The sequence below is a fragment of the Schistocerca gregaria genome, chromosome 2 (genome assembly GCF_023897955.1).
Source record: "Schistocerca gregaria isolate iqSchGreg1 chromosome 2, iqSchGreg1.2, whole genome shotgun sequence".
Taxonomy (NCBI): domain Eukaryota; kingdom Metazoa; phylum Arthropoda; class Insecta; order Orthoptera; family Acrididae; genus Schistocerca; species Schistocerca gregaria.
The window spans coordinates 581,847,295-582,135,652 of NC_064921.1; the positions used below are offsets into that span (position 1 = coordinate 581,847,295).

The 288,358-nt window shown below is 38.8% G+C and overlaps 2 protein-coding genes across 2 annotated transcripts; both read right to left on the reverse strand.

Moving 5' to 3' along the window:
• Positions 1 to 1,066: 1,066 nt before the first annotated feature.
• Positions 1,067 to 145,578, reverse strand: LOC126333434 (uncharacterized). The gene is made up of 14 exons (XM_049996735.1): positions 144,690 to 145,578; positions 128,860 to 129,116; positions 119,051 to 120,353; positions 114,661 to 114,848; positions 99,614 to 99,847; positions 88,890 to 89,161; positions 70,920 to 71,380; positions 69,834 to 70,087; positions 45,019 to 45,252; positions 43,174 to 43,407; positions 41,900 to 42,124; positions 28,198 to 28,490; positions 7,373 to 7,484; positions 1,067 to 1,297 (listed from the first exon to the last, which is right to left on the reverse strand). Exons 1-14 carry the CDS (start codon positions 144,703 to 144,705, stop codon positions 1,142 to 1,144), a joined length of 4,239 nt encoding a protein of 1,412 aa, XP_049852692.1. The 5' UTR covers positions 144,706 to 145,578; the 3' UTR covers positions 1,067 to 1,141.
• Positions 145,579 to 224,227: 78,649 nt separating this feature from the next.
• On the reverse strand, positions 224,228 to 275,854 carry LOC126333450 (protein FAM98B-like). Its single transcript, XM_049996736.1, has 8 exons — positions 275,614 to 275,854; positions 275,316 to 275,521; positions 272,155 to 272,315; positions 263,320 to 263,430; positions 249,548 to 249,727; positions 239,427 to 239,627; positions 238,290 to 238,368; positions 224,228 to 225,855 (listed from the first exon to the last, which is right to left on the reverse strand). The coding sequence occupies exons 1-8, from the start codon at positions 275,649 to 275,651 to the stop codon at positions 225,467 to 225,469; spliced, it is 1,365 nt and encodes a 454-aa protein (XP_049852693.1). The 5' UTR covers positions 275,652 to 275,854; the 3' UTR covers positions 224,228 to 225,466.
• Between the last annotated feature and the right edge of the window lie 12,504 nt (positions 275,855 to 288,358).

Sequence of the window (288,358 nt, forward strand, 5' to 3'; positions counted from 1 at the left end):
GACAGCAGATGCTCCACAGACTTTGCACAAGTGTTTGTGAATGTTCGCCACAGTTTCTTTCTCTGCAGTGAGAAATTCAATGATGGCATGTAGTTTTTAACATACATTACCTACAGACACCATTTTGAAACTGCCCGTTGGAAGTGATGGAAATTTGGCACACTCACCCAGGAGACTTCAAATAATACATACATAACATTTCGCATTCATAGCATTGTTTTCAGCAGAGAAAAAAATGTGGTGCATTACTTTCTGGGCAACCATCATACACATGCTATAAACATAGGTTTACTTTCCTTCAACCTATATTCTAAGACAAGTTTTAGGGTTAGTATTGCCTTGCATGTAGCTATATCTTTCCAGAACCCACACAGATCTTCTCCAATGCTGGCCTCTACCAGTTTTTCCATTCTTCAGTAAGAATTCATGTCAGTTATTTTGCAACCATAATTCACTAAACTGATAGTTTTGTCGTTTTCATGCTAGTCAGCATATCTGGAATTGCAATTTTTCATTCTGCTTGAAGTCTGAGAATATTTTGCCTGTCTCATGTATCTTGAAATAGGCGAAACCAGTTTGTCATAGTCATGGCTGGGTCTCCCACGGATTTCAAATATTCTGAGGGAATGCCATCTAGTCCAGGGGCCTTGTTTTGGCTTAGGTCTTTCAGTATTCTATCAAATTGTTCTTGCAGTATTGTATCTCTGACCTCATCTTCATTTAATTACTCCTTCCTTTCTTTCGGCTTTCCCATCTTTGCTTAGTACTAGCTTACCATACGAGCTCTTGATATTCATATAGCTGCCTCTCTTTTCTCCAAAGGTCTCTTTAATCTTCCTATACATGGCATACTTCTACAGCCTTGCATTTATCACCTAGTTACTCTTGCTTAGACATTTCACACTGAGAACAGTATTAACAACACAGCACTAATTTTTCAGAACAGTATTTTTAAGTTGTGAAAGATTATTTTCAGGTGTCAGAATATAGAACAGCAATATATTTTGGTTTTACATTTATATATTTAATATTTCTAAGGCACTCCTACAAAAAAGTATACAAAATATATATACTGAAACATTTATTTACATAAGTTATGAAAGTCAAGCTGTACAAACAATGTTTTACACAGAATTTTATTTCACACTTTTCCTGTAAACCGATAGTGTTTCTTGAAGTTGTCATGCACTGTTTTAAATATTTCTTTCGGTGCAGGGGGCAAAATTTGCATGAGGAATGAAACAGCATGAGAGTCACACAAGGTAAGAAAACTGTACACACAGTTCATCATATGCATCTGTAACACAAAAGGAATAATTGCATAAGAATACAAAAAAGGTTCACACAAAACATTTTTGAAACATGCAACATCTACACCATGGTGGCAAAAGCCAAGGGAATAGCAATATGCACATAAACATACGGTGATAGTATCATGTTAACAAGGTATAACAGGGCAGTGCATTGGTGGAGTTGTTACTTGTACTTAGGTGATTATGGCCACACAATGGGAATTAACAGACATTGAAAGCAGAGTGGTAGCTGGAGCTAGATGAATGGGACTTTCCATTTTGGAACTCATTAAGGAATCCACTGTTCCAAGATTCACAGTGTCAAGAGTGTGCCGAGAATACCAAATTTCAGGCATTACCTCTCACCACAGACAACACAGTGGCCGGCGGCCTTCATTTAACAACCAGTAGCACTGGTGTTTGTGCAGAGTTGCCAGTGCTAACAGACAAGCAACACTGTGTGAAATAACTGCAGAAATCAATGTGGGGCATATTATGAACATATCCATTAGGACACTGAGGGGAACTTTGGCATTAATGGGCTATGGCTGCAGACGATCGATGTGGGGGCCTTTGCTAACAGCACAACAACGCCTGCAGTGCCTCTCCTGGGCTCGTGATCATGTCAGTTGGACCATAGGTGACTCAAAAACTGTTGCATGGTCAAATGAGTGTGAATTTCAGTTGGAAAGAGTTGATGGTAGGGTTTGAGTGTGGTGCAGACTCCATGAAGCTATTGAAGCAAGTCGTCAACAAGGCACTGTGCAATCTGATGGTGGCTCCATAATGGTGTGAGCTGTGTTTACACTGAATGGACTTGGTCCTCTGACATAACTGAACCAATTATTGACTCAAAATGATTATGTTGGGCTACTTGGAGTCCATTTACAGTCATTAATGGGCTTCATTTTTATGGTTGACAATGCACCATGCTACTGTGGCACAACTGTTCACAATTGGTTTGAAGAACATTCTGGACAATTCAAGTGCATGATTTATCCAAGCAGATCTCCCAACACGAATCCCATGGAACTTTTATGGGACATAACTGAGAGATCATTTCATTCACAAAATACTGCACTGGCAACAATTTTGCAATTATGGAAGGTTATACAAGCAGTATGACGCAGTATTTCTGCAGGGGTCTTCCCACAACTTGTTGAGTTCATGCCATGTCAATTTGCTGCACTAAACTGTGCAAAAGAGATCCAATACAATACTAAGAGGTATCCTGAACTTTTTTCATCTCAGTGCATATTCAGTTGTAATTCTGAATGAAAGGGATTTATCAGCTACCAAGAATTATTGGTACTAAGTGAAGGTTAAAATCATATGGAATACACATTAATTTTTGCACTGCTGAAATTTGTTATGGAGCTATTTACAGCTGCATGGAAAAATTTTAATTTTTTGAGACTGCAGTCAACAATAGACCACACACACACACACACACACACACAACTGCAGCCTCAGCAAATGAAACCACATGGTGAACAGCAGCACTAGTGCATGATGGGAGTGGCGATTCACTGGGGGGGGGGGGGGGGGGGGGGTAAGGAGGAGGCTGGGGCAGGGAGGGGGAGGGAAAGTATGGTGGGGGTGGTGGACAAAGAAGTGCGCAGGTAAGACAGAGGGCTGAAGAGAGGTTGGAAGGGGGAGGGGGGAAGGAAGTAGCGGAAAAGGAGAGAAATAAAAAGACTGGGTGTGATGGTAGAATGACGGCCGTGTAGAGTTGTAATGGGAACTGGGAAGGGGCTGGATGGGTGAGGACAGTGACTAGCAAGGGTTGAGGCCAAGAGGGTTACAGGAACGTAGGATGTATTGCAGAGAAAGTTCCCGCCGGAGCAATTCAGAAAAGCTGGTGTTGGTGGGATGGATCCATATGGCACAGGCTGTGAAGCAGTAATTGAAATGAAGGATATCACGTCTGGCAGCGTGTTCAGTAATAGGATAGTCCACTTGTTTCTTGGCCCCAGTTTGTTAGTGGCCATTCATGTGGCCAGACATCTTGTTGGTTGTCATGTCTACATAGAACCAGCACAGTGGCTGCAGCCTAGCTTGTAGATTACATGACTGATTTCACAGGTAGCCTTGCTTTTGATGGGATAGATTATGTTAGTGACTGAACTGGAGTAGGTGGTGGTGGTGGTGGTGGTGGTGGTGGGAGGATGTACGGGACAGGTCTTGCATCTACGTCTATTACAGGGGTACGAGCCATGAGCTAAGGGATTGGGAGCAGAGATTGTGTAAGGATGGACAAGTATATTGTGTAGGTTTGGTGGAAGGCAGAATGGCACTGTGGGAGGAGTGGGAAGGATAGTGGGCAGGACATTACATTCTCCGCCAGGGTTTCAATTACCTCTCGTCATTACCTCTCGTAGTGCCCTGAAATGAGAATCTTTTTGTTGTGCCTTATCTGCGACTCAGCATCTCGACTATATTGTGAGTAGCAACTTTCCTTTTCGTAATATTGTTACATTCCATCCTTGATTTTTCATTGATGGACTACAAAAATACTGTGACTAAATACAGAGTAGCAGCTGAAGGTGACAGTCAGTGGGATAGTAGGAAAGCAATGATGGAAGTGAATGAGTAGGCAAGGAGAGATGATCATACCTTTTTGCAACATTGAAATAAGAGTTCACAAGCAACTCAATATATAGTGTAGAATAATTCAAAAGCAACTCAGTATATACTGTAGAATAAGCAAAATGCTGGCTGGGAAGAGAATGACTGATCTTCTTCTGTCGTAACTGCCAGCAGGAAGCCTGTGTCTTATCTTGTCACTGTAAATTGTGATAGTGCCATTTGTACTGAGGCAATCATCCAAGTGTCATCTTAATAAACTAATGATTACCAAGGAGACATCTATTCCTGACAGTTTATGTGGCAGAACTGCACTTGTTCACACAGTTGGCACTGCCTGAGCTTGCTTAGGTTCCACGACGGAACTACAGCTTCTACTTCACTATAGTATTGTTTGATTACTAAGGCTGCTGGTATATTTCCAAAGATTTGTGACAACTGCTGACTTAAGACTAGAGTGATAACACAACACAACAGTGTGGCAAAAATGCATACAACTTTTTACTAGCCCCTTTAATTGCAATTTTTGCTATTCCATTATACAGCTCAGTCGGAAAAAGGCAGAGATAGGAGTTGTGTATGATCTAGTTAAAAGAATCCTCATGCACTTTGCCCTGTGTGGGTTACGGAAATCATAGCAAACCTATATATGGATTCAGAATGAGGTACTGGTGGACGTAAAGCTGTGAGGATGGGTCATGAGTCATGCTTGGATAGTTTAGCCAGTAGTGCACTTATCTGGAAAAGACAAAGGGGTCAATTTTGAGTTTCGAACTGGCACACAAATTTAATTTGCCAGAAAGTTTTTAAATATGAATGTCTGAGTAGGGATTTGAACCTTGCTTATTCAAATATAGGTCTATTTCCACACCACACCACCTGAATGAGAAGGCAGCAGCCCAAATGCACCAGAAGCAGATGTTCCACGAACATAAAAAACACCAACACTGATACAGGTGTCTTTCTTTGGAATTACAAACAGTTGATGTAACACTTATTAAAGTGTTTCTTAACAGGACTGACATCATGCAGAAATATGGAAATAGTCATTAGTGATTGTTGTGTTACATTCAGTTCCACTTAAAGTGCCACCAGCAACTATTATATTTACAACTAAAAACAGGTCATAAGATTTATGAATGGTAATAAAATAAGATTCACATACATATAACTCTATAACCTTAAATATACTTGTCTTGGTGGATGATTCATGTAGATTTTTAATGTAAAACAGATTTAAATTGCATTCATAATTCAAAGAAGATTGTTTGCCAAATATTTATAACTCATAGAATAGCTGTATGCAAAAAGATTCAACCACTAACACATTAAAAAGGTAAGAATGAAACAAGCAATGGAAAGTCCTAGTTCAAACATCAACAATATTGAAAAGGGTAGATTGCCATTCACTGTAAAAACAACACATTGAGTTGCAGATAGGCACAATGAAAAGACTGTCACACATTAGCTTTCAGCCAAAGCCTTCTTCAGAAATAAAAACACACACACATTCACACAAATAACCATATCTTGCTCACACTGACTGCTACCTCCAGCCTCTCAAGCCAGAAGGCAAATGTTGTGTTGAAAGAAGGCAATAATCAAGACTGGGATGACGAACAGGAAGGGGGTTAGGAATGTATGGGCAGTGGGAGAAAAGAGCATTATGTGGTGGAACATGTAGGGGATAGATTGCAGCAGGAAAACACTGCCAGGTGCACCTTTGGGAAACTGTGAGGGAAAGGAGAGGGGGAATGGGAGAGTGGAAAGGAGAGGAACAGACAAGGGGAAAAACACCAGTGGGTGCACTGGAAGATAGTAGCGCACGGTGAGGGTGAGGGGGATGTGAACTAGGAGGACATGTGGTACACAGGTGCCAGAAGGTATTCAGTAGAGGGTGAAGGAACAGTAGATTACCATAGGCTGAGGCCTGGATACTTTCGGAGGCAGAAAACAAGTTGTAAGGATAACACCTATCTGCGCAGTTCAGAAAAGCTGCTGGTGGAGGGAAGGATCTGGATGGTCTGGATAGTGAAGCCACCAATGAAAACATCTTATGTTCAGCTGCATGTTGTGCCACAGGGTGGTCCACTTTGCTGTTCGTCCCAGCTTAGCTGTAGCCAATCATCCTTGTTGGTCCCTGGGCAGTATCTGGTGTGACAGGAACTCCCTCACCCATTACGGTGAAGGCCTCACAAAGGCCTTCACAGACAGGGACTATCCCCCAGACCTAGTGTGCAAACAATTTCTCATGCTGTATCCACACGCAACCACAATCCTCCCACAACCCCCAAGAAACAGCCCAGTACCACCCTAGTCTAGTGCAACTGAACCATATCTTTCATCTGGGCTTTGATTACCTACCATTACATCCTGAAACAAGGGCCGTTCTAGCCAAGATTCTTCCCATCCCTCATAAAGAGGTGTTCTGTCATCAACCCAACCCCCACATCTTAATCCACCCCTGAGTCACTGTCAATACTAACCCTTGCACAAGGATTACATTACTGTGGAAGACCCAGGTGAAAGACCTGCCCAATCCATCCACCAAGCACTTCCTAATTCCAGTCCTGTAATAGGCTTATCATACACCATTACAGGCGAGACCACCTGTGAAAGCAGCCATGTCATATACCAGCTGTTGCAATCCTTGCACAGCTATTTATATTGGTATGACTACCAACCAGCTACCAATCAGGATGAAAGGCGAGAGCCGAGATGTGACCAAGAGCAAAGTGAACCACCCTGTGGTTCAACATGTAGCTGAACATAGCATGCTTGATTTCAATGGCTGTTTCACAACTAGGGCCATCTCAACCCTCCCCTCCACCACCACCTTATTTGAATTGTACAGATGGGAGTTATCCTTACAACATATTCTCTGCTCCCAAAATCAGCCTGGCCTCAATCTACGGTAACGAATTGTTCCCACATCCTTCACCCAATTGTTTTTGTCCCCTCTGTCCCACACCCTTCAACCAATTCAAATCCCCTTACCCTTAACGCGTGCGCCACACTCTGCCAATGGACCTACCAATTTTTTCCTTCTCTGCCCCTTTCCTTCCTGCATCCTATTTCCCTCCAACCACTCTTTCACCACTGCCTCCTGATGCTGCACCTGGCCATGTTGCCCTGCCACAATCTAGTCCCTGTGTACTCTGCCAGACAGCCCCCTTGTCTCCCCCCACTTGTACCCTGCTATCCCCACCCCCTCTACGTCCTATACCACATTGCTGCTTTGCTCAATGTGACAGCAGCATTTTGGCCTGAGCGGCAACAGATAGCAGTTGTGTGCGTGAGGTGTGGCCTTCTGTGAATTTGTGTGTGTTTTCTTTTCTGAAGAAGCCTTTAGACAAAAGCTAAATGTGTAACAGTCTTTCCATTGTGCCAGTGTGTGGCTCAACATTTCATCTTTACGATGAATTATTATCTACCCTTTTCAATATTGTTGAAAGGAAAGAAAAGAAATAAACAAGTACGGGTACAGAACTCACCCTCACTGCTTGGTGTATAGTAAACTTCTGAAAAATATTTAATATATCCGCAACTATGTACGGACAAACACGAGCAAAATGTTTCTTATGCCGGATCATAGAATTTACCAACCTGAAAGAGTTAACAACATTGCATGAACGCTTTAATCAAAATGATGACAATTTCCCTTACTGTGAACAAAGAATAATTTATAGTACTATTTCATCTTTGTTTCTCACCTGCAGAAATAAAAAATAAACAACACTCTGAATTATGGTATTTCTTACTGAATACACAAAGTACGAGCACAAACTAAAAAAAACTAAGGGTTAATGCTATTTAAATATACTTTATAGACAACTGTAAAAAAATCTACTATAGAAACTAATTTAATACTGTTTTTCCACAAACTAGATAGACTTTTGCAAAGTCAAAAATATGCCACCCCTAGCAAGAATTAATAAACAGTGCAGAAATGAAGGTTCTGAGCGTCCATACTAATGTAAATTTGTGGTGCAAAAATCTATACAGAAGACTTGATGAAACGTGTTGTTGTGTGGTCTTCAGTACAGAGACTGGTTTGATACAGCTCTCCATGCTTCTCTATCCTATGCAAGCCTCGTCATCTCCGAGTAACAACTGCAACCTACAGCCTTCTGAATCTGCTTAGTATATTCATCTCTTGGTCTCCCTCTATGATTTTTACCCTCCACACTTCCCTCCAGTACTAAATTGGTGATCCCTTTATGCCTCAGAACATGTCCTACCAACCGATCTCTTCTTCTAGTCAAGTTGTGCCACAAATTCCTCTTCTCCCCAACTCTATTCAGTACCTCCTCATTAGTTCCATGATCTACCCATTGAATCTACAACATTCTTCTGTAGCTCAACGTTTTGAAAGCTTCTATTCTATTCTTGTTGAAACTGTTTATTATCCGTATGATGTTGGCGGCAAATCTTAAAGTTTTTTATTTCTTCTCCTTGGATTCTAATTCCTACTCCAAATTTTTCTTTTGTTTCCTTTACTGCTTGCTCAATATACAGACTGAATAACATCAGGGATAAGGGACAACCCTGTCTCACTCACTTCTCAACCACTGCTTCCCTTTCGTGCCTCTTGACTCTTATGACTGCCATCTGGTTTCTGCACAAATTGTTAATAGCCTCTTGCTCCCAGTAATTTACCCCCATCTCCTTCAGAATTTGAAAGAGAGTTTTCCATTTAACATTTTCAAAAGCTTTCTCTAAGTCTATAAACGCAATAAACGTAGGTTTGCCTTTCCTTAACCTATCTTCCAAGACAGTATCACCTCTCGTGTTGAAACATTTCTACGGAATCCAAACTGATCTTCACCGAGGTTGAATTCTACCAGTTTTCCCATTCGACTCTAAAGAATTTGTGTTATTATTTTGTAACCGTGACTTATTAAACTGATAGTTCGGTTATTTTCACACCTGTCAACACCTGCTTTCTTTGGGATTGGAATTATTCAATTCTTCTTGAAGTCTGAGGGTATTTCACCTGTCTCATGCATCTTGCTCACAAGATGGAAGAGTTTTGTCATGGATGGCTCTCCCAAGGCTTTCAGTAGTTCTAATGGAATATTGTCTACTCCAGGGGCCTTGTTTCAACTTAGGCCTTTCAGCGCTCTGTCAAATTCTTCATGCAGTATCATACCTCCCATTTAATCTACATCTACATCTTCTTCCATTTCCATAATCACATCACCATTGTACAGACCCTCTATATACTCCTTCCACCTTTATGCTATCCCTACTTTGCTTGGATGGGTTTTCCATCTGAGCTCTTGATATTCATGCAGCTGCTTCTCATTTGGTTGGCAGGGCATATTCTGAGGCATCAAGGGATCACCAATTTAGTATTGGAGGGCAGCGTGGTGGGTAAAAATCATAGAGGGAGACTAAGAGATGAATACACTAAGCAGATTCAGAAGGACGTAGGTTGCAGTAGGTACTGGGAGATGAAGAATCTTGCACAGGATAGAGTAGCTTGGAGAGCTGCATCAAACCAGTCTCTGGGCTGAAGACCATAACAACAATGATGTACTGCGGGATATTTTGGAGTAATTCCTCACTTAAGATATAAAAGTGTTCTTCATACAAACTAAAGTACTTAAAGAAGTTTGTGCAGTTCACAGGTGTAAATCGTGTAGACATCTGTTTAAGCACTCGAGGGTATTAACCAAAGCCTCATATTACTTTTTATAATTATTGATGAAATTTGATCAACAATCCATTTCAGTTTGAGAGCAGGAGAGATATTCACATGTACAATACTAAAGGCATACTATCCTTGAGTGAATTTAACTTTTACACAAAAAGGAATAAAATACACACTTATACAACTCCTTAACAATTTGTTATGGAAATTACATGTCTGACAAACAGAAGTAAGTACTCAGCAACTAATCTGACCACTTATATGTGGTCATATAAATACACACATATTATGACTTGTACAGATTTTGTTCAATTTACACATTCCATGTCACAATTTTACCATCTGTATGGTCTATAGAATACAACTAAATAAAATATCGTATTTACCTGAGTAAAGATGAACTCCTTTTTCTTTAAGAGGCTCCTTGAGAAAGATTTGTTATAATCAGATTCAGACTAATCAAAATTACAAACTAATACAAAGTATCTGCCAAAAAGTTAACATTACATCTATTGTAAACTTACGCCATTTATTGATTGTCTGCATGTTGATAATACCAGGAGAAATAAAATAAACAAAAAGAAATGGCTTATGTTAATTTTCACACCATTTTCTTTTCTACCTATTTTTCTTACAAACCCTGCATTCTGTGATATAACTATTCATAATTATCACCATTCCCCTATGTATAGGTAAGTAAGGAAAAGACCTAACAAGCTATGACAAAAATTTAAAACCAATGATAATAACTATTAGCACGGCCGCTGTAAGCATCAATAGAGATATATTTTGCTACGTCAGAAGGCGAATAGCAAATGATTAAAAAATCTCCTTTCAATTATTTTTGACAATTAATGGAGAGACTCCGTCTTTAGTTCTCGAGTGGAGAAGACTTTTTTTGTAAGATGTGTGTGGTAGCCATTTGTGTTGTCTGAATAATAATTATTGTTGGAACAAAACCAAGAAGCTATTCAGTTATCTTCTTCGGTGCAATACGTAAACGTCATGTCACGAGCGCTGCCTGTATATAAGGAAGAGGTCCGATAAATGAAGATTACATTACCTACACAGTCAAGAATGATAAGTTTCGTGGTATCAGAAGAAGAAGCATCTAACAGGAATGTGTAAATCTCAACTACATGGAAGATAAAGTCACGTTAAAATGGACCCCCAAGGAGAGAAACTATAAAAATCCAAAATTTGGATGTTAATTGAAAATAACTGATTTCTATTAATCTCTTTATTTATGTACCCTTTATTATATTTGCACACCTAATAGCGCAGCTGTGAAATTTATATCTTTGTTATCGCAAAAGTTTGGCTGTTTCTTCCGAAAATATAGCTATTTCTGGAGTAGTTGTTACAGTGGGACCTGAGAATACAGCTGTTATTTTCCGAATATGTATCAGATTTCACATCTACACTGATAGGAGAATACCAACATCTCTTGCTTCCAAACATATTACCTGCCCGCTGCTCTCCTATTGGCTGTGCAGAACCTGCTGACACACCCCCTTTCAGTATCCTCACACATCATGGTGTCGACAACATTACAGCAAGAAACGCGCAAGTATGCCACTGACCTCTATCTAGACTTTTACTGTCTCCTGCAGAAATGAATACTATTGGTGAATATTTGTTCAATTTTAAAATCAGTTTGAGTCCACTACAAATGGATTCAGCCAAATTGTAGTTTAAAAGTGATAGATGTTCATAAAAATCCAAACTATGTGGTATAGATTCCCATGGCTGGTAACACAATGAAGTTTGTTGCTCGCTCACTGCTCCTCTACCCGCAATCATCCTAGTGCTCACTCAGTTGAGCTGGAGCAACTGAGAACAATAAACTGCAATACTGTATAGTGTGCCAGTCATATGCAAAATGCCAACTACTACATAAATAAAAGATCACAGTTACAATTCAGTCCCCTTCTCTAACTTTTACTCGCTGCTCATCTAGTGACATCTGTTAGTACCATCTCCACAAAGGGTCTTGTCACTGTAATTTATTTTCACAATAACAATTAGTCAGTTTAATACAATGTATTTCCTTTTTTAGACCTTTCATTGTGGATAAATTTTCCTTCTTGTTTCAACTGAATGGCACCATCACATTCTAAAGCTGATTACAAGTTGATAACGTTTTTACGCAATATTCTAATACATGAACAGCAACTGAATTTCTCATTTGCTATCCACTTAGTACGTCATAACTGTCTTTTATAACCAAATAAAATACTGATCTGGGTTCTGAATCAACTAATGTTTTTTGAAGTACATTATTTCTGTTTTTGAATGTTACCTTTATTTAAAAAGCAGCACTAATGTTTTTATATGATATCCATACATGTATGATAATGTTTATTACAAACGTCTTCAAATAGAATGACAGTTTTGTAAGATGATAGAATTTAATTCTACTTCCTCCTGTGTTTCAGAAAACTGTCTAATTTAAATCAGAGCAATAGACCATTGCAGTGGCTAGTTCACAGTTTCTCACGTATCTCTTCCACTGGAGTCACATGAGTCAATATCACGTGACAAAAACACCACCAGAAACAAACGCAAAATAATTTTTTTTAAAAAGCTGATAAAATGTCACTAGAAGCCTTCCTAAGAGACAATCTCCATTCCTTCTGAACTAACTATGCAAATGTAGATGAGATGTGGCTCAAATTCAAAGATATAGTAGCAACAGCAATTGAGAGATTCATACCACATAAATTGGTAAGAGATGGAACTGATCCCCTGTGGTACACAAAACAGGTCCGAACACTGCTGCAGAGGCAACGGAAAAAGCATGCAAAATTCAGAATAACGAGAAATCCCGAAGATTGGCTAAAATTTACAGACGCGCGAGATGCCTTTAATAGGTTCCACAATGAAACATTGTCTCGAAATTTGGTGGAAAATCCGAAGAAATTCTGGTCATATGTAAAGTACACAAGCGGCAAGACACAGTCAATACCTTCGCTGTGCAGTGCCAATGGTACTGTTACCGACGACTGTGCCACTAAAGCGGAGTTATTGAACACAATTTTCCGATATTCCTTCACCAGGGAAGATGAATGGAATATTCCAGAATTTGAAACACGAACAGCTGCTAGCATGAGTTTCTTAGAAGTAGATACCTTAGGGGTTGCGAAGCGACTCAAATCGCTTGATACGGGCAAGTCTTCAGGTCCAGATTGTATACTGATTAGGTTCCTTTCAGATTACACTGATATAATAGCTCCCTGCTTAGCAATCATATACAACCGCTCGATCACCGATAGATCTGTACCTACAGATTGGAAAATTGCGCAGGTCGCACCAGTGATTAAGAAGGGTAGTAGGAGTAATCCTTCGAACTTCAGACCTATATCATTGACATTGGTTTGCAGTAGGGTTTTGGAGCATATACTGTATTCAAACATTATGAATCACCTTGAAGGGAATGATTTATTGATATGTAATCGGCATGGTATCAGAAAACATCATTCTTGTGCAACGCAGCTAGCTCTTTATTCGCACGAAGTAATGGCCGCTAGCAACAGGGGATCTTAGGTTGATTCCGTATTTCTGGATTTCTGGAAAGCTTTTGACACCGTTCTTCACAAGCGACTTCTAATCAAGCTGCGGGCCTATGGGGTATCATCTCAGTTGTGCGACTGGATTCGTTATTTCCTGCCAGGAAGGTTGCAGTTCGTAGTAATAGACGGCAAATCATTGAGTAAAACTGAAGTGATATCAGTTGTTCCCCAGGGAAGCGTTCTGGGACCTCTGCTGTTCCTGATCTATATAAATGACGTGGGTGACAATCTGAGCAGTTCTCTTAGGTTGTTCGCAGATGATGCTGTAATTTACTGTCTAGTAAGGTCATCCGAAGACCAGTATCAGTTGCAAAGCGATTTAGAAAATATTGCTGTATGGTGTGGCAGGTGGCAGTTGACGCTAAATCACGAAAAGTGTGAGGTGATCCACATGAGTTCCAAAAGAAATCCGTTGGAATTTGATTACTTGATAAATAGTACAATTCTCAAGGCTGTCAATTCAACTAAGTACGTGGGTGTTCAAATCACGAACAACTTCAGTTGGAAAGACCACTTAGATAATATTGTGGGGAAGGCGAGCCAAAGGTTGCGTTTCATTGGCAGGACACTTAAGAGACAGCTTACACTACACTCGTTCGTCTTCTGTTAGAATATTGCTGCGCGGTGTGGGATCCTTACCAGGTGGGATTGACGGAGGACATCGAAAGGGTGCAAAATAGGGCAGCTTGTTTTGTATTATCACGTAATATGGGAGAGAGTGTGGCAGATATGATAAGCGAGTTGGAATGGAAGTCATTAAAGCAAAGACGTTTTACGTCGCAACGAATTCTATTTACGAAATTTCAGTCACCAACTTTCTCTTCCGAATGAAAAAATATTTTGTTGAGGCCAAACTACATAGGTAGGAATGATCATCAAAATAAAATAAGAGAAATCAGAGCTCGAACAGAAAGGTTTAGGTGTTCGTTTTTCCCGCGTGCTGTTCGGGAGTGGAATGGTAGAGAGATAGTGTGATTGTGGTTCGATGAACCCTCTGCCAAGCACTTAAATGTGGATTGCAGACTAGTCATGTAGATGCAGATGTAGATGTGATGGTTCTAGCAACATTGATACTGTGTGAAGCACTTCAGCATATCGGGAAATCTCAAGCCTGTTGGAATGCATCATTTGCAGTAATGAATTCTTCATGCCAAATAGGACCAGGTACCAGTTGTGCCACACAATAATTCAATAAGCTGCGTATTTGTATACTTAAAAAATAAAATTCACATAAAAATATATTAAAAAATGAAAGGAAACAAAAGTCTATAACTAACTTAATGCCAGTAATCCTTCACATATTTCAGTTGTTCGAGTTACAATGGGAAAGAGCTGGCAAGAGTTGTATATCAAACTCTTGCTGAATGATGCTTTCAGTTTTATGATTGGACTGGAACAACTGAACAATATCCTTCATGAGAGCACTGATTACACAGGCAAATGATAGAAAAACTTTTTTGCTGAAAATACCTTACTCTTATGTTTTATAGGGTGGGAAACCAAATATGATGCTTAATAAACTGTATCACTCACCATTTCTTCGCATTTTACAGTTAAATTTATTAAATTTAAGTGATTTAAAACAGCTTTTATATAGTTAAAATAATTTAAAAAGGAGGTGTAATGAATGTAGATGACATTGGTAGCACTGCTGAAAAACATTTGCTGGCAAAAAAAAAGATCGATTCTATTTTTGTGTTAACAGATAGTGTTTCGTTTACTGTCAACCTAACCTCACTTTCCCGTTTCCTGTACATGTGTGTCAGTACAATGTCTACTCATGGTTGTAAAAACTCTGCTAACTGTTTTTGTTATATTTGTGGTGAATTTGTGATTAAAAACAGCAAAGAAACATTACAGACTTTGTGAAAATGTTTACTTAGCATTCTTTGGATCTAAACTTGGTGATCAAGATAAATCTTGGGTGCCACGTAACGTATATTACGTGTGTGTTGAAGACCTGAGAAAATGGTCCAAAAAGGAGAAAAAAGCCTTTGGATTTGCTGTTCCTGTGATATGGAGGGAGCCAAGAAATCATACCGATGATTGCTACTATTGCAGTGTCTGCCATCTGACCAGCATGAAATGGTGTACATTTGCCGGTTCCTGAACCGGCCAGCCTAATGAACGAGTTTAGTATTGAATACAAAAAGGAAGTCTGGAGGCTGTTTATTGATTCATCCAAACCTAGTTTAAAGGCTGTTTCATTACACAATGGTAACCTGTATGTATTTATACCTATTGGACATTCTGTACATATGAAAGAAATCTATGAAAACCTAGAAATAGAGACAAATAAAATAGGCTATTCTGCTCATGGTTGGATGATATGTGGCGAACAAAAAGTAACATGCATGCTCCTTGGTCAGAAAGTGGCTTTACCAAATTTTCATGTTTCTTGTGTGAATGGGACAGAAGTGCTTGGGATCAACACTGGTGCAGAAAGAACTGGCCTGTGAGGGAGTCTTTAAAACCTGGTGAGAAGAACATTCTATGCAAAAACCTTGTAGATCCAAAAAATATACTTTTACCAGCTCTATATATAAAGTTAGGCCTAATAAAACAGTTTGTAAGGGCTTTGCCTAAAGATGGACTATGTTTTAAGTATCTCTGCCAAAAGTTTCCACACCTTTCAGAAGATAAACTAAAAGAAGGTGTCTTTGTCGGACCTGACATTAGAAATTTGATGTTTGATGTTAACTTTGAATCCACAATGACCTTAAATGAGAAAGAAGCATGGGTATCATTCAAGCAAGTCGTTACAAAGTTCTTAGGACATGAAAATGATCCAGAATATGTTTATATCATAGTTACGATGTTAAAGAAGTTTAAAACTTTAGGATGTTTAATGAGCCTGAAAGTTCACTTTTTGAACCGTCACCCTGATTACTTCCCAGACAATATGGGAGATGTTAGTGAGGAGCAAGGAGAGCGTTTTCACCAGGACATTAAAGTTATGGAAAAACACTATCAACACCGCTGGAACACCAGCCTGGTGGAGGGCTATTGTTGGTCACTTCACCGGGAAGATCAGCAAGCGACTTATTGTAGAAACAGCTACTCAAGAAGCTTCAATGAGAAAAGAGAAAGAAAATACAAACCAAATCCAGCTGACAAGTGAAACCTCTGTTAACACATATCATTGCTTTAAGTAGCTTACTGTAAATACAAACCATGCTTATGTTGTAACAAAGCATTTCATTAAATTCACCATGTACCATATGGCATCGAATTTTTATACTATATAATAAAAAGCATATTGATCAAAAACTATGGGTGATACAATAAAACTAAGGCTAGATTTGGAGTCAGCTCATAAAAATCTATAAAGATCAGCTCTTAAAGTAAAAAAGTTTTTTTTTTTAATTTTGTTGGCCTGTGTTATCTATCATCTTACCCAGTAATGAGGGATGTCCTAGGCAAGATCATTCCAACCCCTCCTAAAGTGCTTTTTTATCACCCAGACAACTTCACAACATCCTGGTCCCAGGCACTTCCACTCCCAACCCATTGCCACAGGGGTCATATCCCTGTGGAACTCCACAGAGCACAACCTACCCATCCAACCACTGAGCACTTGTTACTTCAGTCCTGTCACAGGCTTGTCCTATCCCATTGAAGGGAGGGCCACCTATGACAGCATTCACGCCATATACCAAGTCTACTGCAACCACTGACAAACAAACAACTGTTCACCAGAATGAATGGCCAAATCCAAAGTGTGGCCAAGAACAAAGTTAATCACCCAGTGGCTCTACACGCTCAAGTTCAATGGCTGCTTCACATGCCTCTCCACTAACAGCTTATCTGAACTACGCAAATGAGAATTATTCTAGCAACATATCCTTTGTTCGTGTAACACTCCTGATCTCAGTCTTCAGTAAACCATTGTCTCCACATGCTTTACACAACAGTTTCCCCTTTGCCTGCCCTGTCATCCCCTCCCAATACACATCTCCACATCACCTTTGTCATGCACTGCATCCTGTGTCCAGCACCCAGGTATTGCATGTCTAGCCATTGCAACTGCCACCCCTCCCTCCAACTTTTAAAGCCAGCAAACCTGCTACCTCCCTCCTAGCTGCCAGCTATTCGCTCCAACCCCACTTTCTGCATCCCACCTCTCTCTACCAGTCCTGCCAAACACAACCCCTGTCCCGCCCTAGCCACCTGCCCACCCTAGTCTCCTCTGAGATACCTGCAGCCTACAGTGTATTATATTAAAGTAATAGCATTAATTGTGATACATCTTATTGCAGCAGCATCTCGTAGAATATCTTCCTGTGATCCAGGGGCTATCCAATATGTAAGATGGATGACAAAAGCTATTGAAAATGTTTATATTGCTTGACAAATTTGAATTATGAGTACAAGAAGAATAAACAATTTGTGATATTCATATTTTCCTACTCGCTATGTATGTCGAAGCATGGTTCTGTGCCCCATATTTTCCTACTTCCTATGTAAGTCAAAGCACGGTTATGTGCCCTTTCTGAAAGCAAAGCACTACTTTTGGATTACAACTTCTTTAAAAATTTCATATGGAATATGGTGTAGATTGTGATCACTCTCATCTGGTTTTACAAAACTGAAAATCATTTACAACAACTGCTGCCTTGGCCACTGCAACTGGTCTTCTGACTGAAAATTAAAATAGTAATTTACTGAATTCACCCATCAGACAAAATTATTAAATGGATTCAAATAGAAACCAATCAAATTGTCAATAATACCACAGAACAGTTAGTTTCTTATAAAATAAGAGTATTTTTGTCAGGTTTGTTTTGAGTGACTACACAATCCCTTCACAGTGGCACGAAAATAAACATTTCATAAATTCTCTACATCTAGCTATTAGACAAAATTGTGAATGATCTGATGCTCTACATCTAGCTATTAAACAAAGTTCTGAACGATCTGGCTGAGGGAGGTCAGTAGCGGGTGGTCGGGACAGAAGCAGCAACAGGGAAGTAACTGATTTTGTGACATTTGTGAGTCCCTAACCAGAAGCGAGTTTTATAGTTTCATCTGTGTGCTTTAATAGTTTAGTTTCTTGAGTTTCTGCAAGTTAATTTAATATCTAACAGCCACAGTTCTCGTGTTTTCGTCTGCATCGGAAAGTAAACCGATTTTCTGACATATTACAAGTTCCTATCAGAGGCGAATTATTTAGTTGCGCCTGAGTGCTTCGGTAGTTAGGTTTTTGAATCTCTGCATATTAATCTAATTCATTAGACACAGTTCCTGCATTTTCGTCAGGGTCTACAGTAGAGTTGTGCAGCGTGTGCCGATAGTCCGTTTAATCTGTATAGTTCAGTTTTCCATGGTCTTTAGTATGGGCAGGGACTGCGATTGTTGTGTGTGGATGTGAGCCAAGTTGGTGACACTTTGCTCTCAGCTCCAGGCTGTGATGGCCTTGGTTACACAGCTTGCAGCTGCAGTGGATGGGCACCATTGTTGTGGGGCGACCGTGGTGATTCAACAGATGTTCAGCACATCCAAGTCCTCCAATCGGTCCTCACCAGTGGCCAGCTCAGTTACTGCTCACACTGTGGTTGATCCCTCACCTATGGTCGAGTGGAAGGTCGCCCGGGGTGTAGCAGGCAGCGAAAGATTTCCCAGATGGCCGCACGTAAGGCCTCCTGGGTTTGTCTGATAAACATGTGCCAGGTGCTGTCTGTGGCTGACACTGTCACTGAGCCACATGCTGTCGCCTGTCCTGCTTCAGGGGAAACCTCTCAGGGTGCAGGATCTCAACAAGCACAGAGGGTGGGATTATTGTTAGTTGGGAGCTCCAACGTTAGGGACATGGCGCCAAGAAGGAAAAGAAAACCAATGTGCTCTCCGTGTGCGTACCCAGTGGAGTCAATCCAGATGTTGAACGGGTCCTCCCGGATACCATGAAGAGCACAGGGTGCAGCCAACTGCAGGTGGTTGCTCACGTCAGTACCAATGATGTGTGTCACTTTGGATCAGAAGAGATTCTCTCTGGTTTTGAGCGGCTAAGAGAAGTGATAAAGGCTGTCAGTCTTGCTTGCAACATGAAAGCAGAGCTGACCACTTGCATCATAGTCGACAGGACCAATTGCGGACCTCTGGTACAAAGCTGAGTGGAGGGTCCGAATTAGAGGCTCAGATGGTTCTGCGACTGTGTAGGCTGCAAGTTCTTCGACTTGCACCAAAGGGTGGTTGGGTTTCGGGTTCTGCTGAATAGATCAGTTTTCCACTATACACAGAAGACGGCTACACGGGTAGCAGGGGCTGTGTGGTGTGGATTGGGCGGTTTTTTAGGTTAGAGGGGCTCAGGAAAACACAAGAAGGGCTTCAGTCACTAGGGGTGCAGGCCAAACACAGGAAGATCGTTGATACAGGAACCATTGGTATAACAGTTGTAAATTGTCATAGCTGTGTTGGGAAAGTACCAGAGTTCCAAGTGCTAATAGAAAGCACTGATGCTCAAAACGTTATAGGCACTGAAAGCTGGCTACAGTCAGGAATAAGCTCAGCCAAAATTTTTACAAAGAACCTAATGGTATTCAAAAAAGATAGGCGAAACAAGTTGGCGGTGGCATGTTTGTTGCTGTTAGAAGTAATTTATCTAGTCACGAAATCGAAACAGATAGTTACTGTGGGTTAGTATGGGCAGAGATCATTATTGGTAATCAGAATAAAATAATAATTGGATGCTTTTGCCGACCTCCCAATTCAGATGATACAGTTGCTAAAAGGTTCAAAGAAAACTTGAGTTTGATTTCAAACACGTAGCCGACTCATATGATTGTAGTTGGTGGTGACTTTAATTTACCTTCAATATGTTGGTGAAAAAACATGTTCAGTTCTGGAGGTATGCATAAAACATCATCTGAAATTGTGCTAAACGTATTCACTGAAAATTATTTCGTACAGTTAGTTCATGAGCTAACGAGAATAGTAAACGGTTATGAAAACACACTTGACCTCTTAGCAACAAATAATCCTGAGTTAATAACGAGCATCAAAATGGATACAGGGATTAGTGAACACAGGGCTGTCATAGCGAGATTGAATATTATAACCTCCATATCCTCAAAAAATAGATGTAAAATATACCTATTCAAAGAAGCAGATAAAAATTCACTTGACGCCTTCCTGAGAGACAATCTCCACTCCTTCCAAATTAATAATATAAGTGCAGACCAGATGTGGCTTGAATTCAAAGAAATAGTACTGGCAGCAATTGAGAGATTTATATCAAATAAATTAACAAGCGATGGAGCTGATCCTCCTTGGTACACAAAACGAGTCGGAACACTGTTGCAGAAACAACAAAACAAACATGCCAAATTTAAACAGATGCCGAATCCCCAAGGTTGGCTGTCTTTTACAGAAGCTCGAAATTTAGTGCAGACTTCAATGTGAGACGGTTATAACAGTTTCCACAATGAAATTTTGTCTCAAAACCTGGCAGAAAATCCGAAGAGATTCTGGTTGTATGTGAAGTATGTTAACGGCAAGAAACAATCATTGCCTTCTCTGTGCAATAGCAATGTACATACTATCAAAGACAATGCTGCCAAAACAGAGTTACTAAACACAGCCTTCCGAAATGCCTTCACAAAAGAAGATGAAATAAATATTCCAGAAAAGAAATCAAGAAGAGCTGCCTCATGAATAATGTAGAAGTAAATATCCTTGGCGTAGTGAATCAACTTCAATCACTTACTAAAAGCAAGTCTGCTGGTCCAGACTGTATACCAGTTAGGTTCCTTTCAGACTAAACTGATGCATTAGCTCCATACTTAACAACCACATACAACCATTCGCTCAACGAAATATCCATACCAAAAGACTGGAAAGCTGCACAGCTCACACCAATATTCAAGAAATGTAGAAGGAGTAATCCACTTAATTACAGGCCCATATCATTAACGTCGATATGCAGCAGGATTTTTGGAACATATATTGTGTTCAAATATTATGAATTACCTCAAAGAAAATGATCTATTGACACACAGCAACATGGGTTTAGAAAACATTGTTCTTGTAAAACACAACTAGCTCTTTATTTGCATGAAGTGTTGAGTACTATTGACAAGGGAGTTCAGGTTGATTCCATATTTCTGGATTTCTGGATGGCTTTTGACACTGTACCACACAAACCGCTTGTAGTGAAATTGCGTGCTTATGGAATATCATCTCAGTTACATGACTGGATTTGTGATTTCCTGTCGGAGAGGTCACAGTTCATAGTAACGGAAAGTCATCGAAAAAACAGAAGTGATTTCTGGCATTCCCCAACCTAGTGTTATAGGCCCTTTGCTATTCCTTATCTATATAAACGATTTGGGAGACGATCTGAGCAGCCATCTTAGCTTGTTTTCAGATGATGTTGTCATTTATCGACTAGTAAAGTCATCAGAAGATCAAAACGAATTGCAAAAGATTTAGAAAAGATATCTGAATGGTGCAAAAATTGGCACTTGACCCTAAATAACGAAAAGTGTGAGATCATCCATATGTGCTAAAAGGAATTCGTTAAACTTTGGTTACATGATAAATCAGTCAAATCTAAAGCCTGTAAATTCAACTAAATACCTAGGAATTACAATTCCAAACCACTTAATTGGAAAGAACACATACAAAATGTTGTGGTGAAGGCTAACCAAAGATTGCGTTTTATCGGCAGGACACTTAACAATTGTAACAGATCTACTAAGGAGACTGCCTACACTACACTTGTCCGCCCTCTTTTAGAATACGGCTGTGCGGTGTGGGATCCTTACCAGATAGGACTGACGGAGCACATTGAAAAAGTTCAAAGAAGGGCAGGTCGTTTTGTATTATCACGAAATATGGGAGAGAGTGTCACTGAAATGATACAGGATTTGGGCTGGACATCATTAAAAGAAAGACGTTTTTCGTTCCTATGGAATCTTCTCATGAAATTCCAATCACCAACTTTCTCCTCCGAATGCGAGAATATTTTGTTGACACGGACCTACATAGGGAGAAACGATCAAAGCTCGTACAGAAAAATATAGGTATTCATTCTTTCCATGCACTATACGAGATTGGAATAATAGAGAATTGTGAAGGTGGTTCAATGAACGCTCTGCCAGGCACTTAATTGAACTCGAAAAAATGAGAGCCACAGTAAGGATGATATTGAATACATCTTCCCGAGACACACCACTACATTCCCACAGGATATTGTGTACAAAACAATGTTTAGTTTATTGTTGTCTCCAGTAGGGTTAAATTCCAACAATGTGGTAAAGTTACGTCAACAGTCCTGTTTAGGTCATTTCTGCAAATCACTGTTAACTCTCCACAAAAAAAATTTATAAAAAAATCTGTTAATCACTCTTTTCTCCCATTGTAAACTCTTAGTATGCCATATAATACCAAACTGTGAACTGATATTAGTCCACTGACATCTTGGCTCAGTGAAAAGCATGAGACCTAGGTTTAGCAGATAGATAGATGCAACTCTAAATGCATACATCACCCCTTTTCGTTGCAGCACCTCTCCTCTCTTTTTAATTGTCTCATCTTTTGTCTATCTTCATTCATTATACAAACAAAATCTTCATTATTCAAACCTCCTTCATCCTCCCCCCCCCCCCCCCCAAAAAAAAAAAGATCACAATGTCATCATATACAATGCAAGATGGATATTCATTCCACCAACAAAGTTTCAGTAGTTGTTCCGAGATAATTGGTGAGAGATTTAATGTCAGGAACATAACCTTCATGATATAGTTTTATGGCTAATGACATTCCGGTATGTTATGGAAACACAATGTTTTGAGGAAGTTCTATATCTGCACATAGTGTCAATGTAATGATAGATGCCCTTCTGCAAGATACATAAGGGAAATGTAAGAGAAGTTTATCATAACATTTTTACAAAGAGTATGCTGTGACATGAATTAAAATATGAAGTTAAATATGGCAGAATATACTGAATGTTCATGTGTGTTTATTTACAATACAGAAGAAAATATGGCGGGTATCCAATAAGAAATGCAACACTTTCTTTTTCCCTACAAGCAGGTTGCTTTTACTTAGGATTTCAATGCACCATATTATTCCCCACTTTTCTGGTTTTAAAAAAATCATATTTTTAAATATAATCGTTGTTCAATGTGACGGCCTTACACCACCTTACTTGGAGGGCCTGCGTGCCTGCATGGTAGCACTCTATTGGTTGACATAAGAACCAATGTCTTGCTGCATCAATAACATCCCCATCAGCCATGTACTGCTTCCCACAGTGTGCATCCTTCATTGGGCCAAACAGATGGAACTCGGAAGGTGCAAGATCTGTGTTGTAGGGTGGATGAGGAAAAACAGTCCAAGGATGTTTTGTGATCTCCTCTCAGATGTGTAAACTTGTGTGAGGCCTTGCTATGTCATGGAGAAGGAGAAGTTTGTTGCATTTCTGTGGTGACAAATATACTGGAGTAATTTCTTCAATTTCCTGAAGCACAATACACTTCAGAGTTGATCATTTCACCATGACAGGGGAGGGGGGAACACATCAAACAGAATAACCTCTTCAGAGTCCCGGGAGACCCTCGCCATGACTTTACTGGCTAAAGGTGAAGCTTTCAACATTTTCTTCTTCAGAGAAGAGGTGATGTTTGTTTCTACATCAAAGTGATGAACCCATGTTTCACTGCCCGTGATGATGTTTGAGAAAAAATTGTCACAATCAACCTCATATCACACTATCAGCTCGGCTCATATGGTCTTTCGTTGCTCTTTATGCTCTTCTGTTAGGCAGCAAGGAACCCAGCAGGCACACACCTTTGAGTACCAAAACTAGTGGACGAGTGTGACAACACTACCAATAGAGACATCCTTTTGTGCAGCGAGGTGTTTCATTGTGATCCATCAATCATCTCAAATGAGTGTGTTTGCATATTCAACACTGCAAAAGTCACAGCTGCATGTGGCCAGCCGGCACGCTAGCGATCCGACAGGTTTGCGCAATCCTGACAAAGACTCACCATGCTTTTTTTCGCTGCCAGGTACCTGTCGACATTCTGCAAATGTCTATTAATATCCACAATGCTCTGGTTTTCTGCCTAACGAAAATCAATTACAGCTCTCTGCTTGGAAAGCACCTCCATTACAGACACCATTTTGAAGGCTACAAGTAGCACCATCAACTATCAGAACTTTATAAACTACAGGGGCTGAGGTGGGAATATTCCATGATGCCTCACAACAAATTCTGCATTCTTTAAACCAAAACTGGCTGAGAAACAAATATTTTACAATACTTATTGTGTGCCATTCATACACTGTCATCAGGAAGAAAAATGAGAGTAACACCAATATTACACAGAATTAAAAAAGGCTGAAACTGCACAAACAGAATCACCAAACATGTAGCATACTAAAATAAAAATAATGTAAGTTGGAGAAATTCTTAACTTTCAAACAAATTATCTGCCTTTTATAAATCTCTTAAAAAATGGATCATCATTTGATTTCAGTTTTTCAAAATACTAACTTTAAGCATACTAAATTTTTCTTTAAGCTTCTTGGCAGGTTAAAACTATGTGCAGCACCAAGTATCAAAAATGAAACCTTCGCCTTTTGCAGGTAAGTGATCTATCCTAACTTTTAGGAGCACTAGTCCTACAAGTTTTGCAGAAGAACTTGCATGAAGTTTGGAAGGAAAGAGATGAGGTTTTGAAGAAAGTAACTCTGTGAGGGTGGTCATGAGTAGCTCACCTGTAAGAGAAAATTGCCCACAGGAGGCAAATATTCTGAGTTTGAGACTCGTCTGACACACAATTTTAATCTGCCAAGATGTTTCATATCAGTGAACACTCAACTACAGTGTGAAAATTTCATTCCGTAAATTTCTCATTTCTCCCTAATTGGTTATTGTTACATTTCTTTAAAAAGTAGTCGTTTAGAGATACAATGTCAGATATTTAATCATAACAAGCTGACATGTCACTACTGTATCTGCATATAAGTGATTTAGGAGTACCGAGAACAATTCACTCAATAGTGGAGGTATTGTGTGTATACACACACACACACACACACACAGAGAGAGACAGAGAGAGAGAGAGAGAGAGAGAGAGAGAGAGAGAGAGAGAGAGAGTGAGTTTGGCGGGTGGACTAGAGGTGAGTGGTGGTGTCTGATGGAATGGGTGAGGTGACAACGGAGGCAGGGAATGGGAGGGAGGGTTGGGGAAAGTTAGTTGTTGGGTCACAGGGAGACAGCAGAGAGATGATGCAGGATAGACATGAGACTCCAGGACTGTTGGGTTTGTGCAGTACACAATCAAGATGACTGAAGGAGAGGTAACAGATCGATCAAGTGGAGATTTTGAGGAAGTGGGTCAGGGTGCTGGTGGTTAGCAGAGATTGAGGCCAGCAGTATTATGGAAAAAAGGATGTGCTACCAAGGTAGCTGCCATCTATGTAATTAAGAAAAGCTGAGGTTAGGAGGAAAGATCCAGAAGGCACAGATTCTGAAGCAGTCTCTGGAAAAGGGCATGTTGTGTTCAGCAGCGTCTTCTGCAACTGGATGGTGAACTGTGCTCTTGGTCACAATTTGGCGGTGGCCATTTGTTCAAGCAGATTTTTGGTTAGTCATACCCACATAAAATGCAGTGCACAAATTGCAGCATAGCTGGTATACGATATGGCTGCTTACAGGCGGCCCTGTCTCTGCTGGGACAGGATATGCCTGCGACAGGACTGGAACAGGAAGTGCTGGCTGGGTAATTAGGCAGGTCTTGCACCTGGGTCTTATGCAGGGATGTGACCCATGTGGCAAAGGGTTGGAAATTGGTGTGGCAGAGGGACAGATCAGGATATTGTGTATGTTGGGTGGGCAGCGGAATACCACTTTAGGAGGGGTAGAATGACTGTGGGTAGGATGTCTCTCAATTGTGGGAATGACAACAAATAGTCAAAGCTCCGGCAATGAACATGGTTAAGTTGCTCCAGTCTGGGATGATGAGTGATCAGTGATGTGCTCCTTTACAACTAGTTCTTAAGGGTGGTTGGAGGATTATGGGTGTATGAGGACATGGCATGAGAAACTGTGTTTGAGGGCTAGGTTTGGGCGATAGTGCCTGCCTGCGAAGGCCTTAATGAGACCTAGGCAAGGGAACTCTCGTGCTGTAGAGGCATCATCCACATATGGCCAGATGATATGGGAGGGATTTTTTTGGTGTGGGCGCGATAACAGCTTCCAAAATGTAGGTAATGTTGATTGTTAGTGTTTTGTTGCACACTGGTAACCACAAATGGGTGGAAGGTAGCCAAAGATCTGTTGCTGTAAGAATCTGAACAGGAAAGCAAAAGATTAGCTGACACAAAGACAGTTTGAATAAATATATTGTACTCAACTTATTCTGAAGAACTGCTACGCTGTTGACAACTGCTATGGCCATAGCTAGCAGTAAGTAGAGGCCTGGCATGGATGTGTGTCTATATACACTGAATGTTCGCCAGCAGAGCAAACTATCAACAACTAGGAGAGATGTTTTGCACCAATGAGCAACACAGAACTCTCAGTACAAGCATAGAACTACCAGTAGAAGTAGAAAACTGGTGCCCGGGTAGCCATTGGTTCTTCACTGGCTGTGATGTTCAAAGTGCAGCTCACGGCACCTGCTCCAGTCTACAAGGAGCCAGCTCTGGGGTGAAGGGAACAGTAGAGAAGGCCGTGGAGAACTCCAACAGGATTTCTTGGCCCATCAATGAACTTGAAACAGACAAGGCGTTTGGGGTTTTGTGAGGTTAGGAAAGTTTCTTCTAGATAGCCCACATACAGAATGACATAGGAGGGAACCATCCATGTGTCAATGGTTATGCTGCGGATTTTTTAAAATGTGTCTTCCCCTCAAAGGGAAAGTAAGTACATGTGAGGATGTAACTGGGTAGATGTATATAGCTTGGAGCAAGAAGGACGTTGGGAGAGGTAGTGCTGAATAGCAGCATGGCCATTGGCAAAGGGGATGTTGGTGTACAGGGAGGTAGAATCAACACTAGCGAATAGCGATCCAGTGGGTAATGGGGTGGGCATGGTCAAGAGTCAGTAAAGGGAGCAGTTTGTATCTTTAATTATATGAGGATATGCTGTAGGCAATTGATTGGAGGTGCTGGTTGACAAGAGCATGTCCTCATCATGGCTTACACTAGCTATCATTGTGCCCTGAGATGATGGACATCTTACCCACAACTCTTCACACCCGTCCTAAAGTGATAGTCTGCTACCCATCCATCATGCACATCTTTATGCCACACCCGATCCCAAAGCCTTGTCACATGAGTCGTACCCCTGTGGAAGAGCCAGGTTCAAGATATGTCCAATTCAAACACTCAGCACATCCTACTCTGGTCTAGTCATAGCCTTATCCTATCCCAACAGAGGCAGGGCCATTCTTGAAGCAGCCATGTCATGTACCGGCTCTGCTGCAATTGCTGCAAGGTATTTTAGGTGGGCATTACCACCAACAAACTATCCACCCAAAATAAAAGCCACTGCTAAACTGTGGCCAAGCGCAGCATTCGTCACTCAGTTGCAGAGCATACCGTTGAACGCAACATGCTCGATTTCAATGGTTGCTTTACAAACTGTGCCATATGGATCCCTGCCCATACCATCAGCCTTTCTGAACTACGCAAATGGGAGATACCCATGCAAAACATCCTTCGTTCTCTTTATTCCTGACCTCAACCTCAGGTAATCCCCTGCAGCCACATCGTCTTCCATTCTTCTGACCCCCCCACCCACCCACATCATCCCCGTTGTCTGCTGGACAAACCCACCAGTTCTGTTGACTGAGTTCACCTGTAGCATCTCTGCCCTGAATTCCTATATTGTATACTTGCTGTCTCCCTTTGAGGTGTCATCCAAATTTTCAGTCTTGTTTGTGTGCCTTTGGATGACTCAACATCTCTACTATTCTCCTGAATTACTTACATTCTAATATATTTGCATCTGAAAATAATTTTGAAGTAATAAGTTGAAATATATAGTTTTCACAATTTAGATGTGAGAAAGTCAGAACCAACACATCATTCATAAAACCTGGTTTGGTACAGATAACATTAAAATGTTACTCACTTTTCAAGTTTGTGGCAGCATGTAGCTAACATTGTCAATTCCGACACAGAATACTCATGATTACATGTGACATCCGCTCTTTCAGCAATAGCAGAAATCAAATTTCTCACACATAGAAGCAAAAGTGGCACACGATCCATGACATGAACCTCCCATTTTATCATCATTGCCATAAGCAGCTGCAGGCATATATCTGAAATGTCTACCATCTCAGACACACTGCCAATCAACGATAATTCAGCTCGTAAAACTATTGTCAGGCAGAGATCCAGAATTACTGGTACAAGCTGCACCTGGAAGATGAATAAAACAACAGGTTAAAATACATTTACGCACAAGCAATGCATTTTAACATTAATATATAATTTAAAAACAGTATTTTTTTCTGCTCCATCGTACATTACATGTCATATCCATACCATGTGCAAATCTGGTGCTGCAAATGCAAGAAAGACTCATAGAAATGTTCCCATATGTAACATATTAGGAATGGTACATGGGCAGAAAAGGTCAAACAAGTAAGAAAGGCATAAACACTGATTTTATTATTAACTGCTGCTTACACAATTTGTTCATCAGAGATGTAGAAAAGATGCTGTACACAGACAGATTTGCACCTAATGGCCAAAATTGGAACTAATTTTTTTCTAGTGTAAATCAATTACACATTAGCATATCTATCAAGTTCCACTGCCGTATGACAATTACAGCCCATACTGCATACCCATGAGAAGCTGCATTTTAATTAGAACCACCCGGTACATGGAATGTTGGAGAATAATATTAAAAATACAAATGGATTGGAAGTACAGGGCACTACCTAAAATACTGGCAGCAACAACTCAAACATGTTTTACTAAATCTTTCGTATCAATTTCATCAGCAACAATTCTTACTTTAGACATACTGTATATTAACATAAAGTACACACATCTCTAAACATAAACAGAGTTTCACTTTTTTGTGAGAATATTGCAATTCCACATACTGCAGTATCTGAACAGATTGATTAGAACAAGGTGACACACACACGAAGACGACAGTGTATTCAAACAATGTGCTACTGTTCGTGTAGGTTTACTGTACTTGATGGTTTAACAGGTATTCGGTTCACTTATGGCAGCACAGTTTGTAGCACAATGTGTGAATACACAGCCATTTTCATGCATATGTTATGGCACAAGTCTAAATAAATACAGCCTAGGTAGAAAAATGCCCCCTACATTCAATAAATTTATGATTGTTGTGCAGACTAAGAGAAAGAAGTGTTCAAATGCCAGTACACCAAGTGGTATGATTTAAACCACTTATTAATATGTATACTGGCATGAAAAAGCACAGCACATTCTGAAAACAGTGGGGCTCTTGTAACAGTACCGAGCTAGCACTAATCATTTTAAACAAGTGACGTGTATCCATATGCTTTCTTATCACTATATGATATTCGCAATTAAGATAGAAAATGAACTATTGAATATATAGGTACAGGTATTGTATAGTATTGTTATTTTTATTTGCATGTGGATGAGCCATGTCGAGGCACGATGCACATCTTCAACGTAGGACAGCAATTGCAGTAACTTCGAGAGAGGGAGTACCTGCCTGGACATGAAAATAAAAGTTTCAGGAATTGCTGGCCTGTCTTGAAGATGCGGCAAATATACATGAACAGTGGAGAATTAAGCTCCGAGAAACAAATGAAATATGATTTCTGAGATTCATTCTACAGTTGATGTTGAGCACTGTTAGTGCGTCTTACCATAATTTCTTATATTGAAACAAAGATTCCAAGACTTACCAAGCGGCAAAGCGCCGGTAGATAGGCACAATGAATAAAACACACAAACACACACACAGAATTTCGAGCTTTCGCAACCGGCGGCTGCTTCGTCAGGAAAGAGGGAAAGAAAAGGAAAGATGAAAGGATGTGGGTTTTAAGGGAGAGGGTAAGGAGTCATTCCAATCCCGGGAGCAGAAAGACTTACCTTAGGGGGAAAAAAGGATAGGTATATACTCGCGCGCACGCGCACACACACACACACTCACACACACACACACACACACACATATGACATATGTCTGCTTGTTTCTGTGTACGTATGGATGGATATGTGTGTGTGTGTGTGTGTGTGTGTGTGTGTGTGTGTGTGTGTGTGTGTGTGTGTGCGCGCGCAGCGCGCGAGTATATACCTATCCTTTTTTCCCCCTAAGGTAAGTCTTTCCGCTCCCGGGATTGGAATGACTCCTTACCCTCTCCCTTAAAACCCACATCCTTTCATCTTTCCTTTCCTTCCCTCTTTCCTGACGAAGCAGCCGCCGGTTGCGAAAGCTCGAAATTCTGTGTGTGTGTTTGTGTGTTTTATTCATTGTGCCTATCTACCGGCGCTTTCCCGCTTGGTAAGTCTTGGAATCTTTGTTTTAATATATTTTTCCCATGTGGAAGTTTCTTTCTATTTTATTTACCATAATTTCTTGCATATATAATGGAGAAGTCAATACATGTGTTATTAATTCAAGGTGGACTGCATGGGTTATGCGGTAGTGATTAAAAATGTAGTGCAACAGTCTTTAACAGGAACACAACTATAAATTGATCAGAAATATGCGAGCCAAAGGGCATCCAGGTCAAGAATAAATGTAAGAAGAACTGAATTAATATTTCAATGCCAGTACAACACATTTGTGACTTGAAGAGCCGGACATGGATCAAGTTGATGGCTGGAAGCGTAACGGAAACGTAAACTTTGGATTAGACTAATGTACAGCATTATGTGTGATAAAAACAGAAAATACAAAACAAAAACTGGTAGTGGAGATTATTCGAGGAAAGTATTTAAGAAGAATAACCCACTTTAGATGAAGAATTATCGTGAGATTGTACCATTACCACTGGTAACCAAATAAATAATTCATTGAAGAAAGGAAGAGCGCACGTTAATTTACATTCTAAAGAGCAGTTGTTACAAATAAATTTGTAGCTGATGACATGCAATTAAAAGTCACCGCATTTTATCATTCTAAAAAGCAGTTATTACAAAGAAATTTGTAGCTGATGACATGCAATTGAAAGTCACAGCATTTTATCAAACAAAGAGGATTTTTTTTAAGATGATGAAATGGAAGATTGACAGCCATCTGCTTTGGCAGACAGCAAATAATCGCAATGACTGACCAATAAACTGCACAGAAATTTGCAGTGTGGGAGACAGTTCCACAACTACATCACAGCGTCACCGACAGATAAGATGATGCACTGCAGTTCACATTATGATGCAGCATGCTGCACAACATAGACAGATGAGTTGCATTTTATTTTTTCTGTCTTACATGATATTGCATGTTGAAAGAGAACCGAGCTAATTTTAAGAAGTGATTTACAAAGCAAGAGTTGGTAATTATTGTGAACTGGGGAAGTATGGTTCAAGTATTATTAGTTGGACTTTATGACAGTTTTAACAAGAAGGATTGAAGAAATTTTATGAGATATTTCTGACCTAAATCCCAAAATGGGACAGCGAGTGACTGATCTGAAAACAGTGAAAGAACCAACAAATGTTAATTTAAATGCTCAAAGTGTTAGGTTTGAAAACACTTTTACTGAGATAAATGCTACTGTAGGCCAGTTAATTACTACACTAACTGACAAATTACGTATAACTTATGAGAAGGTATATCAACAGATTAATAAGTTTGAAGAAAATATTGCTGAGCCATGTTAAGAAAAGTCTCGGGTAAGTAGAAAAATACTACGAGGGTGAGTCAAATGAAAACCTTAAATATTTTTTAAAATTATTTATTGTGCAGAAGCGGTACAAAGCTGTATCACTTTTCAACATAATCTCCCCCACACTCAATGCAACTCTTCCGGCACTTACGAAGTGCGTAAAATCCTTTAGAAAAAAATTCTTTTGGTAGTCCGCGCAACCACTCATGCACCGCATGGTGTACCTATTCATCAGAACGGAACTTCTTTCCTCCCATTGCGTCTTTGAGTGGACAAAACATATGGAAATCAGTTGGGGCAAGGTCTGGTGAGTATGGTGGATGAGGAAGACACTCAAAATGCAGGTCTGTGATTGTTGCAACTGTTGTACGGGCAGTGTGGGGCCTTGCATTGTCATGTTGCAAAAGGACTCCTGCTGACAGCAATCCACATCTCTTTGATTTGATTGCAGGCTGCAGATGATTTTTTAGGCGATCTGTGTATGATGCACTGGTGACAGTGGTCCCTCTAGGCATGTAATGATCCAAAATGACGCCTTTTTTGTCCCAAAAGAGAGTCAGCATAACCTTCCCTCCTGATGGTTCTGTTCGAAACTTCTTTGGGTTTGGTGACGAGGAATGGCATCATTCCTTGCTTGCTCTCTTGGTTTCCAGTTGGTGGAAGTGAACCCAGATTTCGTCCACAGTAACGATTCTTGCAAGGAAGCCATCACCTTCTCGTTCAACGCACCGAAGAAGTTCTTTGCAAGCATAAACAGGTTGTTCTCTCATTTCAGAAGTCAATTGCCGTGGCACCCATCTTGCAGACACTTTGTGAAACTGGAGCACATCATGCACAATGTGTTGTGCTGAGCCATGACTAATCTGTAAACATGCTGCACTGTCATTCAGTGTCACTTGGCAGTTTTCCTTCACTATGGCTTCAACTGCTGCAATGTTCTGTCGAGTCACAACTCATAGTGCCTGACCTGGACGAGGAGCATCTTCCACTGAAGTCACACCATTTGCGAACTTCCTACTCCATTCGTAAACTTGCTGTTGTGACAAACATGCATCACCGTACTGAACCTTCATTTGACGATGAATTTCAATAGGTTCCACACCTTCACTACGCAAAAAGTGAACAACAGAACACTGTTCTTCCCTGGTGAAAGTCGCAAGAGGGGTGGTCATCTTTATACTGATACTGCGACGGTATGTGTGCATCTGCACTATGCTGCCACCTACAGGCCATTCTGCATGCTGTTTGTGGTGCGCTTACCAACTTACAGGAAAATGGCTAGAAATTTTGATCTGTCATTACAAATTTAAGGTTTTCATTTGACTCACCCTTGTAGAATAAAAACATCCGCTACATTCATTTAAAAGGCAATTTACATTCTGAGGTAATTAACCATTGTGATTGAGTGAGGAATGAAGTAAATGAACAATGTAAATATGGAGACGAAACAAATTAAACAATGTACGAATGAGAATTTGCAGAAGAACAAAAACAAATTTCAGCTCATTTTCTGACAGTCTTTTCGTTGTGCCTATCTGCGATTCAGCATTGCTGCTATATGGTGAGTAGCAACTATCCTTTTCATAATATTGTTACATTCCACCCTGGATCTTCCATTGTTCCAAAAATTAAAAAGAAAAATAACTGTTAGCCTTTCCTTACTCATTCCTAGTGGAACATTATTACTAACATAGACTGTAAAGTGCTTTTCTGGGTTTACCTCTCACTCACGGTGGCTGGTCATGCACAATTCTGACCCTTTGGCAATTTTCACATTCACTGTCTCTCTTTTCCTCGTCCCTATTCCCAGTCCCGGTACCACATTGACACATGGGTTTATATGTTACCACCCCCCACCCCCTGCCCATTTTCCCAATCCCTTTACCTATTTCCACTGGTCTCTCCCCAATCACTGTACTACTGTTTCACATGAATTAATATATTTGTTGCGTTGAAACCACAACTGAATCCAAATCTGAAAGCACGGTCATCAATGAAACACAACATTTAGCACTGAAAGCATGCTTATTAAAACACCAACAAGCCAGAACAGAACTGAACTACTGGACAAAGAGTGCTGCTATTTATATGAACATTGAAAATTCCAGAATATGTAAGAGCTACAAATATAAGATATTTTGAGACCATTCCAGAAATGATGTTTACTAAATAACAAGTACTTGCTCGTGGTCGTGTTTGAACAGGTCAGGTGGTTTCCTTATGGTCCATGGCTGCCATGACTCAGCATCTCTGCTATATGGTGAGTAGCAACTATCCTTTTCATAATATTGTTACAATGCATCCTGGATTTTCCATTGTTTAATTATTATTTTGACTATATATACCTTTCTATGTTGAGAATGTCATCACCATTTTTATTTATTTGGGTTCAAGTAATTACGTGTTAACTCCTTTGACATTTCAGACTTTCAACAACCCTTTCACTACTTTCATTCAAAGCAAAAAGATTGTTAAAACTTCTACAACTTGGGAAGATCATCATACATAATGTATGCTCAAGCAGTTTTTCTGTGTTTACCTGCTTCAACATCTAATGTAGGTTCTTTGAATGTACTTGGTTCAAATGTACAGAGCACAATGTTTAATCCACACTGACTCACAAAGCGCAGTGCTTAGACAGAATCTTTGAGTTTGTGGAGGTGAAGATGATGGTGTCTGGTCTGATAGATTGACAAACCTCTCTATTGTCTGACACACCAGTGAAGTAAACTCAGGGATGGATCCTGGGATGGGGGATGGCAAAAGTATGTTTCAGGACTAACTTCTTTCCTACTTCGGCCTTGGCATTCCTGATGTTATCTTTCCAATCACACTTCCCTCCTTTGGGCACCGAACCTCTCTTTCTCTCCATTTGACCTCATTGAGACCCTTCTTTTTTACATTACACTTTCAAATCCATTACTGGACTTAGTCAGGATTATGCATTCGCTGTAAATCAGGATTATGCATTCACAAGTATAAGTCGCACCAGTATATAGTTGAGTTCATTGTGAAAGATTATTCCTTTCCTGTTTGCATTGCTTTAGGAATTTTCCTTTCCCCCGTTAGCAACATCACATTGATGAGGGGAAGAGTTGGCAAGATAGCTGACCACAAAAATAAGTTATGACACACTAACATAAATGTTAAAATAACAATATTAATGTGCTCTCGCGACTGCTAAAGTAATATTTATGATAAGTTAACATTATTTTTATAATGAATAACTTAATGTGGTGGTTTGTTGGCTACAATGGGATATATGGATACTTAAAAACATGCAACCAGGTGCTGCAATTTTTGTATTTGCAAGGGAGTAATACCAGAGTCTCAAGTAAAGAAAAATAAAGAAGAGAAGGAGGTACTGGTTCCGAACAGGAGGAGTACTCAAAATATATGTCAGATGGTATGATTTAGGGTAGATGTACTAAAGGAGGAGGACTTACATGTGTGATATTCTAGGGGATAGAATGAAGGTAATCCATCCCACTACATGAAGACAAGCCTTAGAAAGTATCTGACCAATTTGCTTCAAAGTTTTGCACAATACTCTAATAAACAATCAGGCAGACGTAAAATATATATAGTATATAATTTCATAGAGTCTCACTCCTGAGAGTCGTCAGGCACATTTTATTTGATGTTTCGGCAGATATTTGCAATTTTGTTTTTGCAACATGTATCTGCAGTCAGCCCAAACAAATGCTGCACATTATGTTGCTGCTCATTACGTCTTTCACGTGATGCTCAGAGTTGATGAAAGTGTGTTTGTTTCCCACTACAAACAAAATTATTTGAAAGTGGAATTTTAAATGCCCAGTTTACAGACATGTTCAAAATTAGTATAGCGTGATGTTCATTTTACTGATATCTATTAACAGAGACAGTAAAACAGGTATGATAAGTATTTCAGCAGTGACAGCCCACACTGACTGCTACCACCATGCTGAAGCATGTGCTCAGGCGCTGATGGATTATTGATTATTCTTCTTGTTTGACTGTTGCTGTTAATACAGACTGGTACAACAAATATCACAGTAGATTATTCTGGTAGTGCTCTATCAAATGTGAGCATAAAATTAGGTTTTAAAAATAATGTTGTCTGAAATAAGAAGCAAATTCACAAACTCAATCGACACTGGGAATCACATGAAAGGTGATGAGCAGGGTTTGTTTGGGCTGACACCAGCTGCATATTGCAAAAGTGAAATATAAAATATCTGCCAAAACACCAGAGAAAATGCGCCACATACAAGGTCTGTTCAAAAAATTCTGGAATACTTGTAATTTTGCACTAATGGTGTGTTGGAGAAAAATGTGGTTGCCATCCATGCTGAGGTTTAATGTGTTACTGTCAGAAGTTTTATCATTGTACATCTATAAGTTATTGTTCAGTGTTATATTGAGTAGAACATTGTGTTGCAGAGTTACAGCAGCAGTGTGTCTGCATTAAATTTTGCTTTAAACTAAAGAAAATCTTTACAGGAACACAACAAATGATGCAGAAAGCCTATGGTGGTGAGTGCTAAAGTCATACTTGGTGTTACAAGTGTTTCACATGGTTTAAAAATGGCTCGACAGAAGTTAAAGGTGACCCTAGTTCAGGATGCTCTCTGACGTCTACCGATGATGCTCATGTCAGGAATGTCAATGAAACTGTGCATGCCAATCGAAGCTTGACTGTCTGAAAGATTGCAGAAGAATGTAACATTTCAGTTGGACCATGTCCCGAAATCCTGACAAAGCATCTTGCATAGTGTTCCTGCCAAGTTTGTCCCATGGCTCATGACCAGAAAGATCTTCGTCTCACAATCCGTGAATTGCTTTTGGATCATGCAAATGAGAACGAGATGTTCCTGAAGAGAAGCATAACTGTTGGTGAGATGTGAGACTATGGTTATGATATTGAGAAGATGATTCAATCTTCACAATGGGTTGGGAAAGGCTCTCCAATACCAAAAAATACAGCTACTTCGACAGCACATTGCAGGTCACATCAAACGTCAAAGCCATGCTAATAGTTTTACTTTTCTTTGAAAGATTAGTTCATCATGAATTCAAGCCAAAGGCACAAACTGTTAATTGATGGTAGTACCAAAATGTTTAGTGAGGCCTGCAAGAAAATGTGAGATGAAAATGGCCTGAAATAAGGTGAAACAATTCATGGCTCTTACATCATGATAACACAACCACACATTCATCCCTGTCAGTGTGTAACTATGCAAAAGAAAAAGGAAATACTGTGCTGCCTCATCCTCCGTACTCTCCAGACCTGGCCCCTATGGACTTATTTTATTTATTTTTTTTATTTATTTCTGAAGTTGAAAACCCTACTGAAAGATTTGCATTGATAGACGAGATAAAAGAAAATTCGCAGATGGTGTTTCATGCAATCCAGCAAGAGGCATACCAAGACTACTTTGGGAAGTGGAAACGGCATTGGGACTGGTATATCAACTGTGGAGGACAGTATTTCAAAGGAGAACACGTACAATACGTAAAAGGCAAATGCAGAAAAACCCACACATTTGAAGGAGACCATGCACAAAAAGTACACACACACACACACACACACACACACACACACACACACACACTACATAATGCTGAAAAGTTCTGACCGATTTACTTAAAATTTTTACCGATACTCTAATCAACACTTGGACTGACACAGGTCATACTTCTTTTAACAGATGCAGGAAACTTAATATTCTGGGTGTCCAGGGCAGCCTCACATCTCTCAGAGACACAGTTTTATTCAGGTCCACAGGGGTAGGATCAGAACTGGAGTATGAGTGGACACCCCTGGTGTGGGTGTCACCTCTTCGACTAAGTACTTTCAACTAGAGCATGAATCAATGCCGATCCTACTTATGCTGATTTTTGCTGCTACAGTCATCAACAGATTGTCGCCAATGCCACCACCATGAACCCAGAATGTTACTCGATAAATACACTCCTGGAAATGGAAAAAAGAACACATTGACACCGGTGTGTCAGACCCACCATACTTGCTCCGGACACTACGAGAGGGCTGTACAAGCAATGATCACATGCACGGCACAACAGACACACCAGGAACCGCGGTGTTGGCCGTCGAATGGCGCTAGCTGCGCAGCATGTGTGCACCACCGCCGTCAGTGTCAGCCAGTTTGCCGTGGCATACGGAGCTCCATGCAGTCTTTAACACTGGTAGCATGCCGCGACAGCGTGGACGTGAACCGTATGTGCAGTTGACGGACTTTGAGCGAGGGCGTATAGTGGGCATGCGGGAGGCCGGGTGGACGTACCGCCGAATTGCTCAACACGTGGGGCATGAGGTCTCCACAGTACATCGATGTTGTCGCCAGTGGTCGGCGGAAGGTGCACGTGCCCGTCGACCTGGGACCGGACCGCAGCGACGCACAGATGCACGCCAAGACCGTACGATGCTACGCAGTGCCGTAGGGGACCGCACCGCCACTTCCCAGCAAATTAGGGACACTGTTGCTCCTGGGGTATCGGCGAGGACCATTCGCAACTGTCTCCATGAAGCTGGGCTATGGTCCCGCACACCGTTAGGCCGTCTTCCGCTCACGCCCCAACATCGTGCAGCCCGCCTCCAGTGGTGTCGCGACAGGCGTGAATGGAGGGACGAATGGAGACGTGTCGTCTTCAGCGATGAGAGTTGCTTCTGCCTTGGTGCCAATGATGGTCGTATGCGTGTTTGGCACCGTGCAGATGAGTGCCACAATCAGGACTGCATACGACCGAGGCACACAATGCCAACACCCGGCATCATGGTGTGGGGAGCAGTCTCCTACACTGGCCGTACACCTCTGGTGATCGTCGAGGGGACACTGAATAGTGCACGGTACATCCAAACCGTCATCGAACCCATCGTTCTACCATTCCTAGACCGGCAAGGGAACTTGCTGTTCCAACAGGACAATGCACGTCCGCATGTATCCCGTGCCACCCAACGTGCTCTAGAAGGTGTAAGTCAACTACCCTGGCCAACAAGATCTCCGGATCTGTCCCCCATTGAGCATGTTTGGGACTGGATGAAGCGTCGTCTCACGCGGTCTGCACGTCCAGCACGAACGCTGGCCCAACTGAGGCGCCAGGTGGAAATGGCATGGCAAGCCGTTCCACAGGACTACATCCAGCATCTCTACGATCATCTCCATGGGAGAATAGCAGCCTGCATTGCTGCGAAAGGTGGATATACACTGTACTAGTGCCGACATTGTGCATGCTCTGTTGCCTGTGTCTATGTGCCTGTGGTTCTGTCAGTGTGATCATGTGATGTATCTGACCCCAGGAATGTGTCAATAAAGTTTCCCCTTCCTGGGACAATGAATTCACGGTGTTCTTATTTCAATTTCCATTAGTGTATGTCTGTCAAGTTTGTTTCAAAGTGGAAAAACTGTAAGTAAGATTATAATTTTATGTAAAGCAACACTGGAAATGACCATGAGAGCTTACTTAAATAAATAATGACTGACAGATAAAATTCAGGTTATCAGATGAGTACACAATTTATATTAGTGTGAGCATTTTTAAACATTGTGGTAACAAATCCTGTTCCCCAACTGTCCCAACACACAGCATCGTTGCTGAGCAGTGCATGCAGAGGAGCATGATGGACAAAAATGGAAATCTATGCAATATGCTATTAAAGTAGCTATATATTATACAACACATACACTACGCAACATATACAGCATGCAACAAATAATTTATCTTTACAGATGTAAAAAAGAAGATGTTACATCCCTACTTCACCTCTTAGACCATGGACTACATTCTTCGACAGGGTTCAAGATAATCCCCATATCAAATGTCATCACAATCAGTTTAGTGATTTCGTCATAAAAATGTAACAAACACAGTTGCTTTTGCATTTACAAATTTTAAATTACAATATCTTTTTTCCACGATTTGAGTAAGATAAAATAAAGTCTATATGTTGCCTCAATATGAGCTCAAGTTACCTGTGAAAACCCTATGAAAATCTGTCTAGTAGTTTTGGAGATTAGTGTGTTTAAACAGATGGACAGATGTGACTGCTCTACAGATTTATTATTAGTATAGAAGGTCTATATTACTAGATATAAATGCAAAACTACAAATCTTGTTTAACCCATAATTGTGTAAGATTTACACACGAAGTTTTAATGGTTCCACAAACATTCTACAGTTTTTACACCTGGCTTGGTTAAAACAAAAATTTAATTTAAAATATTACACTTGCACAAGGAAGACTGGGGAGCAGTTATTCCCTTCTGGGCAATGAGATGTTATCTTTGCTATTTTTGGACATTTGCTTTGGACTCTTATTTGATGGGGACTGTGGTTATGCTGCTGTTGGACTTTGCTATGTATTCAAACTTTTTCAGGGTTTTTTTTTTTTTTATCATACTATTGTCACTAAAGAAATGTTTGCCTTTGTGACTTCTAATTGTATACTACTGAATTCACATCAGTCTAATGCTGACACAACAGTAACAGGTACCAACAGAAAATTAGGTGCATGCATATTCTACTTCTCAAGTGTCTGCCATCTCTTTTTAAGCATTTATCACAGAAATTAAAAAGATTTATGGGGCCTGTGTCAAACTGTACCATAACATGTAATTATGAAATAAAAGCAGCATAAGATGTGTGGTTATTTTATGATTTGAAAAGGTGTTCTGAATGCAAGTGATTAGTATGTCCCTCATTTTGTATATTTATCTAGTAGACAGTGTAAACATAAATAAGTATAAAATGCAGTGCGGAGTAGTCTGCCGTCTAGTAGCAGAAGTGAGATAATGAAGTGAAAGAAATTGTGGAGTATGCCAAAACAAACAGCGGGGTAAATGAAGAAAGAGGGGAAGGAGGAGTGTGGGACTTATGAGGGACTCAGCATTTTGGTCATAACAGTAGTCCCTTCATCATCATAATGGGGAATAGAAGAGATTTGCAAGTAATATGGATATAGTTAATTCATGAGAAATGACTTACAGAGAACAGTGAATTGAAATCATTAATAAAAGAAGATGTAGAACATGCACAGATGAAAGTAGAGCAGCAGAAGGTGGTTTCCTCCAGAATACGAGTTGGCATGGAAGATCTATTCTGTGATTCCCTTTCCTTCCTCCCTCTGCATCAAAATTAGGAGAAAGTATCATAAAAAGTCATTTGTGTATTATACGTGACTATTAACACAATTAAGATTTCAATTATAGGGGGCAAGATTTAGGTTTTATGTCTGGACTGGGGTGAACCTGGGTTGGGACACCCCACCCCCCTGGGGCTTGCAAGTGGTAAGAGAAGAGAAATAGAAATTGGAAGTGAGAACAATGTATGAAGAGGACAGGGTGTGATAGTGATGAGTTGTGTTAAGCTAACACTGTGAAATTTATCTGTATAGCTGGAGTATTTCAAAACTGACATGTAGCACATTAAAATAAAATAAACTAATGAGAAAGACCAGTGAAAAATGGAGCAAGGGAGGCATAGTTTCATCAACATTTAATTAACAAAATTTATATCTGTGTATTTTTGGTAATGAAAATTATTACAAATGATGTATTCAAGATCACCTCCCATTCCCATTTGCTTCCAAACTCCTTTTCAAACACCATTCCTGAAATCACATTTTCCCCTCATTCTTATTTAACATCTCTGTGTAGCATGTCCTCAAGAGTGAGTCATTTCTATTTACTTCCAGGAGTAAAGACTCAAAACAATAACATGTCAAATATGTGTTTCACATGAGAACTAGAAACAAAACAAATGAAAAAACAAAAACATTAAATGGGAATTGTCATAGTGTTATAAAATAACTGCTCGCAGAAATCACCAGAATTAACCTTTACAGGGCAGTCTGCCACCTGCCCCCCCTCCATTCTCCCAATAATAATAATAATAATAATAATAATAATAATAATAATTCAGTGCTTATGATAGATCTATAATAATGACTCAAATATGAAGTGATGAACTGATTACCTCTTTGTTATAATTAATAGCAACTTCAAGAAATTTCAGGAAGTCTCTTTCGCAGGTATCAGGTACTTTTAGAGAAACAAATGAAAATAGAAGCTGTAGTACATCGGTCAGAGTTGTACATCTTATTTTGTTCTTTTCACTGCTCAAATTACTTTTTATCACTGACGACCAAAGGACGAGGCATCTCTCTATGTCATCTGATGAACATAACGCAACAGCTGTTTTCTGAAATAGAGCCAAATGACAACATATTTTACTGAGTATAGTTAACAATAACAATATATTACATTAGTTCATATAAAGTCTATCAAAACTGTGGCAGACGTTAATTATATCCATGAACCTACTTTCCTAAAATAAAATAAATAAATAAACAAACAAAAATAAAACAGGTGTCTTCAGGCAAATTGAGAAAGGAGATGCAGATCTTATATTTAATTCTCATTACAAAATAATATTACAGAAGTGGAGGAGTTATTGCATATAATGAATTAGCTGTAAGATGAGTAAGAATTTGGATTCTCAAAAATACAAAAAATATACCAATAAAAGAAAAATGACAATAACATTGAAACGTCCTACATTCAGTACTTATGAAGCTGTGCGAAAGTGTGTAAGCTTCATTTACACATGCTACAAATATAAGAAAATCATTATCAACTTTTTTAGTGCCACTTAGGCTATGCTCTTACAGGGACAGAAATGTCAGTATGTACCAACATTACAAAGACTGTCAGATTGAAAAAAATCTTGTTGTGGACTACAAATATCTTTTCAAATTTAATCATTTGCAAACTATAAATAAAAGAAAAAAATTGCAAATGTGTATTCAATTCATTAATGTACAGAAAAAATTTTCATATTCAAGACTGAAGTTATTACGTAGATTGTTTTATTTCATGAATAACAGTTTGTAAAGAAAACTGGGGCATTCTAGTAAAGAATTGTGTTGTTCAGACCAACCTTTGGACTGAAGGCAAGTATATTTTTTTGCTCAAGACAACCATATTATTTCTCCAGTTTTTTCATCATCAGGACGTTAAATCAGTTGCATGATCAAACTGCAAGTTTATTTCTTTGTCCATCATTTGAAAAATAAATCATTCATACTTCATTGACACTCTTACTCTTTAGTAAGATTCATTTAATTATTATTTACATGAGCTATGATTATCAGAACCATGCACTAAATATTATATATGTCTTTTCCATCAATACAATACTGCAAACTAATGTTCCAAGTATGCACCATAAAGAAACAGACTTTTACTCACAGTCTGTGATGCAAGACTCTGAATAATGTGTGTATACTCCTCCAATGTGGCACTCTCCAGTAGAAGCTGTGCATTGTCTACAGATACAGCGGTATCTGTTGTAACTTTTGCCCAAGCTTTAGATACAAAATCTGCAGGGAGAAAACGCCCCAACCTACTGCGATGGCGAAGGACTGTGGAGAGCAATGCAATGGCATCTTCTGTCTGAGGGCCAGAGTTCTTAGCACTGGACAACTGAAAAAAAGTAGTCAATCCAGTAAAGAAACAGAGTGGCATACAACCATTAGTCAAGCACAAAACATAAACCATTAAACAAATAATTGAAAAAAAAAATCTGGAAGGTCATTAGCAAGGAACAAATGAATCGGAAGACATAAAAATAATGGTGCAGCTGGCCCCAAAAGATGACATGTGTGGTATCACTAGCACCAATTCGTTAATACTTCCTAACAGTGTCAGTTAACATAGTAACTAATAATAGACAATTAACAATGCATCAGATTTACTCCCGAATTAAATTTGTATATTACCCGCCGGCATTAGTTTCAGACTTACAACCTGTAATAAGATGGGGATAATTATTTCTGCAAATAACAGTAAGTGCTGTGACTACTACAATGTTTCTAGATGATTATTATAAAGCCTCTGATGCAGAATTAAAATTGTGTGCTGTCCTTTTTACCACTCTGAAAGTGTTAAATCTACTGCAGCAATTTCAATAAACACGGATAAGAATTAGGAGGCAACTTCTATTTATAGGTCCATTATACTCCTTAACAGAAAGAGCGAGAGAGAGAGAGAGAGAGAGAGAGAGAGAGAGAGAGAGAGAGCGAGAGAGAGAGAGCACCTCTCAGTGCACTTTCTAGAAAATACGATGATTTCATGAAAGAAGGTCCCCAGAATTAAAAGTGACACTGGAGAGGAGCCCACTAAAGATTCATAACAGGGAGATGAGACTTACGTTACAGAGCCATTTGAACAAATCAGAGGAGCTGGCATTAGGGGGCAAGAAGCAACATGAGTTGTGAAACAGAGACTGAAGATAATTATTTCACTTTGTCTGATTTGCCCTACCGGTGAGTATTCAAATTTGCCCTTCTACATAATGTGGAGTCAAGGAGAATCATTACTCATTTCAGATGGTTCAGCTAAGCAAGTAGCGGGATGCAGTTAAAAACAATACAAACACTACACATTAATTACTTTTGCTATTTTATCCACATGACACACTAAGAGAAAATTTCCTGATAAGCATAAAAAAGAACACAATCTGGTTGAAGTACATGCAGAGAATACACATAACAGCCAAACAGACAGTATGCGATGGGTTGTGGCAGTTGTTGAAATATTGTACATAAAATGGATACAACAACTTGGTAGAATACCAGGAAGCACAATGACAGCCAATTCTGCTGAGAAAATGTGAGAGATCACATCAAGAAATATATCTTCCATCTTCATTTTTCCCCTGCTGTACCTGAGTCAGTTTTTCATAAGTGAAATGGAAGTGCATGCTCTATGGTTTTTTTTTTTTTTTTTTTTTTTTTTTTTTTTTTTTTTTTTTTTTTTTGCAGAAAACAGCCACATCAACAAACTTGTTGGATAAATATTCTGCTTCCAAACTATTTCACAATGACAAGAAATAAAATGTGTTGTACAGAAACACAAAAAAAAAGTAATGAGCTGAGTCAGCTGAAACCTATGAAGCTCTCAATACCACAGTAGTAAGATCAATAACAACAAGTTTACCAAATTCAATGAACACGTTTAGTGAAGTGCACAAGAGAATAAAACCAAAGTCCAAGTACTAAAACCAAATTAAATAAAAAATATGAACATACGTACAGCATTTTGAACAAACAAATCCAAGTATTTTACAGAATGACTGAGTTGCTTCTCTTTGTTTCTACTGAGGCTGTTAGTCAAAGTTAAATTAAAACTCCGCGTCAGTAAGTGTATCAATTCAGGATTCTTTTTTGTATTTCCCTTCTTCAAGAAATCAAGCAATCTGCGGCACAGTTTATTGCGGTATGCTTTACAAATTGAGCGGCTGGTAGGTTTAAGATGGCGCTGTTTTCCCTGAAAAACATTTAAAGTTTTTTTTAAACATATAAGATAATATGAAAACACAAATTTCAGTAATAATATAATCACACAAGATTATGACAGGAAGTTTGAAACATATCTCTTTTCTACCACTAATGCTGCTGTGGCTGAAGAAGCTAGTTCTCCAAGTTGCAATAATTACCATAATTCTCATTATATGCTAGTCATTTTTTTGCCCGTACACTTTACAAAAGCAGCAAGGTGCGGCTACTGCTGCTGCCTCTTTATGTACTAGTTGACTCATTCCACACCCCTGAATGCTATTCCTCATTATGGGATTCTTGGAACATGATGTGTGGATGAATGAAGTTTCTAAATTTTGCTAGTACACTTATCAGCACAAAAAATGGCAGTGGCTGAAATTTGAAGTACCCACCATGTTACACATGAGCCAACCACATTAAAGGCTGTACAGATCTGCTCATAACAGTAAAGAACACTTGTAATTGTGATTGTAGCGGAAGGATTAACACCCGTTTGACATTCAGAACAAGGGAGCATCCTTATAAACATGCACAAAAATAGCACTGTGTCATTCGTAGTATTGCAGACTTAGTAACGGCACTTCATTTCGTGGTGTGGAGTCAAGAGCAGTAAGAAGTAGCAGCTGTAGCATACTGCAGTTGTTTCCTCAGTGGCACAGTCAGCGGTCTAACAGACAACTGCCTAGCAACAAAGTTTAGTTCATATCTTGCCTTATGCATTTTTTTTTTGTCCCATTAACTTGTTTAATCAGCAGGAACTATGAAATTAATAGAACAAACAGTTCACGGTACTTATTAAGATAGTTTCAACCACCAGAGTGGCACAGCAGGGGTGGATTCTTTACCATTTAATATCCCATCCAAAGGCCTTCAACTTCAATGACTGTCTGCAGTCTGCTTTTGCAGTGGGCAATAAACCTCTCATATCCTGTCATCATCTCCTACCAGGCAGCTAGAGCGACGTTCCAAAGGTCAAGGTCATCACAGGTTCTTGGCAGGTTGGGTGGGGTGGGGTGGGGTGGGGTGGGAGGGAGAGGGTCAGGTCAGCTTTCTTGCTTCACTCATTTAATCTGTGCCCATATATTTTTAATAAGGTTTAGGTCTGGTACAAATGGAGACTAATCAAGAAGAGAAATGTCTGTTCTGCAAATCACTCCTGCATCATCCCTGACACATGTGTAGGGGAATGGTCCTGTTGGAAACAGAATACTCTCTCTGGAGATAACTGCACTGATGGGAGCATATTATTACTGATAATAGAGGTATACTGGGCAGCATCAAGTCAACCATCTATCGTGTGAAGCACTCCATGTCCACGGAAACTCATCCTGCCCCACTGTCCTCAGCAAATACTAATTGGTGGTGATCATCATAGATCCTCTTCTTGATAGTCACATGTTTGCTAAGTAGTCCAGACCCTGAAGCCAGCGCCAAACCTCATCCACCGATCCAGCAAATGTAGTAGTTTGCTTCAACTGCACTGCTCTTAAAAAGGATTTTGCCTTGATGTGTTAAGAAGTTCTTTGTCCTGGACAAGTGTTGTTACATGTCAAAGTAAAGTTCCTAGATGCCAATTGGATTCTCCAGTATCTCGATAATGTTTCATCCACCATTGCACAGTGCGCCATACTGTGCCCCAGCCTCTGACACTGTCAAATTCTCTTGCTCCACAAGAGTATTGACATGGTCTCGAATAGCCTGTTGATGATTAGGCATGTCACATGAATATGTGACTCAACTGCAAGCTTCTGTACTCTCATTGGCTATTACAGAACGAATGGTGCAGCTGCTGACTCAACACACTGCAACAGACTATCGGTCTACTACTGTGTTAGATATAATGAAGCTGTTAGGTATAATGAAGCTGTTTGAACAATTCTCATGCATTATGTTAAAAGAGGCAATGAATTTAATTTTTTGACTCCAGGGAGGCCATTCTCCATCAGAAGTGATTCTTGTTCATTTGTACCCAAAATTCCTCCACTTTGGTGGGAAATTTGCAGTGCATCATCAAAATGTCTTTCATACAATATAACGTAGGGCATCATAGAAAACATATTGTTTGAACCAGAAGAATGTGTGTCTTCTGGCCGAAAAAGAAACTCACAAGGAAATGAACACTTGAGACTTTGCACATAAAGCCTGCATGCAGTGACCATTTATAAACATTACTTCTGTTAACATCCACTATATCTACAGATAATAGTAGGACATAACTGGAATAATGACAAGATCAGTTTCCTACAACTTTTGAAGTAATATTTCCTCATCTGCATGTTCCTAAGGTACACAGAAGAATATGGGCAGGTTGCATTTCATTCATGTAAGTCCTGCACTGGACCTCAGTTCTGGCTGTGATTTCCACCAGCCAATTTTTGCATTGTCAAGTATACCAGACAGAAAATAATACAGAATACTGTTTTAAGCTGACACTATTTGACTGCAAGCTACAAAAAAAGTATTACCAGTATACGTAGAGGGAATCTCAAGTTTCTTCCAGTCAACAAATTTCTAAAAGAAAATATGTCTATATAGTTTATGTGGTCCGAAGTATTACAAAAGGTGCAAATGCCCAACCAGTACAAGTAGAACCAAGAGGTTATCTTTGCACTGGGTATTATGACCACTGCTTAAGCCCTTTGTAATATTGGAGAAGACTTTCAGACATGTAACATGACACAGGAAACGTAATTTCGGTGCAGTATGAATGGACTGTGTAATAAGTCATGTGATTTAGAATCCAGTACCTTAAAGCTCTGTGATTTACGCAAAACAAAAAGTAAACATGAGAGCTCAGTGCATATAGGGTAATGGGCTTAAATGTGCAATATTGTACAAAGATGCTCAATGCAGTAAACAACGTGAAAGATGTAGGTGACACTAATTGTTAGTGAATATATTACAGTTAAAAGAAACTCATTTCTTGAACTGTACACTAAAGGAAAAATTGAGATGACTGGTGTTGTGCTCCAAACAAATATTCAGTCAAATGGGTTAGCTAAACATAAAGACACTGGAAGGTACCACCCACCAAATACTGATGTGTTCTACTACCTGAATGGATTTGACCACTAACCTTGGTATAGTTGGAGAGTTAAATATTAATGCAAACTTCTGCAATATGATGTACAGGAAGTTGCTGACATTAGAGGAAGAGTCAAGCTCTACTCAAATAGATTACACAACGATCAACAGATATGCAAACACACAACTACTGCCAGTTGTCAGAATACCTTAGTTTTGATGTACTACTGATAACTAAAGTAATGTATCAATTATAACCAAAATATACAAGCAGACGCGGAAGGGGAAGGGATAGTAATGTACAGGTGGGGGGAGAGAGACAAATGCAGTCTGGTGAGATGTGCTGGAACTAAACTCCAACAGTTGCAGTGTCAGGAGGATGTGGGGTAGGGAGGTGGGGAAAAAGGAACAAAAAATGAAAGGTGTGGGGAAAAACAGGTGGATGCATTTGCAGAGGGCTGCAAATAAACAGGGCGGGAGATGAGCATGGGGAGGAAAAGGTAGGACATAGGGGGTGGAAACTGTTGGGTGGAGGATGTGGGGACAGTATGTTACCGTAGGTTTGAAGTCAGGATGATTACGGGAGTGGAGAAAGTGTCGTAAGAATAACTACCATCTGCACAGTTCAGAAAAACTAGTGATGGAGGGAAGGATCCAGATGGCTTGGGTAGTGAAGCAACCATTGAAATTAAGCATGTTACATAAAGTTGCATATTGTGCCACCAGTTGGTCTACTTCGCTTTTGACCACAGTTTGGTGGTGGCCATTCATCCTTGTGGACAGCTGGTCAGTAATCATACTAATGTAAAAAGCTGTGCAATGAGTGCAATGATTGCAGCAGAGCTGGTAAATTACATTGTTGTTTTCACATGTGGCCCGGCCCCTGAAGTGGTAGGATACACCTGTGACAGGACTGGAAGGAAGTGCTGGGTGGATTGGACAGGTTTTGCACCTGAGCCTTCCACAGGGGTATGATCCTTGTGGCAAGGGGTTGGGATTGGGAGTGGCATAGGTATGGGCTAGGATCTTGTGGAGGGTGGGTGGTGAGGGTACACCTCTTTTGAAGCAGTGGGAAGAATCTCGGGTAGGATGTCCCTCATTTCACGGTATGATGATACATAATCAAAGCCCTGGTGAAGGATATGGTTCAGTTATTCCAGTTCAGGGTAGTACTGGATGATGAGGGGGACACTCCTTTGTGGTTGGTTTTTGGGAGGAGGATTGAGATTATGAGGAGAAATGGCACAAAAGATCTGTTTGCAGACTAGGTATGGGGGATAGTGCCTGTCTGAGAAGGCCTTGGTGAGACACTCAGCATACTGAGCAAGGGAATTTTTGTCACTACAGATACACTGTCCCTGGGTAGCCAGGCTATATGGGAGGGATGTTTTTGTGCGAAATGGATGACAGCTGTCAAAATGCAGGTACTGTTGGTGGTAGGTGGGTTGAATGTGGACAGAGGTGCGAATGGAGCCATCAGAGAGGAGGAAGTCAACATCTAGGAAGGTGACACTCGGGGATGAGGAGGACCATGTGACGTGGATGGGAGAGAAGGTGTTGAGATGGTGAAGGAACAAAGATAGGGTGTCTTGGCCCTGGGTCCAGAGCATAAAGATATCATCAAAGAATGTGAAGCAGACTAGTGGTTTGGTGTTTTGGGAGGCTAGGAGGGTCTTCTCTACATGGCCCATAAAAAGATTGGCATTGGAGCAAACCATGTGGGTGCGCATGACTGTGCTGCGGATTTGTTTATAAAACTTCCCTTCAAATGACAAGTAGCTGTGCGTTAGGATAAAGTTAGTAAGGTGTATGAGGAGTGAGGTAGTGGGTTTGGAGTTTGAAGGACATTGGGAAAGGTAGTGTTCAATACCGGTAAGATCATGGGCCTGAGGGATGTTGGTGTTCAAGGGAGTGAAATCCACAGTGACGAATAGGGATCGAGAATGGAAGTCGTTAGTGTCATTGATGTGAAAGGCTAGGTTTTGGGCAATTGGTTGGAGGTACTGGTCGGAAAGAGCTGAAATTATTTCAGTAGGGGCACAATAACCAGCTACAATGGGGTGCCCCAGAGTGTTGGGTTTATGGATTTTGGAGAGCAAATGGAATGTTAGTGTGTTAGGGTGTTATCATGGTGAGGAGGGAGATGGGCTCAAGGGAGAGGTTCTGAGGCAGACCTAAAGATTTCAGTAGGGACTGAAGGTAATGTTGGACTTCTGGGATGAGATCACTATGGTACAGCTTGTAGGTGGAGGAGTCAACACAGTTTGCAGAACCCTTCTATCAGACATTCACTGTGATTCAATATGACAGTGAAGAAGCCATTGTCTGCAGGGACAATATATTATGTTTTTAGGATTGCACAGTTCAGTACCTTACAGAGCTAGCAGAGGTGGTTCTGCAATGTCTGTGTCATGGAGATGTGTTTCTAGGTTTGTGAGGGATAGAGACTGACAGATTCCGGAAAGGTTAAAGTCACCGTGAAACGAGGGGTGGGATTTATAAAAGGGAATTTTTTGGTTAGGCCACTGGAAGGAGGGATAGCATAAGCAGTGAAAGCAGCCATATTATATACTAACTCTGCTGCAACCACTGTACAGCTTTTCATATTAGTATAGCAACAAACCTGCTGTTCACCAGAATTACTGGTCATTGCCAAACTGTGACTCTGAATAAAATTGACCATCCAGTGGCACAACATGCAGCTGAGCACAACATGCTCGATTTCAGTGGCTTGTTTCATGACCTGGACCATCTGGATCCTTTCCTCCACCACCAGCTTTTCTGAACCATACAAATGGGAGTTTCCTTGCAACAAATTGCTTCATAGCAGTCTTGGCCTCAATCTCAGCTAGCCCACTGTCCTCTCACCCTCTGATCAACAGGTTCCCCTTCCTTTGTTCTATCAACCCTCCAACTTCATGTCTACACTTCATGATCATCATGCACCGCTCCCCACTGACTTCCGACACATGTACATCATATGTCTAGCCCATACACCTGCCACACCTCCTTCCAGCATTCCTAGTCATCAAAGAGGTTGCCTCCCTCTGAGCCACTAGCTACCCATTCTTAACCTTCCTTCATGCCTCTACCCTCTCTCTTGCTCTCTCTCTCTCTGGCATAACCCCCACACTACCCCACCATAGTCTAGCTGCCGAATTGCAATCTTAGTACTGACTATTCAGCCAGTGTTGTGTGGCTGTGTGAAGTTTTGTTTTATTCCCCCCCCCCCCCCCCCCCGCCCCCCCCCCCTCCAGCTTCAAAAAAAGGATTTAGTCTGAAAGTCAGGAAATTCAAGTTTTGTGTTACCTGTTGATAACTCAGTGCATCTGCTTTTCAATGAGTGGTCTGCTTTACTCCAAGGTATTTACATTCCAGCAGAACTCTCCTACAAAATTAAGAAATGACTATATATATGTTTATGGGTGAAGATTTATTCTGTTTCCTGATTTACTTTCATTTTGTGGAACAATCAAATATAATGACATCCCATGCTTTCCAGACAAGTGAGTGAAAAATGCAAAATTTAACTCCTGAGGCAAGTATTCAAACCACACACAAACAGTGAAGGCGATGTAAATCTGAAATCCTTTTTTGAGAACAGTGTCTGTACTACACGATATGTTTGATTGGATATGTACTGAGTAGTAAGAAGTAAGCACATAAACATAAAATTTTGTTCGGTCACCTGCCACATGTGACTCATTCCATTGTTGGCAGCAAGATGAAGTACTGGACTACATTACTACTCTTTACAGTCATCAATGATTCCTGTTGCATTGATACAGCTGCCCTCAACAAGCCAGTGTATTGAGTACAGTATAATGTCCTTCATACCAATACATTCCATGGCCTATACCATTCATGTATGAGGTGAGGGGAACTGTATAGCTCCACAATCTTATCTGTTTTATGTTATTTTTATTATTTTATAAAAACTGGAGCAGCAAAACTGTTCCTCTGTGTATCACAAATAACAGTTTTGTGAGAACAATAATGCCTTTCATCCCACAATTTCCGCTTAAGTTCCCTGAACTCCATTACACTTTGACATGGGTTCTACTAAACACTTAGATAGCAGTACAGATCTCCATTACTTCAATATCTTCCGTCAGTTCACGATGCCAAACACTGAAGTACTACTCTAAAAAAGTTCTCACTAATTTCACTTTCTTTTCTCTGTCTTTTTAAAACTGTCTTCAATTTTCCTACCCTATTTCTGATTTCATCCATTCCTCCATATAATATTACTTCTTAGTAATACCTTTACATACTTAGAAAATGTAATGGGCTCCACTAGTTTATCATTTATGGTGTATATTGATACTATAAAACACTGTCCCATGTTTGTGTGCATTATTTTGCATTTGTCTACATTTAAGGAAAGGTGCCACTCGGCACATCATATGTGCAGTCTTGGCTATGATATCCTACATTTCCTTATGTGTAGACAATAGCTTTTTCAGTAAAAAATCTAATAGTGCTATTTACTGTGTTATAAGTCATTTACCAATGATGGCTGTCTTGGGAAGAAATCTCTGTTAGTTTATAAATAATTCTTGACTATTAACAGAAAACCAGATTTTCCTAGGAAAGTCTTAAAATTATAGCTCTGCATTACTTTCAGTACAGGAGGTGATAGCACGTGACTCAGAACCAAAAATTTCACCTGAACATATATCATGTTCTTAACAGTTTCTGAGTAAACTAATGAAAACAATGGGGAAAGGACAAATGCAGGCGATAGTACACTACTGGGCATTAAAATTGCTACACCACAAAGATGACATGCTACAGAAGCGAAATTTAACTGACAGGCAGAAGATGCTGTGATATGCAAATGATTAGCTTTTCAGAGCATTCACACGAGGTTGGCAAAGGTGGCGACACCTACAACGTGTGACATGAGGAAAGTTTCCAACCGATTTCTCACACAAAAACAGCAGTTGACCAGTGTTGCCTGGTGAAACGTTGTCGTGTTGCCTCATGTAAGGAGGAGAAATGCGTACCATCATGTTTATGACTTTGATAAAGGTCGGATTGTAGCCTATCGTGAATGTGGTTTATCGTATCGTATCGTATCATAGACGGGAGTGCCTGCAATGGTGTACTCAACGACGAAACTGGGTGCACGAATGGCAAAACGTCATTTGTTTCGGATGAATTCAAGTTCTGTTTACAGCATCTTGATGGTCGCATCCATGTTTGGCGACATCGCCGCGAGCGCACATTGGAAGCTTATATTCGTCATCGCCATATTGGCATATCACCCGGCATGATGGTATGGGGTGTCATTGGTTATGTGTCTCGGTCACCTCTTGTTCGCATTAACGACACTTTGAACTGTGGACGTTACATTTCAGATGTGTTACGACCCATGGTTCTAGCCTTCATTCGATCCCTGTGAAACCCTACATTTCAGCAAGATAATGCACGACTGCATGTTGCAGGTCCTCTACGGGCCTTTCTGGATACAGAAAATGTTCGACTGCTGCCCTGGCCAGCACATTCTCCAGATCTCTCACCAATTGAAAACATATGGTCAATGGTGGCTGAGCAACTGGGTCATCACAATACGCCAATCACTACTCTTGATGAACTGTGGTATTGTGTTGAAGCTGCATGGGCGGCTGTACCTGTACACACCATCCCAGCTCTGTTTGACTTAATGCCCAGGCGTATCAAGGCCGTTTTTACGGCCAGAGGTGGTTGTTCTGGGTCAGGATCTATGCACCCAAATTGTGTGAAATTGTAATCACATGTCAGTTGTAGTATAATATATTTGTCCAATGAATACCCGTTTATCATCTGCATTTCTTCATGGAGTAGCAACTTTAATGGTCAGTAGTGTAAACGAAACATTGTGACCTAACGTTTTGTTTAAGTGGGTACATTTCCTCAGAAAAAAATTTCAGCAAGTCAACTGCAATGCATTTTGCAGCTCTTGTAGACAGCTGCTGTGTTGCTGATTTGAGTTCATTCATACTATCCTTTACTTCAGCACATGCTTGCAAAATACGAGCCCCACTATGTGGAAATGAAGTGTGCACTGAAATGGTCAGTGAAGAGAACACTAAGCAGCTTAATGTCACTTTGGCTGTAACTGCATGTGAGTGCCGGAGAAGACGGGCATGCAACTGACACCTGTGATTTTCAAATAGCTGTATGCCAGATACAGTTAAGAAAAGGTCTTATGTTCACTGGAAGTTTTTTATTTGAAATCACCAATACTGTAACTCCTCAAAGAACGAGCATTTCCTCCTGACTTACTCTGTATAACTGCTGCTCAGATTTAAGGATTCATCATCTCTATTAACTGCACAGTTTAGTATTTCTGACAAACAGCAATGTGTATATGGATTCCAACCAAAGTGACATAGGAGCAGTTAAGTGTGGTGCCTAGTTTGGAGCACTCATGACAGGACCACCACAATTACCTGTCAGGGATTAATTCGCTGATAAATAGGGCTACATTCCACAGAGATGTATCCTCTCCCAGATTATGAAGTGTTCAGTATGCACCTACAGTCATGAAGATGTTACAAACTCACTAACTCTACTGGACTCTTTCGACATTGTGTGGATTGTTATTCTTGAGTGAATGACAAAACTACACTCCTTAAATTTATTTAGTTTGGTTAGCAATTTTGCCATGTTGCTTCTGGTTGATCTGCACGTATTGCACTTTATGTTGCTCACAGTGTGACAGTGCTCTATGTAGGTAACCTTTCCCAACATTTAGTGCCAAGTAAGATGCCAAATTGGTGACAAGCATCTTTTTTTATTGTGTTGTGATCATTTTGATGTAACTGAAAAAACAGTAGATATAACAATAAGAAGCATGGAATCAGTAGCAAGAGAGACATCTGTAACAAGCGACACAACAGCAAGAGGAATGATTTCAGTAACTAATGGCACTGCAACGAAATTAGCAACAGCTGCAACAATTTTGATGAATCCAAGGAAACTTGAGATATACATCAGCATTATTTCCTGTTCTTCAGGCAGGGTTACAAATACCTGATACAAGTTTAAATTTTCTTCAGTTGTCACATTTAGGAGTTGGTCCATAAATTAAGTCCACTCATGGACGTGAGTAGTTGGTCAGCTGATAACATCTTTAACTTGACAGATCAACAGTTTTGATAAAGAAACAAAAGAAGTCACTGCCTGTTTAAAGTTCAGCCAGTACCAGAAAAACAGTGTCTTACCTGCAAGGCCTTAACTGTCAGTACAGTTTTCTACGTGCAAAGTGTGTGGGGTTTTATGACAAACCTTTCATTATGAATGTGGTTGGTCATCTAGCTTCTACCCATTTCATTTGGGCAGTCAGTAAATTAATCAGATCCAACTTTAGATGAGATGATGAATACCAGTAAATAATTCAAGGAGACTTTGGCTGCACTATAAAGATTTGACGATGAGTTAAGAGCATCAAAAGTGTATGAGAAATGGTGCAGTGTGCAACAGTCATTTTATGACAAAACCTCATCGTCATCCTCAACGTTCACAGCACCTTCACTTTCCCATAATGTAATGACATGCTGTAGTTTATCTGTAATGCCAAAAATTATGGAGGAAAGTGAAGAGAATCAGTGCAACATTGCTCTCAATCAGTATATGTGGCATTTTGTGCAACAAGTGACCACCACTTTCTTAACATCATCCGAACAAAATTTGTGAATGATAATACGCAGCATCATGTTCAGCCATGGAAATCTTGTCTGGAATGTCATAGCCACAGCCAAAAGAACACCACCCTTATGCTTGCAATAAAGAAAGAACCTCTAGTAGTTGTTTCTCTTGGCCAACCAGGTCTCTGTATAGTACACCTTATCACTTTGCAGTATCATGTTGATCAAGTTAATGCCAACCTAAGTAATGTTGACTAATACACACTGCCTGGTGAAGAAACTGAAGGGCCCAGAGGAGGAGAAGAAAACAAATTTAAATTTCATGGATTATGAGTGCGTAAAACGTTATTTCAGTCATAAAAAAAATCAAGCCAAATTTATAAAGAACTTGAGCATATGAGCCCACATATCAGTATGATGTTGCACTCCTCTGGCCTCTCTGGCCTGGATACATACGTTGACTTATTTGAGAAGGGTGTCATAAAGGAGTTGTACATCTCCTGAGGCAAGCTGGCCCATAGCTGTTGTAATTGGTGCTTGATATCATGGATACTGGGAACAAGTCTGAGCTGGTCTCTCATATGTTTCTATCAGGGACACATGGGTATTCTGCTGGCATTGGGAGTACCTCAACATCACGCAGATAGCTTATAGACAGTTAAAAATGTCTTTGGCCTCTCCATACGGCTTTTCATGGTATCTGCTTGTGGTTGCCAGTACTTGTTGCAGAATTAAAACACCTCAACAATGCATAGCTCAAGAATGTTTATTCATTTGATGAGGTAAAAAGAACATTAACACCAATGCACAAAAATCACAGTGACACACAAGCACATGTGAAATTGAAAGTTTTCCTGCCTTTCATTGAGGATGTTGCTGACCACATAGGAACAATCTTGACAGAACAGAATGTTGCAGTAATCTACAAACCCACCAGAAGAAACGGAATAACCTAAAATCGGCCACAGATGCTAGCAAGCTGCTGGAAAAAGTGGGAATATACAGGATTCCATGCAGCTGTGGGGGAGGTGTACGTGGGTACTACAAAAAGAATGCACAAAAATTGACTAGAAGAGTGCAAGGGAAACTGCAGAAGGGGAGAGACTGACAGATCACCTGTTGTGGATCATGTTCTGCAGTCAGGAGACCACCCCATTCATTTTTATAGAACTCAAGTACTGTCAACTGCAAGCGGATGCTATGAAAAGCTATACAGAGGGGCCATAGAGATTGTTAAACACAGCACGAATTTCAATTAGGATGGAGTAGGGTGTTAAAAGTGTATGATATCTGGGTCCTGGTGCTGAAGAAGATGTGTCTGAGTCTTCCATCATGGGGTAATAGCAACAGCAGACGATGGCAACCAACAGCAGCTAATTGCACCCAGGTATTTAAGCATATGTGGTTATCAAGTCATTGTGCCAGAGCACGTGTAAACAGAATGTTGTTGCAGTCACTCATGACCCAGGGTGTGAATTGGACAATATTGAAGATGTTCCTCTTCAGATTGTTCCTCTTGAAAATGTCCTCCACAGATGGGAATGAAATGTTGGGTTTGAACATGAAATCCACAAAGCCACGGCATAGTAGCCCAGAATATTTTATTAACTTCATTAAGTCCGGCTGTGAAAGTTTACATTTTACAATCAGCCTGGGACCTTGTGAACTGCAATATGCAGTTGATAAAATCTATTGCACAAATTTCTTTTGGCTCTGAGCATAGTCAACCTGTTGGCAGTTTCTTCAAATTCTTAATTAGGAGTAAAAAAAGTATTGGGGGGCCAAACCACCCATGTGCACAAATATGTAAAAATTACTTGACGCTAAGTCCAGCATCCTCACATAAAAATGTGTCATTAGAGTCAAGAGACTGTGACAGTTGTTTTGGACAAAGCCAGGTCAGAGCTGCATAGGAATAAAAGGGGATGGGTGAGGGGGCAGATAGGCTGGCTAGAAGGCTAAAAGAAAGCATCTGCCCTGGTAGTTTTATTTATGTGCAAAAAAGAAAAACACCATCTCCTTCAGCTGTCATGAGAAAAGAAAGTACTGCTAATAGGTCAACATCCTTGGGAATATGTAGTCCATCAATTGTAGAAATGCAGGATTTAACCACATAACAGAATATCTAGGGTCTCTCTGTAAGAAAATCATAAGAGAAAATTTAGTAGTAATACATGTGGTGGTAGCTAACAGTTTGACCAATACCAGGATATTCAACATAGGTGGCATGATAAGCTATAAATAAACAAAGTTGCAAAGTGTGTTAACACAGAACCAGGGATGACACTGATATTAGTCGAGTTAGGATCTAAGACGAAATTTGACAGTTTGTGAGAGAGAAATAGTGTGTAGCTCTCATGACGCTCTTACGTAAATTTATGTAGTTACAGGTAGGACAGTCAGGCTCTGTTTTAGGATGAGGTCACAGATCAGCAGTAGCAGATATATCAACAAAACAAAATGCTCCATGAACAAATGGTAGCAGTAGTAGTGCCCAATCATCTCCTAAATAACAGATAATAGGTAAAGAGATTCGAGCAGCAGGCAGATCAAGAAAATTACTAATATCCTTGTGGAAAGAGTCACAGATATGACATCCAAAGGTATGGAGACAAAACACATAAATAAATATTTTCTATACAAAAATTCTGCATTAATGGGCTCAGTGTTCGCCAATAAAATTGGAAAACATGGCAATACAACTAATGAGTAAATTTTAGTATGAAAGACCATCCAAAAAAATAAAATAAGTGTTTACAATCTATGAAGTACTAACACAACTCTACAGAAATCAACTTAAGGGAGTGAGAGTCACAAAAAATATGCAAGCAGTAAAATCAATGTTAATTCCCAGTTAACAATAGAAATTGTCCATTGTCCGTTTTTGAAGCAGCAGCAGTACAGGTAATCATTCAAATTTTTGTGGAGCTAAGGCACACAAAATATCTGAGGAGGTTGCAAATTTAATAGAAGTAAAATGTTTGTAGTTGTGGTTCAGTGGTAAAGTATAAGACTACTTATCCAAAGGTCTTAGATTCAATCCTAGGTCAGACCTATGGTTTTTATCTGTCACTTGTCACTTCTTTCAACTCTGGAAATGTCTGTTGATGTAAAAAGTACTGAGGTTTGGAGTCCACATTAAACTTTTAAGCCCCTTATAACTGGCTGGTTCAGTTAGTTTGAAGGCTGGCAGATGGCAATGGCTTGCCTCCTCCATCAGGACCATGCCTAGTAAAGCACTGTGATTTTCAAACTAATATTCAAAATGATTACAGCTAACCCTTTATTTCACTCACGTAAAGTAATTGGTGCATAAGTTCATAGCATTTTTCCATAAGTTTAATAATCACAACAGAGACTTTAGTCATCAATAATATACTCGTCCTCACCATTTACAACAGTCTGGCAATGCTGGGATAACTTTTTGATTCTGTGAGTGTAGAAATCACATAGTTTTAAGGCAAAGAACTCGTTGAACAATGTTCAGAGTTCATTTTCACCTGGAAAGGAAGTTCCTAGAAAATTGTTCGACAGAGAGTGGAAAAGGTTAAAATCCGAGGGAGCATGATAAGGTGGAAGTGGAATGGCTTCCCAGACCAACTCCTGTACCGTGTTTTTGCCAGTCTAGAAGAATACGGACGGGCGTTATCAAGTAGTAGCATCACTTTATGCAGTCTTCAGGCTCATTGTTGTTGGATTGTTTCTGCAAGAAATCTCAGTTGTCATCACCTTGGGGAAGCAATTTGTAGACTTGTAGGACACCTCACCATTGCTGTCCTATCAGGTGCATAACATTCTTTTATGGATGCACGTAGGTCTTTGTATGGGGTGTTGCTGCATTGTTTGTGGGTCAACTATTCATTTCTTTACCTTATGTTACCACAGAGACACCAGTCCTCACTGGCAGTAACAATACATGATGGGAATAGTCAGTGTCGTTAACAAGCCAATGATGACACGAGCATGCATAGATGCACATATGGCCACCCACTGATTTTGTGATTTTGGCTTAGAGTATGCGGCACCCATTCACCCAATTTTTGAACCTTCCCCGTGCAAATGTCGCACGATGGTGGAATGATCACAATTCATCACTTTTGCCAGTTCTTGAATACACTGATGTGGATCATTGCGGATTAATGTGTTTAAACTATCTTCATCAAACCCTGAAAATCTTCCTGCAGGGTGTATGTGCGGACAAGGAAAAAAACATTCCCGGATTTTCCCCAAATTTCCCGGCTAAAAATACATTTTCTCCCAGGTGAAAATACACTTTTTCAATGTTAATTGACAGTATACTTTCCCTCGGAACTGTAAAACTTATCACACCTTTGAATGGATATGGTTTTATACAGTGGCATAGAATTCCTCAGCACTTTACAAAATGAAACTCGGGGGAGGGGGGCATTCCACCAACAGGAAAAGTTAATGGTTTAAGTTAGTTTACATAGTGCTGCTACAAAGAAAGCAAAGCCTTTGCATATAATATTTGTCTCGAAGATTAATAAGCTACAGGGGAAGCTAAGCTTTCACATACAATGTTGATCTGTTTAGTGCATGTTGCACTTTAACATGCATCACACACAGACTTCAGTAAAATTTTTAATACCGACATAAATCTCTGATATTATATGCTTGAAATTCTTCTAAATGGCTCATCATCAAAGAGTTGATTTTTAAATGAGAGCAAACACTCTGTGATTTAAGAAATTTACCATACTTCCTCGCACACAGTTCATCTAGGGTAAAAGGAAATTTACTTTGAAAAAAACACTTTTAAAACCACAATTCGCAATATTTTCCTGCGACCTGTTAGAAATAGACTCATTTCAGCAGTTGTCAGAGAGTGCCAGATACGAGGCGTCACCGTGCTTGCACAGCTATGGTGACGTAGGAAGCCCGTATGTTCATACGTGCAAAAAATTAAAAGATCTTACTTACAATATGTCATAAAAGAAACAAGACCTTAGAGGATACTCCAAGAGCATCGGAATTTCGTGAAACATACTAAAATGCATAGTTCGCCTTAAAACACACATTTGTATGTTCAGATATCCAATGACGTAGGCGTCGACCTGATATTAAGCTTTACGGTATGGTTTTCGGGACGTACATTTCCTGGAGTACGAGTACTGTATGGTTCTTTATCATGGCATAATGCAATATGTGCTAGAAGATGAAAACGTGCACTTGAAATGCAGCAAACAGTTGAAACTAGCCAATGGTGTGGAATTAAACACTTTGTTTCAAATAAATTTACTGCCTCAGCAGGAAAGCTTAATAAAGGCCAAATTTCTTTAGCAAACCGACAAAAATAAGTTTATTGTTCCGCGAGGCGATTAATGCTTGACTGTCAGAAAGTTGGAAATAAAATAAAATCTGAAACTAGTAACATATTTTAGCCTTCCGTAACTGTGTGAATGTATTTTAATTCATTTGATAGCTACCAGCCACAGCAATCAGTCTTGTTTTCATTTGACGTGAGAGCAGTAAACGAATAGGAAACAGAAAAATCACTAAATGTAAACACGGGCCGCGGGGAGACTAACCCCCCCACCCCCCGCCCCACACACACACACACACACACACACACACACACACACACACACACACACCACTGTAACTCAGACTGCTCTGCGCACCAGGACGTCAAAAAAAAAAAAAAAAAAAAAAAAAAAAAAAAAAAAAAAAAAAAAAAAAAAAAAAAAAAAAACTTTTCAAACAGTTGTTCATCTTGTAGTGCACATCTTTATGTAGAGTATGATACATAAAACATATATCTTCAAGGAAATGTAAGACAAGTTATTTGGTCTTCAGTGGCCAAAGTGCAGTGCTACACCTCTTCAAACAACATTCTTCTACCGCACATCACTGTATTTCGCTATGTCGAACTCAAACGTGTATATTTTGCAATGGATACCATCAAACTATTTCAGGACAGTGGAAATTAAAATGTCCAGTAGTGCCTCTCCTGCTCCCAGTTGGCTGGTTTGACATCCTGCCCCTCTAAAAAATAAAAATAAAATATAAAAATCGCAATTAATACTGGAAGGGATTATTTGTAACCAGGAGAACAAGAACTCTTCAGAAAATCTAGACTCTTTATTGCCTATTAGCTAATAACTTGCTCTTCTGTGTGACATAAAATCAAATATAGGATACCCACAACCAGTAAAGACAAGAGACAGGTAAGACAGTACACATTTCTTCAATCTTTAGGTCCTAGTGATTTTTCTCTCTAATCTTGCTGTAGCTTTACATTGTGTGCTTCCCTTTCTGCAAAAGAACTATTACCTCATCAAAGTTGATCAAGCGTTTTGCTACATGAAAAGTAGAAATGTTGTCATCTAATAATGAAAAAGCTGTTAATACGAACAGTACCCAAGACTGGTGTGGTTTCTTGATCCAAATACTTCTATTTCGCCACAGTGTGCTGGATAAAACAAAATAGGCCTTTCTAATATTACAGCAATTGTAACACACCAAACAAGCGTGACTGTTTTGGCAGTAATGATTATTTTTATAGTACGACAATATAATTCACAAAGTACCAATACAAAATACTTATTTGGCCTACTACAATCAAAAAGCTTTATGTTAGGAAACAGTTTCACATTTCATTCATACCCTCCAATTTCTCATGCACGAGACCGAAAAGTAGTAGAATGAAATGTTTGTGTAAATTTGGAATCGTCATATTCTTTCATAATTTGTGTGATGTCCCCGTTTCTTCTCCTTCCTCATTCTAACAAACAATCTTATCACTAATTCTGTAACTATTCCTACCACTGTCAAAACTCATTCTCCGGTCAACTTTACTAACCCTCACAATCACCAGTTTAGTTATCCAGCGATTATTCTCCGGTTAAGCGTTATTATGTGTTCGTACAATGCGTTTTCTGCACTACTCCCACAATGGAACTTAAGTGGCTGCTAGCCGGGGACTACAACTAGCCCTGTCTAATGTAGTGATCTGGCCAAAAATTTTCATCAGAATTTCACTTTCTTGGGTACACCAAGAAGATAATACATAATCTTTCTTACCTGTTACTCGTGTTAGTCACTTATTTCCACTCTGGTAGTCTGGAATTATGGATTTCACTAGTAATTATGACAACACTGAACATCTGCAAACCGAATCAACCACATAAACAAGAAGCAGTTGGCATTCACCGGTTCGGCTTTATTCTGCTCAGCTCGCATAGCCCTGTCCCGTTTTGTCTGCTGGAAAGTTCATTTCTAGATGCAAAGAGGGTTCCTCTGGCAGAGACATCATGTACATTATGCACACATTCAAAAATCAATTTATAATTCATTAAGAAATCAACTTTGAATGTGTTCAAAAATGTCCAAAAATCAGTTGGAGTGAGTTTTAAAACCAAATGAATAAAGGCCCCCCTCCCCAGTAGATCCAGGCCTGCTACACACGTGTGAATCTGGCAGCTTTGGTGCGCCAGTAAAATTTTTCCGGGTACCCCATGTGGCTGGTTGCTGCTACTGCTGCTTACACAGCCAACAGCCACATTTCTGTAGCCAGAAGTGGGAGAAGGTATTACTCATACACAACTCAACTGTGCATGTGCATGAGCCCGCTTGTAACTGCTTAAATGAATCTAATGCAAACAGTTGTGACATCACGCTCATCGGAGGCAATTTGTTGTTATGAAGCATTGCATAGTCTTCCTAAAGCTTTTGACACATTTTGCTATTGGCAGACGCTTGTACATGCACTTTTATTTTATATGGCACATTTCATTCGCAATTAAAGTTTCATTTTCATTTTTTTCCTCTTGTTCATGTTTTAATGCTGCAGTATTATTCTACAGTTGCGGGATACAGTAAAATCCTTTGTTAGAGTACCGGTTCTTACCAGTCAAAATTACAAATATTTAACTGAAAACTAAAACAACAAGAAATTCCCAGAATTCTAAAAAATTCCCAGGTTTTTCCCAGTTTTCTGGGATCTCCCGGGTCTTATACACCCTGTCCTGAATGTGGGAAATCACTAATGTCAAAAGAATCCCCCTTAAAACAAGAAAATCAATTTCTTGCCATGCTCTTAAATTTCACATATTTAGTTGCATAAAGTCAATTTTTTCTTCTCTTTATTCCCACATTTCAGTTATAAATCTTTCAGCCATCTTCAGAGTAAGCTGACAACTGAAGCTACAGCACTTGCCACATTAGGTGTTACAAACAAAACCTAAGGTGGAAATAAGGAACAAGGCAGAAGACACAAAGAAATTTAAATCCAAGGATTTCCCTCCATATGTGGCAACCCTGTCAGCAATAACAGAATGGATCTTCAGTCTGTCAGCTCCCTCTGGAGATGCTGCTGCAGGTTCAAAATTTGATGGCTAGGCAACTGTACCACAAAAACAAAGATGCACCTGACAATATGTTTGTAATGCAATAATGAAAATTGCAGAATGTTGTTACACAGAAACATACATTGTTAGAATAAATGAAATAATGATGACTACCGTCTCTGCAGGAATCATCTCAAATTATCTCAAAAGTTGAATGCACTCTGCACAACAAATTACAAGATAAAGGATCAAAACTATACAGACCTCCAAATATCCCACAAACAGGGTATTTTGATAAGATAAGCCAACATGCGCAAAAGAAAATTTGAGGTATTGGCTCTTGAATGTGTTATGGGTGAGACACACACGTTAGTAAAATTCTGATGCTCATAACATACAACTGCATGTCACAATAAGGTTTGTGGCGCAACATCAAAAACAACACACAATCACCTGTGACAATTCCATTGTGGAGTTCCATAGAGGAGCATTGTGGATAAAAAAAAGAGGGCCATTCAAGCCACAGAGAATAGACCAACGTTCTCAATAAAAAAAAAAATTGTTTACTCAGTAAAATCTGAGGAGCTGGTGTTGGAATGTGTAAAGAAAGATACATCAACAAGCATGTGTTGACTTGCATAGGAAATTCCACACTCCAAAGATAAAAATGTAAAGGGTGGTGGAGCAGCAACTACAACTCTACCACAACCAGAGTGCAAGGAATGTGGTCAAATGACTTTGAAACCTGAGCTCAGTCCCATCAATAGGTTATCCAGTGTAGTACTTCCGTGCTGAACTACTTACATTTGTACTGTTCATGGACGAGGCCTCTTTCAACTGTGCTGGTGTTATCAACTAGCATATTTGCCATATATGTCAAAAGCTTCCACAGTGTAAAAAATTTAGAAACTAAAAAATGTTGTGTAGAGCAACATATGGAAGCATGTGCCACTAAACTGAAGCTAAATTATGGCACTTTCGTAATTGTAACAGTGTATAGGTCCCCCTCAGGGAATTTCCAGCTATTTCTAGAAAACTTGGATGTTTTGTTGTGCTATCTATCAGGCAGGGGAAAGCAAATTATCATTTGTGGGGATTTCAATGTTGATTCCCTGAAAGAGTGTAATAGGAAAAAATTCCTACTCAGATAACAAAGAACAGCAGTACACTGATAGATAACTTTTTTATAGACCAAGATAAGTTTAAGGACATAAATGCTTATCACGTTGAGAATGGTCAGATCATGGTGCACAGCTAGTTACAGTACATGACATAGCTCCATGCAATATATCAAATCAGACTTTCAAAGCAGTGCGTTCAATTAACAATATCAATATTGCAAACTTTAGGGAAAGCCTACAGCAGCTAGACTGGGATGAAGTGTATAAGGAACCTGATGCACACTTGAAATATAACTTATTTCACAATACATTTTTAAGGGTATTTGAAAATTGTTTTCCCAAGAAAATAGTTAAACATAATTCCAAGAAATCATATAAAAAACCTTGGCTAACTAAAGGAATAAGAATATCTTGCAACCATAAAAGACAACTGTATCTAACAGCAAGAGGGAGTACTGACCCCGAAATTGTTCAATATTATAAAAACTATTGTGCGGTACTAAGAAAAGTTATTAAAAAGTCCAGAAGCATGTGTATCATGTCTGAGATCAGCAACTCTGATAATAAAATTAAAGCAATTTGGAACATAATTGAAAGGGAAACAGGGCAACCAAGAGCACAGGAAGACTTTAGTGACATAAAACTGAATGACAAGTGTACTAACAAACACTCAGAAATTGAAAATATTTTCGATAATCATTTTTTAAATGTTGTGGAGAAAATAGGATCTAGATCTTCACTAGAAGAGGCAAGGCTACTAATAAAAGAGGCCAAACCTGTGCAGTTTGAAACAACTGTAATTCCACCAACCTCTCCCTCTGAAATCAGTAAAATAATAAACTCACTGAAATGTAAAAGCTCTTACGGAATTGATGGCATTTCCAGCAAGGTACTTAAAGCTTGTTCCCCACAGATAAGTAGGATTCTCAGCCACGTATGTAATAGCTCTTTGGAGCAGGGTGTTTTCCCCGAAAGACTGAAATATGCCATTGTAATACCATTGCATAAAAAGAGGGATACATCGGATGTCAACAACTACCGCCCAATCTCTCTTCTGACAGCTCTATCAAAAGTTTTTGAGAAAGTAATGTATTCAAGAGTAACCTCCCATATTTGTAAAAATAAAGTACTAACAAAATGTCAGGTTGGTTTTCAGAAAGGCTTTTCAACAGAAAATGCTATATACACTTCCACTGATCAAATATTAAATGCTCTTAATAACCGGACATCACCCATTGGTATTTTTTGTGATCTCTCAAAGGCCTTAGATTGTGTAAATCATGGAATTCTTTCAGATAAGCTAAATAATTATGGTTTGAGTGGGGCAGTGCACAAATGGTTTAATTCATATTTCGCTGGAAGAATGCAGAAAGTTGAAATATATGGTTCATGTAATGTTAAAACAACAGCTGATTTCTCAAACTGGGGGGCTATCAAGTACGGGGTCCCACAGGGTTCGGTCTTAGGTCCTTTACTGTTCTTGATATACATTAATGACTTACCATTCCATATTGATGAAGATGCAAAGTTAGTTTTTTTTGCTGATGATACAAGTATAGTAATAACATCCAAAAAACAAGAACTAAGTGATATAATTGTAAATGATGTTTTTCACAAAATTATTAAGTGGTTCTCAGCAAACAGACCCCCTTTAAATTTTGATATAACACAGTATATACAGTATATTAAAAACAAAGATTCCAAGACTTACCAAGCGGGAAAGCGCCGGCAGACAGGCACATGAACAAAACACACAAACACACGCACAGAATTACGAGCTTTCGCAACTGGCAGTTGCTTCGTCAGGAAGGAAGGAAGGAGAGGGAAAAATGAAAGGATGTGGGTTTTAAGGGAGAGGGTAAGGAGTCATTCCAATCCCGGGAGCGGAAAGACTTCCCTTAGGGGAAAAAAAGGACAGGTGTACACTCGCACACACACACACACACACACACACACACACACATACACACACATATCCATCTGCACATACACAGACACAAGCAGACATATTTAAAGGCAAAGCCTTTAAATATGCAACAGGAGTATGGTGTATGTGCGGATGGATATGTGTGTGTGTGCGAGTGTACACCTGTCCTTCTTTCCCCCTAAGGGAAGTCTTTCTGTTCCCGGGATTGGAATGACTCCTTACCCTCTCCCTTAAAACCCACATCCTTTCATTTTTCCCTCTCCTTCCTTCCTTCCTGACGAAGCAACTGCCAGTTGCGAAAGCTCGTAATTCTGTGTGTGTGTTTGTGTGTTTTGTTCATGTGCCTGTCTGCCGGCGCTTTCCCGCTTGGTAAGTCTTGGAATCTTTGTTTTTAATATATTTTTCCCATGTGGAAGTTTCTTTCTGTTTTATTTACAGTATATACAGTTCCGTACAGTAAATGGCACAACTCCAGTAATAAATATAGACTTTGAACAGAAGTCTTTAGCTAAGTTAGAATTTTCAAAATTTTTAGGTGTGTCCATTGATGAGAGTTTAAACTGGAAGCAACACATTGATGGTCTGCTGAGACGTCTGAGTTCAGCTACGTATGCTACTAGGGTTATTGCGAATTTTGGTGATAAGAATCTCAGTAAATTAGCTTACTGTGCCTACTTTCATTCACTGCTTTCGTGTGGCATCATATTCTGGGGTAATTCATCGTTGAGTAGGAAAGTATTCATTGCTCAAAAACGTGCAATCAGAATAATTGCTCAAGTCCACCCGCAGTCATCTTACAGACATCTATTTAAGGATCTATGGATCCTCACAGTATATATATTCACTTATGAAATTTGTTGTTAATAATCCAACCCAGTTCAAAAGTAATAGCAGCGTGCATAGCTATAACACCAGGAGAAAGGATGATCTTCACTATGCAGGGTTAAATCTGACTTTGGCACAGAAAGGGGTAAATTATGCTGCCACAAAAGTGTTCGGTCACCTACCAAACAGCATCAAAAGCCTGAAAGATAGCCAACTAACATTTAAAAATAAATTAAAAGAATTTTTAGATGGCAACTTCTTCTACTCATTGGCAGAATTTTTAGATATAAATTAAGGGAAAAAACAACAACAACTTAAACATTAGTGTCATGCAATATTTTGTGTAATGTAATGTCTTGTACAGACATCTTTTATTAACCTGACACGTTCCACATTATTACGAAGTGTCTTATTCATGATCTATGGAATAAGTATTAATCTAATCTAATCATAAGATCCAAATGAAAGATGAAAGTCCACATGCCATGCTCATTTCATACCACCAGCAATTATTCCTCTATTGACTTACAGGCTGGGATTGTATAAGATTAATTAATAGGATCTTATACTGCCATCGCATTTGAATCGCTCACGTTACCTACCCTTCATTTGAAATACGTTACTGCAATTGTTGGAAACTGTACCTCTTCTTTTCTGTAAGAGGATATGTTTGATCACGATGTTATGAGAATTTCAATAGCAAATATCCTCATGGTCAAATTGAAAAGGGAGGGGGCAGGGAGGGCGTCATATCCCCTAGCCAAAAAGAATGCTAGATCTTAGTCATAGTCTGTATTTTTCTTCCCATGAGTTACATGATGGAATCTGTGCACAAAGCTTCAATAGAAATTAGAAAGGAACTGGCTGGTAGGTCCTAGCTGCCCGTCTCATTGTTCAACAGACAACATGAACATTTAAAAGAAAGCAGGAAAATTTTGTGCACCATTATAATGCAGGTATTGAGACTGGCGCTCATCATTTTAACAGTTGTTATGAGCATAAATTGTTGCTGCAAATTAATGCTATTAATTACATTTATAACAAATTACTAATTACAAACTCCTTTAAATGTCTCTGTTATAATGAAATTTTAAAAACTAGGGTACACTTTATATCCCAGGTCGAGAAGAAACTTCCCTTGTCACGAATTTGCAATCCTGACAATTTTATGCATATGTTGATGCTAATATAGATCCTATCACAAACATGCTTTTTACGAAGAAGTATGTAAAAACAAAATACAAATAGATAGAGGTCATGGCACACAATATGATTGATCACCTATTTATCACACCAGTAACAGTCAGAAATAAGTAGTCTATTATTTATTTTAAAAGACTGCTTTGTTTTGACTTAATCAGTAGCAACAGTTTCATAAAATGACAGGTTGTTCTTGAATCCCTCTGCATATTATAACTGAGAATTTCCTATGAGTAACTCCGCTAAAAATTATTTGCAGTACAGACCTGACTATTGTGCACACAAACAAACATAATAACAATAAAAATAATAATCACAACAGAAAAAGAGGTTTGTGAATTGTGGAAAGCAATGTCTGATACAAATAAAACCATTGAACTTTTTAAAAATTTGATAAGTATTACTTTCCTAAAATGTGGTGTTCCCAATATTTAGGTATTGTTATTAAATATAAATTAAAAAGTAAATTCCTTAAGAAATGGTTTGCTTAAAAAATTCAAATTCAGCAAGAAAACAATAACTTTTATTACCTTATAAAGTGCTTGCAACACTGTTGTGCCAATTTCCCATGCAGAGCCACATTCACTGTTCTCCAACAGGACATCCAAGTTCTCAGTGAGCTGTTGCTCCTCTATAGAGCCACTCATCATTTGCAATGCTAAACTTGATAGTAGCTGTTGCCGAAGGTGAGTACAATGAGGGGCTAAACTCAGTGCATTTACTCGGAGTATAATATGACTCAGTCGCAAATGACAGCCTATGTTGCTCACATTTTCCAACAAACCTGCAACATGACAAACCTAAAAATGGTCTCTCTGTCAGCCCCCCCCCCCCCCCCCCCCCCACACACACACAGGTTCGAAGGAACTATCATAGCATTTGCCTAAATGATTATGGAAACCAAGCAAAACTTAAATCTGGATGGCTAGTTGGGGATCTGAGCCGTTGTACTTCCAGTTCAGTCCAGTGTTGTTAGAACGAACCCAATTGTGATGATGAGCATGTGAAGCTTTTAAAATTTGAAGTGGATCTATCATTAGTACCTAGGTTTGTGTCTTCTGCAGGAAAGTAATTGTCGGACTTTTTATCACTTTGTAATTAACTATTTTCTATATTGTATTTTTCATTTGACACAAAGTACTGGGAGAACTTGACAGTACTGCAGATGTAAAGTCAGTTTTCTCGCAACTGCTTTTCAGGCCCAATGGAAGTGTGGTCTTAAGTGATCGATACCTTTTATTTTATTTAGAGACTGTAACAGAATACAAGACAAAAATTATGTTTCAGTTATGTGGTTCCAGTTGCCTGAGACTGCAGTCGTGTGTATGAACTGTGTTTCCGCATGTGTGTGTTATATTCTGGATTTTCCATTGTTTGACTGAAGACAACAATTATTACTACTTTGACAAAAAATTTCTAATCCATGTTGTTACTAGCAGAAACTTTAACAAATTACCATGCTGATAGACAATAACCTGTTTAATTTCTTTCAAATCTCCATACACAATGTAAGTATAGAGTTATAAATAAAAGTAAGCTCTCTGAAGAAACTCAAATTTCAAATTATTGCAATAACTTCTGATATAAATATATCAAGCAATCTCATTTATACTCACCAATAAGTATCTCACAACAAGTCTCCTTCAGAAGTTTGTCTTCTGCAGCAGCAGGGCGATAAATCTTCTCTGTGGCAAGCAATATGGCAATGGTACTTAGTAAAACAATGCTCTGGACTTCTTTACACATGTTGAGCAAGGGAAACTTCTGTAATACTTTCAAGTACATATGGCACAAATCTACATTGTAAATCAAACCATTTGTCAATGCAGGCACTGTTTCTTGCTCAGTTTCACAGTAAGCATTTATTAATGCTGCAATTTTTGCCACTGTCTCTGCAAAACTACTTGAATCAGTTTCTGGAACACAGCAAAGAGGATCAATCTTGGAGAGTACATCTCTTGCCAGTTTCAAAGAGAGAATTGCAGCATCACTGTCAGGCTCAGCTTTTCTCTTAACTTTGACGAAACACTTGCGAATTTTTATTAGTACAGCCCACAGCAAGGTCAATATAAATGGTCTGGAAAAGAAAAATGTAAAAATCATTTAAAATATAATCAGGTAGTACGATCAGTTCATGCAACAATAGTCAAATTAACATTAAATGTCAGTCTGTTAGAGAAAATTATTCCATTAGACTTATCATATTGTTGTTGTTATTGTTGTGGTCTTCAGTCCTGAGACTGGTTTGATACAGCTCTCCATGCTACTCTATCCTGTGGAAGCTTCTTCATCTCCCAGTACCTACTGCAGCCTACATCCTTCTGAATCTGCTTAGTGTACTCATCTCTTGGTCTCCCTCAACCATGTTTACCCTCCATGCTGCCCTCCAGTACTAAATTGGTGATCCCTTGATGCCTCAGAATATGTCCTACCAACCGATCCCTTCTTCTAGTCAAGTTGTGCCACAAACTCCTCTTCTCCCCAATTCTATTCAATATCTCCCAATTAGTTATGTGATCTACCCATATAATCTACAGCATTCTTCTGTAGCATCACATTTCAAAAGCTTCTATTCTCTTCTTGTCTAAACTATTTATTGTCCACATTTCACTTCCATACATGGCTACACTCCATACAAATGCTTTCAGAAACGACTTACTAACACTTAAATCAATATTTGATGTCAACAAATTTCTCTTCTTCAGAAACGCTTTCCTTGCCATTGCCAGTCTACATTTTATATCCTCTCTACTTCGATCATCATCAGTTATTTTGCTTCCCAAATAGCAAAACTCCTTTACTACTTTAAGTGTCTCATTTTCTAATCTAATTCCCTCAGCATCACGCGACTTAATTCGACTACATTCCATTATCCTCGTTTTGCTTTTGCTGATGTTCATCTTATACCCTCCTTTCAAGACACTGTCCATTCCGTTCACTGCTCTACCAAGTCCTTTGCTGTTTCTGACAGAATTGGAACGTCATCGGCAAACCTCAAAGTTTTTATTTCTTCTCCATGGATTTTAATACCTACTCTGAACTTTTATTTTGTTTCCTTTACTGCTTGCTCAGTACACAGATTGAATAGCATTGGGGAGAGGGTACAACCCTGTCTCACTCCCTTCCCAACCGCTGCTCCCCTTTCATGTCCCTCGACTCTTATAACTGCCAGCTGGTTTCTGTACAAATTCTTTCGCTCCCTGTATTTTACCCCTGCCACCTTCAGAATTTGAAAGAGAGTATTCCAGTCAACATTGTCAAAAGCTTTCTCTAAGTCTACAAATGCTAGATACGTAGGTTTGCCCTCCCTTAATCTTCTGTCTAAGATAAGTCGTAGGGTCAGTATTGCCTCACGTGTTCCTGTATTTCTACAGAAACCAAACTAACCTTCCCCGAGGTCGGATTCTACCAGTTTTTCCATTCATCCGTAAAGAATTCATGTTAGTATTTTGCAGCTGTGACTTATTAAACTGATAGTTAGGTAATTTTCACATCTGTCAACACCTGCTTTCATTGGGATTGGAATTATAATATTCTTCTTGAAGTCTGATGGAATTTTGCCTGTCTCATACATCTTGCTCATCAGATGGTAGAGTTTTGTCAGGACTGGCTCTCCCAAGGCCGTCAGTAGTTCTAATGGAATGTTGTCTACTACCGGGCAATGTTTCGACTCAGGTCTTTCAGTGCTCTGTCAAACTCTTTATGCAGTATCATATCTCCCATTTCATCTTCATCTACACCCTCTTCCATTTCCATGAATTTCTCCTCAAGAACATCGCCCCTGTATAGACCCTCTATATACTCCTTCCACCTTTCTGCTTTCCCTTCTTTGATTAGAACTGGGTTTCCATCTGAGATCTTGATATTCATGCAAATGGTTCTCTTTTCTCCAAAGGTCTCTTTAATTTTCCTGTAGGCAGTATCTATCTTACCCCACATGAGATAAGCCTCTACATCCTTACATTTGTCCTCTAGCCATCCCTGCTTAGCATTTTACACTTCCTGTCGATCTCATTTTTGAGATGTTTGTACTCCTTTTTGCCTACTTCACTTACTGCATTTTTGTATTTTCTCCTTTCATCAATTACATTCAGTATCTCTTCTGTTACCCAAGGATTTCTACTAGCCCTTGTCTTTTTACCTACTTGATCCTCTGCTGCCTTCACTATTTCATCCCACAAAGCTAGCCATTCTTCTTCTACTGTATTTGTTTCCCCCATTCCTGTCAATTGTTCGCTTATGCCCTCCCTGAAACTCTGTACAACCTCTGGTTCTTTCAGTTTATCCAGGTCCCATCTCCTTAAATTCCCAACTTTTTGCAGTTTCTTCAGTTTTAACCAATAGATTGTGGTCAGAGTCCACATCTGCACCTGGAAATGTCCTATAATTTAAAACCTGGGTCTTAAATCTCTGTCTTACGATTATATAATCTATCTGATACCTTTTAGTATCTCCAGGGTTCTTCCATGTATACAACCTTCTTTAATGATTCTTGAACCAAGTGTTAGCTATGATTAAGTTATGCTCTGGGCAAAATTCTACCAGGCGACTTCCTCTTCATTTCTTAGCCCCAATCCAGATTCACCTACTACGTTTCCTTCTCTTCCTTTTCGTACTGTCGAATTCCAGTCACCCATGACTATTAAATTTTCATCTCCCTTCACTACCTGAATAATTCTTTTATCTCATCATATATTTCATCAATTTCTTCATCATCTGCAGAGCTAGTTGGCATATAAACTTGTACTACAGTAGTAGGCATGGGCTTCGTGTCTATCTTGGCCACAATAATGCCTTGACTGTGCTGTTTGTAGTAGCTTACCCGCACTCCTATTTTTTTTATTCATTATTAAACCTACTCCTGCAATACTCCTATTTGATTTTGTATTTATAACCCTGTATTCACCTGACCAAAAGTCTTGTTCCTCCTGCCACCAAACTTCACTAATTCCCACTATATCTAACTTTAACCTATCCATTTCCCTTTTTAAACTTTCTAACCTACCTGCCCTATTAAGAGATCTGACATTCCATGCTCCGATCCGTAGAACACCAGTTTTCTTTCTCCTGATAACGACATCGTCCTGAGTAGTCCCCGCCCGGAGATCCGAATGGGGGACTATTTTACCTCTGGAATATTTTACCCAAGAGGACGCCATCATCATTTAATCATACAGTAAAGCTGCATGCCCTTGGGAAAAATTATGGCTGTAGTTTTCCCTTGCTTTCAGCCATTCGCAGTACCAGTACAGCAAGGCCGTTTTGGTTAGTGTTACAAGGTGAGATCAGTCAATCATCCAGACTGTTGCCCCTGCAACTACTGAAAAGGCTGTTGCCCCTCTTCAGGAACCACACGTTTGTCTGGCCTCTCAACAGATACCCCTCCGTTGTGGTTGCACCTACGGTACGGCTATCTGTGTCCTTGAGGCACGCAAGCCTCCCCACCAACAGCAACGTCCATGGTTTGTATTATATTTAGTGATTTTCTCAACTCTTCTACATGCAGATATCATATATAACTTCATCTAAATAGGAAGAATAAAACAGGAATGGGAGAGAAAATTCCGTACCTCTATATGTTTGTCACTAAGCTAGCGGTTTCTCATTGCTGCATACAGCTTCACTTCTAATTTGGTGATGTAGTAACAGTAAATAACAAAGCAATATGCACTATAGATGAGTTTTCCTTCGGGAAGCATAGGGAGAAAGTGCCCATGAAAGTATAAGACTTGGTGACTTCCTAGTTAACTCATTGGTGAGTTTCACAATAACATGGTTTGCCATTACACAAACTACACAGAAATTATGAACATTTAACAGAAAGGGCACAAACAAGGATTCTGATAGCAAAGTAGTTCATGATGCAAAGAATATGTTCATTACAAATAAATCACCAATAGTGAAATCTGATACTACCAAAATACAGCACTCCTTTACAGTAGAGTTAAGATGAAAACAAATGATGAGAAATTAAACAAGGAAAATAAAATTATCTTCAAGAGAACTATTCCCAACTTAGGAAACACTTTTGGTGGAATGATACTGAGCAAACACACCCATTTGCACATACACTCAGGGCAGGGAGGGAGGGAAAGAGGGAACAAGAAAACTGAAATTTCTCTACAAAACAAAACTTTCAAGATACCATCCATTGGGCCTCTGTTTTATCAAAGGTAATAGACAAATGACATTTAACACTCACGAACTGATGTTCAGAATCAACAAACACAACTTCATATCCTAATTCTCAAAAAAGTGCACGTGGAATTATAGGAGGAATCATAAAATCAACAGGTCCAAATACCAAATAGGGTATCACCAGAATTATGCAGAATGTTTGGGAAATGCAACAAATTTCAGTAATAATATAATTCAGGTTTGTCATCAACAAGGAAGTCTGTAATTCTAGTGACTGTGAATAATTATTCTAAAGTATGGAACACACATGATCTATATGTTGGAAAATGTAAAATCCTTCAGTGCATAGGAGAAAATGCAAACCCTTTCAAATAAAAATGAAAGTAAATAACACAAACAAGCAACAATCCACATTTAAAATGAATACAGTAATCATAAGAGGCAGAAGTAGATAAAAATTCATTTTCACAGGTGATCTAGCAAGCTTCTTTCAATTTCATTCAAAAAAGCAGCAGAATCCATGGTAAAATAAAGTGATGAAGTTAAGGAGTAAAAGAAATTTGCAGTACATGGTAAATTATAACATCTGAATGTCAGTATGCATTAGAAACATTTTGAATGGAAAAAGTACACAATGTATTACATGGAAAATTTTTGGACCAAAATTCATAATAAAATGGGTGGAAATAAGAAGCAAACCATACTAGTATTAAAATGTTGTAAGTATATCACAGCTCACTGTATGACAAATATTTAAATTCATCTTCAATGCTAACAAGTAAACATATGAGAGACCAGGTCATCACATTCTACATGTTGTCTTCTCTTGACTCAAATCATGTTACTTTCAAAGGCATTTTCAGCTTGATGAACCACCCAAAAGTCATACAGCTACATCATGGTGGTACGGAGTCTGACTAGTGACGCATACACTGTGTTTAGCGAGGAGAGTGTAAATCACATATACAGAATGGGAAAGTGCATTATCATGGTGGAGCTGCTAAGTTGTTGCTAACAACAGATCTGGCAATTTGCACCGCACAGCATCACAAAGGTGATGAAAAATCTCTGGTAGTATTCCTTTGCGATGGTTTGGCTTTGGGGTGTGTAATCACGATGGACCACCCCCCCTGTGAGTCGAAGAAAATAGTTAACGTGATAAGGAAATTGGATATTTCCACTGTGATGACTGCGTCTTGGTTTCTGGATCATACCCATAAACCCACAGCTGACTGCCTGTGATCACAATGTTCAGAAACCTGGGGTTACTGTTTGCACTGTCAGCATATCATGTGCCATTTCCAGGCAGTATTGCTTCTACTCCCTTGCCAGCAGTTACAGTATGAATTTTGTGGACAATTTGCTCATGCACAAATCATTGATCACAATTGAATGTATCTACCCAATGCTTCCTCCAACCTCATTTGCAAGTTCTTACACTGTGAAACAATGATCATCCATGAGTAAAGTCCACACTTGCTCAATGACATGATCATTTTGGCTTGTTAAGGGTCCACTTGATGTGCAGTCATCTTTGAAGCCATTGTACCTTTGTGTTGCTCATGGCATTGCTCTGAATGCCTGTTGAATCTTGCAGGAAAGAAGAAGTTTCAATACTTTTTCAACACACCTCATATGTTACTACATGCACTATTGTTGTTGATATATCTATGAGGTTCATAACAACAAAACGCAGAATACTAGCAGCCGAAGAGTTTCAACTTCTACAGACTCAGAAATAATGAGCCTGGTGATGAACAGAAGTTCAACAAACAGCAAGTTATAGCACTCTTTGTCATCGCTGCAGGGAGTAAAAACGAGTGAACAGAAGGTTTCTGTTCAGAATGATAGAATATGCTAGTCACTCATTTTTGCTTCCTACAGTAATGACAAAGATCGCCTTAACTTAGTATTTACAATTACGGAATGGACAGATTACTACTCAATGTAAAGATGAAACACTGGGTGCAGACAGGCACAACGAAAACACTGTTACACATCAACCTTTTGGCCAAACCTTTCATCACAAAAGAAAAACACCTATGCGTTCACACATCAAGCTCACATTACATATACATGACTGCTATCTCTGCTCAGGCTCAGTCTGGTCTGAGCAACGATAGATAGTGGTCAGATGTGTGTGAGGAGTGCTTGATGTGTAATGGGTGTGTGTTTTTCTTTTGTGATGAAGGGTTTTTCCAAATGCTTAATGTGTACCAGTCTTTTCATTATGCCTATCTGCAATTCAATGTGGCATCTTTACGGTGAGTACCAACCTACCCTTTCCATCATGCACCTGATCATGCATGGACAGAGCTGGTCATAGTGTCATGAGACCAAGCCATCAGAGGTACACATGATGCAAAGTCAATGGCCTCGGCAGTGACTGACAACCATCAGTATCGACTTAGAGCACCAGCCAAACCCATGGACCCAGGCAGCAGAGCACAGATGGAACCGTTGTGAGCATATAAAACAACATATGGGATGGTGGCCATGAAGCAGCTCCTCTGGGCTACTATTGCCAACTGGAATGAATCTATATAAACTCAAGAACCTATTGAGAGCTTCCTCGGTAGAAGATTAAGTGATATATTTTTTCATCTGTTTTTTCAACTTTTCCATTGGGCTAGGGATGAAAGAGAGGGGCCGTAAAATGCCAGATACCACTCTCTGTACAAATACCTAGAGACACAAACTGCGAGTCATTGTCTGTCACAAGGAGATATGGCGATTATTTTAGGGAAAAAATATTTGCGGGAACTGTGGCCATAGCTGCTGAGGACATGGAAGAGCAACAAACCACATGAGGAAATTTTGAGAAAGCATCAGCTACAATAAGTTGAAAGGAGTTAAGGAAGAGACATGTAAAATCAGCATGAATGCACTCCCAGGGGTGCTGGTGTGTGGGCATGGGAAAAGAGAGGCCTGTGGTGCCACTTGATGGGTGGCACACTGCGAGCAGACTGTCACAACATGCATGATCTCATTGTCAATATCTGGCCAAAACACAGTGGCAGGATAGTAATTTGTGTGAGAAACACCCCAATGATTCTGATGGAGAAGGTGCACGATGTCCTGCCAAAGACAGGTGGGTTCAAAATCCTGGGTGCCGACTCTTCAGTAGCCAACACCATCAAGAACTGGGAGGCAGTGGTGGAGAGCATAATAACTACGCAAAGGAGCCAATGATCTGCCTGGTGGTTTATCGGCCAGCTATGTCAGACGAATTAAACAACCTGACGAAAAACAGAATCAAGCACAACAGCCGCTGAAATCTGAGATCTAGTAATAGCAAAATCATCCAGAGTGTTTTGGGCTTTGACGTCTAAATGGAATCGCAACACTTCATCCTGTTCAAATTCTGTATAATGGCCAATCGGTAACTGAGAAAGAGCATCCACATTAGCATGTTGTGCTGTGCGTCAGAAATTAATCTTATAGTTATAGTGGGACAAAAACAGAGCCCAGCACTGCAGGCAATAGGCTGTTTTGTCCGTTAAAATGCCAAAGAACTGAAAGAGAAACCAGAGGTTTATAATCAAAATTGAACAAAACTTAGAACCATACAGGGATACATGCAATTTTTTGAGCATGAACACAATAGCAAGGGCTGATTTTTCTATCTGCAAGTAGCACTATTGTAACTGATTCAGATTTTTGGAAGTGTACGCAATTGGGCATTCAGAACTGTCTGCATATTTGTGCACGAGAGACCCAAGGCCATACTAGCAAGTGTCTGTGGCCAAATAAAATGTTGGCCTAGTTGGAAGGTAACAAAGCAATGTGCCAAGTTTTTTTCCCTTAATTGGGCAAAAGCACATTTACAAGTGTGTGGCCAGTGAAAACTAACACCTTTAAGTAAGAGAGCATGAAGTGGCTGTGCCAATGTGGCTGCACCAGAAAGATATTTATGATAGTATGGAATTTTTCAGAGAAAGGCTTGCAACTCTTTGAGATTGGTAGAATGTGGTGAAGCTGTAATGACATTGACATTGACAAGAAAGCATGAAGACTTGACACCAGCACCTCAGACTTCAAAACCAAGATAAACGATAGATGGGCAAAAAAATGTGATTTGTCCAAGTTACATTTCGAACCAGCAGCCTGGAGCACCATGAACAAGGCAAAAAGGTCCTGCAAACTTTCACCTGTTGAGAACCCGAGGTCCCAATATTGTCCACGCAGTTAACCCTTAGCTTCCCAGATCATTTTTTGTTCTCTCTCCACACTCTCTCTCAAGCTGAAAAAAGGTGACATTAATACTACATAAAAAATGTATTCAAATAAATTTTAAAGTTTATTTTTATGGAAAAAACACATTCAAACAAAACATTGTACAAAATGAACACAATTATACATGATAAAGTTAATGCTATGGAAACTCAAATGCCCTGCACTCTTTTACATTTTGCTATATTTTTATTGTTTATTATACATGCAATAATGAAAACATAAAAAAAACTCCGAGAAAACATTCAAAAAATGAAAATTACACAAGTAATTTTCAAATTTTTAGTTTTCTCCTCAGAGTTTTTCTTTGCACTTGGAAATTTTTGTAGAGAAATCTAATTAGACTGGATTCTTGCAACAATGACAAATATGTCTTTCTCTTCTTTTTTGGGTCACAGGTGGATCATGTTCTGCATTTTTCCAATCATTCTACAATGACTTCTATTCTTAGTTCTGCTACACCCAAAACACGGTGAAGTTCATGGGCTATGTGACAGTTGACTCACTTTTTACCTGTAGTGCTACAAACAAGTTTGCAAGCTGCGTCAAAAAATTAAACCAGCTCACCAGAACTTTGTATGAACTGTGAAGGACAAACACATTCACTACACCAATGTCCAACATATGGAAAAATAATGCCATTAGCCATCATTGGAAAAGGCTTCGACGACCAGCGATTTGTATTTTGACTAAATATATTTCTAGTAGAACCTTTAGCTAAAGATTCAGTCGCTACAATTCCGTCTTGATCACTTTGAACACTTGTTTCATTCAAGGATTTCACAAGTGGAAAAGAAATTTGTCTTCACTTTCACACTGTTCCTATTCTGATTTATGTCCACTCTCAATTTCATTGTCACTGTCTAGTCCTACATCACTTTCTAAACTGTCCTGAAAACATTTTAAAACAGTATCCTCAAAGTCAGGGTCCATAACATGAACAGCAGATGAAGAGGTGGTGGTGGTGGTGGTTACTGTTTAACGTCCCGTCGACAGCGAGGTCATTAGAGACGGAGCGCAAGCTCGGGTAAGGGAAGGATGTGAAAGGAAATCGGCCGTGCCCTTTCAAAGGAACCATCCCGGCATTTGCCTGAAACGATTTAGGGAAATCACAGAAAACCTAAATCAGGATGGCTGGAGACGGGATTGAAGCGTCGTCCTCCCAAATGCGAGTCCAGTGTGCTAACCACTGCACCACCTCGCTCGGTCAGCAGATGAAGACTTGGCTACTGAATCCGTAACGCAAAGTCCCAGGTGCAGTCTCAGAGACCGCTAGCATGAAGGACGCAGTAATAGTATAGATTTATGTCACATTAAAGTCGCTACTGACAAACAAAATTACTGAAGCTTCAGGAAAGAACAACTAGATAATGGTGTAATCTCCTACCCCATCCCTATGCATTAGCAAAACAGTAACAATAAATGCTAGTGGTCTGTCATATTGCTCCTCGGACGTTAAGAGTTAATATAACCTTGCACGGAGGCTGTGAGTCACTCCAAATATCATTGGAAAATGGCAGAGGCACCAGCCATGCTGAATGGCAGGCACTGGTATTAATATAATCCAAAGGGAGTACTCATTATGAGGACACATTTGGAATTATCATCCAGAGGCAGTTTCTAAGTAGGCTTCTCATAAGTCTCCTTTGGAAAAATACTAAACACCAGAAATCCAAGCTAGGAGTTAAGCAAGATGGGACAAGGGATAGGTATCAATAAGAGACAGAAGTTGTAGACACTTAAAATTACCACAGAGCTGAAGGTTACTGTGGTGTCACCGCCAGACACCACACTTGCTAGGTGGTAGCCTTTAAATCGGCCGCAGTCCGGTAGTATACGCCGGAGCCACGTGTCGTCACTATCAGTGATTACAGACCGAGCACCGCCACACGGCAGGTCTAGAGAGACTTCCTAGTACCCGACCCCAGTTGTACAGCCGACTTTGCTAGCGATGGTTCACTGACTTCTACACTCTCATATGCCGAGACGATAGTTAGCATAGCCTTCAGCTACGTTATTTGCTACGACCTAGTAAGGTGCCAGTCTCCATACTATTGATATTGTGAATCATGTACCATAAAGAGCAACGTTCTCCATTAATGGATTAAAGTTAAGTATTCCACCAGCTACGTCCGTTTTTCTCAATTCTAATTCCCTTTTCATGTTCCAGATCTCACGCCAGCCTGCGTGAGTTAAAACGCATGCATTTCGGTTTCCTTTAGCAATACGGTGTTGGCTCTCCTGCCAACCATAACATTGGCGACGAGGCAAAACCGCGTTCTTCTCTGAACTGCCCTGATTTACTTGTGTCATGGCTTCGCCACAATCTCCAGATGTACTGTCCGAATTTTATTGCTTACAGAACCAGCAGACGCAGGCATTACTGGATGCCCTTGGACAGCTCATCCAGGGTCAACATGCAATGCAAAATGATGCGGCCGCCGCCGCTCCACCGCTAACGCAGCCACAACACGCTGTTGCACCAACTTTTCGATCTTTTGATGCTGCACCGGAAAGCTGAACGGAGTGGTCACGTCGATTTGGATTCCATCTCGCCGCCTACAGAATTCAAGGTAACGAGCGGCAGCCTTTTTCATTATCGTCGGTCAGCGTGACCACGTACCGTATGATAGTCAAATTATTTCCCCGACGCGACATAGCAACTCTGTGCTACGACGAAATTTTGTCTGCATTATATGCATATTTCAAAGAATCAGTCAATGTAGTTGCGAAAAGGTATACCTTCTTTCGTACAAAACGTACAGCAGGTCAGACTAATCGGGAGTGGGTTGCAACCTTGCAAGGCCTTACTAGGGATTGTGCTTTTGAGTGTCTCTTATTCAGATACTATGGTACGTGATGCAATTGCACAGAACGTTTCTGATGTTCGTATAAGGGAACAGATTTTGAAACTTGTAAATCCCTCCCTTCAACAAGTGATGCACATATTGGATCGGCAGGACACACTTGACTATGCTCAGGAATCAATTGAAATTTCGCCAGCAGTGTGTCAGGTTAAGCGGCCCACCGGGCGAGCTGCACGGAGCAGTAAACAGCCCTCGCGCTGGGCCACACCGCTGCCGCCAGCCTCTCAGCCACATGGGCTGCGCAGGCATGCAAATGCAGTGATCAAATCGTGCCCGCAGTGTGCTACTAAACATTCGCATGAGAATTGCCCATCACGCCAAGCTATTTGCTTTTATTGTAATAAAAAAGGACACATTCAGAGTGTTTGCCAGAAAAGCTTTGCTTCGCACCGGAATCGTAATCGAACCAAGGATACTCAGGCTCGCAAACCTTCGCCCATGGAAATTCATGTAGTTCATTCCACTCTGCCCAGTGCCACTCTCTCTAACAGTGACTGTGTTCGTCTCAAAAATAGTGTGCATCGACATAGCCGGAACTCCCGTCAAGTCGTAAGTGATTATGTACCAGTGTCAGTTCACGTTACATGAGACAGTCGCTCTTGTCGTCAGCAGGGCAATAAACTTTTTATCGACTTGGACATTAACGGCAAAGTGATACCATTCCAGCTCGATACCGGAGCTGCAGTTTCACTGATCAATCAAGACCCTTACAAACTGCTGGACACACCTCCGTTGCATACCGCAAATGTTAAGTTATGTAGTTATTCCGGTCCAGTTATCCCAGTGTTAGGAGAGTGCAGCCTTATTGCAACATAAAAAGGACAAACAAAACTTGTGTCATTTTACATCCTTCGTCTTCTTCTGCAGTGAACTGGTTTGGTTTCGATTTATTTCAGTTGTTTAACTTGTCTATAGTAAATCAGGTCTTTTCAGTGAGCCAGACTGTGCCTTCAGACAGTGTTTCTCGTCTATGTGAAGAATTTGCAGACATTTTTGCACCGGGCCTCGGTTGCGCTAAGAACTATAAAGCACATTTGGAACTGAAAGTAAACGCGCAACCGCAATTTTTCAGAGCGCGCAATGTTCCCCACGCATTGCGTGATGAGGTCACAAAAACATTACACAATTTGGAATCAAAAGGTGTAATTGAATGTGTGCAGGCTTCTCTCTGGGCATCACCCTTAGTAATTTTGCCAAAACCTTCCGGAAAGTTGAGACTTTGTGTGGACTTCAAAGCAACAGTGAATCCACAACTAGTGATTGCAAGTTTTCCTTTACCCCACCCGGAAGATCTTTTTGACAAACTGTGCCTGGGTAAATATTTTTCGAAGTTGGACCTCACAGATGCGTACTTGCAAATACCAGTGGACGAAGAATCGAAGCGCATTTTGGTGGTTAACACGCATCTTGGTTTGTTTCGATTCAAACGACTGCCGTTCAGGTGTGCATCCGCCCCTGCATTGTTTCAACAATATCTACAAACTGTTTGTGCGTCGGTCCCTACTGCAGCAAATTATCTGGACGATATTGTGATCTCTGGAAAGACTGAAGAAGAACATTTGGCCAATCTCAGAACATTATTTCAGGTCTTGCGACAAAATGGTCTTCGATTGCGGAAGGACAAATGTGTGTTTTTTGCTCGGGACTTGCCATACTCGGGACATGTACTCAATGCCCAAGGCATACATCCCAGTCCCACGCACCTTCGTGCCATACAAGACTTGCCATCGCCGCAGAATTTGAAGCAGTTACAGAGTGTGCTGGGAAAAATTACTTATTATCAACGTTATATACCACACGCCTCTTCCATTTCAGCTCCACTTCATTGCTTATGCCGTAAAGGTGTTCCGTTCGTCTGGACGACGGAATGCAAACGCGCCTTTCGCCAGTTGAAATTGGGGTTGTTTTCCAATACTTGCCTTATGCCATTCGATCCCCAGAAGCCCCTTTTGTTGATGGTGAATGCATCGGATTTTGGGGATCGGTGCTGTGCTTGCGCACAAAGATGGATTGCATGATCGGCATATTGCCTTTGCGTCCAAATTGCTCTCGTCTGCGCAAAGAATTTATTCACAGATTGAGAAAGAAGCATTGGCTCTCGTATTTGGTGTTACAAAGTTTCATGATTTCTTGTATAGTCATCACTTTACCATAATCACAGACCACAAACCTTTGACATTGCTTTTTCATCCGACCAAGTCTGTAACTCCACGTACAGTGCAGAAATTCATTCGCTGGTCTATTTTCCTCTCGCAGTACCGCTACGATATCTTGTATCGGTCCACTGCTAAGCATGGAAACGCTGATGCGTTGTCCCGCTTGTCTGTTGCTGAGGATAGGGCATTCGATTCCTCCGAACTTGCTTGCATGTTCATTGAAGCGGAAACCGATGAGGTGGTTGAATCGTTTCCGATTGTTTTTCGTCGTGTAGCTACAGCCACAGCTGCCGACCCTGTCCTTGTTCCCGTTCTGCGTTTTGTTGCTACGCTGTGGCCCTTGTCAAAGTCATGGATCGGGGACCCGTTGGTTCGCCGATTTTTTGCTCACAAGGAGAGACTTTTTGTACAACGTGGTGTTTTGCTGTTGCGTTCTGATAATGATCAGTCCAGGGTCGTGGTACCGCATTCATTACAGTCCTCTGTCTTACAGCTTCTCCACCAAGGACATTGGGGTATATTGAGAACGAAACAACTTGCTCGGCAGCACTGTACTTGGTTTGGAATCGATGCTGCGATTATGAATATGTGCTCTTCTTGCTTGGTGTGTGCTGAACAACAGTCAGCACCACCGCATTGAAGGTCTTCCACAGACTATTGTTTCCGACAATGGCCCACAATTCATGTCCGCAGAATTTCACTCATTCTGCAGGACCAATGGTATTCAACATCTGACGTCCGCGCCGTTTTCCCAACAGTCAAATGGTGCCACTGAACGATTGGTCAGGACTTTCAAGTCACAGATGTTGAAGTTGAAAGAGTCGGAGTCTCGGCAGGACGCGTTATTGATCTTTTTGTCTTCATATCGCTCTCAGCCCCGAGATGGTCGCTTGCCGGCTGAGTTGCTCCACGGTCGCCCTCATCTAACCTTCATGTCTTTGCTACATCCGCCGCATCTGGTTCCTCTGCAGCGGCAGACACCTGCTTTTGCTCCAGGTGACGTTGTCTACTATGGCCACTACCGAGGTTCACGGCGTTGGCTTGAAGGGCACATTCTTCGCTGCCTCAGACGTGCTATGTATCTGGTTTTGGGGGCATCTGGTGAGGTGCGTTGGCATCTCAATCAGCTGCGCCTCTGTCGTCGCACAGGATCTGCCATTTTGCCCCATTGCGACGCCCCGTCGTCACCGCCGCCGCCGCCGCCGCTGCTGCCGCCAGTTCTCCCGCCGGCGACGCCCGCAGTGGACGCGTCGCTGCAACCGCCAGGCGCCTCCCTGGGTCACGCGCCGCCGATCGCTTCCCGTGACCAGTTGTCCTCCGACATGGAACTCTTGCCCACTCTGGACCATATGTCGACTTCGCCCGTCGGGTGCCCCGGCCCGATGGAGGTCGACCCTTCAGCCCCTCCTGTCTCTCTATGGGCGCATACACCGCATGTTGGCGTGCACCCTGGAGCAGGTTTACAGGCGTTTCCTAGCTCCCCGCGGTCCGAATGGCAGGTTGCGGGTGGCACAGCCTCCCTTTTGTTAGGCTCCCCACCTCGTCGCATACGTCAACATGTGGTCCTCCCCACGGTGGCCGGAAGCCTTATACCACAACCGTACGCCGATTTGCGGAGGAGGAAAGTGGTGTCACCGCCAGACACCACACTTGCTAGGTGGTAGCCTTTAAATCGGCCGCGGTCCAGTAGTATACGTCGGACCCATGTGTCGTCACTATCAGTGATTACAGACCGAGCGCCACCACACGGCAGGTCTAGAGAGACTTCCTAGTACTCGACCCCAGTTGTACAGCCAACTTTGCTAGCGATGGTTCACTGACTTCTATGCTCTCATTTGCCGAGACGATAGTTAGCATAGCCTTCAGCTACGTTATTTGCTATGACCTAGCAAGGTGCCAGTATCCGTACTATTGATATTGTGAATCATGTACCATAAAGAGCAACGTTCTCCATTAATGGATTAAAGTTAAGTATTCCACCAGCTACGTCCATTGTTTTCAATTCTAATTCCCTTGTCATGTTCCAGACCTCACGCCAGCCTGCGTGAGCTAAAATGCGTGCATTTCGGGCTCCTTTAGCAATACGGTGTTGGCTCTCCTGCCAACCACAACAGTTACCATTAGGTTTTTTGACAACCAGCAATGGCGTAGACCATTTACTAGAAGAGACACGCATGATAACACCCAAAGATCTGAGTTGATCTTGTTCCAATTTGACTTTCTCACATAAAGCTATTGGAAATGGGCGGGCGCAAAAATGGGGTGTGACATTTGTTTCATTGTGATGTGAATCTTGAGATCAGTAGCACACCCTAAACCTTCTGAAATCAGAGAGGAAACTTCTGAACAGTGTGTCCAATTGTTTGTACAGAACTTGATCCAATACCAGATGTACTTCATCAGAAATAGAGAACCCAAAATTTTTAAAGGCGTCTAACCCAAATAAGTTTTCAGTGTTGACAACATCCACTACCAGAAAGGTCAAAGGCCAAACAACTGCTATGTACACTATGGATGCCCGTGATTCAAGATCTACATAGGTTTGAAAATTTAACAAAGTTACTACTTCACCCGTGTCCACTTGAATTTTTATCACCTTGCCAATCACACATACTTCAATTCAGTGTTTGTTCTTGGCTACAATCACTTATAAAACAGTGTTTACATCCATGTTCATGTCTGGTGAAGGAGTTTGGGAGTTGCACACACAAGTAATATTTATTTATTTACTTTTTACAATGGTTGCATGTCACTGAATGTTTTGGGCACGCGGCTTGTTCATGAAGAAAAAACAATAAGGGCATGCGGCCACTGTTGCGACACTGACTGTTGCTGGTGCTTACATTCATGGCCATGACGTTGTCTTACTCCTGTGAGCTAACTGGTGGTGGCCAAGGAGGGGGGAAGCAATTGCGGCATCTTCACATCATGATTCTATCTCATATCCTGCCCCCCTAGACACTTCAAAAGACTGAGCAACGTTCAGAACATCTGTGAGAGAGGGATTTTCACTTTGTAAAGCACATTCAAGGGTTTCCTTATCAGGAGCCAGGTGTATTATAGCATTACGAACAATCAAATCAGCATGAGACCTGTTGGGCCTCAGTAACAAACTGGCAATGACGGATAAGCCCATGAAGTTCTGCTGCCCAAGCTCTGTAAGACAGTTGCAGCCGCTTTTGACAATGGTAGAACTCAATGCGAGCAGCAATAATACAAGTACATTTGCAATGATAATTAGAGAGCAACTGACATATTTAATCAAAAGAGAGACTGGCAGGTTTCTGAAGAGGAACTGACTGACACAAAAGGTGATAACAATGAAGCAAAATCTATGACAAAAATAAAGCCTTACACAAATTGGGCTCAATGACTCTAAAAAACTTGAAAATGTTGCTGTAGGTGGTTTTCACATGCATCCCAATCTTTTGCAGAATCATCGTACGGAGGAAACGGTAGGGTCTGCATCAACACCAATGGAACCTGGCACTTCAATGAGGCTGCCACATTGTTTAATGTGATGGTGAGAGCCTGCTGGTAGCCAGTGAGAATGTTGTTACTCACCAAGAGACTGAAGAACTTCTTCCACTGACATTTTGGTTTTATGTCAAATCAAAGAAACGAAATACTTAGAGTACAATAACGTACTCATCGCCAAGTATGTTGTAATGTTGTATAGACACAATATCAGAAGTAACATCAACTACGTTTTACTCTGCTTCCACATACAGAGATCCACAATTACACTGAGTGAAGTGTAGAACAGTACAAAGCCTCATAACTCTAGAACACATCAATACAGAGTCTTTTAGGTGAGTGTATGGCAAGCAAGTAAACATGAGTGAGGCCCAGGGCCCACCACGCCAGGCTTACACTGGGCTGTTGTGCACATGCCACAGTACTTGCTGGATGGTCTGTGAACTTCATGAGGCAACCTCTTTAGCCCAGCCATGGAGGCACTTGTATCGTGCACTGTTTGATTACATGTGCTCACACTACAGGATTACAAAACTCAATTTCTGTATCAACTGCTTTATCTCTCTCTCTCTCTCTCTCTCTCTCTCTCTCTCTCTCTCCTCCCCTCCCCCTCAAGTTATTGCTGCTTTTATGAGCTCATAAATTTATGAAATTTCAGTGTAATGGAAAAACAACAAACTAATGAAGTTTTGAAAACTACAATTTAATAAATTACCTGCTTTCCTGTATTTCTGGCTCTAACAATTTGGAGGCAAGAGATGAATCCTCTTTAAACACTTCTACTGTTCTCTCCGCCAATGTCATGAGGTCTTCTGGATTTCCACTATTTAGCAGCCCTTCACGGAACTCTCTTTCTAACAATAAATGTGGACACTCCAGAGCAGAAGAAAGTAAGTAAGACTTAACATTACGACATGATTCTTCCAAGCCTTTCACAGGATGATGTTGGAGTAACAGAGAATGCAGTTTCTGGATTACCAGCTGTCTCTGTAAACAAATTTTGAAAGTTTCAATTAAAGTCAAACTTAAGATACCAACACCATTTCAAATCATGCTACATTTCAGAAAATACTGGAAAAGTAGAAATATTAGTAGGATAAATTACAGACTTTTACACACACATGCTCTTTGCTTATCAAGAGGCTTAAAGGGACGTGGGCTGGGAAAGTGTATTCCTGTATTTTATCTAGTTGGTTGTGTTGGCATGTTTTGTATTTCTCTTTCTAGAAACAACTCAACATTTTGGATAGTTTTTAATGTATTGGTAATAAAGCAATTTGAGTAAAATGCAATGAGGTTTAAAACATACCGTGGCAAGTGTCAGAGACAGCTGTTGTGTGTAATGATATTGGCATTTGTTTCGTGTCATTTACAAAACTTATGATAATCATATATCATAATGCCCTCATTCCAATTCCAATCATAATTTAAAACGCTGCATTTGGTTAACTTTGTTCTCAAATTTTTATTATTATCCTTATCCTAAAAATTGTGCAATTCTTGCTGCAAATTCAGTAAAACAGCAGTCTTACATCAGGTTCTATACAATCTACTGAGTTATGCAAGAACAGGCAGAATTAACACAGTGAACTTAAATAAGAGTCAATCTCAAAAAAGCATAAATCTTCAGAATGACAAGTTTATCCAAGACTGGAATCACAGAAATCAAATATTTCAGACTGGAGGATTCTTACTTTGGAAATGAAAGGCGATGGAGAGAAATGAAAGGATAGACAAGTGATAACAAAAAAACTATTGTCAAGTACAAACAGTACTATGACAAAAGACACCAAGAAGCTGGACAGAGGAAGCACGGAGAAAGGGGGATAGCAGGACACAAGGATACAAAGGACAGAGAGGGATTACCCAGGTGCAGGCATGAGTAGTTGTATATTAAGCACAAGGGTACTGAGGAGGGAGGGAACATCTGAAAAACATTGTTGGGGAGGGGAGAGGGAGAGGGAGAGGGAGAGGGAGAGGGAGAGGGAGAGGGAGAGGGAGAGGGAGAGGGAGAGGGAGAGGGAGAGGGAGAGGGAGAGGGAGAGGGAGAGGGAGAGGGAGAGGGAGAGGGAGAGGGAGAGGGAGAGGGAGAGGGAGAGGGAGAGGGAGAGAGGGAGAGGGAGAGGGAGAGGGAGAGGAAGAGGGAGAGGGAGAGGGAGAGGGATGGGTTGCAATTCAAGACAGATGCATAAAACTTAGAAAACAGTGCAGAAAAGGCCACACAGGCTTATAAACTTATTTAAAGTGTAGGATACATAGAAGTAAGAAGCTGGCGAAAGGGAGACAAGCAGAAGATAATTTGAGGACAGAGGCAGTGGACTGGGAAGTGGGTAAAGGTAGCCAATTCACAAAGAGTTGTGGAAATTAAAGCCAAGAAAACAGTGAAACAAAGGGATGCTTTGTAGTGACAGTTCCTATTTCCAAAATTTAGGTATGATGGTATTTGGGAAAGGAGTGGGTGGTGGGTGAGAGCAGAAAGGGATCATCCAGTCAATGCCAATGGTGAAGCACCATTGTCTGTACATACACCACCTGATCAAAAGTATCCGGACACCCATATGTAATCTGGAACTGATCACTAGACGTCACAACAAGCAGATGCGCCAATGTAAAAGAATGCTGAGGGTATGCATTGTCAATAGACAAGCAGTAACAGCAGAATAGGTCAGAAAATAGAGCTAAGTAAATTCAGACATGGACTAGTCACTGGATGTCACCGAATAACAAATCTATCAGGGACATTTCAACACTTCTAAAGCTGCCCAAGATGACAGTTGGTGATTTAACTGTGAAGGGGAAATGTGGTGGAACAACAACAGCTAAGACAAGACCAGACAGACATTGTGTACTAACAGGAGAATTGAGGAAGGTGGTTATAAAGAAACATTCCACGTGGGAAAAACATATATAAAAAACAAAGATGCTGTGACTTACCAAACAAGAAAGCACTGGTAGATAGACACAATAAAAAACACACAAACACACACAGAAATTTCAAGCTTTCGCAATCCACAGTTGCTTCATCAGGTAAGAGGGAAGGAGAGGGAAAGGCGAAAGGATGTGGGTTTTAAGGGACTCCTTACCCTCTCCCTTAAAACCCACATCCTTTTGTCTTTTCCTCTCCTTCCCTCTTTCCTGATGAAAAACCTTGGGTTGCGAAAGCTTGAAATTTGTGTGTGTGTGTGTGTGTGTGTGTGTGTGTGTGTGTGTGTGTGTGTGTGTGTGTTTTTCTATTGTGTCTATCTACCAGCACTTTCTCGTTTGGTAAGTCATAGGATCTTTGTTTTTTATATATATTTTTCCCACGTGGAATGTTTTTTTTTTTAGAAATCACATGAAATCAGCAGAAGGAATCAGTTTTGAGTCCAAAAGTGCTACCAACAATCCAGCTAACACAATGACTGTGTGTAGGTAATTAAAATGAATGGGGTAAAATGGTCGAGCAGCTCCTCGTAAGTCACACATCTCAGTAGTAAATGCTAAACTACACTTGAGGCAGAAAAAAGAGCACTGCTATTAGACAGTGGATGATTGGAAATGAGTGATGGATCCTGCTACCCCTTAGCAAACCAATGAGAGAGCTTGGGTTTGGCAAATGCCCGGAGAATGTCACCTGTAATTATATGCAGAGCCAACTGTGAAGTTTGGAGGAGGTGGTGTTGCAGTATGAGGGTGATTTTCATGGTCAGGGTGTGGTTTCCTTGTTGCACTTAAGGAAACACTAAATGCAGAATGATTTGAACACTTTTTACAGCATTGTATGTAGCGTACAGCAGAGGAACCTTTCAGAGACGATGACCGATTGTGTCGGCATGACAATACTCACTGTCAGAAAGCCACCTGTGAGGCAATAGTTTGTGGACAATAACAATGCTAAAACAGACTTGACTGCCCAGCATATCTGACCTGAACGCAGTGGTATACCACTGGGGTGATTTAGAATGTCAATATCACTCCAAACTCCAGTGTTCAACATCACTACTTTCCCTGGATGCAGCTAATGGGGAAAAATGGGCTGCCAGTCACCCACAGACATCCAGACACCTCACTGAAACTGCCCCCACCAGAGTTCAAGGCATAACAAAGTTGAAGTGTGGATACACCCCATATTAACATCCACCAATAAATTCCTGATACTTTTGATCAGATAGTGTACACCACCACTATTTCATTGTCACATGGATTGTATCTTTCTGGAAGAGACCCAGGTAGAAGGTGTGTCCCATGCATTGGCCAAGCACTTCTACACCTGTCCTGCCTCTGGTATATTCACTCCCATTAATGAAAGCAACCATATTATTTATCAACTTCACTGTGTGGTTTTGTACAAAACACAGCCTGTGAATGAATGAATGCTTTATTAATCATGCTGAACTACAAGAAAAGTAGCAACCTAGCGCCTGGAGGGAACTCTCAGATCACAAACGATTTCCCATGTGTTGTAGCCAAAGTAGGGGAAAAAATGTTATCATAGTACGTGTAATAAAGATGACCAAAAAAATGTATGACAATACATGCCATTAACATAAAAGTATACCCTAAATCCAACAATTTTCAACAAATGCTCCTGATCATTTTGTTCTTCACAGCTGATTCGTGTAAATATTAATAAGAACCAACACAGCTGTATTAACGTACATTTATTATGGCACAACCAGATTCATTCAGTGATGATGTTCACTAAACGAAAACGGTCTTGACATAGTAAATGTACATTAATGCAGCTGTGGTGGTTCTTATTAATACCAATTTTCAATAAACTATCTCTTGTGGCAATTATGGAACATACGCTGTGCTCTCATATGACGACTTTTCCAGAGACCAAAAAACTCCTATGTAAGAGCTGCCAAGGTTTCCACACTCACTAGTTACATTAAATCTAGCTTTCTCTGTTCTTTCAAGAGATTCATTGGGCAGTGGATGGCAGAGCTCATCTTGACTCTGTGTTTTTTGACTCATAGAAAGCCTAGTAAATAAATTACACATGGGGTATTAGCACTGATGTGCAATTAGAATGAGGAGACTTCTACCAAATAGGACTATGTATGTTGTTCTTAACGGGGAAAACATAATCAGAAACACAAACAGCAACTGTCTGGCATCGCTCGAAGTAATGTGTGGCTGTTATTGTTCATATAAATATACCAGGTGGTTATAATCAGACTTTTCTATTTAACACATTGCAACATGGAAACTAATTACCAAATGAGTACCAAAGTTGGTAACATCAATGTCCAGAGTATAGGGTGCATGATTTCCATGTGTCACCATGCCACAGTCCAGTTCCACTTATGGCCACCAGGTGCCATGATCAGTCATCGTGATTCATAGTCTCACACACCTGAGCAGGCGTAGTGCATTTGTTGACATGTATACACGAGCTTGGACAAAAGGAGCAGGGCATTATTGTTGAGGCTCTATAATGAAAACAACAGTAATGATGCAGCTGCACTTCGAGAATATTGCTGGCTGAAAGGATTATGGAAGCGTCCTCTTTCTCCACCTGCTCTGCGGAGGAAGAAGTTCGAATCAACTGGAGAACTGGGCGTCGTTCCGGAAAGTGACCAACGACCTGTTGCACCACAGGTGGTTGATGAAATCTCTATTGCTATGACAGACAATTCTGCATGCAATTCCCGACCGCAGCCAGTGTGCTTGCCGTGTCATGACAGTTGAACTTCCTGTAGTCCACTGTACGGCAGGTGCTTTGAACCATTCTCAAATGGTATCCATACAAGATCCATATCATCCAACAGCTTGCACCACAGGATGCACAAAGAGGTGTTGACTTTGCTCTCCACCTTCTCGTAAGGACTGAAGTTGAAAAGGACCATCCTACAGACAGACGAAGCTCATTTACCTCTGATGGGTAAGGTGAGCACACACACTTGCCAAGTTTGGGGATCTTTACCTCCAGTCGCTGTGCATGAAGTTCCTCTGTATGGCGAACATGTCACCACATGGTATGGCTTCACTGCTACATTCGTCACTGGCCCAGTCTTTTTTGAACAGGCTGGTGCTCAAAGACCAAAGACATGCAGTGTGAGTGGCCCGAGTTACTGAGATATGCTTCACCAGCATGTCATAGCCACCCTAAAGGAGAGAGATGCATTAAAATCAGCTGTTATCATTGAAGATGAGGTCTCACTGCACATCACTCTTAAGGGTCACCTGTTTCCCTGAAATACAGTTGGAAATGAATTATCAGCTAGTTGTTACCAAATGCTTGATTGGCACGATCACTTGATCTCATTCCCTGTGATTTCTCGTTGTGGGGCTATCTGAAGGACAGGACTTACCAGGGGAATATTCACACCTGTGCTAATCTGAAGCACAGCATATCAAGAGAGGTAGCCAGTATATCCATGAACATGCTTTGTTCTGCTGTGCAGAATCCAGTCCTGAACTTTCAGACTTGTTTGGACACTGATGGGAATCATATTGAGCCCAATTTGTAGCAGTAATGGTACCACAGCAGTACGTTAAAAGTGCTTCAATTGAAATGATTAAGCATAATTTCACTTCCCCATCTGCTTGACGTTAATGCCACCTAGTTTGGTCCTCGTAGGGCAATTAGTTTCTGTGTTATAACATATTAAATAGGAAAAGTTTATAACTACCCAGTATATTCAAGTCTCCTACTGCTGCTTTGTCTATACAACGAATCTCTGCTGGTGAGAAAGAGGTACAGGCCTTTCATGATTATAAAAGAATATTTCAATATGTCGGTTACATTTCCCGTACAGCAGTGTATAACTTAAAGTGCACCAAATAAAAAGCAACAACAAGGCTCATAAACATTGGTGGATTCATAAGCTTCTTAAACAGCTAAACAGACAAGGGTGCCTTAAAACAGATGATGGAATGGGGTACAGAAATTCCTTGTAGATGAGTACAGAAGATTTCAAAAAATTCCATAGATGGTTGAATGATGTATTTTGAAGGAAGATAAACAGTTGATGGAATGGGATACAGAAATTCCTTGTAGATGAGTACAGAAGATTTCAAAAAATTCCATAGATGGTTGAATTATGTATTTTGAAGGAAGATAACAATCTCAAACTGGTAATTTCTGCTTCCATCAGATTAGCAATCACAATTCACACTCATAATTCACTGCACACTATTCGAGCAACAAGCAGAGAATTATGTAACTTCCCAGCAAAAAAACACATGAATCCAAAAATTGTGCTTTTTAATTTTTTTTACACAAAAAGTTTCTGAAAAACTACTTCAGCAAGGGATACAATTCTGATTCATTTACATAACGAAAGTTTTTTCAGCATCATAGCAGACAACTCTGTTTTCAGCTTTCTACCTCAGACGAATCAAATCTAGATGCGGACACTACTCTTAGTGCGGCAAGGTGAAAAAGTCTGCCACAAAGAGAATGCAGTAAACAATTGCAGCAATGAGTCTGAACAAAGGATAAATGTGTACTACAGTTTACAACAGGAGTGCTGTCATGGCTACGCATCTACATGATCAGGAAGTTTTTTTTTTTAACATGTTCCTCTTAGGCAGCCTCTAGTAAATGATGTGCAACAGATTACATGAGCGCGCACGCACGCACGCACCCCCCCCCCCCCCCCCCCCCACACACACACACACATTGTTGCTACAAGATGTCACTCTAAATGACAGGTAAATATGGAAAAGGCAATATTCATGTTTTCTAAAAACTTTCCTGGTACACACTGCTTAAATCCTGCAAGTTATATGACAGCAATGATACTCAGTTACATAAACTTCTCTGAATTCTGGGCATAACTCTACACAGGGAGCCGTAAACAAATTTATCGCTGTGTTGACAAGTTGTCCTGTAGATACTTAGTGCTACCTGTGTGACTCCATCGTGGGTTCCAAGTTATATGTACAAATAACCTAGTTGATACTGTCTGTAGCCCTTTGAGGCAGTTCCCAAGTAGAGACAGGTGTGAGCACTATTATTGCTATTAGGGACTTTCGGCACCACAGCAGTGGGAGCACTGTGAATGGTGCTCGGAATATACCCAATAGGCATCACCACCTAATGCAGGGCGCAACACACTGGCTGAAGGTAGGTAAACATGAAAAGTTGTCAGAAATCACAGAGGAGAATTTCCAAACACTGCAATCACTAAAGTCTCAAAAAAGAGATACATGGCAAAGGGAGTGGGGCACCAGCAATAATGCACAACTTCTTCCCAACAACTAATAGCAGCTGGCAATGAGACATAGTGACTCCAGCCGGGTAGAGCCCACTTGATGACTAACCACAGCCCTTCTCCTGCATGAATCTCAGACAGGAGGCAGAATGCATCATTCGGAGAAAGTGTCTCTCCAGAATACACACTCTTCCACAGTTACATCCTGGACCATACAAAACTACTGCACTCAACAAACAAAGAAATTTTGCCAACCACTATGAGACTCTAGAATATGGATAGAACTAAATACTGTTTCAGTAACATATCCAGGACACTATACAAAGAATACAGACAAAGACAATTATACAGACAGACAACACAACACACAGTAACTGTAAGGAAATCCAGTCAAGGCACTTCAAATGAGGATAGCACAGGCGTAGAGAACAAAACTGAGAAATGTATATAACCAAATGATCCATAATGAGAAAACTTGAAAATACAATGACACTAATAGCAAAATTAGTCATTATTACATGAATATACATAGACTAGACATACAGTCCAAACAGAGTTAGTCACACACACACACACACACACACACACACACACACACACACACACACACAAGAATTCCTGGACAAGGGTGAACACATTTAGTTTATATATAAAACAACATTAAAAATAAATCTCATTTTTGGTATAGTACCTGCTAAGAAAATGTAAAAGTGACCCAAAAATAACTAGGACAATATCATGTGCAGTAACTGTATATGAAAGGATACATATAAACTTAGAAGTTGGCATCAGATGCACAGAACAGAAACTCCAGTGTTTCAAAGACCCTGTATCTTAACAGAATAAGACATTAGAATAATTTAATCCATAGGCACCACATGCTGCCCAGTAAGATTATTATTATTATTATTATTACTATTATCACTTTTCACGGCTTCATGGAATGGCACATGTCTTTTGTAATCTCCACACGCCATTATCTCAATCAATTCGAGCTTTATGACAGGACAATTGTAAAATGAACTATGAATCAATATGTACTTTAGACATGATGACTGTAACTGTATGGCCTGTTATACATTCTACATAACAGATGTAAAACTTTATGGTAATAAATAACTAAGTTGTTAAAAACTTGTAATGAAATGGACAGGGAAACTTGTGGATGATCAGAATTTGGTAAAAAGATTAGCAGCTGACACAAGGAAGTAACAGATCTGGTATTATTTGTATATGCAATCAACAGTTGGTCACTGGAATCAGGCACAAGCTGCAGGTATCTAGGAGTTTCTATGTGCAGCAATTTAATATGGAATGGACACATAAAAAGAGCTTTAGTGAATGCACAAGCCTGACTCGGGTTTACTGGCAGGATCTTAAGGAAGTGTAATCCATACACAAAAGATATTACTTACAAAACCTTTGCTTGGCCAAATCTTGAGTATTGTCCATCTAACTTCAGTTGTTGCCAAGTTATATAACCAGAAAAGGTAGGAAAGCTTCAAAGTAAAACAGAAGTGATTTCTGGCATTCCCCAAGGTAGTGTTATAGGCCCTTTGCTGTTACTTATCTACATAAACAATTTGGGAGGCAATGTGAGCAGCCATCTTAGGTTGTTTGCAGATGATCCTGTTGCTTATCGACCAGTAAGTCATCAGGAGATCAAAACAAATTTCAAAACAATTTAGAAAAGACATCTGTATGGTGTGAAAACTGGCAATTGACCCTAAATAACGGGAAGTGTGAGGTCATCCACATGAGTGCTAAAAGGAATCTGTTAAACTTTGGTTACATCATAAATAAGTCAAATTGAAAGGCCGCAAATTCAACAAAATACCTAGGAATAACAATTACGAACAACCTAAATTGGAAGGAAAATATAGAAAATGTAACAGATCTACTAAAGAGATTGCCTACACTACACTTGTCCGTCCTCTTTTAGAATACTGTTGTGTGGTGTGGGACCCGTAGCAGACAGGATTGACAGAATACATTGAAAAAGTTCAAAGGGGGGCAGCATGTTTTATATTATCATGAAATAGAGGAGAGAGTGTCACTGAAATGATACATGATTTGCTGTGGACATCATTAAAACAAACACATTTTTCGTTGCAGTGGAATCTTCTCATGAAATTTCATTCACCAACTTTCTCCTCTGAATGTGAAAATATTTTGTTGAGCTACATAGGGAGAAACAATCGCCATAATAAAATATGGGAAATCAGAGCTCGCATGGAAAGAGATAGGTGTTTGTTTTTTCCGTGCACTATACAAGACTGGAATAATAGAGAATTGTGAAGGTGGTTTGATGAACCCTCTGCCAGGCACTTAGTGTGATTTGCAGAGTACAGATGTCGATGTTGATGTAGATGTAGATGAAAGAAGAGCTGCATAATTCATCACAAATTTGTGTATTCATTGTGGGGGTATTACAGAAATGTCCAAAAAAACTCCATTAGGGGTGGTGGGTATCACAGAGAGGCTCACTCACAAAGTTCTGGGAGACCACATTCCCAAATGAGCCAAGAAAAATGGTACTTCTCCCAGTACACATTTTGCATAATGGCCATGGTGCTAAAATTGAATTCAAATTGTTTGTATGGTAAATTACACATTAAAGGAATGGTTTCCTTTCAACTGCAAGTAATACTGTGTTTTGATTGGTTTGACATGTTAAGTTTGAATTTGGCTGTCAGTGAGACGACAGTCAACACAGAAAAGTAATCATTAATTATTTCAATGTAAAGGCTTGGAAGGATAGTGTCACTGCCAACAAACAATAATATCAATATAAATCTGCAGTGAAACAAGTAAAATCCAACAGAGTAGCAAACACTCCACGTATAAATCATTTGATATTTATGACCATAAATAAATTTTATGTATTTTCCTTATTATTGATTTGTCTTTGATTTTCTCCAACCATATTTCCTATAAGTTTTTAAGTGACTCTCTAATTATCATAATGAAGAAATTTATGGATTGCGTCACTTTATATTCGTTCCCACATCTACAACTGTCTTTTCAATGCATTTTTTAAAAATCTTTATTTCATTAATTTTATTTTTTTTAAGATTCTCTTCACACATACACTTAGTTGCATATTTATTCTTTTGAGAGGACATCATCTTGTTACAATTCTATCTACAGGTTACTTAACATTCCATTCCAAAGTAATATGCACAATACCATGCGGACTCTATCTACATTTTCATAATTTCATCAAAAATGTAGCAAAGTACTGATTACCAGTCCCATTATGAATGTAAAAAGGAAGTATATAGTATCTCACCAATATGTCCTTGCAAGGTTGCTCTCCAAAGTTGATTACTCTTTGTGTAAGGAGTGCCCAGATATCCGGTGACAAATAGCGATGCAATGGTGTCAAATTAGTTGCAGTCAAATCTTCAACATGGGGAACAGAAATCTCTGGAGTGTAGGTATCCTCACAATAATATAACAATAAAATACGCAGCTGTCCCCAACAATGGCATGTTTTCAAATATGACACCACTAACCTGGGTCTCTGAAACAGGGCACAAAAGCAGTCAGTTTAGAATCATTATGTTATGTCCCATGACACTTATTCCACAGAAATTGTAGTCTCCTTGATGAGGAAAGAAGTCAAAGAAGCAGCTTTTACTAAGGTGCAAGTCAATAATGTGGAATTTTATATTATAAACTTAATATTGATAAAATTATAATTAAAACCATTGTACAATAAATACGGACAACTGAAATCCACATTACTTTTCAGATCCCTATGAAGAAACTCTTCAATGAGGTAGATAGTCCTTTAATTTTTGAAACTCAACTACATTTCTTAAATAATATTATACCCTGAAATCTTTTTGAGATTGTTTTCAGTTCTGGTGTTATGATTGTGCTACGTACTACTTTGTGAGCAAAGAATAACAACAAAGGGCATGAAAGGGTGTCCTCAGTATCCAAAATAATAAAGATGGTGAAGGATCTTAATCTGAATACTCTGATATGTTCAGAAATGAATATTAAGTACAGTACTGCCACAAACAGTTTACACATTATAACAATAACTTAACTCATAGCAACTGTTCAACATGCTAAGCATGAGTTTCAATGCATGCATTGCAATGCTGTCAATGGAACTGAATGCTGCATTCACAATCTTTTGACGTCATTGCTGGCACGCACCATTACACCAATCCACACACCAAAACAAGAAGACAAAACTGACAACACATATGATGACATTGAACATGAAGTAGCAACATTTTAGTAAACTTTTATGAATGGGCAGAAAACAATACCTTCAATACCTTATCGGAACAGGTAACTAATATATGTAATGATTTTGGAATTAGTCAATTTGTGGAATAACCAGGTAAGTCAGAAGCACACAGTGTGTTATGTGAAAATGACTCTCATGAATCTGAATAGACACGAAGCCCACACCTACTACAGTAGAACAAGTTTGTATGCCAAATAGCTCTGCAGATGACGAAGAAATTGATGAAATGTATGATGACATAAAAGAAATTATTCAGAACGTGAAGGGAGACGAAAATTTAATAGTCATGGGTGACTGGAATTCGACAGTAGGAAAAGGGAGAGAAGGAAACATAGTAGGTGAATCTGGATTGGGGCTAAGAAATGAAGAGGAAGCCGCCTGGTAGTTTTGCACAGAGCACAACTTAATCATAGCTAACACTTGGTTCAAGAATCATAAAAGAAGGTTGTATACATGGAAGAAGTGTGGAGATACTCGAAGGTATCAGATAGATTGTATAATGATAATACAGAGATTTAGAAACCAGGTTTTAAATTGTAAGACATTTCCAGGGACAGATGTGGACTCTGACCACAATCTATTGGTTATGAACTGTTGATTAAAACAGAAGAAACTGCAAAAAAGTGGAAATTTAAGGAGATGGGAACTGGATAAACTGACTAAACCAGAGGATGTACAGAGTTTCAGGGAGAGCATAAGGGAACACTTGATAGGAATGGGGGAAAGAAATACAGTAGAAGAATGGGTAGTTTTCAGGGATCAAGTAGTGAAGGCAGCAGAGGATCAAGTAGTTAAAAAGACGAAGGCTAGTAGAAATCCTTGGGTAACAAAAGAAATAATGAATTTAATTGATGAAAGGAGAATATATAAAAATGCAGTCATTGAAGCAAGCAAAAAGGAATACAAACGTCTCAAAAATGAGATCGACAGGAAGTGTAAAATGGCTAAGCAGGAATGGCTAGAGGATAAATGTAAGGATGTAGAGGCTTATCTCACTGGGGGTAAGATAGATACTGCCTACAGAAAAATTAAAGAGACCTTTAGAGAAAAGAGAACCACTTGCATGAATTATCAAGAGTTCAGCTGGAAACCCAGTTCTAAGCAAAGAAGGGAAAGCAGAAAGGTGGAAGGAGTATATAGAGGGTCTATACAGGGGCGATGTTCTTGAGGACAATATCATGGAAATGGAAGAGGACGTAGATGAAGATGAAATGGGAGATATGATACTCTGTGAAGAGTTTGACAGAGCACTGAAAGACCTGAGTCGAAACAATGACCAGGAGTAGACAACTACTAGAACTACCGACACCCTTGGGAGAGACAGTCCTGACAAAACTCTATGATCTGGTGAGCAAGATATATGAGACAGGTGAAATACCCTCAGACTTCAAGAAGAATATAATAATTCCAATCCCAAAGAAAGCAGGTGTTGACAGACGTGAAAATTACCAAACTATCAGTTTAAAAGTCGAGGCTCCAAAATACTAACGTGAATTCTTTACAGACGAATGGAAAAACTGGTAGAAGTCGACCTCGGTGAAGATCAGTTTGGATTCTGTAGAAATACTGGAACATGTGAGGCAATACTGACCATATGACAAGAAGATAGATTAAGGAAAGGCAAACCTACGTTTCTAGCAATTGTAGACTTAGAGAAAGCTTTTGACAATTTTGACTGGAATACTGTCTTTCAAATTCTGAAGGTGGCAGGGATATAATACAGGGAGCAAAAGGCTATTTTCGATTTGTAGAGAAGCCAGATGGCAGTTATAAAGAGTCGAGGGACATGAAAAGGAAGCAGTTGTTGGGAAGGGAGTGAGAGAGGGTTGTAGCCTATTCCCGATGTTATTCAATCTGTACATTGAGCAAGCAGTAAAGGAAACGAAAGAAAAATTCAGAGTAGAAATTAAAATCCATGGAGAAGAAATAAAAACTTGAGGTTCGCCGATGACATAGTAATTCTGTCAGAGACAGCAAAGGACTTGGAAAAGCAGTTGAACGGAATGGACAGTGTCTTGAAAGGAGGATATAAGATGAACATCAACAAAAGCAAAAAGAGGTTAATGGAATGCAGTCAAATTAAGTCGGGTGATGCTGAGGGAATTAGATTAGGAAATGAGACACTTAAAGTAATAAAGGGGTTTTGCTATTTGGGGAGCAAAATAACTGATGACGGTCGAAGTAGAGAGGATATAAAATGTAGACTGGCAATGGCAAGGAAAGCATTTTTGAAGAAGAGTAATTTATTAACATCAAGTATAGATTTAAGCATCAGGATGTCATTTCTGAAAGCATTTGTATGGATCGTAGCCATGTATGGAAGTGAAACATGGACGATAAATAGTTTGGACAAGAAGAGAATAGAAGCTTTTGAAATGTGGTGCTACAGAAGAATGCTGAAGATTAGATGGGTAGCTCACACCAACCAGATTCAGAAGGATGTAGGTTGCAGTAGGCACTGGGAGATGAAGAAGCTTGCACAGGATAGAGTAGCATAGAGAGCTGCATCAAACCAGACTCTGGACTGAAGACCACAACCACAACAACAACAACAACAATGAATCTGGATACGAAAATGATCCTATGTTTAAAAAATGATCTGAAAGGCAATTGTTTTTGTAGTGATTTTTGTATTAGTACGTGTGAAGGTGATGACGATGATCCTATAGGGAAAAAATACAGATGAGAAATATTTTTTATGTTTTAAGGAAGAAGATGAGATATATGATGATAAGGAGGAAACTGATATTCATGATAGTGTGTAGAAATATCCAAAGGCATAGTTGAGAAAAGAGGTAATTGTAATGATAGTGGTAAAGCTACTGAGTCCTGAGTTTAATTTCCAGTAACATGTTTATAGTCCAATGGTGAAGGTACTTCAGCTAACAGTAGTGAGAGTAATGATAAATTTTTGGCTGAGATTATTAGTGACGAAGTATTCTTTTATAACTTGTAGTTACATAGTGATGCTTTTCAGAATGATGAAAATTTTAGAAACTGAGTAGGATATCTGTAAATAACTAAAAGGTAAGTACACGAGTGAAGATCAATGTCAGTGGAGTGAAATTTCTTGGATAAGTGACATTCTAGGTGTGGATAGTACTAGTAATGATTTTTCTGTTGGTGTGATGAAACTTTGTAATCCAGATAAGACCAATACAAGTAAGATACAAACCATAGGTGACAGCTCCAAAGACATTGAAGATGATTTGTTATCCAAAAATGTTAAACACAGTGATCATGGTTAAGTTTGTAATTCCTTCATTAACATTAAAGATAGGATTATAGGAAGGCAGGTGCCTTGTCAACATAGGGAGCCAGGTGTCATGAGTTTCTGAGGCCTTATTTAAAATCAGAGGTGTTACAGGTAGACATCGTAAAACAGTGAAGAATCAGGCTCTGATTACTTGAAGGAGTAGATTTTACTCAAGGACTTTCAGAGGATTTTATACTGGGGATAAATTGGATAGGAAAAGTAGGTTTTGATTGGGGAGGACAGAAGCTCTGTATTCCAAGACCACATGCAAGCTGTGTTGTAACCAATTTTCTCAAGTCAAATTTCAACAGCAACAGTAATAGTAAACTTAATGGTATTCAGTTTTTGAAAGAAGTTGGAGGTGTGAACTATGACATTCTGGTATTGACACAGATTAGGCAGAGTTTGAAGACTGTGTTAACATTAAAGTAGGAGAAGCTGGTGGGGTTCAGTGAACATCAAAAACAGGAATTATGATCTTTACTTTGGGAGTACAGTGATGTCTTTATTAATAATGTGTCAGGACGAGTAAAATGTAACCAGCATACTTTACAGTTGAAACCTCACAAGTCATTTTTTACAAGACCTTATGGTGTACCAACTGCCAGAAGATCAGCAGTAAGGAAAGAATTGCACAAAATGGAAGTATGTGATGTTAGTGAAAGAAGTACCAGTCCTTACAATAACCACTTGTTATAGTTATGAAGAGAGATGTAAGTGTGAGATTGGTGTTGGACTCCAGCCAGTTAAGCAAATTTTTATGCAGAGAAACACTGATAGGCTTGTACGCAAATTTAAAAACATATAATTTATTTCAAGTCTTGATTTGATCTTAGGATCAAATTGAGGCTTGAAAGAAAGTAGGTTTGATACGGAAACCTACTAACCACCAGCAATACCACCACTTCAACAGCTGCCAACCATTCCATACCAAGAAGTACTTTCCATACAGCCTAGCCACCCGTGGTCATCGCACCTGCAGAGCGGTCGCTCTTGAAATATACCAAGGGTCTCACTGAAGCCTTCACAGATCATAATTATCCTCCCAACCTTGTACAAGAACAAATCACCTGTGCCTTATCTTTCCAGTCTCCCACCATCTCCCACAGTCTCACCATCCAGCCACAGAGGAGCATTCCCCTCACACACAACTCAGTACCACGCAGGACTGGAGCAACGGAATTACATTCTCCGCCAGGGTTCCGTTGTGAACTGAAATAAGAAATGTCCTGTCCATTATCGTTCCCACCCCTCTCACAGTCGTATTCCACCATCCACCAAACCCACACAATATACTCGGCCATCCCTACACAATCCCTGCTCCCAACTGCTTACCACATGGCTCATATCCCTGTAATAGATCTAGAAGCAAGATTTGTCCCCACACTTGCTCCAGTCAGGTCGTAAACATCACCTATCCCATCAATGACAGAGCTTCCTGTGAAACCAGTCATGTGATCTACAAGCTAAAATGCAAACTCTGTGCTGCATTCTATGTGGGCATGATAACCAGCAAGCTGTCTGTCTGTATTGATGGCCACCGACAAACCATTGCTGAGCACACTGCCCAACACAACATCCTTCATTTCAGTGACTGCTTCACAGCCTGTGCCATCTGGATCCTTCCTACCAACAACAGCTTTTCTGAAATGCGTAGATGGGATTTCTCGTATGTTCCCATAAGCCTCCTGGCCTCAACCTTCGTTAGTCACTGTTCTCACCCATCCATCCCCTGCCCTGTTCCATTCTAGCACTACACAGCCTTCATTCCACCATCGCACTCAGTCTTTTTACTTCTCTCCTTTTCTGCTACCCCCCCCCCCCCCCCCCCAACTCTCCCCTGCTCTTTGTCTAATCTCCCAACTGCACTTAGCTATCCTACCCACTTTCCACCTCATCCCTGTGTGCTTCCAAGCAGTGCTTCACTGACCCCCCATGTTCTCCCCCCCGACCCTACTATCCCTCCCCACCCCAGCTTCCTCTTTACCCCCACCCAGTCATGACGCCCATCATACATTGCTGCTCCTGTTACCAGTGTGGGTGTGGCTTCAGTTGCCAGAGACTGCAGTCTTGTGAGTGAGTTGTGTTTGCGAATGCGCAGCTGTGTGTGTGTGTGTGTGTGTGTGTGTGTGTGTGTGTGTGTGTGTGTGTTCGTCGTCTATTTTTGATGAAGGCCTTGTTGGCCAAAAGCTTATTTGTGACAGTCTTTTTGTTGTGCCTATTTGCGACTCAGTATCTTCACTATATGGTGGCAACTTCCCTTTTCATAATATTGTCAAGTAGACGAAGATGTAATTAGATGAATGATGAACAATAACTTCACTTAACGAAGATTTATTCAGCACTTGCACATACAAGAGCGTAGAGCGAACTGCCTCCGGCCAGAACACACACAGTATATATACAGTTACAGAACATTCCAGTACAATGATTCTTGACATTTATGGATACGTCTAGTATGTACTCTAACCAAATATAGAAATTAAAATTGTACAGCCCGGGTGAGTTTTGAACTCACGACCTCCATGCAATATTTTAGTATCATAACCACTACACCACAGTGCTACTCAGCTTCTTCTATGACATTGCTCCCTCCTTAAGAGAACAGCATCTCAGTGTTATGTCCTCCTAGTCCGGGAACGAGTCATCGGTCCTGCATACTCTGACTCCCCATGACTGACGCTCGCCCTGGCAGTGATCTTCTCAGAACTTCTTTTGCTGCTGCGCTCTTCATCACCTTCCCACTTGTTGCCTGTAGCTGGAGCTTCGAATTTACCTTGGGTGGCAGCATCCTTGTAAGGGTTCCTTCCGAGGATGTGGACCATATCTCTGATCTTTCGTCGCCTTGTGTCAGAGTCGAAATCTTCAACTTCATAAGTAACATCAGACAACTGTCTTACAACCTTATAAGGTCCAAAGTAGTGCCTGAGGAGCTTCTCAGAGGTACCAACCTTCCGAACAGAAGTGAAGATCCAGAAGAGGACACCAGGCTGGTGTCATACTTTCGGCGATCATTTTCTTGAGCCTGCATCACGTGGAGTCGAGCTAACTGCTGAGCTTCGTCAGCGCTGGTTAACACCTGGCCGATGTATTCGTCGTCCACGTCAGCAGGATGTAACGGAAACAAAGTGTCCATCGTTGTAGTTGCCTCACACCCATGTGCGCGGTAAAATGGCGTAAATCCTGTGGTGTCTTGTTTGGCGGTGTTGTAAGCAAACATCATGAAAGGTAGCACCTCATCTCAGTTGCTCCGTTCAACACTGACGAACACTGATAGCATGTTGGCCGAGGTCTTATTAAGGCGTTCAGTAAGCCCGTTAGTGTGCGCATGGTAGGCAGTTGTCATGTGATGAGTGATGTTGCACTGATGGTTTATCTCTGTCACAAGATTTGATTGAAAAACTTTCCCTCGAGCCGTAATTAATGACCCTAGGGCACCGTGTTTTAATACAATGTCTTCCATGATGAATTTGGCTACCTCGGATGCTTCAGCTGTTTTCATGGCTTTTGTAATGGCATAGCGTGTCAGATAATCAGCGCAAATAATAATACATCTGGTGCCAGTAGCACACATTGGAAATCGTCCAAGTAGGTGAATCCCAACATGCTGGAAAGGCATTTCGCTGGTGAAATAGGTATGAACCGGCCAGGTGGTTTCTGAGGAACTGCCATTCTCCTCTGGCACTCTCTACAGTGGAACACATAGTGACACACACTCCTATTCACAATATACATAAATGACCTTGTGGATGACATCGGAAGTTCACTGAGGCTTTTTGCAGATGATGCTGTGGTGTATCGAGAGGTTGTAACAATGGAAAATTGTACTAAAATGCAGGAGGATCTGCAGCAAATTGAGGCATGGTGCAGGGAATGGCAATTGAATCTCAATGTAGACAAGTGTAATGTGCTGCAAATACGTAGAAAGATAGATCCCTTATCATTTAGCTACAAAATAGCAGGTCAGCAACTGGAAGCAGTTAATTCCATAAGTTATCTGGGAGTACACAGTAGGAGTGATTTAAAATGGAATGATCATATAAAGTTGATCGTCGGTAAAGCAGATGCCAGACTGAGATTCATTGGAAGAATCCTAAGGAAATGCAATCCGAAAACAAAGGAAGTAGGTTACAGTATGCTTGTTCGCCCACTGCTTGAATACTGCTCAGCAGTGTGGGATCCGTACCAGACAGGGTTGATAGAAGAGATAGAGAAGATCCAACGGAGAGCAGCGCGCTTCGTTACAGGATCATTTACTAATCGTGAAAGCGTTACGGAGATGACAGATAAACTCCAGTGGATGACTGTGCACGAGAGATGCTCAGTAGCTTGGTACAGGCTTTTGTTAAAGTTTCGAGAACATACCTTCACCGAGGAGTCAAGCAGTATATTGCTCCCTCCTACATATATCTCGCGAAGAGACCACGAGGATAAAATCAGCGAGATTAAAGCCCACACAGAAGCATACCGACAATCCTTCTTTCCACGAACAATACGAGACTGGAATAGAAGGGAGAAGCGATAGAGGTACTCGGGGTACCCTCCGCCACACACCGTCAGGTGGCAAACGGAGTATGGATGTCGATGTAGATGTAGATGTAGATGTAAATAAACTTGGCCAGAAAAATCTCTTGCGGGTTCTATCATAGGTCTTAATAAATCCTAAGTGTCCAGTCTCAGGTGTATCATGGAATTTCTGTAGAACATCTAAGCACATATGTTTAGGAATCACCGGTAGCCACCTCTTTGCAAACGGATCAAAGTTTTTCTTGCAAAGTATTCCATTAACTACCTTAAATTGTCCTTTCACGTCCTCTGTGTGATTTAAGGCAACCATAATTTGAGATATCTTGGCATCTTTCTTATGCTCAGCAGAGAGATCCTGGAGTGCAGCGAGACAGTTACAATCTTCATCAAAGTCTTGATGGTCTTGCACAGGGTTTCTGGAGAGACAGTCGGCATCTTGTACACTATGGTAAAGTCATACTATTGAAGATGTTGTGCCCACTTGACGAGTCACCCAGTTGGATCCTTAAGACCTCTGTCAGCCTACAACGTGAATGATGGTCTGTAACAACTGTGAATGGTGTTCCATAGAGACACTGTTGAAATTTGCACATGGCCCAGATAACAGAAAGACATACAATTTCTGTAGTCGAGTAGTTTCTCTCGGCTTTTGTAAGTGTCCTAGAAGCTTAGGCTATAACCTTCTCTTTTCCATCCAAAATTTGCACCAGAAAAGCACCGATCCCATAACCACTGGCATCTGTATGTAGTTCTGTAGGTGCTCTCTCATCATACAGACCAAGTACAGGGTCAGTTGTCACACCTTTTTGCAGCACATTGAAAGAATCTTGTTGAGCACCACCCCAGATAAATTTAGCATTGACTTTTAACAACTCTTGGAGTGGCCTGGCTTTGATACAAAAGACTTTGACAAAACGACAGTAATAAGGACATAAACCGAGGAAGCTTCTCACATCTTTAATACTTTTAGGAATAGCAAATTCTGATATAGATCTCACCTTTTCTGGGTCTTGCCGCAAATGTTCGTTTGACACAAGGTGTCAAAATATTTTGATTTATTTTGCTCCAAAGAGAGACTTTCTTGGACTAAGTTTCAGCCCACCTTGTTGGAGACACCTAAGAACGACCCTCAGTATTTTTATCTGTTCATCAAATGTCTCTGAGAACACTATAATGTCATCTAAATAACAAAGACACATCGTCCACTTCAGGTAAAGTAAAAGATTATCAATCATCTGTTCGAAAATTGCTGGTGCATTACACAAACCAAACGGCATTACCTTAAACTTATATAGGCCGTCAGGAGTGATGAATGCAGTTTTCTCATGATCAGCCTCATCTACTTCAATTTGCCAGTACTTAGGACATGTCCATGGTTGAGAAAAACTTAGCCCCCTTCAGACAATATAGTGTATCGTCAGTTTGTGGAAGAGGGTGAGGTTTAACATCCTTTTTAGTTATCTTATAAAGCTTCCTGCATTCATTTTCTCTACCCAGTCACTAATTATTCAATGTTCTGTTGATGACACACAGTATGCTCTCTGACTTAAAGGTTGATGGTCTCCAGTGCTAATCCAGTGCTTCATCATTGGTTTGTCTAATTTGTGCTTCACCTGTGGATAGAATCATTCAGAGAACTCTTGGAAGAATGGCAAGTAGCTTCTTCTGTTTTTCCTTAGTGAGAACTGGTGATAGTCGAGCTAGAAGATCTCGTCTCATAGTGATAGCGCTAATTTCGCCCACAGACTCAGTGTGGGAGGTTTATATGAAGCTCAGCTGTTCTTCAATGACCTGCTCAGCTCTTGCTATGCACATGCGTCTTGGAAGGATCTGCGGTTCTCAGCGACAGATAACTATCCACAATTCACTGAATCCATTCTTAAATGAGACGACAGAGGCTGGGATGGCCAAGTTATTCTTCAGTGGTATGCTTCTCTTACATTCCACTACAAGATCCACTGGTTGATGCAAGGCATGACACGTGACAGTTACCTTTCTAGTACTAACTGCAGGAATAATCACTTCATCCAGCACACAGTCTCCACACACTCGGATGTGCATCTTCCTGTCCACAGTATCTCATCTTGTCTAGCAGAATCTTTGAGTGACCACATTCTATAATTGTCTTAGAAGCTTTCAGAAAGTCCCATATGAGAATGACATCACAACTACACTCTTGTAAGAAGATGAATTCTAAGGACTGTGTATTGCCACATATACCCACATGAAAGGTACATCTTCCTGTAGGTTTTACATATTTCCCATTAGCCACCTTCAGCAGAGATGTTTTGTTGTCGACGAATACAGTTTTCTGCAACTGGAGATGGTACTTCTCCAAAATGACTGAATAGGAAGCTCCAAAGTCCACATGAGCTAGGGCTGGTCGACCGTCCATGAGGATATCGATGTAGTTTCCTGTCATTTTTGTGGTGATCGACGGCGGAGGATTTTTCTCGTTGGCAGCCTCAACTCCAAGGAAGGTCGCACCCTTTAGTTTTCCAGGTTGCAGCAGCTAGGAGATCGGCCAGAGCTTCTAAACAGTGATGGAGACCGTGAACAGTGGCTAGCTTGCGTCGATAGTGACCTACATCATCCCGCACCATCTTCTTGTTTATCTCTGTCGTCCCGGAGTTGGCGTCGGCTAAGATCGGTCTGCTGTCTTTTGGCATTGGCGTCATCAAATATCCACTGCCTTTCTCAACAATAGCAACCCACAAGTCCCGGTCGTCCACAGTGGAAACATTCTGGTTGGTTATAATGGGACCTTCGGATGTCAGTCTTCCTTGGTGCCCAAACAGGTTCCTCAGGCGGCATTGTAGGAACATTAATTCCACCTGGGTCTCAACTTTTTCACCATTTAAAGGGAAATGAAGGAAGAGACATTGGGTTCAATGTCTGTTCCACTTCCTCCATTATGACCTCTTGAAGTGTCTTGGTTTTTTGTTCACCGTGCAATTCAAGTGCCTTCTGAACTTCCTCTCTCTCTATATGATGAAGAACACTTGTGAAATCAGTTGCTTCCTGACATCATCAACACGACGTTTGGAAGCTGTTCAAATTTCTTGTGTGTAATTCTTTTTTGATGCATTGTCTCGATATACTGGCACCATTTTATGAAGTCGTCTGCTGTTGAAACCTCCTTCAGGAGTAGGGCTTGATACATGTCCTCAGCAACATCCTTCATGAGATGTGCTACCTTATCCTCCTCCTTCATTCTAGGATCCACTACTTTACACAGCTCCAAGGCGTCTTGAATGTAAGATGCTGTAGTTTCTCCTGGATGCTGTGGCCTGCACTTAAATTTATCTTCAGCCTTGCACTTCTGTCGTTGTGTGTCGCCGAAATACTTGCACAGTTTCGCCTGGAATACTTCCCAGGTTGTGAACTTCTCTTCATTGTTCTCATACCATTGCTTGATAGTGACATTCAAATAGAAAAATACGTTAGCCAAACACATGGTGTCATCCCATTTGTTAAATTTGGCTGTACACTCATATACCTTTGGCCACTTGTTTGGATCTTGGCCATCAACACCAGAGAACCCGGACGGATGTCTCATGTGGTGGCACACAGTTGCTGTCATCGTAATGCCTACTTCTTTTTCTGTCTCCCGTAGACTGTGATATTGCTTGAACTCGAGTTTGTCACCACGTAAATGGTGGCTCTGTCATGGCCTGCCTCCGGCCAGAATATATATATATATATATATATACAACCGCCGGTTGCAAAAGCTAGAAATTCTGTGTGTGTGTTTGTGTGTTTTATTTATTGTGCCTATCTACCGGCGCTTTCCCGCTTGGTAAGTCTTGGAATCTTTGTTTTATATATATATATATATATATATATATATATATATATATATATATATATATATATATATATATATATAAAGAAACTTCCACATGGGAAAAATATATTAAAAACAAAGATTCCAAGACTTACCAAGCGGGAAAGCGCCGGCAGACAGGCACAATGAACAAAACACACAAACACACACACAGAATTACTAGCTTTCGGAACCGATGGTTGCTTCTTCAGGAAAGAGGGAAGGAAAGGGAAAGACGAAAGGATGTGGGTTTTAAGGGAGAGGGTAAGAAGTCATTCCAATCCCGGGAGCGGAAAGACTTCCCTTAGGGGGAAAAAGGGACAGGTGTACACTCGCACACACACACATATCCATCCGCACATACACCATACTCCTGTTGCAACAAACTGTCCATTCGCATGAATGGACACAGGCAGACAGTGTTTGTTGGTAATGAGGATCACCCTGTGGCGAAACATGCCTTGGTGCACAGTCAGCACATCTTGGCACAGTGTTACACCGTCCGAGTTATCTGGATACTTCCCACCAACACCAACCTATCCGAACTCCGGAGATGGGAATTTGCCCTTCAATATATCCTCTCTTCTCGTTATCCACCAGGCCTCAACCTCCGCTAATCCATTGGCGGATGGATATGTGTGTGTGTGCGAGTGTACACCTGTCCTTTTTTTCCCCTAAGGGAAGTCTTTCCGCTCCCGGGATTGGAATGACTCCTTACCCTCTCCCTTAAAACCCACATCCTTTCGTCTTTCCCTCTCCTTCCTGAAGAAGCAACCATCGGTTGCGAAAGCTAGTAATTCTGTGTGGGTGTTTGTGTGTTTTGTTCATGTGCCTGTCTGCCGGCGCTTTCCCGCTTGGTAAGTCTTGGAATCTTTGTTTTTATATATATATATTTTCCAGTACAATGATTCTTGACGTTTGTGGATACTTTTAGAATGTACTCAAACCAAATATAGAAATTAAAATTGTACAATTCCAGGTGATCTTTGAATTCACAAGCCTCCATGCAACACTTAAGTATCATAACCACTACACATAAAACTGAATTCAGAACTGTTCTCTTTATTTTTTCATCAACCTGTTATCATTCTCATACTCACATTTTGATTGGTGGGTTTTAATGAAACTGGTCTGACTATGTCATGTTCTATACATCTAGTGTAATTTCCAATACAAGATGTTTTATAACACATTTTGCAATACCCTTTTTTAATTGTCATAAACTTTGTAAATATTTCTTATAAAAAAACCAGTCTTGATTATTTTGATGAATGTAAAAGTCAGAGAGGTATGCAGACAGAGAGAAATTTAATAATCTTTGTCCAATGTGTTGTTATCTCTGTTTAACGATCTATGGACTATAACTGGGTAAACTGAGTTGGTTGCTGGGGAATAGTTTGTGGAGAGAAGTGGTGTATGGCTGCATGTGGTCAAAGTTAAGTGAGTGTTGCCTATTATGTCTAAATAACAATTTTCAAAAGTATATTTTTATATTTGTGAACCACAACGCAATAGTGTTATTTATAATTTGTGAAAAGATTTCAAACATATATCAACAAACTGAAAACTGAAACATGTCCAGTGTATTGACTAGAATGGATAAAACAAGATCAAATCTGTGAACTCCAGCAAATCCAAACATTTTGTCAATATTCTACATGAAAGGAAAAAGAAGAGCCCTACACGTGAAATATGAGAAACAGTTTTACCAACTAAGTACCAATTATTTTGATCAATCAACATGTTTGAACTTTCACCTTGTTTGCTGAGTGTGCTGTTACAAAGGATGAAGTACGTGTCCTGAAAAATCATCAGAGATAGAACTGAAATAATCAATTTCAATTAGTAATTATAGGATTGGAGGTGGAACATGTAAGAAGCTGCAATACATTATTTATAACAAACTTCATGAGGGGATAAATATATTGTGAAGCAGTAGTGAGAATGACCAACTCTTTAAAAAGATATCTAGAAAATGATAACGGATGAGCACCACATTATACTCTTACAGCACGTTTTTGAACAACGAAGACCTTCTTTCTTAAAGACAGGTTACCCCAGACTATTATTCCATATGAGATTACTGTATGAAAATATTCAGAATATGGCAACTTACTTATTTTTCTTTCCCCAAGGTTTACAACAATTCTAAAAGCACATGTGTCTGAACCAAGTTTTTTAAGAGTACTAATGTGTGTTTTTTACAGGCTAAATTATCATCAAAATGGACATCTAAAAATTTGATGCTTCAATCCTATCTATTATTTGCTCATCATGTGTTACATTTATCACTATAGTAGTACATCTAGATATGCAGAACAGAATATGTTGTCTTTTTAAAATTGAGACTTACAGCAGACCTAAGACTGTGCCTTAGGAAACCACATATTCAAGGTATAGTTACCAACATTAATATGATTAAAAAAACATATTAACATTAAAACCATATAAAAGACTTACATGTTGGATTTGAACAACAGCTGAGCCAAACTGTCCCAACACATCAGCCATCTCCTCCAGAGCTTCGCAAAAGCGTTTACGAACAGAATTTATTACTGTATGCTCAGCTAGACGAATACCAACCAAGAAGTGGCACAATAAGCAGGATAGCAAAGCAGTATGAATTTCTGCTGATTCACATGAATTGTCTGCAACAAAAATTTTCAAATCAACAGCCAACTACAGGAGCTAAATTACTTATCTATAATAACATTCCCCACTAACAAATTTGATTAGGAAATGAGACACTGAAGGTAGTATATGCATTTTGCTATGTTGGCAGTAAAATAGCTGATGACAGCCAAAGCAGAGAGGATATAAAATGTAGACTGGCAACGGCAAGAAAAAGATTTGTGATGAAGAGAAACCTTTTCAGATCAAATACAGATATGTATGTTAGGAAGTATTTTTTGAAGGTGTTTTTCCAAAGTGTAGCCTTGTATGGAAGTAAAATGTGTACAATAAATAAGAGAATAGAAGCTTTTGAAATGTGGTGGTACAGAAGAAGGCTGAAGACTAGTTGGGTAGATCACGTAACCCATGAGGGAGTATGAGCAGGGACTGAATAGAATTTCAGTGAAGAAATTTGTTGCACAAGTTGACTAAAAGAAGAGATAGGTCAATAGGATGCATTCTGAGGCACCGAGGATCACCCCACTTCAGTATTGGAGGGAAATGTGTGCATGTGGGGACTGAGAGGGAGACCAAGAGACGAATACAGTACAAAGGTTTAAAAAGGATGTAGGCTGCAGCAGATACAATAAATATGAAGAATATTAAAATAATTTCGATATATCAAAAGCTTGGGAAGAATTCCAACTAAGAATGTGCATAATGAGGTGCACTGAAAGAAATTACAGGTATAGCCTATTCTCCAAATTTTGCATCAACACTCTTGTAACCAGTAAAGGTATGATTTGGCAGAAGGCACTGTGGTTATGACAATGAACTTGTATTCTTAAACAGTGTTCAATTCTCCGTCCAATATCTTAATTTAAATTTTCCCCTAAAGCACTTCAAGTGAATGTCAGAATGGTTCCATATTTGGGCCACACCAACAGTGACCTCATTTCCCCATTCTTATCCAACTGCGTAAGTACTCAATGTCAACAAGATTTTAAACTCAAACCTATGGTTCTTAACCACCATAATGATGCAATAATAATGCTGCATTCCTATAATTACATTATGTTATCAATTTTGGAATTATGTAATTCCATTCTATATATTCATAAGGTTGTCCAACTCACTCAACCATCTAATTTATAGAGCAACTCAAATAGCATATAAATAAAGACACACTCGGCAAGCCAACTTTATAAGCAGGAGAGTGAAGAACACGGTAACAACAACTGTCAAGACACACACACACACACACACACACACACACACACACACATGTGTAACAGACAAATATTAGGCTGACATTTTATGAGTCTTGAAATTTCTGCTAACTAGCAACTTTGAAAAACAATCTTCTTTCAAACAGTAAATACAGGTTCTCATTACTGATATCATATCTGACAAGTGTATGTATCTCAACTTCAGCATAACTGTTGCCAGGGTCCTCTAATCATCTGATACTAAAGTTGGGTTGCATAGTAGGTGTGCTACACACTGTTTATGCTATTTGAAATTCTCTATGAACTCTGTATTCATTTCATTTGGACAGCCATATGGACATCTTAGGATGGAATTATATAACTCTGAAATCAATAATGGAATGCAAATACAAACATCACAAACATAGGTAGCTGAGTTGAATATTCCAAACATATGAGGCATGTTCAGAGAGTAAGTGTACTGTGACCTTTACACGCTGCATTTTTTTTTTCAGGGTTGGCGACACTGAGTGGTAGAGGAAGATCCGGTGTCCAGAGTGAGCATCACAGGAACACAGTAGCACATAAACTCAATTAGCAGTGTCCGGCTGCATGAAACAAGTCAGTAAGAAATCTTGGCAAGTGCAAGCTACATACTGTGATCAACTGCCTACTCGCACAACGAATAACACCTACTGCAACTTTTTCACAAAGCAAAATCTTTTACAGTGAGAATTCTCCCATGTGAGACACACCTCAAAAACTCTGTGCAAGATGGGTCCAAAAACAGCTGACAGAGCAGCACAAGAAAAATTGCAGCAATAACGCCAGTGAGTTTCTTGAGCAACTTGAATTGGAAGGTGAGGTTTCTCGGAGCTCTAATGTAACTGGACATGAAGTGTGGGCAGCCCATTACACACACAAGACAAAAAGACACTTGTTATAGTGGCATCACACCAATTCCCGCCTCCCAAAAAATTCAAAAGCACAATTTCGGGCAAAAAAAACTCATGGTCTCAGAGTTTTGGAACTGGAAATACGTCATTTTGGTTGGATTTCTGTCTCAGGCAGAGGCCATCACTGCACAGTGGTTTTGATGTGGTGTCATCGTAAGACTCCACTCATGTGCTGACCATCAAAACCTGCCAGTGCAAACATCAGTATCTGTGACCCCGATGGGTGGCACCAATGTGGCAGGTGCCACACGTCCCTTCTGCAGTAAAATTACACGACATCAGTGTCATCTCTGGCACTGGTGTAAAGGATGCTGAAGACAGCACTCAGGGGCAGTTCTTCAGTGCAGATTGTCATCTCAATTTGACAGCTCAGCTCCCCGGGACAGCGGCCACTGACATTACCATTACTTAGGTCTGCAAGAACCAGAGCAGCCAGAAAGACAGTTTGCTGCTGTGTTGACAATAAACTTTATTCAGTGATTAGAAATTTTTGTTACGTTCTAAATGACTGCTTCTCAAGAGACAATTAAATGTGTTTGATTATTCAATCACAGCACTGTCTGTTGATATCCTGTAGTGCGCCTAGCTGCCCTGACCTGTCTCCTGCTTCCTAGTCTATGAATTATTTTTGTAATCGTCTGAGGTACAATTGTGAGACCAAAAAAAAGGGGCATCCAAAACAAAAGGAGGGAAATGCTGATGAGAGGAGTGTGCTTGTTACAGTGCCTGTCCTCACACAGCCTTAGTCACCAAGGTGCTCTTGGACTCATTTGGTTGGATGATTTGAACCCCTCCCCCATATTACCCTGACTTGGCACCTTCAGTTTATCATCTTTTCACCTTGCTGAAGGCGTATGAGTGAAATTAAATTTTCAGCCACCGAGCAGATGCAGAAACAAGTTCTGAAGTGGTGGAAAGAGATGGTGGGAGAGTTCTTTGACGAGACCATAAAAAAGCTTGTGCCATGACTCACCACATGCAATGAATGGGATAGCAATTATGTGGAAATATAATCAACAATTGTATCAACAACACTCTCTAATTTTTTTAAATACATTTTTTCTAAAAAATATAAAAAATCCAGTACACTTACATTCTGAAATGTCTTCTATAATACAGTACCAGTAAATGCAGTTGAATGCTCAAAATAGCTATATTGAAACATGGGTCGCATACAAAAGACTTTTTGAAACAATTGCATTAGTACAAATTCCAAATGTCTGAGGCATTTCCCAGAATTCATTTTACAGGGTGAAATTGAGTCCTTTACATAAGAACAAAAAATTTCAATATGGAAGTTATTTACTTTTCAGAATTTAATACAATTAAAATGAAAATAAAGCACTGAAGAGAACTGGTTTCCTAACCATTATTGCATGGGAACTTATGAAGCCCCAAACACAAAGGAGATTTTGAGCACCATATGTAGCTAAGGAGGTCAGGAGGCACAGATTTTCACTGCGTGGAATGGAGGGGACTGGAAAGAAGCCACAAGAGGAAAGAAAGAGAAAAAGAGGAGGAATGTGTTACGAGAGTGGCACAGCACAGGACAAATCAACCAGAAGCAGTGTGCTACATGTGACAGGTGCACCTGCTCTGATCATTTGAAGAACATTTGTGTTAATTGTTTGGACAGTGCGGACTGAAATAATAGATGTATCGAAAAGTAATTTTTGAAATATTGGTTTAACTCTTGTATCAGAGAGGCTCAAATACTGGCATTGCAGTGTATGTTCAGAAATTACACTTATTATTCATTTTTACTGCAATATATGTTCATTTTTGTTTGTTTTCATTAAAATAGTTATGTATGGATATTATAATATGCATAGATCAATCATGTATGGTGTTTAATAATTAAATGACTTTGAAATCATTATGGACTTATATATATCCTATTTTGTTTCATCATTGTTAATATAACATTGAGAACAATGGTCAGTGACAGCTGTCACCCAAGCGACCCATAATGTAGCAGAAATTCATGCAACTACTGCACGGTTAAAGTAATAATATCTATGTTACACTGAAGGACACAGAAACAATTTGTTGCTGTTCTATAGTTAATCTTACCATTTCTACAAGCTGGCAGCTTTGGAAGACAGTCTTCTTTTAAATGGTAAATAAAGGTTCTCATCATTGATATTATCTGAGAACTGGGCAGCAGCAAGACATTTTTAGAAAACTGCGAGCAGAATTTTTCTGGGAAAACATCTGAGACCTCAGCCGTTAATAATCCAGACGTTACTGGCCCTTCAAACATAGCCTTTAAAGTAGTTAACAATTTTGAAATAAATTTCTGCAGTCTATGAAGTTTCATAAACATCTCAAGGATGGTACACATAAAAGTTGTATATCTAAACATTACTGGCAGTACCGGTTTACTAGAAAACATTATTTCTTTTAAGATGTCCATTATTATTGGTTCCACTACTAATGGGCTAAGCTGAACAAAACAGCACAATATTTCAAACATTCTTTCTGATGCAGCGTTGTCTTGAACAACCGACAACATCAGAGCTTGTAGCCATTTCAACATTGTAACTTCTTTAATGACAGCATCCAAGTTTGCTTCTTTCGTAATTATAACATCAAGCAAGCCCTTCAAGACAGCCAATGATGTTTCATCAACATTATGTGGTTTGTGAACATTCAACTCATTAAAAAGCATTTTAAAATCTCTGTACCTTAATAGCTGTACCCTGGAGTCCCCCAGTGGAGCCATAGTTGTTGGCTTAAAGCCAATAAGAAAGCTAAATACTACAAGTGCCTGAAATAAACCACTGCTGTCCTCTTTAGTGTCGGTAACAACAGCACCAAAAAATATGGCATATAGCTTAGACACAACACCTGCACTAAACTTCTCTCTTGCTAAAAGCAAAGTATAAAGCAGGGTTTCAGTAATTACATTATTAGAGCAGCTTTCACTTTCAAACACCGAGGAGAGAGAAGAAACAATATCTTTAACACAGTTCTTTGGCAATAATACTTGCTGCACAAACTTAAGTGTCTCTTTTTCAATACAAGTGCTGTCTTCGATAGTACTCTGCTGTTGCAATTTCAACACCGCTTTCACAAGTGAAGCTGAAACACAACTAACAAAGCCAGTACTAAGTTTACCTTTTACAGAACTTTGTTTACTAAATGATATGATATGATTCAGACAGTCAAAATATAATGTTAGTTTTCGAGATATGTCAGTGTCTTCAAGTTCTGACAAAGCTTCAAAAAATGAAGCACAAAGTAGGTACAGCTCTTCCAAATTTCGTGCTAGATGTTGCTGGAAAATCGTTGTCTGTAAAATGTTAAGTGTGCAATGAAGACCTATTAACTGCACACTGCTAGGATGTACCTCCTTCATGTGGTCTTGAATATCCTAAAAGAAAACAAAAAAAGAGACAGATTAGCCTTCCGTATTAATTGATAACTACAAATGGCTACATTTATTTATCATCTAAATGACATGAAGAGTAGGCTGCACTTTACAAAGAGTCAATGACATGCTATGCTTGTTCATCATATTGAGCCGATGTCTGCAATGCATCTCCATGTCACCCACAGTCAACTGCAGGCTAAATGTAAAATTTGAAATTTTCACGGCGAATCAATTGTTCAAATAGATTTCGGGCTTGCAGCCGGTCGTTGTAAACTTCTTCGCACAATATTTCGGCGGGACAACTGCCAGCCATCTTCAGGTGAGCCGAACGAGGACTGACGAAGACGTTCTCCGTTCCGTCTTATATAGTGTGCTGATAGTACTGCCGCGCATGCGTTGCAGTCGCGGAGACAGACAGACCACACCGCCCAGCCACAGCGCCCTCGCTGGTGAAACTGCGAAACTCAGGTGCCGTCGGTATTGTCGCTGGGCACAGGTATCAATGTCTTCTGGCATCTTTGTCTCGAGAAAATTTCTGTGATGACGGGATTCCATGCATTATTCAATTGGTAACCACTGTCCCGGTTCATTAAATTTCCAGCAATGCATATTTCAAAGGATTCTTTAATAATGGAGTCCCAAAAAGTTGTTGCTGTGGCCAAAATCGAAGTTTTGTCGTACTCCATTGAATGTCCGTTAGAAATACAATGTTCCGCAACTGCAGATTTACTGGGTTACAGTAGACGAGTGCAACGTTGATGTTCTGTACAGCGCTCTTCCACAGTATGTGTTGTCTGTCCTATATAGGCCATACCACATTGACACGGTATTTTGTAAATTCCTGCCTTCCGCAGCAACAGATCATCCTTCACCGAACCCAGCAAATCTGAAATCTTAGAAGGCGGACGAAAAACAACTTTCACATGAAAAGTATTAAGAATCCTTGCTATTTTAAAAGAGATATTACCAACGAAGGGAAGAAAAGCTAGAGACTTGGCTGGCGCACTCTCTTCTTTATCCACTACCCGGTTCCTGGCTCTAGTTGAGAAGGCCCTGTTAATTTGCCGGATCGAGTAACCATTGTCCCTGAACACCGTTCTTAAATGTGCAAGTTCCTTAGGCAAATTCTCTGCATCCGACACCGTGTGTGCCCTATGCACAAGGGTTTTAAGTACACTCATGGTTTGGGATGGGTGTTGGCAACTGGAAGAATGCAGGTACAAATCAGTGTGAGTCGGCTTACAGTAAACAGAATGTCCCAACGAGCCGTCACTCTTCCGTTTAACCAGAACATCCAGGAATGGAAGGACACCATCTTTCTCTAGTTCCATGGTAAATCGAATATTCTGATGGATGTAGTTAAGATGATGAAAAAACTCCATTAACTTTTCTTCTCCGTGGGGTCAGACTATGAAAGTATCATGCATTGCAGTCGCGGCAGTACTATCAGCGCACTATATAAGACGGAACAGAGAACGTCTTCGTCAGTCCTCGTTTGACTCACCTGAAGATGGCTGGTAGTTGTCCAGCCGAAATATCGTGCGATGCAGGCTTAATTTTGGTTACAGTACCAAAACAACACAAATTACTCATATCATGTGGACAGCCCGTTCACCATTTCCTGCTTTTGCCATTTAAAGGTGTTTCTTTTACTGACATATACAGCACTTTTGCACTGTTGTGTCTCAAAGGCAGAATCTAGTTTGGGCTCACAGTATTGTAGCCCAATGTCTAGATTAGGATGAAAGGTGACAGTTGGTTCTGATTTGGCAGACCCAACAATTGTCAATATTAAATCTAAATTATGGTGACAGCTGGAAGATGACTATTTGGATGTGAGTTAGAGAAGCCGACAAATGTGAATGGAAAGTCTAGGCTACAGTGGCAGACCATCAAGACGTGGCAAAAGCACAAAATGAAAACTCAAAGTCATTACAAACTTGCGTCTATTTGTCTCCTGTAAATAAAATGTTTTCCTCTGAAAATACACTTTTATTGCACTCCATACTATATATCAAGGATACTGTAACATTACATCCATGACCACTCAAGAAAGATATTAACATACAATTTGTAGTTGGAGAACAGAAGGCCTCTTGCAAAATTTGATCTGAAGAGCACTAACAGCCAAAAACAGTAATGCAAGTAAAAAATAAAAATTTCCTTTCCAGAAGGCACAAGTCTTTCAATAACACATACTTGCTTCCCACAAACTCTTAATCAAGATGTGTTTGTAGGCCAGAGCACATAATTATATACTGATTCTTTGTTGCATGCTAACTGCTCCTCCAATTCATCATCAAAAATTAAATACTAGTTGCCAAATATGAGATTTTTTATGAAGTTTTTGCGGAATGTTCTACAATTAACATCAGATATAGCTGTTATAACATGCTCTTCTATTCTGAACATATTATCCCTGTAAGTTGCATTTCCCCAAACACTAATCCATACCTCACATCTCTTACTTAGTATTTATCCCATTGTAGAGGAACCTGTTTTTCACAATTTTGCAAATTAATGTATTTTCACCTCGCATGGCCCTTCCTGCACCTCCTCCTCCTCCTTCCCCAGCCATCAATTAACTTAAGCAAAGTAAGTTGTGCGCATCACATGTCTCCGAATCATACAAACTATGTTCTTTATATTAAAAACAAAGATTCCAAGATTTACCAAGCGGTAAAGCGCCGGCAGACAGGCACATGAACAAAACACACAAACACACACACAAAATTACTAGCTTTCGCAACCGATGGTTGCTTCTTCAGGAAGGAGAGGGAAAGACGAAAAGATGTGGGTTTTAAGGGAGAGGGTAAGGAGTCATTCCAATCCCGGGAGCGGAAAGACTTCCCTTAGGGGAAAAAAAGGACAGATGTACACTCGCACACACACACACACACACATATCCATCCGCACATACACAGACACAAGCAGACATATTTAAAGGCAAAGAGTAAGGGCAGAGATGTCAGTCAAGGCAGAAGTACAGAGGCAAAGAAGTTGTTGAAAGACAGGTGAGGTATGAGCGGCGGCAACTTGAAATTAGCGGAGGTTGAGGCCTGGCAGATATCGAGAAGAGAGGATATACTGAAGGGCGAGTTCCCATCTCTGGAGTTCGGATAGGTTGGTGTTGGTGGGAAGTATCCAGATAACTCGGACGGTGTAACACTGTGCCAAGATGTGCTGGCCGTGCATCAAGGCATGTTTAGCCACAGGGTGATCCTCATTACCAACAAACACTGTCTGCCTGTGTCCATTCATGCGAATGGACAGTTTGTTGCTGGTCATTCCCACATAGAAAGCGTCAAAGTGCAGGCAGGTCAGTTGGTAAATCACGTGGGTGCTTTCACACGTGGCTCTCCTCTTGATCGTGTACACCTTCCGGGTTACAGGACTGGAGTAGGTGGTGGTGGGAGGGTGCATAGAACAGGTTTTACACCGGGGGCGGTTGCAAGGGTAGGGGCCAGAGGGTAGGGAAGGTGGTTTGGGGATTTCATAGGGATGAACCAAGAGGTTACGAAGGTTAGGTGGATGGCGGAAAGACACTCTTGGTGGAGTGGGGAGGATTTCATGAAGGACTGATCTCATTTCGGGGCAGGATTTTAGGAAGTCGTATCCCTGCTGGAGAGCCACATTCAAGGTCTGATCCAGTCTTTGTGCTATGTGTTAAAATATTATAACAATTTGTGTATCGTGTATTCTGGTGCAATGATTGGGGACTAGCCCAACACTTGTCTAATCAAGCAAAAATAAATCACCTAAAAACCACTTTAACTCTAGAGGTACCGGACTTTGCCGTACCCCTAGTAGTACCTGTGGGTCACTTTTGACCCACAGCAGTTAACTGCTGTTTCATTCATATCTGGATGGTGTTTTCAGTGTCACCATGTTCACAAAACATTCAGGAAGACTCTGAAGTATAACCAAGGATAATTTGGTCTCTAAAATGAATAGTACATGGTCAAACAAATTTTCAGAAATAAGCTTATTTTTATTTTAAATTTTACAGAATAAATTTCACAGTCTCTCATCAACCATCGTTAAAAAATGTATGTAAAACAATGTTACAATGTTTTTCTTTATAAAAAGAATGAAACTGATTCAGAACATACTGTTTAAGTGAGTACTAATAGTATTTTTACTTTTACAGACAAATAAGCTAAGTACTGAGAATTTATGAAACATTCTAAAATGCAGCACATGATTAAAATGATCCATGTGTTTTCTTGCTTATTGCAATCAATGAACTAAACCATAAGAACCAAAAACTTCGGTCTATAATTAAAAATATTTGGAAATGTTTAGGAACAAAGAGTTGATAGAATTGTCTAAGCTGGAATGGAGTCACAGTTCAGACATTCAACAAGAGCTTTTGCTTGGTAGCTTTTGCACACACACACACACACACACACACACACACACACACACACACACACACACACACTTGTTGCATTTGAAGCATATGTTTAATGTTTTATTCTCCTCTTGCTGTTTGCAGGAAACCAAAATTTGACAACGCCTTCTATTTCCATATCGGCCAGTACCAGTATCGAGTGTCTTCAAAGGGAGATTGGCTCCTCTTTGCAGTATGTAGGGGGCACCAAGCTCATCTGCTTTTCTGAGGGTAAAGCTCTGAATGAAATCTTCTTAGAGGTAAGAAACTTAAAAATTATGTGAACATTGATCATGGCGAGGTCAAGAATATTGTAAAAGATACACACAGTCCATCAGTGGGTGCCAGCTTGTACACTGTAGTGTCTAACCCTTTGGTCAACTATATTGAATCTACCCTCAGTTTAACTATAAAACATCACATTTTCTTCTCAACATTTTCACTCACTTGACATCTAGCATGCATGTTGCTCAGAATAAGGAAATTTTTGTCTTTTTCCCATGGTATATTGTGAGAAGATTATGGCCTGACTTGTATAAGAGTGTAGCACAGAATGCATCGTCTCCACTCAACGCCACAGGAGGGATTTCCAAAGAGTGCCACTTACTGCTGTATGAAATACCCCAGGCACCATATGCACCAAGAGCATAGAGTCATCCAATGAAAGCATCTAGTTCTTCCAGGCTTAGGGACCACTCATTATTACCAAATGTGCCGGGAGCCTTTTCTGCAGTGCTTTTTTTTATTTGTTTCTGATGGGGTCACTGACACATAGCTGCAACAGAGAGTGGGGGGGGGGGGGGGGGGGTATATTGTGAGAAGACTATGGCCTGACTTGTATAAGAGTGTAGCACACAATGCATCGTCTCCACTCAACGCCACAGGAGGGATTTCCAAAGAGTGCCACTTACTGCTGTATGAAATACCCCAGGCACCATATGCTCCAAGAGCATAGAGTCATCCAATGAAAGCATCTAGTTCTTCCAGGCTTACGGACCACTCATTATTACCAAATGTGCCGGGAGCCTTTTCTGCAGTGCTTTTTTTTATTTGTTTCTGATGGGGTCACTGACACATAGCTGCAACAGAGAGTGGGGGGGGGGTCATCTACAATATGTCATCTGGTGTGTCCCGTCAACCTGGGTACCTTCTGCAACACATTCTGGGCGTTGCGCCTATCTGCTATGTCGCCTGGCTCAGTCCGTCCCCACTTGGTACCACTGGAACTCTCCACTTCCTTGCCTGGAAGTGGACGTCGCATGGAAGTTCCCTCTTCCTTGTCCACGATGAGCTGCTGCACCATGTCTGGCACCCAAATACTGTGACCATGTCCACCTCTCGCTGCTCTGTCAACTGCACTGACCGCCACACTATCGCCATATTTTGAGTCATCCACAACACCTGGATCATTGCCTTTGTCAACTACAAATTGAATCATTTATCACAATTCTTTGTAGCTGGTGAGAGATAGGGAATGGTGGGAAAAGACCAGCAATGATGCAGTTTGACTTATGTGTTTACTTTAGATTATGTATTTTGAATAAAGATTTATGTTTCAGACTCCATCAGGGCACTGACCAGAAACTCCTGCACCTCATCATCATTGTCCTTGTCGAGGGACCCGACCTGCACTGCACACTCATTTGGCTCATTGTTGGGTGGGACATCCACGCCCACAGGTAGAATCCATAAATTCGACACATAAAGAATAGAAAAAAGGAACTTGTACCATGGACTACATGCTCATTGGTTCAAAAACTTCAACAGAATAGTTCATGCTTACGTTTTGGAAGAGGTAGGTCGTCGTCACATGGATCAGATTCTGTTTGCTGTTCATTTGATACATCTGAATCACTTGTTCATTTGATACATCTGAATCACTTGTTCATTTGATACATCTGAATCACTTGAGTCAGCAGTTTCCACTGGAACAAAGTTGTTATCCTCCTCCATATTCATCTCACTACCAGATTCATTGCTTGATACAATCAGTGAAATGTTCTCCAAATAGTAAAGAATCTCGGCCTCCGTAAGGCCATGTTGTCTTGCAATCGCAGCTTCAATGACACAAACTTGTGAAAATAAACTGCAAGCTCACTTCGCTGGCATCAGGACTGCCTCAGCCCGCTCAGCTTGACCACAGACAAAGGTATGCTGACTAGAAACTTTCATAAGGGTGACGCAAATGACATATGCTGTCACGAAACAGAACTATTAGCTGAGCTCCTGACAGTGATGCAGGGAGGGGGAAGGCTTCCCACTGCATAATATATTACTTGGGGCTTCCCAGTGTCACTTCGTGTACCAGCATGTCACCAGTCTGCAGAAAACGTAAAGCCATGCTGATACCCCTCCATGCTGATAACAATCTTCGAATTCTTAGTATTTCACATTCTTTTTGGCCAAAAGTGTTATAATATACTCCAACATCTCGTGAATAATGTCGACGCATGCCCAGAAACTATTTAGCATCTGAAAACCAGTGCCATTGATATCAAAGTACATTAAAATGTGTATGGGGTCAAAAATGACCCACATGGTACTACTGATACAACAGGTAAATTTTTCATGCTTCTAGGTGTGCTAGTAGGATGAAATTTTGGTGAGTTGTACAATCCCATAAATGATGAAGTCACAGGAGCATTTTGTCCCGCATTGATTATGGAGGGGAGTAGAGCCCTCTAAAAACCCTTTTTGGTCAAAAATGACCCACGTGGTACTTCTAGTGTTAAGGCTGGCCAGTGTATCAGATCAATGGTTGTTAACATGCCACGCAGACTCATTCTGTGTCAGGCTCATCAGCCATTGCACTGTGCAATGATTTTGTAATTCGCCAATGAATGAAAATGTGCAGAATAAACTTGTTTCTTTGTTTTTAAATCATCTTTAGCATTAAGAAAGTGTACTGCAACCAAGCTGAACTAAGGTGCTTCCTTACCTCTGAGATGTGGATTTTCCAGTTAAGACTGTGATCTACCTGTAGCCACAAAAACTTAAAACTATCTACTTCTTATATTTCATTGTTGGAGTACACCGTTATTTAAGTTTGTGGAATTCTATGAAATGTATTGATAGTTTCTGGAAAATTATGAAACTAGTGAAATGTGGCCACTACACAGCTCAAGACGTTAACCCACATAAACTTCTTCCTTTCGGACTATGTTAACAAGAATGTGATCATAGACTACCTGAATATGCAGTGAAACCCTGTGACAACATAGTGAAGCTGTGACTTGAAACTTCTTAATTTTTGTGTGAGAGCCATCAGTAATATGCAAATGCAACTTCAAGAATAAGTAACATTAAACAACAATTGAAAAGCCACGATCGCTTCAATATCATTTAGTAGATGACAGGTTTCAGCACTCTGTAGGTGCCATCATCGGATCTGAACCGTGGATTAACATTTATAAAACCATATGGACATCATGGCAAATCAGGCAGACTGTATGGTAAAATCATTGTCACAACCAATAAAAAATAATAAAAAACTGCTCTCATGGTCGTTCTTTCCATAAAATATAAAACTGAAGTCACCAGATGAAACTACCACTGCTCGCCTAACACCAGTCGACATTATCACTGCCCAGATCCGATGATGGCACCTTCAGAGTGCTGAAACCAGTCATTTAGTAAATCATATTGAAGCGATCGTGGCTTTTCAATTATTTTAAAAACAGAGTGATTGCCCTACAACACACCATGTGTTCACTGCAAAATTAAACAAATGTGTTGAACAAGCTCACCACCACGGGGTACTTTCACGCTGTATTGAGTACTTTGATATGAATTCCATACTAATCTTGCTCTAAACAAAGATTTAACTCTTAAAATAAACTAAGTCATAGGTCATTGTCAACATTCCTGGCTGTTTTTGATATTCCTGTCATTACATACACATTATTAATTAGAAATTTGTTAAGAACTAAGAACTAGTCAATAGCCTACAAAATTTGGTTGTCGGTTGTATTTCTCTTCCCCTCTGCCCCCCCTCTCTTTTATTTATTTATTTTTCAAAATAAAAGTAGCACAATTCCCTGTATATCTGGTAGCTGTAATTTTCTAAGCAGCGTATATCACTTCAGATTAAAATTTCTCAGAATATAAACGTACCTGCACCAACAAACTTTTCACATTAGTCCTTATGTCAGAACCAATAATATTCAATGAACTGATATTTGCAAGGCATTCCTGCAGTGCCTTCCATACATCCTCTGATTGTGTTTTTGGTACATCAAGGTCACAAAACCACTTTATGATAATTTCCTCTTTATGCTGAATACGAAAACTGTTGTCTTGAAGGACATTTTTTGCTAGGCACAGTCTTTTACACAGAGGTATGGTCTCCTCGTTTAATCTGGCTAGCAGCACTGTAAAGAAAATGGTAACATATATCACTGTACTTTCACCATACTAGAAACTCACATTACATATGAATGTGTGAAACCTACAGCATATCCACATCCATTACAATCTCCTCACTACAACTATAAACATTAATAACGTATCTAAATAACACATCTAATCTAAAATAATAATTGGAGATATAAAGATCCAACAATCAGTACCTCAAAGTAACTTTCTGTGCACACAGCATGTGTTGAGACAGTTTCATTATAACAAATAATAACAGTGAAAACAATGCATCCAAGGAAAAAGACTTCCTGTCTGTACACATCAGTATGACTGAAGAACACTACACTCACAGTTAATTCTTAACTAATATAGCCACTCCAGCCTTCGTGTAGTCACATTCAAAGCAACCACGTCACCACAGATAGTATCATCTAAACAATGAATCATGTTGTAAAAATACAGAGTGTCATGGTCATAGCATTCAACAAAATAAAAGTGTCATAATAAGAGTCGCCAACAGCCTTAATGAATTTAATGAAAGATATTACTGAAAAACACCATAGGCTACACTCATAAAACCCTTATTTCAATTTTGACCTTCTTGGCATCCACATAAAGGGCAGCTGCATTACAAACTATCAAGCAGGTTCCATGTAGTCACACAACTGAAAAATTGTCTTTAACTAATTTAAAAATCACAAAAAATATAATACTACATAACATGGAAGTAGGCATTGTAATTCGTAACATCACAATTCATAACGTAATTCATATGTGACACTTGTGTGACAACAAAGTTCATATCTGTCAGAGGAATTAATGAAAAACGTGGAAATTATTTCCTTACATGACACATACAGTAACGTGCGAGTAATTTTTAAATATTTATGTGCACCTGTTCAACACCCAACTGATGTTATGTTATGTTATGCAAAGCACATACATGCAGAATGCCTTTAGATATTTCAGTTTCCCATAGTGATATGGGAAGCTCATCTTCCTTATTTAACAAGCTTCTTATGTACTGATGGAAAGATCCAAGCATATTATGATTGGCACCCTTAGTGCTGCCCATGCTGCAATTTCTTGTTTTCCCATTAATTACTTCTACTGTTTTTACAATTATTTGGTATCTATGTCTTGAGAAACATTTACCCTAGCTAAGGTTGACTAAAAATTTTGCAAATCACAAGGCTTGGGCAGGCATTGTATTTTGGTTACACTTAATGCTTTTGGGATTTAGTTGTCAAAGTAAAGTCTTACCAGAAACACTCAGGTGTAGACCATGCTGTGTGAGAAGTAAATGTGTTAGGAGCAACACATTAGTTACACCCATGTGTGATCATCCCATCTTGTTAAGCAACTTCTGGAGTTTGCATCTACATATTTGACAAAAAGCTTCAACCAAGGTTTGTCATTTCACTCAAGGAATATTCCCAGTGAAGCGCCTGATGTTGCCGTCAATTGCATAGTTGCGGAATGGTCCAAATTGTTCTTGCCACCCATACCAAATAAGTTAACTGAATCAACCTATACTAGATGCCGGTTATGTACTGTATTGCAATGGTGATGTGGTGTGTGATGTCATACATGCACAAACAGAAAGGAAAGGAAACACTGACAATATTTTTTCTGTATCTACATTGTTGTTGTTGTGGTCTTCAGTCCTGAGACTGATTTGATGCAGCTCTCCATGCTACTCTATCCTGTGCAAGCTTCTTTATCTCCCAGTACCTACTGCAACCTACAGCCTTCTGAATCTGCTGGGTGTATTCATCTCTTGGCCTCCCTCTACGATTTTTACCCTCCACGCTGCTCTCCAATGCTACCCTTGATGCCTGAGAAAATGTCCTACCAATCGATCCCTTCTTCTAGTCAAGTTGTGCCACAAATACCTCCTCATTAGTTGTGTGATCTACCCATCTAATCTTCAGCATTCTTCTATAGCACCACAGTTCGAAAGCTTCTATTCTCTTCTTGTCCAAACTATTTATCGTCCATGTTTCACTTCCATACATGGCTACACTCCATACAAATACTTTCAGAAATGACTTCCTGACACTTAAATCTATACCCGATGTTAACAAATTTCTCTTCTTCAGAAACGCTTTCCTTGCCATAGCCAGTCTATATTTTATATCCTCTCTACTTCGACCATCATCAGTTATTTTGCTCCCCAAACAGCAAAATTCCTTTACTACTTTAAGTGCCTCATTTCCTAATCTAATACCCTCAGCATCTCCCGATTTAATTTGACTACATTCCATTATGCTCATTTTGCTTTTGTTGATGTTCATCTTATATCCTCCTTTCAAGACACTATCCATTCAGTTCAACTGCTCTTTCAAGTCCTTTGCTGTCTCTGACAGAATTATAATGTCATCGGCGAACCTCAACATTTTTATTTCTTCTCCATGGATTATAATACCTACTCTGAATTTTTCTTTTGTTTCCTTCACCGCTTGCCTAATATACATATTGAATAACATCGGGGAGAGGCTACAACCCTGTCTCACTCCCTTCCCAACCACTGCTTCCCTTTCATGTCCCTCGACTCTTATAACTGCCAGCTGGTTTCTGTACAAATTGTAAATAGCCTTTCGCTCCCTGGTTTTTACCCCTGCCACCTTCAGAATCTGAAAGAGAGTATTCCAGTCAACATTGTCAAAAGCTTTCTCTAAGTCTACAAATGCTAGAAACGTAGGTTTGCCTTTCCTTAGTCTAGCTTCCAAGATAAGTCGTAGGGTCAGTATTGCCTCACGTGTTCCAACATTTCTACAGAATCCAAACTGATCCTCCCTGAGGTCGGCTTCCACTAGTTTTTCCATTCGTCTGTAATGAATTCGCGTTAGTATTTTGCAGTCGTGACTTATTAAACTGATAGTTCAGTAATTTTCACATCTGTCAACAACTGCTTTCTTTGGGATTGGAATTATTATATTCTTCTTGAAGTCTGGGTTTATTTCACCTGTCTCATACATCTTGCTCACCAGATGGTAGAGCTTTGTCAGGACTGGCTCTCCCAAGGCCGTCAGTAGTTCTGATGGAATGTTGTCTACTCCCGGGGCCTTGTTTTGACTCAGGCCTTTCAGTGCTCTGTCAAACTCTTCATGTAGTATTATATCTCCCATTTCAATCTTCATCTACATCCTCTTCCATTTTCATAATATTGTCCTCGAATACATAGCCCTAGTATAGACCCTCTATATACTCCTTCCACCTTTCTGCTTTCCCTTCTTTGCTTAGAACTGCGTTTCCATCTGAGCTCTTGATATTCATACAAGTGGTTCTCTTTTCTCCAAAGGTCTCTTTTTGATTTAGTTACTATAGCAGTTACTGTAACCAACATATTGTATTAAATCTACTTTTCCCTTAAAGAGGAGACACCCTATATTTTGTCTATATTTATCATAAACTAGCTCTGTTTCCAGTTTGCTTACAATTATAACAATTAACCTCAAATAGTTTTAGTAATTTTTACCACAGGTTGTTCTACTGCCTTAATTGAAATCTCATTTTGTGTATTTGCTCCAACACTCATAAGGAACTTTTTAGCTCAACATATTAAAAGATAATCAGTGGGCTTAACTTAAAAGTTATTTGCTCACTGTTCTGTAATGCAGCATACTGGCTAAAATGCACCCCCACTGTGAATGTTGCTCTCAAACAAGGAAAGAGTTGGTTGACATTCATAAGCAGCTAGAAATCGCCCTGACTACTGCCAAAGGATTGGCAGCTGCTGCGAGTGGTCGTCTTGGAAGAGCTCCCAAGAGCCATGTATCTGTGGTACCAGTACGAAAGGTACCTCAAGTACAATCCACTATTCCCTCTGCAGAAAGTACGGGATCTGTCATTACACATACACTTGATTGTGAGTGGTGTTTCAATGTTAGAGCTAGGCACCCTGTACGGGGTGGATGGGGACCAGGGAGGACTCAAGGTGTTGTACCAATCCCCCCTTACCAACAAGTCTATGGTGCTGTCTTTCACTGAAACTGAAACTGAGCCAGTAGGACTCACTTCACCTGTTTTGGCGAACCTATTTTGTCCTGTTGCAAGAGCAGGCAAATGCAAGACAATAGGGATCTATTAATCATCAGTTCAAACGTACAGCGAATGATGGTATCCCTCCACTCAACATGTTGAAGAGCCTATTGCGGCAGCCATTAAAGGAAACGGGTGCAATTAACTGCAGCTTGTGATGCATGTTGGAACAAATGATGCCTGTTGTCTAGGCTCAGGGGTCATCGTTGGATCGTTCCAGCAACTAGCAGAGAAGGTTAAGAAGACCAGCCTTGTGCATGGAGTTTTAATGAATCTTGCAATTTGCAGCATTGTCCCCAGAACTAATCATGGCCCTTTGGTTCTGAGTCGAGTGTAAGGACTGAACCAGAGACTTTGAAGGTTCTGTGACAAGCTAAGCTGTGACTTTCTGGACTTGTGCCATAGGTTGTGAATGGTAGAGCCCCCTAAATGGGTCAAGTGTGCACTACACATCGGAGGCTGCCACTCAAATAGCTGACTGTGTGTGGGTATGCACACAAGGACTTTTTAGATCAGATGACTCTCCATCCAATCCAAATGCCAATAGCCGCAGGAAACCCAGAAGTATCAGCGTAAGATCAAAAGAAATGCCTTGCACAGGTGAGAGTATTAAAATCCTAATGGTTAAGTTTTGAAGAATTCACAAAAAAGTGCCAGAGTTTGAAGAACTCCTGAAAAGCAGTGAAGTCCACAAAATACTAGGTCCATAAAGCTGGTTGAAACCTGAAATTGATAGCAGAGAGTTTTAGGGAAAATTTAAGCGTATATTGAAAGGATAGGCAAATGAGAAATGGAGGAGATGTATTTGTCGCAACAGACATGAAACTCAGATCCATCGAAATAGAAATTGAAGCTGCATGTGAGATTGTTTGGGCAAGACTCAGTACCAAGGGTGGACATGAAATGATAATTTAATTGGATCCTTCTTTAACCCACTAGAAACATCTCCTGATGTAACGGAAAGCTTAAGAGAAAACCTCAGTTCACTTGTACTTAAATTCCCCAATCATACTGTAATCATCAATGGAGACAATCAATTGGAAATTCACAGTTTTGTTAGTACTGGGCATGATAAGCCATCCAGTGAAACATTGCTAAATACCTTCTCCGAAAACTATCTAAAACACATAGCTCGGAAAACCCACTCATGATGGAAATATATTGGATTTAATGGCAACAAACGGACCTGATCTCTCTGAGGATGTTGTGGCAATAACGATTACCAAAGTACAAAGGACAAGTAAAACAAGCAGAAAGCACACATGTTCAGTAAACTATATATATATATATATATATATATATATATATATATATATATATGGCAATAACGATTACCAAAGTACAAAGGACAAGTAAAACAAGCAGAAAGCACGCATGTTCAGTAAACTATCTATCTATCAGCAGTGTCATATCTCAATGAGGAACTTGAAACTTTCAGCACCAGTGTGGAGAATGTACAAGAACTATGGCTCAAGTTGAAAAGCATAATTGACCATGCCCAGTAGTACAGTTCATAATGGGAGGGACCCTACACGGTATACAGTCACTACAAAGAAACTTCTAAAGAAATGGAGGCTACTGCATTAATAGGTGTAAAACAAAACAAAGGGCTATAGATAGAGCAATGCTGAATGAAATGCTTTTGGCTGTCAAGAGAGCAATGTGTGAAGCCGTCAGTGATTACTGTACTGCACGTGCCCGTCGACCTGGGACCGGACCGCAGCGACGCACGGATGCACGCCAAGACCGTAGGATCCTACGCAGTGCCGTAGGGGACCGCACCGCCACTTCCCAGCAAATTAGGGACACTGTTGCTCCGGGGATATCGGCGAGGACCATTCGCAACCGTCTCCATGAAGCTGGGCTACGGTCCCGCACACCGTTAGGCCATCTTCCGCTCACGCCCCAACATCGTGCATCCCGCCTCCATTGGTGTCGCGACAGGTGTGAATGGAGGGACGAATGGAGACATGTCGTCTTCAGCGATGAGAGTCGCTTCTGCCTTGGTGCCAATGATGGTCGTACGCATGTTTGGCACCGTGCAGGTGAGTGCCACAATCAGGACTGCATACGACCGAGGCACACAGGGCCAACACCCGGCATCATAGTGTGGGGAGCGATCTCCTACACTGGCCGTACACCTCTGGTGATCGTCGAGGGGACACTGAATAGTGCACGGTACATCCAAACCGTCATCGAACCCATCGTTCTACCATTCCTAGACCGGCAAGGGAACTTGCTGTTCCAACAGGACAATGCACGTCCGCATGTATCCCGTGCCACCCAACGTGCTCTACAAGGTGTAAGTCAACTACCCTGGCCAGCAAGATCTCCGGATCTGTCCCCCATTGAGCATGTTTGGGACTGGATGAAGCGTCGTCTCACGCGGTCTGCACTTCCAGCACGAACGCTGGTCCAACTGAGGCGCCAGGTGGAAATGGCATGGCAAGCCGTTCCACAGGAGTACATCCAGCATCTCTACGATCGTCTCCATGGGAGAATAGCAGCCTGCATTGCTGCGAAAGGTGGATATACACTGTACTAGTGCCGACATTGTGCATGCTCTGTTGCCTGTGTCTATGTGCCTGTGGTTCTGTCAGTGTGATCATGTGATGTATCTGACCCCAGGAATGTTTCAATAAAGTTTCCCCTGCCTGGGACAATGAATTCACGGTGTTCTTATTTCAATTTCCAGGAGTGTATTAGAGTCAGTAGCATTGAGAAACAGCAGAAATTGTCAAAACTGAACAAAGTTCCAGGGCCCAATGGAATCCCTATCAGATTCTATACTGAATTTGCAACAGAGTTACCCCCTCATCTATTGTAGATCCCTCACATAAAAAACAGCACCCAGTTTTTGGAAAAGAGCTCAGGTCACACCAGTCTACAAGAAGGGTAGTAGAATTCATCCATAGAACTACTGTCCAATGTCCTTGACATCAACTTGTTGAAGAATCTTAGAACATATTCTGAGCTCAAACATAATGAGGTATCTCAAACAGAATGACCTCTTCCATGCCAACAACTATGGATCCAGAAGACATTGATCATGCAAAACCCAACTCACACTTTTCTCACATGATGTGACCAGGCAGTTAGGCAGATGCAGTATTTCTTGATTTCTGAAAAGCATCCGACTCAGTACCACTCGTATTCTAATAGTCAAAAGTACAATCATACAGGGTATCAAATAGAATGTGTGGCTGGATTGAGGACTTATTGGTGGGGAGGATGCAGCGTGTTATTTTGGATGGAGAGTCCCCATCAGATGTAGAAGTAACTTCGGAGTTGCCCCAGAGAGTTGTGTTGAGACCCTTGCTATTCATTTCGTATATAAATGATGCTGCAGATGATGCAGTTATCTATAATGAAGTACTGTTTGAAAGAAGCTGCATAAATATTCAGTCACATCTTGATAAGATTTCAGAGTGGTGTAAAGATAGGCAACTTGGTTTAAATGTTCAAAAATGTAAAACTGCGCACTTCAAAAACAACAAACTGGCCAACTCATACAAATACCTGGGTGTAACACTCTGCAGGGATATGGGATGGAATGATCAATTAGGCTCATTTGTGGGTAAAGCAGGTGATAAGACTCGGGTCATTGGGTGGATACTGGGGAACTGAATCACTCTACAAAGAAGGTGGCTTACAAGTCACTCGGCAACTGGTTCTAGAATATTGTTAAATTGTGTGGGACCCATACCAAATAGGACTAATCAGGGATATTGAATGTGTACAGAGAAATGCAGCACAAATGGTCACAGTTTTGTTTGATCTGTGGTAGAATGTCAGAAAGATACTGAAGAAACTGAACTGGTAGACTCTTGAAGACAGATGTAAAGTATCCTGAGAAACCCTACTAACAAAGTTTCAAGAACTGGCTTTATATGATGACTGTACAAATATACTACAACCCCCTACATATCACTTACACAGGGACCGTGAAGGTAAGATCAGAATAATTACAGCACTTACAGAGGCATTCAAACAATCATTCTTCCCATACTCCACACATGAATGGAATGGGAAGAAACCCTAATAACTGATAGAGATATACTTTCTGCCATGCACTTCACAGTGGTTTGCAGAGTGCAAATGTAAAACTCACTAGTAGAAGGACCTTCTTGGTCTTTCCAATCCTCTGACTATTTACAGCTTTAACTTTCAGTTTTTCCTTCAATTGTCTGTACACAGTCACTGAAGCAGTGAAGCTTTTAGAGCTACCCAGATTGAAAACAGGTGCTTTTCAGCTTCTAGTAAACATCTTCCTCAAATCTTGCACATAACCACAGCCAGTCACCTATTTCATTTTTAACCTTACTGCTGCCAGCTGCCAAGTGCACTCTCAACTGGTCTAATTTTGCCTGTGCTATTGTCACTCCAATCTGGAGCTTTAAGATCACCTGCACGTTCACCATAATCCCAGAGCGATAAGCACAGTTACCATGTAATTGCTAAAGGGTCACTATTCTGTGGCAGTTACCAACTTGTCCACTGCAACAAATTTGTTTACTCTAAACAGATTATTTAGCAAATGTCATTCCAGGAAAAATTGTGATTAGACCTACATGGCTTATTGCTGTTTATTTAATAAAGACCAAATTACTGATGATATTTATTTTGCAGAAAAATATATGTATGTTAGATATAAATATCATCGAGTAAGTTAAATTTTAAGTTCTTAAATATATTTCATTAATGATGTTTCCCATATGCAATTTAATTGGTGCTCTGTAAAGCAGCAAAAACATAATGAGGAAAATATGCATCCTGTTTTCTTACATTACTTCACACCGAGAATAACACCATGAAAGACATAAATTGTCAAATGAAATGAAAGCTTTTAATGTGGAACCATACAAAGTCTCTACCTCTTGAATAAAATGAAAATGAGTTAATACTATGTTTAAATAAAATGTAACATAATTCTTTTTACGAGAAAAACAGTCCCCAGGGTAAATTAGGGTCAATGGAAGCATTTGATTCCACCCATCTCCTTTGACCCGTGATGTAATGGTGTTGTGATGTCACTACAGTGCAGAATTTTTGAGTTGGTTGTGTTTTTCGATGCCCTTTTCTTATTTTTGATGGTGCACTCTGGTGGTGGATGTTGACGTGCTGAGTTTAACGTGCAACAGCGCGAGGTTGACGAGAGTTCCAGTGGCTCAGACCAGGGACATGTGTATGCAGCGTTTTGTGTGTGTGTGTGTGTGTGTGTGTGTGTGGTGTGTGTGTGTGTGTGTGTGTGTGTGTGTTTGGGGTGGCCAATCTAAGTGATACTGCCAGAGGTTTTTGTTGGTAAGTAGTTTTTGTTTTGGTTTTATTCTATAGTAATTGTGATGTTTTGTGTGTTGTCTATTTATGGTAGGTTGGTTGCGTTTTAATTGATGTAGTGAAGAGGGAGTATTTTAGTTTCTGAGTCATCGTGGTTTTGATTCAATTGTTCAGAGTTGTAGGTGTTGGTTTTTTATGTAGGTCAAGGGAAACGTCCAATTCCACTTTTTTGGGGTTGTAGGTGTTGGTTTTTTGGTATAAGTAGCTGCGGTTCAGCTATATAGGTCAAGAGAAATGTACGATTCCTGTGGCTTTTTGTTGGTGTAGTGGAATACTGTAATTTAAATTTTTTTAGTTGTTATTTGTTTTGGGATGCCGCGGAGATTTCTTAATTGTTGTATATTAGCTTGCCCCGCCCTAACCGCCCCCCCTCCCCCATTTCCCACAGTTGTCCCTTTACTTTCATTTTCGTTTTAGAGTGAGACGTTATTGAGTCATTTTTATTTTTGTTCATGTTTGTTGGCGAATGTATGTGGTGACATATTGATGACATCATGGGTCAAAGCACATGGGTAGAATCGGATACTGAATTTGCACTTTTGTAAAATTCACATTGTTTATGAATGAAACACATTACATAAATGTATGACACATATTACATACAAGCTGGCCATTTCACGAGCAAGTAGATCAATTTTCAAAATTAATAGTCCTCATTTACGCTGCACCTGAGGTTCAAGTTACAATCTGTGGCCAATAAATATCAAATAATCAAAATAATATGGTTATTTTAAGTTGTTTGAATCTTAAAGCAATGTGACTTAAAAGATATTAGTGTTTAATAAGTGGAACAGTTCAACAAAAACAACACATCAAAGTTTTACAGAACATTCAGAGAAAATATGACACGACATCAACCACAAAGTTCATGTTTCAAAAGACAAGATGGAACACTAGAGACAAACCCAAAAAATAACTGTGAAATATTAACCCAATGCTTTGACTCACTACCTAACTGTGATAAACTAACACTACACTTCAAAAAGCCAGAACTTGATCTGGATTTCAAATCCCCAAAACATGTAGTAATTGTGGACGTAATAAAGTCATTGAAAAATATCAGGTCACACAGAGAATATGGACTGATTTCAGAAAGTTGACCACAAAAATGTTATTCAAAAGTAAAATAATCATTGAAAACAACTAGGGAAAATAAAAAAGTACCAGACAATGGAAGTCAGCTCTAATACACCCCATCCACAAGAAAGGAGTGAAATTGTATACTTATGGGATATTGTCTCAGATATGTATCTGGATTCGTGATTTTTGTCAGAGGGGTCACAGCACGTAGTAACTGATGGAAAGTCATCAAGTAAAACAGAAGTGATTTCTGGCATTCCCCAAACTAGTGTTATAGGCCCTTTGCTGTTCCTTATCAATATAAATGATTTGGGAGATGATCTGAGCAGCCATCTTAGGTTGTTTGCAGATGATGTTGTCGTTTATAGACTTGTAAAGTCAACAGAAGATCAAAACAAATTGGAAAACAATTTAGAAAACATATCTGAATGGTGCAAAAATTAGCAGTTGAGCCTAAATAACGAAAAGTGTGAGGTCATCAACATGAGTGCTAAAATGAATCCGTTGAACTTTGTTTACATGATAAATCGGTCAAATCTAAAGATCGTAAATTCAACTAAATACCTAGGAATTACAATTATGAACAACTTAAATTGGAAGGAAGACACAGAAAATGTTGTGGGGAAGGCTAACCAAAGACTGCATGTTATTGACAAGACACTTAGAAAATGTAACAGATCTACTAAGGAGACTGCCTACACTACGCTTGTCCATCCCATTTTAGAATACTGCTGCACGCTGTGGGATCCTTACCAGATAGGATTGACAGAGTACTTCGAAAAAGTGCAAAGAAGGGCTTGTATTATCGTGAAATAAAGTACAGAGTGTCACTGAAATGATACAGAATTGGTATGGACATCATTAAAACAAAGGCGTTTTTCACTGCGGAGCAATCTTCCATGAAATTCCAATCACCAATTTTCCCCTCTGAATGTGAAAATATTTTGTTGATGCTGACCTACATAGGGAGAAACGTTCACCACTATAAAATAAGGAAAATCAGAGCTCTCACAGAAAGATACACATGTTCGTTCTTTCCCCACGCTATATGAGACTGGAATAATAGAGAATTGTGAAGGTGGTTTGATGAACCCTCTGCCAGACATTTAAATGTGATTTGCAGAGTATCCATGTAAGTGTAGATGTAGAAGACAAAACAGACCCCAATAACTACAGAGGAATTTCACTACTACTTGTCACACACAACATTCTATCCAAAGCCTTGTTAAATCCCTGCAGGCACAGATAAATACGCAGATAAGAACATCTCAAGGAGGGTTCAGGAAGGGAACATTAGGGAGCAAACAGTACTTGTGCCTGGCAACATTATTAACAAGGATTAAGTCCAGGAAGATCACAATAACATATGTCAATTACAAGAAGGTGTATGAACCCATAGATACAGAAACACTCTCCAATATCCTGAAAGAAATTATGGTGGACAACACGACCAGAAAGCCAACCCAAATACAAAAATCAAAGTGAAGTTGATGGGAGGGAGATCAAACCCATTCAAAATCAACAAAGGACTGAGTCAGGGAGATGGCTTGTCATCCAATCTATTAAACTGAGTTTAAATAGGACATGGGATAAAGGAGTCAGTGGGCTCAAAACAGGGAGACACAAGGATAAAATCATCAATACAAAATGCCTGACCTTTGTTGGTAATATAGCTATCATAACAAATAACAGAAAAGAAGCCAAAGAAGCTCTACAGATAATACATGCAATGTCAGCCAAAATGGGATTACAAATCTCACATGAAAAAGCACAGTACTTGGGCAAAAAATTCACACACCACACAGAGAAACACCACTGGTGACTAAGTACAGAAGCGCAAGTAGAAATTTTCAAATGCCTGGGAGGGTTTAAAGAACATAGGACTGAACTCGACATCCAATGAAGAACTAGAAAACTACAAAAAGCATACAGACATACATGGAACCACTATAACAAAATAAGTATTTCCATCAACCCCAAATTAAGACACTGTAATACATTAGTGTTACCAAAGGCCTTGTAAGTCTCAGAAACAACATTAATCAAGGGAAAAATGCACGTGACACAAAAAAAGAGAGGAAAATACTAGGAAAGTTCAGAAAGAGGGAGCTCTGGATAAACAGATCAACAAAAGAACTGTATGAACAGAGACAATTACAAATAACATAAGGAAAAGAAGTGAAAAGTTCAGTGTACACTTCAGTACGATGAATGAAGACAAACTTGACGAAAAAATGTTAAACATGATGACCAGCAATACAGTGGAAACAAGCTGGGTAAAGGAAACCATGGATGATAGTTCAGGACCCCATTTATGACAGAAATAACTTGAATCTTATAGCAACAACAACAAAAAACCTGACCTCTTTGAGGAAGTCCACAGTAAACTGGTATCAGTGAGCATAACATAGTTACAGTAACAGTAAATATCAAAACACAAAGGGCAACTAAAGCAAGCAGTCAGATTTATATTTTCAGCAAAATAGACAGACAAACAATAGTGTCATATCACAATGAGGAACTTAAAACTTTTAACTCATGACAGGGCCATGTAGAGAAACTAGGGTTCAAGTTTAAAAGAATAGCTGACCATGCACTGGATAAGTATGTATCAAGGAGGGCAGTTCATAATGGGAGGAATCCTCCAAAGTATACGGTCACTGAAAAGAAACATCTAAAGAAACAGAGACAACTGTATCATAGGCATTCTAAAACAAAGCACAGGGTTGTAGATTGAGATATGCTGAATGAAAGTCATCTGGAAGTCAAGAGAGCAATGCATGAAGCCTTCAGTGACTACCATAGCAGAATGCTGTCATACAATCTTTCACAAAACCTAAAGAAATTATAGTCGTATGTAAAGGACGTTTGTAGCATCAGAGTTAAGTGTCCAGTCACTCATGGACATGACTGGACCTGAAGTTGAGGGTAGCAAAGCAAAAGCTGGTATGTTTAACTCTGTTTTCAAATGTTCCTTTAAAAAAGAAAATCCAGGAGTATTGCCCCAATTTATTTCTCATATCACTGAAAAGATGAGTGAAATAGATATTAGTGTCAGTGGTGTTGAGTAACAACTGAAATTGTTAAAACTGAAAAAGCCCAGGGTCCATTGGAATCTGTATCAGATTCTGTAGCCAATTCACAGCATTGTAAGCCCCTCTGTTAGCTACAGTCTACTGTAGAATTCTCGAACAAAATACTGTGCCCAGTAGTTGGAGAATTCACAAGTCACATATGCCTACAGGAAAGGTACCAGAAGTGATCCACAAAGCTAAATTTAATGAGGTATCTTGAACAGAATGACCTCCTCCATATCAACCAGCATGTATTCTGAAAACATCAATCATGTGAAACCCAATTCACAGTTTTCTCACATGACATCCTAAAAGCTAGGGGTCAAGGCAGTCCGATGGATGTAGTATTTCTTGATTACTGAAAATCATTTGACTTTGTACATCAACTACACTCATTACTGAAAAAACAATTATACAAGTTACATAACATAATTTGTGACTGGATTGAGTATTTATTTGAAGGAGAAGGAAAGCATTTTATCTGGGATGAAGTGATATCAACTGATGTAGAAGTATCTTTGTGTGTACCCCAGGGAAGTATGTTGAGTCCCTTGCTGTAGATGTTGCATATTAATGATCTTGTGGACAACGTTAATAGTAACCTCACACTTTTTGCAGATGATACACTTATCTACAATGAAGTACAGCCTGAACAAAGCTGCACAAATATTCAGTCAGATTCTGATAACATTTCAAAGTAGGACAATGGTTGGCAACTTGCTATAAATGTTAAAAAAATGTAAAACTGTGTACTTCATGAAACAGAAAAACATTGTACCCTGTGAAGGTAATATCAGTGAGTCTGCAAACTCATACAAATATTTGGGCGTAATGCTTAGTAAGAATCTGAAGTGGAACGATAACATAGACTCAGTCATGTGTAAAACAGACAGCAGACTTCTGTTTATTAGTAGAATATTAGGGAAATGCAATCAGTCTGCACAGGGGATTGCTTACAAATCACTTGTGACACACCCTACGGTATTGCTCTAGTGTGTAGAACCTGTACCAAATAAAACTAGCAAGGGATGTTGAACATATACAGGAATTGTCACATATTCATTTGAACTGTGGGAGAGTGTCACTGAGATGTTTAAAGAACCAAATTAGTAGCCTCTTGAAGGTACATGGAAACTATTCTGAAAACGTCTTGCTACTAAATTACAAGAATTAACTTTAAATTATGACGCTAGGAAGATACTACAACTTCCCAACATTTTGTTCCCATAGGGATCATCATGATAAGATTAGATTAATTACAGCAACACAGAAGCATTTAAACAATCATTTTTTCTCTTGCTCCATTTGTCAATGGAATGGGAAAAGCCCTAATACCCAGTACAGTGGCATGTTTTCTCTGCCAAGCGCTTCACGCTGGTTCGCAGAGTCAGGTGTAGATGTGGACCGAAACAAACTAAACATCTCCGGGGAAGACATGAGGCACAAGCAAAAGAATCACAAAACATCGAGTGTGAAGTGGACGGCAGAGAGGGAAAAAAAGCACAGTAAATATATGTGCAGTTTTTGGCAAGAAAGAGAAAGAACCTGAAAAAAAGTCAAGGAAACTGACTGTGTTTTAATAACAAATGGGACAGTTTTCGACTAAACACAATAGTGCCAAAGTAAAGCGCGACTCTCTGATGTACTAGATTGTTGCTCACATTGAAAATAGTGTAAGCGGTTCATTATACTACACATTTGCTGTTAGTATTGTATACCTCCTCGCCGGGTTGAATATTTGTGTCCAGTGGAACGAATATGTGATGTATTTAAAAATTTCTAGGTGAAGCGTACTTAATTTTTGTACCAATCACCATTTCTTAGTTCATAACACTAAATGACGATACAAGAAAGCAACATAGGCTATATTAAACCTTTTCCAAATAGTGCTGTGGACACGTGCTTAACCTACTTGTTTCCCTGCAATTTCAGTTGTACGCTATTTCAGAATAATAAAGAAAAGGGTGAGTTTCCTCACTATTTCAGGATGTCTTTTCTACATGTTAAAAGCATTACATCAACAACAAAAAAATCTAATCACGTGTATCATACCTGTTGCTAGAGCCATTTCGAATTTGCCTCGATCCGACTTCTGAAGTCAAACTATGACGACAAAATCATGACGAATATACTTAACAGATTTCGTCTTCCAGAAATAAATATCATCCTTTGTACACATACGTGGGAGAGTAACATTTACAGCTGTACAGGTGAATATAGCACATAGCAAATGACTAGAATCAGCAGTCCAAGCACAACATTCGCGGACCGCTTGTTTTGAAATCGTATGTAAACATAAACAGTGGTACTAAGCCGATTGCGACATTTAAAAGAGCGCACTATATGGATATTGTATAAATAAATTACGTGTTAGAAGAGAAGATAAGGCAGAATGGAAAGGGGAACAAAGTCAAAAAAGAAAGAAAATACAGCTTCGGTAGTGCTCAGCAATTTTCTTATCCTTTAATTCGTATTCTGCGTAATTCTTTTACACTCTGTGTAAAACAGAGTCCCCATGCCTCCCCTTTGATCATCATACTGTTTAGATCTGAAATCTGAGGATCGTAACTATTTACTGGATCGTGACTCGTATCTGAAACCTTTGCCTTTATGTTTGCACCTTCGACCATAGGGTTATATTTATGGTCGAAGGTCTGCACACAACACATGTGCACAGACAGATCGTTGGGTCTGAGCATGAAGTTTGCGCACATATGAGAAATGAGTAAACTTGGAAATTACAGTAGAGTTGGCGATCTGAGAAAAATTGCTGAAATCTGTGGGCACCAATCACATCTGTGCACACAAATCGTAGCGTGTGAACAGAAGCTAGCCACATATCCGGCGCGCGAAACGTGTTTCATTCAGCGTTTCTATCATGTTTCTCGTCCGTATGTGCACAGCGAATTTTAAAATGCAACGTACACGTGAGTGCTCTAGCGAGTTCATTGCTGGACTTACTAACATGCTAGAGGAAAATTAAAAGCACAGAACACAGCGACCGAGAGGGATGCAGTGGCTTTTAATTCTTTCATAGCGAAAGTTCGAACGGTTGACCTTACGGCAAATAGGGAAAAGCCAATATAAAAAAAATAAAAAAATCTTTGCACACTGTCTACCACAAGAAGTGCTCAAAGTGGTAAAATCTATTCGATCTGTCGCTTGGGACATCTCCAAGTTTCTGATACTTTGACATTCTCTGCTTTCTTAGTGATTCCAACGAATATGGATCATACAAAACACAGTTTAAGAATTAGTAATAGTAATTGTAACTTCATTCATCTGTAGATCTCTTTTGGATATAGGAAATGTCAAAGTATTTACAAGTTTTGACCAATTTAAAATAAGTTACTTCATATACACACATATTTACGGACCTCTAGTTAGAGACAATCATTAAGATTTACTCCTGGTATACACACACTGGTGATCTCTGGGCCATTTTCTGTACTGCAACTTCCTATTTGCTATCCTGAAAAGCTGAGTCAGCTTCTCTCCATAAGGAGTGAGATGTTGAACTCAAAAAGAGAAAGAGGTGTTGGTATTGTGCTATGCATAGCTTGCGGTTAAGTATGTCTAGAAAGGAAAAAAGAAGGAAAGAACATAAAGTGAAGGTATTAGTTGGGATGTTTTATAATCATTATTATTATTATTAGTTATTTGTATAACATTTTTTATCAAACCCCTACTCTGTTTTATTTAAGTAATCCTTCAATGTATAAAATGTATTGCTTAACAGGTACTTTTTAGCTGTTTTTATAAGTGTATTTTTGCAATTTCTTTAATCTCTTCTGGTAATTTATTGTACAGTTTTATGCCTTGATAGAAAATGCTGTTTTGAAGTTTTATGTTTCTTTTTTCTTGGTAAATGTAAGTTGAGTCTCTCTCTTGTTGCATGGCCATGGACAGAGCTGTTTGTGCAGTAATTACCAATGTTATTTTTGATCTGTACAACTGACTGATAAATGTATTCACATGGAGCAGTTAAAATCCCCAGTGTTTTTAACAGATCTTTACAATGAGTCTGACTAGTATTTTTGGTTATTATTCTTATGGCTCTTTTCTGGAGTTTGAAAATTGTGTTCATATTTCGTGTGTTTGTTCCCCCCCCCCCCTCCAAAAAAAATGCCGTACCTAAGAAATGAGTATACATATGAATAATATGTAACTAAAAGACACTTCATGTTACACACTGATGATAGCATTCTAAGGGCATAGGATGCAGATGACATTCGGTTTACAAGTACCTTTGTGTGTTCACGCCACTTCAACTCAAAATCAATATTCATTCCCAGAAATTTTCCGTTTGATACACAGTCTGTAGAGGTGCCATCTACATTTAATTTAACATTATCATTTTTCCTCTTCAAATTGAAATTCACAGCATTAGTTTTCTTAACGTTCAATGTCACTTTATTGCTTATTGACCAATCATAAACTTCCTTGAAAGTTTCGTTTGCTTTCTCGCCAAGGAATTATCCTGTTTTCTCAGAGAATTTTCTGTTAGAAAAGAGAATTTTTTCGCCATGAATAACACTACTGGGAAAGTCATTTATGTATATAAGGGATAGTATTTGTCCTAATATGCTACCTTGCTGAACCCCTATATTAACGTATTTTGGTTCTGATAAGTGTTTCACTAAATCCAGAATGAGAATTTCCGCTGCAGAGTAAATATCTCATTCTGGAAACATTCCCCAGGCTGTGGCTAAGCCATGTCTCCGCAATATCCTTCCTTTCAGGAGTACTACTTCTGCAAGGTTCGCAGGAGAGCTTCTCTAAAGTTTGGAAGGTAGGAGATGAGGTACTGGCAGAAGTAAATCTGTGAGGACGGGGCGTGAGTTGTACTTGGGTAGCTCAGTTGGTAGAGCACTTGCCCGCAAAAGGCAAAGGTCCCGAGTTTGAGTCTCGGTCCGGCACACAGTTTTAATCTGCCAAGAAGTTGTTTTACTAAATGTTTAGATGTATTTGAAGCCTGTGTCACACTCATCTTTATCAAGAGCATCAAGTACAACTTTTGTGAATTCTACTCTGGCTGACTCCGTATTTTGCCACTTCAGAAACCAAACTGTAATTTGGTTAAAAGATTATATTTATTCAGGTAATTCATTAATCTGTCTTTCATAATTGCTTCTATTATTTTTGAGAGTGCTGACAGCAGGAAAATGGCCTTTAATTTTCTATGTATTCTGCATTACCTTTCTTAAGCAAAGGTACAACTCTTGCCTTTTTTTAACTACTCTGGAAATGTCCCTCATGTGAAGGATTAATTCATTATATGTGTTAAGGGGCATTGTATAATCCCCAGGCATTGTTTCAGTATACACGTTGGTACTTCACCTAAGCCTACTGACTTTTATATTTTAGTTTTTGAAAAGTTTTATTTGACTACATTCTCTGTGGTTGGAAGTAACGTCACTGTATTTAGTGCACAATTATTTACAGGTGTTATATTTGTTTTGGGGAATTTTTCCTATAACGTCTCTGCAATATGTGAAAAATGCTTGTTTACATAGTTTGCTAAATGTTGTGAATCATTTATTACCGTATCCCCCTCCCTTAGCAGTATGTTATTCTGCATTTGTTTGCCTCTCACCATTTCATTTTTTATAACATCCCAGACTGCTTTGCTTTTATTCTCTGCATTATATATTATTTTGTCATTAAATCTTATTATCTTACAGATAACAATAGCTATTACTTATTTTTTGCAACTCTATTCACTTATCTACAAGATAAAAAACATGCAAGTAATAATGCAGTGAAATGACTGCAGATGTTAACAGAAACCTCTTTTAGATGCTGCTGATAGAAACCATTTCACGAAACTAAGGTGGTACTAGCAAGTGCATAACTTAACCAAAATTCTCATTCTAATTGCTTTGAATTTACAATTTTCTGTTAAATTTGACATCCAAAAGTATTGCTATCTTGCCTTCACCCAGTAGGCCAACTGTCTTATGTCGTAATCTTACGTGACAGCGTAGCAAAAAAGCAGACCCTATTTTTCTAAATAAAAGTGCAGTCAGATTACACCTTTAAGCTGATAATGGGAGATCTTACTACAAATCCTTCAGGGACATAGGAATTCTAATACATATTTGCTTCCTAAAACAATATGTGGTTCATAAAAAGAGTGAGTTATAGGTGAACTGTAGAATTCAGTACCATAATCGTAGAAGTAAAATTTTCGAGATGAACCCCTGTCTAGAATTTAAAGTGGACTTTTATATTCAGGTACAAAATTCTGTAGCACATTGTGAGTAGACTTCAGGCTGTGAATGGAAACTCCAGATTCATAAACAAATTAACTATAGCTCATTGAGCACGCCTGTGATTTCTAAGAATACGTGCCTTTAATTTCTAAGGCTATACTAAGTTTCAAGCATGTCTAATACTGAAAAAATATTACCTGTAACTTGTTAGATTTGCTATATTATAGAACTTAGGTACTTCAGCCTTCATGAGATCCTTCTTCAGGATGGTGTAAACAGCTTTACAAGTGTTTGGTGTGATATCGTTCTATGTTTGTTTCGAAACGTGTAATTATGTAATAGGCGTATTTAAACTGTTTTAGCATGTAATTATCTGAACTGTTTCTTATTTAAATTGTTTTGTTAATTAAATTGCATTGTGTATTACTGAGAAAGAGCGGGAAACCGCGCATAGATACATTTTGAGAAAGAGCGGGAAACAGCGTGCAGTAATACATCTGTAATGGTAGCAGGGATTGTCTGCACCAAAAACCATTGTTGGCGGCGAGACCGCACTTTTGTAGCATTGAGCGTTGGAAGCGAGCAGTTGCGAGTAAGATGTGAGACGAGGCAGTCGTAGCTAGCGAGACATGAGAGGAGGTCGCTGTAAGCGAGGTATGAATTAACACTTTGAAAGAAGCGGTGTGCTCGCCAGCCACTCGCTATATGTAGCGCAATGCTAGTTTTTAAGAATTTTTGTAAAGAACTATACCCCTTGTAATTGTTTGTCAAGATCGTTCTCAGAATATAGTTAACTTCTACCAGATTAAATGCATTAAGAATTTTCTATCCCAAAATCATTCACGTAAATGCTTTACGGAATTTATTGTTATCTTAAAAGAAAAGTCTAAACTGAGCTTCAGCTTTTATCAAATCTAAATTAACTTCAACTTAAAGAATTCCAGTCACAAAGTATTATGAAACTCCACCAGCAGCTTATAATTATGTTAAAGAGAAGTAAGTATATTCATTCCACAGTTTGCTGTAGCAGTCAGATGGCGATCCAGTATAAATAATTAAAGGTAAGAATCAGTCTTAATAATTTCAGGTAACGACTGAGGGCCACGGCGACAACACATTTTATGTTTCGTCGTAATAATCAGCAGGTAGTCTTGACAGAGCAGCAGTTAAAAGATTTTAAGAGACGCAGCGTTCAGTCAGCAAGCAAACGTTCATCCAATATTAGACGGGAAGGTTTCACTAGGCGATATCTATTCAGTACGACATTTTAGTGAATCTACTGTGGATATGAATATACTGACTTTGATAATAGTGTGAATAAGTTACTGTTAAGTGGCGCAACGCATATACTAAAGTGTATAACTTTTATTCACAGGTCATCGGCAATTCTGTTTGCTTTATTGATTCGGCGTTGAAAAGTGTTTGTTCAGTGTTGAATCCGCTTTGAACAGTGATATATTTTGTTGCGTGTGATGATTATAGACAATGTCCCGCAGAATAATTACTCGTTCTCAAACTGATAAAACTGTACAAAATACTGACGAGAGATTCTTTTCTGGAATAGGCAGTAATAATACGTGTGAAAACCCTGATTCTGAAACGTTAGGTGAACAGACATTTAATAACTGTAACAATATGGAAGCGTTTAACGAACAAGTAACTTCAGAAATGCCCACAGACAATGAAACGGTAGTGCAAAATAATTTGGCATTAAATGCAACAGACGGTACACAGTCACAAATTCCGCATAGTAGACATAACAGTTTCAGTAACGAAACCACTACAATGCAGTCAGACAGAGAGACTCCATTAAGCACTGATTTAGATTCAAACGGTACACAGCTACACAACCTGCGTAGCAGATCCAACAGTTCTCATGACCAAAATTCCGAAATTACGGAAAACGTGACGCAGTCACAATCATCTGAGGATGTTCAAATGAACACAGATCTACAGCCTTTAACAACGAATACAAATACACACAGAAGTCAATCCGAAACGGATCCAATAATGGCATTTTTGCTACAAATGAGACAAGACATGAATCAAAACTTTAACAGAGGGTCACAAGAATTAGAAAAAAGGTCACAAGATCTAAAAAACGAAATTAAGGCAGAACACGCACACACAGATCAGAAATTAGACAACATGTACCAAAATCTAAAACACGAAATCAAAGTAGAAATTCAAACAGTCGCTGAAAAATGTTCACAATCAACACAAGAATTACGCGACAAAATTCAAGAAATATCCGATAACCAAGCAACATTTGCAGTTAGTATACGGGAAACAATGACAGAAAACTTTGCTAAACAAAACGCTCAGATTGATGAACGTTTTAACAATCACACAGAAAACTGTCTGATATGTCACCGTAAACTGGTGCGATCGCAGGATAAAGAACGAAAAGAATTACTACAAACAATCACTAAACAGCGTCAGGACGACAAAAAGAAAGTGTTTGCCCAGGGCAAAACATATGTAGACAATCACATACAGTCGATCTCGGAAGAAATCGAAACGGTCAAAGAAACAAATAATCAAATACAAGACAGGCTTACAGAAATCCAAACACAGACAATCGATGTGAAAACTTCTACAGACACTGAAATCCAGAATGTTAAAGATAAATTAACAGAGGACGTTCAGACACTAACTGACAAAATAGAACACATAGAAATTAACCATGACACAGAAAATTTAAAGGCAGATTTTAAGAAAGTCACCAAAAGCAACCGTAAATTACGAAACGAACTGACAGAAAAGATCAATGAACTCACTACAAGAATAGATCTTTTAGATACTAACAATGACGAGAGATCAGACGACACTGCACCAGTCCCAGTGCAACAGAACTCTAATAGTAATAACACGCCATTGACAAATATACAACAAACTATCACAGATCTAAAATCGCGTAATGATTCATTGCATCAGCAAATAAATTCTCTACAGCAAGAGATAGCGGACGCACAAGAAACCGCCGCACATAATCATTTTCAACAGAACACACACCGTTACGAAATGCCTCAGATCCATAATACATATAATGTTGGTAGACTTCAGAGAGTAAGAGATTTTACCCAGGAAGAAAGACACCCGAATCCATATTCAAGACAATACGACAACACTTACACACAGAGACATGACAGTTTTGATCACAAACATTTTCTTTCAGTTAGAAAGTTTAAAACATTTAAAAACGACAGGGCGCAAATACATCCGTTGGATTTTATCCAACAGTTCAGGGGAGCACTTCCACCATCATGGCCAGTACAACATAAGTTAGAATTTATTGTCAGTTTTCTTGAAGGAGAACCAGCACGACGAATGCGACCAATTGCTAGACAATGTTTTTCCGTAGAAGCATTTGAGGAAGCATTTTTATCAGCATATTGGTCTGACACTACACAAAACAGCATCAAAGATCGGCTACTTAGTTTGCCAAACTTTGAAAATTCTACCTTTCCAACAATCACACAATTTTTCGAGTACATGGTGGAACAGAACCAGTACCTCAACGAGCCATACAGTCAATCGGCATTAATACAGCTTTGCATTTCAAAACTGCCCAGAGCTTTGAAAGTGTCATTACTGACAGGGCAACAAAAGGACAATGTATCCGCTTTTAGAGACATCTTACAACTATTAGAAGCACACCAGGCAGACTACGCATTTGTTAACAAAAATTTTTCACGACAGAACGGAAAACAAACCAACTCAGCTACTTTTGAACAAACACGATTTGGTAATAACAATCCGAGTAAACGCTTTCGCAGCGAAAATGACAACGAAAACAGGAGTAATGAAAAACATTATACTGACACGGTAAATTTATATTCAGGACAGCAACAGAATCCGAGACTTAACACGCAACCGAATAGGTCAAATTTCCATATGAATCATCGCTCAGATAATGCGACCGGGGAAGGCCATTACGCGGGTCGACCGCAAAATGAACAAAAACAAACGTTTCTACGGGGTGCAGGTGGGCTGCCGTACAGTCACAGTTATAACGACAGGAGAAAAGAAAACGAACACAGACCGCCGAGGACGTTCCACAATGACAATTTTAACGGAAACTACAACAGGGCCCAACAGCTGCGTTACCGTATGAATGTACCAGACACCAGATTTCATCCACCAGACACTGCTAATAATCAAAACGGCAGAACTGTACAGTTGATAGAACACATACCAAACTCCCAAGCTGAAAATCACATATCGGAAGAATTATGACTAGAGAAAACCTGCAATGAATCTCTTAATGTCGATACTATGAAATCACACAGAGAAAACATAACGACCGAAAATGCCATTACATTTGACGACGTGAGAGACACATTGTTACAGGAAAAACCAATCCTACAGAAAACAATATATCACCCAATAATAGAGATAAATTTACAGTCGCACAATATTTTAGCGATAATTGATTCAGGTTCACCTATGTGCGTAATTAACGAAGACACATTTAACAGATGCAATAGCAATAATGATTACCCAGTATTTCCTTTAAACACAACGAAGGTCAAGGGAGCTTTTGCAGGAAAAGGCATTGAAGTTAAAAGACAGACACAATTAACATTTGTTTTTGCAGGGGAAACGTTCCACAGTGATTGTTGAATAGTTCCGAATTTAACAACAGACATGATATTAGGAATAAATTTTCTTGTTCAGTACGATGCGAAGATTGACTTCAAATCGTCATACCTCACACTACAAAAGGAAAACAGGGAAGTGATCGTAAGATTTCAAAACACAGTATCCTCCGAAGAACAAAATATGCACAGGATCGAGATTATTACTGATTCTCAAGATAACGATTGTTATATCGCACTATACACGAACACACTTAATAATGACTTGGTAGAGGAACAGGAGTACAATATGTTCGAGACAATTACACGCAAGGTAGACAATAGTGTAGCAAAATGCGACGCAGAACGCACAGAACTTGAAAATATTCTGGTACAACACAAAGCAGTTTTTGCCAATGTTCCAGGAACAATGACAGGATTTATGTACGAATTTCAGGTGAAACCACACGAGACTTTCAAAGCAAAGCATTATCCAATCCCACACATACACACAGAAGCAGTTAAGAAAGAATTACGAGCAATGATCGATCAAGGAATAATAGAACCAGCAGCCAGCCAATATATAAATCCACTACACATTGTTGAAAAGAAGGATGGATCACTACGTTTAGTTTTAGATTCACGTCAAGTTAATAAAATAATCATTACAGAAACCGACCGACCACAGACGTTAGAAGAGTTACTGCAAAAATTTCATGGCACCTCCATTTATACTACACTCGACCTCAAATCAGGGTTTTGGCAAATCCAACTACACCCAAATTGCCGAAAATATACGGCATTCCTTTGCTTTGGGGAATGCTATCAATTTTGTAAACTTCCGTTTGGACTAACGATTTCGTCTGCCGCCTTTATACGAGGCATGAATACTATTCTACCACAAGATCTGAAAAACAAAATTACTACATATGTCGATGACATTTTAATTGCATCAGAAAACTGGGAACAACACAATCATACTCTTCAACAATTACTGAATACATTCGAGCAGAATGGTATAACTATAAACTTGCGTAAATCTGAATTTGGTAAAGCGTCAATAAAATTTCTAGGGCACATTATCTCACAAACAGGTATCGCACCAGACCCTGACAAATTGCAAGCACTGAAAGACATTGACGTGCCAACAAACAAAAAGGAACTTCGGAGCTTTTTAGGTCTTATCAATATTTTAGAAAATTTATCCACTACAAAGCATTAGACACGCCCTTGCTATACCAGCTTACAAGTAAAAACACACTTTGGTCATGGAATGAAGACGTTGAAGCTGAATTCGAGAACTTGAAAGAAGCGTTATTAAAAGCACCTTTGTTATCACACCCTGACCCAACACAAAACTTTTCCGTTGCAACAGATAGTTCAACCACAGCACTAGGAGTACATATTTTCCAAGAAATAAAGGAAGAAGATAAGACAGTCGTGAAACACATTGCTTTTGCAAGCAGGATACTTTCTCCAGCAGAGCGCAATTATTCTGTAACAGAATTAGAGACACTATGTGTAATTTACGCTTTTAAGCGATTCCGTCATTTTCTATATGGCCGACATACAACAATATATACCGATCACCGAGCAATCCAGTTTTTATTGTCAGCAAAACTTACGCACGATAGATTAAGCCGCTGGAAATTATACTTACAAGAGTTTGATTTTACCATTATACACATTCCAGGCACGCAGAATACTGTTGCCGACGCATTGTCGAGGTCCATTCACAATAAACGCATGGAGAAAGAAAATACCTTTTGCTACAACAACCATAGTATTATGTATATTAAACAAGTAGCTTTCGAAAACTTTATATCAGCAGCATTACAGGATATAGAGAGAGAACAGCAGAAAGATGAAACACTGAAAGAGATTGTAACGCTTTGGAAAGACAGAAGTAACGCTAAAGTCAGACTTCATTACACTGTACATCAAAATATACTCTTTATTCGATCATACCGAGACGGTAATAATTGGCTTTTATGCATTCCGGAAGGGATCGTAAATAAACTGATATGGTATACACATCTAAGTTATGGACACTACGGAGCGAGGAAATGCTTTCTGATTCTGCGACAAAATTGCCACTTTAATAACATGGAAAAACACATAAGAAAAGTAATAGCATCATGCAAGATATGTCAAAAAGCTAAATCATCAACAGTGTCACACATTCCACCATTGTATCCCATCATACCGGTCAAGTTAAGACACATGGCAGCAGTGGATCTTTTCGGTCCAATCCCCAGAACAAATAATGGTTATAGTTATATTTTTGTAGCTGTAGAACTAACATCCAAATTTGTAACATTTTCTCCACTAAGGAAAGCAACAGCAAGAACAGTATCAAGAGCGTTTGTAAGAGATTTTCTATCAGTAGTAGGACGTGTACAGAAGGTTATTTCGGATAACGGTCCGCAGTTTAGGTCAGACGTATGGAAGAAAATGTTAGAAAGTAAGAACATAACACCTATTTACATATCAAGATATCACAGTTCTTCCAACCCATCAGAAAGAATAATGAAAGAGATCGGGAAGTTATGCAGAATTTATTGTCATAAAAGACATACAACATGGGATAAATATATTTTACAGTTTCAAGAAGTGATAAATGCAATACCCAATGAATCTACGATGCTATCACCAACCGTAATACTGACAAATAAAGACCCACCGAACAAAATTACCGAACTAATTACTTTTCCTAAGACGCGTAGGCTTCGACATTGTGAAATAATAGACACAGCATTAGCAAACACTAAAAGAGCTGCAGATCGGCGGAAGAAACAACAGAAGCAGGTAAGTCGACTACAGAAGTACGAGATTGGCGACAAAGTACTGATTCGCACTCATTTTCTTTCCAACAAAGGTAAGCACAGATGCTGTAAATTCGAACTTCTGTATGCAGGCCCTTACAGAGTTCGTAATATTCCACACGCTAATGTAGTGCATGTGGAAACGCTACGTAAGAAGAAATCATTAGGGAATCATCATGTATCCAACGTGAAACATTTCTTGACTTAAATTTTTGCATTTCAGCTGACGAAAGGGCGGCGTGACACGTAAGTATGCAACAATGGTAGTTTCAGCGCGCTTCAGTAACAAACAAAGCCGCGACACGCAGCGGGCCGCTAATATTTCACCGTACCTTAAAGAACACAGCAGTACTTAATGATGCTACGCCAGCCAAGACAAATAAAAACACGAGAAACATTTCCTAACTTAAAGAGAGCATGCAGACAACGACACGACGTATGAATTTGTGCACTGAGAGCTCATAAATGAAAGAAATTTTTTTTTATAACGTGACATAATTACTTAAGAAAATGTCGATTTTTGCAATAGCTAAACTGATAATATAGATCGTTCATTAATCAATTATTTTAGTGGTAACATTAACATGTACTCTTTATTCCAGAATGCAGCATTGTTGTCACACGTCATCAAAATGAAACGTACTTTTAGTTAGAATAAGGATGTGAATCTTTAGGTCACGCAGATAGCTGACGCTAATTGTCATTACAGAAATTTTATAGGTCATGCCGGGAGCTGACGTGATTTTGCAGCAGTTAATATTATGATAAAGTGTTTTATAGGTCATGCCAGGAGCGGCCTTGAAGTACCAGAAGATGTTTATTGAAGTCATGCCGTGCACTGATGATAATTAATACTGAATGTTTTATAATAAGTCATGCCGTGCGCTGACGTTAATTAATGCTGAATGTTTATAACAGGTTATGCAGAGAGTTGACACAGATGCAGAAGAAGAATGTGTATGTTATGTTAGTATATAAGAAATGTATAATGTTAAGAAATAATTTTGCTAGCATGTGACACATTGCAACACTATGGATGGGGACCACACATTACAATGTCTAACCAGAATAATGTTTACCTTAATTTTCAGCTGCAAAAGAATACTTTAAATAATTTTATGACAGTAATTTTATTGTATATTATGACCTGACATTTGACGACTCATAACTGACGACTACACCCCTGAATGGAAGATAAAATTTTAGGACAGTAAGTCAAGAAATGCATTGTCAACAAAATTTATAATTAATGATGTAAGAAACTAAGATATGTAAATACAGAATAAGTAATAATGTACTTGTCTATAACAAATCTGTATACTATCAAATACTGAATAAGTAGGAACTTTTATGTCTTTTATATATGGGAATACTTTTCTGGAAGAATTCTTAAATTAAAACTACATATTGTTACAAATTACGACACAACATATTTCGTCATAGGGAAAATTATTTGGTAGTCAAATTATGGTACCAACAATGTCCGTGAACCCATTGCCAAAACAATTTTACCCGTACCTTAATTCCTGTGCATCCCCATGGTTATTGAGCACAGAATCAGTGAATTGTGAAACACGTGACTTCAACCAATGATGTTCTCGACGAGGTGTTTGCATACCTAGATGCACACCACAGCCCGATGTATGTCAATTGGTGCCTGCATACCTAGATACACACCACAGTATGATGTACGACAATAGGTGTTTGCATACCAAGATGCACACCACCAACCTTAATGGACCATTGGAGATGGAACTTAATCCTGATGTGGCTGCGGCAACTCAGGCTATTCGACGACGTACTTAGTGTTTGGGTACACTAAAACTATGGAGCAAGGCGATGATGGAACCACATGGCGAAACCTGGTGTTGTGCTATGTGAGGGAAAGGAACAGACTTTTGAGTGCATTCGCAGACAGTTGCCAGTGCTTTGACCATGCTATCCAATTCCTTTTGTACCTTCCTTAATTGTGGTACTAAGAGATGCCAATTTGAATTAAATGTTTCATAATGTAAACTTTCAATTGCTTCATATGATCTGTATACTGATTTTCACATTTACTCTTATTCTTGTTGTTAAATTTAAGGGAACCAAATTTTACTTGATGTACAATTCCTACTAAAACCCTTTCTATTTACATATTCTCTTTATTAGAGATAGACAAATCATTTCGTATGACAGCATTTGTGTATACACTTTGTTCAAACTATTTTCTATAATCAAATTTTATACTTATGTTGAGTCCATATGACTCAACAACGTAGTAAAATTTTAAGAAAGCCGAGTAGCGGCATATGTAATTATGTAATAGGCGTATTTAAACTGTTTTAGCATGTAATTATCTGAACTGTTTCTTATTTAAATTGTTTTGTTAATTAAATTGCATTGTGTATTATTGAGAAAGAGCGGGAAACCGCGAATAGATACATTTTGAGAAAGAGCGGGAAACAGCGCGCAGTAATACATCTGTAATGGTAGCAGGGATTGTCTGCACCAAAAACCATTGTTGGCGGCGAGACCGCACTTTTGTAGCATTGAGCGTTGGAAGCGAGCAGTTGCGAGTAAGATGTGAGACGAGGCAGTCGTAGCTAGCGAGACATGAGAGGAGGTCGCTGTAAGCGAGGTATGAATTAACACTTTGAAAGAAGCGGTGTGCTCGCCAGCCACTCGCTATATGTAGCGCAATGCTAGTTTTTAAGAATTTTTGTAAAGAACTATACCCCTTGTAATTGTTTGTCAAGATCGTTCTCAGAATATAGTTAACTTCTACCAGATTAAATGCATTAAGAATTTTCTATCCCAAAATCATTCACGTAAATGCTTTACGGAATTTATTGTTATCTTAAAAGAAAAGTCTAAACTGAGCTTCAGCTTTTATCAAATCTAAATTAACTTCAACTTAAAGAATTCCAGTCACAAAGTATTATGAAACTCCACCAGCAGCTTATAATTATGTTAAAGAGAAGTAAGTATATTCATTCCACAGTTTGCTGTAGCAGTCAGATGGCGATCCAGTATAAATAATTAAAGGTAAGAATCAGTCTTAATAATTTCAGGTAACGACTGAGGGCCACGGCGACAACACATTTTATGTTTCGTCGTAATAATCAGCAGGTAGTCTTAACAGAGCAGCAGTTAAAAGATTTTAAGAGACGCAGCGTTCAGTCAGCAAGCAAACGTTCATCCAATATTAGACGGGAAGGTGTCAAACGGCAATAGAGAATTCCAGCTCATTGTAGTTTCTTTCTATTAACAGGAATCTTAACGTCAGTGTCAATGGCTCATGTGGAGTAATTGCTCTCCTCATAAAAGTATATTTCCACATTACACGAAGGGTTATGAGGATCAAAAGATAATTACATGTTTCCAAATCCACACACAATTAATTACGTTGGCCATTGTGTTCCCACAGAAATTTGCGAAATAAATAATTTATGTGCGAAACCTGCCTTCGCTTAAGCTGCCGCTGTGTATACCATTTTGACAGGTCATTCTGCTTCTTGCACTTTTTTGCAATACAAATTGAGAACACAGAACATAAAAGAATTTCCTCCATTACGAATTGACGAATAAATGAAATTAAACTTGAGGTTGCAACAGCTAGTCGCTTGCCACTGAAATTCCCTTTCTGTATCGATAGACAGCGGCCGAGCAGTTGGAAGTTGTGTAGTGTGAGCACACAACATTTACAGCGATTTATTAAATGCACAGACATCCACGCAGATGACTGCACAGAGAGATTCTTGCATGTGGAAGGGTCTGTTCGCAGTTACATGCTCTGTCCGCTGAGATGTCTAGGCAGGAGTCACAACTCTCCCTAACGTCCGCCAGTAGCTCTCTAATACCTCTCTCTTACTTCACAGAAGTTTTCTTGCATACTTATGAACATTCAAATCAGTGCACACTCCAAAAATTCATTCTGGGCAATGTAGATGAGCCACCTGTAGACGTCTGTGTCACAACACCAATTGATGACCACTACACATAAACTGTGGATCCTATATTCCTTTCACTGAAAGGAGAATAAGCTACTGCGTATTTTTATACAGTGGCGATTTCAGAATCTGATTGTAAGTACATGTTAAAAGATGTTTGAAAGACCAGTTGTTGAGAATTAGCCTAAATATCAGTGTCTGTGCTCATTCAATAGCATCACACAGTGTGCTCCCTGCCGCCGTTGGATAAGTAGCTGCAGCAGCAAGTCGTATACTCCTAACTCACTCATTTGTTACATATTTTAATTCGTAATTTCTTTGCGTGTTTTTGGTACTTGCATTGTTTAATTCATAAATTTCGAGCGTATTATAGTATTTGAGAGTTATAGCATCGCGTTTTTAGTACCTGAATAGTGTATAATCGTGTAGTCTCCTTCCACCGCCGAGCAGTGTGTCAGCAAACAGTGCGCAAGTAGCAGCATTACTACATTTACTAGGAAATCTTGTATTTTAATAACCGTTTAAATTTTGTGTCGATTTGTTTGTGCTCTCTGTAGATTAGTTCAGACGTTCTTTGCACAACAGTTTTAGCATGGATAGGGACTGCAACTGCTGTGTTCGGATGCAGGCTGAGTTGGCATCCCTTCACTTCCAGCTTCAGGCAGTGTTGGCTTTGGTCACACAGCTTGAGGCTGTTGCCAATGGGCATCACTGTGGGGCTCCGGATAGGGGTTTGTCGGGAATGGCCAGCTCGTCCCACGCATCCCCCGATCGGACTACGACTGTGGCTGCCCGGTATACTGCCCGCATTGAGGCTGATCCCTCACCTGTGGTAGAATGAGAGGTCATCTCGAGGTGTGGCAGGGGGGCGAAAGACATTCCGGAGGGCTGAACGGAAGGCCTCTCCATGTCTGACGAACAGGTTTCAGGCTCTGTCTCAGGTTGATACTGATCTTCGGCCGGACGTGGCTGCTTGTCCTGTTCCAGAGGTTGCCCCTCAGTCTGTAAGATCCCGGCAGATGCAGAGGGTGAGCTTACTGGTACTTGGGAGCTCCAACGTCAGGTGCGTAATGAGGCCCCTTAGGGATATGGCAGCAAGAGAGGGGAAGAAAACTAATGTACACTCCGTGTGCATACCGGGGGGAGTCATTCCAGATGTAGAAAGGGTCCTTCCGGCTGCCATGAGGGGAACAGGGTGCACCCATGTGCAGGTAGTCGCTCATTTCGGCACCAATGATGTGTGTCGCTATGGATCGGAGGAAATCCTCACTGGTTTCCGGCGGCTATCTGATTTGGTGAAGACTGCCAGTCTCGCTAGTGGGATGAAAGCAGAGCTCACCATCTGCAGCATCGTCGACAGGACTGACTGCGGACCTTTGGTACAGAGCCGAGTGGAGGGTCTGAATCAGAGGCTGAGACGGTTCTGCGACCATGTGGGCTGCAGATTCCTCGACTTGAGCCATAGGGTGGTGGGGTTTCGGGTTCCGCTGGATAGGTCAGGAGTCCACTACACGCATCAAGCGGCTACACGGGTAGCAGGGGTTGTGTGGCATGGGCTGGGCGGTTTTTTAGGTTAGATGGCCTCGGACAAGTACAGAAAGTGCAACAGCCTCAACGGGTGTGGGGCAAAGTCAGGACATGCGGAGACCAAGCAGCAATCGGTATTGTAATTGTAAACTGTCAAAGCTGTGTTGGTAAAGTACCGGAACTTCAAGCGCTGATAGAATGCACCGAAGCTGAAATCGTTATAGGTACAGAAAGCTGGCTGAAGCCAGAGATAAAATCTGCCGAAATTTTTACAAAGGTACAGACGGTGTTTAGAAAGGATAGATTGCATGCAACCTGTGGTGGAGTGTTTGTCGCTGTTAGTAGTAGTTTATCCTGTAGTGAATTAGAAGTGGATAGCTCCTGTGAATTATTATGGGTGGAGGTTACACTCAACAACCAAACCAGGTTAATAATTGGCTCCTTTTACCGAACTCCCGAATCAGCAGCATTAGTGGCAGAACAACTGAGAGAAAATTTGGAATGCATTTCACATAAATTTTCTCAGAATGTTATAGTCTTATGTGGAGATTTCAATTTACCAGATATAGACTGGGCACTCAGATGTTTAGGACGGGTGGTAGGGACAGAGCATCGAGTGACATTATACTGAGTGCACTATCAAAAAATTACCTCGAGCAATTAAACAGAGAACCGACTCATGGAGATAACATCTTGGACCTACTGATAACAAACAGACCCGAACTTTTCGACTCTGAAAGAGGAGAACAGGGAATCAGTAATCATAAGGCCGTTGCAGCATCCCTCAACATGGAAGTTAATAGGAATATAAAAAAATGGGAGGAAGGTTTATATGTTTAGCAAGAGTAATAGGAGGCAGATTTCAGACTACCTTACAGATCAAAACGACAATTTCTGTTCCGACACTGACAATGTTGAGTGTTTATGGAAAAAGTTCAAGGCAATCGTAAAATGCGTTTTAGACAGGCACGTGCCGAGTACAACTGTGAGGGACGGGAAAAACCCACCGTTGTACAACAACAAAGTTAGGAAACTACTGCGAAAGCAAAGAGAGCTTCACTCCAAGTTTAAACGCAACCAAAACCTCTCAGACAAACAGAAGCTAAACGATGTCAAAGTTAGTGTAAGGATAGCTATGCGTGAAGCGTTCAGTGAATTCGAAAGTAAAATTCTATGTACCGACTTGACAGAAAATCCTAGGAAGTTCTGGTCTTACGTTAAATCAGTAAGTGGCTCGAAACAGCATATCCAGACACTCCGGGATAATGATGACATTGAAACAGAGGATGACACGCGTAAAGCTGAAATACCAAACTCGTTTTTCCAAAGCTGTTTCACAGAGGAAGACCACACTGCAGTTCCTTCTCTAAATCCTCACACAAACGAAAAAATGGCTGACATCGAAATAAGTGTCCAAGGAATAGAAAAGCAACTGGAATCACTCAACAGAGGAAAGTCCACTGGACCTGACGGGGTACCAATTCGATTCTACACAGAGTACACGAAAGAACTTGCACCCCTTCTAACAGCCATGTACCGCAAGTCTCTAGAGGAACAGAAGGTTCCAAATGATTGGAAAAGAGCACAGGTAGTCCCAGTCTTCAAGAAGGGTCGTCGAGCACATGCGCAAAACTATAGACTTATATCTCTGACGTCGATCTGTTGTAGAATTTTAGAACATGTTTTTTGCTCGAGTATCATGTCGTTTTTGGAAACCCAGAATCTACTCTGTAGGAATCAACATGGATTCCGGAAACAGCGATCGTATGAGACCCAACTCGCTTTATTTGTTCATGAGACCCAGAAAATGTTAGATACAGGCTCCCAGGTAGATGCTATTTTTCTTGACTTCTGGAAGGCGTTTGATACAGTTCCGCACTGTCGCCTGATAAACAAAGTAAGAACCTACGGAATATCAGACCAGCTGTGTGGCTGGATTGAAGAGTTTTTAGCAAACAGAACACAGCATGTTGTTATCAATGGAGAGACGTCTACAGACGTTAAAGTAACCTCTGGTGTGCCACAGGGGAGTGTTATGGGACCATTGCTTTTCACAATATATATAAATGACCTAGTAGATAGTGTCGGAAGTTCCATGCGGCTTTTCGCGGATGATGCTGTAGTATACAGAGAAGTTGCAGCATTAGAAAATTGTAGCGAAATGCAGGAATATCTGCAGCGGATAGTCACTTGGTGCAGGGAGTGGCAACTGACCCTTAACATAGACAAATGTAATGTATTGCGAATACATAGAAAGAAGGATTCTTTATTGTATGATTATATGATAGCGGAACAAACACTGGTAGCAGTTACTTCTGTAAAATATCTGGGAGTATGCGTGCGGAACGATTTGAAGTGTGATGATCATATAAAATTAATTGTTGGTAAGGAGGGTACAGGGTTGAGATTCATTGGAAGAATCCTTAGAAAATGTAGTCCATCATCAAAGGAGGTGGCTTACAAAGCACTCGTTCGACGTATACTTGAGTATTGCTCATCAGTATGGGATCCATACCAGATCGGATTGACGGAGGAGATAGAGAAGATCCAAAGAAGAGCGGCGCGTTTCCTCACAGGGTTATTTGGTAACCGTGATAGCGTTACGGAGATGTTTAACAAACTCAAGTGGCAAACTCTGCAAGAGGGACGCTCTGCATTGCGGTGTAGCTTGCTCGCCAGGTTAAGAGAGACTGCGTTTCCTGATGAGGTATCGAATATATTGCTTCCCCCTACTTATACCTCCCGAGGAGATCACGAATGTAAAATTAGAGAGATTAGAGCGTGCACGGAGGCTTTCAGACAGTCGTTCTTCCCGCGAACCATACGAGACTGGAACAGGAAAGAGAGGTAATGACAGTGGCACGTAAAGTGCCCTCCTCCACACACTGTTGGGTGGCTTGCGGAGTATAAATGTAGATGTAGATGTAGATCAACTTTTTCTTTCACATTAGTATCACATTCGAGTAAACTCATTGTATCATGCTTCATGGATACAGTGAGCGAGCTCGACTCGTTCACTCCTTTCATTCGCTCACTCATTAGGTTTAAAATATTGACCTAAAACCTGCTGAATATCTCTAATGTTCCCTACATTTCATCTTTAATTCATCCATTTACATTTAAAAACGTATATTTTGTTATAAAATACATAGAAAATTAAAAGGAAGGAATGTTTTTCTCTTTACATTTACTTATTATAAAAATTCCTCCCCCCATGAACCATGGACCTTGCCGTTGGTGGGGAGGCTTGCATGCCTCAGCGATACAGATAGCCATACCGTAGGTGCAACCACAATGGAGAGGTATCTGTTGAGAGGCCAGACAAATGTGTGGTTCCTGAAGAGGGCAGCAGCCTTTTCAGTAGTTGCAGGGGCAACAGTCTGGATGATTGACTGATCTGGCCTTGTAACAATAACCAAATCGGCCTTGCTGTGCTGGTACTGCGAACAACTGAAAGGAAGGGGAAACTGCAGCCGTAATCTTTCCCGAGGGTATGCAGCTTTACTGTATGATTAAATGATGATGGCCTCCTCTTGGGTAAAATATTCCAGAGGTAAAATAGTCCCCCATTCGGATCTCCGGGGGGGGGGGGGGAGACTACTCAAGAGGATGTCGCTATCAGGAGAAAGAAAACTGGCGTTCTACGGATCAGAGTGTGGAATGTCAGATCCCTTAACTAGGCAGGTAGGTTAGAAAATTTAAAAAGGGAAGTGGATAGGTTAAAGTTAGATATAGTGGGAATTAGTGAAGTGTGGTGGCAGGAGGAACAAGACTTTTGGTCAGGTGACTATGGGGTTATAAACACAAAATCAAATAGGGGTAATGCAGGAGTAGGTTTAATAATAAAATGGAAAATAGGAATGCGGGTAAGCTACTACAAACAGCATAGTGAACGCATTATTGTGGCCAAGATAGATACGAAGCCCACACCTACTACAGTAGTACAAGTTTATATGCCAACTAGGTCTGCAGATGACGAAGAAATTGAAGAAATGTATGATCAAATAAAAGAAGTTATTCAGATAGTGAAGGGTGACGAAAATTTAATAGCCATGGGTGACTGGAATTCGGTAGTAGAAAAAGGGAGAGAAGGAACGTAGTAGGTGAATATGGACTGGGGGTAAGAAATGAAAGAGGAAGCCGCCTGGTAGTATTTTGCACAGAACACAACTTAATCATAGCTAACACTTCGTTCAAGAACCATAAAAGAAAGCTGTACACATGGAAGAAGCCTGGAGATACTGACAGATTTCAGATAGATTATATAATGGTAAGACAGAGATTTAGGAACCAGGTTTTAAATTGTAAGACATTTTCAGGGGCAGATGTGGACTCTGACCACAATCTATTGTTATGACCTGTAGATTAAAACTAAAGAAACTGCAAAAAGGTGGGAATTTAAGGAGATGGGACCTGTATAAACTAAAAGAACCAGAGGTTGTACAGAGTTTCAGGGAGAGCATAAGGGAGCAATAGACAGGAATGGGGGAAAGAAATACAGTAGAAGAAGAATGGGTAGCTTTGAAGGATGAAGTAGTGAAGGCAGCAGAGGATCAAGTAGGTAAAAAGATGAAGGCTAGTAGAAATCCTTGGGTAACAGAAGAAATATTGAATTTAATTGATGAAAGGAGAAAATATAAAAATGCAGTAAATGAAGCAGGCAAAAAGGAATACAAACGTCTCAAAAATGAGATCGACAGGAAGTGCAAAATGGCTAAGCAGGGATGGCTAGAGGACAAATGTAAGGATGTAGAGGTTTATCCCACTAGGGGTAAGATAGATACTGCCTACAGGAAAATTAAAGAGACCTTTGGAGAAAAGAGAACCACTTGTATGAATATCAAGAGCTCAGATGGAAACTCAGTTCTAAGCAAATAAGGGAAAGCAGAAAAGTGGAAGGATTATATAGAGGGTCTATACAAGGGCGATGTACTTGAGGACAATATTATGGAAATGGAAGAGGATGTAGATGAAGATGAAATGGGAGATACGATACCGCGTGAAGAGTTTGACAGGGCACTGAAAGACCTGAGTCGAAACACGGCCCCCGGAGTAGACAACAGTCCATTGGAACTACTGATGGCCTCGGGAGAGCCAGTCCTGACAAAACTCTACCATCTGGTGAGCAAGATGTATAAGACAGGCGAAATACCCTCAGACTTCAAGAAGAATATAATAATTCCAATCCCAAAGAAAGCAGGTGTTAACAGATGTGAAAATTACCGAACTGTCAGTTCAATAAGTCACAGCTGCAAAATACTAATGCGAATTCTTTACAGATGAATGGAAAAACTAGTAGAAGCCGACCTTGGGAAAGATCAGTTTGGGTCTGTAGAAATGTTGGAACACGTGAGGCAATACTGTCCCTACGACTTATCTTAGAAGCTAGATTAAGGAAGGGCAAACCTACGTTTCTAGCATTTGTAGATTTAGAGAAAGCTTTTGACAATGTTGATCGGAATACTCTCTTTCAAATTCTGAAGGTAGCAGGGGTAAAATACAGGGAGCGAAAGGCTATTTACAATTTGTACAGAAACCAGATGGTAGTTATAAGAGTCGAGGGACATGAAAGGGAAGCAGTGGTTGGGAAGGGAGTGAGACAGGGTTGCAGTCTCTCCCCGATGTTATTCAGTCTGTATATTGAGCAAGCAGTGAAGGAAACAAAAGAAAAATTCAGAGTAGGTATTAAAATCCATGTAGAAGAAATAAAAATGTTGAGGTTCGCCGATGATATTGTGATTCTGTCAGTTACCGCAAAGGACTTTGAAGAGCAGTTGAACGGAATGGATAGTGTCTTGAAAGGAGGATATAAGATGAACATCAACAAAAGCAAAACGAGGATAATGGAATGTAGTCGAATAAAGTTGGGTGATGCTGAGGTAATTAGATTTGGAAATGAGACAATTAAAGTAGTAAAGGAGTTTTGCTATTTGGGGAGCAAAATAACTGATGATGGTCGAAGTAGAGAGGATAAAAATGTAGACTGGTAATGGCAAGGAAAGCGTTTCTGAAGAAGAGAAATTTGTTAACATCGAGTATAGATTTAAGTGTCACGAAGTCATTTCTGAAAGTATTTGTATGGAGTGTAGCCATGTATGGAAGTGAAACATGGACGATAACTAGTTTGGACATGAAGAGAATAGAAGCTTTAGAAATGTGGTGCTACAGAAGAATGCTCAAGAGTAAATGGGTAGATCACATAACTAATGAGGAAGTATTGAATAGGATTGGGGAGAAGAGACGTTTGTGGCACAACTTGACCAGAAGAAGGGATCGGTTGGTAGGACATGTTCAGAGGTATCAAGGGATCACCAATTTAGTATTGGAGGGCAGCGTGCAGGGTAAAAATCGTAAAGGGAGACCAAGAGATGACTACACTAAGCAGATTCAGAAGGCTGTAGGTTGCAGTAGATACTGGGAGATGAAGAAGCTTGCACAAGATAGAGTAGCATGGAGAGCTGCATCAAACCAGTCTCAGGAATGAAGACCACAACAACAAAAACAACAACAACAATTATAAAAATTATCTTTTTTTAACTAGTGTGAATTTGAGGAATTAAATAAAAACGGTTATGTATGTTCTACTCCTACCCAAAATTTTTCTAGTTATCTCTTCTTTATCAGACATAAGATTTATATAAACTGTTGATTTTTCATGTTTTTTTTAGATAGGACTTGGCTACAGTTGTACCACATTCACATTTAACTTTTATTTGCAAGTATTTATTTTTACAATCTTTACAAATCCAACAATACCCATCTGTTCAGTATTTACCTTTACAAAATTCATTAATACTCTTTTCATTCAGACAGTCAATACACTGTTCAAAAAGATTTTGGGCTTGCAGCTGGTCGTTGTAAACTTCATTGCACGATATTTCGGTGGCGAACGTTGTCCAGCCGAAATATCATGTAATGAAGATTACGACGACTGGCTGCAAGTCCGAAATCTTTTTGTACAGTTGATTCGCCAGGAAAATTTCGAATTTTACAGTCACTACACTGTTTTAGCTATTTGGTATTGTCCATTTAATAATAATAAAATTTTAAAGTAAAAATATTTTTTAAAAAATTCATATACTACTTTCCAAATGGTGAAATTCTTTATTATCATTTTTAAGTTTTTTCATTCCTTTATACCTCAGTTTAATGTTCTGTTCTTTAAAATAATTAAATGAAAGCTGATTATGAGATGAAAATTAGAATTTATGTAAAGAAGTCAATATATAAGCACAGTCAACTTTTTCTGATTTCTATTTGCTGTGTAATCATAAGACCAAGCTGCAGACCAAGGAAAAACGACATTAATGATTGACAATTAAATTGTAATATCAGGATGGTTAAATTTGGATAAAATTAATCATTTGTACATATATTCTAAAAGCTCAGAACAAACGAAATACTTGGAATTTATAAAAAGATGTGAAAAAATTGAAGATAAGCATCACGAAAAAATTGCTACTTATATTGAAGATAATGATGAAATTATTTCTTTAGATCAATGTCAAAATAGTTCATTTGCGTTTTTGAAGACTTGATTCTTGAAAGCCAGATATAGTTGAAGAATATTTTACTAGAGGTAGACATAAAAGAATAGATTGTTTTTACTGGGCTGAAACTTATTAGAAAATACCCAAATTAATCATAGATAATCTTAATTTTTTAAAATATTTTCAGACAGGATAACACAAATTTAAATAATATTTATCATGGGTTTGTTAATGGAAATTTTAAAAAGTTTGACGATTTTAAACAATTGTGTAGTAAATACTGGAATGATCAGTTTGGATTTTTTATCTTAGACTTGGCCAGGAAACCAAATGGCGACAAGTAAGAGATAAACAAGTAGGTAAATCATAATGTAAACGTTAAACAAGAATGTTAAACATTTAAAAATAATTGAGTGATTTTTTTCATTTTTAATAAATAAATACGACTCAGAGGTTGTTAGAAAGCCAGTCCAAATGGAAGAGGAAAAGAAAATTAAAAGAAGTGTTTAAAAATGTAAAGTAATAACCAAAAACAGAAAAGTATAAAAAAGGAGGTCAGCTCGTTATCAACACAATCGAGATGAAAAACAAGGAATAGAAGGTTTAGGTTATAAAGTTCTGAAAGCTATTGAAGAAACAGAGAAGTTGAGAAAAAGGTGATTTCTTATCCTCATATTCATCCAGAAGAATTGGAAGATATATCACCAATAAGAGAACTACATATTTGGTCTGACAATGATATTGGTCAGTATGACTACACATTAAGTAAATCAGAAAGATAAGATGCACTGCATAAACATGAAGAAACGTAAGACAGCTCAAGCTCAGGGTGTAGTTAAAAAACTAAGGAGACACAGTCTAAAGACAGCTTTTGCAGTCATCAGAGATGATATTTAAAAAATGAGGATGACAATTAGTTTAAAAGAGTAAATATAACTGAAACAATGTTACATTATGTCACCAATTTTGAAGATACAACTTTTGGATTAAGACCTGTTGGTCAATTTAAATATTTTTACCAGTTAAATTGAATCATGAGAAAATAATTATTGGCAATAAACAATATGACGCTACAGATGGATTAATGAATCATTTAACTAAAGAACGTATTGCTAAGGACGATATAGGTAAAAAATTTGGCATGTCTAACTATGCAGATATTTTGTACAAATGAGGGGCACTATATTCTGATAATAATTCACATACAATAAAATCAAGTAGAGACAAAAATAAAAACATTTGACAAAACAAATTATTGAAGACCATTTCCCAAAATAAAGAAGAGAAAATATAGTTGAGACAGATTCAACTTCAGATGAAGAAACAGATCAAGGTCTAATAAAGAAATATTCAGAAAAACCAAATGTATATATTTGGATGGATGATGTCTGTCAGTTAATCGATAGATTATCAGTAATTCATGGTGAACAATTAAAAATAAAAATTAGAATTTGAAAATGTTGGAGTGACACAGATGTTAGCCAATAATTTTAGTGATTTCATCATCAACAACCCAAAATTAATTCCATACTTGATTAGATTTTCAAATAAACTTACTCAAACATTTTGGAAAAGAGAAAACTATGGAAAAGGATCAGTAAACACTTTGATTAACAAATTACATTTGAAATATACCTTCCTGTTCATAGTTACTGTGGTGCTGGAACAAGATTAGAAGGAAAATTATTTAGAGGTAATAAAAGAATTCATCCATCAGACAAAGCTAATGAAAGACATGTTATTGCCTATAGAGAAAATAAAGAAATAAAGATTTTGAAAAAAGGCATGAAGCAGGTAAAGAACTTCAATTAATTTCAAAAGAAAGAATGTATTCTGAAGATGCTACACTTTGTGTACAATTGGCAGCAACTGCAGTTAGAAATGTATGGAAAACGAAAATCAGATAGATAGCTTTACATATCGATGAAAATGGATAGGGGTTTTAAAAATATTAATAATCGTTTATCTTTGTAAATAAATACCTTCATATTACATATTGACTGTAATTAGTCCTCTGTGAGATTATAAAGTTGACCTTTTAGTCAAATATGCAATACACCATATTGCCAGGAACACACATTTTTAGAGATCATTTATTCAACGATGTACATAACGAAGATCAAGGCGAAAACATAAACTACCATATATATAACACATAAAAGAGTAAAATATGAATGTTCCCAAAACCCCCACAAGTTATCGAGATGTCAATTCGCGAACTCTGAAAGTCCCACAGCTTGACAGCACCACTGATGTTTACCTTTAGGCACTGCCTTTGGCAAAAAAATCTGCTTGCTGCTTATCGGTACTTCCAGGTTTCACACTGAATTTTCCGATTTTAATTAAATCATGAATATAGTGGTGCTTCATGTCAATGTGTTTTGTTGGAGCGTGATGCACACCATTGTGACTCAGTGCAATGGCACCTCTATTATCACAGCATACACTTACTGGTTTTCCCATAGGTAACACACAATTCACGAAGCAATCCTTCAAGGTATACCGCTTCTTGCGCTGCTGCTGATAGAGCCATATACTCAGCTTCTGTAGTTGATCGAGCGACGGTTTGTTATCGTTTTGAAGTCTAGGAAACTGCTGTCAGGGCTAACTTGAAGATATAGCCGGTTGTTGATAGGCACTGATGGAGTTCTGATGCATAATCAGCATCACAGAAACCTTCAATTTCAGTTGTTCCACTTTTCGGCAAGTTAGTCCTACATTGAATGTGCCTTTAATGTATGGCATAATTCGTTTGAACGCTTCCCAGTGGATTTTCCGATAATTAGAATTGAATCTGCTCAGAACCCCCACAGCATATGCAATGTCCAGTCTTGTGCTTTGAGCTAAATACAGTAGTGATACCACAGCTTGCTGATAAGGAATGCAATATAACACAAGGTTTTTCCTCATCTGTCAATTTATTTTCACTTTTTGCAGCTTTGACCCAGGTTCAAATGGATATACGACTGGATTAAAAGGACTGGATTGTTTGAGGGAAGAGACCAAACAGCGAGGTCATCAGTCTCATCAGATTAGGGAAGGATGGGGAAGGAAGTCGGCCGTGCCCTTTCAAAGGAACTATCCCAACATTTGCCTGGAGCGATTTAGGGAAATCATGGGAACCCTAAATCAGGATGGCCGGATGCAGGATTGAACTGTTGACCTCCCGAATGCGAGTCCAATATGCTACCACTGCGCCACCTCACTCAGTCTGGATTCCAATGTCCCATACCATTGAGTATGTTTGCTGCATATTTGCTTTGATCAATACTAATCGTCCCTTGTTTCCTGTCTAATTTTATTCTCATGCAAAGACACCAACTAAGTTCACCAAGATCTTTCATCTTAAACTGATTCATTAACCCTTTCTTCAATTCTTTCTTCCACCTATTATTTCTATTAGAGGAAATGATCAAATCGTCTACATAAACAACTATAATGAGTATATTTGGTTCTCAATTCTGAAGTAAATGCAAGAATCATATTCTGACTTCTTTAGGTTCATTTTATGTAATGTCACATCTAATTTCATATTCATAACGCGTGACGCCTGTTTTAGACTATAAATTACCTTTTTCGGCTTGCAAACCTTCATCTCCTCCCCCTTCTTCAAGTAGCCTGTAAGTTGACAAATCTAAACTCGTGATCATCATATAGGAAAGCAGTTTGAACATCCATATGTGCAATGTCAAGATCAAATTCAGCTGATAAAGCTAATAGGAGGCGAAGTGAAAAATGATGAACAAAAGGCGAGAACGTTTCATCAAAGTCTATTCCTGGTATTTGGGATTAACCTTTCATTACAAAATTAGCCTTATAACCTTGAATACCCATTTCTAATAATTACCTTCCTGCCTGGTGGTAAATCAGTCAAAATACATGTTTCATTTTCAAGTAAAGATTTATATTCATTATCTAAGGCTTCCTTCCATTTTTCACAGTCATCATAATTCATTCTTCTTCATACAAATTTGGTTCAGAAGACAAGCAAAATGATCATTAAAATCTTTAGTATTTGGTTTTCTTTCACATCACCATTTCCATGGCTACTTTGTAACTTTAAGTCTTCCTGAAGTTAGTCTATTGAATCCACAACAGAGAAGAAGTTATCTAAATCATTGTCTTGTACATGGATTAGATCCTTTCTAATATTGGGTGGAAGTCTGGCTTTTAATAACCTGATCACATACAGATTTGAGATCGGTTCGTCCCAATATCGCGTTTTCTTAATATTTTTTCGAAATACTTTCTTAGGCTTCCTTGTTTAGGACTATATGCCTCTGGACTGTATACTTATTTTCTACGTCTTTCCTGAATACAAGGCGACCAGTACTTATTTAGAAATACTTTCTCAAATTGTTCACAGGTGTAGCTAGTTTCAGCTGCATCTGTCGCCCATAGAGAAGCATCTCCTACTCTGTCTGAAACAATGAATTAGATCTTATGTTTCTTGGACCATGCTCTGCGCAGTATGTTTCGAAAACTCTTTATGAATACAACTGGGTGAATATTTTTCTTGTCGATGGAGAAGGTTTGAAACTGGTGGTGTTTAGTTAAACTTTCCTCCATCATTATTGAAGGTCCAGTAGGCACAGCCCCACAACCATTCACCTGTTCACAGTTAGGACAACACGTTCCTGCCTGCACCGCACAAATCGTATTATAGGTGGCAGAGGACGTCGGATTTTCGTGTGAAGCATGAGATGCAGGTATATAATTGTCCTCCATTCTAAGGCGCTACAGTCATGGACTGTGCGGCTGGTCCAGGCGGAGGTTCGAGTCCTCCCTTGAGCATTGGTGTGTGTGTTTATCCTTAGGATCATTTGAGTTAAGTATTGTGTAAGCTTAGAGACAGATGACCTTAGCAGTTAAGTCCCATATGATTTCACACACATTTTTTCCTCCATTCTCATGTTATCTACTCTTTCCTGTTCTGTCTGATTAATCTGACTAACCGAGTGAACTGCATGAACTGCGCATGTCACTTCTGTCTGCATTTTATCGTCTATCTGTTTCTCTTTGTTGTGTATCCATTTTTTTACTTTTTCTAAGACCTTTTTAGTATGTTCTGCTAGGCAATTCTGTATTCTTTCCTCGTTTCCTATTTCTATATTTTCTACCCTCTTGGCTACGTTCTTAATATCTTCCCTCACGCTATTCTGCTCTATCTGCAAATTTGTGCATCTGTTGTTAGACTAGTTACCAAATTTGGCAATTCTTGGCACAATTGTTTCTATCTTTCTGTCTGTTTTCATAACTTCTAAACTTTGAAACTGTTCATATATTCTGTTTTCGCTCTCTTTTTCCCTTTCCTCTCTCTCTCTCTTTCTCTCTGTTCCTGCTGTCTTTCCCTTTCTAACTATATTCTTTCCCTCTCTCCTTCTCTCTCCTCCTGCTGTTTTCACATCTGTAACTGTATTCTTTCCCTCTCTTTATCTCTCTCTTCCTGTTATTTCTGATCTAACTTCATTAGGATTGCAGTTATGGTGACATAACACTGCGCCACGTGCACAACTGTTTGCTTAGTTGCAGGTACGGCTGTTTCACCCACAACAGTTGGCAACAAGCTACTATCAACGTTACACTCTATCTCTGTGCGCTGATGTGCAGTCTCTACTTCATGACCTCTAATATTTTCTTGCATATTTCTATTGGATGTAGATCTCATGGGGATTTCCTCCAATTCGTTATCACTACTCTGTTGTTAATCTGCTTCCATATCAACTTCTCTCCTAGTCTTGCTACATAATATCAAGGACTCTGAATGAGAACATTATTTTATCACAATTATTTTCACATGGCAATCACCCCAAAAATAATAATAATAGAATTTAAAATTTCTAATTCTACACCAAATTTACAGCAAATATAAATTTTCTTGCCTACCTGAATTACTGTTTGTAAAACACTATCACACAGTACAAACCATGAATACTGGCAAACTACACAAAACACGAAAGAAAGAGATATTTTCAGCAGCCCTTACCTTCGTTTTTACCATAGGTTCTATTCTTATTCAAATCTGTGGTGGGTTCCAGGTCTTCGATGTCTCTTAACATCGAAGTAATAATCTTCATACACTTGAAACAGATCACAAGTACAAGCGTTAATTTTCTTATCTTAATAATGTATTCTTTTCACATACATACATTTTGTGGAACATCGATCCCGACATTGGGCCCCAGTTATCATGTAACTTTTTTTTTAAAGAGAATAGTCTGATAATTGAACGAAATGTTTTCTTAAATACACTATCATGTTTGTTAAAAGCCATGGCTAATCATTCTCAGGGTGCTGTTTCCAGAAATATCATCTGTACTCCAATATGAAGACATCAACCTTACTCACAATGGAGTAAAAAAAATTGTCTTTAATATTATGTGTTAAGCAAATTAAACACAATGATTAATTATTTTTTCTGTGAGGCTTGACGCTCCAGGATAGCTGCCTATGTGCAATGGTAGCGTACACATTTATAGAAATTACTCCTAGTAAAACTACATCTGGTCAAAAATGAATTGGAAAATATTACATGACACCATTTTGTATTTATTGAGATTATTCTATTTAATAACATTAGCATAAAATGACTATTAACATAGCTTCTATCATTTTTATCATTAATGACATTTCTACAACAATGGTGCTACACAAAATGGCCAGGGCAACATTTAGTCGCTAGGTAACTAAATCATGGACAGGAAAAGTACTAGCTACTGACAAAACGCACTATTTATGAGCAGTAGCTTCATACATATTCAAAATATTACTATATTACTACAGATAATTATATTAGCAACAGACAGTGAACAAGAAGCGTATGTCAGCTAGAACACCAGAACCAAGAAAACAATGAAACAAAAAATGTTCATCCATTTTGCACCAAATGACAAGGATACTACAAATTACTATTTTGAGAGTGCATATAGCACAGCCTTTCTTGAATATTGACAATTTAATTATATTCTTTTTATCTGGAGGCTATGCTATACTATATTTTCTACCAGTTGTTTTATAAGATTCTTAAATAAATATGTTAAATTGTTTGTCATTGTCTAATCAACATTTATTATATGCCAAAAAACGCCCTTGATTGCTGTACTTACAATTGAACACTCTCAGCGTTAAATCATTTTTTTCTGAGGTAATGTTCAATATTTTCAATATAAGTAATCTCTTCCTTTTTCAGTTCTACAATGTTATTTACTGCATCTTTTAAATGTAAACATTCTGTGTCCTTTCGTTGTAGTTGTTGTTTTAATTGTTGATTTTCTTGTTAACCTATTTTTAATTATTTTTTAATTGTCCAGGTAATTGTTGAAATTGAAAGACTTTATGCCCTGCTGTTTATTTAATACAGTCGAATAGTGCTTTTTCGAAAGTTGAGTAACATTTTCTTACTTGTTTCCACTGCTTTGTGTTAAAGGTCATTGTAAATTATTTAAAATTACTAACTGTTAACAAAATACATTCCGTTTTGAACAAGATTATTCGATCTCAATGTTCTCATTTCAAATTGAATTAGTTCATATTCTTAAACCAAAGAGTTGTAGTACTTTGTTATTGTGTATGAAATTTCGATTTTTGTTAAAGAAACTCAGTAATCCTTTTTCACTTGTTTAAAATTCCATTGGAGAAATTTGACCTCTCAGCAGTTCCATATAAAATTAATAAAATATAATTTCTAATTAGTAGATATTTCTCTTCAAAAGAATTAAACCAAATCTCTCTAAACTAAGACTAAAAATTCTGTTGATATTCATATTTCTGAAAAAATGCAATAGTCGACATAAACGATTCTAAATTATAAGTACTTACAATAACTGCCATTTATTAAAACTAATTTGTATTAGAGTTTTAATTTTTTATATTCTAGTTAAAACCAATCACTCAATTAGACACTTTATTTTTTCGGGTTATTAAATTGTGAGGTATCCAAAAAAATTTGATTTTTCACACTTTTTACAACTCTAATAAACACTATATTTAATAAATTGTGAGTTTAAGTAGTGTAAAAGTAAACAAATTAAAATTTAAGCACAACAATCATGACTTATAGGTTCCTCTAAACTAAAACTACAATGACTTATTAATACAATTAATAATTATAAATAATATAATTAATAACCAAAATACAATAAACAAAGAACTGAACAATTATAATAATGAAGTGAAAAATTGTATGATGAATGAATTAAAAGCTAAAGCAAAAGAACTAAGAATTAAAGGGAATTCTAAATTAGAAAAGAAAAACTTATTACATTATTTTATTTTAATTTTGGGAACATTCATTTAAGAAATTACATACACTTCATTCCATGACAACTGAAACACACATAAATAATTTCTTTGATAATGTTAGCAATAATGATCAATATGATGATGCTGGATGGAAATATATATAAGGACATTCGCATTATCTGGAGAATTTATGAGTGAATTTCAAGCCAATTAGATTGGGAACTGATATTAATACTAGAAAAAAATTTGTCTGAAGAATTTATTAGAGAAGTTAAAGCTACATTATTTGGGATATTTTGTCTAGATTTAAAATATTATTTCAAAAATTTATGAAAAAATCGCAAGACAAATTAAACTTGAATGCTTTATCATATTGTAAGTTAACTAATAATTTTATCAAAGAATTTCAAGACAATTTAGATAGGGGTATTATATCACAGAAAATTTAACTGATGATTTTATAAGAAACTTTAAAGACAAAATTAAATGGAATATCATATCAAATAACATTTAACTGAATATTTTACAAGAGAAGTTCGAGACAGAATACAATGGAATGCTACATCACAATGTAAAGTACCTAAAAATTTCACAAGACAATTTCAAGACAGATTATCACTTATTTCAAGTGAAAAAATACCATCTGAAAAATTTATAAGTGAACATCAGAATAAAGTAAATTGAGATAGCAAAATTGCTTAAAGATTTTGTAAGAGAATTCCAAGATAAAGTAAGTTGGGATGAAATCTAAGATCATAAAAAATTATCTGAAAATATGAGATAATTGCAAGATAAATCAAATTCCCATGATACCTCATTTCATAAAATGTTATCTGAAGATTTTATAAGAGAATATCAAGACAAAATAGTTTGGTGTCAAAGATCAGGTCGACAAAAATTGTCTATGATTGAGTTTGAAGATAAATTAAAATGGGAGACTATATCAGTCTTTTAGACTTTACCTCAAGATTTTATGAGAGTATTTCTTGGAAAATTAAATGGAAATGTTATATCAAGTGATAAATAATTACATGAAGATCTTCTAAGAGATATAAGGTTAACTGGTAATATATTTTGAACTATCAAAATTTATATAATCTCTCATAGAAGAGGTATTGAAACATTATGAAGTAATACATTTTTCATAATGTACTGAAAGTTTTGCATGATTAAGTGATCAAATCTTGAGTTTTCAAAAACTTACTATAATCATACATTTTGTAAGGAATTTGTTGATAAATTGTTAGAAGAAAATGTTTCTTGTCCAATATGTAGAAAAGCTATTATAAGAATATTATCTCAAGTTTGGTGACAATTTATTTTATTAGTAATTAGTAGTTCTTTTGTATAGTCATTCAAAATATTAAAATAATAATGCCAACAAAATGTTCTTAAAATTCTTTTATTTTGTTATACAAATTTATTGAATTCGAGTTATAATTAAGTCTTAACATTTCTTCACAATTAGGATATTTATCTTCAATTCTGTATAACTGTTCTCGAAAATGTTTTGGTTATGTTCAAATGACATAATTTTATACATAGTCATCATCGAATATTTTTAAAAGAGTGAATGTTGGTTTTCAATTATCATCAACTGTTTGAGGAACAAGATGAGGAATAGAAGTAATCATTTCTCTGTTTCTTTTTCTGTTATAATTAATTGCTCTATATGAGCATCTTTAATTTTATATAAATTTTCTAAGTGTGTTATTTGAACTTTCATTTCATATTCACTAGTTTTTCTTATTGCATTTAAATCATGGTTAGTAAGACATAATTTAATTTTTTTCTTTCTTTTTCTTAGATAATAAAATAAGCGAATATAATCCAGATTTATTTATAAGCATTGTTTGAACTAGAGTGTATAAATGGAAAAAAATATATAATGTTTCTATATAAGAGCAATTACAAAGTGTTAGAAATAACAGAAAATTTCAATTCCTCTTCAGAACAATAACCCTGATATTTTAATTTAAAGAAAAAACGATTATATAAAAATTAAATATGTGGTCATCATTGTCCAAAGTATCTAGAATTAAAATAAAATGTCTTAAGATTTTTTTCCAGATATGAATACTTATCCAGTAGAAATACATATGTATGATAAAGAGATGTGGTTCTTAGAGGTTGACAAAAATGCACCAAAAATGGAAAAAAACATCAGACAAATTTATTTGCAATTATAGCTTGTGAAATTGGTCATTTATGTTTCCTTACTATAGCTGTTCACATTCCGAATTATTTCAAGATGACATCGATGGGATTTAAAGCTTTTATGGCAAAAAATAAATCAAAACAACTGACTGTACCAAAATATCAACCAGTTGTACAATTGTGTTACTCAAATGAATTAGTCGAAGTTTTATGTGAAACTATGAAGTTTGCTTATTTAATACTTGTGAATGAAATATTATATATTTTGTATAAGAAGTATATGTGGATAGGTAGTTATATGAATGCACAACTAATAAGTAATTGGTTAACATTCTCACCGCAAGATTACCAAAAAAATAGTTGGAATATATCAAAGAACGAATAGCGATGTTCCTTTATTTATTGACATGATGTATATGATAAATTTACATACATTAGATTTAATTCTGAATAACAATGTCAATATCTATTATAAGATTACATAAAAAAATTTATTATATAGTTTAGTAAACACTTATTGTGGTAGAACATTTTTTTATCTTCAATGATTTTTTCTGTGCAGTAAGATGAATTTGATCTTAAATATAAATTGCGAGGAGTTATACATAGCCAATTTCCAGGTTTACCTAAGGAATTAAATTCTGCATTCAGACATGTTAATGGATAACTGTATTTCTTCAAGGATGATATTTTTCAGAATATAATGAACTCATAAAAAATTAGTTAAAACTTTTATGCTGTTTTATTTTTAAGTGGTGTTGATTCTAATAAATCATCAGAATTAGTTCATTTGGCAATAAATATATTGAAAGGTACATTGCAAAAATTAGAAATGTTTAGAGTTTTCCTTATAAGTCTTTAATATCAATGGAATCGATTACAGCTAACCTGTGTAAAAATTGTAGCACTGAGAAGTCAACCGATAAGATTACTTCTAAGAAACACACAAAAGATCGCTATAGAATGATGTGTAGGCAATATGTAAATGAATATCATGTATAAGTATTTAATGAAGTACGAATTCGTTTTAGAAACGGAAAATCTATTTCTAAATATTCCTAGTGAAGAACACTCGAAAATATTATTATAGATAACAATGACGAAAACAATGAAACTGATACATCTGCAAAGAAATAGGAAGACTGTCAAGAAATTAAAGATTTAATTTGTTTTTACACAAATCTATCACATAAATATAACCATAATAAGCAATATAAAAATGTGTTTTAAAATATATGAAGAATAAGAAAAGGGCTATCATCTTGTACTTAATTTTTAAATGCCTTTTAAAATAGAAGTCTTTCCAGTCGAATTTTGAAATGTTGATTTTTTGGAATCTAAAAAAATTATTTCTAATAAATAGAATACTAAAATAGAAAAATTCATGATTGTTCAACTTCTCCATTATTGGATAGGCAATATTTTAAGAGGTTATATAAAATAAATAAATCTTATCTAATTACATTTATTAAGAGATATCAAGTCACTTGCTCAACCCCACATCGGCTGATGCAAGGTGCAACTTTTTGGTATCGGTTGCCTAATTTTAACGATAAAACTTTCGAAATTAAAAAGATAAATCATTGAAAAAAGTATCTCCATTTTCTACCAATGTCTCTGAGAACCAGAAATCAGAAAAGCATTTAATGATTAACTAGCTGGTAACGCATTTGTCAAAAGATTATTACCTATAAATATTGAAAATAATATAAACTCTTAACTCCAGTAAAACCAAAATAATGAAAGTTGAACAATATACTCTAAGAATATGTCAAGGATTGAAAGTAACTTTTAAAGATTTTTGTGGGTACCAAATGCAGAGAAGTCAAAATATTATGCGATTGAATCACTGATTGCAAAAGCCTTCTAGGTCATCTTTTTGTGAAAACTGTGTTAAAGGCAAAAATTCACGTAGCTCCACCAGACTGGGCACTATAACAGCCAATGTCATCGTTTGTTGCTATTCAAACAGGGATAGGAAGTTTGAGCGGAGTGTAGAAACGTCCAAAGTCTAGGACCTCGGTTATTTTTCTTCTGAACTGTTAGCATTACAGTAAAGTGAGCTACAACTGTATGGAAGAAATTTACATTGTTGATTTTAGTATGTTTGTGAAAATGGATGATGTGCCATACCAGCAGTTATGAGAAGAAAAGGGTGAAACATTCTTTGGAATATTAAAGAAATATCTTGAAGAAAGCTAAAATAAGTCAATTATAGAGGCACAGCAATTCTGGAAAAGATGGCAGCATAAGATAGCAAGTGTCTATGAAGCTGTTTTAGTGTTATGGCAGAAGACAACAGAACTCAAGCTTTAGCAAGTTTTCTGAACATGGAATGCAAGAATCACCAGGTCTGTTTCCTGCTAGGGGTGATCACAGCTTGTGATGTTGAAAGAAGCCGCCCAAGAAGTGAGACAGGGCGCTTGAGTGAAAGATCTTTTAACTACTGTGCCCCCATAGGAGATATGCACAAAATCTTTTCTAAGTGTTTATGCAGTAACTGATGTGAGAGTTAAAAGAAATCAGAAACTGCTGTGTAGTGGGCAGACGCCGAAAGACAGAAGAGGGAAATGTACTAGTGTTAATGCTGTGCCATCACAGGAAATTTCAAATTTATAGGTCATATCAGATCATTACCCGTTAAGAAAAGTCATTATGGTAGCCACACTATGCAGTAGCGTGATCGTGAACTATCTGTGAAAAAACTTTTTATCGCAAAACATCTTAACTCACAAGTGATGTACGAGTACTATAATAAGATTTTTCGTGAAAACTTGTCATTTGCTTATGGAAGATTTAAAGTAGACACTTGCTGCACCTGCAAAGAATTAATGTTAAAGATTAATTCAAAAACACTCAATGAGGTATTAAAACGAGCAGCAGTAGGAGAGATTGTCCATATCTGAAGATCTTAGAAGTTTTAAGATGCTCTGCAAGATGGGAAAACACAGTCGGAGACTAATCCTAGAACTACTGCTTTATGTTTCGACTACACACAAAGTGTTTAACTTCCATGTCTTCTGGGGCAAGAGCTGTTCTACTTACGCCAGTTGTCTGCTGCAGTATTTTTGATGCATAATCTACATACAAGGTCATCTGTTTTGTATCTCTATCACAAAGGGAAACCGAAAAAAGAACCAAATCAAGTTTGCAGTTTTCTATTAAATTACGAGTTAGGCCAATTTGAAACGTTTGAACATATGTATTCTATCCACAGTAACTCATTCCTGCCATGTCATAGGGTATTTGTGGTAATAAAGAGAGTTCTCAAGGAAGTAGAGAGAATGTACACAATCCAGGAATTAATGGAGCTTATAGTTAATGTAAACTGTGATATCATCATGCATTTGGTGGATGGAGATGAAATAGTCGACTTCAAAAAGTGGTGGCCATCAATTTATAAGAAGACTTGCTTTTCTATTGAAAAATTGAAATGAGATATTCCTAGGGCTGACAAGGTACCACTATATACTTCAAAGTTTCATTGTTTCCGTTATAAATCATAAATGCAAAAATTTGTGGAAGCAATGGAATTCATTAATGGGCTTCAGACCAATAACTTCTCTTTGAAATTTTGTCAAAGGAAGAAACCACAGTTTCCAGAAGAATAGTGTTACAGGGATGTTTTCCCTTTTGTAAACAGTGTTAATTAGTGAAAGAATTCAAACATGTCATATTACAGCTCAATAAACATAGGATTGATGTTCTGTATTCTAGATAAAAATAGTTAATTTCTTTGTATTTCTTGAAATTTTTCATCAAATGCATTGATTGCAAAAACAACCTAAACCTGCAGCACAAAAAGTTTTATGCAAAGCAGATGGGTTTGCATGAAGTTGTGAGATGATGACAATAAACTTGTTGAGTGCTACTTCATCTTCAGCTTAAGTTTCTTCTTACTCTAATACTTTATAAAGTACATGTATTGTTTTTCTCTCTTTCCTTAAGAGTAGAATCAGATTTAGGATGTTTTTTCAATCAGCGATTCAATTTGAGCTCCAGGTAAAATCACAAATGAAAGAGAGTTAATTGGAAGTTTTAAGAGTGGTAAACAAGATATTTTATCAAGAATTGGTAATTTTCATGCACATAGATCAGAATGGACATTAAACAGAATTAATGGTCTATAACTAGAATTAACTGAAATGTACCATTGAGAGGATCATCAAACATCCAATTACGAGATAAAGTAATATTAAAAAAACTGTATTAATGTAAAAAAGAATAATCAAAAATGTTTCTTGTGGTCTATTAAAGCTGCACTATATTCTGTAGATAAAAATGTGGAAAGAATTAGCATATACAAAAAAAGAAAGTTGATAATTTTGAATTTCCAGAAGTTGTTGATAACCTTCCAAAAAGTGAGAGTAAAATTAATGTATTTATTAATGTTCATTAGACTGATGAAAAATACCAGTTATACCCATAAATTGTTACAAAATGTAAAGAGACAACAATATGAATCTCCTTATTTCAAGGATGAAAGTAACTCACACTATTGTTGTATAATAAATTTATGTTCACTTGCTTGAAGTGAAATTATTAAACCTGGAACAGTAATATTTATTTGTGATTTGTTTCTACTTCATGTCAATAGTAAAGAAAAATTAGATACTCCCACATCAAACACTGTAGTTAACAAATCAATGAAAGTAGAACTTCCAGAAAAAGGTTCAAAAAGTATCATTGTATGCAAATGTTCCATTTATTATTTCTGCTGATTTTGAAAGTTTTCTACTGAAGATAGGTAACTGTCAGCCAAATCCAGAAAATCATTTACAGATATTTTTCTCTTATTACGAGTATATAAAGACAAAGAAGACGGCGACATATACGCAGATTTACCAATGTCTTTATTAACAAGTTCTGCCATATGGTAGATTCGAAAGCGCTCAGCGGACGGGCGCATCAGTATGGCTATTGCGCGTGTCTGGGATAACGCTCCACTGGCAGTGTTAAATATTCTAAGTCCGACTCAAGGTCATTCCTTATCGGACCTGTATATCAGCGAGCGATCGCCGCGCAGTGGCTTAGTCACGCTGCTGCTGCTGCACAGGCAACTGCATTGAATGCTGCGAAGATGCCTTACTGGTGGTACCGTCACCGTTCTAAACAGACAATCTACAAAACCATCGAGAACATCGAATTTGCTACAACATCAGGAAACAAGAAGAATAGTATACCAGTCAAATCTGTTGCTGCCCAAGCGTTGCTGGACGGACCATCAGTTTTTTTTATGATTGTTGTCTTAATTGTAGTTTAGATATTAATGATTCTTTTGGTCATGGTAACGGATGGTTTACAGTAGCTATTGTATGTGGAGGTACAGGAGTACCTAATGTTGGTGGACTTGAAAGTTTTGTTGATAGAGACATTATTGCCTTTCGAACTTACCATATGGCAATGAAATATCAAAAACATGAATTCTGTTATTATATGAAGTACGTTAATGGATGTTATATTGATCCTAATGTATACAAAGGACCAAATTGTTATGAAAAATTTATTGCATATATGAAACAAGAAATGAAAGGTATTGGAAGAACTTAGTTTGAAATTGAAGTAGTGGAACCATTAGCACCTAAAGAATAATCAAGATATGTAAGATTAAAAATTTTTTCACTGTGATAATACCATTACTCACAATAAAACAGAAAGATTCGTCATCATGATCATTTCAGCAGAAAAGTTATAAATCTATCATGTAATAATTGTAATCTCTAACTGACACTTCAGAGTTCTGTACCAATTTATTTATGTAGTCTCTCAGGATATGATTCACATCTGTTTGTAAAAGAACTTAGTTATGATAAGAAAGAGATAGTGTAATAATTCCAATCTCAAACTGAAACATCTGAGTTCTGTATCAGTTTACTTGTATAGTCTCTCAGGATATGATTCCCATCTTTTTGTAAAATAACTTTGTTATGATAAAAAATAGATACATTTAATACCTAATAATGAAGATAGATACATCGATTTTTGTAAGAAGACAGAGAAAACAAGGTGATATGTATAGATACACTTAAATTTGTGACTTCTTCACTTTACAGACTTTCATAAAATTTGAAGAGAGATGAAATGAAAAACAATAGAATTTTTTTTCCAGAAGACTTATCGAATCTGCTGATCACAAAGGTGTTTATCAGTATGATTACATGGATTCCTGGAAAAAATTTGAGGAGACACAATTACCAACAGAGGAAGAATTTTACAGTAAACTGAATGGCTGTGAAAGAAGTGATAAAGATTGTAAACAGGCGAAAATAGTTTGGGAAAAACTTCACGTCAAAAATCTTGCTGAAGATCATAATCTATATCTTAAACTGATGTTTTGTCATTGGCTGATATGTATGAAAACTTTAGAAAAACCTTTATAAATCTTATGGTTTAGATCCGTCTTGGTATTTTACAGCATCTGTTTTATCAGGATGAAATGTTAAAAATGACTAAATGGGCACTTGATTTGAATAAATGCAGAAATATCTGAATGTTGTAAAAGATATTTAAAAGGAAATTATATATATATATATATATATATATATATATATATATATATATATATATATATATATATATATATAATAAGTTAATGACCACTTTGAATGACAAACATTATTATGTAATTCACTACAGAAAATTCACTACAGAAATCTTAAACAGTATTTATCTCTAGGAATGAAATTAACAAAAATACATAGAGTTCCAAATTTTAATCAATCAGATAGGCTGAAGAAATATACATATTTGTATACTGAAATGAGAACTAAAGCTAAAAAATATTTTGAAAAAGATTTCTACAAATTAATGATTAATGCAGTATCTGGTAAGACAACAGAAAATGTCAGTAACAGAGTGCATATAAAATTAGCGTCAGATGGAGAAAAACGTGATGAACTTATAGCAAATACAAATGTTTAGGGAAGACTTGTATTTAAACAAAATCTTGTAGCCATTCATATGAATAAAACAAAAAATTAGATTCAATAAACCAATCTATATTGGTGTGAGTACACTAGATTTATCGAAAGAACTGATGTATGACTTTCACTATAGAATAATCAAGCCAAAATATGGAGAAAGTTTTGAGTTGTGTTATCAATATACTGACAGTTATATCTACAATATACAAACCGAGATTTCTATGAAGATATGAAATCGATGACTGATCACTTTTGTACAAGTGATTATCCAGTAGTTAATAAGTATGGAATTCCACAAGCAAACAAGACAGTTTTAGGAAAAATGAAAGACGAATGTAATGGAAAAATCAAAGAAGAGTTCTTTGGTCTAAGAGCAAAAAGTTCGACAATGTTAGCAATACTGATTTGGTAGAAATGATCAGTGAGTTAGAAATAAATGCTTTACATAATATTACTGTTTGGGACTATTTACCACCCAGGTATGGAGAAAAAATTATTTTGGAGCTCTATAATGAATTTAAAATTATTTTATCTAATAGATAATTCTTCAGTTTTTTGATGGGCGGAATTTGAATTGCGATGTAAAGGAATGAATTAAGTTAAAAGTATTGATAAAGAATTTAATGATTTGGAATTTACTTATTGAATTTTTTTTTAAATTTTACTTTGTCCTATTAAATTTTATAATCTCTAAATGGACAATACCCAAGTGCTATAGCAGTGTTGTGACTGTCTGAATAAAAAGAATGAATTCTATTAAGATAAATATCGAACAGATGCATATTGTTTGGTTTGTAAAGTGTGTTAAAATAAATACATGTAAATTCAAGTTATATGTGAATGTGCTAGAACTGTAGTCAAGCATTGCCTCAAAAAACATGAAAAATCAACAGTTCATAAAATTCTTACGTCTGATAAAGAAGAAAAGAATAGAAAAATTCTGGATAAGGAATAGAACATATAAAACTGTTTCTGTTTATTTTCTTACATTCACCTTTTTTATAAAAAAGATAAATTTTGAAGAAAATAAGTGAATGTCAAAAGAAAAATATTCATTCCTCTTAATTTTCTATGTGTTTTATAGCAAAATACAGCATTTTTAATGAAAGTAATAATTACTTAGAACTGAAGTTTAGACGATAGTAGAGATATTCAGCTGACGCTAGGTAAAATTTTTTAATGCTTACTAGGGAGTGAGAGAAACGAAAGAACGATTTAGTTTTAAAAACGTGAGCTAGAGCTTTAGCCAGGCTGTGGCTAAGCCATGTCTCCGCAATATCCTTTCTTTCAGGAGTGCTAGTTCTGCAAGTTTCGCAGGAGAGCTTCTGTAAAGTTTGGAAAGTAGGAGACGAGGTACTGGCAGAAGTAAAGCTGTGAGGACGGGGCGTGAGTAGCTTGGGTAGCTTAGTCGGCAAAGCACTTGCCCACGAAAGGCAAAGCTCCCGAGTTCGAGTCTCGGTCTGGCACACAGTTTTAATCTGCCAGGAAGTTTCATATCAGTGCACACTCCGCTGCAGAGTGAAAATCTCATTCTAGTGAAGCTATGTTGATGAATGAGTATTCTGCACAGGGTTGGTTGGATGCATCGTGTTGCTATTCCTGTGGACTCATCCATGGGAACATCCGCTGTCTTTGTGGGGAGCACTGTACAGTCAGCAACTCCAATAAGCGGGCATGGTTGGATAACTGTTAGTTGACAAAAGATCACGTGTATTACTTATAAAAATAAATTTTTTTCTGTTATTACATATTGCACAATAATAATATACTGTCAACTTGAACTGTAGAATTCTTGTGTTCATATGGATTTTTAAACATTCATCTTCTTTGCGTTTCATTCAAACAACTGAAATACAAATCTATCACACAATTCTTTGCGGTGTGTGTTGTTCACCAAACGAAATTTATCCAAATTTGACGAAGACTTATTCAAAGCACCCCCATTTCATTTCAAACGTTTAAGATATGGCACCGGGATAAAAACTGGATAGCTCTTCTCCATGAGATGATCTGCTTTAAAATACATTTCCAAATTACAACCACAGAGAAAGTGGATACGATAGCATTAGTGAACTGACATTCAGAGACATCACTTGCACACATACCATTTTAGTGTGCAATATAGTGAACATGAAAATTTTGTTGTAATAACTTTTTTTGTAAGATGAAAGTCACATTTGTGGAATGTTGGCCAAAAACAGTCCAACAACAAATTTCTAAGTAACATTTGCACTATTTTAATGGAAATTCAATTGATAATATTCACCACTTTGTTACTGACAATAAAAGAGTGTTCCCATGTTAAACTAAAGTGATGTCAATTGAGCAGCACCCTAGCATTACTTGTGCAGTTTCTCTGACTACATTGTTGCAGTTGGAAAGACGTTCTTATCTGCCACACCACAAAGAAGTCATCTTAATTTGGTTTGCCACAAGCAAAGTCGACTTCAATATTCGGCTTAACTGCTAGTGTTCTCCCACTGCTAATCAGTGCTGTTCGAGCATAATTCTGATGCTGAATTTCGAGACTTGATAAGTTTACACATAGAAAATTCTGCTATCGGAACTGATTAATTATGACAGGATATTTGCATTTTCTTAACAGTTCAGTTTATTCTGCAAAGTGGCCTCTAGAGTTTTAACAATATTGTGTTATATTTCATATTGTGGAATATTATTGTCTGTCTGTGGCAAATACCTTGTAAAATGAAACTAGGCTCACTGACAGCCATGCACAGTGGAAGTCATTTTGAACCAGTGGCTACACCAAAGAGCAGGCTGAATGGACGCCATTGTGGCGGTAGGACTCGGGCAACTGAAGTGTACTGGGGCTTTTAAAGACACAAATCGAACATTATATATTTATTGGTGCATACTAATAGTCTTTGTGAGTTATAGCTGTGTTGTTTACAGGCTCCAGAGTACATGAAACAAATGGGTAAGAGTATTGCAACATTAAATAACACAAATAATTTTGGGAAAGGAGCCAATATTACCTTTCAGCGTTATGTAGGAGTGTTCAATTATTTTATATTAGGGACTTGCAGTCATAGCACATTTTCATAAGGGGTACATCACTGACTTTACATTCTTTATTATTAATAGTAGTTGCTGGTTTTGATACTAGATGTGCGGTTCAAAACCTTTGATTTTGCAATGCTGTAAAATAATTTAGATGTTGATGAGGCACAACAGTTGCAGATATCAGGGTTCACCTTCATACTGCAAATGATACGAAATGATAATAATGTAATGTGTCAGAAACTGGTAAAATACGTGAAGCTAAGTACACTTCACTTTAGAAATTTGGAGCACTGAATAATGAAATGCTGCAGTTTGCACTCATGCTAACCTAGCAAGCTGCATGTAGTTGTGAACAAACAGTTATGACAAATTACTTGTTGTGTGTTAAAAAGAAATCAGTGAACAGTGCCTGGTGGCTGTTCATAAATTAATTGCTATTTCGTAGTTACATTCTTAAATGAGACATTAATTTCATCATATAAATCAAAGGAAAATTGGAAGTGTGTAAGTTCACAATGGGCACTGAAGTATCTTTCGAATTGTCCATTTTTCGCAATAGCCCACTTACATGATTGTGGGGCCTTGGTTTATGGGTAAGATTGAAGGCACTGCACTATATTGGTGGATATACTGAAATTTGATTTTTATTAGACAAACTGATTGTTCTGTGTAGTCTCTGGCTGATACCATACATTTCTGTCAGCTTACTTGTCAGTTCTGTGTGCCAAACTGTTTACTTCAGGCCATTTGTTGCATAAACTGAATTGTGGATATGGCATCAAAATCAGCAGTCAGCTTAGAATATTGGAAGTCTTTACCGATTTGCCAGTCTTAGAGATATTCACACTATGCACCAGACCATGACATGTCGGTTTGCAGTCATGGTACGCTGGGGTTTTAAATCCATTGTTTTACATTCACAAAGGCGACTGGGTCATGATGACATGGCAGGAGCTGGGTTTAATATTTATGAATGTTTAATATTTATAGCAGAATGTTTAATATTTATAGCATGAGGTGGCAGCTGGTTACACTTCAGATTCTCCAGTATGTTTCAGATGTCTCCCATCTGCCATTATCAGAAATATCACTGTACAACTTTTGTACTTTTGTCTTATCTTTTATTTTGTTGAAGGAGAATTTCCTTCTCATTTCACAGCTCGTGGGGAAAAATTACAAGTAGTGATACACACAAAGTTACTTAGTCCATCTATGTTCATAAAACTTCAACAACAGGAAATTTTTTCAACTTTTTGTTCTTATTTAAATTAAAATGATGAAGTTTAATGGAAATACCTTCAATAGAGTTACAGAGGAAAAACTTGAAATCGTTTGCAAAATCAGGTTAGTTAATCCAGAGAAAAGTCTTTCGAAAAGTAGTTCCACTTGGCTTTCATTTTACCGCAATTCTTAAAAGCTAAAATAATTTCAAGAGCTATGCACAGTTCCTTGACCGTGGAAACAGAGCCAGTTAGCCATATGGCGTTATCTCAAGAATTTTCACCTATCGATCAGTGTCACAAAAAAAAAACCTTTCTGAAAGGTCGTCATTGGCTCCAGCTGTTGAACCATCGCTACTGCCAACTACAGCATCACTAAGAAAAAAGGAAAAAAAATAATGGAAAATAAACGGAATTTTTATAAATGAATGAGACACAGCTAGATATTACCAAAAATGACAATGTTAATTAGTCCTTGATATGTATCAGATCTTGAATGTCCTGCAGCACATACTGAAATGTATTATGATTCATTCTTCAATACAAATAAATATTTTCAGGGAGGTTCTTACTTTTTATGTAAAGTAAAAACTCTTGTAAATGTCTGTTCCTATACATGGGATGAGTTCATAACCTACTTCTATTGTGCCTAATGACTCGATGAGTCACTGCACTGTCAAAACAGTACCAATAAAGTAATGAAGCATTGTTTTACAAGATAGCTAAGAATGGCTGGTGGTGAAAAACTGATGGCTGCAGTTATGTTGTCTATGGCCTTGTATTTCAACTGTCAAAGACTGGGGATTCCCTTGCTGGTGTAGCCATGGTGAAAAAGGAAAAAAAACAATGATGGTCACACGTCCATCTATCGACGTAATTAGTCTACCTGTCATACAGTGTTTGACAGTATGTTGAACCTGCTCATTATTCTTTTTTTTAACATCTCTGATGACTTCGATATCGACAGGATATTGAATTCTAAACCTCCTTCCTTCTTTCTGTTACAACAGGGATAGAAATGAGATGTAATTATTTACACCTTGTGATGCTATATAATCACAGAGAGACAACAGTTAAAATTTTCTGTGCATTACTGTGTTTAACTACTTAATTTATTTACTTCTGCCATTTTTCATCGACAACCAGAGACAAACTAAGTAGAATGTCGCAAACTTTCAGTACAGTCCAGCAACAGCAAAGTCTAAATTTAATATATTCTTAGGTTTTGCTTCAGAATATGGATGTAATTCTACTAGTTGTGGATGTTGACAACAAATTACTGCTTGTCTTTTATAATGTCAGATGTGGTCCACTGTAAAACCATTGCCAGTGCAATTAGTCATCATTAGGAGAAATAATCGTATTTGCTTGAAGTTTTCTGCACATGGATCATTGAAGTAACACAAGAGACTGACACTAGGCCAGTAACTTTTTTTTCCATTAAGCAGTGTTTGACAATAAGATAAAAACTTGCGAACTCTGTAGGCTTGCAGTCACGGCAATGATGCTACTCAATAACTCACATTTACTTGTGAATAAGGACAGATGTCAATGACGCTACCATTTCAAAAACGTTTTTGTTCTTTATGGTCTAACACGTATCTAAAAGTAAGCTACTCACTATCAAACGTTCTCACTACAAGATTCGTAAATCAGGTGCACATGGATGACAAATATCATTTGACAGTGACTGTTACAAATTATGAGAAGATAAACAGTTTATTAAGAAGTTAAGATGCTACAGTACCAAGTACAAAAATACTATTTTTTTAACTGCATTCTTTCTTCAAAATCTATGAGAAACGTTTCAGAACTAAAATATCAAGCGAAAATAAAAGTAGGCATTTCGTTTTACATGGGGACAGTAAATCTTTTAAAGAAAAAATAAGCTGATGAAACGATGTGGGACAGTCTTGTACACCATTAAGAGTTTCTATGACATGATAATTGGAGAAGTGAATTTTCGCTCTTTTCGCTGTCCTTATTCGGAATAGCGGCACATGATGTTAGTGACAAAATTACACCAACTGGAAATGCCACTGGTTGTATCATGTGAAGTATCTGTCTCTTCAAATCCTTCAAATGGCTCTGACCACTATGGGACTTAGCATCTATGGTCAACAGTCCCCTATCTGTCTCTTCATGAACTTCAGATGTGCTACGAAATAAACACCAAGCGACCTGTAGTGATTATAAACCTCTATGTAAACAGTGAAACATTTGTGACAAGGAAGCATGGAGGTATAAACAATAGCAGATGACTCAACGACACAAACATGAAACTGTCTGACACCGGGCACTGCCGTAATAGTGTGCTCAGAAGACTGGTATGCACCTGTGCTACTGTGTAGAGTTGTGGAATTTTCTTACTTGATAATGCTGACTTCCGATATTTACCGTTGTACTAGTCATGGTATACTATTAGCAAGTAAAAGGAATTACTTTCTGTACATACCAGAAAGTAGCCCAGTTTATTTAATATTACTGTTTATATTCGTGAAATTTTTGGTCTTGTTTATTTTTTGTCTGTGAAATTCATAGAGTCATTTGGGTTCATGCTGTAAGAAGGAAAGATTAAAACGGAGAAAATGGAGCAGAATATGTTTCCAGCATTTTCAAGAAGAAATCTCGACCAGACTTCAGTTTTGAGTGTTCGAAACAGAGAAAATGCAGTATCATCAATTTTTCCTGCGTTTCCACCTCATTTACCAAAGGTAGACTTTTCATTCTGAACTCCTGCAAAAGTAGGAAATAAAGATACAATACCATATTAGGGGAGGATATTTCTATATTTGCCTGTATTTGGTGGAAAATTCATTTATATTAACGCTCCTATGTTTGAAACTGTCGTTGTATGTAGAAACAGTAAATATAGGTAGAGAGCGTTTGTTTAATATTTATACCTGTGTAATAAGCAAGTTTTTAATGTTAAATTTTATGTTTTAACTGTCATGCTCTTGCTCTTTCTGTTTGTCATATTTTGTTATTTTACTTCTTCCTGGTGTTTGATTACTTAATCATACTTCAATAAAATTTGACACACTTGCAAGCAGTCCGATCAGTAGTGGAAGAACGTTATATAAATGTTATATAATGCATTCTCTTATGAGCAGTGACATCTCATCATATTGGAAAAAAGTGCTTTATTGTGGAAAGGTTGAAAAGAGGATAGTTTGTCTAATGTACAATATATTCAAGTGTAAATTACTACTATTTCAAGATACAAAGTGGATCCAAACTACATCACATTAGCACCTTCTTACAACACTGATGACATCGAACTCAATCCACCCCTCCCCCACATTCCAAATGGAGCTTTTAATAAAAGCAGTTTTCTCTTCTCATCTCCTCACATTCACAAGTGTCACTGTAGTGTAATTGTAGTGCAAATAAATATTCAAAAGTCTAATCAAAATCTAGAAGCATTGCAAGTATTTGACTCTGCATTATGTAATAAGAAAAATTGTAAGTAGACTGTAATGTGTAATGAAACAGACTTTAATTTGCTTTCAATCTTTGTTTCCTGTAGAAGGAGAGGAAGAGACGACCACCAACACAAATGGAATTGACTTCAAAATGTATAGTTGATTTAACTGCTACCAGTAGAACTCAAAATGAAGCTACTACCAGTGGATTTCAGGATGAAGCTTCTTTTCATTCTGCTAATGCCCCCTCACCGATTTTTAAAGGTAATCATGAAGAAGCACTAATAGTGAGAAGTCTTGAGAGGGATTCGACAGTTCTCTTAACAAAATATGAACAATATAGGAAAAAAGGTAAAGTTCTTCAGCAAAAAACTGCCATTTATCAAAAAAGTGGCTTCTTTGAGTATGACATAATAACTCAGGAAAAAACATTTCACTGATGAAGATAGTGTTATTGCAAGCATAGCTGGGATGAATGGGGAGCTTTTGCAAAGAGAAGCAGCAAAGGAAAACTTTCAAGGTGTGCCTAGAACGTACAGCCCCAGGCTACATTTGATGGCGCTTACTCGGAATTTTATTCCCCAAAAACGTACAAATACGTTAGACGCTACTTCACCACATGCTTGCACCATCCAAAACCGTTAGCAAAGTACCAGTGTGTAGACAGGGCACCTTGATTTACCTCAGAGGCATCCGCCATTAACAAAGCAAAAGCTTTCTCTCAGGGACAAAGTAACCAAATTCTATGCAGTTTATTGATAGATAAAGTTGCAGTCAGGCAACACATAGAAATTGATGGTGCACAATACTACAGCTAAGTAGATATGCAATCATCTGTTGCTGTGGATAGTTTACCTGTAGCTAAAGATGCATATGTATTAACATTAGTTGCTATTAATGGTTTGGGGACACTACCAGTGGGGTATTTTTTGATGTATGGAATAACTAGGGAGTAGAAAGCTCACTTTGTTGAACAGTGTATCAGCCTTGCTAGTGCCAGTTTTATTCAAGTAGTTGATGTTGATGAACTAAAGACCACCTTTGTTGTTCAAGATATTATTTTTGAAGTTATGTTTCTAGGGGATCACCCCATATGCTAAAACTTCTGAGAACTTTGAAGAAGGGAAACGTTTTTGGATGGGCAACGTGATGTCATCTTGTGGTATCTATTTCAGCTACTACATAAGTTACAAGTAAAAGGACTCCACATGGGCAACAGTATGACAAGCAGCAATATTAATTTTATAAATAACAAAATGAAAGATTAGCAGCCCAGATGCACAGCAACTCTGTTGCAGACACAATGTGGTACTGCTCCAACATGAAGATACCAACTTTTGAAGAAGCATCTGCAACAATAAAATATATATAGATGTTCAATTGTCTGTTTGATATATTGAATTTCAGTCAGATATTGAATTCCAGAAGCCTTCTGCAAAATAAGTGGAAGCAACTTTTGAATTCTTGTAATTTCTAAGTTGTGGAGAGATTTTTATTGAATGCACAGATAAATGTCAAAATACTTACTGTCACTGAAATGTTATGGAACAAGAGTTGAGTACTGTTAAGAGAAAAACAGGTTTAATTGGCTTCCTTGTATGTAATTTCAGCATTTTAAACATCTAGGCAAAGCTTCGAATCGCAGGCCACTGCACCTTTGTTTAATTTGTATGCCCCTTTATAAGAGCTCCCAAGATGAATTGGAGACGTTTTTCAGTGGAATCCCTAGTTGTGGTGCGTGGAACAATAATCGAACTGTTCGTCAGTTCATATCTGTGTATAAGAGACTCTGAATCCACAGTGACATTCGTGAATCACAGAGCGGAGAAAGTAGATCCCTCAAAGAAGACCTTATTTTGAGTTACAGTGGTCAGAATATAGAACAACAAATAAACTTCACCACTGATCTTTGGCAATTAGTAGATAGTGAAAGCTATTTCGTCAGCCATAGTCACAATTGTGTTGAAGCTGAAGTGATTCTCTCTGAAGTGGCAACCCATAGTGTTGTGTAAATAGCAGGGTTTGTAGTACATTAGTTAGAGAGAACATTACAGTGTGAATCTTGCTTATTTCAATTGCGTGGGGAAGGGAGTCATACTGCGTATTCTCTTACACACAGAAAGAGTAGAGGTGGTATGGTTTTACCGTCAGAAGATGTTGTGGATATCTATCTGTGTTCAGAAAACGTGTTTAGGAAGTACAGTGATGGAAATATTCCTGAGAAATACCTTATTTCGGTAATTTTCAAGATTCGGCGCACATTGACGTTGCAGATCAATTTTGATATACAGGGTGTCCATAAAGTCCTTTCACATCTTCAAAATTTAATTACAACAGCAGTTGTTGAAATATTTTAATAACATTACTTTTATTGTAATCAGTGTTTATAAAAGCTTTTTTCACAGTGTTTAATAGACCTCTATATGGACGCCTTTAGTTAAACGAATCACATCAAGACGGTACTCGATTTCTTGCCATGTTTGCTGTAGCATAGCGTCATCAGTGGTGGAAATGGCATTACTAATCCTATGCTCCAAGTCAGCAATGTCTCGTATCTGTGTTTGATACATGATATCTTTTACGTATCCCCATACAAAAAGTCCAAGGGAGTGATATCTGGCGAACGAGGTGGCCGAGGAATTGGCCCATCCCTCCCAATCCATCTGCCTGGAAATGTTTGATTGAGGTACCGACGAACATGCAGTCCCCAATGTGGTCGTGCACCATCTTGCTGGAAAATGATAGTTGGTTGTAAGTCAATCACTTGTGGTGCTACATATTCAGTCAGAAGGTAGAGGCAAACATCTGAACTAATTGTTGGCTCGTTGAATAAAAATGGACCAATTATTCGGTTGCACGTGATTCCACACGACTCATTCACATTTGGAGTATCCTGGTCACATGGGCATGTTCAGATCCCCAGATTCTCACACTGTGTCTGTTGAATGGCCCAGAAACATGAAAAGTTGCCTCGTCACTAAAAAAAATTCTCTTGAGGAATTCTTAATCCTCCGAAAGGCTTTGCAGCACGTTGAGTGCAAACTCTGTCGTTTTGGCTTGTCATTTGGCTCAAGTGGCTGTAACGGTTGCACTTTGTAAGCGTACAGCCGTAAGTTCTTGTGGAGGACCTTATGCGCAGTTGAACATGGCAGTTGCAATTGTTTGACAGAAGTATGGATGGACATCATAGGTGAACGAGTGAAGACGTTTAAAACATGATAGATGTTTCAATCGGATGTTCTAGGTCGCCTGTTCCTCCCTTTATCCAACATTGTCCCTGTCTCCATAAATTTTTTGTGCCATGCATGGATTGAAGGGTGCGATGGTGGATCTCTTCCCTACTTCGTTGAGTCTGAACATCTGATTTTGTCTCAGTGAACCAGGGCACATGTTGTGCCTTCTCTTGAGGAGTTGTCATTTTATAGAAGTTCAGGTCCTTCCATCGACAGAGTATCTCAAACACAAAATTGTAGTATATATAAAAACTTAAATAAGCAGTGATTACAATAAAAGTGTAATAGGATGACCAGAGGGGGTGACGTGGTCGGGGTTGTAGGGCGTGGCTGGGTAGGAGAAGGTGGCTGTTTTCCTCTTTATTGTTGGTTTTTCCAATACATTTTCAGGTAGCTCAGCCCCACCGCTCGTGTAGTGGTGGAGACGTGCTGATGCACGCAGCCCAGGGAACGCGACGCCGTGCTCGGTCAGCGGCTGCGCAGGCGGTAGGGGGTCAGAAGCATGAGGCCTGGCCAGGCTCGCAGACGCAGAGGCTCGTGACTACGACAGGAGTCGGCGGTGCAGCAGTGGAAAACGCCCTCCGACAGCCGGTCCTCGGGGACAGCGTCACTGATGACGACGACGTAACAGCGACCGAACGCCCAATTAGTCGAACCGATTGCCAACGCTCACCTCTGATGCCCTTAAATAGTGCAGACCGCTGGTGAATCCGCTGGTTACGCGGCACCATGTTTATTAGAAGGTTCTCGATGAGATGGCTAACGCAGCCGCTCCACACGGTCCGCGCCTGCGTAATTTTGCTAATGCTGCGTTCTGGCAGTTGATGGCTGCCGCGCACGTACACACATACCGATGCTCGTTGGAAGACTGTGTCACCTGCATAACGCGCCGGCCAGCCTTCGTCCGCCGTGAGGCTGGCGCATCATTCACTGAAACACTCTAAATCACAATTTCGCACCATATTTCCTAAAAATAACCCCTTGTCCTCTACAATTCCTCCCTCGTACGAAAAGAATTCATCCCCGAATTCAACCAAAAAGTCAAAACAACTACAGTTCACTTCGCAAACACCACAAAATGACATTGATTCACTATTTACACTGTGTTCATTCACTTCTATCCTCAGTCTACTCAGTGTTCTGCTGCAGTGCTTCGCAATTGTTTAGTGATTTTGTCTGGACCCTTAGGTTAAAGGTTGGAAGGTGGGGATTTGGGCTACCTTCCTCTTGAGCCAATAGTACACTAATCCTACGACAAAGATAAAAATACAGGTGGCGGTGGTTGATGATCCAATACCTAGTAAGAGTTGCTTATGCTCATTACGGTACTCATGCACTCGTTGAAAAAGATGCTCCAAAGTTATACATCCATCCTGAACTGCTAGCATCCTGTTCAAAGAGGCAAGCAAAGTTGGGTCTAATGTGCTATTCAAAAGAGTGAGATTTTCTTTCGTGACGAATTGCACCGGTTTGTGGGGTCGGTTTATAAGATCAGCTGCAAAGAGTGGGACAGTTTTTATATCAGTCAGACAGGAAGGAATCTTCTGACTTGTTTCAGAGAACACGTATAATCAAAACAAGAGCACTTTCGGTACACATGTAGGCAGAGAAAGACATTTAGTAGGAAGCATAGACAATAATATGAAAGTGTTGTATAGATACAAGTATTCCAGTCAATATTGTCAAAAGCTTTCTCCAAGTCTACAAATGCTAGACACATAGGTTTGCCTTTCCTTAATCATTCTTCTAAGATACGTCAGTATTGCCTCATGTGTTCCAACATTTCTACGGAATCCAAACTGATCTTCCCCGAGGTCGGCTTCTACCAGTTTTTCCATTTGTCTGTAAAGAATTCGCGTTAGTATTTTGCAGCTGAGACTTACTAAACTGATAGTTCGGTAATTTTCACATCTGTCAACACCTGCTCTCTTTAGTATTGGAATTATTATATTAGTCTTGAAGACTGAGGGTATTTCGTCTGTCGCATACATCTTGCTCACCAGATGGTAGAGTTTTGTCAGGACTGGCTCTCCCAAGGCCGTCAGTAGTTCTTATGGAATGATGTCTACTCCCGTGGCCTTGTTTTGACTCAGGTCTTTCAGTGCTCTGTCAAACTCTTCACGCAATATCGTATCTCCCATTTCATCTTCATCTACATCCTCTTCCATTTCCACAATATTGTCCTCAAGTATATCGCCCTTGTATAGACCCTCTATATAATCCTTCCACCTTTCTGCTTTCCCTTATTTGCTTAGAACTGAGTTTCCATCTGACCTCTTTATATCCATACCAGTAGCTCTCTTCTCTCCAAAGGTCTTTTTAACTTTCTTGTAGGCGGTATCTATCTTGCCCCTAGTGAGATAAGCCCCTACATCCTTACATTTGTCCTCTAGCCATCCCTGATTAGCCATTTTGCACTTCCTGTCGATCTCATTTTTGAGACGTTTGTATTCCTTTTTGCTTGCTTCATTTACTGCATTTTTATATAGTCTCCTTTCATCAATTAAATTCAATATTTCTTCTGTTACCGAAGGATTTCTACTAGCCTTCGTCTTTTTAACTACTTGATCCTCTGCTGCCTTCACTATTTGATCCCTGAAAACTGCCCATTCTTTTTAACTTTCTTGTAGGCGGTATCTATCTTGCCCCTAGTGAGATAAGCCCCTACATCCTTACATTTGTCCTCTAGCCATCCCTGCTTAGCCATTTTGCACTTCCTGTCGATCTCATTTTTGAGACGTTTGTATTCCTTTTTGCTTGCTTCATTTACTGCATTTTTATATAGTCTCCTTTCATCAATTAAATTCAATATTTCTTCTGTTACCGAAGGATTTCTACTAGCCTTCGTCTTTTTAACTACTTGATCCTCTGCTGCCTTCACTATTTTATCCCTGAAAACTGCCCATTCTTTTTAACTTTCTTGTAGGCGGTATCTATCTTGCCCCTAGTGAGATAAGCCCCTACATCCTTACATTTGTCCTCTAGCCATCCCTGCTTAGCCATTTTGCACTTCCTGTCGATCTCATTTTTGAGACGTTTGTATTCCTTTTTGCTTGCTTCATTTACTGCATTTTTATATAGTCTCCTTTCATCAATTAAATTCAATATTTCTTCTGTTACCGAAGGATTTCTACTAGCCTTCGTCTTTTTAACTACTTGATCCTCTGCTGCCTTCACTATTTTATCCCTGAAAACTGCCCATTCTTCTTCTACTGTATTTATTTCCCCCATTCCTATCAAGTGTTCCCTTGTGCTCTCCCTGAAACTCTGTAAAACCTCCTGCTTAGCCATTTTACACTTCCTGTCGATCTCATTTTTGAGAAGTTTGTATTCCTTTTTGCCTGCTTCATTTACTGCCTTTTTATATTTTCTGCTTTCATCAATTACATTCAGTATTTCTTCTGTTACCCAAGGATTTTTACAAGCCATCGTCTTTTTACCTACTTGATCCTCTGCTACTTTCACTACTTCATGCCTCAGAGCTACCCATTCTTCTTCTACTGTATTTCCTTCCCCCATTCCTGTCAATTGTTCCCATATGCTCTCGCCGAAACTCAGTACAACCTCTGGTTTAGTCAGTTTATCCAGGTCCCATCTCCTTAAATTCCCACCTTTTTGCAGTTTCTTCAGTTTTAATCTACAGTTCATAACCAATAGATTGTGGTCAGAGTCCACATCTGCCCCTGGAAATGTCTTACAATTTAAAACCTTGTTCCTAAATCTCTGTCTTACCATTATATAATCTATCTGATACCTTCCAGAATCTCCAGGATTCTTCCATGTATACAGCCTTCTTTTATGATTCTTGAACCAAGTGTTAGCTATGATTAAGTTATGCTCTGTGCAAAATTCTACCAGATGGCTTCCTCTTTCATTTCTTACCCCCAATCCACATTCACCTACTATGTTTCCTTCTCTCCCTTTTCCTACTCTCGAATTGCAGTCACCTATGGCTATTAAATTTTCGTATCCCTTCACTACCTGAATTATTTCTTTTATCTCGTCATACATTTCATCAATTTCTTCATCATCTGCAGAGCTACTTGGCATATAAACTTCTACTATTGTAGTAGGCATGGACATCGTATCTATCTTGGCCACAATAATGCGTTCACTATGCTGTTTGTAGTAGCTTACCCACATTTCTATTTTCCTATTCATTATTAAACCTACTCCTGAATTACCCCTATTTGATTTTGTGTTTATAACCCTGTAGTCACCTGACCAGAAATCTTGTTCCTCCTTCCACCGAACTTCACTAATTCAAGCTATATCTAACTTTAACCTATCCATTTCCCTTTTTAAATTTTCAAACCTATCTGCCCGATTAAGGGATCTGACATTCCACACTCCAATCCGCAGAACGTCAGTTTTCTTTCTCCTGATGATATCCTCTTGAGTAGTCCCTACCCGGAGATCCAAATGGGGGACTATTTTACGTCCAGAATATTTTACCCAAGAGGACGCCATCATCATTTATCCATACAGTAAAGCTGCATGCCCTTGGAAAAAATTACGGCCGTAGTTTCCCCTTGTTGTCAGCCGTTCGCAGTACAAGCACAGCAAGGCCGTTTTGGTTAGTGTTACAAGGCCAGATCAGTCAATCATCGAGACTGTTGCCCTTGCAACTACTGAAAAGGCTGCTGCCCTCTTCAGGAACCACACGTTTGTCTGGCCTCTCAACAGATACCCCTCTGTTGTGGTTGCAGCTACGGTAAGGCTATCTGTGTCGCTGAAGCACACAAGCCTCCCCACCAACGGCAAGGTCCATGGTTCTTGGGGGGGAGGTTTATTGTCTTTAAAAGGAGACAAATGGTTATCTAGTCTGTATTTAATATCCTGATATCAATTACACCATGTTACTGATTGTCTCTGTTATAAGTTCACACCCAAAAATAACCAGACGATATTTAGTCCAACCCAATATTTTAAACAACCTAGCGCAATTTAACATAGGTGTCTTCCAGAAGACTGCAGCCAAGTGACTATCCCCAGTCATAGATGTAAGGCACACAGCCCTACTCAAATGCGCGGGAAATGCTAAAATCCTATTGGCTAGTATATCAAGCAGCCAATCGGATCATCTCAAGCACTTTTATACTTGAAGTATTTCTAATGTCACCCAATCAGGTTACCACAAGCAATTTAAACTAGAAATCTCGTAATTCCAAAACCTAATAAAATTTTATGAAAACAAAATACGATTCCCTTCCACAAAATAAATTTAAGACTCAATGCCCCTCCTGGTTGCCATTTACAAAATCAAGCTTACTCAGACATACGTCACAGATACCCCTATTGCACAAACGTCTCACACATACACGTACGTAATTTTAATGAAATACCACGTTCTCTCTTTATGTATGTCCTCCATTAACTCTCTCAGTTTTTTCAAAACACATACACAACCAAAACATAATGAAACAATAATTTTACAAAGTATTTTAATTAGTTCACAAATCTGTGTTAAATGAAACCAAAGAAAATTCCAGACAATTAGATTATACGAACCTGTCATCTTATTTGTAGTTTCAACTGATACTATATATGATTACATTACAGTTCCTAACTCAATTTCAGAATGCTAGCACAGTTATTATGTGTTTTAGGTAAAAAGTATTGAAGTTATTGATTTAAAATTCTAACAGTATGGTTATCCATAGAATTAGGTATAAAAAGTATGAAAAAGACGGGAATTCGTGTCTGATGAGGAGCGTGTGTAGGTAGGTGCTGCAGAGAGGTTGGCTGCTGTGTCCCGACAGTGCCCACCGTTGGAGGTTCGAGTCCTCCCTCCGGCATGGGTGTGTGTGTTGTCCACATTGTAAGTCAGTTTAAGCTAGACTAAGTAGTGTTTAAGCTTAGGGACCAATGACCAAAGCAGCTTGGTCTCATAAGTTCCTACTATAAATTTTCAAAATTATAAATCCAAAATACTGCATCTCGGTTCTTACAATAGTGCAATAGGTGCGCACTGGTTAGATGTAACTGATGAGAGACTCCAACTCGGATTATGGTTAAGGGCGAATCCCAAGCGCATGGCCACGAACAATTCGGAGCGGAAACTCAATGTAATCGGAACCTTGTTGAAGGAGCATGGCACGCTATCGTTAGACCGACTGCACAAAGTTCAGGTTATACATACATACATACTTAGCAAAATATATCATCTCGTAGCAGTCTTACCGATACCACAGGTCACTGCACATAAAATATTAGCTGTAGCCTCTTGGTACGTGTGGAAACAAAATATCTTCAAAGTATCCTCCCACACGGCGACTTTGCGGAGGCACAACATAGGACCCTGAATTAAAGACATACTTTTAAACTAATACATGCCACGAAGACAGGCATTACGAAACTTCTGTTCCACTCGTTAAATCCTGGGGATAGGAACGCTCCTTTTAATGTAGCATGCCAGTCTAGATTACGTCCGAAAGTACTATGGCGATTGGAGCTGTATAAGACTTCCACCAGCACAAACCAACACTAGAATCCTCTACAACTGTATTACCAGAAATCTTCTTCACAAACCAATTCCGGTAAATTAACCTACAAAAAAAAAAAACCTGGAGGAACGTCTGGAAAAATATGAACAATAAAATTCTACCAACTAGAGTCAGTTTGTAAACGAAATCATACCCACAGCGGGACGATTATGGAAAATCAAATTGAGACCATCTCCTTACTACGACAAATGTCGGCTTGTAGAAACTGTAGCGCACATCTTCTTGTGTGAAAATAGAATCAGAATTTGGAACTGAACTACGCAGAAATTAGCACTGTCAACAGAACCGCAGAAAGTCATATACTGATAACTGAAGCTTTACAACCCGACTGGAAATGGTACCCGTCCTCAAAGAATAACAGTTATTCGTGGTTTCCGGGACAGTTTGTGTTTTACATCGTAACAAACAAAACTTAGAAGAGTACATGTTCTATATTGCAGAAGAATATTTTTAGCTGAAGAAGAATAACAAATACAAGGAATGGTTTCAAATTTTGTTATCTAATGCTTTATGTGGGCTACAAAGAGGTGGACAGTTTTATTGGTTAGAAGCAGAATACTATTCTTTCACTTTTTTTTACTCCTGGAATATTCGTTTACGTAGGTTCTAAAATCAGAATCTAATTTGAAAAACCCCTCTGGCTCCGTAATTTCTTTCATTTGTTAAAAAATAAATGGCTTCGTTACAGACCTCTTATGCACCCAGTGCATAATAACTTAAACTGTGAATATATTTCTGAATGAATGTTTGCTATGTATTTTCCCGTCACCCTTTTCACTCTTATAAGTTATGTTCTACAAGGAACGTACGCCGTTGGAGGCTGCAGTCTGTAATTTATTTTACCTTAATAACTACATCAATTTTGTTCTTTAATTTAAAGTAATATATGGATGCTAACATGGAATACATAGGAATACTACAGCTGCTCAGCGATAGGTATGGGGGAGGCATTGTGGCTAGGCCTCCGATCTTCGATCCCTCCCCTCTTCGCCTCTGCCTACCTGGTGCTCAAAGTCTTCTCGACTTAAAAAAAAAGAAAAATAATAGTGCAGTGATCAGCACGTGTGTTTAGCAAGCAGGAGGTCCAGGTTCGAAGCCCACTCGGTCACAAATTTTCATCTGCCGTCGTTGCTGTATTTCAACACGCTGTGACAGTGTGGACGTCGGTCCTTCGATATTTAAGATGCAATTGTTTTTTGAGGCAACAGAGGTGATTTGCGAACATTTGTCGTGGCATCAGTGTAACAGGACTTCAACGGCATCCAACCCTTAGTCACTGCTTTGTGCCAACGCTAGCCCATGTCATATATATGCGAATCGGATTGTAGTTCATATTTAGTCAAATAACGAATGGTCAGTGGACAAGTATGCCGGCCGGAGTGGCCGAGCGGTTCTAGGATCTACGGTCTAGAACCGCGCAACCGCTAGTTCGAATCCTGTCTCTGGCATGGATGTATCTGATGTCCTAAGGTTTAAGTTAAAAAAAATGTGTGTGAAATGTTATGGGACTTAACTGCTAAGGTCATCATTCCCTAAGCTTACACACTACTTAACCTAAATAATCCTATGGACAAACACACACACCCATGCCCGAGGGAGAACTCGAACCTCCGGGACCAGCCGCACAGTCCACGACTGCAGTGCCTTAGACCGCTCTGCTAATCCGGCGCGACTAGGTTTGAGTAGTTCTAAGTTCTAGCGGACTGATTCCCATAGAGCTCAGAGTTATTTGAACCATTTTTGAAGTATACAAGCATTTACGAACAGTAGAAACAGCATTGCAGCGAACTGATCACTTAACCAAGTGCAACATAGAGTACCTGTGTAATGAGTCATTACAGCTGCATAGCTGAGGGTAATATTTGCAAAGCAATTCATTGCAGAATTAATGTAATACCCCAACGATGATCTCTGTCGTCATACTGTAACATTAGCAGCCCGCGAATGGAGTACCATGTTCGTTAAATCGGATTACTCAAGCTGAGGCCAAATATAGAGAAGCGACGACGCCACAACACTATCTTTACTTAAGCAGGTAGTCAGTGCTAAATTATGGGCGCCGCCATTAACGTTACTGAACGCAGTTTGACAGCATAACACCGCCACAACTACTGACAACCTGAATCATTATCATCACACAGTTGTGACTCGCAGTGATTAGAAGTTGCTGAATTGGTCAAGAATAGCGGAAAGCGCCTCTGAAGTTCCATTTGCATTACGACTAGGGCGGAGAGAATCCTAAATAACAGTAATAGGTCATCCAGCGAAGAGAAGAGTCCACGTATTGTCTCAAGTTCTTGCAGTTTGATATTAATGCAGTTCCCGATGGTTTCAAACAAACAGGTTCTTTTGGCTATCGGAATACTCATATGGGAATTATAAAAGTGTAATTGCTAGAACGCTCAACTACCTTAATAACACCTCATTCTATATTGAATACGACTCGGAAAACGACGTTAATTTGACATTTCCATCCATCACCTGGCGCCTTACTGAATAAAGTCTGAAGTGCACGCACAGTTGAGTTGCCTGCCGCATGGATTCTGTGAAGTGTTGTGGCAGCTAGCAGTCACTGCTGAATACAGATGTGTGCAAATATCCTCGCTGCTCTAGGGGAACTAGTCTTTGCTGCATTTTTTTTTTAGCACAATAACACAAGGCTTATTCTGCTGAAGAACTTGATACCCACAAGTCCTTAAATAAGAATCTCCTAGCGGGAGTAATGCATGAAAGGAAACAGACTGCTGAACAAAAGAATGGGCAGCTCCCTTCTTTATACGTTTCCGATAGCGCCTACGATAAGAATCTGATGTCATATTATGTTTCACAACCCTAAACTGTTTATTTTTTTACTTCACACTAAAACAAAAGTGATAATATGAGAAGAGGAAATGACTTATATGCTTCTCAGGAACTTTAGTTTTTCGTGTTTATTTCCTCACTTCATACTAAAACAAGGGCGTTAATATGAGAAGAGGAAATGAAATATACACTTCCAAGACATAATATTTCCTTGTGTGCTACTACTGCATACACGAAAGCCCTGCAGTTAATTGTCGTTTGTTGGATAAATCTTGATATCACCTCACATTCCTTTGTGAGAAGGTTCCTATTTTCTTGGGATTCAAATAAAGTGGACATTTCATCACTGGTTAGTATTCTGATGGCTACTGCCATGATACCCATTGCAGTTGCTCTATGGCACCTGTGAGTAGAGTCTCACGTTGGTTACTCTAAGAACACGCAGACAGTGATATCCGCTCACTTCAGTCAGAGCCAAGGCGATTGCTTTCTGTTTATGGCGAAGCGCCTGCTGCAGTGTCCACGCTCAGCCAACATAAACAAATCGCGGCGGCATTGGGCACTGCTAATCGCTGCACTTATAGCGAGCCTCGACAAGAGCGCACTGTCTCTGCTAACGATACTATGGTGTTAATACATCTTACTTAACGTAATATGCAGGACGTGGGTTGGGTAAAAATTCAGTTTGTAACTTCCCATCGCATTAAAATACTTTACAGTCATATTTGATGCAATATTTATTGTTGGTTGTCTCTCTAATGTTAATAGTATTGGTTCAGACTGTGCGTGAACACGAAAACAAACACACACACACACACACACACACACACACACACACACACACTCACATGCAAACAGTCATTGATTCCGGTGAGGGTGACAACTACTGTGTGTTGAACAACACATGCAACAGTCAATTCCTCAGCTGGCGTTGAGTGGATGAGATTTTTCAATTACCTTGCATTGCAAGATGTAAGGAGAAGGCTGAAGGTAAATGGACTTTAGCCCCAATCCATAATCACCTACTATGTTTCCTTCTCTCCCTTTTCCTACTGATGAGTTCCAGTCACCCATGACTATTAAATTTTCGTCTCCCTTCACTACCTGAATAATTTCTTTTATCTCATCATACATTTCATCAATTTCTTCATCATCTGCAGAGCTAGTTGGCATATAAACCTGTACTACTGTAGTAGGCATTGGCTTTGTGTCTATCTTGGCCACAATAGTGTGTTCACTATGCTGTTTGTAGTAGCTTACCCGCACTCCTATTTTTTTTATTCATTATTAAACCTACTCCTGCATTACCCCTATTTGATTTTGTATTTATAACCCTGTATTCACCTGACCAAAAGTCTTGTTCCTCCTGCCACCGAACTTCACTAATTCCCACTATATCTAACTTTAACCTATCCATTTCCCTTTTTAAGTTTTCTAACCTACCTGCCCGATTCAGGGATCTGACATTCCACGCTCCAATCCGTAGAACGCCAGTTTTCTTTCTCCTGATAACGACGTCCTCCTGAGTAGTCCCCGCCCGGAGATCCGAATGGGGGACTATTTTACCAATTCCGGAATATTTTACCCAAGAGGACGTCATCATTATTTAATCATACAGCAAAGCTGCATGTCCTCGGGAAAAATTACGGCCGTAGTTTCCCCTTGCTTTCAGCCGTTCGCAGTACCAGCACAGCAAGGCCGTTTTGGTTAATGTTGCAAGGCCAGATCAGTCAATCATCCAGACTGTTGCCCCTGCAACTACTGAAAAGGCTGCTGCCCCTCTTCAGGAACCACACGTTTGTCTGGCCTCTCAACAGATACCCCTCCGTCGTGGTTGCACCTACGGTACGGCCATCTGTATCGCTGAGGCACACAAGCCTCCCCACCAACGGCAAGGTCCATGGTTTATGGGGGGAGGTTTGGGAGCTATCATATGTAAAATATTATGTTCACACTACTCTTTGCTCGACTTTACGTCTTTTGGTGGGGCTCAGCCTTTCATTTCTTCTTAGGAAGTTAACGATAATGGCATCACAGCACGTCACCAGTAACAGTACTGCATAGGGATGCTCAATGAGCGACCTGACGACGTTCAATAATAGTCACTCCGTTGATTTTTGTTGTTTAGAATTAGAACATGCAGTACTCCCACAACAGACTTCTGAAATTTACCTGTTGAATGCAAATGTCGCATCATGGTAAAATGGTAATCTATCACATATATCAGTAGTCGAGACTTCCTTAATGTGGAAAATCATTCATGCCAGAACGGTCTTTGGCGTGTTTTCCCAAAAGCACTCCCTCCAAACACAGTTCAAATCTTTCTAGCTGCCTCCTCTGCGTTCACCCCTCTGTTATACCAAAAGTAAACGTTGTGTTGCAGATGTTACATCTTTTTCCACTTGCGACTCAATTTTACAATGCTTAACTGTAGTCCATGATTTTCAAGTCTGCAGAATCCAATGCTTAACTGCAAGATGATAATTAGAACTTCAAATTCGAAAATGACAGTTTATACATACACTGACAGCGTCGCGCGGCGTTCATCTGGGCGGCGCGTGGCGTCCGGCCGCTGCAGCGCGAAGAAACGCTCGAGCGGAAGCTGTTATGATCGCGACGGAGCCACGAGCTGTCCCGCGGAATTGTTTGTAGAATACTTGTTATTGCTGGTGGGTAGAATGTTAAGCGTATTATCTTCCATTTTCAATCAGACTCATTACTTTAGACCGACATGTAAAAAATAAAAATTAAACAAGTACACTGGATGCGAACATGCGACTACAAGTTTAGAATGCACGACGATTACCACTTTTTTAAATCTCATTTTGTTCTCTTTCGTTCGTTGTATCTGCTCAGGGCGGACGTTGTAAGACAACCGTTTTTTGGTTCGTTGTTGATCAGTGAACTAAGTTTTTTTATTACAGAGGGCAGCTAACCCTGTGATCGAACACGCTGAGCTACCGTGCCGGCAGACCACGGGCTCACCAAGTCCGAGAACAACACCGAAGGAGGCAGCACTTCCTCCTAACACTTCCGTATCTTACAGCGTTGCCAGATTGTGCAGATAGCCGCACAGACTTGTCAGGGCGGACAGTTTTATTGGCCACCTTAAGTGAACGACTCGGACTTAGTCTCTGTGGCGGCCAGTTTTTATGTCTAAGACTGTACATACGAAGTCTGTTCAAAAAATTCAGGAACATTTGTAATTTCACACCAATGGTGTGTTGGACCAAAATGCAGTTGGCATCACTGCACACATCTGTGTTTAATGTTTAAATGCCAAAAGTTTCACTGCTATATGTCTGTTAGTTATTGTTCACTGCTGTATTGAGTAGAATGTTGTGTCGCACAGTTTGTGAATTTCGATACGGCAGAGTTAGAGGAGCAACCTGTCTCCATTAAATTTTGTGTAAAAGAAAAGTCTTGGACGACACTTCGTGCGATACAGCAAGATGCAGTACCCATTGTTATATCCTGCACGGTGTTTGTGTAAAGGAAAAAAACTATCAATTGACAGGTGCTGCTGAGTAATGTACTAGCGTCATACCTTTCTCATCAACATTAACTGTACTTTTCTATAGTAGACAGTTCCATGTCTTAAGAGCTATGGATTGGGCAGCAGAGGAAGTTTTAGTTAATAATGAACATTTTTGCATTTTTCCCGGAGACTCAATTTCCCCAAATTTGTCTTTAATGTTTGTGACAAAAAGTAATGGTTTTGTGGCAGGAAGAGTATCCCCATCAGTCTGACTACATACTAATTATCAAGTGAAGCATCTTACTTCCAAAAGTTTGGCCTGTTCCTCTTCCCAAGGCATAGCCAGGGAAGGATACGATGTCGGGTCATATCTCTCTACATTATAATAATTTTCCCCACCATAAGAGATTTCTGGAGTCTTGCAGCCACCAGCAGAAGAAAGTTTAGTTAGCTTCATGTCCGAATCTTCCACCATGGTACCACGAGGGCTCTCCTCATTGGCACCACCCAGTCACAGCAACCGTTACCTGGAGTCCCTGTTGCTCAGTCATGATGTGCACATCCTCCTTGGCTTGCATGGGGTTTCCAGCTCAGGCACCATCAGTGCAATCTCTGCATGGTTGGGGGGGGGGGGGGGGGGGGGCACCACTATGCAAGTACTTGATGACCACCCCGCCACCCCACAAGAGAATTGTTACGTAAAAGGTGGACCTGGGTGACCTTCCCTCCATGATCAGCAGTTCTGTAACATTTTGAAAAGCATCCCAAGTTCAAACCCAACAAGAGGACCATATATTTCTGAATGAAAGCTGTTGAATACCAGAAGAGAAGAAAAGTGTCCAAAATCACAAACCAGATGCAAACACCAAGAAAAAAATAATGATAGACAGATGGACTTGTAGCATGGAAAAGGGAAGTAGAACTTGTAACATTATGTGATTGCCTTATCATTTTAAATCATTCACTAATCGAGCAGTCGCTCGGCAACAGCTAGAGTTAGCAAATAATGTTGCGAGAATGTAAAAGGCGAACGACCTGTGACGTAACTTGTTTATTGTCGAAGCGCCGTCAGAGATGCAGCAAGTTATTGACTTTGAAAACCCCGGCGCGAAAAACGGACAGAAGAAGAACACTTTTACACTTTTTTTATGTACGAGATATTCTCGATGAACAGTTACTCATACTTCTCTTGTAACTTGTGTCGGACGCGCATGTCTTGCCGCCGTATTATTATCGTTAAAAATAATATTATTTTAGTGTAAAGTAAAGTGCAATACCAAAAGTGCAACACTGCATAGCAGTAAATTTATTGTGCGACGTGTATGTGAAAACGTCAAAGGAATTATTGTCATTACCAGAAGAGAAGTGCCAGTCAAAACGGCATCCATGTTAAATCTTTCATTACAGTGTAAGTTGTTCTATTAATTGCCATAAATTCAGATTTAAATGGAATTGGTGTATGGACTATTTATTTAGTGTAGAATCTATGTCTCACTCCTTCATGAAGTTATTTAACTTTCTTTATGTTTCTGCCAAATAGAGAGTTCACAGTCACGAATTCTTTCGTCGAAATCGGACGGAAGTTGTATGCGGCGAAATATTTTCTCCGCGCCACATTCTACTGGTAAATGCATGATAAACTACGGTCCCTTAGGAAATTCATGTTGAGCTATCCAAAAGTAATTATATTTTGAATAGGCATTTACTCTCCTCTGCAATGCAACTTCCGACTGATCAGACGATCCAACAAGAGGCAGCCGCACACGGTCGGCGTTCGCAAATATATTTCCACCGCTGATTATAGCTATATGTTGCAGCACTAAAGAAACATATTGTTATAATTAGCGACTACGAACGGGGACGTTTATAACGTGTGTTTATGTATACACATTACGTAAACATATCGTTATAATTGGCGCCCGAACAAGGACGTGAATTTAAAAAAAAAAGTTCAAAGGAATAATAAATTTATATAAGATACGCATTGTGGGGATATTCATAAAGAATTGTAGCTAATCTTGTGCTTTTTATTTGTTACATGGCATCAAACACCATCCAATAAGATTTCCATTGTGCGAAAGAAACGAGACTAAATTACGGAAGAGATTTTTTTTTTTTTTTTTTTTTTTTTTTTTTTTTTGGAACCGAATTTGTGCGAAAATCTAGTTGCAATGCCAAAGGCAGCCATCAGTAACGTAAGTCATAATTTCGTTAGCCGTAGCCAAGCTTCCTTAATTTCATCCGACATTAATCAATTTGTGACGATCTTTAGTAGTTGGAGTAAAAATTTGCTTTGAATTCAGTAGATTGCATTTAGTACATTGGTAATTTCTTTAAGTATTGTTTAAATTCCATTGTTGTGTATTGCATATCACTTGTTTTTAAATGTCCGCTGCCTGTTCACGCAGCTGACTAGCCTTAGTTTTCATTTATTTTGACCAGTGTGCAGGCATACTTTCCTTTCGGTCCAGAATAGTCTCCTGTTTCCGTGACGTGCAACTCCCGACATTCCGATCTTGTGACATAGCAGTGACAACCGACTCGCAACCTATAAATTACATCTCTGTCAACAGCTGACGGCCGTAGCTCAAACGAATGGCAGAAGATAAAATGTCATCACTAGATCCAAATGAACAGAACGAAACGAGTGAAGTGTCGCGTCACTTAAGGTCCCGCAGGGTAATTAGTAGGGCTGAGACACCAATCGAAACAATTGTAGAAAGTGGAGTGGGAAATTTTATAGACTTTGATGCCTCACGCCATAATCTTACCTGTACTGAACTAGACAATGCCAGCATAGTTTCTGCCACTAGTACTCGTAGCCATATACCGGCTACAAGGGAGGCAGGTGAAAGCAATTCAGGGGTAGTGACAGACGATGTATTCAAACAGCTACTGAGTCAAATAAGTCAAATGATGCAGGACGGAAATCGCCAAATGAAAGACGAAAATAGACAAATGTTAGCCTCGCTTGAAGATAAACTTTCTACAGTAATTGAAGATAAACTTTCTACAGTAAGCGAAGAAATAAAAACTGTTAGAGAAAACGTAGCCAAAGAAGTAGCGAAGCAAGTTAAGGATGCTGTTTCTCAAATGCGAAGTGGAATAATTTTCGAACTAAATGACACTTTAGCTACCATGCAAAGCGAGACAGCTGACATCCGAAACGCAACCAAGAATCTTGACTGCACCGTAACCACGGTTAATCACAGATTAGACAGAGTAATTACGCAGGTAGAAAAACTAACCGAGGGAATGTCAAACTTGACTCTGGAAACTGAAACGAAAGTAAAGGAGAGGCTAGATAGTCATGAGAGAGAATTTAGAGAAAAGTATGAGAACTGGATTGCTGGAAAGGACAAATTTGTCGAAGATAAAATTAACAAAGACCTAGTAGAGACTGTGAAGGCAACCACTCTTGGTATCTTGTCAGCTCCTGGAAGCTCCGGAGATACCGTAATGTCTGAACTCGGTAGCATTAGGCGCACCCTTCAGCAAGAATTACCAAATTGGAAGCAAGAGGTAACGGAACACCTAAATAACCTGAAGGCACAAGTGAGTAGTAGTTCCCGAATACAGAGACCGAATTATCCTAACTTGTTAGCCTCAGAGGACGAAGATGAATTATTTCGGCAATTCCGAGTACGTGTTGTATCTAATGAACACACTTCACCACCACATATTCCAGTTAGTCACCGAAACCAAGAATCTGATTCAGTAGTAAAAATGATGAAGGAAGAAAGCATGATAAAGCAACGAGTTTTTCAAACCTTTCACCCGGAAAAACGAAATATCCACCCAATTGTTTTTCTTCGTGGATTCTCTGGCATTTTTCCAAATTCGTGGACTGATAGACAGCGTATCCAATTTGTTACCGGATATATAGGTGGCGAATCGGCAATATGGGGAACCGAAATCGTTGATAAGTGTCAAACGTATGAGGAATTTGAGAACTGTTTCCTCAGCAAATTTTGGAGCGAAGGTGTTCAGAAGCGCCTTCGTAAAGAAGTCTATAATGCAGAACAATTTGACCCCAGGAATAGTAGCCTGAGAAAGTACTTCGAAAAATATCTTGGCAAAATCAGGTATTGGGATAACCCTATCAATAGTAAAGATGTAATTATGATTCTCAAGTCTAAATTACCGCTTTCGATTCGTGAAAAGCTGATAGCCATTCCAGATACCTTTCTGTCGATATTAGATTCTCTAGACCTGATCTATGAGGACATGAGAGCTAACCAACCGCGGATTCCTCCGCACAGTTCTTGGACACAACATTAAGAGAGTAACGGCTATGAAAAGCCAGGAAACGGTTACAAAAATAGTAACGATTGGCAAAACGGAAATAAAGGCAATGGGTATCCGCACAAAAGGAATAGACATAATCAACACAACCGATTCAATCCCATGTATAACACGACTGGTAACCAGTACGGCAATCAACCGTACAAGCAGAAGTTTGGAAATGGTTTCAATCAAAAAGGTTGGCAACAGCAGAGCGGATCGCAACGGAATGCACCGTACTCGCGCAGCCAATACTCAAATTACGAGCAGCAACAAACAGCTGATAACGCCCACTTATACCAATACAACTCCGCGCCTGGTAAAAATCAAGCGCAGGGGATGTACAGAAACACACAGTTTAACGGCAAACCACAGTGTGAAGGTGGATTTCACAGTAACAATTCCGGAAATAATAATAGTAATAAAAATCATCAGACCCCGTGAAGGCATTACAATCCCCCTGTATTTTTCGCAAACGCGGAAGACAGCAACATGTATTGGACACCAGAACAAACGCAGCAACATTTTGACACAAGGTTTGTGCATAACAGTAATTTTGTTCCTCAGTGTTCTCATAATGTCAGATTGGTCGAACTTTCTAATGATGAAGGCCAATCAAAACCACACACGCAGGAAAACTAAGTTCAGCATCTGAAAGCTCCCTAAGTGATGCTGTGAGACAGAATGGGGGCGACCACTTCGACGGGGAGACTAACCATAACGTACTTGTACTGAGATACAATGACGGGATTGACATGAGACAAGAATTATTACAAGAGGAAGAGACGACTGATGGTGATGAACCGATAGATGACCAAGTGCAAGCTATGACAAAACTTCCTATAGCCGGAATTTTGACGACTGTAAACCTAGATACAGGTGCAAATATTAATGCTATATCCTTATGTTTCTATAAGCAAATTAGTACATTAATCAAAATTCCAACATTACCCGTCCAAGGATGTCCAATAACAGGAGCCATCGGCTCCCAGACACAAAAGGTCAGTATACAAGCTTGGGTACCACTGGAGATTCAATCAATACCCATAAAATGTATTTTCCTCATTGTCAAGAATTTGGCAGTGCCATGTCTCTTGGGAATGGATTTTCTACGACGATATAGAGCCCGAATAGATCTTTATATAGGCATTTGTAAGTTGCACTGGAGTTAGTGAAAGAAAGAGTAAAAAACTTTGGCACTTGTAATAGCATTAGATTACAAAGGATAGGCAGAAAACCTCCTTGTTGTAATCATTTCAATTTGTTTTATGGTAACTGTGATACATTTAATGATACAATAACAGTCAGTGACTTACCCTCTCAGCAGGAAATAACCAATAAGACTACAGAATCAACAGAATTATCCGAACCTCAGCGACAGGAATTATTCAGTTTGTTGTCACACTATATCAACGTGTTTTCAAAACGACCCGGTATTATAAAAGACTATGAATATACTATGGTGGTGCCGCACCAAACTTTGTCGCACGACATATCCCATACCGTATGTAAGAAGGGAAGCAGTTCGTAATGAAATTAAGAAAATGCTGAACTGGAAAGTCATAGAGTATTCTAATTCGCCATATAGTAGCCCCTTGTTGACGATTTTGAAACAGGATAACACCGTACGACTCGTACTTGACGCACGAAACATAAATAAAATTGTTGTGCCAGTACGAACGAGACCTGAAGCGATTGAAGAACACCTTCAGAGATTTTATGGAATTAAATATTTGAGTAGCATAGATTTGAAAATGTCATTTTGGCAAGTGAGACTAAATCCTAACTCACGAAAGTTGGCAAGTGAGACTAAATCCTAACTCACGAAAGTATACGGCACTTATCTTCGCCGGCAGATCCAATCAATTTCAGGTCATGCCTTTTGGATTGAATGTTAGTTCTGGAGTATTCATTGCTGCCTTAGATCATGTTCTTGGTCCAGATCTTATTGATTAAGTCACTCTCTACGTTGATGAACTTTTAATTGCCACTAAAACCTGGGAAGGCCATGTTGAACTAATACAGAAAGTGTTTCAGCGATTCCTGGAATACGGAGTCACTGCCAACTTGCAAAACTCACACTTTGGCCGAGCCGAAATCAAATTCTTAGGACACGTCATTTCATCTGACGGAATCCGTCCTGACCCGGCTAAGCAAAGTGCAATTAAAAATTTTCCTATCCCATCTTCAAAACAACTTAAAGGTTATCTTGGACTCGCTTCATTCTTTAGAAGATTTTTACCAAAGCAAGTAATGAATACCCTGATTTATTGAAATTGTTAAAGAAAAATACTCAGTGGAATTGGACTAACGACTGTCAGAAGGCATTCCTCGATATCAAGGAAGCTTTGTTAAATAGCAACATTCTTTATCATCCAGATATGGAAAAGGAATTTTGTGTGTCATCTGACGCAAGTTTTCAGGGATTAGGTGCATGTCTCTTCCAGATCCATGAAACCAATGGAAAACCAGACATCAGAGTAATTAGTTTTGCTAGTAGGGTTCTTACAGAAACTGAACGATCCTATTCTGTTACTGAGTTGGAAGCTCTTGCAGTAGTTTGAGCTTTCAAAAGATTCAACTACTACATCAATGGCAAGAAAATCAAAGTCTATTCTGATCATCAGGCTCTTAGTTTTCTTCTGACGTGTAAATTCCTACATCCTCGCTTAACGAGGTGGTGTCTTTTCTTACAGGAATATGACTTCGAAATAATCTACATAAAACGCAAAGATAACATTATTGCGGATGCTCTATCTCGCATGCCTGAAAGGTTCTTCGGACAGTACTGAACTTTTGGAACAAATGTCAAATTACAGAATTCTTTTGATGAAGGATCCAATACATCGGAAACATTTTCTTGATCTTTGTAATCAGATTGTACAATTGCAGGAAACAGATCCTCGAAACTAATCCTACCCATCGCATGTGCAAATATTACAAATTGCATAATCAAGTTCTTTTCCACCGAACGTCACTGTCATCAGAAAATTGGCTAGTATGCATTCCACAGGAATGTGTAGAACACTTACTCTGGTATACACATTTCGTGGGGGCACTTTGGTCCAGAAAAGTGTAAGCGTAAAATAGCAAAGTACTGTTACATCCCTAACCTTCATAGCAGAATTCACAAACTCTTGAAACACCGTATCATTTGTCAAAAAGCAAAACCTTTTAATCTTTCGAATATACTGCCTTTGAATTCTATTATCACAGAGAAACCTAGACAAATAGTAGGCATAGATTTGGCAGGACCCCTCCCACGAGGTCGTGGAGGACGAAGGTACCTTGTAGCTGTCATTGATTTATTTACCAAACATTTGAGATTGTACGCTATGAGATCTGCAAACACTCAACTAATCATCAGTCGTTTAGAACGTGACTACTTTCCTAGATTCGGAAAACCTGAATCAATCCTCTCAGACAATGGGTCTAACTTTGTCTGCAAAAGATGGAGACTTTTCCTTGATAGTCATCAAATTAAGCAAATCCTTGTCTTTAAGTTTAGACCGCAGTCGAACCCGACTGAGCGCGTGTTCAAGGAGTTTAATCGTTTTATTCGTACTTATATACCAAATCAGCAGACTTTCTGGGTTGACTTTGTGTCACCTTTCGAGGAAATTGTGAATAACCTACCACACCTGTCTACTGGTTTCACTCCGAGTGAGTTGATGTCTTCTGACAAAGAGAAAAATGAATGGGTCAATTCAATTCCTAAATGTAACAACACAAGCGCTAGTTTAGACGCTAGAATAAGACAAGCTTTAACAACGTTGACCACCCAAGCCAATTTGCGCAACAAGGCGTAGGCGAAAAGGTCTTGCTAAAAACACACTTTAAACCATCGTTGCTCTTACGCAAAAATCGAAAATGGCAAAGTCTTTTTGAGGGACCTTACGAGATCTTCGTACACCGCACACAGGTTGTTATCTGATTTCTGATCCCGCAAATGGAAATATAAAAGGGTTATATCATCACACTGCTCTTAAAAAATATCAAGCTACAGAATAAGTGAAAAGGAAAGCTTTATAATGGCAAGAGAAGGTTAGCCGCTAGTGACTAAGTGACAACTGATCTGACTTCGTAAAAAAATGCTTAGAATAAATTACACGACAGTGAGTCTGTCTTGCTATACAGCAGAGAATTTAAAATATGTTATCTTGAGCCATAATTTAAGTACAGGCAAGCTGATAAATAATAATAAAAAAATTCTTATTTAACAAAGAAAGTGATCAACTCCAAGAACTCTAGTTTTTAAGATTTAGTTTTAAGGAGATAATATTTAAGAGAAAAATGAAATATAAAGCGAAGGATGTGCCTAACAAGCCGGCTTCTGCGATATGAAATGCTAAAGAAGTGAAAATAAAATATAGTATGTAAGAAATTTTTTTTAAGTTCAAGGAGCAATGATCGAGAAATGAAATTTACGAAGCATGTGAGTTACTTGTAAGTACCAACATGACCACGAAAGCGCAATCCTTCAGCTAGATAAACAAAGTAGCATTAATTATAATTGCAATACGCAGGTCAGATACATTCAAAGGCATAAGTGAAATAAATACCAAGTATAAGAGCGTAAGTGACAAGGCCAAAGCAATGACGACTTGAGGTCATATATAGAGGTCAATGCAGTGTAGCGCAAGCGGGCGTCAACGCGAGAATAAGACCGCCGGCAAAACAACGCAACTAGTTCTTAAGTGCAGCGCGTACGCAGACGTACGGCGCAAAGGAAAATTAATTTCTAGGTCATAAGGAACAAGGAGTTGTTTGCTAGATTTCTTCTTCTATGTACTATTATACCTATGCCTTTCTTTTGAATTTGTGTAAATATCCTAACCCGCCTAAACCCGTCCCGTAGACTTGACGTCACAGATTGAGAAATGCGGTTGACGTGGAAGGCTGGTTTGGCATCCGATTTTCAAAAGGAAACGCGTGAACGAAATAGGGGAAAAGCTAGTTTTGAAATGTCTATTTTTCCTTTTAAAGTCAATCCGAGACGCAAACCGAGATCGCGATAAGGAATTTGAATATTTTCTTGAAAGGTGTTCTGTTCTCATGTGAGAGGGCGATCAAATGTGACTGATTGGTCCTCACATCTAGTAAAATGAGAATTTTTGTTGAAATGACAGTGATAACTTTAATAAATCTAATGAATAGAAAGAACGATTCAAATGAATTAAAAATAATAATAATAATAGTAATTACTAACAGATTGGAGAAACTAATGTATTGTGACTGTGAATTAAAAGCATAATTAGTCTTAGAGAAAGATGATGAACAATGTAAAGCGAAATGTTATAGATAGTTACCAACAAAGTAACAGAAATTGAAATGGGCATGATAATCAAAGCTTTCAACTAGCAAGCTTCAAAGTGAGACAAACTATTTGATTATAAACTGTAAAAAAATGGTGTACATAGTAGTGTATAAGTGAAGGCTTAAATGCTGTGGAAGTCTGCCACAGAGACGAAGCAATGCATCGTTGTTATAAGTAAAGTGATAATTTCATTCACGATGAAGATAAAAAGTGTTAAACGTGCAGATAGGCCGACGGACAATGACAGGCCAGTTGTGTAACCGAAGGCGGTGATGTGATTACGTGCAGTGCATCGGAAACCAAGTATGTTAGCTGCTTTGCAAATTGTGAGCGCTAGCCTACCTTAAAATCTTCAAAATCAGCTGGAAAATGTGGAGGTAGGGATGGTTTCAATGGAGTCTCTGTCCCTGGTAATCCTCGTCCCTCCGCACCAGCTCAGCAAACCACAAAATACCACAACGCCATCGACACAACGTGTTCACTGAACCGTGCACGGAAAAGCTGAAATACCGCCAGGAGGCTAGTGAGCGCCTCGAGTTGCGATTCAGCTCTAACAATCAGCCAGTGGCAACGTCTATTGACGCAACAAACGCGTTAAATTTAAAGTGATGTACTAGCACAACACTCCCGCTGCAGTTCGACGAAACGGACTTTCGATGAAAGCCGCTACCAAAATAGAAGACTCTCATGTGAGTTCACAACATATCACATACTATGCTAATGTTATATCCCGTGAATGAAATGCGAACAGCCAAACCACAAGCAAATAGTGACAAAGTCAAATTCCTATGAATCCCAAGTCCTAAAATTAGATTTAAGCTTAGTTCTTAGACTGATGGGTATTTATATTTTTGTTACATGTAACGTGTGCACGTACCGCGAGAGTGAGACAAGCCCGCCAGAGCTGATGAAGTTTTCTACTCAGAGAACACAATGTAGCGATCCAACTTCTCAAGGGATAAGCTTCACTTGGAGAAGAATCAAATTTTAACTTACCTGTCAAATACACAAACAGTGAAAGCGTAAAAATCACGACAACTAGTGAGCAATGGTAAATGGACATGTGTGAGAAATTCCATGTGTGAGAATAATATATGTATAAAAATGGACACGTGTGAGAAATTCCATGTGTGAGAATTGTGTGTGTGTATTAAAAGATGAATCCTGTGTTTTCTTTCAGGAACAAAGAGCCTATGAGCTCTGGACAATGACTTGAGGCCACAAAGATGGTCGTTATCAACTCTGTAAAAAAAAAAAAAAAGACTAATGAGTATAACGTATAATCTCCATTGTAAACTTTGTAGATTTACTGTCTTAGTTTTTAAACTTTTTTGTGTATCTTTACCTTAAGAATAGTCTTCGTCTATGAGAGAGAGATCACCATATTTGTGTAATCCTAATAATCAAATAACAGCAATACTGTGTCTGATCAATGTAAATCTGTAAAGTACTCAATCCCATAATGTTAACGGCGACATGTGAATCTTGGTAATCTCCTTGATTTCCAAGATTCCCGTGGAAGGCAATGTAACATTATGTTATTGCTTTATCATTTTAAATCATTCACTAATCGAGCAGTCGCTCGGCAACAGCTAGAGTTAGCAAATAATGTTGCGAGAATGTAAAAGGCGAACGACCTGTGACGTAACTTGTTTATTGTCGAAGCGCCGTCAGAGATGCAGCAAGTTATTGACTTTGAAAACCCCGGCGCGAAAAACGGACAGAAGAAGAACACTTTTACACTTTTTTTATGTACGAGATATTCTCGATGAACAGTTACTCATACTTCTCTTGTAACTTGTGTCGGACGCGCATGTCTTGCCGCCGTATTATTATCGTTAAAAATAATATTATTTTAGTGTAAAGTAAAGTGCAATACCAAAAGTGCAACACTGCATAGCAGTAAATTTATTGTGCGACGTGTATGTGAAAACGTCAAAGGAATTATTGTCATTACCAGAAGAGAAGTGCCAGTCAAAACGGCATCCATGTTAAATCTTTCATTACAGTGTAAGTTGTTCTATTAATTGCCATAAATTCAGATTTAAATGGAATTGGTGTATGGACTATTTATTTAGTGTAGAATCTATGTCTCACTCCTTCATGAAGTTATTTAATTTTCTTTATGTTTCTGCCAAATAGAGAGTTCACAGTCACGAATTCTTTCGTCGAAATCGGACGGAAGTTGTATGCGGCGAAATATTTTCTCCGCGCCACATTCTACTGGTAAATGCATGATAAACTACGGTCCCTTAGGAAATTCATGTTGAGCTATCCAAAAGTAATTATATTTTGAATAGGCATTTACTCTCCTCTGCAATGCAACTTCCGACTGATCAGACGATCCAACAAGAGGCAGCCGCACACGGTCGGCGTTCGCAAATATATTTCCACCGCTGATTATAGCTATATGTTGCAGCACTAAAGAAACATATTGTTATAATTAGCGACTACGAACGGGGATGTTTATAATGTGTGTTTATGTATACATATTACGTACACATATCGTTATACACTGCAAGGGCTGGGCCCCCAGGATGGCCAAGGACATACTCACAAGAGAGATATGAGTCCCCTGGGGGGAAATCTGCAGCCAAGACCATCACAGAATCAACAGACCCTTTGAGTGAGATGTTCTGCTCAGCTCCAAACTGAAGGTCCCTGATCAATTCTAAGAATGCTCCTGCTAACTGTAAGCTCTGCTTATGAGGCCAGCAGTCTCACCACTTCCGCAAGCTGACAGTGTGAACTAAGGTTTGCCTCAGAACCCAAGCAACAGACATCACTGGTACTTCCATAAGCCACAACTTGCTGACGATTGCATCCTGCATGCTTGACAGCCACAGGTAGAACCTCCTCCACATTTTGGATGAGGGCCCCTTGGCAGACATTCTGAGTGCCCATTGGATTTCTTTCAGTCCCCAATACCACTTCCCTAAAGGGCTCCACAACATGCTAACACTGGACCTTCTTATAACCAGTAATCCCCCCTCCCACTGGTGTACCTGCTTGGAAGGAGCTGAAGGTGTCCCCATTCAGCCTGTGAATGGGCAAGGGCAGATGGCCATCTTCCACACTGACTTCAGTGATGCAAACACATTACAACCGTCCACTCTCCCTGCAGTGAGTGAGGACCCTTTTGTGACAGATACGCTGCAAGTTGCCTAGGCAGCAGAGCCAATGGGTGAAACAAGCGACACCTGAGGTGTCCCATACAATGCGCCAGATGCTCTGCCACAGCTCCCCCTGAGGCAGCAGACTGACCATGGGCATAAGCATCTTCAGCTCCTCATGTACTGTGGCCAGTTCCTTCTGCGGCCGCACACAGCATGCATACACCTTACACAAAAAAAATGTTCAAATGTGTGTGAAATCTTATGGGGCCTAACTGCTAAGGTTATCAGTCCATAAGCTTGCTTACTACTTTACCTAAATTATCCTAAGGACAAACACACACACCTATGCCCGAGGGAGGACTCTAATCTCCGCCAGGAGCAGCCGCACAGTCCATGACTGCACGCCTTAGACCGCTCGGCTAATCCCGCGTGGCACACCTTATACATCCGACTGATATTTTCTTTAATTTAAACTATGAAAACAAACAGAAAAACTAAATATGTGAATTAGTACTCGAATGGAGGCTAGTGGCCGACTGTTGTGATCAACACTAACTATCCTTTCAGAACAAACAACAAATGCTCTACACAGGGGGTAACTCTACACTATGCAGATATTAAAATGTGACACCACCCTCTCAAATACAAAAACAAGCAAAAACTTTAAAATTAAACCATGCAAGCACACAAAAACAGGTTCCTTGACAGAAAACCTACTTTCACAGTATCATCATCAGTGCACATGAAGTAATAACTAGAAAACTGATTTTCTGAACTGTTACTGCAGACAGCAATGCTCCAGGTCAGTATATACCGAATCCATGTCAAATCTCCTAAAATAGAAGAAACATGTATTGCAAATATTATCACATTTTCATAATGTTATGTAATGTAGCATTTAATTAATTACTTTATTTTGATAAAACTTTTTTATTATTATGGTCTATGTCACCTCAATGACTCTTCCTAGATCATACTCTCACACACAACTATCAGTCCAAGCTATAAACGGCAGACTTGTGGACATTCAGGTGCCGAGAGAGCCATTTTCTGTGTCAAATAGAGCATATGTTTTCTTAATTATTAAAGATATGCACACCCATACATTACTAATATTTTTCCTTGAATACAATTGTTCTGAATGTTACAAAGCACATTACTACGAGAGAATACCCTTTCTCTCACAGGGGGAAAAAGTGACATTACATTGTAAGTAAAGGAAAGGTTCTCAAAGGTTATAGTAAATATAGGACAGCACTTACATTATTATACTAAAATCACTATTACAATGATTGTACACTGATGCTCATTTTATTAATAAATCAGTTGCATATGTTTATTTTGTCTTTTATTACTTGTGTTCTTTAAAAATACTTTGGAAAGAAAGTTTCCACTGAGATGCGCAAGAGTAAATAAAAAAAAAAATTAAACTAGTACTGCATATCTTAGTGACTGATATGCCATAATCCTCAATCATATTGCGCACCTTTTTTTCCATTAGACTATATACCTGGCATTTCAAAGGAAAATTCACTGCGCAAATAAGCACAAACAGAAATAATGCACGCAATCTGAGCTGCGTGGAATAATTTAACATACATATGTAGAATGCTCACAAAATGAATGCTGGAAGACTGCCACGGGAACTAAATTAAGTTAATTTGCACATGCACACACAGTCACAACTGTATTAAATCACAAATTACGTTACAATTACTCAACTTATATCAAACACTTGCTTCACATCACTATTTTCCTTCAGTCCCACACTATCAATTTTTTTAAATAATATTCAATACAATATAGTGTTACTAGCTGCTAAGGTTTCAACACGAACATAAAGTACACACTCCATTTGATCAGGAGCAAATATCTTGCTCTGCAGACAGTTTCACGTATATAAATATTTAATGCAGAAGTAAAGTTGCTACAATTTTCATTGCTTATAAACATGAAGAATTAAATAGTTCTGTCATGAATACAATAGCAAAACACAAAATTCAACTGCCATTCATTAACTGCCTTGAATTTATAAAGTTCTCAGATCAACTTTGACAATGATTTCAGAATGTGTTTCCATTTATAAATAAATTAATCACTTGCTGCAAACAAGGAGGATACACATATTCTGACTATGTATTTGCATTAACAAGCATGTGGGGGTTCAAAATAATGCTAAATAATTTAATACACAAATAGAGCAGACATCATGCTACACAACTGAGACATTACTTTTTTTAAATAAACTAATACATTCAAATGGAAAATATATTAATGTGAAACACTAAAAAAAATGAACCCATTGTGTGAGCAAGCTTAGCATTCTACTCAAAAGGTAGTTTATTAGAAAACAAATTCACATATGCTTTTCAATGTCAGTTAACAATATGCATAATGTACATAACTTAAGTACTTAGATGCTGATTACATCACAATAGCAAGCACATTGTTTTCAGGATGAGGCAGATGACTACAGGTAAAATATAGAACAATCATTTTTCCAACAGTAAACGCATGATGAGCCAAAAATGTTATCGGTAGCCATCTTGCCTTCCTCCACCACCTCGACTCCATCCACCTCCACGTCCTCCTCTCCCTCTTCCACCACCTCCTCCTCCCTGGTAACCACCTCCCCCCTGGTAACCACCTCCGCCCCCCTGGTATCCACCCCCTCCCTGGTAACCACCACCACCTTGGTAACCACCGCCGCCACCTTGGTAACCACCGCCTTGGTAACCACCACCTCCACCTCCACCGCCACCACCTTGGTAGCCACCGCCTCCGCCGCCACCACCACCACGGCCACCACCTGCATTGCCTGTGTTCCATCCACCTTGTACTCTACCACCTCTGTCACCGCCACCACCTCCTCCCCTTCCACCGCCACCTCCACCCCCAAAACCACCTCTGCCTCCGCCACCTAAAAATTAAAACATTTAAGTTTTTAATTGGGATTTTTAATCTTTTGTATTTAGGAAAATCAGCTGGAGGAAACTATAAAATTGTGAGACAAAATTACTTGCCAGTACATCAGTAGTACTGTTGACAGACAAATATAAAAGTACATTACACTATCGTACCTTTTGAAACTATTATTTCTTTCCTTGGGGAGGTGAGAGGGATACACTGGGTAAGACTGAATAGACAGACACCACACGAGTCCCTCTCATCCTGAGGTCATAGTGACCTGCCCTTCTTTTTTTGACATTCCTCAACCTATTCTGTGCTGCTTCCAAAGAAGGAACTAATAGTTATTCTTGTGAGCCAAAATATCACCAATCATTTCAAGCCTGTTTTATGTGCGCGACTGGGTCAGTGGCACTAATGATCAGCTGACCATGTGGAGTTATCAAACACTAAGTGTGGAGCAGCCAATACATGGGTAGAGACGACAGATTTTGTATTTTTGTGCCTCATTAATTTTTATGTTGTTTTATGCTTTGTTTTCTCCACAGATTGTAAAGGTCACCCAAGTGTCTGGAATTTTTGTGTTCTCCCAAACGGAGACAAAATATTTGAAAGCAAAAAATTATTTACATTTCAAAATACCTGGACAAAGGGAAAGCCTACACTATGCATGAGTAACATAAATAGATACATGTTTTTAATGATAAATTGTTTCCACAGCGAAAAAGTTGGATTTATTTAATGAGAAAAATAATTTTTGATTTTGTTTGGCACTATGAAACAAGATAGAAAGGATAAAGTAAAAAGGCAATGTTTACTACCTTTTAAATATTGTTTGACAGATTTCCAAGTAATATTTTCTCGAGCAAGTAAATATAGATATTTTGAACTGTTTGGACAACACTTTTCTTATTCCTCCACTCCTCACAAGGGTGGACTATTTACCATTTGAAGTTCGTCAAGAACATCTACAACGAATTTTGCTTTGGTCATTAATAAACTCTATTATCAATGTTAAAGATCAGGTGGCATGAATGAATAATGTATGAGGATGCACAGAACTGAATTGGAGAAAAAACAAAATTTACAGCCCAAATTGAGTATACAAAAAAAGAGGTCACTTGTTAAGACACTTCCTGAGGCATCAAGGAATAATCAGTCTGGCAACTGAGGGAGAGGAGAGCGGAAGGGGGAGAAGCGAACTATTGAGGGAGAGCTAGGTACGAATACAGTAAGCAGGTACAAATGGATGTAAGTTGCAAAACTTATGCAAAGATAAAGAAATTTTCACAGGATGGAGAGCTGCATTTAACCAGTCTTCAGACTAAAGATTACAACAATACAACATTGCTTGTGCCTACATTCTGTTACTACTGAGACAAAACATTTGCTTATGTTGAAGGGTCTTTAAAAACAATGTAAGAAGGAGAAGACAAAACCTGTCACCCACTTCAGCAATGAAAAACTGATAAGGAGAGGTGAATGCAGTGGTGCCAAATTTGTTACAGGGGAAATAGGACGAAACCAAATCTACTTATTGTGGATATTTAAATCTGAGAAACATGATATTTCAAAACTTAATCTGAATTCTATATCAGGAAAAGGGTCTTAGTTTTTATTTCTTGATTGTGAATGAAATTCCAACAGAGAATTCTTTTCTTTACATAGTAATCAGTTTGTAGTTACAGGGCGAAGTGATTCAGTATAGTCCAATTCGAAAATAGCACAGAAAACACATTTGAAGAAGCACAATATTCTAGTCTTGAATATTTCTTGTGTATTCTGTTCCACAGCCTCGTCAAAATGTATGAAATATATACTGTTGTAATAAGAACTGCCAGAGCTGCGTTTTTATTTTTTTCAAATATGATCATATTTAATACCTGAGAATGAGCCTTCGCTCAACCTGCAGTGGCAAAAAGCTGTCATGGTGGATCTTATAACAACCGTATGAATTTCATACAGTTTCCTATTCTCATTAAAGTCATTTTTGTTTGTATATGGCTTACGTAATTAAAACAAGGGTAAGGCAACCACTCATTTATAAACAAACTGATGTGCAGTGCATAGATATGAATAATATAAAATAGTGTTCACACTAACTTTCAAGCTCTTGCTCTTTTTCTAACAAAACAACATATATTCACACAACCACACAGACTATGTGCTATGGGTTGCCTTTCTTTATTTTAGGTATTTTTCCATCCAGGAATTCTCATTATTCTTACATTATCTAGTTGATTGATTTTTGCCTTATCGCAAGCTTCACTGATTTTGAATCATATTTTGCAAATACTGTTTTGATGTTTGTTCCAACAAACATCACATTTTTTTCTTTTCATTTATTACAATTTAATACAACAGAAATTGTTCAAAATTGGGACTTTTTTCAACATGATTGCAATGCAATGATCAATCTTAAAAAAAACATACAAAGTGCACTATTGCTAGGTAATACAAAATTTAGTGAAAAGTAATATTAGCAATAACAGCATATTAATGTTACTGAGAAAAATATGTTGAAATTTGAGAAAAATAAAAATATCAGATAACTGACATATTTCACAAACATCTTCCACTGGAGATCAAACCTATACAACTGACATTTTTGTTCAGAGAGAAAATTAACAAAAAACTTAAGAGTGTTTGACACCTCTTTCCCACCCCTCCAACAAACACAGTGGGATTAATTGAATCCTGCAAGCAGTTTCAATAAATTGCAGTAAATATCTAAAACAACCATTGCAGTTCAGTAATTCAATGGAAATTGTTGCAGACTTGTGAAGAACAGAAAATGGACCACACTTTAGAAACATTTTTACTTTCTATTTCAGACTTCTATATAGTAAGATATGAATATTCTTTGCAAAATATTATCGCAAAAGAAAAGCACAGTTTCCATGTTAAAACTTGTGCCGATGGTAAAGGAGGTCATCAGCTACCATAGAAAAATTACACCTATTTGTGAGAAATCAATTTGAACAGTTGAGGAGAAATATTCATCACTTAAGCAGTTAGCTACAATTGTACAGTTCACACAAACTAGTCACTGTTAGCTGTGGAAGAATTGATTTCATGGCTATTTATTGCTGACTTGAGCTTAGAAATTAGTGTTAAAATAGAGAAGTCCAAACAGCAACACATTGCTGTTTAGGTATCTAAAAGGCAGCCCCGTCAATGCCTTGTGGAAGTTGAAAGGTGAATTCTAAAGTAAGGTACTTGTCAGGGACGTCTATTGGATGACTACATGGTCTACCAAAAATAATGATTAATAAGACTGCCATTACCAGGAGCATACAAACAAATTATTAAGAATACACATCTTTAACTGATAAGACATACAAAAAAATTAAAATAATGCAAGTTCCCTGATCACACAAAATACAGGATGATTATAATTTAACTTTTGCTGCTTGGAGGGCTCCCACAGGGAGTAAGTATCATGGGACAATGAAACTTTTTGGAAACATTTGTAGAGACATGTGGAAGGGAAATAACAAATAAACCATTGAAACAAAGAGACACTAATTTTCATATGAGAGGGTAACATTTGTTAACTGCATACTGTCTTTACATCCTAGGTTACAAATGTTTTGCTGAACGTGATGAACATCTGCATTCATGATGGCCTGGAATAGCACTAGAGATACCGTTTCATAAATTTTGCAGCACTTTTCAAACGGTGGCTACGGAACATTCAGCTGTTGTGACACAGATTGTACACTGCTTGAAGATCGAGCACTGCATGCAGCATTCTCAGCCATGGCAATAGTAACTTCAACAACTGGAGGCACAATTGGCCATCAGCTTGTGTGGAAGGAGGACATTTCCACACTCCTTCAATGCAGCAATACTCGTGAAGAGCAGCAGCACTATTGCTGTTGTTCTGATAAAACAGCTTTACGAGTAGAACCCTACTCACCTTGTCCAGACCCCTTATGACTGACTGCAACTTTAATACATACTGATGCCTGTGATTCAACCACATATCACTGCACCACTACCGGCAACTAACTGCAAGTCATGACACTAACACTACTAGCAATGCAAATTCTATAGTGCACACTCTATAATCATTCCTATGAAGTTTAGTACACATAAGGTGAATAGTTTTCTGCTGACACCTGGTCAAGCAGTGAAAGTTCAATTATAATTGCCCTGTACATGCGTGATAAAAACAGATAAATAACTATGTAAATTGTTGTTGATGCTAGAGAAAAATTTCTACGTGTTTTCAAAATTATTAAAGCTATGTTCAAAATCAATAAGTCAACAGATTTGCATGCTACACTCTGCCACCATACAAACAAAATCTTGATATACACAGCAGTAATAATAGTGTAATTGTTGTCAACTGGATCCTCCAAAGCTTAATAACACTATAACAAAACAGTAAAGAATATAATCCAACCTCTCAACTTAGTGATGCAATCAACAAGGCAATCACATTCAGGACGATGCCATACAATTGTGCATAATGTATTATCAAAGTATTGGGACTACTATCAAGCTAAGGAGATTTTGGATCAAGGACATTTCTGTTATTTAATGACTTCAAACATATTTAAAATTCTCAGACTACACTGGGAATATGGAGGTTTCCATTGGGAACCTATCTATAACTACAAATGTGCAATGTATAAAAAATTAAACACTATCGTCACAGATATGTTGGCTTTGCCAACTTACCATCAAACCATAATCTTCCAACATAACCTAAGACCTTGGACTCAGCTGTACATTAGTCTGTCAACCTGACCTTAATTTTAAAACTAATACTGATAGAGGCACCACTCATCAAAGGAGAATGGCAGTATCTCTAACTTCACCATATACATACTAAACCACAATTCCCTCTGGAGATGCTCTTTAAAATTAAGCAGCACACGCAAAAAATAAATTTAAAACCAAGACACCTCCATTTTTCTTGGTTATAATGTTAAAATAAATAATCCTGATCTTCTTCTAGTCTCTACAGATATTACTTACAAAATGAGAAATTCTGAAAGATGCAAGCAGATATTGTCATAACTAATATACAGCTCAGTTGAATTTGTACTGGGAAACCCACAGTGAACATTTTACACAACTTTAAATATGGTAAATTGTCCATGTAGACAATTGCTCTTGAAATTATATTACAGTGGAATCTTGTTAACTGTATTAATTACATGTTTAGCCGACTCATTTGCGTATTGTTCCTCCCTGCTTAATGTGTTCAAATTTGACAGTATTAGTACTGTTAGGCCACTGCAACTTTTGACACAGATAGTTGAGAGAATTGTGGGAGTAGGGCATCTGCAGCTGCGTGGGGTGGAAATTTCCATAGAGACAGTGTCATTCAATGCCAGCAACACTGCAAGTAATACAGATAATTTGTTTCTCTAGAAATGATGTGCGGAAGTACTTTGTATAAGTTAGCAGTACCTCTGACAACTTCAGACTTCTGTAGCTGCCAAACACACTGAACAGCAAGTAATTCAGTCATTGGGCTCCTTTGTTTCTGTTGAGTGTTTGACTTCCAGCCTGTGACTGTTTTTTGTGTTATACAGTACACCAGCACATCATGGGTGAAAAGACAGAGACAGTTAATAAACAAAGGAAATTGGAACATTATTCAGGGAGTGTACATAAATTCACACATGAAGTGTGTTAATGCTGCATGAAAACTGGACATTCTACCAACACCATCAAATACAGTAAAGAGCAAGGAAATTGAAGTACCATATTTGGGGGGGGGGGGGGGATGGAAAATGAAAGCAAGTGTGTGACAGTTTACAGAACTGGAAAACGTGCTACTAAACTGCATGAAACAAGCTCTAGCTTTGAACATTCCAACTGATGGTACTGAGAATTACACCAAAGCAATATACTTGGCACAAAATTTGGGACTTGCAGATTTCGAAGCACCCAACAGTTGCATCAAAAGATTCAGTAACAGACAATTTGGTGTATAAATGTGTTCAAAGTGAGACAAAGTGTGAACACCAACACTGTTCAGTTATGGAAAAACACTCTTCCATCATAGAAAAGTATAGCCCCAACGATGGTTTTAATGCAGAGAAACAGGCTTATGTTTGCACCTTCTTCCTGACAAAACTCTTGAGTTGGGGGGAGAAAAATGCCATGGTGGAAAATTTAGTAAAAGAAGGCTAACTGTTTTACTATGTAGTTATGAAAGAGGAACAGAAAAATTTGTGCCACACGTAATTGGAAAGGCAAAAAGTCCATGCTCCTGAAGGTATGTGCAGATATTTCCATGTAAATATACACCAAATGTGAATGCATGGATAACAACAACTATATTTAAACAATTCTTTTTGTTTGTCTGATGCAAGATTGGGCATTAGAAACCGGAAACATCACTTTTTTTTCATCTATGCAATAAAATGGTTCAAATGGCTCTAAGCACTATGGGACTTAACATCTGAGTCCCCTAGACTTAGAACTACTTAAACCTAACACACATCCATGCCCAAGGCAGGATTCGAATCTGCGATCGCAGCAGCAGCAGCAGCATGCTTCTGGACTGAGGAACCTAGAACCGCTCGGCCACAGCGGCTGCCCATCTATGCAATATACGAGAAGTGTTTTTCCTCTCACCTGTACAAGTCAATTGACCAAGGTATTACAAAATGCCTGAAATAAAAATACAGGAAGATTCTTGTATAAGAGGCTGGCCTGTCTTCATACTAAGATGATAAAGGTTATAATCTTGGATGCCATCCATTTTGTTAGAAGTGCCTGGCATCCCACACACAAAAGCACAATCTCAAACTGTTTCAGGAAAGCTGTCTTTCATGAGAGACTTAATAAAGACATCATGCCAGAAAACAAAGTACCTGCAGCCGAAAAATGGCAGCAAATAACGCAGCAAGAAGAAACACTGACTACCTTATCTTCTAGGGTGTGTCACAGTGTAGTTAGATTAACAAGATGTACAATATACTAATAGTAGTTAGGTAAAATCAAACAATGAAAAATCAGGATGGAATAATGACAGCATTATGTAAAGCATAAGTGCTACTCACTATATAGTGGAGCTGCTTAGTCGCAGATAAGCACAACAAAAAGACTACTTAGTCTCTTACAATTGTACATGGAGTCTCCATTGTTCGACTGCTTAGGGTTTTTTTTTGTGCTTATCTCGACTCGACATATCTGCTACATGGTGATTAGCAACTATCCTTTTCATAATACTGTCATACTAACAGTAGTGATTCATTAATGGAGAGATGCTAAATGACCAACACTCATTGGTTCTCAGAAACTTAATAAAAATTGTAGTTTTAGGGTAATTTTATTTTTTCTACATCACATACCAGGTACATATTTTTGGATGCTAAAGGTTATGCTTTTGTGTCACGTGACTTCCCTATATTCTAACTGGCTGATGGCAGAAGTGTACATTTCAGATATACTGATCTAGCTGATGTCACCAATATTTTTGTGACTTGTTTAATAAGATGTAATTTTGAGTGTTTCTGCATGTTATATTCTGAATATGATTTTGAAAAGGCACATTTTGAATTATAATTTACTGAGATAGCATGCCAGCAACTGTGGCATTATGATATTACATATTACTTCAAACACAATCCCCTAAAACCCTTTCACTGCTACAGCCATGCTCTGCATTCCAAGCTGATGGCGTCTTTTGTTATGGCTGTACTGGTCATCAAAGACTGGTGCATGTGTGTGAGACAGCAATCTGGTTGATATGAAATACTTACAATCCGATTCTTACAATACATTTGACCAAAAACTTTTATTTTTGCACATCTTACAGATGTGCTTGATAAAGAGCTGAATTTCTATTCATTGAGTGTCATCCTTACGGAACTGCATCAAAGTAAGTAGAACATTGTATGAATTTTAAAGAGTTTGCAGAGATTAAAACACACTGCAGAAGCTGTGTATGGTTGATTTTGGCTCAAACTGCAGTGAATGAAATGAAGTTAAGATATTGAAATTTTATTTAAAATTGAGAGCAGAACTAAATCTCAAAATTATTCTCAAGTACTTGGGTTTATATCCGATATAAGATAGCACGCTACATGCCCATTCACATGCTTGCGTATCGCGAATTGTGGTCATAAATTGTAAATTTCACAAATGATTCAAGTTATTGAAACAAGGGTTTTGGCAAATGATAGAATGAAATGACGCACATATATTGTACAATACATACTTGAAAGTTGTTTTTTTTATTTACTGAGGTATAGAAGTAAAATGTCTGCAGCAGTGACAGGTCAGCAGCTCAGGAAGCATACAAACATCCATAGCATGGTAGTGAAACCCAACTGGAACACATGTACATGTCCACAACACCCAGGGAATTGCGTAGTGGGACATGTATCAACATCCATGTCAGTGAAAGGGCTAATTCTGCATTTTAATCACCAAAAAAATCGAATTATTACCAAAGTAGGTATTTTTCAGTAGTACATTTTCCCACTTATGATGTACAAAATCTGTGGTCCTAAGAAAAACAGGAATAATTCTAGTATTATACTGGTAACATCTGCAAAATTTCTATGAGGCTATAAAAATAAAATACAATGGCACTAACAACAAGTGTGTAGTTAGATACCTGCCCGGAAAAATTGGGCTCTATACCAAATAATAATATTTATCAATTGCATTAAGGCTGTAGGACAATGAATACAAAATGAAAGTGTGAAGTTTTAGTAAGTACTTACAGATATGAAATGCACAACAGACAGCAATTTAAACTGGCAATTTTTCATTTTCATATCATTGAAAAATACAAACTAAAAATAAAAATCCTGCAAACACTTTACAATTGTATTGCTTACAGGCACAAAATGGGGATGTGCAGCAACTTTGAACTCTACATATGTAAAACCTGTTATGAAAAACTACTGTGTGGTGCACTTAATTGCATCACAGTTAACCATTAAGAAATTAAAGTGTGTTTAGAACCAATGATACCAGTTAACACTCTTCTTCATCATATTAAAAATATTGGTTGGTTCTGAAACACTCAAATCTGTTTAGAAATTAGGTGTCAAACACACAGCATACCAAATTTACTTTGTGATCACACATTACTAAGGAAAGAGGTATTTTCCAGTAACTAATAGCCAAACGAAAAGTTAGATATATCACCAGATAGCATGCGAGTTACATCCGTCACAACCTACATCCAAAGCAATGGGCGAGTACAAAGTTAATTTTAATAAGCATTCCTAGTACCTGGACTGGAAACCATTAAGTTTCAATATTCACAACATAAATTACTACATTATGCACTGGTATGTCAAAGACAAAAATGGAATGACTGGAGCTGCAAAATACTCACATATTTCACATTAGGAGGTGATCACACACTTCTTGAAGGAGAAGTCTGAGCCATACAACTGCTTTAACTAAAATTACTTACAGGTAAGTGTCAACAATAATGCACTAATCCAAAGTGACTCAAATCAGTCAGATTCGTGATCTCTAAGTATATGGTGCCTTCGGTCAGCATTACTGCCTGGCAAAACAATGGAACATAACGAAAGGCCTGTAATAATTCTTGTTAGCAATGGATATTGTTTCACTATTAAATTTTATGTAATGAACTTGCAGATACAATGGGCAACCCAATACACTCAAAACAATCCTGTGTCTCAATGCACCTGTCTGAGTGAGGTAATTAGTACTATGCTATCTTGAGCCTCAAATAAAGGATAAACCTTGCAAAGGCACCCTCCAATCCAATCTTCTCGAATGGTCCAGAGAAGAAGATTCTGCAAGATTTCAATGCACAACAGCACAATTGCCTTTATCTGGTTGGGCAGAAATACTGGAAAGCAAGGGATATGATTATGAATTTGTAAAATTATTACTCTATACTTTGTTGTATCTAATATACCTTGAAGCATATTGTTTCTTTGATTTGATTTGTAACAGTCATGTTTCTTTTGTTTCATAAAAATAAAAACTGTGATGTTCACTAATGATATTTTAATTCTGTCGGAGATGGTAAAGGACTTGGAAGAACTGTTGAGTGGGATAGATAATATCTTGAAAAGTGGTTACAAGATTCACACAAACAAAAGCAAAGTGAGGGTAATGGAATACAGTAAAATTAAATCAGGTGATGCTGATAGAATTAGAAATAGTCTGAGTGTTGGAATTTGTGCAGCAAAGTCCCTCTAGTTGTCAAAGAAGAGAGCATATAAAATGGAGACTGGCACTGCCAAGAAAAGTATTTCTGAAAAAAAAAAGAGAAATTTGTTAACACTGTGTAACTATTTAAGTTTTTAGAACTATTTTCCAAAGGTATTTGTATGGAGTGTATCCTTGTACAAAAGTGACAGGATCATTCAGACAAGAAGAGAATAGATGCTTCTGAAGTGTAGTGCTACAGAAGAATGTTTAAGATCTGATGGGGAGATCACATTTCTAATTTGAACTCAACTGGAGAATAGAAATTTGTGGCACAAATTAACTAGAAATAGGAATCAGTTGACAGGACATACAGACTAATCAAGGTATCATCAGTATGGTAATGGAAAAAATGTGAGAGGGGTAGGGGTAACAACTGAAGGGGGAGACCAAGGTTTGAGTACAGTAAGCACATTCAATTGGATATCAGTTGAATAGTTTATGCAAAGGTGAATACACTTTCATAGCACAGACCAGTGTTAAGAGCTTCATCAAACCAGTCTTTGGAGTGAATGGTGCCACTGCTGCTGCAACAACACCAACAACATTGTTGTCATTTTCCCAGTTTTAGGCAATGAGATGCATCAATGCAACTGCCTTACAGGAATAAAAATTTAGAAAAGTACTCTCTTTGTCAGAGGTGGTCGCGAGTGAGACTTGATAACTAAATAGGTCACCATGATGTGCTAAAATTACAAACTTAAAATTTTTGTGCACATTGTTTTCTACGAAACGTGCTACATGGACTTACTTTGTATGTGTAAGTGGCTCCAATCCCACACTCTGACTTTTCTGCATATGTTTTATTGATGGATTATTACTGTGGAAGAGATAGATATTGCAAAATGCGTATAATATATGAGGGATGCCTGGGGAAAGTAATTACTGTTTTGGAAAAAAACTCTAAAATATTTTTTCAAACTTTTTTTTTTTTTAAAAAAAAGAACAAGTACTTCTTAAACCATTTTTCTGCATAGTTGCCACCATTGTTCAGATATTTGTCGAAGTGGAAACCAACTTTTCTAAGCCCTTTACAGAGAAAGATGCCATCTATGAAGACTGCCACTACTGAATACCATTTTTTTGCATCATCATTGCTGTTGAAGTGTCCTCCTTCAAAATGACACTTCAAATTCAAGAACAACTGGTAATCGGAAGGTGTGAAATCAAGGCTGTATGGTGGGTAATCATACTGCTCCTAACCGAATTACTGAAAATATTTTCAGTGGCCACTAACAAATGTAAAACACCACAAACAATCTGGCTGTACTGGCAGTAGTGCAAAGACAATGAACCAGAGGGACAAATGTGAAAGTACAGAAATGTTTCACCAGTGACTTTTAAAGTGTTTTTCCACTTATGTAACATATAGAAAATACATCAACTCAAACTAGCATTACTTGAGATTCCAATAGCAGCTATTCCATGCATTATTTAATGAGTGAATCATGATTTCTCACACATAACGAGGAAAAGGGATGTGAACTCTTATGGTAAAACTAAGAACACATGTTAGACAAGGACTTCTGTTCTAATAGTGATCAATGGGACAGTTGTCCACTGGGTAGAAACTGTAGCTGTTTGTCATGACTTACGTCAAGAAAAGTAAGGAAAAAATTTGCAACGGGCAATAGAACAGAAGGAACATAAGAATTAACTTTTCATAATATAAGTGTTTTTTTTAACATAAAAGAGATTTGGTTTTGATAGCACGAAAATATGCACATGACTTAGGTAAAAAAGTAGAGCTTGGACTTATTTCAGTAATGATTGTCCACATGCAATCATTTATTTAGAAAGTATGAAAAAAGAAAAACGGTGTACTCGGCTACTGGTAAAGAAATAGTAGCAACTGTTCAAACAAAAAGGAAACCTATCTTGCAAAAAAATACTTTTCTGTGCAACACAATATCAGAATTATGCATAGTCATGAAATGGTGTAAGTATTTCAAAAATTTCCCAGATAATTAGACAGTCTGAGACAGAGAGAGAACCAGATAAATGGATGATACAAAGACAAATGAAATGGCAGCTCCCGTTGCCAAACAAATCAAGTAAAAATGTGCTATTTCTATTTTTCAGGGGATCCCGAAAACAGTGGAAGGTCATATTCTGCCAATTCACACTGATTATTGTGAATTATGTTGCAATGAAGAGATGAAAATTAATTTAAACAGCTTTCATCAAATATATATGCCATCAACTTAAATCATTTCTTACCTAATTAATCTGATATGTACAAAAACTTTGATTTATTGATTTATGTACCTGGTTTTGATTGCTGCCAACTAGGCATCTCTGGCGGGGGTGGCTGCTGTTCGCTTGGGCGGCCTCCTCTATCTGGAACCTGGAAGGCACAACAAAGATCAAACATCAGGAATGTTTGAGAAAGTATTAACACATCACCAAAAATACAAGTCCCACAAACATCTGTAAGACAGTTATACAAATAAAAGCTGAAAATAGGTTTTTTGACCTCTCACTTCAATAAAATATTTCCTTTTGGGAGGAGGAGGACATCAAGATTCATGAATTATTAATTCTAGCAAGAAACACAGGTTTTTATGCTCAATATGTTGGACATAAGGAATTCTGGAAATTGTGTGCATTAGACTGTTTCTTATCCTTTCAAGCACCAGAAACGAGCTGGAGCAGTGTTGATACACATTCCTTTGGGCACTTCCAGAAACACATTTGTCTGGATAAGGATAACATTATGGAATACAGAAATGAAATAGTGTCTCCATGTACTTGTACTGATTACACGTCCAACAACTTACAATTCAGTTTCCATTTAGTTGAAGGACTTTTCCTGTTATTTACAGTTATTTTAATCCCTGGCAGTGCTTGAAGGTGTATTAAAACAACCAAGCTACACATCTGATTGTAAGTTCCACGTAGCTGGTTCACTGGACTGAAAAGGGCAGGTAACTACCCTAATATGCACACATCAAAGGCTGGACAGTCACATTCAAGTTACTCTCCAATGATTTCTTTACTTTTAACGAATATGAAAAAAAAGAAGAAAGAGAAATGTTATCAAGCAAACCATTCAGGTCCAAGGAATTGTCAGCTGACCTACAGAAGCTTTGTTTACTGTCAAAAATGCAGTATGCCTGTAAATCTGCCCTGTCTACTAAATGCAACAAGAACAAGAACAGATACTGAAAATTCATGAATTAAAATTATTATATTTATACAAAATGAATGCGCAGACTTTCGTTAACTTTAACATATGCATTAAAATAATGAATTAATGTTAAAAATATTACTAAGAACAAAAATACTAAATTAAAATGAGATCTTTTTATCATAAAATATTTTGCACTTAAAACTTAGCATACAAAACAGGAGACTATGATACCTTAATGTTATAGGCTTCTGTATGCATGAAGTGTAACTCACCCTGCCTATGATGACTTTATTGATAGAAGACTGAGTGTTCTTGCGGACTGATGCACTGCTTGTCTTTTCGATGACTGCCAGGTCTTCTCGAGCTGCTAAAAGATCAGCAAGATGGACATTTGGCTCAGAGTCTAAAGCTTTCCGACGAACTAGAAAAATAGATGCAATCTCGTCCTCTCTACCACGCATCCGCTCTGACCACTGTCAATAAAATGAGAACTGTTAAACAGTTATTTATTTAAGCAATTATTTCTGAGAAAAATGTACAATAATTTTCAAAAAATATTTGGCAAACATGTTAACAGAACATGCACATGCACACGCGCACACCAGAAGAACATATATTTGTAAACATTCCTTTTCAGTTCAAATGGGAAGAGCTCTTTATATTTTTGTATGGTGTGGAGAGATGTTAATGCCTTTTTCGATGTTATAGTTGTGTGTTCAGCCTACTTAATGTTTTCTTTACTGATAGAGATATATTTATATTTATCCCCATTTAGGATACCTAAAATTTCAGAGTAATGAACCTAGAATGACCAATCATGTCTGCTTGGGTAATGGATGGACTGAGCTTTAAACCAAGTCACCAGCATTTATGTAGTATTTACACAGAACAGATATGTCACTGATGTACAATGAGAAGAGTATTGGATCTAACACTGAACTCGAGACCTCTGGCTTAAGAGTCTGACCCCTAAGCGCCTAGGCCAAATGGCGCTTCGGCAATGGACAAACATTTTATACCCATAAGGCACCTAAGAAACTTTGGATCAATTTTTCTCGGGATTTTCTGAGTAGTGCGTCCTAATATTTCAACCACGTGAGGTGTTAGGGGTCCTCTTTCACCACACAAAATTTTGGACTAATCCTCGACCCCATGGACGTACCTTCTCCTTGTGAGATAAAGCAAATGTTCACCATAATGTGACTGTAATTAGTCTAGTAGGCTGTTTGTAACTATGCAGTTGCCAAACAGGTAACGAAATATATATTTTAAAGCCTTGTGCAGTATTGGAAGAAAACAAACCAGTCAGTAGTGAGTGCTGTGACGCCATCCTTCTTTCGGTGCAATTATAGATATCCAATCAAGTGTAGTGAGAGAATCCTATTTGTTCACATCATCATATTTACAATTATTTAGCATTTGCTGAACTTATTGTTTAATTTTACCACATAATGAGTATCAGCAGTCATGCAGCTAATTAAGCTGTATCTAGCACTAAAATAAAAAAATTAATTTTTTTTAGTGTGAGAATTATTATTGTGTTGCACAAGCACTGGATATAACATTTGAAACCTCCAGCAGGTCAGCAGAGTGCTTCAGATACAGACGTGTTTAATTATGTGTGTTTCCATATGAAGAGGCAAAATTACATCCATGTCGATAGTATATGTCGGTCTAATTAATTGTGCTTCAGTTCCATTGTATCTGAAGTTTCAGTGTGAAGAAGTTGATCATGTGATGAGGCATATGGGATTTTTCTAAATCTTAGTGTAGCTTGAGCTGTCTTTTAGAGGAGGAACAGTTCCAGTAATAAATAATACATTTTGTGGCCCATCACGAATTGTCATCAATTAAGTCCTTTATAATTTGTTTTGTAATGTGCTACTGAAGGAATACATATGGGCGGCCAATTACAGGAAGGGATTCATATGGGTGTTCAATTAGAGAAACAAATATGTACAGGTGTAATGTAGCACTGTCACAAATATCTGGTGATAAGAGTCACAACAGAGCCACCAATTCAAAGTTATTAAGGATGGTTGGTTATCCTATTAATATTCTGAAGATGGTGGTCGTAAGTGTGAGGTGTGCATGCCTGCGTGAATGAATGTCAGGGTGTATACGTGGACAAGGGGGGGGGGGGGGTGGGAAGAATTCCAGAGTTTCCCGGATGATCTGAGGACAGAATACTCTCTCACAGGGGAAAAAGGGGGGAGGGGGGGGGGGGGGGGGGGGGGGGAAAGAAAGAACATATGCTGTATATTACAAAAGTAAATGATTGAATTCCACACCACACACAGCACGTTAGTTTCCGTAGCATTGAAATCGAGATTGCTATGCACTTTAGTAAAGCAATCATAGCTGATGTCACGTGATCTCACCAGCTGATGATAGCTGATATTCAGGACATAGGACATGTGACGCAGTCAGCCAAGAGCAACCAAAGTCACTGTTCAATAGTGCGAACACATAAATAGGAAAGTGAATGGTTTAAATTAATATACATAGTGTAGCTACAAGAAAAGCTAAGCTTTCACATATAATATTGGTCTGTTTTGCATGTGTTACACTTTCATTAACATCACACAAATGTGCCACTAAAATTTTAAATACCTAAATGTCTAGGCTCGAAATTCTTCTAAGTGGTTGGCCCTCAGAGTGTTAAGCTTTACATGAGAATCATTTAAGAAATTCAAAGTACATTTGCACATGTAACGTAATTCATCTTGCATAAAATGAAATTTACTTTGAAAGTAACACTTTTCAATCACCTTTCGTAATATTCTCCTAAAACCTGTTTTAATCGTTTCAGCAGTTAACAGAGTGCGCCAGAAAATGGCGTTACTGCGCGTGCGCAGCTATGATGTCATAAGAAGGCCACATATTCATACCTGTATAGCATTAAGAGATCTTGCATTACATCATAAACGAAACAGATCATCAGCGGGTGCTCCAAGAGCATCTGAATTTCGTAAACCAGACCAAAATGCATAATTCAGCTGAAAGTGCACATTTGTATGTCCAGATTCACAAAGAAGTAAGTACCGACCTGATATTAAGCTTCTCACTTTGGTTTTAGGGCTGCAAATTTTATTGGAGTATCAGTACTGTATTCTCTCAAGTTTGGTCCTTTATTACTGCATAACGCCACATGTGGCATGTGATAAAAATGGGCACTTTTAATTTAGTAAACAGTTGACACTGTGGAATGAAACACTTCACTTCAAATAAGTTGACTGCCTGTGTGGGAAAGATTAATATAAGCCAAATTTCTTTAGCAAATCAAGAAAAATAACTTTAATGTTCTGCAAGGCAATTAATGCTCGACTTCCAAAAACCTGGGAGTAAAATAAGATCAGGAAGCTAAAACTAATAACATATTTCAGCTTTCCATAAGTATGTCAATGTATGTTAATTCATTTGCTAGCTCTTGGATACAGAAATCCATTTTGTTTTCATTTGACATGAGGAGTTGTAAATGAAGAAGAAACAGCAAAATTGCTAAACCTAAACACAGGTCACGTGGAGATTATCACCTCTCTCCACTGCAACTTAGACTGCTCTGCACATGCGTGAATCTGGCACCTTGTGTTCACCAGAAGATAGTCTTTATCCTAAGGCCTTTGAAACATTTTCGTGTTGGCACACTTATGTGTGCACCGTGTTTTGTTTTTGGAAATGGCGCATTTCCTTTGCAAATCCACGTTTATTTTGGTTTTCTTTCCCTTCTTTATGTTTTACTGCTGCAGCACTATTATGCAGCAGCAGGCTAAAGTAAAATTTTTCGCAGGAGTATCAGTTCTTACCAGTCAAAATTACAAAAATTTAACTGTAAACGGAAACAATGAAAAATTCCTAGGTCTTTCCCGGTTTTCTACTAGGTGAAAAAATTCCCGGGTTTTTCCCAGTTGTTCCAGACTGTATACACCCTGAATGTAAGTGTGTGTGTGTGAGAGAGAGAGAGAGAGAGAGAGAGAGAGAGAGAGAGAGAGAGAGAGAGAGAGAGAGAGAGAGAGTACAAGTTCACTTTTCTGACAAAAGCTGTGGTTGAGAGCTAATGGGCGTCTTTTAGTTGTGCATGTCTGCAATTCAATCTGTTATCTTTATGGTATGTAGCAATGTATCTCTTCCTCAGATAATTGTTATTTATACAAGTATTTTCATCTACAAAAAGATTTAGACAGACTGCAACAGTAATACATCTAATGCACACCATATGTACATTTGTAATAACATTCATTTAAGAAAACTAGATTGTAGCAATATTTGAAACTTTTACTCTAATTAAACAATATGTTATAGGAAAAAGTACATTACAATTGAATGTTCTGAATATATTCAACTCTTCATCACAATGGTTGAAAACAACTGGGTGGTTCTAAAGGAAAACAGAGATTTCCTATGAAGATTTTTACGTGCGGGAGCAAAGTAATAATATCTCAATCAACAAACAAGAGTTTTTTTTCTTTTGAATCATTATAGTTTTCTGAATGGTTTGATGTGACCCATCACAAATTTCTGTCTTGTGCCTATCTTTTCATCTCCAAGTAGCACTTACAACCTACATCCTCAATTATTTGCTGGATTTATTCCAATCTCTGTCTTCCTCTGCACTTTTCATTCTCTACAGCTCCCTCTAGCACCACGGAAGTTATTTCTCAATATCTTTACAGATGTCCTACCATCCTGTCCCTCCTCCTTGTCAGTTTTTTCCATATTTTGCTTGACTCACGAAATCTGCAGAGAACCTCTTCACTCCTTACATTATCAGTCCACATAATTTCCAGCACCACATCTAAAATGCTTTGATTCTTTTCTGTTCTGTTTTTCCCACAATCCATGTTTGACAACCATACAATGCTCTGCTCCAAACTTACATTCTCAGAAATTTCTTTTTGAAATTAAAGCCTATGTTTGATACTAGTACACTTCTCCTAGCCAGAAGTGCCCTTTTTGCCATTGCTAGTCTGCTTTTTATGTCTTCCTTACCCCATCCACCATGGGTTATTTTGCTGCCTAGGTGGCAGAAGCCCACAACTTCATCTACTTCATGATTACCAATTCCGATGTCAAGTTTGTTGGTATTCTCATTTCTGCTATTCAGCATTACTTTCGTCTTTCTTCAGTTTACTCTTGATCCATATTCTCTACTCATCATAGTGTTCATTCCATTCAACAGATCCTGCAATTCTTCATTTTCACTCAGGATAGCAACATCAGCGTATGTTAACACTGATATATTTTAATCCCACTCTTGAGCCTTTCTTTTGTTTGCATCATTGCGTGTTTGATATATAGACTGTATAGTAGAAGTGAAAGACTGCATCCGTATCTTACACTCTTTTTAACCAAAGCACTTCATTCCTGGTCTCCCACTCTTATTGTTCCCTCTTGGTTCTTGCACATTTTGTGTATTACCAATCTTCCCCTATAGCTCAACCCTACTTTTCTCAGAATTTTGAACATTTTACACTATTCACATACACTTTTTCCAAGGTTGACAAATCATGTGAATGTGTGTCGATTTTTCTTCAGTCTTGCTTCCATTATCAACCGCAGCATCAGAACTGCCTCTCAGCTGCCTTTACCTTTCCTAAAATCAAGCTGATTGATGTGTAACAGATTCTCAGTTTTCTTTTCCATTCTTTGGTACATTATTCTTATCAGCAACTTGGATGCATGAGCTGCTAAGCTGATTGTGCAACAATCCTCATGGTTGTCAGCTCTTGCTATGTTTGGAATTATGTGGACTTTTTCTTCCAAAAGTCTGATGGTTTATCACCAGACTCTCAAATTCTGATCACCAATGTGAATTGTTGTTTTGTTCCCCCAATGATTTAAGAAATTCTGATGGAATGTTATCAATCCCATCTATCCCTTCTGCCTTATTTGATCTGAAGCCCTGCAAAACTTTTACATTCTGCCTCTAATACTGGATTCCATATCGACTTTTGTTTCTTCTTCTATCACGTCATCAGACAAGTCCTACCCCTCATAGAGGCCTTCAATGTATGCCTTCCACCTCTCTGCTCTTTCCTCTGCATTTAACAGTGGAATTCCCGTTGCACTCTTAATGTTACCGCCATTGCTTTTAATTTTACCGAAGGATGTTTTGATTTTACTATGTGCTGAGTCGGTCCTTCCAACTTCTTCGCATTTTTCATGTAGCCATTTCAACTTAACTTCCTTGTGTTTCCTATTTCTTTCATTCCTAAGCGACTTGTTTCTCTCTATTCATCAATCTCCCTGAACATTTCTGTACTACTTTCTTTCAGATGTCAGCTGAAGTATTGCTTCTGTTAACCACCGTTTTCTCACAGTTACCTCTCTTGTACCCATGTTTTCCTTTCCAAATCGTGTGTTTGCCTTTTCCGAGATGCTCATCTTTAACTAATCTGCCTACTGAGCTATTCATTATTGCAGTATCTATAGCCTTAGAAAACTTCAAGCATCTCTCTTCATTCCTTAGTATCTCTGTATCCCACTTCCTTGCACACTGATTCTTCCTGACTAGCCTCTTGAACTTCAGCCTACTCTTCACCATTACTAAATTGTGATCTGAGTCTCTGTCTGCTCCTCTGTATGCCTTACAATCTAATATCTGATTTTGGAACCTCTGCCAGAGCATGATGTAATCTCAGATCTTCCCCTCTCTCCCACCTTTTCCCAATATAACTCTTCCTCTTGTGATTCTTGATCAGAATATTCACTATTACTAGCTGAAGTTTATTGCAGAACTGTCTGTCCCGCCTCTCATTCCTACTACTGAGTCCATATTCTCCTGTGACCCATTCTTCTACTCCTTTCCCTTAAACTGCATTCCAGTCCCCCATGACTATTAGATTTCCATCTCTCTTTATGTTCCGAATTCCCCGCTCAATATCCTCACATAATGCATCTCTTCATATTATGCTTGCAACTCTGGCATATATACCTGAACTATTGTTGTCGGTGTTGGTTTGCTGTCGATTCTGATGACAGTAAATCTCTCAATGAAATGTTCACAGTGACTCAATGTCTTCCCTACCTTCCAATTCATAATGAATCCTACTTCCATTATGCCATTTTCTGTAGCATTTTTGATATTACCCTATACTCATCTGACCAGAAATCCTTGCTTTTTTTCCAATTTCACTTCACTTGCCCCCACCATTGAGCCTTAGTACTTCCCTTTTCAAATTTTCTAGCTTACCTACCACGTTCAAACTTCTGACACTCCATACACCGAGTTATAGAACATTATCCTTTTGTTGGTTATTTGAGATGTATTACGCTTCTCGTAATTAATAATATCTCACTGACATCCGGTAACTTAACTGCTCCATCATGAACTTACATATAGATAGGGTATCTATGAAGGTCTGCTGTCATTCAAAAAATCTCACCTTGGGAACTATTAGAGAGACACTCATGGTTTGTTATAAACCATTTTGCAGTTCTCAAAGGCTTTTTTCCTCTCTCTTCTGTTGCAGATTTTACTTGGAGTGCATGAAAATGGTGACAAAACAAGGAGAAAATGCATTTTGTCATTTGGTATACAGAATTCAAGTCTGACAGTAGTACTGCAGAATTATTGATGGCAGTCTGCAAAGGCACCACTGGCAAAACATGTATTTAAACATGTCTGTTTACATACATTTCCTGAGAGTTGGACTGATTGTTAAGATCACAATGTACAGCTCCCTGTTCTCCAGATGCCATGCCATTAGATTTATTTTTGTCTGGTTATGACAAGAATCATGTATACACAACACCAGTCAATGACATTGCTACCATCTGTGTATGAAGCAATGAGGCAATCTGAACTGTTGATGCTGCAATGCTGACCCGTACATGGACAGGACTCTTAATATCACTTCAATTTTCTATGGCTGATCTCTCGCCGCACACTGAAATTTTGGCGTAACAGAAAAGAAAAACTTTTAGAGCCGCTGAACATTTTACAATGAATCACAATTCTCTTCTCTAACTGTTTTCAAATTATGGTTTTCTGAAATGATAGTAGAACTTTATGGATACCCTGTAACTCATGTTTACATTTCTGATGAAGGACCTATGACCCAAAATGTATCTTAAGTGTTGTACAGTAAAGGTAACAACTCACCATTTACATTCCACAAAGCATGTTCCACCATATTTAAATGTTATAAGTAGATTTTTAAAAAATCAGGTTTTTGACAAATTGTCATAACTATCACTCCCTGATAATGACTTCCAATATCATGTTTGTTATGTTTTATGGCACCAAGTTTTCAGCACTCAGTGAAGTGTGAAAATAAGATGTTTCAACTGCCAAAACTGGAAATTTACAAGCTTCAAATGTGTGGGGCAGTCCTAGGTAACAACTAAGCAATGACAAAGAGATTAGTTTAAACTGTGTTGAGTAAAGTGACTGGTAATAACTTGGCACAAGATTGATGACTGCCATCTTTCAGAATATATACTGCAACATGAAGTCAATAGTCTTAGGGTACAAAGAGTAGAGATAACACATACTTCAAATAGATCTAAACATTTAGTAAAATACTTATCAGAACCAAAACATATTAATATAGGGGTTCCACAAGGTAGCATATTAGGACCAATACTATTCCTGATATACATCAATGACTTTCCCAGTAGTGTTACTCATGGTGAGAAAATTCTCTTCGCTGATGACAGCAATATTATAGTCACTGAGAGAACAAGAGAACTCCTTACCGAGAAAGCAAATGAAACTCTCAAGGAAGTTTACGATTGGTCAATAAGCAACAAATTGACATTAAACATAAAGAAAACTAATGCCATGAACTTCAGTTTGAAGAGGAAAAATGACAATGTTAAATTAAATGTAGATGGCACCTCTATAGACTGTGTAACAAATGCAAAATTTCTAGGAATGAATATTGACTCTCAGCTGAAGTGGTGCGAACACACAAAGGTACTTGCAAACAGAATGTCATCAGCATGTTATGCCCTTAGAATTCTATCATCTGTGTGTAACATGCAGTGTCTTTTAGTTACATATTATTCATATGTACACTCAATTCTTAGCTATGGCATTCTTTTTTGGGGAACAAATCCACAAAATATGAACACAATTTTCAAACTCCAGAAAAGAGCCATAAGAATAATAACCAGAAATAGTAGTCGAGCTCATTGTAAATATCTGTTCAAAACACTGGGAATTTTAACTGCTCCATGTGAACACATTTACCAGTCAGTTGTACACATCAAAAGTAACATTGGCAATTACTGCACAAACAACTCTGTCCATGACCATGCAACAAGAGATAGACTCAACTTACATTTACCAAGAAAAAATAAACATAAAACTCAAAACAGCATTTTCTACCAAGGAATAAAACTGTACAATAAATTACCAAAAGAGATTAAAGAAATTTCAAAAATACACTTATTTAAGAAGGCAGATAAAAAGTACCTGTTATGCAATACATTTTATACATTGAAGGATTACTTAGATAAAGCAGAGTAGGGGTTTGATAAAAAAATGTTATACAAACAAATAATAATAATAATGATGATTATAAAACATCCAATATTCCACATAACACCTTCACTTTATTATTTTTCTTCTTTTTTTCCTTTCTAGAGACTCTCCCCCCTCAAGCTATGCATAGCACAATACTAACTTGCAGTACAGAAAATGGCCCAAGGATCACCTGTGTGTGTGTGTGTGTGTGTGTGTGTATGTAGTGAGTGAAGTGTTATGAAACAATGTGTGTATAGTGTGTGCAGTGACTGATAGTGAAATATGAGTGAATAGTGTGGCATTACATTATTTAATGAGTTATTTGTAAATAAATTATTGTATACCAGGAGTAAAATCTAATGATTGTCTCTAACTAGAAGTCTGAAAATATATGTGTATACGAATTAGCTTATTGTAAATTGATCTAAGCTTGTAAATACTTTGACATGTCCTATATCCTTGTAAAAAGAGATCTGCGGATGAATCAAACTACTACTACTACTACTACTACTAAACTGAAGATAAAAGTAAAGAGTTTGAGCACGTTACACACAAATAGTACAGGCCAGCAGCAAATTTTGCTGTAATATGCCATTCCTTAAAGTATGGTTAACTTTCAAGATTTTGAAACATTCACAAGTGATTCTTGATATGACATTCTTGCTAATGAAATGAAGTATTTTACAGTTCATTATGAAGCACAAATCTAGTAATGTATGTTAAATCTTATGTATAAAACTAATTATTTCTCACTAATTTTTGCTTTCAATTATTTACAAACATCAAAATGAGATTTAAAAATTGAAAATAATCATTAGTACATTCCTCACTGTTTCTATAGATATTAACTAAATTAAGATATAGCTCAGCTACAAACTTCACAAAGGAATAGTGCATTGCTGTTTATTAAAGGGAACCAACCTGAAATGACTGTATAGTCACATCTAATCTCTTTATTAGGAGTTCTTTCCGTACACGATACTCGTCTTGCATTTCAGACTGTAAATTAGCTAGGATGTGCCACTGTTTATCCGATAGAACACCTGTGAATAATGGCTTCCCAATTAATTCAGGAGATGCTTTCGCCAATACCTCCTTCATCTGTAGGGAAAGAAATTCTGTAACTGCATGTACACAAAGAAGCAAATTCATGAGCAATTTATATAATTCATTGCTTCCATACCTACATTATTGTAAAACACACTTTGTTAACATCTTTGCTTATACATAAGTGCCAGATGATACGGAATGCTTGTAATACAATATGTTCTTTTAAGAATGAAAATGCGGTCCAAGAAGACTAATCTATTTACTGTCTGTTCTATTAGCTAATTTTGACTGCCTGTCTCTTTTCCAAGCACTTATCACAAAACTCAAGCATCACATAATATTTGGCTAAATAGCCAGTACATACATTATGACACATCGTTTTCATGTGCATGTGTAGCATCAATACAATCCAGAAGTGCGGGATTGTATTTGTACAACACATGCACATGAAAATGATGTGTGCTGTTACATATATACTGACTACTTAGAGAAACCATATATGAAGCTCAAGACTTGTGATAAGTATTTGAAAATGACCAATGGCTGAAATTAGCTAACAGCACAGACAATAAATAGATAAAGGCCTGCTTCGGCCATGTTTTCGGTCTTAAAACAACAGATTGTAAAAACAATATTTCTGACTCTTTTAAGTAAAGTAGGTATAGAGGTGTGTGACAGTCCCACAAATTGACATCATGGCAATCCTTTTACTATTTTTAGCCAGTTGTTCTTTTAAGCTGTTGCCTACAATCACTTAGATAACATAGCCATTTATCAAATAAATATAATCATAAGCCAAAGAAACTATTATTTAATGTTCATTATCGTGCCGAGTTTGTTTTTCATGTAATGATTAGAAAACAACGATTCCTATCTGACTTCTCTCTCTCTCTCTCTCTCTCTCTCTCTCTCTCTCTCTCTCTCTCTCTCCCCTTAACACTTTGACCTGATATGTGGAAGTATCACCATAAAAAGTATCATTTTTCATTCAAGTAGTCAATCACCCCAAGTGAAGTGTTTTTAAGAAATAGTTTTGGTCTTAGTAATTTTACTAGCTGACGCTTTATGTGGAAGTGTGGACACTAATTGGCATTCTTGACTGATTGTAACTCAGTGGCTTCAAATGACAACCTGTTTTACTTATCGGTAGTATTAGAAGTCCTATGTTTATATAGGCGACCTTGTATAAATTTCTTTACCCATTTCAATGCTATCTTAAAGCAACCACACAGAGCAGGTGCTAATTTGGACCAAACTCAAGTAAATAGCAGAAGATAAATTCAGTCCAATATCAAAATATGCCCTATAAAGAAAGTTTTATTTAAACAAATGAGTTGTATTTTCTCTTCAATTACCTAAAGAGACAAAAATCCTATTAAATAAACGAGATCAGTTTTTGTCAGATGAAACAATATAACTTCCCTTTCTGTAATATTGCTGAAAGAAATTTTAGTTATTTTTGCTTTTCAACCATGTAAGCTATGAATTAGGTGGGGGTTAGTTATAACATTCACAGCACATCTGGAACTATACATGGATGCACACTACACAACTGGTCAAAGAAATGGGTATTAAATATCCATGCCTGATACATTTTGTGGGTGTTGTGCCAAGGATTTTGTAAAGTTTGATCCACAGTAATGTACTAAGGCTTACATTTAGTAAGCACCTGACTGATTTCAACATTCTGCCTGAAGTTTGATCCCCTCAGGAATGGTGTTCCTGCCCTCCATCAAAAATAACAAAGTATCCTCATCAAAGGACATGGTCACTTTTCTCCTTATGTTCACTTCTCTGGTCAAACACATTACACACCTTGTCTATTGCACTTGTATCTCTTGACAATAGTATGTAGCTCGTGGTCTCGCGGTTGCGTTCTCGCTTCCTGAGCACAGGGTCCCAGGTTCGATTCCTGGTGGGGTCAGGGATTTTCGCCTGCCTTGAGATGACTGGGTGATAGTCTTGTTATCATTTCATCATCATTCATGTAAGTGGAGATATTGGACTGAGCAAAGGTTGGGAATTTGTACGGGCACTGATAACCGCACAGTTGAGCTAATAATAATAATAATAATCTTGACAGTAAAGTGAGGAGTTGCTTCAGCTTTCCTTGCATTCTGCCGGGAGCAGTCAGTTGAGTGACAGTTGCGGTGCACACAGATATTCAGGCAGTGAAGTGAGAAACAATGGGGAAAACAACAGGGGACACATGGAAAGAGTGTGTGTGTGTGGGGGGGGGGGGGGGGGGGGGAGAGGAGGAGATGACAGGCACAAGGTAGGAAAAAGGGGGGCAGGTGGAGATTATGGCCAATATGGAGACAAGGTCAAGGTCTCCATAACCAACACTAATGCCAGCACTAAACAGAGGGTCTCCAATCCCAGAGGGAAATTTAGGTACTCCAACCTGGGACAACAACCACTTTCATGAAGGAAACTGAGGACAGACATAACTTTGTGAGGGTCATCTGCTAACATTTGGGACAAAAAGGTAGGAGGGCCAAAAGGTGGGGTAGTGCAGCAAAATATGAATCACTTGTGATGGGGGCCCTGCAACTACAAAGGAGGCAGCTCATTGTGTACTTAAAAACCAAAGACAACCACATGGGGGAAGTCTTGAATGCACAAAGTTTAGTAGACAGAGTGTTGCAATCATGTTTTCACAACATACAATACATTGTGAAGTGATTTGGGGTATCAGAACTTTATAAATTCATTACTGGTAGGCATGATACAGTAAGTTATTGGCAATATGAAGCTCATTTATGAATAATTTGTAATTTGAATGATTTCCATACTTCTACCTAAAGTGTCTGGCAGGTAGCAGATCAAGTTTTAAATCTAGCTTAAAATCATTTCCTTTAGGCAACTCCTCCTATTCCATGGCCGAGTTCCTGTTTCAGAACTGGTAAAAAAAAAAAAAAGTACCTCTAAATGTAGTTGCATGTGTAGAACTAAACATTTCAGTAATATTAGTACTATATATCTCTTGTAATCTGACTTGTTCCACATCATATCGATAAAATTATGGGGAAAATGATCCATGGAACATGACATAACTAAAACTACTGTGAAGATGTTCATTAATTTACTGCCTGATTCATACAATAATGGAGTTAGTTTTCCTGAACCAAGCAGCTCAGATATGAAAGAAGAATAGGCTATGCAACAAACTAATAAAGCTAAAACTAAGATCTTTTTTTAATTGTGTTCTGTCTCATTAATCATTCAATAAAATTCCTGAACTGATTCATTACATTAATGTAACTTAATAATATAATTAAATGGATAGATATGCTCCTCCTGCACCCATCTTCCTACCCTATGGTTCCTATGTCTGTGATAGTCCACACTGCAAGACTAGCCCTATGCACCCTCCTTCACCACCTATTCCAGCCCTGTAACTGGTAAAACATATACTATCAAAGGGAGAGCCACCTATGAAATGACAAGTCATATACCAGCTGTTATGTGGACACTGTTTGGCCTTTTACATTGGTGTGAGTACCACCCATTTATCAGTAAGGATGAATGGATATAGGCAGAGGGTGCATACAGGCAACACACAATATCCTGTTACAGAGCATATTGTACAACATGACAGTCATGACTTTGGTGCCAGTGTCATCATACACGCCATCTGGATTCTTGCCCCACACACTAGCTTCTCAGAACTCCACAGGTGGGAACTAGCACTACAACATGTCCTTGGTTCTCACCACCCACCTGGCCCTAATTTAATTTCTTCCGTCTCAGCATTTATTCAGGATAACTCTCCTTTCTTCACCCCATTTTAGTTTCCTCAATCTTTCATTTTTGGCTAGTCTATTTTTCACTGTCTCCTCCCATCTCTGTTACATACAATGCACTTAGCTTTTCACTCTTATTAAGTCATGCATGATGTTTTACTAGTAATCTCTGTCTTGCATATTACCCTGTCCCAGGTTTTCAAATTTCAACCAGTGTAGTCCCCAACACTCAGTCTTTCCTTCTCATCCCGTCTGGTAAGTCTCCTTTGTCTCAGAGTTCTGGGTGACTTCTGAACTGTACCCCTTCCCCTAAACCTCTCCAGTCCTTTTCCTTTGCCCCTTTCCTTTCCCTTCAAATCTTCTGCCAGAAGAAGGAGCCACTGGCTCCGATTCTTGTAAATGTTAAATCCGTTTCTATGTGTGTTCCCCTGCTGACACTTGGTGAGTACATTTTTTTAATCACTTATGAAGTTGTTAAGTAGCTACTTGTAGTTATCAGTAAGATAGCTTTGCTTATCTGATCCCACCTTGATAGATGACTACATAAGTAATCACAGTGTTATAAAATGGTTATCGAATAAGGAAAACAAGAGGATTTGAAATAGATGCCACCTGCGGGCATTAGAAGTTCAACAATGAGCTCTGTTTGATTCTATTTAAACAGCAACAGCTACTTCAAAACAAAATATCCTCCTCACTGTAACTCTTCGGTTCTATCACAGGAACAAGTAGCTCAGTTTGGAGTCATTAACAAACACAATTCTAATACTGTGTCAATAGTAGGTTGGATGACAGCAAACATATTGTGGATCCTGTGAAAGCAGAATATTCAGGAATGTAAAGTCTTCTGTCTTAAGTGCACTGCTGACCACATAAGATATATTTAGTTTTTTTTAAATGTTAATTTGGGAACAGTTGACATGAAAGATAAACACTCAAGAAACAGAAGGGGCAGTAAAAAACTTTAAGAGGAATAACCATTCAAAATCCAGGACTGGGCATAGCTGAGATGAGTGCATCTGTACTGCCTGTGATTTGAGTGTACTTACAACTGCTACTGCTGAGAGAACCCCAAAGCTGCTCCTCACTTTGCTGTCTTGAGACAACTGACTGTACTCAATTCGGACAGCTTTATAATGTTGTCTTTCCTCTCTCCTTTTAATGAATATGTTCTCCCACTGATTACAATGGCATATCTTTCTTAAAAGATATGGTGTTTATCATAAACATCTTTATGTAAAGCAAACAGATTCACTATCTGTCTTGAGTGCACTATTTTTTAAATAACCAGTTTAGACTTTGCATGAACCATCTTCAGATCTGTGGCAATCGTAAAATAACTAAATCGCAAATACTCTGAAATAGAAAATGTTACCATACTGTGCCAACATAAAATGCACCAGAATCATAGACAACTGTGTAGGTGAAAGAATAACCCACCCAACTTTCAACAAATTTATATGTTACATCACAAAATAATGGCTTTGTAGAATCTATGTTATTAAAATATTCCATAAGGCTATTGGTACCAGATTGCATCTGGTACAATTGTCACATTTGGATAAAACAAACACCAACACTGAATTAAAAATAATTTTGTTCATTTGGTGAGAATGGATGTACTTAATTAAAATCTCAGGTTTGTTAGGGTTAAAAGACATTATTAAAATATATGAATATAATAGAAAGAAACATTCCACATGGGAAAAATATATTGAAAAACAAAGATGCTGTGACTTACCAAACGAGAAAGCGCTGGTAGATAGACACAATAAAAAACACACACACACACACACACACACACACACACACACACACACACACACACACACAAATTTCAAGCTTTTGCAACCCTCAGTTGCTTCATCAGGAAAGAGGGGAGGAGAGAAAAAGACAAAAGCATGTGGGTTTTAAGGGGGAGGGTAAGGAGTCATTCCAATCCCGAGAGCGGAAAGACTTATCTTAGGGGGGAAAAAGGGACAGGTATACACTTGTGCATACACACACACATATCCATACGCACATATACAGACACAGGCAGACACATGTAAAAGCAAAGAGTTTGGGCAGACATGTCAGTCGAGGCGGAAGTACAGAGGCAAAGAAGTTGTTGTGTGACAAGTGATGTACGAGGGGCGGCAACTTGAAATTAGCGGAGGTTGAGGCCTGGTGGGTAACAGGAAGAGAGGATCTTTGCCTCGTACTTCCGCCTTGACTGACATCTCTGCCTAAACTCTTTGCATTTACAAATGTCTCTGTGTGTGTGTGTGTGTGTGTGTGTGTGTGTGTGTGTGTGTGTGTGTGTGTGTGTGCGCGCGCGCGCATACCTGTCCTTTTTTCCCCCCTAAGGTAAGTCTTTCCGCTCCCGGGATTGGAATGACTCCTTACCCTCTCCCTTAAAACCCACATCCTTTCATCTTTCCCTCTCCTTCCCTCTTTCCTGATGAAGCAACCGTTGGTTGCGAAAGCTTGAATTTTGTGTGTATGTTTGTGTTGGATGGAGATTCATGTGTAACAATCATCACATTAGTAAATCAATATAAATGTTGAAATAAGTACAGTGACTGAATTCTCTCTGATCATTCAGTATTAGATTCAGTTCTTCCTTTTTGTGAGTATAAATCTCAAATTCCTCAAGACATTAAGGAACCATCCCTTTTGAGCCCTGTGTAGGATGTCGAAATTTTGATCAACATTCATGACAGAGTGCTTTCATGTTGCACTTTGGTCCAAGAGTTTATGTGCTCCCTGAACCTTTTTTCAAAGCTCCTGAAATTTGTTCTTACAATTACAGATTTCAGGGCAGAGCTTGAATTTTAACATGTCACTTGTATGGAAACTAATTTCAAAATTTGCTTTACAAGAACGTATCACAATTTTGTCAGAAGTCCTTCCATTGTAAATTAAAGCCAAATATCTTCCTTTGTTGTTATTCTTAACTGTGAAATGACTTAAACCTACTTATTTTAGTTGCTTCTTTATTTTATTATGCATAGCTTTTCACCATGCCCTTGCTCCTGTGCTCATTCGCCACAGTCACTTGCTTTAAAACATTCAGTTCTTATTTTACATCCTGCTGGCCTAGCAGCAATATTAATAACCTGTACATAACTGCATTGAAGTACACCCACTAGCATCATGGAGGGTGGCATGAGTGCCCATTAATAACATCTACACATGTACATAAACTGACTAGGCTAAATTCATGTTTTCTGTCATTCTTTGTTAGGGTTAAATTTAAGTGCTTTATGCCGTTATCCTCTTCAAAGTCCACAGAGAATTTAAGTTTTGGGTGCTCAGGACTCATTCTATGTGCTACATTGTCTCCTTTGTGTAATAAAATCTAATCATCCACATATCTCCTTTAACTATTTTTCCTTGGAAAACAAATTCTATGATGGAGATCCTTATATTAAAGAGGAAATCATGATTACAGGAAGTATTGAGAGGATTTGATTTAATGACAAAGAAGAGACAAAGATGAACTGAAAACAAAGTACATGAAGAGTTATCAGTACCAAAAATTAAATTTACTTTGGACTGAGGAAGATAATCACAATAAATTACTTGGATTTAACTCTAATAATCATAGAAAATATGAATTTAGCATGTTCAGAAAACATAGATCTACAGATAGTATTAATGACCATTCATACCATACTCCATGCTACAATTGGGCATATTGTAATGCAATCGTGGACAGGTTATTAAGATTACCATTACACCAGCAGGAAGCAGGAATAAACTGAGAGCTCTCAAGCGAGTGGTCATAGAGAATGGGTAAAGGAGCAAGGAGGTGGTGAAAATTTATAATAAAATGAAGAAGAGCACCTAAAACAAGTAAGCCTAAGTCACATTGCAGATAAGAACAACGACAAAGGGTATATGGCTTTAACTTATTTCTAACAACACAGAGAGATGTTTCCATAACACAAATATCAAAATTGGTCTTCATACAAATAACATGTTAACATTTGAGCTCTGTTATAAAATCTGTAATATTAGGAATGAGTTTCAGGATTCAGGTGTGTACAGAATCAAATGCAACGACTGCAGTACACAGTATGTAGGGCAAGCGCGATAGAACTTTAAAACAATATTCAGATAGCACACGTATAGTTGGAACATTGAGCAAACTATGGACATCCTACATATGGCTCAAAAGGGATTATCCCTTGACAGTTTGAAGGAACTTGAGATTTGCACTATATAAAAGCAAGATCTGAATGTAATCCTGAATAAGCACACTGAATTATATCACATGTTTATTTAAATTTTTATGACTTACTAATGTTATGATTATTGCTTACATGCGTCTAAGTCAACTGGTGAGAGAAAGTGTGTGGTAGAACATGTGCAGTGCCTGACATTTGTGAAGGGGTCCTCCTGTGCAACCCTTTGACAATAGGGATAGTCAGCACACAACTGGTCGGCTTGCAGCACAACACCAATTCGGCCATCACATGAGGAAGCAAGCCATGATGTCAGGCTTACAGCAATGCCAAGGGTGTGGACCACCCCCTCTTAAATTAGAAGTATTTCATAATTTAATTATTTCCATTCTTATCAATCAAACAAAACTTATTATTGACTCAATGTGTGTGTGTGTGTGTGTGTGTGTGTGTGTGTGTGTGTGTTTTATCTAAATGTGATAAATATAGCAGATGCCACCTCTAAGCAGTAGCCTTATGGAATATTTCAACAACATGGATTCTACAAAACCACTATTTTATTACGTGATGTACGTGTGAATTTATTGACAGAAGGATGGGTTGCTCTTGTAATTGATACAGTATGGTACATTCTGGCGCACATTATGTTTGATGCTGGCATGCCATGGCAACATTTTTGCACTTCATAGAGTATTTTTACAGTACGTGCTGTCTTCATTGTTTTTAGCCTCCTTTTTGCACTTGCAAATACAGAAGTTGTATATGTTGTTTAGTCTTTTGTAACTGTAAGGAAAGTCTTAAGACCAGCGTGTTTTGCTTTATTCTAAACTACCTTCAGTGGTTACTATAATAATGATTTTTCTTCTCCTACAATTCGGTTTTCTAGGGTCGTGAACAACTACTACACACAGCGTTAATTCTCATCATTACTCATGGTTTGTTTGTTGTTTACTTCCACATGTACGTGTTGGATTTTAGCACACATTTCTCCGCTGTGAAGAACTACTGACATCTTGCTATTTCATGTGTTTTGTTTTGCTATTGCTGTAGTTGGAAAATACATTCGTAGAACAATAGCAGACATTCCTGCAACTACCAAAACAAACAAAAGATGAATGCACCCCACAGCAGCAAAACAAAACACACATAATAGCAAGCACAGTTTTCTTCACAACACAAAAACGTGAATATATTTAGTGTAGTTGAAAGTGCTGTGTGCTAAGATCCAACACAGACACAAGGAAGAACAGGAAGAATGAAAGAAACAACAAAAAACTAAGAAAACGATTAACACTGTTTATAATAGTACATAAAGCGTGTAAACTGTTCACGATCCTAGCAAACAAATTGTATGAGAAAAAACCATAATGTTAAAGTGACCATTGAAGGTGCTTTAGAATAAAGCGAAATGGGTTTGGTCTTATTAAGATTTTCATTACAGTTGCAAAAGACCGTAATTAATCAATACAACTTATCTTACTGTTGCCTACAGATCACAGAGGATGGTTCATGTTGAACCAAGATTAGGCCTTTTAAAAATTAATGCACTCAAGACGGATAATAACATTCCATTTAAAACCAGTAATGGCAGATCTGTTCCCCAAGAATGTTCTGTCAGTTTTCAAAATTTATGTAAAACTGCTGACATGTGAATGGAGGCAACTCTTACTGATTTGGAATACATGTCCTGGATAGGAATTTTGACCTGACCTGGAATAATTCTAACTGTATGCAAATACCTAAAATATAACATGAAACACTTTATGAAATAAGTGGTTAACAAGAAAAGTGGGAAACAACAGCTGTTGGCTTACCCAAGTAGATAATTTCCTTAATTGTGTAGGCTCAATTAATAGAAAGCAAGTGAATTATTCATCCCAAACAAACCAGCTCATTGTTTTATAATTACAAGTGTGACTGACCTGTCAAAACCTGAACCTGCTTGTGATAATAATTACTGCTTTACTGCTGTTGACACTGGAGGGCACAGGAAAAATGGCTCTCTTCATTAACTCCTAGTTCTAGAAATAATATCTTAAAATTTAATTTATTTAACCCTTGTCCACTAAGCCAGATACACCCATTCATGGTTGTTATTGATGTCCTCTGGAATCTCAATGTATGAGATGGATCCTTTTGCTGTGCTCATTAATAGAAAGTGATTTCCAAGAAGTGTTACACATCTTGAGTGTTTCTTTTTCAATAGGTTTGATTTTTCACTGGAAGTATCAGTTTTGTCTTTCATATCTATGGTTCAATGTTTCACCTCTTGCACTTTGAGGTTTACAAAATTCATATAACTGACAACAACAACAACAACAAAAGCCTGTTTAACAATACACCAAGGACAACAGAGATGCTTGTCCTCTTTTGTTGTCATCTCCAGAAACACTGAAAATTACAAGAGAAACCCAACATACCACTTTTGTGACTGGTACACTAATGGCATTTCTATGAGTGTTCTTCCTGTACATACTAAGTGTTTTGCATGGTGTAACAATGAGGACAAGTTCGTAGACAACATAGTAAGCTCAACACACAATTTAAATATTATACAGTGTGGTGAAAAAGTTGGTGGACAGTTTGTTACAATAATCAGACAAGTGAGTTGTTGAATGCGTGATCTGTGAGACACGTTTACAGTAGTAGTTTTCCGAACTGTCACGACGTTAAAGAAAGAAGAAAGGATTTTTGCATTAAACACCTTTTATAAGAGTGGTGCTACTGAAGTTGTTAATGATTGGGGATTACACTTTACATCAAAACCACTGTCGAGACAAAAAGTGTACGACATGTGAGATAGATTTGAAGAACATGGATTAGTTATGGATGCACCAAGATCTGGTCAGCCAACAACAGTCACTACAGAGGAAAATTGCTGGTACATTTAACTGTGACCCAGTGAAAATCAGACAATTAGCAACTGAGCTGGATTTATCACGAAGATCGGAGCAAAGAATGTTACCAAACAGAAGTTTAAAGTTTACATTCCACATTTACGTAATTATGATGTGCTGAAAACTCTCAAGAAATTTACTTTCAACACAATGGTGCTTCAACACATTATGCCACTGCTTTCCACGACTGTTTAAACTAAACTTTCCACAGAAACGTGATTGGTCGAAGGGCAGATATTGACATGCCTCCATGTTCACCAGATACCATGTCTACGGATTTTTTCCTATGGGGAGCCATCAAGGACTCTGTTTATTCTCAATAACCTCAGACCATTGTTGAACTAAAGATCTATACACAATGCATTTCACAATTTGGACAGTGATAAAGCACTATGCCAAAGAGTATGTAACAGTACTCCACAAAGACTTCAAAGATGAATTAATGGAGATGGAAAACACTTTGAACATATAAAATAATTGTAAGTATTGTTTGTATTTGTATGGAAACCTAAATTCAATCTTGTTTAAATCAGTTCTCTGTGTCCAGCGACTTTTGCGTCACCACATATACACCAATTCATATAGCCAGCAAACTTGTGAGCATGTAACATGGCCACAGTACTCTTTCCTCCTCATCCTCTGGTCTCATCCCATTCTGCATATGGTGCACCAGACAGAAACATGATTGGAGAGCACAAACTAATGGAGCACTGTTTAGTCATGCCTTACCTGCAGCAACAGCTCGTAGTGAAGGTACACACTGAAATATATTTGTTAAGCAGTGAATTTTACAACAAAATTCCAATGGCTCCCTCAAGTTTGCATAAGGCATCATAATATGTTATACTGTATTTCACAATTTTGTCCATGTCCGAATAGAGTGAAACCTGATAGTATGTTTCAATGCAAAAATTTGCAAGTTACAGTTGGTTGGTTGGATGAAAAGAGGAGGAAAGGGACTGAACTACAAGGTCATCAGTCCCTTGTTCCAAATAAAACAATGTCACAGGTATGAGAATAAAACAAAAGAGACTGACAACTCAAAAAGGAATGAAGGGGAAAAACTGCAAGAACGATGAAGGGCAACAAAATTGTAAACGGACAAAAGGGGACAAGAAAACCATAGAAACACAAGAAACGGGATGAAGAGATTAAAACAACAAAGCAGGTTACCATGGCTGGCTCACCATGAAAATAAAAATGGAGAAGCCAGCCACTCTGCAACACATTAAACCCTCCACCCTAGAAGGTGGATTACTTTATCAGTATACTTAGTTGCAAATGGAACTATTACTGAATTTAACTCTTACAAATTTTATAGAGCAAGGAAAGTAATCTGTATCTTATTTTGGTAACTTAGTACAAAAAGAATTACAGTTGAATGTATGTCGTATACATGCATGATAAATTCCTGGTTAAGAATGATAATTTCTGTTCACAAGTATTAACCTACAATTTCCCCCAACATTAAGACAAAGTGTGGAACTTTTTTTACCATATAGTCTAAATGGTTCAGTCTGAACTTCAGTATTTTGTTGTGGGACAACCTCGGGGTACTAGCTTACAATAAACTTCAGTGATGAAACTAATTGTCTAATAAGGGTCACTGCTTTTTCATACATTATTAGAAAACATGAAGACTTTGCTACTGATGATCAACACTGGATAGTAAACAGAGACATTGACTAATAAGCTACTCCACAGTTACAGAAACTAAGATCAGTGAGCTGTGTCAAAAGACAAACAAGGTGCAGTGGAAAGAAAATTTCTGAGTTGTAATTTCCTGCTGTGCCTTGCTCTTTTCTGGAACTGTATAAGACTTTTTTTGAAACAATAAATAACTACTCTACTAAGAAGTTTTATTCATGAAATTTAAAATTATGTTGCTAAGTCTCATTAAGTCTGAAATTCTCTCAGAATGATAACATTAAGCATACATTGGTGATTGGAAACAACATGTATTAATGGATGCATCCTGTAAGCAAACTAATTAAACTCAATCTAGGCTTTGGTAGCTCATTGGCAACCATCAACATCTTCTACTACTTAATTTCCATTGCAAGATTTATACATCAGACTGGAGACATTCTAATCTCTTCTGCTCCCCCCAAAATAAAAAAATTAGTCAAGCAGGCATTAAAATCCCAGATTTATATGGCCACTTGTGTAGGGGGTATTAATATCATTTCCATTGATCTAATTCAATTTTTATTTTGTTTAGGCCTATATTAAATGTGTGGCTTGGTAGGTCAAAGGGTGCCAGGCTACAAATCTATACACTTGGGATTCAATCTCTGGTTGGCACAACAATTTTTTTTCCCCCCTGTCAGTTTTCACTTCTTTCACCTCTGGCAATTACGTGTATAGTGAAAACAGACAAGGCACTTTGTGGTTCAAAGTCCACTGAACTGTAGTTTCCCCTGGAACTGGCTGATTAATCATGATTGGAGCTAAGTAATGGTATACCTCTCCCAACTGAATCATGGCTAGCAAATCAACTTCCTGTTTTTCACTTTGCCTGGTAACAGTGATCGTATTTATGAAATAACATTTTCACCAGGTTAAATCCCTTTCAGTTTAATGGAGAATTGAACAGCAGAAAACTGACTGGTGAAACAGTAATAATGATAGTTGGTCACTGCACAAAATCATCATATTTAACTAATGGAAAACTGACATAGGGTGTATTAATACCAACTGAACAATACTGTCATGCCTGTCATAACTGTTCAAAAAGTAACTGATATACAACCATCTTGCAACATCCACTAAAGTAATGTGCAGACAAAAATTATATAAGAACTAAAGGTTCCATTTAAAAGAAATACCTTTGTTTCAACTTTTCCAAATAAAAGCGCTGGAGTAATATTTGCTGGAGGTTTTGGAAATTTTAATGCTATCAGCATGTTTTTCAGGTCACTTGCAGTGGAGCTTTCACTCTGAAACAAAAAGTATTTGGTTCATTAATCCATTGGTCATGTATGCAACAACGTTTTACAGCAACCATGTTCCGCCATATACAAGTACATGCAGGCAACTTTCTTACAAGTACATAGATTAATGAATTAATTCATTCATTCATTCAATCATTCGCCCATATACTCTCTCACATATCCATTATTTTCTATGGCTCCCTTCTTTAGGGACGGGAATAAGTCAAAGTATACATTGACTGACTAAAGCATATGTTAAAACTGTGTAACTGTAGCTGCAAACAGTCATCAGAAACATATGTACCAATAAGATAGAAAAAAAAACTTAAATCTGACATATAAAACCTGCAACATTAAAAACAATTCCTGTTTCTTTTCAATTACATCTCATATAGCTGCATAATATCAATATAAGAATGTTATTAAAATATTGAGGTTGGAATAATTTTCACATGGGATAGATTGCTGGAGCAGAGAACTCTTTTTCCTCCTTAATATATGAGTATAAGTTGGTGATGTTTCCGTGTGAGACCTGTTTACAACAATGTAGTTAAAAGCAAATTTCAATACTTTAATCTAGGTAAAGAGAATTTGAAGCTAATGGACAAATATGGTATGATTTTAATTTTCTTCGTTTTATTTTTAATTTTTGCATAAACCCTATTGTTCTCTGAAACCTAGATAAGGAAGGAAGGAACAACCAAAAGACTTAAGACTGATTAGGGTTTAATGTCCTGCCACTGACTAGGTCATTATAGAGGAAGCTCAGACTTTGATTGGGTAAGGATGAACCATCTTAGAATTTAGGTAAACCAATGAATACCTAAATCCAGTTGGCCAGTTAGGGATTTGAACCATTGTTGTTCTGAATACGAGTCCAGTGTCTTACCTCTATGCTTCCTCACTCATAACAGAGTGGTCAGACTTGTCATTTCAAAATTTGCTGCGATTTTTTTCCATTTGTAGTTGCCACATACTAAATTTCAGTGCTGATATGAACTGGGAGTTACCTAAAAAATGTCACAACAGAGTAATTCAATGCCAGTTCAATACAGAAAACCAACATTTTCAACCGGACTATCCTGGATTTCTTCCAAATTCTGTGTATTCAATAATCAGATAAAAGACAAAAACTTTGCAGAGGTATATGACAACTGCGAAAAAAGTTATTCTCCAGCTCTGTTTGGAACTTTTGTGAAATGTGCACATGTGTCTCAATACAAATGACTACAATTTGTGTGTCTAATCCAGATACAGCAATGAAACGTATATCACTGAAAAGTTAATGAGTTGAGCTTTATATTGAAATGTGGCATTGTAGGTTTCTAAGAATTTTCATATGCAAGGTCAATCATTGATATTTGATCTTGAATATCTCAAAACAACCCACCTTCAATTTCCCCACAAAATTTTATTCTATTCCTCAAGGGTGTCACTATAAAAATAGTAAATATCTAGATGGCACAACACAGTCACCATGCCAAAAAATTTATTTTGTCTACATCATTCCCTTTTCAAAAATTGGTAATTAGCTCGTAAGTATAAACTAAATTATTGAAAAGTATAAATTGTAAATAATGTTGTATAAAAATATGGTTTATTTCACTGCAATGTATTATAAACCATCTACAGTGCAGCTCCCATGAAGACGCAATAAAAAGTAGCTACAAAACATCAAACATTAAATGGTTAATGTTCGCCATATCTGATGCAAGGTGATTAAGTATCTTTCCAGTTGGTGCTATTGTATCGAATCTTGTGAGAATGTCATATCTAATGATAACACAAATGTCTGGTTTAGCATGTAACACAAATGGTGGTGATGGTCCTTGCAGATGGAGATGCTGGCCTGTCCATTTGTTCCTTTGTAAGTTAGTAAGACACAAGCAACCCACCAATGATTGTCATATATACAGGCAACAAATCCATGCATGACTTTTAAAAGCCTTTTGTTACCAAAGTAATCACTGGCTCAGCTCTACTAATTCACAAAATAGAATATGCCCTTCTTCACTATACATTTGTTGACATTATTACGGCTTATGGGTACCTGAAATTGCCCTAATTGTAAACCTGACTGGCTGTTTGGTACTATTAGACACTGGATGAGACAAATAGCTCGCTGTGGGCACTGTACAACATGATATTACAGTGTAGCTAGCTGTAGAAATAGGAGCTGGTCTTACACTGTAGCTTTTAAGCCCAAATTGAAGCACTACATAACCATGAAGCCATTTTACAAGTATCAGCAGTAGCTATATGAAACACCAAATAGTCAATAAATAATTAAAACTAAAGGTAAATATACGAGAACATAGGATGACAATGTGTACAATGAGTTGTTTAAGACTTTTCATCGAAAGTTTATTCACAATAGCAACACAATTGTATGTGAATGGTGGTCTCTCATCAAAATGACAAGTTAACTGAATTATAATTTAAAGTAGCAAAGTAAAATGTAATTACATTGTGCAAGCAGAGCATTTACAGACAATAACAACTTCACAAAAGACCCATAACTCTGCTCAGCATGCTTATTTAAAACCTCGATCACTTGATTACAATGTTAATCAATACATTGTCTTATAGCATGACCACCTTTCAAGAAATCTGTACTTAACCTTTACATACACACATTTTACAATACATGATAAATATTCTCGGTCAGTTTGAGACTCTGTAAGAAAATATTTAAATCCAGATTTTATACTAATAAAACATTAAGGCATTTACTCGCCACATCTGCCATTGAAACCCAACCAGTCAAAACAACAACTTTTACATATTAAGGCAGTGCAGTTTGATGCTAGTCAAAACAGTTTTAAATACAATGTAATTTCAAACTATAGTTGAATAACATAGAAATCAATGGAGTCAAACTGAGATTTCCATACTAGTTTTAATTAAGTGTGTTTATGTGGATTAATCTTAATTGAGGCACATTTCCACATATTATTAAATAAATTGTTTATAAATGTTTACTAACTTGTTTGCAATAAACACAACTTGTTAACTTCATTGCTGGTATCAAGAGCTTTTAAAAAGTGCCTCATACAAGTACCTTGCATGACTGTAAATATTTTTATGACTTTTGCAATGAGCTTGTCTCACCACAGCAAATCATATGGTGTCTAGTTTTCTCATAGTAGGACATGTTAAAATATTTTCAGTAAATATTACAATTCACTGGGGCCATCTTAACTCACTCAGTGGACACACCACCTAAGTTCTATCAAAAAGAAGGCTCTGAGCACTATGGGACTCAACTTCTAAGGTCATCAGTCCCCTAGAACTTAGAACTACTTAAACCTAAAGACAGCACACACATCCATGCCCGAGGCAGGATTCGAACCTGCGACTGTAGCGGTCACGCGGTTCCAGACTGTAACGCCTAGAACCGCTCGGCCACCTCGGCCGGCTAAATTCCATCACTACTGGGATTTCCCACTGCTGGCTTGCTGCTACTGCCACCACCACCCATCCTGCACTTAAGGCTTGCTGCAACCACCCGGCCACTCTGCCCAAGCCATCTCTGACTCATATTGTACACTCACATCATGGCACCTTGCCAGTCACAGACAGCCACAACTTAATGGGCTAGCTGCTTGGAAAGTCACACAATGTCGTCTTCATCATGGGAAGCCGATGTATGGAGCAAAACAATGAAGCAGTATTTTCTCCGCACCACTGAAACAGTTGTCATGGTGTCAAGATATGCTTTTCCTGACGTCACTCGAGGCTGGTTAGTGCCGCTAATCTCTTTACAGTCCCTTCATCCCAATAATGAAGCCTTAACAGTGTGCTGTAGCAAATAAAAGGCATTCTGTGTAACATCAAAATCTTCCTGGTAGTGAGACTATTCACTAAATTCTTTTTGTTTTTGTATTTGACAACACATCCATCTGAACAGCAATATATGTGCTTTGGAGTTGGAAAGTGCCATTTTAAGAAACTGATGAATTCATGCTGGAAGGAACGCACAGAGTTAAGTAAGTGTGGAACATCAGTGGTCTTGTAGTGTAATGAAACCAAAACAATAAGTCCAAACTGGAATTGTTTTTTACTTTTATAGTATGGTAAACGGTTCAAAGACATCAGCAGACCAGTAATTCCTCCACTGGTGACGTGAAGACGAAGTGCCGAGTTGTCGTTAACTACAAGAAGCACCCGTTGACAACTGCTCAAATGAGGTACTATTCTAGAACACATCACCTCTTCAAAACTTCAGGAAAGTGATGTCAGCAGTGAAACAGGTTTGTAGTTGTCGATATCACTCCTATCAGCCTTTTTAAATAGGGGTTTAACAGCAGCATACTTCAATTTCTGTGGATAAATGCCCAGAGCTAATGATGCATTACATATTTCCGATAAGACAGGGCTTACTATTTGGGAAAAAATGTTTAATAACCTGTTTGAAAACACAATGAAATCCAGATGTTTTTATTTTTTATCATGATGATTATTTTGGAAGCAAGACATTCAACATCATTGTCATCACCGTCCTGATGAAAACTCAGCACGTCATTCTTGTAGGGTTTGGTGGGAGAGACTCCTCACATGAAGAGTAGTTTTTATCCATTTATTTCATACCCAGCACTTTAACAATGAGGACTGAGTCTACAAAATTTCAGAACCCGTGTAACATTGCTGTCAGTGTCGGCAAGGATGGTTGGCAGATTTCCAGCCAAACATAGCATTGCTCTGACATCAGCACACAAGACACACACAGCCAAAATATGCTGAACCAAAAGTAGCATACCACAAACTTCACACAGTGGTCAATTCTCATGTCAGAGGAGGAAACCGTGTGTTAATGGGCCATGTCATACGCACATCATCAGCGAGGTTGGCACAATGTCTATCATGTCTGTGTGGTCGAATTGCGTGATTACAGTTTGTTTTCCAACACCTCCAACCATTCAGTTTTTCACTGTTGCAAAATTTGTCTGTCAGATTATGAGAGGACAGCATGCAAGGGGACAGCACACAGACATGCAGTACCATCCCAAAATGCTTCGCTGGCTGCTTGTCAGCTGTGTCATTTCCATGTATAGATAAGTGTCCTGGTACCCAGCAAAAGACCACCTCCTTCCCATAGCTTTGGAGCCAGGGTAAGTAGTCAAAGATGAGCTGAATCAACTGGTCTACCAGATACATTTTGTGGACCACTTGTAGTGCAATAAGCGAGTCAGAACAGAAGAGATACCTTGGTCTATGATGCCTATGAATCTACTCCAGTGCCATCATAACACTATATAACTCAGCATTATGACTGTAAGTTATCCTGGAAAACCGCATCAGAGAGATCAGCTTAACAACTGAGAGCATCCTCTTTCTGGGATCCATCCATATAAACAAACATAAAACTGTGGTCACAGTATGTACTTAAAAATGGAAACACAGTTGTAAAAACATAATCTGCAGTCCAAGTTTTCTTGTACTGTGTCAAGCTCTTGGGTTTTTCAATACGCCAAGGTGTAAATTTGTTCCATCTCTAGCCATCTATTCAGAAGTCTGATATATTTAGATTCTTGATTCAATCAGTAGCATGTAACCTGAACGGCATGCTTGCATGGGGACAATTACCGAACAGCTGCTCAAAGTTGTGGTAGATCACCACACTAGATGCCAATGACAGGCAACAGAGATTTCCAGGGTGTCAAACCAGAAGAAGGTGCCACTGAATATAGAGCAGTGGTTCACCAGCCTCTGCACACGTGTTTGCAGACATAGCTGAAAATGCTCTGATCAAAATATGAATGCCCTTGTGGTGGACAGCAACCAACATCCTGAAGTACAAAATACAAGCTGATCCATAAACCACACTACCACAATCTAACAGGATTTGACAAGTGGGACTTATTGGCTCCCCAAGCCTTTCTGCAGAGGCATTTCAAAACATTCAATGAATTGAAGCCCTTTGTTCATAGGTCTCTCAGATGCAACAGCCAGGATAATTTTGAGTCAAATAGTAGGCCCAAAACCTACACATTTTCCTTGAAATGTACAATATTGTTCCCCTTGTGAGCACTGGTTGGTTGAAATAGTGACAAGCATGGTAAAAATTGACTTCCAGTCCTCTCTGGTGAGAACCTAAAAGGAGTTTGTTTCCCAAGCTTCCAGCCTCCTGGTTGTCAGCTATAGCAGTTTCATTGTCGCCTTAAGGTTGGAGGAAGAGGAGAAGATTACAAAGTCATCCACTAACAGAGAGCATTTAATATGGTTTCTGAATGTGGAGGAGATGCCACTGATAGCAACTGCAAACAGTGTGACACTGAGTACACAGCCTTGGGGGACCCCATTCTCCTGAATATAACAATAAGACAAGGCATCACCAACATCATACCTAACACATTCTCCTCAACAAAGGATTGGTTAAGAACTAAGTGGATGATCATGTATCCCCATTCATGACTGGTGAAGGTTGATGCACCTCTTAGTGGTGCCATATGCTTTTTTGAGGTCAAAAACCATATGGTTTTCTAGTAAGAAAGAATCCTGCAACTGTACCAGGAGTGGCACAGGTGACCTTGGGACTTGTGGACCCAGACGAAACGGCGGCAACCATGCGCTTGAAAGTCTTACCCAACAACTGATAAGGGATACACTTGGGGTAACTGTTAGGGTCCTTGCCTGGTTTCCACAATGGAATATCCAACTGGGGGACACTTTCCATCACACGAGATCTGATGGACCAAGATAGGAGCTTTCCTTTGACTTCATGACACAGATGACAGAGAATGGCATAATGAATCTGATCCATTCCTGGAACAGTGTCTCCGGCTGTGGACAGAGACTATTCCAATCCCACACGCAGAATGGAAGGCCACCTCATTACACAAGGAGAAGACTGACCAACTCAGCAGTCTTTGCTGGGTGGGTGCAGGCACTACCTGATGGTACACTTGTCTCATATGGAGTAGACAGAATTGAGATCGCTCCACTGGGATCCCATGAACCGCAAGGGAAACAAATATCGACCCAGACAGATGCCTGCATGCCTGAGCAAACCTTACACGACTAGGGATTGCCGCCTAAAGACTGTTTTACCTAAACATCCACTCACCTCATGAGCACATAGCACACCTTTAGGTTGAGGGTTTGTTTTCTTTTAAGAGGAGTGTACCTTCCTTGTGGTTCACACTGTGAAGAATAATGCTCAGAGTTTATGTTAGAAGAGATATAGCAGCACAAGCCAGTTCCCAGCTTGGGAAATCTTGGGTCGCCACAACCATACCGACCCACTGGTGGTGGAGTTCCATGGGAAAAATAGAGTCCTTCATTCCCTAAGTTGTGGGACAGACTTCATAAGGCCCCTCCAATGAGGCCTGTCTGGCTTGGGCGACCCTGACTAACTATAGTGCAACCAGCAAAGCCTTCAGCACCATTGATGCACACAAAGCTCAGCACTAAAGATGTGTATGTTAAAGCAGTTTTCATACCTCAGGAGAATTAATTTTTGAGAGAATATATAATTTTATTAATTTTGGAAGGAGAAGTTTATGATATGCTCATACACTGGATTTTATGAGATTTGTCTTTCAATGTACTGCCATTATTTCTCTCTTGAACCATTTGTCCCTATATTTTTTTACTACATTAACGAAATAATTATTCCACATATTTGCTTCCTGTGACTCAATTCTAGCCCTTCAATAGTGATGTTATACTGTTATGTGACTGGCTGCTCTGTCTCTTGTTTCATGCCATAACAATAATGTCGATTCATGCCATAACAATAATGTTGATTTTAATTCAAATCTAAAGAAAACACTAAACCACATTAATGTTGAGGTAACAGATGGTATCTCTTTACCCAGCTGTCAAAACTAGTGTCCATACGCATGCTGAAAACGGGACCATGGGACATACTATGCCTATTTTGAAATATGAGGTTGTGCTGCAGCCTTACATAATTAGAAGTACTGCAGCTACAAGAGAGAGATAAGGATTACACAAACCTTAGGGTCAAGAGAATTTTGTCATGAAGGTTTCATGCAATGCAGGTACTTTGTCCATCAGAAAACTAAAATAAGAGATACATGACAACAAAGCCAGGTCCTACTACTTTTTTATTCATCAGGGAACTTTTAAGTAAGTAGGCTAAATGTAGTACGTATATGATCATATCAGGTCCAAATGTAACTACCTCATGTTAAGAAGAAAAAACAAAAACTACTGACAAGAGTCCACAGATTAATGGGCTCATATGGTGTAAAAAGTTGCCAGTCTCTTAGATAACAGGTAACATGAGACTGTCTAAATCAAAGCTAAAAAAACTTTTTTTAGTTGGAAAATGGCTTCATCTGATTGAAGAATTTTAAATTGTGAAATACGAAGTACCCACTGGTGTATTGTAACAAGATAAATGTGAGCTAAACATGTTTAAAACATTTTTATGGATTAAAAAACTTTTATAAAATTATAGTTGTCTGCTGTGAACTTAGATCATTTTAATATTACAACCCATATGTACGATGATTTCAAAAGTCACTAAAAGAATTTTAAGATTAATTGTGCTAGGTCTATGTCATATCTTGCACTGAACAGTAAGGGGTGTGAGTGATATTCAATATAAACGAAAGCACTGATACATTCAAGTGAGTTCCATTTAGCTAGAAGAACTGTTATATTCTGAAACATCCCCTACATTAACTACTACACAGCCATGACATAATGAAAATTACTTTTGCATGATGTGTGAATGCATCATCTCAAAATCAAACTTACCAACTCAACTTGCATCGTTTTAGAGTCATCTGGTTTATTGACTTGGATCATCCGTGCTGCCTGTAGCTCAGTCAGAAGAAAGTCCAGAAGTAACATCCGGTTCTTCCTCGATCCCAGTCTTTCACTCATATGTCCCCCAGTAAGTTGGCTATATGCACATCCTATTACAAAATGCAGATACAGCATTTTTATGAAATTCTTATTTATGTAATACATATTGAATCTGACAAATCCTATCCACAAGAGCAGTTAACACTTCAAAGAAAATTATGAAGCTAAAAATACACTATTCATTTGTAACTGCTTTATGTAAGCTGAGTAGTAGGTATTTTTTAACCTTTTCTGGTAAAAACTATTTTGACTTCCTACCTTAAGTTCAAACTTTTGTTATAACTATAGACCTACATTTCTAAAAGTATTTTCTAGTTAAGAACCAGGATACCACAAAAAGTTACACTTTATTGGTAATTACAGTTACTTCGCAATCATGGTTGCGGTACAAATACAGAACCACCCCCAAATGGGGAGAAAAATGTGTGAAAGCAATAAAATCTATACAAAACTTAATTATTAAACTGTAGCTTGACAGCCACGAAATGCTGAAGTCACTTCCCGGCATTAGGGAAGCATCCAATTCCACCCGTCTGCATTGACCCATGTCATCAATATGGTGGAAATGCCTACTTCCACTGTATACAAACTGGCAATGATATCGTCACTGTATACACATGTCAACAAACGTGAACAAAAATACAAACGACACAGGAATGTCTCATTTCTCTTGACCTATACAGCTCAAATGATGCCCTCGATACCAAAAAACCTACACCAAAAATTTCAAAAACGGGAAATGGACACTTCGCTAGAACTACGGAGCTCAAATGCAGCTCTTGATACCTACTGGCAAATCATAAATAAAAAAAATCACAACCACAAACTTCACACACCTACATAACCCACAAAACACCACCAAATCCAAAACCCTAAAACCCTCATAGTCACTAGTTCAACTGAAACACCATAAATATAAAACAGATAAAATATCAGAATTACTACACATGAAACCAAAACAAAAATTACTTACCAACAGAATCACTTGGATTGGCTGCCAACACCACACACACACACACACACACACACACACACACACACACACACACACACACACACACAAAAGGGAAGAAACCATAACTCTCAAAACAAAGCAGACACTTCCAAATCCATATTAAGACTACCAAGACTCAAATGAACTAACATTTGACAATGCTAACCAAGACACGAATGAACTCGATACCATACATTAAACTCAACACGTCAACATCCACCACCAGAGGGTGCCGTCATATACAACACAACATCTACAAACACAAACCAACTCTAAAACACTGCACCACAGTGACGTCACACACCATGACACCATTATGTCATGGGTCAAAGCAGATGGATAGAATTCGAAGCTTATAATGATCCCACTTCCCTCAATTTCACTCCTGAAATGAAGAACTTAATACTCAGGCTGCACTATGGTTCAGTCTGTCAACACAAGTAAGGGATCACTAAAACACTACACCAGGGGTAGTCAACCTTTTTTACCAACTGCCCAATTTTGTATCTCTGTTAACTAGTGAAATTTTCTAACTGACCACTGGCTCCACAGTAATGGTGGTGGTGGTTGTTGGGACATTTAAGGGGGACTAAACAGCTAAGGTCATCAGTCCCCCTGCTCCACAGTAATGATTATTTATAAAGTAGCACAGTAACTTTACTTGATAAAATTTATAAAACACTTTTCCTCAAAGTTAGTATATATAACAAAAATAACATACCAAATACTTTGTCAAAATTTGATTAAAATCTAAACAAAATACTTTTAAACAGTAACACCTCATCACACATGAAAAGATTTGTAAGTTCTACTTAGGGGCGGTAGAGATTAGGTTGACTACCAATGCTCTACAAAATATGATATAGCTGAGTTCAAAATAAAGTCCTCTGATTCCCCGTACAAAAACATTGGGCCTATAATTTTTTAAGAAATTAGTAAATTTAGTAAAAGTGCATTTATTGTGGCAGCAGCTTTCACATTGCTGCTCAGCTAATTATGGGACGTGATGACAACTAATCCTGAATTGAAGGAGTAAACAAGATGGCAGAAAACAAATATTCCTTAAAATTTATACTGTTCTCTTAGGTCCCTGAAACACAGCCTCATAAACCAGGGCATTTCGTTTAATGCAAGGCGTAGGTTTTGAAATAAGTCGATGCAGCGACTCTCACTGACTATCATACAGCCTACTATCACCTAATCAGCTACGATCAACAGAAATGAGTTACTAACTAGATCATGGAGCGTGAGAGCCATCAACACTGTAATTCCACCTTAACCAAACATTTATAAATGCCAAAAAGTTATTTTTGTTATAAAGATGTCCTGCAACTAGTTACATATATTGGTGTGAATATTTTTCTCATAATCTCTAAATCTTTCTGACAATTGCCCGGTAAACACATCATAATACTTGTCTGACACTGATGAGAAAGTACACTGTATTTTCTATCGTGAAGAATGACAGAAACTGCAAAAATAAGATAATCAAAATATGTTTCATATAACAAAACCATGGTAGTGGTGAAAAATTGTGGCACAGTCCAAGGTCTAGGTTGAGTTGGGCAGTGACAATTTTATTTGGCGTCTGCAATTCCAATGACTGTGAATCAGAAATAAGAGTTTCAGGTAATTTACTGCAATACACTCAAACTTCCTCAAGGTAGAAACACAGGAGAACAAGAAATGAAGGAACCATTGCTTTGAACTGAATACCGAGGGAAATCTTTCACTTACAGGCGGACTGCCACTTTAGAAGGGTCATTCATGGTAGAAATTTATTTTTCTTGCTGCTGATACTGACCACTGCAACGTGCACAACAAAATTTGCTCTCCGAAGTTAAGCAATTAACAATATGTAAAGTATACATTTTGTACAAGTAGTCTGACGTATAACAGCTTCTCTATGCTAGTATTCGTTTTCACTTTCTAACAGAAAACTATGTGACGAGACAGGTGCTCCCAAATCAACTGATATGGCCAATCTTACTATGAAGTATCAGTGCAATCTTTTAGATACTTTGTGTGATAAATGTTCCAAATGAAGGGAGCTTACCCAACTCCTTCAAGAAACTACTGAGTTCTAGCATGAACGAACTAGAATCCTCTGCAGTTGTGATTGCGTTAACATGTTCTTCCAAATGGTAAAGTGTCTGGAGTTCTTTTGAGATCCATTCCACAAGGGCCGTGTACTCGACGGATTTTGGACCACCATCTAAAGCTTTTTCCAAGCAGGAATCGTCAAGCAGTGGACCGGTGTACCTATAAATGGCATAACAATTCATAATATTGGGTTGGGTCACCAATGTCACATTAGCATTTTTAAGTTACACATTGACAATAAAAACTGCTACCCTAGATCTTCTAAAGAGTCTAAAATATCATTCTCCATTTTTAACTTCTTCGAATTACAAGCTCTACAGACTCAAAAATATAATAAATCTCCGGGAAAAATTTCGCATGCCTACAACACATCACATACAGCCGGCAACCAAAGACCTTTACTGTACTGTCAGAAAAAAATATATCTCAGGAACTACCAACTGTTTTTCTATATTGTGTACTGACATAGACCATAGATATATACTGGCTACTTTGGACTACCGAAGAACGGGATACAATCCATCGGCTTTGAGCAATAACGTCAGACTTTGCCAGAGATGATTTATTACACAGATTTAACAGTAGAGGCGAGTGTTCATAAAGAAGGAAATGCAGTAGAGAGAAAACGGATGGTAGGCATATATCACGTGCGTTAATATTTCGAACATAATGTTAAGGATATCGCTTGTTTGAGTACGAGTTCTTCTGTAAAAAAATACAGAAAATAAGGGGATACAAGTAACTTTAGGACGAAATATCTCAGTTGACATATATATATGAGTTGTATCTCGAACTTCAGTCAGTCTGTATAGGTTAACTTCAGTACTGGATACAAATTTAACGTACGTCGATTTCTTCGTTTCCGTTAGCATTAGTATCCTATTCTTCAGCTGATCTGTACATAGATCAATTAAAGTACAGGATACAAAATTTTCAGGTGCTTGTTTTTTGGCCTCCGCTACTACTAGCATTCTGTTCTTAGGTAGACAGTATTATTAGCGAAGGCGAAAAGACCGCCATACGTAAAATTTATATCCCATAGTTTGGTTGACCTGTGTAGGTCAACTGAAGAATAGGATAACAGTGTTAACGAAAACGAAGAAATCGACGTACGTAACATTGGCATCTTCTATCTCAGTTGAACTAAGCAAAGGCGAAAACAAAAGACACACATAAAATTTGTATCCCATGCTCCGGTTGATGTATATAGGGAGAGTGAAGTATGGGATACTTTTTTTTGCCTTCCATACTAGTAGTATCGACTGAAAATTATTGTAGTCTTGCTAGCGACGACAGCAAAACCGACAACAATAAAATTTCCGTCCCATTCCTCAGTTGAGTTATATTGGTCAACTGAAGTATAGGATACTAGTACTATTGAATGGGAAAATAACGACATCCTGTACTTCAGTTGACCTCTACGTTCCTCGTCTAATTAAGCGCTACAGCTCCACATGAACAAATCGTTCGACAAGCAGACACGCTTATCAGGCGCATAAGTTCACTACACTCGCGACATCAAACGTAATCAGCAAGAAGACCAGGAATTTGCAAAAATCGAATGGTTGCCATCATGCCTACGCCCAGAGCCTGCTTTAAGTCTTCCACATTCATGGGAATAGAAAAATCCATAACTGCAAAATAAAAAGACTAAAAATTCTTCTAAATGGAAAACTATTCTTCCAAATTACCTCAAACTCACTAAGAATGAAATTAAGTACCGAATTAATTGGAAAGAACCGATTATTTAAATGAATGCAAAGGAAAAAATATAACACAATGTCTACTGCTGTCTTTTAAAAACACATTCATTTATTTCAATTTACAATGATGGCGCTTATCCACAGCAGACAACCGATTTTTTATCTATGGCTGGACAGTTAAGACATTAATAACAATGAGTCATCTATGACATAATTGGTCAAAGCCAACGGGTTGTATCCGTTCTTCAGTTGACCTGGCTACTTTGATTCATTTATTTGGCCTTCAGTGTGGATACGCTATTTCGTCATAAATAATTATTCTGTTTTGCCTTCAGCCTTCAGCCATTAACAATTACAAAAAACTGATAATTTTTAAAAAGTTAAGATAACACACCACCAGAACTATATTACTATTAAAGCATTCACAAACGGAAGTCTGAAACAGGTAAGAGTTAAGAGTGAGTTTGCAGTTGACCGCACCACATACGAGAAACGTCCACTTTGTGATCCAGCAGATTATTGGTAATGCAAACAGCAAGTGCTGTTAAGAGAAATGTTTTGTTTTTAAGAAAATAAATTACGCTGTTGTTTTTAAAATAATAAATTACACTGTAATCACTTCACTTCGGATCACAATATTTTTCTTATTCTAGAAGTAATCTACATCTACATCTTTACTCTACGATTTGCTGTGAAATTCGTAGCAGAGCGTATGTCCCACTGTACCAGTCATTACGGCTTTGTCCGGTTTTGTTCACATATAGAACAAACGAAATGCCTCTGTGCATACTGTAATTAATCTCATCTTATCCTCATGATCCCTATGGGAGTGATACGTAAGGGGTTGTAGCATATTCCTAGCATCATCACTAAAAGCCAGTACTGGAAAATGTGTTAACAGACTTTCTCGGAATAGTTTTCGTCTATTTTCAACAGTATACCAGTTCAGTTCTTTCAACAGCTCAGACTGCTTTCACAGAGGCACCGACAAAGGTCGTCAGACACCGCAGCCAGATGTCGTCCGATGACATCGGCCACATCATGGAAATGAGCATTTGGCGTCATTGGCCCGGAGACGCCTTGTAGGGCAGGTCCGGCCGCCTTGGTGCAGGTCTTATTACATTCGACGCCACATTGGGCGACCTGCGCGCCGGATGGGGATGAAATGATGATGAAGACAACACAACACCCAGTCCCTGAGCGAAAAAAACCTCCAATCCAGTCAGAAATCAAACCCTGGCCCGTAGGACGGCAATCCCTCACGCTGACCACTGAGTTATCGGGGCGGACAGCCACATCATGACCACATAGCGTCCGATTTCATTCGTCAGTTTTTTGGAGGGGGTAAAGGTTAGGTTACATTAGAATCTGTTATTGTGTTGTAGGTTAGGGTGGGATGGATACCATGACGCCTCTGTGCTTGGAAACAAGTGCTACAGAGTGGGTTTTGCTATTAAAAACTTGCTGCATGCATATGAATGAGGGTTTCTCTCTCGAAAACAAAGTGGTGGGTACTGCACATTCTGTCCTCATTTATCGGAATAATCATGCAACTTTTACAAATATAACAGTGGTCTGGAGAAATGTTCAGTTGTGTACTAACTAGTAGCGACCTTGAAAAGCAAACTATAAATACTTTGTTTCGCTGTATTTATTTAAAGTTGAGCATACGTAGGTCAATTAACCTTCAGTTCCTGTTATTCATCACTCCTGTAAAAGACAAGCACAAAGTTTAGCACAACTTATTCTGAACACCTAAAGCACTAAAAAGTGCAAAAAAAAAATATCGTTCAAAATGGCTCAAATGGCTCTAAGTACTATAGGACTTCAGATCTGAGGTCATCAGTTCCCAAAAATATCATACAATCACATTTGCAAACTACCTTATATTAATGAAATCGCAACTCTATTGGCATTAAAACACCAGTAAGCAGTAATAATAATTTGTAGACAACAAATACCAACCCACCACAAAAAAGACCCAGTACAGTAGCAACAAATATGTGGGGATACAAGCTCTATGGACTTCCGTCCCCAAGAATATCGCTGCAAAAAATGGTATCTCTAGACATTGGGCAGTATGTTCTGAGACGCCAAGTGTTTAGGTTGTATCTGTCCATATAATGTGTATAAATAAATATTGTGTATGTGAATCAGTAACATTAACAGTCATTACCGATCATGAGCATCGTGTTCATTACCCAACTCCTACATTAGTAGCCCCACCTGCACCCTACGTGAGAATCCAACACCTTGCCAACGTGGATCCTACACACGTCGATGGTCAGCCAGCTACAGTCAACGATAGCAAGTGTTGTGAGTGTTTATCTAACGACTTCTCGCGGTTACAAGACGGAAATTTGCAATAGCTTTGTGTTTAATACCCACACAACAATGCAACCATTGTCACATAAGCACACACATAAGGACTGTGATATTGAAATTCCATCAGCCACGGCGCCTTTAACGAACACTGAAAATAGTACTAAGAGTGCTTATGTGGATACTAACATCGTTAGACTACATAACGAAGGGACAACGACGATCGGCGGTAATGAACAATGGTGCTACCCTGCCGCCCTCGCCATTCACAAACAGTGGCCATACCTCATCAGACCACCACAGTTGGTCCGAACAACGCCAAGCAACTACTGCACAGCGACAACACACTGGGACAAACACAAAATGAACACAACAGGAACTACCCACCATCTATCAAACTCCACCTGCTGCCCATTCACCCAGACTTACCAGAAGTGTGGTTTGCTTTATACAAATGTATGATGAGGACAGCTGGGACTGAACACGACTAGAGCAAGCAGTTAATACTTCTCAACCGTCTAGGTGAACAAGCAGATACCGGCAGGGATCTACTGCTAGACACTCCAACTGCGCACAAGTATCAGTCAGTGAAGTCACTAACATTGCAACGATTATCACGCACGCCAGAGCAACAACTGCACTTCGCCACAAATGAGACGATGCTGGGCAATGACACACCATCAGCATTATGGTGCAAACTGCATATGAAAATTGAAAGCCACCTACTACCAGACTGGTCCCTATGGTCATTGTGGTTACTCAAGCTCCCAGAGCAAATACAGTCACCACTTCTAGTACATGCGGACACAGCATTGGAAACGTACCTACAACTGGCAAATGCTGGCGCTCGAATGCCACCGGACACTGATCAGTGCCAGGATACCTATCTACAACTGCCATGCCAGTGATGGATATGGCGCATAACAGACAAGGACGGCAAGAGCGGCAGACACAGCACAAAACACTATGGGCAGTCCCTGGGCAACGTCCTCCTCCCCCACAACTGGACCCCATCCGCCTTGCAGGCCGCGACCGCTGCATCGCCGCAATAATCACGGCGCACAGGCCCAGCTCCTGCACGAAGAAAACAAACAAGGGAGACAGTCAACATCTGGGCCACCACAACACAGTCGGCCGTAGTGGCCGAGCGGTTCTAAGCGCTTCAGTCTGGAACCGCGCGACCTCTACGGTCGCAGGTTCGAATCCTGCCTCGGGCATGGATGTGTTAGGTTTAAGTAGTTCTAAGTTCTAGGGGACTGATGACCTCCGCTGTTAAGCCCCATAGTGCTCAGAGCCATTTGAACCACAACACAGCCCAGCCAAAACAAAACTATAAACGACTGCTGGTTCAAATGGCTCTGAGCACTATGGGACTTAACATCTATGGTCATCAGTCCCCTAGAACTTACCTAACTTATACCTAACTAACCTAAGGACATCACACAACACCCAGTCATCACGAGGCAGAGAAAATCCCTGACCCCGCCGGGAATCGAACCCGGGCGCGGGAAGCAAGAACAATATTAGACGAGCTCCGTAACTTAGCTTACCTCGGAGTGCGCCCCACAATGAAACTAGTTTCGGAGCATTGTGTGTGGCTGAATATGAAGATGGATTGTGCTACTTCGACACCAGTGTGCATTACTTGCCAGAGGGCGAAGACAGGACGACGCAACCAGCCGCCGTTAGGGAGCTTTTCTGTCCCAAGGGGCCGTTTTTGTCATGCACATGTAAATTTAGTGGGCCACTACCTGAAACTAACGGATTTCGTTATATCCTATCAGTCATTGACCGCACGACTTGGTGGGTGTAGACGGTTCCTCTCAGGGACATATCAGTGGAGACAGCGGCGAGATCGTTCATCTACCTATGGATAGCGACATTTGGCTGCCCTGATTCGCTAACAACCGATCAGGACAGACAATTCGAATCGACCCTGTCTACGGAACTGTCCCGCCTCTGCGGCTGCCATTGATTCCATACCAGAGCTTGCAATCTACAGTTAAATGGCCTAGTGGGACATTGGCACCAAACACTGAAAGCATCATTGATATGCCGAGAATGGTAAGAGGCCCTACTCTGGGTGCTGCTGGATATCAGAACGGCCCACAAAGAGGACCTCGACACTTCGCTAGCAGAGACCCCCTATGGCAAAGCGATTAGCATCCTGGCAGAATTTGTCACACAGACAACGGACGAAGGGAACGAGGACTCCCAGGCGTCGTACAACGGGTCAGAGAATGGATACGCAGCATCAGAGTCCCACCACCATCGCACCACACAACACCTAGTGTATTTGTGCACAAAAATCTACCGATTTGCACTCATATGATGCTAAGCACAGATGCTGTCAAGCCAGTGCTGCACCCAGGGTACAGTGGACCATATAAAGTACTAAGATGGGGACTCAATAAATTTTAAATCATGCTAGCCGGCAAACCCACTACTGTGTTCGTCAATAGACTGAAGCCAGCATGGACTTCAGTGGAGATGCCGTGGAACAGTACCGACGTTTTGACCTCACGCCGCCGGGCGCGGTGGCCGTGCGGTTCTGGCGCTGCAGTCCGGAATCGCGGGGCTGCTACGGTCGCAGGTTCGAATCCTGCCTCGGGCATGGGTGTGTGTGATGTCCTTAGGTTAGTTAGGTTTAAGTAGTTCTAAGTTCTGGGGGACTTATGACCTAAGATGTTGAGTCCCATAGTGCTCAGAGCCATTTTTTTGATCTCACGCCACGACACAACCCCATTTTCCGCCACAGTCGATGTCAAGCACTTCCTTCCAGAAGATATCACAGTGTCTCTACATGACACGATGATCATGGTATCTGCCACCTACTAAAATCGACAGGTCGACAACAGAACGATGTTGCGATCTTTGTAGCATTCCACACTGATACCACAGTCAGTCGACACAGTTGAACTGTTATCTACGCTATCCAGGGATGGCATCCTACATGTGTCAGCCCCAGACCATAACATGGAAAACCGGACCAGAATCAGCCTACAGTCACACCACAGGACCCCATAGAACCACCGACAGGTGACCTAACGATGGCACCTCCAGTGCAACCTACTTAGGCAGTACTGACGTCACGAACAGGCAGACCGCTGCGCCGACCAAGACATCTATATGAGTTCGAACCAGACAGCAACTCCAGAGACGACCAGCACCACACTGCAACACAATTTCAGCTCTCCGTGACTTGAATATCACTACAAAAAACAGTATCTCTGCACCATGGGCAGTGTGTTCTGAGACACCAAGTGTTTAAGTTGTATCTGTCCGTATAACGTGTATAAATAAATATTGTTTACGTAAGTCGGTAACGTTGACAGTCATTACACATCACGAACATCGTGCTCGTTACCCAAATCCTACAAGTACGCAAGATACACCACCACTCTCACTCAACAAACAATTTTTTTGAGGCTATAATCTATGAGTAAAATTTCCAGTAAAGGTTTTGCCTATTTGTGGTTTCCAATACATCTGCGATTTCAGTCCACAGATTCCAAATTATATCCTGATTATTTTATTATTAACCTCAGGATACCACAAAGTCACTCTTTTTTGGACTATACTATCAGTTTCTCCAGTGCTTGATATGTAAAAAAAAGAGGGCTCCAGTACTGTGAACTTTGTATTATTACTTTTTATTTCATCCTCTTTTGTAGGTATGAACCGTTAGTGAAATAATTCTGTAAACGATGATGCACCTGTACTCTTTAAATTTACGCATTTACGTGAGTGTATCGACTCCTAAAACTTCACATCTAGTCGCTGGAGTCTGCTGTGCTCATTGTAAAGATTATTATGTAAATGAAAATAATTAGTTTTCTTCATACAGTATGAAGTTAAAGGCATTCTACCTTTAATCTCTAAAAAAAACCATGTCAGTTTTTTATGATTTTTAATTTGTATCATGTGTTTTCAGAGGATTGCGGCTAGAAAAGAGTCGTCAACAGCGCATTGTTAATGAACATTAATGACTGAACTCTTTTCGTGTCCAGTAATTACTCTTCATTGCATCTTACGCTGCTCCTCCCTGAGATACTTGAACCTGTCATTTTATTTGTATCTTGCAAGATTTTCGTGCAAGCTATGCAGAGAATGATTCGGTCATTTGTCTTATAAAAATGACGTCGTTGTACAGCCTACACCAGACCCGATGGTCAGTTAAAAGTTTTTGCTGGTGGTTGATTTCCCTTGTATGTTGTGTTCCCAGCTTCATGCCAAACTCGGTACGAAGCATTGGCTGTATTGCCACGATGTGCCATACATACTGTGGACGACAATATGCCCAACCAACATCTGGTGACACCTACCCCTTTCTTTATATGTGTTGTTGTGGTCTTCATTCCAGAGATTGGTTAGATCTAGCTCTCCATGCTACTGTATCCTGTGCAAGCTTCTTCATGTCCAAGTAACTGCTGCAGCCTACACCCTTCTGAATCTGCTTAGCGTATTCATGTCATGGTCTCCCTCTACGATTTTTATGCTCCATGATACCCTACAATACTAAATTGGTGACCCTTTCTTGTCTTACCAACCGATCCCTTCTTATAGTCCCATTGTGCCATAAATTCCTCTTCTCCCCAATTCTATTCAGTACCTCCTCATTAGTTACGTGATCTACCCATCTGATCTTCAGCATTTTTCTGTAGCACCACATTTCAAAAGCTTCTATTCTCTTCTTATCTAAACTGTTTATTGTCTGTATTTCACTTCATACATGGCTACACCCCATACGAATACTTTCAGAGAAGACTTCCTGACACTTAAATCTATACTCGATGTTAACAAATTTCTCTTCTTAAGAAACGCTTTCCTTGCCATTGTAGTCCACATTTTATATCCTCTCTACTTCGACCATCATCAGTTATTTTGCTCCCCAAATAGTAAAACTCATCTACTCATTTCCTAATCTAATTCGGTCAGCTTCACTCTATTTAATTCGACTACATTCCATTATCCTCGTTTTGCTTTTTTTGATGTTCATATATTACAACATTGAAATTAATGTTTTTGAATCTATTTAAGCGTTGCTACGTGTCATTCTGACGCTCAGTGTGAGGCCTGACAAAAATTCTAATGTACTAATCTATACCGTGTTCTATGTTTCATGTACCATATTTCGAGAGTCAAAATGGTGAAAAATTAATATAATTGGAAGAAACTGGACCATTGATGAGAAGTTGCTTGGCCAACAATAAAGAAAAAATGAGTATTGTAAAATTCTGTCTTTCAAAATTACAATCTGTGAAAAAGGTGAGGGACATCAAAGCACTTAGCCTGGTTTACATGTTTGATGGTTTTAAGCAGTTGCTCAGTAGCTCATGTTTTGGTATATTTTTAAAGAAATTATGTAATAAGTGTTACTTTTCCTTATAAGTCAATTTTGATTGCTGCCTAAAGTTCTCAGACATATCTGCCTTTGCGCTACACTGTGACAAAGTGGCATACTTATTTTTCTAATGTTTAGCTCTGCCCTTCAGATATATCCATTCTGTCTTTGCAGTTTAACATTATTGCAGTTGCGCTTAATATTTAGACATCAGTACTTTGTCATTATGCAGTATAATTTTGTCACCATTTTTAATGTCAGTTTTAATGTCATTTCTGATGTAAATGCCGAAATACGGAAATTTTCCAACATTAATATAGAAGACGAAACACAAAAACAAAAGCATGTCGATGGCGGCAATACCGCGATCCAATAATGGGGTACACGGATTACAAAACGAACGTTTCGGAAACGAGAGTTAAAAATATTGCCAACCTATTTGTGTCAGCGAGTATGCAACCAGGAACGAGTAAAGCAATTGCCGAAATTGAGCAACCGATTGCTTCACGACTTATGCCAAAAGCTAGCAAATGTGTTGATTGAAGTTACTGCTAAACGAAGTGCCGACTTGGCAGCAAAGATCTCAGAAAACATTACTTAGTTAAATGCAAAATCTGAATAGTTACCGAGAAATATTCAAGAGACATTTGATAATGTATCAAAACACTTAAGAAATGAATTAAATTCAAAATTTAGTGAGCAAAGCACTGAATTGGATTCGAAATGTCAAGCCTTCTCCAGAAATATACATCTGAAATTTAATACTGTGGTGGCAGACTTAAATGGTCAATTAAATGCAAGTCTCACACAGATGAGAACCGAGATCACGAGTCTGACGGATACATAACGTGAGGTTCCTCATCAAGTAAAAGGCTGTTTGAAGACGTAAAAGAGACTCAGACAGCTGTGCGACAAAAACGACACATTTGACCAAGCAGTTAACGACCTTTTTCTTTGAGCAAGATCGCAAGATGCAGCAAGATCTCGCTGCTTAAGGTGAAAAATTAAATCGAGATTTTTTTTATGAATGGATTTCTGATCCCAATACGGACATACTTCAGAAAGCAGAGAAGGAAATATTGTCCGCATCGCAACCTGTCGGTGCGGAAATATTGTCCGAACCGGGAACATCAGGCGGATCTCTTAGCAATGATCTCGACCAGAGGCTGCTTCCAGGCTGCCGACAACAAGTCGATGAGTTAAAGCGGAAAATCCGACAGATACAGGAGTCTGACACATACAAGAGTCACCACTTGTGTCAATATCTCCACTGTCGTTTTTGCATGTTAATTCGGCAGGGACGAGCGAAAGCACGTACTATACTGCAACGTATTGGATCTTACAGTCTGTATGGAAATTCCCTTCTGGGACCTGTCGAGGCAGCAATAACTTTATGCACAGGGTTGTCGGAAGAAGAATTACTAAATCACCGCAAGTTCAGGTTTTCATTCCTGGAAAGATATTTCCACACCACGTTGTCTTTATAAGAAGTGTTAGAGGACTGTTGCCTGCATCATGGACAGATCATCAGAAATTACAATTAAAGCAGCTTATATGCAAGGCGAATCTTCACTGTGGGCCAAAGTAACGGATGAACAATGTTCTACATAAGATCGGTTCAAGCAAGCGTTCTTGGTCAAGTACGGTCACCGCAGATACAGGCCGACCTATGATGGAAAGTTTTCAATCCTGAAATGTGCCACACTAAGCAAGGGAGCCTTCGGAAATATTTCGAGCAGTACGTTAATAAGACGCGATACTGGGATAATTCCTTCGCAGCCAAGGATGTGATCGGAATAATAAAAGGCAAATTACCTGTGGACATAACTGAAAAGTCAATCCACGCGCTGGAAGATGACATTGAGTGTTTCCTGCCTGTTGTAGATGAGTTAGATTTAATCCATGACAACAAGCGACACACGAATGGGAACAATGCGCGCTAACAGTGCATTCCTGCAGCCATAACAACAACGGCCCAAATGGCGCTACACGCAACAGTGCGACCTTTCCCACACAAGACAAACAGCAAAACGGAAACAGAAATCATAAGGCTTATAACGGCGCTGGATACCAGCGTAGAAACGGGAATAAAGGTCCCTCCTGGTTACCAGAATGGTAGGAATGGGTCACATGCAGAGCAGCGGTCATCGGGCAGAACCATGGTAACTAATCGAGACAAAACTGTCCACAGAATGATAATCCACAGAACGGAAATCAGGGTTGGAATCAATCTGTTTCCAATTCGAGATCCAAAATCTATATAGTTTTTCACGTTAGACTTAGAAACTCATCACCTCTCCGAACACATTTTCGTCTAAACGGATATTTTCACTCACAAATACAGATTTCCGTGATTTGGCAGATTCCAAATCACGCCCTATAATTTACTAAGTCCAATAACGACTTTCTCTTATCTGGACAACCGACAAACGTGTCTTCCACCTGCTAGATGCACACTCCACAATCTACTTCCTCTCAACTAAATAAACAAGTGAAATGTGAAGAAGCACTCGACTGTACAGTTTACATGATAACAGAATAATGATCCAGTGCAAACACACATCTATATTCAGTCATGTCAAACTGCCACTTGATAACGAAAGCTGTCCAACACATACTAAGTATTAGATCACTATTCGGTCGTCTAGACTACTACACGGTTAAGTTAAATTCACTCCCGCATTGCAACACCCCTCTCTGTTCAGATGGCCTCTCAGTGTACGCAGGAAACTTGAATCGTCACCACCACAGGCCCCACATAGACAGAACATCCAACCAAATCGAACACATATACACTCCTGGAAATTGAAATAAGAACACCGTGAATTCATTGTCCCAGGAAGGGGAAACTTTATTGACACATTCCTGGGGTCAGATACATCACATGATCACACTGACAGAACCACAGGCACATAGACACAGGCAACAGAGCATGCACAATATCGGCACTAGTACAGTGTATATCCACCTTTCGGAGCAATGCAGGCTGCTATTCTCCCATGGAGACGATCGTAGAGATGCTGGATGTACTCCTGTGGAACGGCTTGCCATGCCATTTCCACCTGGAGCCTCAGTTGGACCAGCGTTCGTGCCGGACGTGCAGACCGCGTGAGACGACGCTTCATCCAGTACCAAACATGCTCAATGGGGGACAGATCCGGAGATCTTGCTGGCCAGGGTAGTTGACTTACACCTTCTAGAGCACGTTGGGTGGCACGGGATACATGCGGACGTGCATTGTCCTGTTGGAACAGCAAGTTCCCTTGCCGGTCTAGGAATGGTAGAACGATGGGTTCGATGACGGTTTGGATGTACCGTGCACTATTCAGTGTCCCCTCGACGATCACCAGAGGTGTACGGCCAGTGTAGGAGATCGGTCCCCACACCATGATGCCGGATGTTGGCCCTGTGTGCCTCGGTCGTATGCAGTCCTGATTGTGGAGCTGACCTGCACGGCGCCAAATACGCATACGACCATCATTGGCACCAAGGCACAAGCGACTCTCATCGCTGAAGACGACACGTCTCCATTCGTCCCTCCATTCACGCCTGTCGCGACACCACTGGAGGCGGGCTGCACGATGTTGGGGCGTGAGCGGAAGACGGCCTAACGGTGTGCGGGACCGT

Coding starts and splice junctions, on each gene's coding strand:
- LOC126333434 (XM_049996735.1), bottom strand. Junction 70,088..70,919: donor TTGTTGTGAGATACTTATTG/GTGAGTATAAAT, acceptor GTCATGTTGCAG/GTTTGTTGGAAAATGTGAGC. Junction 1,298..7,372: donor CTATACACCAAGCAGTGAGG/GTGAGTTCTGTA, acceptor TTTGTGTTACAG/ATGCATATGATGAACTGTGT.
- LOC126333450 (XM_049996736.1), bottom strand. CDS start 275,651: ATGGAGAATGATATTTTAGACTCTTTAGAAGATCTAGG. Junction 275,522..275,613: donor GACTCTTTAGAAGATCTAGG/GTAGCAGTTTTT, acceptor TGCCATTTATAG/GTACACCGGTCCACTGCTTG. Junction 272,316..275,315: donor TAGTTTCTTGAAGGAGTTGG/GTAAGCTCCCTT, acceptor ATTTTGTAATAG/GATGTGCATATAGCCAACTT.